This window comes from Nycticebus coucang, chromosome 22 (genome assembly GCF_027406575.1).
Source record: "Nycticebus coucang isolate mNycCou1 chromosome 22, mNycCou1.pri, whole genome shotgun sequence".
Classification (NCBI taxonomy): Eukaryota; Metazoa; Chordata; class Mammalia; order Primates; family Lorisidae; genus Nycticebus; species Nycticebus coucang.
In genome coordinates this window covers 25,689,131-25,942,891 of record NC_069801.1, presented here as the reverse complement: position 1 = coordinate 25,942,891, position 253,761 = coordinate 25,689,131, and the positions used below count along the sequence as shown (strand labels likewise).

At 48.3% G+C, this 253,761-nt stretch overlaps 11 protein-coding genes and 3 non-coding genes across 22 annotated transcripts; 3 read left to right on the top strand and 11 right to left on the bottom strand.

Annotated features, from left to right (window-relative positions):
• Positions 1-16,515: 16,515 nt before the first annotated feature.
• Positions 16,516-23,052, top strand: MARCKSL1 (MARCKS like 1). The gene is made up of 3 exons (XM_053577158.1): positions 16,516-20,429; positions 20,826-20,991; positions 21,775-23,052. Exons 2-3 carry the CDS (start codon positions 20,905-20,907, stop codon positions 22,288-22,290), a joined length of 603 nt encoding a protein of 200 aa, XP_053433133.1. The 5' UTR covers positions 16,516-20,429; positions 20,826-20,904; the 3' UTR covers positions 22,291-23,052.
• A 208-nt stretch (positions 23,053-23,260) lies between these two features.
• Positions 23,261-65,108, bottom strand: HDAC1 (histone deacetylase 1). Its single transcript, XM_053575582.1, has 14 exons — positions 64,973-65,108; positions 54,549-54,661; positions 38,261-38,378; positions 32,518-32,592; positions 30,264-30,402; positions 29,663-29,804; positions 27,987-28,079; positions 26,111-26,219; positions 25,889-26,029; positions 25,287-25,395; positions 25,068-25,198; positions 24,678-24,830; positions 24,153-24,201; positions 23,261-23,877 (listed from the first exon to the last, which is right to left on the bottom strand). Exons 1-14 carry the CDS (start codon positions 65,019-65,021, stop codon positions 23,850-23,852), a joined length of 1,449 nt encoding a protein of 482 aa, XP_053431557.1. The 5' UTR covers positions 65,022-65,108; the 3' UTR covers positions 23,261-23,849.
• A 10,066-nt stretch (positions 65,109-75,174) lies between these two features.
• Positions 75,175-105,606, bottom strand: LCK (LCK proto-oncogene, Src family tyrosine kinase). Of its 2 annotated transcripts, XM_053575570.1 has the most exons (13): positions 105,475-105,606; positions 88,248-88,357; positions 87,398-87,479; positions 87,139-87,229; positions 86,780-86,878; positions 86,518-86,621; positions 86,257-86,406; positions 85,851-86,003; positions 85,531-85,710; positions 81,750-81,826; positions 81,511-81,664; positions 81,296-81,427; positions 75,176-75,830 (listed from the first exon to the last, which is right to left on the bottom strand). In XM_053575570.1, the coding sequence occupies exons 2-13, from the start codon at positions 88,350-88,352 to the stop codon at positions 75,628-75,630; spliced, it is 1,530 nt and encodes a 509-aa protein (XP_053431545.1). In that variant the 5' UTR covers positions 88,353-88,357; positions 105,475-105,606; the 3' UTR covers positions 75,176-75,627. The 2 variants fall into 2 exon arrangements, with proteins under 2 accessions (XP_053431544.1, XP_053431545.1); XM_053575569.1 differs by lacking the exon at positions 105,475-105,606 and having other exon boundaries at positions 75,175-75,830; positions 88,248-88,375.
• On the top strand, positions 80,874-80,980 carry LOC128575771 (U6 spliceosomal RNA). The gene has a single exon (XR_008377163.1). It is a non-coding gene; the product is annotated as a U6 spliceosomal RNA (small nuclear RNA).
• Positions 105,607-107,575: 1,969 nt separating the features above from the next.
• On the bottom strand, positions 107,576-110,219 carry FAM167B (family with sequence similarity 167 member B). Its single transcript, XM_053575587.1, has 2 exons — positions 108,697-110,219; positions 107,576-108,059 (listed from the first exon to the last, which is right to left on the bottom strand). The coding sequence occupies exons 1-2, from the start codon at positions 108,946-108,948 to the stop codon at positions 107,829-107,831; spliced, it is 483 nt and encodes a 160-aa protein (XP_053431562.1). The 5' UTR covers positions 108,949-110,219; the 3' UTR covers positions 107,576-107,828.
• A 13,243-nt stretch (positions 110,220-123,462) lies between these two features.
• On the bottom strand, positions 123,463-132,609 carry EIF3I (eukaryotic translation initiation factor 3 subunit I). The gene is made up of 11 exons (XM_053575584.1): positions 132,534-132,609; positions 132,346-132,438; positions 130,997-131,084; positions 130,074-130,139; positions 128,671-128,820; positions 128,468-128,595; positions 126,142-126,252; positions 125,941-126,030; positions 125,563-125,636; positions 123,744-123,836; positions 123,463-123,642 (listed from the first exon to the last, which is right to left on the bottom strand). The coding sequence occupies exons 1-11, from the start codon at positions 132,534-132,536 to the stop codon at positions 123,561-123,563; spliced, it is 978 nt and encodes a 325-aa protein (XP_053431559.1). The 5' UTR covers positions 132,537-132,609; the 3' UTR covers positions 123,463-123,560.
• Positions 132,610-132,627: 18 nt separating this feature from the next.
• On the top strand, positions 132,628-141,943 carry TMEM234 (transmembrane protein 234). The gene is made up of 5 exons (XM_053575588.1): positions 132,628-132,668; positions 132,999-133,150; positions 136,424-136,490; positions 140,992-141,084; positions 141,379-141,943. Exons 1-5 carry the CDS (start codon positions 132,653-132,655, stop codon positions 141,480-141,482), a joined length of 432 nt encoding a protein of 143 aa, XP_053431563.1. The 5' UTR covers positions 132,628-132,652; the 3' UTR covers positions 141,483-141,943.
• A 54-nt stretch (positions 141,944-141,997) lies between these two features.
• On the bottom strand, positions 141,998-148,684 carry DCDC2B (doublecortin domain containing 2B). Its single transcript, XM_053575589.1, has 9 exons — positions 148,412-148,684; positions 147,006-147,057; positions 146,129-146,205; positions 145,467-145,598; positions 145,031-145,177; positions 144,883-144,922; positions 144,151-144,286; positions 143,620-143,723; positions 141,998-142,970 (listed from the first exon to the last, which is right to left on the bottom strand). Exons 1-9 carry the CDS (start codon positions 148,675-148,677, stop codon positions 142,875-142,877), a joined length of 1,050 nt encoding a protein of 349 aa, XP_053431564.1. The 5' UTR covers positions 148,678-148,684; the 3' UTR covers positions 141,998-142,874.
• A 533-nt stretch (positions 148,685-149,217) lies between these two features.
• LOC128575710 (U1 spliceosomal RNA) lies at positions 149,218-149,381 on the bottom strand. Its single transcript, XR_008377121.1, has one exon. It is a non-coding gene; the product is annotated as a U1 spliceosomal RNA (small nuclear RNA).
• A 1,131-nt stretch (positions 149,382-150,512) lies between these two features.
• IQCC (IQ motif containing C) lies at positions 150,513-152,814 on the bottom strand. The gene is made up of 5 exons (XM_053575583.1): positions 152,728-152,814; positions 152,222-152,365; positions 151,747-151,999; positions 151,417-151,532; positions 150,513-151,316 (listed from the first exon to the last, which is right to left on the bottom strand). Exons 1-5 carry the CDS (start codon positions 152,812-152,814, stop codon positions 150,585-150,587), a joined length of 1,332 nt encoding a protein of 443 aa, XP_053431558.1. The 3' UTR covers positions 150,513-150,584.
• Positions 152,815-153,095: 281 nt separating this feature from the next.
• Positions 153,096-159,373, bottom strand: CCDC28B (coiled-coil domain containing 28B). 3 transcript variants are annotated; one of them, XR_008376844.1, is made up of 6 exons: positions 159,242-159,372; positions 157,881-158,094; positions 155,566-155,732; positions 155,266-155,459; positions 154,967-155,069; positions 153,096-153,294 (listed from the first exon to the last, which is right to left on the bottom strand). XR_008376844.1 is itself a non-coding variant. In XM_053575586.1 (6 exons), exons 2-5 carry the CDS (start codon positions 158,042-158,044, stop codon positions 155,025-155,027), a joined length of 570 nt encoding a protein of 189 aa, XP_053431561.1. In that variant the 5' UTR covers positions 158,045-158,094; positions 159,242-159,373; the 3' UTR covers positions 153,096-154,145; positions 154,999-155,024. The 3 variants fall into 3 exon arrangements, 2 of the variants coding, with proteins under 2 accessions (XP_053431561.1, XP_053431560.1); XM_053575586.1 differs by having other exon boundaries at positions 153,096-154,145; positions 154,999-155,069; positions 159,242-159,373; XM_053575585.1 differs by having other exon boundaries at positions 155,047-155,069; positions 159,242-159,373.
• An 8,679-nt stretch (positions 159,374-168,052) lies between these two features.
• TXLNA (taxilin alpha) lies at positions 168,053-187,474 on the bottom strand. Of its 4 annotated transcripts, none has more exons than XM_053575573.1 (11): positions 187,348-187,474; positions 186,657-186,854; positions 185,620-185,958; positions 182,985-183,076; positions 181,599-181,769; positions 177,664-177,858; positions 175,672-175,791; positions 175,380-175,454; positions 172,820-172,912; positions 172,343-172,438; positions 168,053-171,380 (listed from the first exon to the last, which is right to left on the bottom strand). In XM_053575573.1, the coding sequence occupies exons 2-11, from the start codon at positions 186,820-186,822 to the stop codon at positions 171,087-171,089; spliced, it is 1,641 nt and encodes a 546-aa protein (XP_053431548.1). In that variant the 5' UTR covers positions 186,823-186,854; positions 187,348-187,474; the 3' UTR covers positions 168,053-171,086. The 4 variants fall into 4 exon arrangements, with proteins under 4 accessions (XP_053431548.1, XP_053431547.1, XP_053431546.1 ...); XM_053575572.1 differs by having other exon boundaries at positions 186,657-186,906; positions 187,348-187,459; XM_053575571.1 differs by having other exon boundaries at positions 187,396-187,453.
• On the bottom strand, positions 174,967-175,072 carry LOC128575664 (U6 spliceosomal RNA). The gene has a single exon (XR_008377085.1). It is a non-coding gene; the product is annotated as a U6 spliceosomal RNA (small nuclear RNA).
• Positions 187,475-192,947: 5,473 nt separating the features above from the next.
• KPNA6 (karyopherin subunit alpha 6) lies at positions 192,948-252,178 on the bottom strand. Of its 3 annotated transcripts, none has more exons than XM_053575567.1 (15): positions 252,076-252,153; positions 221,911-222,024; positions 217,110-217,243; positions 215,130-215,222; positions 214,402-214,501; positions 212,543-212,637; positions 209,294-209,425; positions 207,264-207,352; positions 205,681-205,780; positions 205,232-205,395; positions 204,974-205,052; positions 202,883-203,008; positions 202,306-202,433; positions 200,135-200,313; positions 192,948-198,119 (listed from the first exon to the last, which is right to left on the bottom strand). In XM_053575567.1, exons 1-15 carry the CDS (start codon positions 252,077-252,079, stop codon positions 197,932-197,934), a joined length of 1,725 nt encoding a protein of 574 aa, XP_053431542.1. In that variant the 5' UTR covers positions 252,080-252,153; the 3' UTR covers positions 192,948-197,931. The 3 variants fall into 3 exon arrangements, with proteins under 3 accessions (XP_053431542.1, XP_053431541.1, XP_053431543.1); XM_053575566.1 differs by lacking the exon at positions 252,076-252,153 and adding an exon at positions 222,552-222,614; XM_053575568.1 differs by lacking the exon at positions 221,911-222,024 and having other exon boundaries at positions 252,076-252,178.
• Between the last annotated feature and the right edge of the window lie 1,583 nt (positions 252,179-253,761).

The window sequence follows — 253,761 nt, the reverse complement described above, 5'->3', positions numbered from 1 at the left end:
CGCCACAACGCCCGGCTATTTTTTGGTTGCAGTTTGGCCGGGGCTGGGTTTGAACCCGTCACCCTCGGTATATGGGGCCGGCGCCTTACCGACTGAGCCACAGGCGCCGCCCTTGTCCTTCTTCCTTAACCCTCTCCTTGGTTCTCCCGAAAAATTCACATTACTGTGCTGGCCTTTGGCAACCCACAGGAGCGTGGACTGGAGGGAGAGAGAGACAGACAACATAGAATAAAACGAATGGCCACCCACACTAGGTCCATTTAATTCCCCAAAGTGGAAATTAGTTTCTGCCACCTGCCCAGGTGGCCCCGGGCACCTCTGGCCTTGTAGGAATTAGGAGCCACCCGGGCGATCTTGAGTCTTGGTTTGTCCTTAGGACTGATGGGACCACAAAAAGATAGGGGAAGAAATCACTTGAAAAACTTTGGTTTCTTAACTTCCTATTTTACAGGATGGGCCTAGACCCACCTCCCATCTCCCCAAGGATAGGCGATGCTAGCACACTCCTCTCATTCCATTTAATCAGTTTTCACCAACACTCACCCCAGCCATGCTATGTGTTGAGAATCCAAGCCTGATTCTGACACATCCCTTACCTTTGCTAAGCTAAGGTTGCAGGAGCTCTAGGGATGGGTTAGCAGAAGAGAAGCTGGATCAAAGAAACCTCCAAGCACCAGACTAAGGGGTAAACTGCTCTGTAGGCAACAGGGAATATGACAGGCCCTTACTCTGGTCACTTCCCTCTGCTATTTCTATTCCTTTCCATACAGTTCTTTGTTTCTTCTTCCTCTTTCTCCCAGGAAAAGCCACTAGCCTAAACTCTAGTCCTTAGTTTAAGTCCTGATTCTGCCATTCCCTAACTGCAATCTTGAGCTAGTTAGCATCTCTGAGAACCCAGATTCAAATCTGCAAAATGGTATTAAGGACACCTGCTTGAAGGTTCCAGTAAGAGCCTGTGCTTACTGGCTCAGTGCCTGTTGCACAGTGGTTACGGTGCCAACCACATACACCGAGGGGGGCAGGTTCAAACTTGGCCAGGGCCAGCTAAACAACTGCAACAAAAAAATAGCTGGGCGTTGTGGCCGGCGGTGTAGTCCCAGCTACTTGGGAGGCTGAGGCAAGAGAATCACTTAAGCCCAAGAGTTTGAGGCTACTGTGAGTTGTGATGCTACAGCACTCTACTGAGGGCAACATAGCAAGACTCTGTCTCAAAAAAAAAAAAAAAGCCTGCACTTACAGCATCAGGCTAAGCCAGCACTTGATAAACAAGAGAGGCTGCTACTGCTGCCACTCCTACCTTTGGCTTCAAGGGGCAGCAGAGAGCCAGAGAGGCAAATACTACTCCCCCCTCCCCCCAGGGACTGGGAGATGTCCAGCCTCAGAAGAGGCTAGGGAAAGTCTCTTGCCTCTCACTGCCAGCTTCATAGCAATTCTGCTCAGGAGCCTAAGAACTTGGCAGGGGAGGGCATTTCTAGGGGAATCCCTAGGTGGGAAAGGTCTTTAAAGACCTCATCCCAGAGGGCAAAGCTGTCCCCAGACCCCAGCACAGGTCCTAGCCTTATTCTCCGGGCCTGAGGAATGGGGAGGAGCAAGGCAAAGGGAGATGTTTGAATCATTGCCTTCTCTGACTTCTTTCTTAGACACCTTATTAGCCAATCCCTCCCTAAGGGACCCCCTTTTAGAAGGAGGGGGCGAAGTACAGATGGACCCCCCCAGGTTGCCATGGAGATGGCAGAGAAAGGGTTGCTGTATCGCCATGGTAATAATTGACGTCAGCACTACCCTTTCCCATTGCTTGATGTGAGGGGGGGACAGCCACCCCAACTGCAGATTCCCCACAAAGCCTCCTTCCCTTCCTGGGCCAATCAACCAGGGGGTCTCCAGGCTTAATATAGCACAGGAGTTAAAAGCACAGACTCTGATGTCAGTCAAACCTTGGTTCAAATCCTCACTCTGCTGCATCCTAGCTGTGTGAATTTGAGCAAGTGCCTTAACCCTTTGAAGTCTCATAGGTGCACTGAGGAGAAATAGTCTCTGTGCCTTATTACACGAGAATTACATGGGATCATACATGTTACAGGAACTGGGACCTGCTTCTGGGAAGCACACATCGATGTTAGGGACTGTCGAGTGTCCTGCTTAGCATCTTAAGACTTGTCAGGGGACTCTGGCCCTTCAGATATAGACTCACAGACCCTAAAGGGCCCCTGGGACTGTCAAGAACTGGGCTCCAGTGTGTGAGTATCTCAGGATTTGGGAGTCTCAGGGGTGGAGCCAGAGTCAGTGGAATTTCCAGGCTCTAAGGAAACTCCAATATCACTTTCCCTGAAACCTCATCATATCCGGACTCTGACCCAACTTCCTCTTTCTCCTCCCCTCTGGCTTGTCTTAGGCCTACTTAGTAGCCTTCTGCCTTTAGGGCCTTCATCTGCCCCCCTGAAAAAGAGGATGGATGAAGAACCATAGAAAGACACCCAACAACCTGACACCAGTAGAACAGGGGCTGGATGCTACAGGGTATGGGTGGCCCAGCCCCCACTACTCTCTCCCCACCCACCCTGAGAGGACCAGGGTGAATCTCGATCCCTCCCTCTTCCCAGGCAACCACAGTTCATCCTGCCTCGATTCCATTGTCACCACCCATCACTATTTATCTGGAAAATCCCAGTAGCCCCATTTGGGGTATCCATGCTTCCTTCCTCTCTTGATTCCCCCAATCCAGAATTATTTTTTTTTTTTTTGAGACAGAGCCTCAAGCTGTCACCCTGGGTAGAGTGCGGTGGCATCACAGCTCACAGCAACCTCCAACGCCCAGGCTCAAGTGATTCGCCTGCCTCCACCTCCCAAGTAGCTAGGACTACAGGCACCCGCCACAATGCCTGGCTATTTTTTGGTTGCAGCCGTCATTGTTGTTTGGCAGGCCCAGACTGGATTCAAACTCACCAGCTCTGGTGTATGTGGCTGGCGCTCCAGCCACTTGAGCCACAGGTGCCGAGCCCAGAATTATTTTATAAAGACCACAAACCCAGCTGTGCCACTTTCTCACTTAAATCTCAATGCCAGGTATAGTGGCTCACTCCTGTAATCAGCTCTTTGGGAGGCCACAGTGAGAGGATTACTTCAGGCCAGGAGTTTGAAGCTAGCCTGAGCAACAAGTGAGACTCCATCTGAAAAACAACAATAATAAGAAATAAATCTCGTCAATGGCTTCTTCACACCACTTATCCAGCCACATTGGACCTCTCTCAGCTCCTCACAAAGTATTCTTGGAAACCTGAAGCACAGTGTTCCTTCTGCCTGGAATATCTTCCCTCCTGAACCCAGTAGCCCCTCAGATCTCCACCCTGACCATCCCTCCATCCCCTCCCACAGCACCTGCTGGTACCACTGTGCTCCTTTCTGTGAATGTATCTGTTCCTTTATCTTTTTTTTTTTTTTTTTGCAGTTTTTGGCAGGGGCCGGTTTTGAACCTGCCACCTCAGGTATATGGGGGCAGCGCCCTACTCCTTGAGCCACAGGCACCGCCTGTTCCTTTATCCATATTTAATGCCTGACTTCTCCATTACACTTCAGATTAACTGGGGGCAGGGGATGGACTATGCTATCTTGACATCCCCAAGACCTAGAATAGGAGGAGGGTTCAGGAGTCCTCAGTTAGACTAGCTAGAGATGGCTGCTTGCTAAGTCCATAGAGGAGAGACCCTGGTGTCATGAGAAGGAATAGCAGAGCTACCTGCATGGTGGGGAGAGGTCAGGAATGGCTCCCATAGGAACTGATGCTTGAAGTAAAGGATGAGAAGCAATTACTCAGGCAAAGACATGATGTTGAAGAATGTCCCCAGCTCTGGGAGTGGTATATGTCATAAGTAAACACTGTGCTGAAACACTGTGCAGGGGAACTGCTCATGTTGTTTTTGTTTTTGTTTTGAGACAGGGTCTTACTCTGTTGCTTGGGCTGGAGTACAGTGGCATCATCATAGCTCACTGCAACCTCAAATTCCTGGGCTCAAGCGATCTTCCTGTCTCCGGCTCTTGAGTAGCTGGGACTACAGGTGTGTGCCACCACAAGGCTAATTTGTTTCTTTTTTTGTAGAGACAAGTTCTCACTATTTTGCTCAACACTAGTATTGAACTCCTGGCCTCAAGGAGGCTCCTGTCTCAGCCTCCCAAAGTGCTAGGATTACAGGTATGAGCCACCTTGCTGGGCTCAATGCTTATGTTTTGGAAAGATAACCCAAGCTGCCCTGTGGGAACAAATCACATAGGGGATTGAGAATGGCAACAGGGAGACAAGTCAGGAGGTAAAAGGTGATGGAGCCTCAGACCAGGTGGTGGTGGTGGAAATGAACAGAAGCAGTGGAATTTTAGGTATATCCTAGAGAGTACAGGTTGTCATAGCTATTTGAATATGAAAAAGGAGATTGAGGGGGGGAGTCTAGAACCAAACCCAGACTCTGAGTTCAGAAAACTGGGAAATGGCCAGGCTGGGGAACATGGGAAAGAGGGCAGGTGTGAGACATGTTTCCCATGGGGTGTGGCATCCAGCAGGAGGAGTGGGGGTGGGAAAGAGGCTTAGGTTCAAAAAGAGCAGCCTCTGATAAGCTGGACACTGAAGGGATGGGAACAATGAGACTCTCCTGGAATAGACCATAGAGGACCCAGGAACAACCATTATTAAGCAGTGAGCAAAGAATGAGAAATTTGCCAAGTAGCAGCAACCAAAAAAAGCAAGAAAATCAGGAGTCCACAGTGTCCAGAAAAACAAGGGCCCCAAAGTACCTTAAATAGGAGGGAGTATCTGTGTCAGCCACTGCCAAGGGGTCAAGTCAGATAAAGACTCAAAAGTATCCCTTGCATTTAGCAACAAGGAGGTCAGTAATGACCTTGGTGAGCTGTTCCTGTGGGATGGTGGGGGAGGAAGCCAGATTACAGGAGTTGAGTAAGGAAGTAGAAACAACAACAGTAGAATGTTGGCTGCGAAGAGAAGTTGAGGAAGGGCTTTCTTTTTTCAAAGATAGGAAAGACTAGAGGCTGTTTGTTTGCTGATGGGAAAGAGCCCTCATGGAGCCAGAGGTTAAAGATAGGAAAAACAGGAAAGGATGAGAGGAGGGAGATTCCCCAAGGAGGGGAAAAAAACTAGATCCCCAAATATGGCTGTATAATGGGGGGGAGGGGGCAAGTCAGGGCCTGTCTTGGGCTCTGGGGGCTCAGAACAGCTGCCCACTCTCCCCGGCAGCCAGTGTGAGTCACTGTGGGGGAAATAACCCAAACTGGCAGTGTGGGAAGGGGAGCTGGGCCAGCACGTTCCTCAGGATCCCCAGCGGGTCAGGGAGCAGGGCCTAGCCTGAACTCTTAAGCTTTGAAACCCATGCTCTGAGGACAAGGGCACAGAAGGGTTGTCTCAAGCTTTATAGGGACAGGCAGAGTTGTAGGAAGCCTGGGTTTTTCTTTTAGTTTTTCTCTGCCCCTCTCTGAACCTCAGTTTCCCCTTCTGCAAAGGGAGTGGCTTAGACCTGATCAAGGACTTTTAACTGTGGGGTGAGGGGAGTGTCAGAACTTTGCAGATAACAGCTGGTCCTGGAGCCAGCAGATCATCCATGGCCTCTGGATGAGAATACTTAAAACTAGAGTCAGCTGGGTGGCGCCTGTGGCTCAAGGAGTAGGGCGCCGGTCCCATATGCTGGAGGTGGTGGGTTCAAACCCAGCCCCAGCCAAAAACCACAAAAAAAAAAAAAAAAAAAAAACTAGAGTCAGCTGAAGAGCTGACATTTAAAAAGTGCACGAGGGGAGGTGCCTGTGGCTCAAAAGAGTAGGGCGCTGGCCCCATATGCCAGAGGTGGCGGGTTCAAACCCAGCCCAGGCCAAAAACTGCAAAAAATAAATAAATAAAAAGTGCATGAGATTAGGGTAGAAAGGGCACTTATAAGGGCCATGGGGAGTAGGTGAGGGAGTGCTCCTAAACCTGGGAGAAGAGAGGCCCTTTGAGGTGTGAGTTCTGCCTGAGCACCTTCAGGGTGTGTGAGCAGAGGCTGAAGGCCCGCGAGTGAGGTGGGAAGGGCTTCTCCAATGGGCAGCTGACCTTCCTGCCCATGGCCCCTCTTGCTGCCTCTGCCTGTCCTTGCTTTTCTGTCCTGTGGGTGTTGAGAGGAGTGTCTCTGAGGAACTTGGAGATCTGGTGACTAGCCTCCTCCCATTGATGCGGCTGGTGGGGACAGACCATGGACTAGACCTTGCCTGCCCCACCCCCCTCTGCCAGCTGACGCCTCCTTCTAGAAACAGGCAGCCCGAGGGGACGATAGGTTTTCAGCGCGCGCGCGCGCGCGCACACACACACACACGGCCAACCAGGTATATTAAAAGAGGCCAAAGCCAGGCCAGGCAGGCTGGACACCATGTTATTCACTGAGACTGCCCAATTCGTGGTGAATTTTCTCCTGTCTCGGTGAGGAGGCTCAAGGGAAGGGATAAAGGGCCCTGCTCAGACAGCAGGGGTAGGATTGGCCCAGGTCCTTGGGGAGGCTCCAGTGGGGGGGCCTCAATCAGCCTTCCCGTCACTCTATAATCGACCATGAGTGACTCTCCTCATCCGATCCGAGGTGGCCCCCTCGCTGAGCCTGTGGTGCCCTCCTGCGGGTGACCGCTGCCTATTTCCCTGCAGGCGGCCTCGGGCCACGCCCCCGCACCGCCTAGACCAGGAGTTGTGTTTCTGCGGCAGCTGGGGCCCAGCCTTGCCGGAGCCCGCCGCTCGCCGCAGCCTGGGTGACTACTGGCTGAGCCCGCAGCGCCGCCACCTGCCGGGCACGGCCTGGCGCTGGCCCGCGCGCAACCTGTTGCTGCTTCCGGGGGCCACTGGCCTGGCCAACAAGCCCTCCGCGCGCTGGCCCAGCTGCTACAGCGCGCGCCCGCGCCTCACGTGAGTCTGCGGGGAGGGGCGAGGCCTGCGGGAGGGGCAGATCCTCAGAGCAGAGGACCCGTGCCGGGGTGAGAGCGGAGCGGGCGGGACCTGGGCCGACCCACAGCCGGAGGACCGGGCCGGGCTAGGTGCAGTGGGTGCAGACCTGGAGGAAAGGGAACCCATGCCCTTACCCTGGCTGCCTAGTTTTCCCTCCTTCCAGATGGAAGCACCGGTGGCAGAATATTAACTATCAATTCCTGGGCAAAAGGAAGAGACGCCTGGTTTCCCTGCGCCCGTGAGAGAACCAGTGAAGGGCGGGGCCAGAAGGGGCGCGTCCCGTGGGCGGGGCCTACTGGGGGGAAGGGCGAGGCCTGAACGCACTGGCTCCGCGGTAGTAGCAGCCTTCGAGGCTCAAGAATCCGATGTGGTTGAGCCGCAGCCTGAGGGTTTTCGTCAGCCAGACGTGGGTCTCTGTAAGAATATTCTGGGCGGCGCCCGTGGCTCAGTCGGTAGGGCGCCGGCCCCATATACCGAGGGTGGCGGGTTCAAGCCCGGCCCCGGCCAAACTGCAACCAAAAAAATAGCCGGGCGTTGTGGTGGGCGCCTGTAGTCCCAAGTACTCGGGAGGCTGAGGCAGGAGAATTGCCTAAGCCCAGGAGTTGGAGGTTGCTGTGAGTTGTATGATGCCATTGCACTCTACCAAGGGCCATAAAGTGAGACTCTGTCTCTAAAAAAAAAAAAAAGAATATTCTTCCCTGCCCTTTTCATACTTTTCTTCTTTTTATAGAGACAGAGTGTCACTTATATTGCCCGTGGTACAGTGCCGTGGCGACACAGCTCACAGCAACCTCCAACTCCTGGGTTTAGGCGAGTCTCTTGCCTCAGCCTCCCTAGTAGCTGGGACTACAGGCGCCCACCACAACGCCCGGCTATTTTTTGGTTGCAGTTCAGCCGGGGCCGGGCTTGAACCCGCCACCCTCGGTATATGGGGCCGGCGCCTTACCGACTGAGCCACAGGCGCTTCTCATCCCGGCCCTTTTCAGACTACCACAAAGATTAACAGATTTTACTACACTGAAATCAATATTCATCAGAAGACACCAATAAAAAATAGACGAGTCCCAAACAGGGCTCCTCAAACAATGCCAACTGAATGCCCAGCGCTGGAGTGCAGGGACTAAGAAAGGTGGTGCCCTTGGGCACTAGCAGAGTCTGTTGGGGCTAAGGGTGACAACAGCCCAGGCCTAGAGGTCAAACTAAATGGCAGAAGGAAAGGGAGCGTAGGGCACTGTCAGCACCCATCCTGTGTGTGTCTGTGTTCACATTTCTGTCCATCTCTGAAAGTCTTTATCCACCTCTGAGCATAGCTCTGCTTCTCTTTGTGTCCTTCTATCTCTGATGTCTTTGTCCATTTATTTTAGTCTAGAAACATTTATCAAGGGTCAACTTTAGTGGTTTGTGCCAGGATTATGCATTGTTTGAATCACTGAGTTCATACTAATAATACAAACCATTGAGATCCCTGCTCATGGAGCTTACATTCTGGTGGAGAGATAAACAGCGTATGGTAACTACCTTAGGTGGGATGGGCAGGAACTTTGGATCTAGAGCAGGGCCTGACACATAGTTGAAGGGCAGTAGATGTTGAATGGATCCATAGATTGTCAGGAGGTCCCTCTGAGGAGGTTAAGTCCTAAACTAGGTTAGGAAAAATGGTCAGCCACTTCCAGACCCTGGGAAGTGTTCTGGGTGGAGGAACAGCGCTGGGCTGGCTAACAACTCCTTGCCTCTGGCTGGCTGTCTTGTGGAATCATGTTGTTGTGTTTCTGTTCTGTTTGTTGCCTATGTGATCTTAGGAACCCTGGGGAAAGTTTAAACAGGGCCCTTTCAGGGTCTCTAGAAGTGAGGTCACTGCGGAGCTGATTCAACCTGTTGGCCTGCTCTGGCGTAACCACCTGGGCCTGGCTGTTCCCCTAGAGGGAACCCCTCCCCCAGCAGCATCAGTCCCCTGACCTCTGGTTCCTTCCCAGAGCAGAATCCTACAGTCCGGAAGGAAGTCCTTCGTCCTGTCTAACCACAGGCCCTGCTGGGGCAACCCCAGCCCTTTCCTCTCATTCTGCCTTGTGGGCAGAGGGGAGGAGATGGGCTGTCCCTTCTACCTAGATGCAAAGCCCAGTAGAAGCCTGACAGAGGGTGGATGACAATACTCTGCAGCTCCAGAGAGGTGAATATCAAAGAGCAGAGATAATAACTCATCTCAGAAGTGTCCATGGCACCCCTTATCTCATTTAATCCTCCAGCACCTCATTTTATAGACAGAACCTCAGGTAGGCCCAGAGGGGAAAACAGCAGCAGAACTGGGGCCAGAACCTGGGTCTCTTGGTAAAATAGTAATAATAATGACTACTCTTTTTTTGTTTGTTTTGTTTTGGCCAGGGCTGGGTTTGAACCTGCCACCTCAGGCATATGGGGCCGGCACCCTACCCCTTTGAGCCACAGGCGCCGCCCCAATCACTACTCTTTATTACACATTTACTCACTGCCAGGTACTGTGCTAAAACTTTGTATGTGTTTTCTTCTTTAAGCCTCATCACAATCTTGTGAAGGGGGCACCATCATTATTCCCATTGTCCTCAGGTGAGGAAACTGAGGCTCAGGGCTGTTACATGACTTGTCCACAGACACCAGGCTAGTTCAGGGCAGAGCCATTAATCTGGCCTGCTTAGCTGCATTCCCTGTGTCCTGAGGACCCAGAGAAGTGTCACAAATGTGTTTTCCAGGGATTTGGGGAGACAGGCTTCAGCTCATCAAATAATGATCCTGAGGCCAACTTGTGCGCAGCTGAGGCTGAGCGGGAAGATAGTCTGGAGGCACACCACCACCCAGTGTCCCCTCTCCATGGATGAAGATTTTCCACCTTTCCCTGCCCTCCTGTGGTCTCTGTTTCTACTCTCCACACTCCAAATAAAATAGCTTTTCTGGCTCTCCCTGCTTTGGAGAGATGGTCTCAGTTCTCCCTGTCCACACACACAGTTGAATCTGCAGGGCTGGAAGGGCATCTGCTGTCACCATTCCTCACCCCTACCCCCAAACCCCCAGGGGCTGTGGAAGGCAGACTGGCTGAAACAGTACCACAGGAAGAGAAAGGCAGAGATACACACCATCTGAGTACAGTGTCAAAGGAGGATGACATGGTTTGGGGCACAATGGTGGGTCAGAAAGAAAGGTCCGGGGATGTACCACTGAGATGGTCCTCCTGCTGTGGGAACAGTAAGACTTGCAGCCAGGTGGGTTCCACCTAAAATGAGGCCAAGTGGGGCCAGAGCTTCAAAGACTCTGAAGGCCAAAACAAGCGTTTATGCAGGTGATGGTAGGGCACCTTGATAGGTTTACAGCAGGGGAGGGACATGGTCCAGTGAGTGGTCTCCAGCCTCAGCTGGGCCCAGGGCCTCACTGCACCTGTCGCTGAACTCTATCTCACATGCTTCCACGTCCTGTCTGGGGCTCAGTCTACGAGTGGTCCTATCCACACCTCCCTGAAGAGGCCTGGTGGAGGGTGCTGATGGCTAGAGGAAGGAGACCTTGGGGGGTTTTTGGTTGTTGTTTAGCAGGGCCAGGCTGGATTCGAATCCACCAGCCCCAGTGCACAGGGCTGGCACTCTAACCATTGAGCTACAGTGCCTAGCCAGGTAGGAGACTTTAGGCTGCTACCCTGACTCTGGTCCCCTCTGGACCCTTCTTGTCCATCCCCAATCTTTTTCAGGAGTCTCAGTCACCTAAACAGGTAACTACAGGGCAGCCCACAGCCAAATCTTGAAAATGTCAGACTCCCAGAACCATCACCCTCCTTCCTCCAAGGAAGGAGCCATCGCCCACCTCCTTCTATGTGGGACGCAGGCCCCATGTCTGGGCTCTCTCTTCCCAAATGTCGCTGGACTTCAGCCTCTCTTCGTTTGCCCTCTTCCCTTGGCTAGTTTAGGCCACGATTGCCTTTGTCTGGATCAGTCCCATAGACTCTTCCCTGGGTTTCTTGCCTCCAATTTTGTCCACCAGACCTGTTCTTCTGTGTCGTACAGGTCCTTATGGGATATCCAGGGTGATCTCCAAGGGCAGCTGGAATTCTGTACAAAATCTCAGCTGGAGATCAAGATTTCGGAGTAACATATAAATTATCTCATAGATACACACAGAGAAGGAGAGAAAAAGAGAGATCTCATTTTTTTTCTCTCTCCAAAACAGATTTCTCTTCAGATCCTAAGGACATCCCAAAGATGCCTCAATTCCAGTCTGGGCACAGTAGCTCAGATCTGTAATTCCAGCACTCTGGGAGGCAAAGACAGGAGGATTGCTTGAGCTCAGGAGTTTGAGACCAGCCTGAGTAAGACTGAGATCCCGTTTCTACTAAAAATAGAAAAATGAGTAGGGCATTGTGGCAGGTACCTGGGGACAGCTACTCTGGAGGCTCAGGCAGGAGCATCTCTTGAGCCCAGTAGTTTGAGGTTGCTGTGAGCTAAGCTGATGCCATGGCACTCTACCTTGGGCCGCAGAAACTGTCTCAAGGCAGAACAAAGATGCCTCATGTCCACCTACCTAAAGCTGACCTCTCTGTTTCTACACACACCCTGCTGCTCTTCCCTAGGCTCCCTGGGTGAGGCTTGACACAGCCAGACCCTTGGGCACCATCCTCACTCCTGACACGCTTAGTCCTTTCCTAACTCCTATCACTGCTGTGCCTGAACATCTCCCACGTTCCTCTACCTCTGTCTTCCTCCACTTCCATATCAGCAGCCTTTGCCACAGTGGATCACACATTCCTTCTGGAAACCACATCCTCCCTCAGCCCTGCTCCTGGGTCACTTCCTTCTCACTGGCCATCAGCTGACTATGCCTTCCAGAGTCTAAATGTCAGAGAGCTCTGGCACTTTCTTGAGCTACTTGTTCTCTTTAGTGGACGCCATGGAGTCTTGTGGCTTCAAATTTGGGATCACCTCCAAATTGTTCCCATGAGATGGGGCCTCTCCTCTGAAGTCCAGACTCATGTATCCATGAAATGACATTCTGTTGTCTCCACAGGGATTCTGATAAGCACCTCAAACTTCAATTCCTAGGGTACACACTTGAACCCCAGCCCTCAGAACAGTGTGAAAGCTGAGCTCGAGATGTTGGTGTTGACTGGCTCTCCTTTCCACCATGAGTTCAGGCCCCAGCATCTTTGGTGTGGATTAGCATAACAGTGGGGAAGACAGAAGGACAGTCAGGCAGAGGGGACTCCTGCTCAAAGGCAAGAAGGAGAGCAAGGTTTTGGCTTGGCTGAAAGCCCAGAGTGTATTGTGGGGATCAGATAGTAAAGACCTTCCATTTAAGGCACAGACTTTGTCCTGAGGGCAATAGGGAGCCACAGAAAGGTTTAAAGCTAAAGGGAGCACATTTGATTTTTCATGTCTTTCATGTCTTTCTTTCTCTCATTTGCTCCATCCATCCACAAGTATCTTTTTCCCCCTATTGGAAAGTGACCCTAAAATAGTAAAGAACAGCTGAAGGGAAGGGTTAGTTGGCAGAGAGACCAATGAGAAGCTGATGATGGAGTTAGCCCAGGAAAAGGAATGTCCTCCTTAGGGCAGTGGCCATGGAAGTGGAGATGAGGGCCCTGACAGCTGAGATGTGAGGTGTGATGGGTCAGTTAGTCCAGATAGAATGTGAGAAGTGCTGGGCAGGAGCCCTAAGCCCAGAAGTAGGGAGCCCACGATGGGAAGAACCATTCCTTCCTCCTGGGGGATCTAGAAAGTGCATCAGGAGTGGTTTGATCTGGGTTTTAAGAGAATAAAGGCTTGGCGCTTGTTGCACAGTGGTTACGGCACCAGCCACATACACTGAAGGTGGCGGGTTTGAACCTGGCCCAGGGCAGCTAAACAACTGCAACAAAAAAACATAGCCAGGCGTTGTGGTAGGCGCCTGTAGTCCTAGCTACTTGGGTGGCTGAGGCAAGAGAATCGCTTAAGCCCAGGAGTGTGAGGTTGCTGTGAGCTGTGACGCCAGGGCACTCTACCAAAGGCAACATAGTGAGACTTGTCTCAAAATAAATAAATAAAAAATAAGAGAATAGAAATTCAGCAAGCAGAGAGGCATTGTAGATAGAAGGGATGGTATGTTCAAAGGCCAGGAGGTAAGAAGAAGCTCAGTACCCTGGGGAACTGAAAAGTTAGTAGAGTTGAAGTTCAAGGGGCGAAGAGGGTGCTATGGTTTGAATACAGCCCCCTAAAGCATCTGTTGGGACTTAATCCCCAAGGCAACAGTGTTGGGACATTGGGGAAGGGTCAACGGGGATAAAATACCTCCTTGGGTAAGTGGGAGGAGAATTTAAGGAGGGGCTGGGAGGGGGCAGACCCATGAAGTTTGTGTTAGGATGGCTTTGGAGTATGCCTGTCTGGGAAAAGTCACTGAAAGATCCCAGAGGGATACTTCTGGGGTTCAAGGGGAGAGGGAGAGAATCTTCAGGGTTCTGGCAGGAGAGGCACTCCCTTACCATTTAAGGAATTGATTGAAGCCAAATAAATTCCCCTCAGAACAATTCAGCATCCCTAAAACCGCCCAGTCTACCACATGCCCCAGAAGAAAGGTGATAAGAGCCTCAGGCTTACTTCAGAGCAGTCCTGGCGTCCCACCTCCTCCCCCAGGGTGGTAAGAGAGAAAGAGGAAGGAAACAGGTTCACCATTGAGCATCAAGTTTGTGTCCGGCACCTGCCCCCCTACTTTTTTAGAACTCCTGCCCCAAAATTTTATTTATTTATTTATGTATTTATTTTTTGAGATAGTGTCTCACTATGTAGCCCTCAGTAGAGTGCCGTGGCATCACAACTCTCAGCAACTTCAAACTCTTGGGCTTAAGCAATTCTCTTGCCTCAGCCTCCCAAGTAGCTGGTACTACAGGTGCCCGCCACAACACCCAGCTATTTTTTGTTGCAATTGTCATTGTTGTTTAGCAGGCCTGGACCGGGTTCAAACCTGCCAGCCTCAGTGTATGTGGCTGGTGCTGTAACTCCTGTGCTCTGAGCAAGCTGTTTTTTTGTTGTTGTTGCAGTTGTCTTTATTGTTTAGCTGGCCCAGGCTGAGTTCTAACCTGCCAACCTCAGTGCATGTGGCTGTCACCATAACCACTGTGCTGCAGGCTCCAAGCCCCAAATTTTACATTACTAGCACCTAGGAACATTCTTGAATGCCTCCAGTGTGTGCTCTGCACCTTAGGCTGCTTGCATTTTTTTTTGAGACACAGTCTCACTATGTTGTCCTGGGTAGAGTGCTGTGGCGTCATAGCTCACAGCAACCTCAAACTCCTGGGCTCAAGTGATTCTCCTGCCTCTATCTCCCAAGTAGCTGGGACTACAGGCACTCAAGACAACATCTGGCTTTTTTTTTTTTTTTTTGAGATAGAGCCTCAAGCTGTTACCCTGGGTAGAGTGCCATGGCATCTTAGCTCACAGAAACCTCCAATTCCTGGGCTTAAGCGATTCTCTTGCCTCAGCCTCCCAAGTAGCTGGGACTACAGGCGCCTGCCACAACGCCTGGCTATTTTTTTTTGGTTACAGCCATCATCGTTGTTTGGCAGGCCCCGGGCTGGATTTGAACCCGCCAGCTCAGGTGTATGTGGCTGGCGCCTTAGCCACTTGAGCCACAGGTGCTGAGCCCCATTTTTCTTTTTTTAAGAGACAGAGTCTGGGTCTGATCTCCAGGCTGGAGTGCAGTGGTGCAGTCATAGCTCACTGCAGCCTTGACCTCCTGGAACTCCTTGAACATCCAAGCCTTCCTCCCACCTCAGTCTCCTGAAGTGCTGAGATTACAGGCATGAGCCACCGCCCAGTCCTTGGGTGCTTGGTTTTAAAGGCTTCCCTTGATGGTACTAACTGACATATTTTACAAAAACTACAAAATGGATACTGTATCATTCCCATTTTGTAGAGAAGAATGCTGAAGCTTAGAGAGGAGCTACAGCCATGCAGTTTCTTCACCACTACAACTGCCTCAACACATACCCCACTGAACCCTAACAACAACCCCAGTGGCTCCCAGCATCCTCATTTCACAGGCAGGCAGAGTGAGGCTAGCAAGGGGAAGGGACTTGTCTAGGGTCACAGAGCAGAATGTAGCAGTAGTGTGGTCCAATGTGGAACATGAGGCTGGATGAGGGCCGGGCTCGAGTGGTAATCCTAGCACTCTGGGAGGCCAAGGTGGGTGGATTGCTTGAGCTTACAGGTTCAAGACCAGCCTGAGCAAGTGGGAGACCCCGTCTCTAAAAATAGCCAGGCAGGGGGGCGCCTATAGTCCCAACCACTTGGGAAGCTGAGGCAAGAGAATTACTTGAGTCCAAGAGCTTGACGTTGCTGTGAGCTATGACGCCATGACCTTCTACCGAGGGTGACAAAGTGAGATTCTGTCTCAATCAATCAATCAATAAAAGAGGCTGGATGAGAGAGGTGGTGGGTGAGGCTGAAGCACTGTGGAATAGGATGGGATTGAGGACAAACCTAGGAGGGAGATTTGGTTTCTCTTTTGAAGAGATTTCCCCTGAGTGGGGGATTTTGGTTGGAAAGTTGTAAATAATCCACATTCCACTGGTGTGGCCACTCCTTCCCCCAAAGGCACCCAGGATCTAAACAGAAACTGAAAGTTAGGAAGAGGGGGAGGCGGAGGGGAGGTTCTGGGCAGATAAATTGGGTTGAATTTCTGGTGACTTCATCAGCTTGGGGGAGGTGAGCTGGAATTAAAGGCCTCCCGGCTTGGGGGAAAACTGAGCCCCAGAGAGACGGCTCTATCAGAGAGTAACCAGGCCCCATCGGTTTATGAAACCAGCTCACACACACAAACACGCAGGAAGGGAGAAACGAAAGTTCTGGGCACCCCAAAATTCTGAAAAGGAACTTTCAGAATCCCTGTCCTTGTGATTTGGTGACCGTTTGGATGGTGGGTCCCCCTGACGTAGCCCAGTATCTATTCTGGGGTTCAGGGACCCTAAGTGGCAGGGACTTGGGTCCTGCTGACAACCAAGCCATAACCCAGCAAGTGAGGCCCATAAGAAGAGGTGCTGGGTTCTGGGGAGTCCAGCCCCTGGGGGTCTGGGCACTGCTGTTACTGAACCAGTCCTTGCCAACACCCTGGACTGCTCTCAGGCCCTCTCAGATGCTTCCAGCTGAGCCTAGCACCACACACTCCTCAGAGCCACTGAGGACCACCTTCTGTTAGCCCTGAGCTCCTTTACTGTTGCTGGACTTCAGTCTCCTCTTCTGGGAATGGCAACAATGGCATTTCATCAGGTCACGGGGAATGTATGGAAAGCAGTTGGCACAGGGCTTGGCATACAGCAAGCACACAATGAGCCAATCAATGTTGGCAGCTATGATTATTCTTACTGTTCTCCCTTCCTGCCTTTTTAAAACTCTCCCCCACGGTCAGGGATCTTCAGGATTTTGTACTCCAGGGTTTTTCCTGCCCCAGTGTGCTGGCTCCTTCCTGGGCCCTTTCCTGCTGCCAGCCTCATCAATGCCCGGGCACTTCCTGAGTGTCCTCACGCCCTGCTTGGCTGCAGTTACCCTCTTACTGGCATCGACCAGGAGTCCAGATTTCTTGGGGTCAGTCCTTCTGTCTATTGTCCCTGTGCGGTAACTAGTCAAACTTTGGGCCCTGGACTTTGGAAATGTGATTGCAATCTGTGTGCTGAAGCATGTAGATTTCAGGTTACCCCCTAGAAGTCCCCCTGGATGCTCCCTGGGCACCTCAAAGTCAGCAAGGCTAGATTCAGCACCTGCCTCCCCCATTCTCTTTCCCTCTGCTGCCCTGTCTCACTCAATGGAGCCACTTCACTGGCAGCCACCCCAAACAGAAAAGTGGGCAGCAGCAGCAGCACTCCTCTGTCCTTGCCCCTAGCCAGTTACCACATCCCAGGTTCCATCTCTCAACTTTGCTCCTAATGAGGCCTCTTGCCCCATCCCTGCCCTTACAGAGACCATTCACAGTTCCCACTCACTGCTCTGAGCCCTTCCCCTCATGCCCCCTCCTCCGGGCAGTCCACAGGCCTCTCAGCTAACCCCGCTCTGGCTCTCTCTTCTCCACTTAAGGCAAGGCCTGTCTCTTCCCAGATGGGAAGCCCCAGAGGGCAGGACCCTGCATGACTCACCACTTACCCTGATCTAGTGTAAGCATGAGCAAAAAAAGGAACTCCAGTAAGTCTTTATGACTGTGAGTCATGGGTCCCAGTCGCTCACTATACAGATAAGCAAACTGAGGCCCAGGAGGAGAGAGGATGGCTCACAGTGACAGCGGGAGGAGGGAGACCTGGGGCTAGACTAAAGTCTCTGGGTCCAGCTGATGGTCTCCAGAAGGAGTGGGGACACTGCAGGCTGTGCCAAGTCCCCATTCCCTAGGGTCTCCCCATTCTCTGATGTCACTTCCTGCTTCAAAGCCTTTACATAAGCTGGTCCCTCCACTAAACACCCGTCCCTTCACCTGTGGCTAGATAATGCACCTGGCAGGGCCCCTGGGGCCACAGAAACCTCAAAGTGTTACCCCAAACTCCTTTATGGGGCATCGTTTTCTTCTGCCCTCCTCCCACCTTCAGCCCAGCCCTGTGTCTCTCCAGAGGCCCCAGATTTCCTGCCAGGGATGTTCATTCTGAGCCTTACTGGGGGCCAGCAGCATCTGAGGCCGGATCCAGGGTCTGAGCCTTTACCGGAAGAACTGGGACAGATTGGGGCATCTCTCCTCTCTGCAACCTTCCTTCCTCCACCCATCCTTCACATTCCTGCTTTTCCTATCGCTGCATCCTGGCAAAAACCCATACCTCTGACACTATACTCAGTGACTCATGAGGTACACACAGCCCCTCATAGGAGCACACACAAACACCAGGAGCCACTCTTCATCCACACACTCATAGATGTTTTCTCACACAGTCACACTCCCAGTTCATACCCAGTCACAGTCAGACACACTCACCAAAACAGTCTCAAGGATGGCTAGGAACATGACCCACCCAGAAAGTCTCAAGTCACCAGGAGTCACCAGAGCTCTCTCTCTCTCACCCTTGGACACATAAAGATGTGTCCAAGAGCCAAATAAAGATACAGATTCACAACAACAAATGTACATACCTGGTCACACAGTTTCAGAGTCTGATGCACAGACAGGCACAGAGTAGTACACAATCACACACAGAAAGAAACAGACACACACAGTTGCACACAGGCTCCTGGAGACGTAGAACAATGGGTGCATTGTCTGGATTGGCAGCAGCTGCAGAGGAAGGAGCCACAGTGTGGACAGAGGAGGCTAAGGGGGCTGCTGTCCCCTCCCACTCATACCCCAACATCTCAAGCCTCTTCCCTCTTCCAGAAGTTAGATTCTGCTGGGCCTGGATTTGCTGAGGGCTTGGGCTCCCAGGCACCCCTTCCCAGCCTCCTAGGGTGTCTGGTAGGGGTGCAAGGCCTCCCCTGTGAACCAGGCTCCCTCTGGAGCTCTAGAGACTTCAGGTCTTTTGGCCCAGAGGCTCCTCCCTCCTTCTGGGATCCTTGGGGAGATTTGCTTCTCACCCTACAAGGCTGCACCCCGGGGTCAGGAGACTTAAGGATCTGCCCTGTCCTCTAACCTCAACCCCTCTAGGACTCACACGCTCCATCTGAGCTCTGCCAGCTGGTGCAGGCAGCGCCTGGCAGCATTGTGGGTTCCCTATTGTGGTTGAGACAGAGGACAGGTCACGATGTCTGTCTCTTAGTGGTAAGGAAGGGAAGAGTCACTGCACTGTTTTGAGTTGCAGGGGGCATGGTGCCTCTCCCTGGGGCCCATGTTGCCCCCAGTGCAGGGACACAATGGGAACACCGTACCTCCCCATTCCAAAGCTTGCTCTCGCCTTCCACGCTGACCAAGGAACATCAGATCTCAATAGGAAATTCTTCCAGGAGGTTCCTTGCAGCCCTCAGCTCCCACCCCCCTTTTTTGAGACAGTCTCACTCTACTGCTCAGGTTGGAGTGCCACGGTGTCATCATAGTCACTGTAGCCTCTAACTCCTGAGCTCAAGCGATCCTCCTGCCTCATCCCCTGGAGTACACCACCACACATGGCTCATTAAAAAAATGTTTGTTTTCGAAGAGACCAGGGTCTCACTATGTTGCCCAGCTGGTCTCAAACTCCTGGGTTCAAGCAATCCTCCTGCTTTGACCTCCTTAAGTGCTGAGATTATAGGTGTGACCAACTAAGGCCAGCGGGCCCAGCCCAGCCAGCCCATTTTATCAAATTTCTCCAAATTCTCTCTTACCCTTAGCTGCTATGTGTCCTTGGGCATACCAGTTTCCTTTTCTGAACCTCAGTGTCCCAATCTATAAACTGGGGAGGGTGATGCTAATGAAGCTGAGAGTATTCAGTAGGCTCAGCATAGGCATAGAAGATACAGGAGTAAGTACAGAACACAGAAGCCACCTCAGCCCTCCTCAACCCCTCTGTGGTCAGATCTGTGGGAGTTCCTTGAGGTGTCTCCATACTTCACAGCCTCAGGCCTCCCTAGAGGCTGTACCCGTAGGAGGGAGAGTGGGAGGGAGGGACATGCTGAGCTGGACGGGGCACAGCCTTGCTTTTGCAATACTTTGCTTCTTCTAGCCCCCATCCCTTTTTTCCTGGGGGCTGAGGGCAGGCAATGGGACACACACATCTGGGGCAGTCAGGACTCTGGGTTCCCACCAGCCTATCCAGGTCAGCAAAAGTACCAGAGGACCAGATTCCAGAGAATCTTTGGCCACCCCCATCCTGCCTCTATGTTCTGGTGCTCTCAGGCAGGGTGGAGGCTGGGCTGAGACAGCCTAGGGAGCTGTCCTCAAGTGGCTGTCCCATCACTTCTCTGCAGAATCTGGAGTATTCTGAGGTTTGTTGAGTCCCTGGCTGAGGTTCCTGTTCTGGTATGGGGAGCCCTGATGTAGGGGAGCAGATCTGTGTGTGGGTAGGGGAAGCAGCAGACCAGAATCAATCAGGTCGTGTCAACCTCTCTTAGCCTCAGGGACCTCAGCGTTCAAACTGGGTTGGAGATGCCCTTCAATGTCATGGAAACTCTCAGGCGAGACTCTGTATTGTGTCTAGGCTGCGGGCAGGAGGGGCTGGAGGTGAATTTGTCTATTCAGGCTCAGAATGACTGGCCATCAAGGAACTGAGAGGAGGAATGAGGGACTGGCCTCACCAGTCGGACCAGAGTGGCCCCGAGGCGGGTCAGACCCCCAAAGGCCGGCCGTGGCAGGCCCGCAGATAGAGCCGTGGGTAGGGCCTCTGATGGATCTACAGTCCAGAGAAGGCGCCACGCTCAGCCAGGAGGGTGGCGGCGGACAGGGCTTGTAGCTTCTATGATGACATTTTCTGGAGCATAACTAAGGACCAGCCGTCTGACGAGTCCGGGCATGCGAGCCCTTCGAAGAGTTGAAGGGAGAGACTGACAGGGGCTACCGGTGCTGGACCAAGGCGATGTGGGCCACTGCATGGTGTGGGGGCGCGCACCCCTAAAGGTGGAAGGTGAGGGAGGGAACATTTGCTCTCTCCCCTTTCCTGTAGGCGTCCCTCCCCGCCCAGTGCGCGGGAGGCCCGGCCTCTCTCCTTCCCACACTCGACCCTCCCAGCCCCTGGTAGTCAAGTGGATGGGGAACCAGACCGCCAGCATCGCCCACTGCACCAGTGGAGCCTACGACCCGACCCCGCCTCCGCCCCTCGATTGGGCGCTTATTTAAATGTCCGGCCCCGCCCCGGCTCAGGGCGCATATATATAGGCGTCTCGGCGGGCGGCGGGCGGCATTCTGGCGCGGAGCGGAGCGGCGGCGGGCGTAGCTAGCGGGTCGGCCGCGAAGCGGGGGTGCAGCTCGGTTTCCCCCCGATACCCCTCCCCCTCACGCGCCAGCCCCACCCCTCCTCCAGCCAGGCCGACCCTGTCCAACTATCCCCTGCGGCACGAGCCCGGGGTGGCTCCGGGCGGCCCCCAACAGACCCCCCCATCATGGGCAGCCAGAGCTCCAAGGCTCCCCGGGGCGACGTGACCGCCGAAGAGGCAGCAGGCGCTTCCCCCGCGAAGGCCAATGGACAGGTGAGTACGCTCGGCACGGCCGGCACCGGCCACCTCCTCTAGCCCCTCTCCCCCTCTAGGGCCCTGGGCCGGGGCCGCGCGCTTTGTCCGGCCCGGGACACGCGGCGCCCCCTCCCCCGCCCGGTCCCTTTGTTCTCGGCGCCGCAGCCCCCGCGGGCGAAGCAAGGGGAGGGGCGGGGAGGGGGCGCCGGCCGGGCCCCGCTGCCTTCTTTGTTCACGGCCCCGGCCCCCGGCGCTGCCCCCAGGCCGCCCCGAGTGCTGCGCGGGGAACAAAGGCGCTGCTGGGCCACGCCAAGGGGGCGCCCTGGGGCCGCGAGCCCGTGCCCAGCAGGGAGGGCACTCCACCCGCAGATCTGACCTCGGAGGCCCAGGGTTTTTTTTTTTTTTTAAGAGGGAGCCGAGAAGGGGGGAGAGCCTGAGATGGGTGGGGGGCCGTTTGCACAAAGCCGGAGGCTCGGAAAATAGGCCGTCCAGGTGCAGAGAAACAGCGCCCCAGGGCGGCTTCCCGCCCAATATCTCCTAGCGCGACTCGTTCGCCTGCCCGGGATCCGCACAGCGGATCCAGAGCGGTTCTGCGCGGAATAGAGAGCGCGCCCCAGGGGAGTGGGGTGGGGGCCACACGACCCCAGCGCCTCCTGCCGGCCGCGGCCTCTGGGCTAAAGCCAGACTTCGGGGTTGCAGTAGAATCGAATCGGGGACCCCGCTGTCTGGAAGGGGTCAGAAGCTAGCTGGGGGAGGGGGAGATGAGCCCTGGCCCTCACTGCTGTCTCCTCTGCCCTGCAGGAGAATGGCCACGTGAAAAGCAATGGAGACTTATCCTCCAAGGGTGAAGGGGAATCGCCCCCCGTGAACGGAACAGATGAGGCAGCCGGGGCGACCGGCGATGCCATCGAGCCAGCACCCCCTAGCCAGGGAGCTGAGGCAAAGGGGGAGGCCCCCCCAAAGGAGACCCCCAAGAAGAAGAAGAAATTTTCTTTCAAGAAGCCTTTCAAATTAAGCGGTCTGTCCTTCAAGAGAAATCGGAAGGAGGGTGGGGGTGATTCTTCTGCCTCCTCACCCACAGAGGAAGAGCAGGAGCAGGGGGAGATTGGTGCCTGCAGCGACGAGGGCAGTGCCCAGGAAGGGAAGGCTGTTGCCACCCCCGAGAGCCAGGAGCCCCAGGCCAAGGGGGCAGAGGCTAGTGCTGCCTCCAAGGGAGGAGACACAGAAGAGGAGGCAGGGCCCCAGGCTGCAGAGCCGTCCACTCCCTCGGGGCTGGAGAGTGGCCCTACATCGGCCAGCGTTGAGCAGAATGAGTAGCTGGGTGGGGGCAGGTGGGTGGTCTCTAAGCTGCAAAAACTGTGCTGTCCTTGTGAGGTCACTGCCTGGACCTGGCGCCCTGGCTGCCTTCCTGTGCCCAGAAAGGGGCTGTTGCCCTCCTCCCAGCCACATTCCCTCTCCTCCTTTCCCTCCTGTGGATTCTCCCATCAACCATCTGGTCATCCTCTTAAGGCCAGTTGAAGATGGTCCCTTACAGCTTCCCAAGTTAGGTTAGTGATGTGAAATGCTCCTGTCCCTAGCCCTTCCCCCTCTCTCCCTGCCCTACCCCTGGAGAAGGCAATTGTTGGTTTTCTTCCCCAGTTCTTTTCCAAGTAGGTTTTGTTTACCCTGTTCCCCAAAACCCTGAGCCAGAAGTGGGGTGCTTACACTCCCAAACCTTGAGCGTCCAGCCTTTCCCCATTTTTAGTCTCTTGTGCTGTGCCTAGTGGCACCTGGGCTGGGGAGGACACTGCCCTGTCTAGGTTTTTATAAATGTCTTACTCAAGTTCAAACCTCCAGCTTGTGAATCAACTGTGTCTCTTTTTTGACTTGGTAAGCAAGTATTAATTAGGCTTTGGGGTGGGGGGGGAAGGTCTGTAATGTGAAACAACTTCTTGTTGTCTTTTTTCCTCCCATTGTTGTAAATAACTTTTAATGGCCAAAACCCCAGATTTGTACTTTTTTTTTCCTAACTGCTAAAACCATTCTCTTCCACCTGGTTTTACTGTAACATTTGCAAAAGGAATAAATGTTGTCCCTTTAGTGGTGTTTAATGAGTGGTCTTCTGGGGGTAGGGTGAGAAGATTGGTGCAAACTAGTTAACCTCAAACATCAAGGGAGGGGTTAAGACAGGTAAGTTGATGACTTTGTTGGTGTTTAGAGGGTTGCCCAGATACCCATGGACCCCAAAAGGTCAGGGAAGCAGCTGAAAGCAACCCAGGGACAGTTAGAAAACAGAAGCTCAGGAGGGTATAGAAATGTACCATTTTATTACAAAGTCTCACAAAAATGAAAATAGTATTTCAAAGGAAGCTAGACTACCAACCTCCACCTGCAAAACTGGGGGAAGACAGAGGGCAGGCAGTGTGAGTTTCTTGGCTCACTTGAGCCTAGTGGGAAGGTAGGAATAGAACCAAACTAAGAAATGGCTGATGTTGCCTTAGAGGCCTGAAAAGAACGGGGGTCCTTAAACACCCAGTCACCCCTTCTAAAATGCTCAATAAGGACACATTTCCAAAGCTACTATGCAAGCACTTGGTATTTCAGGATTTTGACTTATGGATACATAAAATTATCCTTTCTCCCAAGACGTAGTACTCTTCCTGGTTGGAAATTAACATTGGGAGGGATGGGTAGCAAAGCAACGCCTAGAAGAGTTCGCCCAGCTCAGCTGCCCTGGGCTCAGAGCCCTTGTTTCTTTGTTTCTGTCTAGCCTTGGGGATATTTATATTTAATAAGTTTTCATATAAATACAAAGAGAAATAGAAAATATAAAATCTGAGGGGGTATTGGAGAAAAGTGGGAGACTTGACAAGAAACCAAGAGCTGGAGAGGTCTGCTCAGGCCAACTTGACCTCTTCCTTGACCCTGTGGAGAGAGCAGAAACTGGCATGAGATAATCCACCCCAAATCCTTGAGGCAAAAGTGTGGATACAATGACTTCCATAGGACCCCAGCTGCCCAGGTAACTGCTGGGGGCCGGGACTTCCTAGCTCTGCCTAGAACTGCAGAGACAGACTGGTCCCTGAAAGAGGCCTTTGTAAGCTGGACCAGCTGTGCCTGTGCCTTGCCTCTGAGTGGTGGGACAAAAACACTGGTGCTCCAATGCCAGGGAGATGGCCAACAGACAGCTCCTTCCTTACCCTTTGGCTTCTGGCTTCTCCTCCTTGGTTTTCTCCTCTTCTGTAACTTCTAGAACATAAAGAGTACAGGGATGGCCAAGGGTAGCCTCTCTGGAAAGACCCATGAGGTCTCACCCTGAAACCCCTTCCCCAACACTACAGTTGACTGGACATAAAAAGAAAAGCCCAGCCCATCCCAGGTCCTCCCAATGAGCCTTGTAGAGAACAGGTTGGACCGGTTTCCCAGCCTGCTACAGCCTACCAGCCAGAACCCAGGTAGGCGGAGGCAGCCCCCTGGGAAATGGCTGAAGTTCTGGGAAAAGGGCTTGGGTGGTGAAAGCCACAGCTCAATCAGCCAGTAGAGATGAGTTTCATTGTTTTGTGGGACCTGCCACTTGTGGGTGCCACTGAAAGGCCCAAGGAACTAAGGCAGAGCCCCACAGGAGCAGATGGGAGGGCCTGAGTCAGCTCCCTCCCAGTGGCCTATATATAGAGTCATCTTCCTCCAGGGCACAAGACCTCAGCCCTGGCTCAACCCAAACCCACCTTTCTTCTCTTCTGGATCTTTCTCTTTTTCATCTTCTGTTTTGACTCTCTTGGCTTTCTTGAAGTTGGAAGAGTTCTTTCGGCCACCTTCTCCTTCCTCATCAGAATCAGAGAACTCTTCCTCACAGGCAATTCGTTTGTCAGAGGAACAGACTGGGAGGCAATGGAAAGGATGGGAGAGGCAAAGAGGCTGTTTAATCCGAAGATCTATGCCTAGTGCTTCCCTGTGAGTCCCCCAAGAAACACCAAGAAAAGGGATGGAGAGAGGGAGACAGCTAACGGGAAATTGAACTTAGGTTTCTCAACAGGCAAGCAGCACGGGGTGGGGTGGGGGGATGTGGAACAAGGAGTGGCAGAGCTGCCTGCTAAGGGGGAAGGTCTGGGTCTTACTGGAGATGCGTTTGTCAGGGTCTTCTTCATCCTCATCACCACTTTCCTCTGGGATGGCATCCTCAGGAATTGCCTGCATCTGAACCCCTGGCGCATGGGGCAGCATCCTCAGGTTCTCAAACAGTCGCTGTCTACAAAGGGAGAGGGGGTGGCTAGGCCTGGGTTAGGGACAAACCACAGCCCAGAATGTCCCCCAAGGGGCCACCAGAAGGTACTCACTTGATCTTCTCCAAATACTCATTAGTATTCTGGTTAGTCATATTCGAGGGGCTGATGTGAAGCTTGAAGTCTGGACCAAAGTATTCAAAGTAGTCATTGTATGGAAGCTCTGATTAGAGAAGAAGAGAAGAAAGTTAACCTTGAGAAAAGCATTTGCAGTTTATCTGGGCCTGTTTACCCATCAAGCAGAAGAATGCCTCTGAGATAGGGCAAGACTTGGGTGCCTATGGGATTTAACACCATTCTCCAGTGTCCACGCCAGCAAATGTATCACTAGGACATGACCTAGGCCCTGGATCAAGACACTCAGGCACTGCTCAATGTAAGTGCTCCCCTTCACTCTCTACGCGAGTTAACTCTGTAAGAGAGTAGATATTCCAAAGCTATAAACAATCATGCTAATTCTGTAAAAACCAGAAACAGGAGGGAGAGAGGACAGAGTCAAAAAGGACTTAGAAAAAAATGGTGGCTATGATCTGCCAATCACAGTGATACAGTGTCCCCATATATGATAAAACAGGGGAAGAGTTCTGGTCTAAAGGACACAAGCTCCAGCCCCAGCCCCTGCCCAGCCCAGTCCAACCTGGCTCTGGAGCTATTACCATTAGGGATCTCTGTGTCCAGGGCCACAGCTGTTTCATATGTCCAGCATCGGGCAACATTACGAATGGTGTAACCACCTCCTCCCAGCATCAACATAGGCAGGTTGAAGCTCTTGACAAATTCCACGCACTTGGCATGCCCTTTGGTAGAAGAAGGGGTGTTGGGTTACAGGACCACCCAGCAGAACCCAGCCCACCCATCCTTGTGCAACCTAATCTCACCTTTGATGGTCAGATTGAAGCAACCTAACCGATCCCCAGACAGGGAGTCTGAGCCACACTGTAAAACCACTGCACTGGGCTGGAACATCTCCATTACTTTGGACATTACCTAAAAGGACACATCCTGGTCACCAACCTCAAGAAAAGCTATACAAGGTTTGGGGTAGAGACGTTGAGTGCAGCACTCTCTATTCCTTATCACCCGCTCCTACCTTTCCACTTTCCCTCATGCTGTGTGACAGAAAAAAAAGAGTAGCAGGCTGGGGCTCCCAACTTTGGATTCAGTTTTCCAATTTGAAAGTATCTTTAAGATCCTTCTGTGGGTGGCACCTATGGCTTAGTGAGTAGGGCGCCGGCCCCATATATGAGGGTGGCGGGTTTGAACCCGGCCCTGGCCAAACTGCAACCAAAAAATAGCCAGGGGTTGTGGCGGGCGCCTGTAGTCCCAGCTACTCTGAAGGCTGAGGCGAGAATCGTCTAAGCCCAAGAGCTGGAGGTAGCTGTGAGCTGTGACACCACAGCACTCTACCGAGGGCAACAAAGTGAGACTGTCTCTAAAAAAAAGATCCTTCTGGCCCCAACAAGGCTAAACCTAGAATGGTCTCCCTACAAACTCCCAAATTTTCCCCTTCTTTCAGTGCCCACACACCAGTGCCACTTCTGAGCAGACTTCCTGATCCTTAGCTACATCCACTCTATTCATTCAGTCCTATGGACTTGGGGCCTTATATTCTGAGGAAGCTCTTTGTACATCTTATTCTCACAGGTAGATTCTAACATTACTGAGGACAGAGACCATAACTCACACTTTTGTTGTGCTCACTACTAGCCACATAGCAGGCCTGTATACTGGCCTATATGCCCCAACATACTAGCACTTCTGCACTTCTACTGGTCCTCTTCTTTCTGCTAAATACCCTATGGCTCCCACATCCTTCTTCACATGGGTACCTCCTCATTTTTCAAAGTCCAGCTCAAATGTCACCTCCTGTGAAATCATCCCTGACTACCCTCTCCCCAGCCCAGGTTGCAGTTCCTCTGTTCACCCCTTAAAAACACAGGCAGCAGGCCAGCCTGCCCAAACACACCAGACAGCCTTTCCAGAACCTGTGAATGGGCTGATTGGTAAAGGGCTTTCCCAGACAAAGCCAGTTTGCAAAAACTGAAGTAAATTCCTAGTTCTTTACATGTGCAGACGTCCACATAAGGCAATAAGAAAACAGGAAAAACCAAGGAGACAAAATGCCACCAAAAGAACACAATAGTCTCTCAGTAGCTAACCCCAAATGGAGATATAAGAACAGCACTGATGACATACTGTTGGGTTTGTGCCTGCCTTCCCTATCATAGACTGTGAGGGCAAAGATCGCGTCTTAGATATTCTCATATCCAGCAGAAGATTGGACCATAGAAGGCATCAACAAATGTTCAGATGACCTTTTTTTTATTTTTGAGACAGTCTCATTATGTTACCCTCAGTAGAGTGCTGTGACATCACAGCTCACAGCAATCTCAAACTCTTGGGCTTAAGTGATTCTCTTGCCTCAGCCTCCCAAGTAGCTGGGACTAGAGGCACCTGCCACAACACCCAGCTATTTTTTTTTGGTTGCAATTGTCATTGTTTTAGTTGGCCCAGGCTGGGTTCAAACCTGCCAGCTTCAGTGTATATAGCTGACGCCCTACCCACTGAGTTACAGGTGCCGCCTATTCAGATGATTTTTGTTCCTTAACTAACCATACAATAATCCAGGGTTGAAATACCTCTCATTTCTAACTTTGTGGGGGAGAAATGCTTATGGTATGATTGGAGTGTTATGTTCCTCCTCCCCATAGGTCAACCCAATTTGTAGCCCAAGGGGTAGATAAAGCCACTTACCGGCTTGAAAATGGCCTCATAGGACTCGTCATCAATCCCATCTCGGAGCGGGTAGTTAACAGCATAATACTTGCCTTTGCCAGCCCCAATATCCTAATTAAGAGGGACATTAAAGTACAACTGAAAGATGAAGCTAGGAGGAAGTTCAAAGATGGGGGCTGGAGGGTTAAGGAAAGAAGCAGTGTAGGTTCTAAGAGAAGCTGACCCCATCAGGTGGGCCAGGACAGGGATACCTTGTACTACCATTTCCCCACACTGGCAAATCTGACTCACATCTCTGGATATACCACTGAGCCTACACTCAGGCTGAGAGGTGTTTATGGAGTCAGAGATTGAATACACCAACCCATAGCACAATATTTCTACCCCTGGATTGGGTTAGAGCTGGCAAGCAGGTGGGTCACAGAAATAATACCCATGGCCGGGTGCAGTGGCTCATGCCTGTAATCCTAGCATTCAGGGAGGCTGAGGTGTGTGGATTACTTGACCTCAGAAGGTTGAGACCAGCCTGAGCAAAAGGGAGACCCCATCTCTACTAAAAATAGAAAAACTGAGGAAAGGGGATTTGCTTGAGCCCAAGTTAGAGGTTGCTGTGAGCTATGACGCCACAACACTCTACGCAGAGCAACAGCTTGAGACTGTGTCTCAAAAGAAAAAGAAATAACACGCATCTCCAATGACCCTTTAAGCCTCTCTAGGACAGCTTTACTCTCACTACTCTACCCCCATTCTGTCCTCTCTAGGGAGGTGTGAAGGGCAGCAGAGAGAAAAGCCAAGTTCTTCCAACTAACTTCAAAATAGTAAATTCTCAGTTATTTTAATACTTGCCTTAAGCAGACAACTGAATTGCCACTTTTCTCCCAAGGGCTACTAACATAGCTGATTTCATTATATTCATTTTAACAGAAGCAGATGGAACAGCTCAAGGAAGTAGCTTCCAAGGATTCTTATCTTGAGTTCATATATGAGCTTCAGTAAGGGGATGTATTAACTATCTTTTTTTTTTTTTTTTGTAGAGACAGAGTCTCACTTTATGGCCCTTGGTAGAGTGCCATGGCATCACACAGCTCACAGCAACCTCCAACTCTTGGGCTTAAGCGATTCTCTTGCCTCAGCCTCCCGAGTAGCTGGGACTACAGGCGTCCGCCACAACGCCCAGCTATTTTTTGGTTGCAGTTCAGCCGGGGCCGGGTTTGAACCCGCCACCCTCGGTATATGGGGCCGGCGCCTTACCGACTGAGCTACAGGCGCCGCCCCGTATTAACTATCCTACATCAGATGCAAAATTTCATGTACTTTTCTGAGGAGAGACTCCATAGCTTTCAGTCAGAAGACCAAAGGAGAAAATGACCTAAAAATGTCAAGAACTCCTGAGATGTTTCTTAAGAGTTCCAATTCCTAGTCCCAAGGAACATAAGAACAAAATAATGCAACCCAGCTATAGCCAAAAGGACAGTCCAATGAGTCAGAAGACCCCTGTCCTCCTCCAACTCTTAAAGTTCCATCATTCCCTTCCTTCATAATAGAAAAGGGAAGAGATCATGGCAGGTGCTCCAGACTGGGGTGTGGAGTTCTGAATGGCAGAAGAGGCAGGAAAGGGTTTTAGTGGCATGGGATAGGAGAATTAGAGCTGGCAGCTAAAGGTGAGCTGGTTGGCCCCTGAAGGGAGTTCTCACCCGTAGATCCCCAGTTCCTGGGAAGTACTCTCCATATTTATGAAAGGACACAGTCATGACCCGGTCTGTGGTATAGAAGGCCTCTTCCACGCCATCGCCATGGTGAATATCAATGTCAATATACAGCACTCTCTGGTGATACCTAGGATCAGAAAGGGGTCAGGGGTCTGGGGGCTCTTTGGGGATGGGATGCGCCAAGCGCGCCAGGTCCCAGCTTACCGGGCTGGCTGCCTCCCTCAGGTATCTCTAAGCACCAGAGACGTGGAAACTGGCTGAAGGAAGGTGGAAGAGCGGCCGGGTGTCTCCAGAGGCCTGACCAAGCCGACCAAGTCCGATCTTCCTACTCTACAGCCAGGGTCAACTCCAGCCACACAGGGACACTCTGGAGGCAGGATATGAGCAGCGCCTGCCCCTGATCTTGCCGTGGGCTCAGATCAAACCAAGACCCCGTCAAGGAGAAGATGGCCAGAGATACTCATCAAAAACATCCTAGCCAGCACAACGCTCAGAAAAGCAAACTAGGGAGGCAAGCCCAGAGGGAGAGGGAAGTGGGAACCTGGCCTAAGGTGCTCCTCCAAGAAACAAGGCCAAGCAGGCATACTTTAGCAGTTCCAGGATGGCCAAGACGATATCATTGACGTAACAGAAGCCAGATGCCTCGGACTTCTTTGCATGGTGCAGGCCCCCAGCCCAATTCACAGCGATGTCCGTCTGCTGCTTATTAAGTTTCACAGCACTTGCTGGGCATGGGAAAAAAAGAACATAAGCCTGTTACTCCTCTCTCCCCAAGAAGAAGCCCAGGAAACCCAGTGAGAGGCAGGATCTGCCTATTCAACAGCTGTATTATACAATTCACAGGATAGTCCACTTCCTCCCACATTCCAACAGGGAATAAACAAGATACTACCTACTCTAAGAAAACTATTTTCTAAATTGAGGATGGTAACCTACCTGTAGACTTTAAAATTGATTTAGTGGAATTCTACTTAAAAGAAATAAAGCTGAATATAAATATCGGAGTAAACTGTTCTTTTATAAACTTTGGTTTCAGACTGAGTAAATGAATGTGTGTATGCCTACACACATGTATATCTTGAATTGCATGTGTAAGTTTATTTATTTATTTTGAGACAGAGTCTCGCTCTGTTGCCTGGGATACAATTCAGTGGCATCACGGTAGCTGATTGAAACCTCAAACTCTTAGGCTCAAGTGATCTTCTGGCTCCCAAGTAGCTGGGATTCAGGCGCCCACTACAACGCCTGGATAATTTTTCTATTATTAGTAGATATGGGGTCTTGCTCTTGCTTAGGCTGTTCTTGAACTCAAGCAATCCTCCCACCTTGGCATGTTAAGATTATAGGTGTGAGCTGGCGGAGCCTGTGGCTCAGTTGGTAAGGTGCCAGCCCCATATACTGAGGGTGGCGGGTTCAAACCAGGCCCTGGCCAAACTGCAACCAAAAAAAAAAAAATAGCCGGGCGTTGTGGTGGGCGCCTGTAGTCCCAGCTACTCGGGAGGCTGAGGCAAGAGAATCACTTAAGCCCAGGAGTTGGAGGTTGCTGTGAGCTGTAACGCCACAGCACTCTACCTAGGGCGATGAAGTGAGACTATGTCTCTAAAAAATAAAAAAAATTGCCAGGCATTGTAGCAGGCACCTGAAGTCCCAGCTACTCAAGAGGCTGAGGCAAGAAGATCACTTGAGCCCCAGAGTTTGAGGTTGCTGTAAACTACGATGTCATCGCACTCTACGGAGGGCAACAAAGTGAGACTCTGTCTCAAAAAAAAAAAGGGAGAGAGAGGGCGGCGCTTGTGGCTCAGTCGGTAAGGCGCCAGCCCCATATACCGAGGGTGGTGGGTTCAAACCCGGCCCCGGCTGAACTGCAACCAAAAAATAGCTGGGCGTTGTGGCGGGCGCCTGTAGTCCCAGCTACTCGGGAGGCTGAGGCAAGAGAATCGCTTAAGCCCAGGAGTTGGAGGTTGCTGTGAGCTGTGTGATGCCACGGCACTCTACCGAGGGCCATAAAGTGAGACTCTGTCTCTACAAAAAAAAAAAAAGGGAGAGAGAAACATACACCCATGTGTGCATGTGCATTTGTGATGGTGTTAACTTTAGCCTGGAACAATCCAAATGATCCAATAGGAGAGGACAGATTATATCAATTGAAGTAGGTCTATAACATGTACTAATCATACAGTCACTAGAAATCACCCTATAGAATACTACAGAGGAATTCTTTTTCTTTTTTTTTGCAGAGAGTGATGAGTTTGAACCCGACCCTGGCCGAACTGCAACAAAAAATAGCCGAGCGTTATGGCGGACACCTGTAGTCCCAGATACTTGGGAGGCTGAGTTAAGAGAATTTCCTAAGCCCAGGAGCTGGAGGTTGCCATGATGCCACGGCACTCTACCATGGGCGACAAAGTGAGATTGTCTTTAAAAAAAAAAAAAAACTTGTTTAGAGGTAACCCAGAAGTTAAAAATGAAAGTAGGAGATATGTGGAGAGTATTTTTGACCTCTAAAGGTAATTACCATACTGTTTCATAAGACACAGGTGATGACACTTCCATTTGTACAGAACTTTGCAGTTCACAAATTGCTTTTACATACAGCATCTCAACAACCCCTTGAGGTCTGTAGGGAATTCCTTGGTAAGAGAGGACAGTCAAGGATACTTGTCAGTACCATGTCAGAGACTGAATTGGGTTGAGACTGAACCAGAATGACATTTTAGAGATCTAAAGTAAAAACCCATAGGACCTTTCTACATGGTTACAGATCAGCCTACTAAGCAGACTAAAAGGGAAACCTCAGTAGGACAGCCCACAGCCCTGGGAAGGGGATGTATATTCCTTACCCACAGAGCCACCAGTAGACAACTGACAGAACTCAAACAGGCCATCAAATACTGGGCAGTCCTCACCAACGTTGACTTGAAAGAAATAAGCAAAATGTTAGTTTCCACTATTTCCTTTAATTTAGATCTGTATGAGCTGATGGAAAAAACATAGAACTTAAATACAGAAGGCTCATGTTCTACTTCAGGTTCTAGTACTTACTGGCTGTGGGACTGTATCAAGTCAACCTGTTTGAACTTTAGCTCATTATCTATAACAAGCAATAATGATCTCTACCTCATCCATCCAGTGAGATAATTAACAGAAATCTAACATGGGAAAGCAGTTAGCAACCTGGAAAATGTAGGTTCATTCCTTAAGGAAAAAAAAATTATTCACTTCTTCCAGCCTGAGTTTGTCCCTGGACCTCACTCTAGGTGACTAACAAGGATGAAGAACGGAGACCTATATAACTATCCTTCTCTGAGCACTTGCAGTGTGTCAGAAACTGTGTTAAAAGCTTTAAATCCTAAGATAACAAATCCTCCCACAAACTCCTGAGGTAGTATTTGGTCCCTCAGGCACGGACAGGTGAAATGCAAGTAAATGTCAACAGTAATACACAAGCCTCAAGCTCTGGTCTTTCTGTCCTCAAACTCTGAAAATACACCCTTGCCTTTTCTCAAGTCCTTCTAAATTTACAACCTCATTTCATACTCACAACAACCCTATAAGCTGGACAAGACAGATATCAACACCATTGTTCAGAAGAACAGATACAGAGAAGTTAAGTGACTTGCCCAAGGTTATATAACCAGGCAGTGGCAGAACCAGAATCAGAGTCCAGGTGTCTCGACTCCCACAGTCCAGTGCTTTCTATTACACCCACAGCGACAACTGGAGTAAAGTTATTTCAGGCCTAAAGGGGTAAAAGTACAAACTAGTACATAATGTGGAAACACATGCAAACAATAATGCAAATGAAATGAACAACAGGAAGGAAAGCACACCTGGAGGTTGTAGACTCACAAAGCTAGAGGGGAAGGCTCTAAGTCTCCTCCAACAGACAAGGAAACTGCTGAGACACCAGTGATGTGCAGGAAGTTAGTGGTAGGATTGGGGCTAGATACTATTTCTCTCGCCTCAGCATTACCACTGCACCCACTGTTAACAGCAGGAATTCCCAAAGTAGAGCGAGGAGGAGGAGCCCTGGGATGAGACCAGTCGGAAAACCCAGGTTGGCTTGTGGCGGTAAGATCTCAAGACAGTGCTCAGCAAGGTGCAGTGGCTCCTGCCTGTAATTCTTGTGCTCTGGGAGGCAGAGGCAGGAGGATCACTTGAGTCTAGGAGTTTAAGACCAGCCTGGCCACCACAGCTATGAAAAGTTTAAAAAGTTAAGCATAATGGCACACGCCTGTACTTCCAGGTATTCAGGAGGCTGAAACGGGTATCGCTTGAGCCCACGAGTTTGAGGAGGCAGTGAGCTATGATTGCACCACTATACTCTAGCCTGGGTGTGAGACCCTGTCTCTAAAAAAAAAACAAAACAGGAAAAAGACACAGCTGAAGTTCAAGAGTTACCAATTCTGGGGTACTGTCCTACACTTAGAAGATGCCCAAGCTGTGGTGCTGCATAAAGGAGTGAATAATGGGTGGCTCTTCTCCTAACTTCCTGGGTAGATACTGGGAGGCTGTGTAAATAAGAACTTTGGTCCCTGGGCCAGGCTATTTAACCACTGGCAACTGATTGCCCCTCTGGTGCTTCCTTTTGCAATGGGTTTGGCCTGCTTGGGTTTCCAAAGCTTTGTTTATACTGCTTTGGGATGTGGAGCCCCATGAGAGGGAATGGGTGTTTTAGATATGAGAAAATATTTTCCTTCAGGCTGCAAACCAACAGGTGGCTAAAATGGCCAGCCCATTTATTCTCAGCTCAATGAGCTATGTGATTAGAGATGGAAAGGTGGGGAAAGGGAGAGCCCAACTCACTTGGGCTAATCTGTGAGGCTAGGAAAGACTTTTCTGTGGGTTTTCTCCCCTTCCAATTATAAATACTTTTCTTGGCTCGGCACCTGTGGCTCAAACAGCTAAGGCGCCAGCCATATACACCTGAGCTGGTAGGTTCGAATGCAGCCTGAGCCTGCCAAATTACAATGATGGCTGCAACCAAAAAATAGCCGGGCATTGTGGCGGGCGCCTATAGTCCCAGCTACTTGGGAGGCGGAGGCAAGAGAATTGCTTGAGCCTAGGAGTTGGAGGTTGCTGTGAGCTGTGATGTCACAGCACTCTATCCAGGGCAACAGCTTGAGGCTCTGTCTCAATAAATAATAATAATAATAAATACTTTTCTCATTCTTAGGCTGCCTTTAGACTAAAGGAGAGCAGTATTAGGTGACAAGTGGTAGAACAGACAGGCAGAAAAGACAGTAAAATGCCTATTAAAAAATGAGATGCATGGGATTATACAGCGATTTTAGGATAGTGCTCATACCTTAGTTGGGTGGTCATGGGGTGGGGGCTGGGCAACAATGGGAGAGAAAAGGTATGTGATCAAGGAGAGGTGCCCAGGGGAACTTCAACTGTGGTGATAATGTTTTCTTTTTTAGGCTGGGTAGTGGGCACATGAATGTCCATTATTTTTTTTAAAATATATTTTGTAATATTTTATATGCATCTTACTTTTAAAACTCCAGAATCAGAGGACTAGAGTTCCATTCTCCATTCTACCACCACTTTGCTGTGTGACTCTGGGAAAGTCATTTCATTTGTCTTGGTCTCAATATGTCCATAAAATGAATGAGAATGTATCTCAAAAATTTTATTTTCAGGGTGGTGCCTGTGGCTCAGTGAGTAGGGCGTCAGTCCCATATACCGAGGGTGGCGGGTTCAAACCCGGCCCGGCCAAACTGCAATAAAAAATAGCCGGGTGTTGTGGCGGGCGCCTGTAGTCCCAGCTACTTGGGAGGCTGAGGCAGAAGAATCGCCTGAGCCCAAGAGCTGGAGGTTGCTGTGAGCTGTGACGCCACATCACTCTACCGAGAGCGACAAAGTGAGACTCTGTCTCTAAAAACAAACAAACAAAAAAACAAATTATTTTCTTTTCCTTGTTTGTTTCATTTTTGTTTTGTTTTGTTTTAGAGTCTCACTATGTTGCACAGGCTGGCAATGAACTGAACTGGATGCAAGTAATACTCCTACTTCCCAAGAGCTGGGACTACAGACACCCAGACCTAATAGACCTAATTCATATTTTAGCATACAACTTTACAATGCTGGATTCAGAAAAACTGTGGTGCTAAAGCAGAACCTACATGCTTCTGAAGACCTGATATTTTATCTGCTTTGACAGAAATAATAAATCATAACAGTCAAAGCTACTAATCATTGAGAGTAGGTACTTTGAATATATATCTCACTTATCCCCCCATCTCAGACTATGATATCAGCACTATTGTCTTCCTCCTAAAGAGGGCACATAACACTCAGAGAGCTTGGAGACTTGCTCAAGAACACATAGCTAAGTGGCAGAGCTAAGACATAAGAGCTCATTTTCTTGGGCGGCGCCAGCCCCATATACTGAGGGTGGAGGGTTCGAACCTAGCCTTGGCCAAACTGCAGCAAAAGAATTGCCAGGTGGTGTGGCGGGTGCTTGTAGTTCCAGCTACTCGGGAGGCTGAGGCAAGAGAATCGCTTAAGCCCAGGAGTTGGAGATTGCTGTGAGCCGTGGCGTGCAGCACTTTCCTTCCAACCTGCTTCTCTAGTGAGAGCAGAGCCTATCCTTGGCCTAAATGGATTATGGAAAGCGCGGTTCTCAACCTGTGCAGAGCGACCCCTTTGTAACAATGAAAATACATCACACCATTAGGAACGTTGAGAACCACTGCGCTAAAGGAATGAATTTGCCTCACCTTGGAGGGAAATAAGACCCGGCCAATTCAGAAAGCAAACAACACACTCAAACTGGGCAGCAGCTCCTGGAGCTGTGGGTAGTAAAGAAGCTTCATGCTTCAGGGCGGCGCCTGTGGCTCAGTGAGTAGGGCGCCAGCCCCATATGCCGAGGGTGGCGGGTTCAGGCCCAGCCCCGGCCAAACTACAACAAAAAAATAGCCGGGCGTTGTGGCGGGCACCTGTAGTCCCAGCTGCTTGGGAGGCTGAGGCAAGAGAATCACGTAAGCCCAAGAGTTAAGAGGTTGCTGTGAGCCGTGTGACGCCACAGCACTCTACCCGAGGGCGGTACAGTGAGACTCTGTCTCTACAAAAAAAAAAAAAAAAAAAGAAGCTTCATGCTTCAAAGAAAGTCTCCACATTTCTGTTATCATTACCACTGTACAGGTACTGGCACTGATCCATGATTTTCTCCCTTGGGAATAAGACTGTCCTGTGGCCAGCAGTAATAAACAAGTATCACAGATTTCCTGATATTTCAATACAAACTGTCATAAGCTAATAAAAACTTTTTGGGGGCTCGGCACCTATAGCTCAGTGATTAGGGCGCTGGCCACATACACCAAGGTTGGTGGGTTTGAACCTGGCCCGGGCCTGCTAAACAATGACAACTATAGGGTGGTGCCTGTGGCTCAGTGAGTAGGGTGCCAGCCCCATATATGGAGAGTGGAGGGTTCAAACTCAGCCCCAGCCAAACTGCAACAAAAAAATAGCCGGGTGTTGTGGCGGGCGCCTGTAGTCCCAGCTTCTCGGGAGGCTGAGGCAAGAGAATCGCCTAAGCCCAGGAGTTGGAGGTTGCTGTGAGCTGTGTGGCACCATTGCACTCTACCAAGGGCGCTAAAGTAAAACTCCATCTCAAAAAAAAAAAAAACCAATGATAACAACAAAAAAATGGTCGGGTATTAAGGCGGTACCTGTACTTGGGAAGCTGAGGCAAGAGAATCGCTTAAGCCCAAGAGTTTGAGGTTGCTGTGATCTGTGATGCCACAGCACTCTGAGTGTGACATAGACTCTGTCTCAAAAAAACAAAAATAAAATCAACTTTTTTTGGACAATACTGTTCTATTGTATAAAGTGTTGGGTTTTGTCCTAAATTTGAACAAATGTTTTCCCACAGTGAAAATAATTCCCATGATTCCTTTTTTTTTCCTAGACTTTTTTTTTTTCTTTTTGCAGTTTTTGGCCAGGGCTGGGGTTGAACCCGCCACCTCCGGTATATGGGGCCAGCGCGGTACTCTTTGAGCCACAGGCCCCGCCTACTTCTCACGTTCCTGTAAACTGAGTGTGGCTTCTGAGAGGGTACTTGTTCTGGAGTTTAAGTTCCCAGAGGCAGAGGCAGAATCACCTCATCTCAAAGATTACATCATCTAGAATCTATCCTGAGTAGCTTCTAAATCCTCAATTAATACCCACAAAGTAAAAACAGTTATAGTTGGATGGAAATCAGAGTTCACACAGCCCAGCCCACTTTACAAAAGAAAAATGTGAGAAGTGACTTGCCCAGTGGGTTAAGAGTTAGAGCCGGGCCCTGTGTCTACTGTCTCCCACCCCCAGGTCAGTGTTTCATCCGTTACAATAATTACAGTACTCTTGGGACAGACAGTATTATGAACCTAACCGGAAAAGTCCAAGCTTCATAACTGACAGTCAGGAAAGAAGGAAAACCAGATTTGAGAAAAAGGAGCACTTTGGTACCTCTGAGAGATAGGAAATCAGGTGTGAGTTGAATGAGAGGTGCAAGGAAGGCAGAAGAGGCCTCTACAATGGAAAGGGAGAGAAAACTGGGGGCTTGAGAGTATGGAGCAAACAGAATAGGCTTACATCTCTGCATCTGCTTGCTGTATTCAGACATGTTATCTGGACGGATGGAGCGCAAGAATTTAATGTAGTCATCACTGTGGTACTTGGTCATTTCCTCAGCATTCGCTTTGTGAGGGCGCTAGAGGGCACATGGGAGAAAGAGCAAGTTATTCTGGATTACTGCCAGTCTTTACACATTTAGCATTTAGGACACATTTTCTACCTGACACTGAGCTTTGTGCTGTAAATTAGGTTTAAAAAAAAAAAAACTGATTAGATTTAGGGCAAGAAACTTACAGTCTAATTAGGAAAACAAGATTATCAAAGGAGACTAGATACCAGAACACCTAGATTGAATCTCTACTGCTTAGGCAAGTTATAATCTCTTGTTCTTCAATTTCCTCATTTACTAATTAGGGACATCTATCTCACACGGAAGTTGTGAGAATTGTATGAGATTAACTGCAAGACACTTTACAAATTATTATTTTCTATTATTAAATAATAACAACATATAATTATGGGCCAAATGGCTCCAAGAGTTCAAGAAAAAAAAAAAATTAGCTGGTGGGCGGCGCCTGTGGCTCAAAGGGGTAGGGCGCCGGCCCCATATGCCAGAGGTGGTAGGTTCAAACCCACCCCCAGCCAAAAACCGCAAACAAAAACATTAGCTGGGGGCGGCGCCTGTGGCTCAGTGAGTAGGACGCCGGCCCCATATGCCGAGGGTGGCGGGTTCAAACCCAGCCCCGGCCAAACTGCAACAAAAAAATAGCCGGGCGTTGTGGCGGGCGCCTGTGGTCCCAGCTGCCTGGGAGGCTGAGGCAGGAGAATCGCGTAAGCCCAAGAGTTAGAGGTTGCTGTGAGCCGTGTGACGCCACAGCACTCTACCCGAGGGCGGTACAGTGAGACTCTGTCTCTACAAAAAAAGAAAAATTAAAAAAAAAAAAAAAAAAAAAAACATTAGCTGGGTGTGGAGGTGCCTGTAGTCCTAGTTACTCAGAAGGATGAAGCAAGAGGATTGCTTGAGCCCAGGAATTTGAGGTTACAAATGAATTTGTATGATCATGCCCCTGAACTCCAGTCTGGCTAAACAAGCCAGACTGTATTAAAAAAAAAAAGATGCCAGGTGGCGCCTGTGGCTCAGTGGGCCAAACTGCAACAAAAAAATAGCAGCGTGTTGTGGCGGGTGCCTGTAGTCCCAGCTACTCAGGAGGCTGAGGCAACAGAATTGCCTAAGCCCAGGAGTTGGAGGTTGCTGTGAGCTGTGTGACGCCACGGCACTCTACCAAGGGTGATAAAGTGAGACTCTATCTCTAAAAAAATAAAAGAAAGATGCCAATGATTTCATAATAAATAATCTGCGTTGGTGAAAAAATAAACTACTAACAACTGAAATAAATGGGAAATCCTTATAAAGCATCATACCAACAATTCTGATCACATCCTCCCCACTGAAATTTCCTAGACATGATAATTTCTTGGTCATTCTAATTTTCTGATTTCTTCTTCCCTCTTTATAAAAATTCTTGGGTGGCGCCTGTGGCTCAGTGAGCAGGGCGCCGGCCCCATATACCGAGGGTGGCGGGTTCATACCCGGCCCCGGCCAAACTGCAACAACAAAATAGCCGGGCGTTGTGGCGGGCGCCTGTGGTCCCAGCTACTCGGGAGGCTGAGGCAGGAGAATTGCCTAAGCCCAGGAGTTGGAGGTTGCTGTGAGCTGTGTGACACCACGGCACTCTAACGAGGGCAATAAAGTGAAACTCTGTCTCTACAAAAAAATATATAAAAAAAAAAAATTCTCTTCTCCGGGCGGCGCCTGTGGCTCAAGGAGTAGGGTGCCGGTCCCATATGCCAGAGGTGGCGGGTTCAAACCCAGCCCCGGCCAAAAAAAAAAAAATTCTCTTCTCTGCATCCTAGCCCTTAAATTAATTCTTCAGAGATGATCCTCTTCCATCACTTGAGCCCAAGAGTTTGAGGTTACTGTAAGCCAGGGGTCCTCAAACTACGGCCCATGGGCCACATGAGGCGGTGTGATTGTATTTGTTCCAGGTTTGTTTACTTCAAAATAAGATATGTGCAGTGTGCACAGGAATTTGTTCATAGTTTTTTTTGTTGTTGTTTTTTTGTTGTTGTTTTTTTGTAGAGACAGAATTTCACTTTATTGCCCTCGGTAGAGTGCCGTGGTGTCACACAGCTCACAGCAACCTCCAACTCCTGGGCTTAGGCGATTCTCCTGCCTCAGCCTCCCGAGTAGCTGGGACTACAGGCGCCCGCCACAACGCCCAGCTATCTTTTTGTTGCAGTTTGGCCGGGGCCGGGTTTGAACCCGCCACCCTCAGCACATGGGGCCGCCGCCCTGCTCACAGAGCCACAGGTGCCGCCCCATAGTTGTTTTTTTTTGGTTCTTGGCCGGGGCTGGGTTTGAACCCACCATCTCTGGCATATGGGACCAGTGCCCTACTCCTTGAGCCACAAGCGCCGCCCAAGTTGGTTTTTTTTTTTAAACTATAGTCCGGCCCTCCAACGGTCTGAGGGACAGTGAACTGGCCCCCTGTTTAAAAAGTTTGAGGACCCCTGCTGTAAGCTATAACACCACAGAACTTTACCAAGGGTGACAAAGTGAGACTCTATCTTCAAAAAAAAAAAAAAAAAATTCTTGGCTGGACAAGGGTGGCTGTCGCCTTGCTAGTAATGCTGGCACTCTGGGATGCCGAGGCCGATGGATCTTCTGAGCTCAGGAGTTCAAGACCAGCCCAAGCAAGAGCCAGAAGACGTCTCTAAAAAAGAAAAAAAGGGGCGGCGCCTGTGACTCAAAGGAGTAGGGAGCCAGCCCCATATGCAGAAGGTGGCGGGTTCAAACCCAGCTCCGGCCAAAAACTGAAAAAAAAAACCACCAGCTGGACATTGTGGGCACCTGTAGTACCAGCTACACAAAGGCTGAGGCAAGAGGATTGGTTCAGCCCAAGAGTTTGAGGTTGCTAGGAGCTATGACACCACAGCTGTCTATCAAGGGTGATGAAGTAAGACTTGGTCTCAAACAAAAAAAAAAAAAAGAAACTTTGCAAAGTGAAAACGGCAAAAAGTACTTCCTACTACCACACAGTTCAAAACACAATAACATGTGGCAGACTCATTGAGGACTTTCACACATCTTTTACTGTGCATTTGTATGATTACTGTCTATGAATTTTTATTTGACAATAATTTGGATTCATTCATTTGTTTTCAAGGGTAGCCAGAGTCTGTCCAGCAAGGCACCAAGCAGGAACTAACCCTGGACAGAATGTCGTTCTATTGGGCAGTGCCTGTGGCTCAGCGGGTAGGGCGCCGGTCCCATATGCCGGAGGTGGCGGGTTCAAACCCAGCCCCGGCCAAATTTAAAAAAAAAAAAAAACAATATAAAGCATGGTTAAAAAAAAAAAAAGAATGTCGTTCTATTAGTAAGGCGCACTAATGTACACAACCCATACTCGGACTACAACAATTTAGACATACCAGTTTATCTAACATGCACATCTTTGGGATGTAAGAGAAAACTTAAGTACCTAAAGAAAATCCATACAGATATGGAGAGAATGTGCAAACACCACACAGACAATAGCTAGCTGGGAATTGATTTTTTTTTTCTCATCCTCCTTAAAACAAAATGACATTGAACAACATTGAACAAAGCAATGTTATTTGAAGATTTGCTTACTTTTATAGTTTATAAAGCATTTTCAATATACAGCTAACTTTTATTGTTTCTTCTGTGCCCATCACTGTTTCAGATACTCTAAATGCTATCTCACATAATCCTCACAACAACCTTTTAAAGAAACTACAAAGAGAGGTTAAGTAGCTTCCCCAGGGTTAAACAGCTGATAACCTGGAAAAGGAACCCAGAGGTCTGGTACTATGTGACAGACTGAAAGATAATTTTCTTTTTATTTTTGAGACAGTCTCATTCTGCCATCCTGAGTAGAGTGTCGTGGCATCATAGCTCACATCAACCTCAAGTTCTTGGGCTCAAGTGATCGTTTTGCCTCAGTTTTTCTTTCTTTCTTTTTTTTGAGATAAAGTCTTAAGCTGTAGTCCTCAGTAGAGTGCTGTGGCATCACAGCTCACAGCAACCTCAAACTCTTGGGCTTAAACGATTCTCTTGCTTCAGCCTCCCAAGTAGCTGTGACTACAGGCACCCACCACAACACCCAGCTGGTTTTTTTGTTGTAGTTGTTGTTGTTTGGCAGGCCTGGGCTGGGCTCAAACCTGCCAGCCTCGGTGTATATGGCCGGCGCCCAACCGCTAATATAAGGGCATCAAGCATTTCCTATTTTTTTTAGTGGAGATAGGATCTCGATCTTGCTTAGGCTGGTCTTGAACTCCTAAGCTCAAGCAATCCATCCACCCCAGTCTCTCAGAGTGCTAGTATTACAGGAGTGAGCCACCGCCCAGCAACGAAAGATGATATTTTTGTCAAAAACACACACAGTGGGGCCGGGTGGCTCATGCCTATAATCCTAGCACTCTGGTAGATGATCACCTGAGCTCAGGAGTTTGAGACTAGCCTAAGCAAAACGAGACCCCTTCTCTACTAAAAAAAATAGAAAAACTAGGCAGGCGTGGTGGCCAATGCCAATAGTCGCAGTTATTCAGGAGACTGAGACAAGAGGATCACTTGAGCCCCAAGAGTTGGAGGTGCTGTCAGCTATGACACCACAGCATTCTATCAAGGGCAACAGAGTGAGACTCTGTCTCCAAAAAAAAAAAAAAAAACCACACAATAGTGAAAAAACAAGGCTTGCATCCAAATACCAAGTTGTGTTTACTATACTAAGTCCTTTACCTCTACTTTCTCTGCAATCTCACCAAAGCACTCTGCTTTTGCTATTCCTTCTGGACAGATGACTGCCCAAACTTTATCTCTGTCTTTATCTTGATTCTGAGCTCTAGGATTATAATTTCATTAGCTACCCAGTCATTTCCACCCACAAATCTAATTATTTATTTATTTATTTTGAGACAGAGTTTCACTATGTCACCCTCAGTAGAGTGTTATAACATCACAGCTCACAGAAACCTCCAACTCTTGGGCTTAAGCGATTCTCTTGCCTCAGCCTCCCAAGTAGCCGGGACTACAGGCGCCTGCCACAATGCCCAGCTATTTTTTGTTGCAGATGTCATTGTTGTTTATCTGGCCCAGTCCGGCTTAGAACCCGCCACCCTTGGTGTATGTGGCTGGCGCTGTAACCACCACCCACAAATCTAGAGGCACTTCAAATTCGACTGGACACAAGCTGTTGTTGAGAGCCTGGAAGCATTCAAATTGAACTTCACTTCCAGAACTTCTCTTTTACTATTTCTGTTAATGACACCAACATCCACTCAAGCTGAAAACCTAAGTGTCATTTTTTTTTAAACATAATTCAGGGTAATAAATGCTATTTAAAACTCTGCCCTTAGGGGAGGCACCTGTGGCTCAGTGAGTAGGGCGCAGGCCCCATATACCAAGGGTGGTAGGTTTGAACCCGGCCCCAGCCAAACTGCAACAAAAAATAGCCAGACATTGTGGAGGGTGCCTATAATCCCAGCTACTCGGGGGGCTGAGACAAATGAATCGCCTAAGCCCAAGAGCTGTAGGTTGCTGTGAGCTGTGACATCACAGCACTCTACCGATGGGCGACAAAGTGAGATTCTGTCTCTAAAATAAAAATAATCACTGGGCAGTGCCTGTGGCTCAGTCGGTAAGGCGCCAGCCCCATATACTGAGGGTGGCGGGTTCAAACCCGGCCCCGGCTGAACTGCAACCAAAAAATAGCTGGGCGTTGTGACAGGCGCCTGTAGGCCCAGCTACTCGGGAGGCTGAGGCAAGAGAATCGCTTAAGCCCAGGAGTTGGAGGTTGCTGTGAGCTGTGTGATGCCATGGCACTCTACCGAGGGCCATAAAGTGAGACTCTGTCTCTACAAACAAAATAAATAAATAAATAAAAATAATCACTTGAGCCCAAGAGTTTGAGTTTGCTGTGAGCTGTGATGCCATAGCACTCTACCAGGGGCACCAAAGTGAGACTCTGTCTCAAAAAACAAAAAACAAAAAACTCTGTCCTTCAGTCTTGGTGCCTATAGCTCACTGAGTAGGATGCCAGCAACATACACCGAGGCTGGCAGGTTTGAGCCCAGCCCAGGCCTGCTAAACAACAATGACACTGCAACAAAAAAATAGCTGGGGCTCGGTGCCTGTGGCTCAAGTGGGTAAGGCACCAGCCACATACACCTGAGGTGGCGGGTTTGATTCCAGCCTGGGCCGGCCAAACAACAATGACAGCTGCAACCAAAAAAAAAAAATAGCCGGGCATTGTGATGGGCGCCTGTAGTCCCAGCTACTTGGGAGGCTGAGGCAAGAGAATTGCTTGAGCCCAGGAGTTGGAGATTGCTGTGAGCTGTAATGCCATGACACTCTACCCAGGGCGACAGCTTGAGGCTGTCTCCAAAAAAAAAAAAAAAAAAATAGCTGGGCATTATGGCAGGTGTCTGTAGTCCCAGCTATTGCTTAAGCCCAAGAGTTTGAGGTTGCCGTGAACTGTGACTTCACAGCACTCTGAAGGCAACATAGTGAGACTCTTACCTCAAAAAAAAAAAAAAAAAAACCTCTGTCCTTAGGCCGGGCGAGTCGGCTCACACCTATAATCCTAGTACTCTGGGAGGCCAAGGCAGGTAGATTGACTGAGCTCACCAGTTTGAAACCAGCCTGAGCCACAGTGAGACCCCGTCTCTAAAAACAGCTGGGTGTCCTGGGGGCACCTGTAATCTCAGCTACTTGGGAGGCCGAGGCAAGAAAATTGCTTAAGCCTAAGAGTTTGAGGTTGTTGTGACCTGTAAAGCCACAGCACTCTACCGAGGGTGACATAGTGAGACTCTGTCTCAAAAAACAAAAGTTTCAGAGATGGGGTGGCGCCTGTGGCTCAAGGAGTAGGGCGCCGGTCCCATATGCCGGAGGTGGCAGGTTCAAACCTAGCCCCGGCCAAAAAAAAAAAAAAAAAGTTTCAGAGATGGCAAGCTAGCCGGACAAAGTGGGTCTCACCTATAATCCTAGCACTTAGGAAGGACTGCTTGAAGCTGAAAGTTTAAAACCACCCTGACCAAGAACAAGACCCCACCCCTTTCAAAAGACAAAAATTAGCCAGGTATGCTGATATGCACCTGTAGTACCAGCTACTTGGGAGACAGACGGGAGAATCACTCAAGCCCGAAAGTTTAAGGTTAAAGTGAGCTATGGTGATGCTCCTTGACTCTAGTCCTAAAAGACAAAGCAAGACCCTGTTTCAAAAATAAAAACAAAGATCAAGCTGACCTGTCTCTTCCTGCTTGCAGTTAAGCCACAAAGGTTCCTCTGAGAAGGGTACCTTTGCCATAAAAGGGTGAGGAAACAGCCCTTATCACCAGAAACTTGGAATTGGAGGCAAGAAAGAACCTGAATAAACATACTTAAGTAAGTAACTCACCTTCTACCAATTTCACACCCCTCCCCCATCTCTTAGTGAGTCCTCCAGAAAATTTACTGTCCCTAGCCAGATATATTTTGTCCTGTAATTTCTTCTCAAATTTATCATTCTTGGGTGGTGCCTGTGGGTCAGTGGGTAGGGCGCTGGCCCCATATACCGAGGGTGGAAGGTTCAAACCCAGCCCCGGCTAAACTGCAGCAAATAAATAAAAAAATAAAAAATTTATCATTCTTGGTCTAAAACATATGAAACAATTTTGCTTTGGCCATTTCTCTAGACTTCACTCTCTTTTGCCCATGTGCATGTAAAACCAACAAAATTTCGGCTCGCCGCCTGTGGTTCAAGCAGCTAAGGCACCAGCCACATACACCTGAGCTGGCAGGTACGAATCCAGCCCAAGCCCACCAAACAACAATGACAGCTGCAACCAAAAAATAACCAGGCGTTGTGGCAGGCATCTGTAACCCCAGCTACTTGGGAGACAGAGGTAGGAGAATCACTTGAGCTCAGGAGTTGGAGGTTGTGGTGAGCTGTGATGCCACAGCACTCTACCCAGGGAGACAGCTTGAGGCTGTCTCAAAAAAAAAATTTGTATACTTTTCTCTCGTTAATCTGCCTGGCATCAATTTTGTTTCTAGAACCAGCTGACGAGCCCACTAAGAGCTAAAAGGGGAGAGGGAGGTATCTCTGGCTCCCCTACTTCCTTGTGTTCCTCATTCCCAAGTTTCCTGTTTTCACCACCATCCAGTTAGTTGTCCAAGACAGAAGCCAGAATTATCATCTTTGATTCCTCTCTCCTCATCTACTACATTCACCTTTCCTTTTTTTTTTTTTTTGCCACTTTTGGCCAGGGCTGGGTTTGAACCCACCACCTCGGGCATATGGGGCTGACGCCCTACTCCTTTGAGCCACAGGCACTGCCCAACATTCATCTTTTCTTGAAACTACCAACCAGGCATCTGTCAAATCTGTCCACTTCCATCGTCCCAATCCACCATCTTTTTTGGCTTGGATTGTGGCAACAATCTAACATAATCTAGCTGTGAATTGATGCTCAATTTTACATGCAGAGTTATCTGTCTTAAAATGTAAATTATATCATGTCATTCCTCTCTAAAAACACGTCAGAGGATACTTGACAGTATCAAGTTTAAAATCTTTTTTTTTGTTGTTGTTTGCAGTTTTTGGCCGGGGCTGGGCCTGAACCCACCACCTCCGGCATATGGGGTGGGTGCCCTACTCCTTTGAGCCACAGGCGCTGCCCCTCAAGTTTAAACTCTTTAACCTGGCTTAGAAGACCAGAATAATCTGATTCCTGCTTACCTCTCTAGCATCCCCTTAAACATTTTATGCTCTAACCCACAGAACACCAAATTCAAAGCACTTACAGGCTAGCACAGTAGTTCACACCTGTAATCCCAGCACTCTGGGAGGCTGAGGTGAGTGGATGGATTCCTGGAACTCAGGAGTTTGAGACCACCCTAAGCAAGGCAAGACTCTCATCTCTACTAAAAAAAAGAAAAACTAGTCAGAGGTCATGGCAGGCACCTGTAGTCCCAGCTACTTGGGAGGCTGAAGAAAGAAGATTGCTTGGCTCAGTGCCTGTGGCTCAAGTGGCTAAGGCGCCAGCCACATACACCTAAGCTGGCAGGTTCGAATCCAGCCCAGTCCCGCCAAACAACAATGACAGCTGCAACCAAGAAATAGCCAGGGGCGGTGCCTGTGGCTCAGTGGGTAAGGTGCTGGCCCCATATACCGAGGGTGGCGGGTTCAAACCCAGCCCCAGCCAAACTGCAACAAAAAAATAGCCAGGTGTTGTGGTGGGCGCCTGTAGCCCTAGCTAGTCGGGAGGTTGAGGCAAGAGAATTGCCTAAGCCCAAGGATTTGGAGGTTGCTGTGAGCTATGATGCTATAGCACTCTACCGAGGGTTAATAAGTGAGACTCTGTCTCAAAAAAAAGAAAAGAAAAACAGCCAGGTGTTGTGGTGGACAACTACAATCCCAGCTACTTGGGAGGCGGAGGCAGGAGAATCACTTGAGCCCAGGAGTTGGAGGTTGCTGTAAGCTGTGATGTCACAGCACTCTACCCAGGGCGACAGCTTGAGGCTCTGCCTCAAAAAAAAAAAAGGATTGTTTGAGCCCAAGAGTTTGAGGTTGCTATGAGCTTATGATGATGCCACAGCACTCTAGCCAGGGTGACAGAGTAAAACTCTGTCTCAAAAAACAAAACCATCTCACATCTTCTGGTAAAAAAAAAAAAAAAAACACCTATAAGGGCCAGGCAGTTTAGCTAACTTGGTGCTTAAAATAAACAAAATAGCAGTGCATGGGGCGGCATCTGTGATTCAAAGGAGTAGGGCGCTGGGCCCCATATGCCGGAGGTGGCAGGTTCATACCCAGCCCCGGCCAAAAACTGAAAAAAAAAAAAAAAAAAAAAAAAAAAGGCAGTGCAAAGGGACAGCCTTTATTTACATAGCTCTAGCTCATTACTGCCACGAGGGAATTTGGGCCCAATAGGCAGATCCTTGCCAGTCAAATTTCACTTTTTCAAAGGCTGGCCATTAACATAAAGTTCTTAAAATACTTTGTGGGTTAAACAAATCATGTTTGAAGGGCTGAATTTATTTCACCCACTGTACCAATCTGCCAAGCATTATTTTACTTGCAATTCCCTAAGGGCAATCTCTCTCACCTTTAGGCCTCTTGGCACATGCTCTGACCCAAACCCTCTGCTCAACCTTTAGGCTGCAACTGAAAAGTCAAGATGGGGGCCAGGCACAGTGGCTCATACCTGTAATCCTAGCACTCTGGGAGGTCGAGGCGGGTGGATTGCCTGAGCTCAGGAGTTTGAGACCAGCCTGAGCCAGGGAGAAACCCCCCCCCCATCTCTAAAAATAGCAAGGCGTTGTGGTGGGTGCCTATAGTCCCAGCTACTCGGGAAGCTCAGGAAAGAGAATCACTTGAGCCCAAGAGTTTGAGGTTGCTGGGTGGTGCCTGTGGCTCAGTGAGTAGGGCACCGGCCCCATATGCCTAGGGTGACGGGTTCAAACCCAGCCCCAGCCAAACTGCAACAAAAAAATAGCCAGGCGTTGTGGCGGGCGCCTGTAGTCCCAGCTACTCGGGAGGCTGAGACAAGAGAATCGCGTAAGCCCAAGAGTTAGAGGTTGCTGTGAGCCGTGTGACGGCACGGCACTCTACCCGAATGCGGTACAGTGAGACTCTGTCTCTACAAAAAAAAAAAAAATTAAAAAAAGAAAGTGGGAACAATGCAACCTAAAAATTTGTACCCTCATATTAATTTGAAGTTTAAAAACAATAAACTTAAAAAAAAAAAAAAAGTTTGAGGTTGCTGTGAGCTATAATGCCATGGCATTCCACCTAGGGCCACCAAGTGGGACTCTATCTCAAAAAAAAAAAAAAAAAAAAAAGATACAGTAGTCCTCTCTCTGTGCAATTTCCATTTCCACAGTTGCAATTACCCACAATTAACCACAGTCTGAAAATATTAAATGGAAAATTCTAGAAATAAACAATTTGTAAGTTTTAAGAGCTATTCTGAGTAGTATGATGAAATCTCGAGCCATCTAGCTCTGTCCTACTCGGAACATGAATCATCCCTTTGTTCAGAGTATCCATGCTATATACACTACCCACCTGTTCGCTTAGATCACCGGTCAAGGTACTGTACAGTTTTGAGTTCCAGGAACAATTATTTTATTATTATTTTTTTTTGCAGTTTTTGGCCGAGGCTGGGTTTGAACTCACCACCTCCAATATATGGGGCCAGTGCCCTACTCCTTTGAGCCACAGGAGCCACCAATTATTTTATTTAATAATGGCCCCAAAGCACAAGATTAGTGATGGGGCAATTTTGATATGCCAAAGAGAAGCTGTAAAGTACTTCATTTAATTGAAAAGAAAATTCTCACCTAAATAAGGAAAAGAAAAAAAATCATACACTAAAGCTGCTAAGATCTATGACATGAATAAATCTTCTAAATGTGAAAATGTAAACAACATTTTGTTGGCCAGGCACAGTGGCTCACGCTTGTAACCCTAACACTCTGGGAGGCCGAGGCAGGTGGATTGTCTGAGCTCAGGAGTTTGAGACCAACATGAGCCAGAACGAGACCCCCATCTCTAAAATTAGCTGGGTGTTGTGGCAGGTGCCTGTAGTACCAATTACTTGGGAGGCTGAAGTAAGAGAATCACTTAAGCTCAAGAGTTTGAGGTTGAGCGGCGCCTGTGGCTCAGTCGGTAGGGCGCCAGCCCCATATACTGAGGGTGACGGGTTCAAACCCGGCCCCGGCCAAAACTGCAACCAAAAAATAGCCGGGCGTTGTGGCAGGCGCCTGTAGTCCCAGCTACTCGGGAGGCTGAGGCAAGAGAATCGCTTAAGCCCAGGAGTTGGAGGTTGCTGTGAGCTGTGTGAGGCCACGGCACTCTACCAAGGGCCATAAAGTGAGACTCTGTCTCTACAAAAAAAAAAAAAAAGAGTTTGAGGTTGCTGTGAGCAGAGGGAGACAAAGTGAGACGCCGTATCAAAAAAAAAAAAAAAAATACAGGCTTGGAACCCCTAGTACAGTGGTTACAGCGCCAGCCACATACACCCAGGCGGGTGGGTTCAAACCCAGCTGGGCCAACTAAACAACAATGACAACTGCAACAACAACAACAAAATAGCCAAGCATTGTGGCAGGCCCTGTAGTCCCAGCTACTTGGGAGGCTAAAGCAAGAGCCCAAGGCTTAAGCTCAAGAGTTTGAGGTTGCTGTGAGCTGTGACGCCAAGGCACTCTACTCAGTGCGACATAGTTACTCTGTCTCAAAAAAACAAAAACAATATATTGTCACAATTTTTCCATTGTATTATTAACTATTGTTCTTAATCTCTTACTGTGCCGGATTTATAAATTAAACTTTATCAGATATAAGAAAAAACATAATACAGAGGGTGCCGAAAAATGTGTACACATTTTAAGAGACTGCGCATTAGTTTTCAAAGTTGAATTGAAGGTACTGTTACTAGTCAGGTGTACCTAGAATTACTGATATCACTTCCAACAAGAATTTTTTTTTTTTTTTGAGACAAAATCTTACTCTGTTATCCAGACTAGACTACCAGTGCATCAAATGAGCTCAAAGCAACCTCAAACGCTGAGGTTCAAGTGGTCCTCCTGCCTCAGCATCCTGAGCAGCTGGGACTACAGGAGCCTGCCACAATGTCTGGTTAATTTTTTCTACTGTTAGTAGAAAGAGTCTCTCTCTTGCTCAAGCTGGTCTCAAACTCCTGATCTCAAGCAATCCACCTGCCTTGGCCTCCCAGAGTGCTAAGATTATAGGCATGAGCCACTGCACCTGGCCCCCAAAAAGATCTCTTAAAATGTGTACACATATTTTTGGCACCCTCAGTATACTACATACATAGGGTACAGTACTAGCCCTGGTTTCGAGTATCCACCGGGGAGGCCTGAAACATATCCCCTTTGGATGAAGGAGACTACTGCATTGACCTCACAGTCAAAAATCAGAAACTACAGGAAACAAAGCATCAGGAGTGAGACCCCATAAAAACAACAAACAGCAGAATCAGATCCACAGAGACCTGGAATATATTTTAAATTAAAAAGAACTGCATTGGGGTGGTGCCTGTGGCTCAAGGAGTAGGGTGCCGGTCCCATATGCGAGAGGTGGTATGTTCAAACCCAGCCCTGGCCAATAAAAAAAAAAAAAAAAAGAACTGCATTGAATTTCTATATAACAATAAGAAACTGAGGGCAGTGCCTGTGGCTCAGTGAGTAGGGCACTGGCCCCATACAACGAGGGTGGTGGGTTCGAACCCGGCCCCGGCCAAACTGCAACAAAAAATAGCTGGGTGTTGTGGTGGGCGCCTATAGTCCCAGCTACTCAGGAGGCTGAGGCAAGAGAATAGCCTAAGCCCAAAAGCTGGAGGTTGCTGTGAGCTGTGACGCCACCGCACTCTACTGAGGGCAATGAAGTAACACTCTGTCTCAAGAAAAAAAAAAAAAGGGCGGCGCCTGTGGCTCAAGGAGTAGGGCGCCGGTCCCATATGCCGGAGGTGGCAGGTTCAAACCCAGCCCCGGCCAAAAACCACAAAAAAAAAAAAAAAAAAAAAAGAAATCAAAAACAAAAACTTAAAAACATAAAATTTACAATAGCATTAAAAAATGAATTACTTGGAATAATATCTTCTAAAAGATGTAAATTACCTTATGGAGAAAATAAAAACTTTATTGACAGCCAAATCTCAAATGCCCCATGAACAGCAGAATAGATAAATTATGGTACACAGTATTCCACGTACCAAAAAAATGTATATTGTATAATTCTATTCACATCAAATTTAGCAAAATTAAACTATCTTGTTTAGGGATGTATATTAGGTAGTTAAATTATGAGAAAAGCAATGAAAAAATTAACAGAAAGGTCAAGATTCTAGTTACTTCTGGGGGAGGGAGGAAACTAATCACAAAGGGAAATACATAGGTTTCTAAAGTACTGGCAATGTTTTATTTCTTGAACTAGTTGGTGTTTACTTTGTATCAAGTTGTTAAATTACATTTATTTTATGTAATTTTCTGTACATATATTATATTTCACAGCAAAGATGCTAAAGGAAACCTTTTTGTGAGATATTTAAAAGACCTAAATAAATGGAGATATATCATGTTTATGGATTTGAAGACTTACATTCTCAAGATATTAATTCTCCCTAAGATGATGTATAGATTCAGTGAAATTTCAACCAAAATCCCTGTAGATTTGTTTGTGAAATTAAATTGATTCTAAAATATACAAAAGAATAAGGGCAATATCAGGTACGGTGGCTCAGGCCTATAATCCCAGCACTGTGGGGGGCTGAGGAGGGAGAATTGCTTGAGCTCAGGAGTTCGAGACTTGCCTCAGCAAGAGACCCCGACACCTAAAAAAAAATGGAAAAACCCAGCTGGGCGCAGCGGCCAGCACCTATAATCCCAGCAGCTTCTGGAGACTGAGGCAGCAGGTGCCCACAGCCTGACTCTGAGGTTGCAGTGAATTATGACGCCATTACACTCTACTCAGAGCATAGGGTGGGACTCTGTCTCGACAAAAAAAATAAATAAATAAGGGCTTGGCACCTGTGGCTCAAGCGGCTAAGGTGCCAGCCACATACACCTGAGCTGGCGGGTTTGAATCCAGCCTGGGCCCGCCAAACAACAATGACAGCTGCAACCAAAAAATAGTCATGGGTTGTGGCGGGTGCCTGTAGTTCCAGCTACTTAGGAGGCGGAGGCAGGAGACTGGCTTGAGCCCAGGAGTTGGAGGTTGCTGTGAGCTGTGATGCTAAAGCACTCTACCTACGGTGATAGCTTGAGGCTCTGTCTCAAAAAAAAAAAAAAACAAATAAATAAAAATAAAAAATAAGCAAGGAATAGCCAGGCGTTGTGGCGGGTGCCTGTAGTCCCAGCTACTTGGGAGGCTGAGGCAAGAGAATCGCTTAAGCCCAGGAATTGGAGGTTGCTGTGAGCTGTGATGCCACAGCACTTTACTGAGGGCCATAAAGTGAGACTCTGTCTCTACAAGACGAAGATTTTTTTTTTTTTGCAGTTTTTGGCCAGGGCTGGGATTGAATCCACCACCTCCAGTATAAGGGGCCGGCTCCCTACTCCTTTGAGCCACAGGCGCCGCTCGACTCTGTCTCTACAAAAAAAAAATAAAATAAAATAAGCAAGGAAATAAAAAAAATTAAAAAATAAGCAGGGCAATTAAAAAAAAAGAACAAGGGCAGATATCCCAGACAATGCCACAGAGTCACAGCAACCTCAAACTCATGGGCTTAAGCAATTCTCTTCCCTCAGCCTCCCAAGTAGTTGGGACAACAGGCGCCCACCACAGTGCCTGCCTATTTTTTGTTGTTTTCATTATTATTTAGCAGGCCCAGGCCGGGTTCAAACCCACCACCCTAGGTGTATGTGGCTGCGCTGTAACCACTGTGCTACGGGCACCGAGCCAGATGCTGAAATCTTGTACATTTTTTGTTTGTTTGTTTTGAGACAGGGTCTCATTCTGTTGCTTGGGATAGAGTGCAGTGTTATCATAGCTCACCGCAACCTCAAACTCCTCAGCCTAATCGATCCTCCTGCTTTGGCCTCCTGAGTAGCTGGGACTATAGGCACAAACCACCACCCCCAACTAATTTTTTATTTTTAGCAAAGATGGTGTCACGCTTGCTCAGGTTGGTCTCAAACAATCTTCCAACCTCAACCATTCAAGGCCACTGTGCCTGGCCATATATATATATATATATAGATATAGATATAGATATATTTTTTTTTTTTTGTAGAGACAGAGTCTCACTTTATGGCCCTCGGTAGAGTGCCATGGCATCACAGAGCTCACAGCAACCTCCAACTCCTGGGCTTAAGCGATTCTCTTGCCTCAGCCTCCCAAGCAGCTGGGACTATAGGTGCCTGCCACAACGTCCAGCTATTTTTTGGTTGCAGTTCATCTGGGGCCGGGTTTGAACCTGCCACCCTCGGTATATGGGGCCGGCGCCTTACCAACTGAGCCACAGGCGCCGCCCTGGCCTTATATATTTTTAAATTGTTTAATGTATACAATATAATTTATTCATTTACATGTGGGTCTCCAGCACTGGAGTGAACACCTTAAAAACAGAATCTTTGTCATTTTCTGTGTCTACCACATAACAGCAACACAACAGGTTTGATGGATGAATGAATGAGTAGTTGAGAAAACGAGATAATGAGTGGCATTTGGGGAATCAGAACTGATGAGGTTAGGGAGCAGTAGCACTCCCAGTAACTCACATAGATTTCCATTTTTCTGTAGAGACCATAGTTAAGTAGCAAATTGTGAGTCATGCGGATTCGGTGAGGCTTCATTGGGTGGCCTTGTCCATAATAATAATTTCCAACATCCCCTGAAGAAGAAAGAGTGACAGTTTCAGCAACACAGTTAGACATATACTCCCAGGAGAACCCAGGAATTTTTATAACTACCAGCAAACTCTTTTTCTAGTAGTTTCTTTCCCTAGTTTTCAAGATTCTTTCCCACCTTAAAGAAGGGTAATTCCAAAAGAAAAAAAATCGAAAAACAGTGGACCCCACGAGGTCAGCATTTAAGTATCACAGTCTAGCTCATGTTCTTCTATTGGAACCCACAGGCACCAGACAGCATGAGGGTTCATTCTAAAGCTACTGAGAACAACAGCCAGGGAGATGATTCAACTCACTATACCTCCAAGGAATTCCCTCCTGCAACAGAAAAATTACCATCACTACTCAGAATTATTATAAGCTACAGTTCACTTCTTATATATTGTGACATTTATGGTGTCAAAGCACATTCACTTTATTTTCCTACTGGATCCTCATAATAACACAATAAAATGGCTAGAACAAGGAGTATTATTACTATTTTACAGATAGGAAAACTAATCTTGTATCATGGCTTGCTTCATCTATTGAAATAACCTTTTTTTCCTTTTTTTTTGGAGACAGTCTTACTATGTTGCCCTCGGTAGAGTGCTGTGACATCACAGCTCACAGCAACCTCCAACTCCTGGGCTCCGGAGATTCCCTTGTCTCAGCCTCCCAAATAGCTGGGACTACAGGCGCCCGCCACAAAGTCCGGCTATTTTTTTTTTTTTTTTTTGTAGAGACAGAGTCTCACTGTACCACCCTCTGGTAGAGTGCCATGACGTCACATGGCTCACAGCAACCTCTAACTCATGGGCTTAGGCGAACCTCTTGCCTCAGCCTCCCGAGCAGCTGGGACTACAGGTGCCCGCCACAACGCCCGGCTATTTTTTTGTTGCAGTTTGGCTGGGGCTGGGTTTGAACCCACCACCCTCGGTATACGGGGCTAGCGCCCTATTCACTGAGCCACAGGCGCCGCCCAAGTCCGGCTATTTTTTTGTTGCAATTAGGCTGGGGCCGGGTTTGAACCCACCACCCTTGGCATATGGGGCTGGCGCCCTGCCCACTGAGCCACAGGTGCCACCTTATTTTTTCTTTTTTTGGTTGTAGTTGTCATTGTTGTTTGGCAGGCCAGGCCTGGTTTCAAACCCACCAGCTCTGGTGTATATGTCTGGCGCCCTAAATGCTGAGCTATAGGCACCAAGCCTATCAAAATGACCTTCTAATGGGTCCCTCCACCTTCAGTTTAAACTACTTGCCACACTGTTGCCACGAGTTGTTTTCCTAATTTACAACTATGATAACATTATTCTTCTGCTCAAAAAATCCTTTATGGGCCAAGCGCATGGTTCAGGCCTGTAATCCTAGCACTCTGGGAGGCTGAGGCAGGTGCATTGCTTGAGCTCACCAATTGGAGACCAGCCTGAGCAAAAGTGAGACCCCAAACCTACCAGCCCCAGTGTATGTGGCTGGCACGCTAGCCACTGAGCTACAGGCACCGAGCCAGGGGGAGAACTTCCTGAGCCTAGGACAACATAGGGAGACCTCTCAAAAACTAATAACATGAGTAGACTGGGTTTTTTTATTTATTTATTGAGACAAAGTCTCACTTTGCTGGCCTCGGTAGAGTGCTGTGGCATCACTCTTTTCTCAAGTATTCATTTTCGCTACTAAAAAATAGAAAAACTGAAGCAAGAGGATCGCTTGCACCTGAGTTGGAGGTTGCTGTGAGCTACGATGCCATGGCATCCTCACCCTCAATCAATAGCTTGAGACTGTTGTCTCAAAAAAAAGAAAAAAAATCCTTTATGGTTCCCTATTCCCTAGGCATAACTACAAAAATAACTTCAGTACAGCCAGGTGCAGTGGCACGAGCCTGCGAGGGAGGCTGAGAGGGGAGAACTTTTTTCTTTTCTTTTTTGAGACAGAGTCTCACTATGTCGCTCTCAGTAGAATGCCGTGGCATCACAGCTCACAGCAACCTCCATTTCTCAGGCTTAAACATTTCTCTTGCTTCAGCCTCCCAAGTAGCTGGGACTACAGGCCCCTGCCACAATGCCCAGCTATTTTTTTTTTTTTATTCTAATTTTTTTTTTTATTTTTTTGCAGTTTTATTTATTTATTTTTTTGCAGTTTTTGGCCGGGGCTGGGTTTGAACCCACCACCTCCGGCATATGGGGCTGGCGCCCTACCCCTTTGAGCCATAGGTGCCACCCCCAGCTATTTTTTTTTTTTTTTTTTTATTGTAGTTGTCACTGTTGTTTAGCCAGCCCAGGCTGGGTTCGAACCTACCAGCCCCAGTATATGTGGCTGGTACCCTAGCCACTGAGCTCAGGGGCTAAGCCAGGGGGAGAACTTCTTGAGCCCAGCACAACATAGGGAGACCTTCTTGAAGGCTATGGTCCCTACCTGAGGGACATTCTGAGTTCCATTGCACCTAATCCTTAGAAACCTCTATCACGGGGCGGCGCCTGTGGCTCAGTCAGTAAGGCGCCGACCCCATATACCGAGGGTGGCGGGTTCAAACCCGGCCCCAGCCAAACTGCAACCAAAAAATAGCCGGGCGTTGTGGCGGGCGTCTGTAGTCCCAGCTGCTCGGGAGGCTGAGGCAAGAGAATCGCTTAAGCCCAGGAGTTGAGGTTGCTGTGAGCTGTGTGAGGCCACAGCACTCTACCCAGGGCCATAAAGTGAGACTCTGTCTCTACAAAAAAAAAAAAAAAGAAACCTCTATCACGGCCAGGCGTGGTGGGTCACACCTATAGTCCCAGCAACGTGGGAGGCTGAGGCAAGTGGATTGCCTGAGCTCGGAGGTTCGAAACCAGTATGAGCAAGAATGAGCCAGAGTGAAACTCCGTCTCTACTAACATCAGAAACCGTTGGACGTTGTAGCGGGCATCTGTAATCCCAGCTACGGGGGAGGCAAAGGGAAAAAGAATCGCCAAAGGAATAACATTTAAAAAAAAAAGAAAAGAGGGCGGCGCCTGTGGCTCAAGGAGTGGGGCGCCGGTCCCATGTGCCGGAGGTGGCGGGTTCAAGCCCAGCCCTGGCCAAGAACCACAAAAAAAAAAAAGAAAAGAAAAAAAGAAAAGAAACACACCAAAAAATCTTCAAAACGAAGAAGAATGGGGCAGCCACTGTGGCTCAGTGAGTAAGGCGCCGGCCCCATATGCCGAGGGTGGCGGGTTCAAACCCAGCCCCGGCCAAACTGCAACAAAAAAATAGCCGGGCGTTGTGGCGGGCGCCTGTAGTCCCAGCTGCTCTGGAGGCTGAGGCAAGAGAATCACGTAAGCCCAGGAGTTGGAGGTTGCTGTGAGCCGTGTGACGTCACGGCACTCTATGGAGGGCGGTACAGTGAGACTCTGTCTCTACAAAAAAAAAAAAAAAAAACGAAGAAGAATGAACAAGCAAGCTGAAATTAAAAAATAAAAATAAAAAGAAACCTCTATCACTCCTAGTCCCTTACTATATCTTCAGCCTCTCCCTCTCATCTAGCTGTTTTCCTTAAGAATTTGAATGTACTCAACTCTCAGCCACTACATCTCCCTTTTATTTTTTCTTTTAATTAATTATTTATTTATTTTTGAGACAGAGCCTCAAACTGTCACCCTGAGTAGAGTGCCGTGGCACTCTACCAAGGGCGATAAAGTAAGATTCTGTCTCTACAAAAAAAATAAAAAAAGAAAGAAAAGAAAAAATTAGGGCGGCACCTGTGGGTCAAAGGAGTAGGGCACTGGCCCCATATACCAGAGGTGGTGGGTTCAAACCCGGCCCTGACCAAAAACTGCAATAAATAAATAAATTAATTAAATTAAATTAAAATTAAAGAAAAGTTCAACCTGGCTCGGCGCCTGTAGCTCAGCGAGGGCACCAGCCACATACACGGGAGCTGGCGGGTTCAAACGAAGCTGGGGCCTGCCGAACAATGACCACTACAACCAATAAATAGCTGGACATTGTGGTGGGCACCTGTAGTCCCAGCTACTTGGGAGGCTGAGGCAAGAGAATCGCTCAAGCCCAAGAATTTGAGGTTGGTGTGAGTTGTGATGCCACAGCACTCTACCGAGGGTGACAAAGTGAGACTCTGTCTCAAAAAAAAAAAAAAGTTCAACCTGATGTCTCCTTTTCACCTATCTATTCATTCCTCAATCTAGTGCGATTTAAGTTCTGTCCCAATTGCTTCAAATACCTGCCCAAACTCTCCCTCCTTTGGCTTTTATAACCCAACAGTTTTTTGGTTCTTACCTCTCTGGGCCCACCCCTCTGTATCTTTATTCATTTAATCAACAAGTATTTATTGAGAGCCTACTATGAGTTAGGATTGCGGCTTTGGGATACAGAGGTAGACAAAGCACAGCCCCATTCCCTAAGAAGCTGACCTATCTGCAAGAAATATGACCAAGCAAATGAGCATTTCCAATATATAGTGACAGATGCTGTGACAGGGGAGTATAGGGAATGAGAGGCCCTAGACCAGTGGTTCTCAACCTTCCTAATGCCGTGACCCTTTCATACAGTTCCTCAAATTGTGGTGACCCTCAACCATAAAATTATTTTCGTTGCTACAGTTGGGGGTTACCACAACACGAGGAACTGTATTAAAGGGCTGCAACATTAGGAGGGTTGAGAACCACTGCCCTAGACTTTTTCTCATTCTACTTCCTTAGAATTCTACACTGGATCCACTTCACCTACAGGCAGTCCCTGAATTAGGAATATCAGACTTATGTACAACTTGTACTTACAAACAGGGGCTATTACAGGTAACAGGTAAATGTACCTATTCCAATTTACAGACAAATTCTTTTTTTTTTTAAAAAGCTCATTGTCTTTATTTATTTATTTATTTTGTGGTTTTTGGCCGGGGCTGGGTTTGAACCCTCTACCTCCGGCATATGGGACCGGTGCCCTACTCCTTGAGCCACAGGCGCCGCCCCAGACAAATTCTTTTTTATTAATTGAGAGAGAGTTTCAATTTGTCACCGTTGGTAGAGTACTGTGGGGTCACAGCTCACAGCAACCTCAAACTGTATGGTGCAAGCGATTCTCTTTCCTCATCCTCCCAAGTAGCTGGGACTACAGGTACCCAACACAACACCTGGCGATTTTTTTTTTGTGTGGTTTTTTTGGCAAGGGCTGGGTTTGAACCCACCACCTACGGCATATGGGACCAGCGCCCTACTCCTTGAGCCACAGGTGCCGCCCACGCCCGGCGATTTTAAGAGATGGAGGTCTGGCTCTTGCTCAGGCTGGTCTCGAACCCGTGAGCTCAGGGCAAGCCACCCACCTTGGCTTCCCAGAGTGCTAGGATTATGGAAGTGAGCCACCTTGCCCAGCCTTACATACAAATTCAACTTAAAAACAAACCTACAGAACCTATCTCATTGTTAACCTTGGGACTACCTGTATACAACATCTTGGGTAACTGAATGCTCTGTAAAATTTACTGTAACTAAAACTACTATCTGGACCAGGCATGGTTCATATCTGTAATGCCAGCACTTTGTGAGGGTAAGGCAGGAAGATCACATGAGGTCAGAAGTTTAAGACCAGCCTGGGCAACATAGTGAGACCTGCCGCTAAAACTACTATCTATATGGTGACTCTTAGTCTGAATGTGTCCACAAAAATTCATGTGTTGGAAACTTAATCTCTATTGCCAACAGTGTGGGGAGGTGAAAGGTTTTTGGGAGGTGTTTAGGTCATGAGGGCTCCACCCACATGAACAAGATTAACACCCTTATAAAAGGGGCTGACAGAGGAAGTTTATCTCCCTTTTTGCCCTTCTGCTTTCTGCCATGTGGGTATATAGGGTCTAAGGTATCATTATCCTTGGCCAGACCCCAAATACTGCTGCCTTGATCTTCCCAGGCTCCAGAACTGTGAAAAATACATTTCTGGTGGTGCCCATAGCTCAGTGGGAGTGCGCTGGCCACATACACCAAGGCTGGTGGGTTTGAACGTGGCACAGGCCAGCTAAAATAAACAATGACAACTGCAACAAAAAAAATAGACAGGCGTCATAGCGGGTGACTGTAGTCCCAGCTACTTGGGAGGCTGAGGCAAGAGAATGGCTTGAGCCCAAGAATTTGAGGTTGCTGTGATGCCATGGCTTGAGCCCGAGAGTTTGAGGTTGCTGTGACGCCATAGCACTCCACCCAGGATGACAGTTTGAGACTCTATCATAAAAAAAAAAAAAAGAGGGCGGCGCCTGTGGCTCAGTGAATAGGGCGCCGGCCCCATATACCGAGGGTGGCGGGTTCAAACCCAGCCCCGGACAAACTGCAACAAAAAAATAGCCGGGCGTTGTGGCAGGCGCCTGTAGTCCCAGCTACTTGGGAGGCTGAGGCAGGAGAATCGCTTAAGCCCAGGAGTTGGAGGTTGCTGTGAGCTGTGTGACGCCACGGCACTCTACCGAGGGCAATAAAGAGAAACTCTGTCTCTACAAAAAAAAAAAAGAAAAGAAAAATACATCTGGTTTGTTTTGTTTGTTTGTTTTCTTTTAGAGACAAAGTCTCACTCTGTCACCCGCAGTGGAGTGCTGTAGCATCATAGCTCACAGCAACCTCCAGCTCATGGTCTTAGGCGATTCTTTTCACCTCAGCCTCCTGAGTAGCTGGGACTACAGGCGCCATCACTACGCCCAGCTATTTTTTGTTGCAGTTTGGCCGGGGCTGGGCTTGAACCCGCCACCCTTGGTATATGAGGCCGGCACCCTACCCACTGAGCCCCAGGCACAGCCCGTTATTGTTGTTTTTTTTAAATAGAATCTCAAGGTGTCGGGGCGGCGCCTGTGGCTCAAAGTGGTAGGACGCCGGTCCCATATGCTGGAGGTGGCAGGTTCAAACCCAGCCCTGGCCAAAAAAAAACCCACAAAAAAAAAAAAAAAATCTCAAGGTGTCGCCCTGAATAGAATACCATTGCATCATCACAGCTGAAAGCAACCTCCAACTCTTGGGCTGAAGCGGTCCTCTTGCCTCAGTTTTTTCTATTTTTAGTAGAGACAGGGTCTCACTCTTGCTCAGGCTAGTTTCGAACCCATGAACCAAGCAAACCACTCACCTTGGCCTTCCACAGTGCTAGTATTACAGGTATGAGCCACTGTGCCCAGCCTTTTTTTTTTTTTTAAATAAAGACAGAGTCTCATTATGTTGCCCAGGGTGGAATACAGTGTCATGATTATAGCTCATTGCAACCTTAAACTCCTGGGCTCAAGCAATCCTCCTGCTTCAGCCTCCCAAGTTGCTAGATACAGGGACTCATCACCAAGCCCTGGTAATTTTTAAAATTTTTTGTAGAGGCTGGGTGCAGTGGTTTACACTTGTAATCCTAGCAATTTTGGAGCCTAAGGCAGGGTTGCTTGAGGTCAAGAGTTCCAGTCCAATTAAGCCAAGAGTAAGACCCTATCTATACCAAAAAAGACGGAAGGAAGGGAGGAAGGAAGGAAGGGAAGAAAAAAAGAAAGACAAGGGAAAAAAAATGAGCCAGGCATCATGGCATATGCCTTAGTCCCAGCTACTTGGGAGGCTGAGGCAGGAGGATGGCTTGAGCCCAGGAGTTTGAGGTTGCTGTGAGTTAGGCTGACACCATGGCACTCTAACCTGGGGCAACAGAGGGAGACTCTGTCTCAAAAAATAAATAAACAAAAATAAATAAAAATAAATTACCCAGTCTGTAGTGTTCTGTTCTCATAGCACAAAACGGACTAAGACACTGGTGATTACCAAAAATCTCTATTTCCTCACTTCTGTCTTCTAAATTGCCTACTGGATGCCTCTACTTGAATGTCCCCTAGACATCTCAATAGTTTTGGGGTTGTTTTGTTTTTTGAGACAGAGTCTTACTCTGTCGCCTTGGGTAGAATGCCATGGCTCATAGCAACCTCAAACTCTTGGGCTCAATGATCCTCCTGCCTCAGCCTCCCAAGTAGCTGGGACTATAGGCAGCTACCATAATGTCTGGCTAATTTTTTCTATTTTTTTTTTTAATGCCGTGGCTGGGTTTGAACCCACCACCTCCGGTATATGGGGCCGGCACCCTACTCCTTGAGCCATAGGTGCCACCCAATTTTTTCTATTTTTAGTAGAGACAGGGTCTGTCTCTTGCTTATTCTGGTCTTGAACTAAGCTCAAGCAATCCACCTGCCTCAGCCTCCCAGAGTGCTAAGATTACAAGCATGAGCCATCATGCCTGGCTCCTCAATAGTTATTAGGTGCCTGTGGCTTAAAGGGGTAGGACACTGGCCCCATATACGGGAGGTGGCAGGTTCAAACCCGACCCTGGCCAAAAACTGCAAAAATAAATAAATAAATAAAAATAAGTAAAACAGGATGGCACCTATGGCTCAAGGAGTAGGGCGCTGGCCCCTTATACCAGGGATTGTGGGTTCAAGCCTAGCCCTAGGCAAAGCTGCAAAAATATATATATATTATTATTTATAATAATAAATAAATAAAACAGGCTGAGCTGGATGGCTCACACCTGTAATCCCAGCATTTGGGAGGCCAAGGCAGGTGGATTGCCTGAGCTCACAGATTTGAGACCACCCTGAGCCAGAATGAGACCCCATCTCTAAAAAATTAGCCAGGCATTGTGGTGGGCACCTGTAGTCCCAGCTACTTGGGAGGCTGAGGCAAGAGGATCACTTGAACCCAAAAGTTGGAGGTTGCTGTGAGCTAAGATGCCATAGCACTCTACTAAGGTGACCAAATGAGGCTCTGTCTCAAAAAAAAGTTCGATGCCCATAGTTCAGTGTTTAGGGCACCGGCCACATACACTGGGGCTGGTGGGTTCGAACCCGTTCTGGGCCTGCTAAACAACAATAGCCAGGAGTTGTGGCAGGCACCTATAGACCCAACTACTTAGGAGGCTGAGGCAAGAGAATCACGTAAGCCCAAGAGTTTGAGGTTGCTGTGAGCTGTGACGATATGGTACTCTACCAACGGCGACAAAGTGACACTGTCTCAAAAAACAAAAACAAAAACCCCTAAAGTCATCAACCAACATGGTCTTCTCCAAATACCCACCATCAAATTGCCCACACCAGAAAGTTGGGATCCATGCTTTCTTGGCTACCCTACATTCATGAATTTCTTTCCCAGAGTGCTATTTCTTTTTTTTGTGTGTGTGGTTTTTGGCCGGGGCTAGGTTTGAACCTGCCACCTCCGGCATATGGGACCGGCGCCCTACTCCTTGAGCCACAGGCGCCGCCCAGAGTGCTATTTCTAAGATATAAACTTAATGATGTCACTAACCTGCATAAAACTTTAATGATTCACAAGTGCCCTCAGAATAAAGTCCAATTTCCTTGGGATGGTATGCCCGGCCCTCATGATCTGGTCCCTATTTACTTCTTCAGCCTCATCATTTGCAACCCTCCCCCTCACTCCTGCTCCCTGCCTTCTGCACTAGGCCCCCAAAATCTATCCCTCAGCCATACTGTACAAATGCCTGCTGATTTTTCAAGGTGCTATCCTCTCTCTTGCCTCTGAGTTTGCTGTTATCTCTACTTTCCTTGTGCCTGGCTAAGAACTTTAGATGGCTAAGTCCCTTTCTGTCCTGACGACTGAGGCTAGGTTGGAAATCTCTTCTCTATGCTCTCCTAGCACTCAGAGCTCGCCTCCACCCCAGCACTGACACTGGAGAGTACTTCTGTAGTCGTCTATCTTCTTCTCTAGACTGTGAGCTGAGGAAAAGAAAGGGGACTTGATTGTTCTCAACCGCATGGCCCCAGCACCTGAGCACTACTTAGAACAGAGTAAGGGGCTCCAGCGATTTTGTTAAATGAAAAGTCTGTTTTAGCAGGTTGCATCCTTCCCCTTCCAATCCCAGGCGCCCCATGTCGCAGCAGCAATTGCAGGCCCTGTTCAGAGACTGGGGGAGGGGAATCGGGTGACCAGTCTTGCAGGACTCTCACCAAAGATGAGGTAGGAGAAGGACAGTGAAAGTAGCTTTGTATTCTTAACAGGAATATACATCTTGCAACCGTCTGCATCAGATTCTGCCTCCCGCCGCAGACACAGCCTTCCTTCCAAGAGTCCCATGCAAACTCTCCCCATCAGACTTCGGAATCTCCCACTAAGGTTGCCTCAGGCTTCCCCCACACGACCCCCGCTCGGCCTCAGCCTCGACCTCCTTTTCCCTCAGCCTCCTCCTTCAGCCTCGACCTCCTCCCCTCAGCCTCCTCGCTCAGCCTCCCTCTCCCCGCGGCCTCAGCTTCCAACGCCTCAGCTCCCCGCAGCCTCTCTCCAAGTGCTCCAGCCTCAGCCGCCCTCTCCTCGGCCCCGCCCCGCCCCCGCCGCGAAGACAGTGCTCACCGTCGTAGTAGTAACAGACTTTCCTCCTGGTGCCCTGCGTCTGCGCCATCTTGCTCGCCTCCCGTCCCTCCCGTCAGTCGGTCCGTCAGCCCTCCCGCCCGCGGCTCCGCTCAGCGTCCGACCCAGGGGGAAGGGGGCGGGTCTCCAGCCCGCTCCGCCCGTCCCCTCCCGGGCTCACCTATAGCCGCGCAGCCCGGGCACCAATCCAGCCAATCAGCTTGCGCAGGGATGGGCCCGGAACTCGGCAGGGGGCAAGGGCAGCCCTGAGAGGCCGCGGAGGGCCCCCTGGGCCTGTACCAAGGTCCGCAACGGAGGGGTGGGGGAGCTGCCCGGGGACCGTACCATCAGTCCCGGGGGAGGAAAGCTGCTCCGTGAACTTCACAGTCCCGTTTCGTTCCTGGGACCGTGCTTGGAGGTCAGAGGCCAACTTTCTGATTTTACAGAAAAATAAACCGAGGCCTACAGGCGGAAAGTGACTTGCACAAGATCATTCAGTTAATAAAGGGGCTGAACCTGGGTTAGAATGCTGGTTCTGAGGTGGGGGAGAAACTGACAAGAAAGGGAAAGAAAACGAATGTTCCAATGTTCGTAGAGGGCCTGCTGTGGGCCAAGTGCTGTGCAAAAGTTTTACCAGTTATTCCTCGCAACAGCTCTGGTGGAGGGCTTTTTAATCCCATTTTACAAATAAGGATAAAGAAGTTAAGGCCTTTGTGAATTGTTTAGAGTTCAACAACCAGTAATTTTGAATGCTTGCTGTGCACCAGAGGCACTGTAACAAAGTGGCAAAACCTAACGTTCCCTGACTCCCAAAGCCTATCTATCTGACACATTCACCCAGGGTTACTGAGGAGTCTCTTTAAACAGGAGGAAATGGAATTATCCCACTATAAAAAGTCAGGATTTCTCAACCTGGAAGCTAATAATATATGGGGTAGGTCACATTTGTAGGGGGGCTGTCTTGTACATTGAAGGATGTTTAGCAGAATCCTTGGTCTCTACCCCTTAGATGCTAGTAGCACTCCCACCCCAGATGTTACAACCAAATTGTATTCAGACTTTGTCAAGTGGGGGTGAGGGGGCACGCCCTACTTCTCCTCTTGAGAACCACTGTGCTAGATCATCAACTGATTACTCCTGGAAGCTGAAAATGGGCATGGTGGCTCACATGTGTAATCCCAGAGTTGTGAGAAGGTGAGGCAGGAGGATCCCTTGGGGCCAAGAGTTCAAAAGCAGGCTGGGCAACATACCAAGACTCCCATCTCTCTCTCTCTCTCTTTTTTTTTTTTTTTTTTTTTTTTGAGACAGAGTCTCACTCTGTTGCTCTGTGCCATCATAACTCACAACCTCAAACTGTTGGGCTCAAGCAATCCTCTTGCCTCAGCCTCCTGAGTAGCTGGGACTACAGGTGCCTGCCACAAATACCTGGCTAGTTTTTCTATTTTTAGTAGACACAGGCTCTCACTGTTGCTCAGGCTGGTCTTGAACTCCTGAGCTCAAGCAATCCACACGCCTTGGCCTCCCAGAGAGCTAGGATTATAGGCGTGAGCCACCACACCCAAGACCCCATTTCTTAAAAAAAATTTTTTTTTCTTTTGAGACAGAGCCTCAAGCTGTCGCCCTGGGTAGAGTACTGTGGCATCACAGCTCACAGCAACCTCCAACTCCTGGGCTAAAGCGATTCTCTTGCCTCCACTTCCCAAGTAGCTGGTACTACAGGTACCCGCAACAGTGCCCAACTGTTTTTTGGTTGTAGCCGTCATTGTTTGGTGGGTCTGGACTGGATTCCAACCTGCCAGCTCAGGTGCATGTAGCTGCTTGAGCCACAGGCCCCGAGCCAAAAAAAAATTTTTTTTTAATGATCTGGGTGTAGAATATGTGCCTATAGTCCCAGCTACTGGTGAGACTGAGGTGGGAGAATCTCTTGAGCCCAGGAACTGGAGGTTACAATGAGCTACAATCGTGCCACTGTACTCCAGCCTGGACAGCAAAGGGAAACCCTGTTGCTACACAAAAGAAGAAAGAAAGTAAACTAAGGCCAGGCACAGAGGCTCACACCTGTAATCCTTGCACCCTGGGAAACAGAAGTGGGAGGATCCATTGTCATGCTTGTAGTCCCAACTACTTGGAAAGCTGAGGCAAGAGGCTCACTTGAACCCAGAAGTTGAAGGTTGCTGTGAAGTAGGCTGATGCCAAGACCCTCTAGCTCAGTGGTTCTTAACCTTCTTAATGCCGCAACTCTTTAATACAGTTCCTGTGGTTCACGACCCACAGATTGAGAACAGCTGCTCTAGCTCAATAACAGAGTGAGACTGTCTAAAAAAATGAAAAAAGAAAGCTAAAAGTTGGAAAAGCATAGTGCTAGACTATTAAAATGAGAACTACAACAATACTAATATTTAATGAGTATTTACTATGTGCCCAGCATTGTGCTAAATTATGTGTGGTCCTACACTCAATAAGATACATTTTTTTTCTTTCTTTTTTTTTGTAGAGACAAGAGTCTCACTTTATTGTCCTCAGTAGAGTGCCATGGCGTCACACTGCTCACAGCTTCCAACTCCTGGGCTGAGATAGGTGGAACTACAGGCACACCCGCCACAACGCCCGGGTATTTTTTTGTTGCATTTTGGCCAGGGCCAGGTTTGAACCCATCACCCTCGGTATATGGGCCCAGTCCCCTACCCACTGAGCCACGGGCGCCACCCATTAAGATACATTTTCTGCCTCTTTAAAGAGTACTTGGGGCTGACGCAGTGGCTCACACCTGTAATCCTAACACTCTGGGAGGCCAGTGTGGGTGGATTGCCTGAGCTCATGGGTTCGAAACCAGCCTGAGGAAGAGTGAGATCCCTCTACTAAAAATAGAAAAACCGAAGCAAGAGGCTCACTTGAGCCCAAGAATTTGAGGTTGCTGTGAGCTATGACACCATGGCACTCTACCCAGGGCGATAGCTTGAGACTCTGTCTCAAAAAAATAAATAAGTAAAATAAAGAGTACTTGGGGACTTGTGTTGCTCAGTTCGGAACTGCATTTGGACCATTAATTATAAGGTAGCAGAAGAACTAAGTAAGACTGAGTGGTTCCATTAAAGAAAGACCAAAGGGGCATGGAAGAAACCCAATTTCCGGGTAGCACCTGTGGCTCAGCGGGTAGGGTGCCGGCCCCATATGCCGAGGGTGGCAGGTTCAAACCCAGCCCCTGCCAAACTGCAACAAAAAAATAGCCGGGTGTTGTGGCGGGCGCCTGTAGTCCCAGCTACTTGAGAGGCTGAGTCAAGAGAATCGCCTAAGCCCAAGGATTTGGAGGTTGCTGTGAGCTGTGTGAGGCCATGGCACTCTACCGAGGGCAATAAGGTGAGACTCTGTCTCTACAAAAAAAAAAAAAAAGAAACCCAATTTCCTATTCCATATTGCTGCTTCTCAGCTTCTCTGGGGTGGCTTTGAACACTTAACCTTTTGAGGCCTCTGTTTCCCTCTTTGTGAAATGAGAAGAATGATAGAAAGCACACAGACTTGGGCTGCACACGGTGTCCACAAGTGGAGGAGGGTGGAGATCAGATGACATCATGGGTGTGGCAGCAGGTCAGGCAGGTGATGTAAATGAATGGATTTATGTTATGACTCAGTCATATTAGATTGCATATTTTTAAAATTAGATTATTTTTCACTTTCATACAGAAATATGATTTTCCCCCATTTTTCATCTAACTCACTGCCATCTTCAGGTATCTTTAATTCTCTTATTTATTTATTTATTTATTTATTTATTTATTTACAGTTTTTGGCCGAGGCTAGGTTTGAACCCACCACCTCCGGCATATGGGGCCGGCCCTCTCTCACTTTTTAAATGGAAATGTGGGTGCTGAAAAATCGTTTCCTCTTTTTTTTTTTGAGACAGAGTCTATGTTGCCATGGAGATAGAGTGCAATGGCATCATAGCTCACAGCAACCTCAAATTCCTAGGCTCAAGTGATTCTCTGGTCTCAGCCTCCCGAGTAGCTGGGACTATAGGCACCCGCCACAATGCCCGGCTATTTGTAGAAACAGGGTCTCACTCTTTCTCAGGCTTGCTCAGTCTCAAACTTCTGAGCTCAAGCAATCCACCCATCTCAGCCTCCCAAAGTGCTGGGATTACGGGCTGAGCCACTACGCCAGCTTGCCCAGATATTTTTAGAGGCAGGGTCTCGCTCTGGCTCAGGCTGGTCTCGAACTCGTTAGCTTAGGTGATCCACCTACCTTGGTCTTCCAGAGTGCTGGGATTACAGACCACCATGCCCAGCCCTATTTCCTCTTTATTATTGTAAGAACAGAAGAGCAAGCTTGATGAGCAATAGCTACTAATATACACTTTCTATGTCTATGAGCAATAGGGAATGGAGAGAATTATGACAAAGGGAGAATCCATGCCCCATCTCAAGCGGCTAACCCACTACTCAGCTTCTGGAGGACAGTTAAACCTAATGTGTCCAAATCTTCCTATTTTTCAAGAGAAAGCAAAAACTTGAGTTTTATGCAAAAATTTTCGTGCCCCAATTTTAGAAATTGGTTAACTCATTCTATTTTTAAGACAGCAACAGGAACCATCCTTTTAAAATCTAAGTCAAGGCTCAGCACCCAATGTATCTTATACCTATAATCCTAGTACTCTGGGGAACTGGGGCAGGTGGCTTGCCTGAGCACAGGAGTTTGAGACCACCTGTCTCTACTAAAAATAGAAAAACTGGGTGGTGCCTGTGGCTCAAGGAGTAGGGCGGTGGCCCCATGTACCAGGGGTGGCGGGTTCAAGCCTGGCCCCCAAAACTGCAAAAATAAATAAATAAAAATAAAAATACAAAAACTTAGCCAGGTGTTGTGACAGGCGCCTGTAGTCCTGGTTACTTGGGAGGCTGAGGCAAGAGGATGGCTGGAGCCTAGGAATTTGAGGTTGCCATGAACTAAGCTGATGCAACTGAGGGAAACTCTTTCTTTTTTTTTTTTGTAGAGACAGAGTCTCACTTTATGGCCCTCGGTAGAGTGCCGTGGCCTCACACAGCTCACAGCAACCTCCAACTCCTGGGCTCAAGCGATTCTCTTGCCTCAGCCTCCTGAGCAGCTGGGACCACAGGTGCCCGCCACAACGCCCAGCTATTTTTTTGGGTGCAGTTTGGCCGGGGCCGGGCTTGAACCCGCCACCCTCAGTATATGGGGCCGGTGCCCCACCGACTGAGCCACAGGCGCCGCCCAGGAAACTCTTTCTTAAAATAAATTGATTTTTTTTTTTTTAGAGATAGAGCCTCACTTTACCGCCTTCAGTAGAGTGCTGTATCATCACTGCTCACAGCAACCTCCCCAACTCCTTAGGCAATTCTCTTGCCTCAGCCTTCCCAGTAGCTGGGACTATGGGCGCCCGCCACAGCGCACAGCTATTTTTTTGTTGCAGTTTTGCCAGGGCCGAGTTTGAACCCACCACCCTCAGTATATGGGGCCAGCGCCCTACCCACTGCGCCACAGGCACCACCACCCCCACAAAACAAATTTAAATAAATAAATAAATAATAAAATCTAAGTCAGATCATGTACAGCTTTGCAGAAATCCCTGCAAACTCTCCTCAAAATGGCTTCTGCAAAGGCCACAAGGCCTCAGGCCCATAGATCTTTCCCCTTCTCAGAGCATGTCAGGTCAGTTCCAGACTCCAGCTAGTCCCTCTACCTGACTGCTCCTTCCCCCATACGAGGTGGTGGTCTCCCTCATTTTCAAATCTTTGCTCTAGCTGGGCGTTGTGGTGGGTGCCTGTAGCCCCAGCTGCTTGGGAGGCTGAGGTGAGACAATCGCCTAAGCCCAAGAGCTGGAGGTTGCTGTGAGCTGTGATGTCACAGCACTCTACCGAGGGCGATAAAGTGAGACTCTGTCTCAAAAAAACAAAATCTTTGCTCAAAACTCACCTTCTGTTTTTTTTTAAGACAGAGTCTCACTATGTTGCCTTGGCAGCAGAGTGCACTGGTGTCACACAGCTCACAGCAATCTCCAAATTCTGGGCTTAGGTGATTCTCTTGCCTCAGCCTCCTGAGTAGCTGGGACCACAGGTGCCCGAGACAACGCCTGGCTATTTTTTTGTTGCAGTTTGGCTGGGCCGGCCTTGAACTCACCACCCTTGGTATATGGGGCCGGTGGCCTACCTGCTGAGCCACAGGCACCACCTCAAAACTCACCCTCTCATTGAGGCTTCCCTGACCGCTTCCTATGAAATTGGAAACCTCTCCCGTAACTATGACATTCCTAACTCCACTTACCCTGCCTATTCACCCGCCTCAGCCTCCTGAGTGCTGGGATTACAGGCATTAGCCACCACACTGGCCTGTTTTTGTTTTTTCTATAGAGACAGGGTCTAGCTTGTGCTCAGGCTGGTATGGAATACCTGGCCGCAAGTGATCTTCCCACTTACACCTCCCAAAGTGCTAGGATTATAGTTGTGAGCCACGGACTTGGCTAATTCAATATTTTTATTTTATTTTATTTTATTTTAAGCTTGCTTGTTCATTCTTCGTTTGAAGTACTTTTTTTTTTTTTTTTTTTCCATTTTCTTTCTTCTTTTCTTTGAGATGTTCTTCCTCTGGCGATGCTCTGTCCCCTTGCCTTCCCAGTAGCTGGGATTACAGACGCCCACCACAACGTCTAGCTGTTTTTGATGTTAGTAGAGACGGGGTCTTACTCTGGCTCACTGCTGCTCATACTGGTCTCAAACCTCTGAGCTCAGACAATCCACCTGCCTCGGCCTCCCACAGCGCTGGGACTACAGGCATGAGCCACCATGCCCGGCCTAATTCAATATATATATATATATTTTTTTTTGTAGAGACAGAGTCTCACTTTATGGCCCTCGGTAGAGTGCCGTGGCCTCACACAGCTCACAGCAACCTCCAACTCCTGGGCTCAAGCGATTCTCTTGCCTCAGCCTCCAGAGCAGCTGGGACTACAGGTGCCCGCCACAACGCCCGGCTATTTTTCAGTTGCAGTTTGGCCGGGGCTGGGTTTGAACCCGCCACCCTCGGTATATGGGGTCGGCGCCTTACCGACTGAGCCACAGGCGCCGCCCTCAATATTTTTTTATAATGAACTTGATTGCATGCTAATTTTTTTGTTTGTTTGTTTTGTTTTGAGACAGAGTCTCATTATGTTGCCCTCGGTAAAGTGCCATTGTGTCACAGCTCACAGCAACGTCAAACTCTTGGGCTTAAGCAATTCTTTTGCCTCAGCCTCCCAAGTAGCTGGGACTACAGGGGCCTGCCACAATGCCCAGCTATTTTTTAGTTGTAGTTGTCATTGTTGTTTGGCAGGCCCGGTCTGGGTTTGAACCCACCAGCCCCCGTGTATGTGGCTAGCGCCCTAGACACTGAGCTACAGGCACAGAACCAACTAATTCAATTTTTTAAATTATCCTTAAGGTGAGGCTGGGTGCAGTGGCTCATGCCTGTAATCCTAGTACCTGGGAGGCTGAGGGGGAGGATCCTAGGGGAATCAATCAAAACAAACAAAACACCAATCTGAAGACAGTTATTGATTTCTTTGTTCTTCTACATTCCCACTGCTAGCTGGGCGTTGTGGGACTCCAGCTACTCGGGAGGCTGAGGCAAGAGAATCGCTTAAGCCCAGGAGTTGGAGGTTGCTGTGAGCTGTGTGAAGTTACGGCACTCTATTGAGGGCCATAAAGTGAGATTCTGTCTCTACAAAAAAAAAAAAAAAAGTGAGATTCTGTCTCTACACTCCCACTGCTTCACTTTACTAGCCTTAAAAAAAAATGTCAGGCATGATGGCTCACTCCTGTAATACTAGCACTCTGGGAGCCTGAGGCTGGCTGACCCCCACCTGAGTTCAAGACCACCCTGAGCTAGAGTGAGACCCCAGTCTCTAAAAATAGCCAGGCATTGCGGCGGGTCCCTGTAGTCTCAACTACTTGGGAGGCTGAGGCAAAGTGAATCCCTTGAGCCCAAGAGACTGAGTTTGCTGTGAGCCATGATGCCACGAACTCTAATGGGGGCCACAAAGTGAGATTGTGTCTCAAAAGAAAAAAGGAAGAAACTGAGATCACATATAGCCCTTGAGTCAATAAAAAATGCTATTGTTGGGCGGCGCCTGTGGCTCAGTGAGTGGGGCATCAGCCCCATATGCCGAGGGTGGTCGGTTCAAACCCAGCCCCGGCCAAATGACAACAAAAAAATAGCCGGATGTTGTGGCGGGCACCTGTAGCCCCAGCTGCTCGGGAGGCTGAGGCAGGAGAATCGCGTAAGCCCAAGAGTTGGAGGTTGCTGTGAGCCATGTGACGTCATGGCACTCTACCCCAGGGCAGTACAGTGAGGCTCTGTCTCTACACACACACACAAAAAAAATGCTATTGTTGGCTCTGCACCTGTAGTTCAAGCAGCTAAGGCGCCAGCCAGCCAGAGCTGGCGGGATAGAATCCAGCCTGGGCCTGCCAAACAACAATGACAACTACAACCAAAAAAAGAAAAAATAGAGTGGTGCCTGTGGCTCAGTGGGTAGGGTAGCATCCCCATATACCAAAGGTGATGGGTTCAAATCCGGTCCCAGCCAGCTAAAAAAGCAGTGGCAACTGCAACAGAAATAGCCAGGCGTGTGGCAGGTGCCTATAGTCCCAGCAACTCGGGAGCCTGAAGCAAGAGAATTGCCCTAGCCCAAGAGCTGGAGGTTGCTGTGAGCTGTGATGTTACAGTAGCACTCTACAGAAGATGACAAAGTGAGACTTTGGTTCAAGAAAAAAAAAAAAAAAGGCTTGGCACCTGTGGCTCAAGCGGCTAAGGCACCAGCCACATACACCTGAGCTGGTGGGTTCGAATACAGCCCAGGCCTGCCAAACAACAATGACGGCTGCAACCAAAAAATAGCCGGGCGTTGTGGTGGGCACCTGTAGTCCCAGCTACTTGAGAGGCTGAGGCAGGAAAATCACTTGACCCCAGGGTTGGAGGTTGCTGTAATGCCACCGCACTCTACCTAGGGCGACAGCTTGAGGCTGTCTCAAAAAAAAAAAAAAAAAAATAGGCAGCGCCTGTGGCTCAGTGGGTAGAGAGCTGACCCCATATACCGATGGTGGCAGGTTCAAATCCGGCCCTGGCCAAACTGCAACAAAAAATAGCCAGGCGGCTTGAGCATGCATTCCAAACTTTTAAAAGAAAAATAAGGCGGCACCTGTGGCTCAGTGAGTAGGGCGCCGGCCCCATATGCCGAGGGTGGTGGGTTCAAACCTGGCCCTGGCCAAACTGCAACAAAAAAATAGCCGGGCGTTGTGGCGGGCGCCTGTAGTCCCAGCTACTCGGGAGGCTGAGGCAAGAGAATCACGTAAGCCCAAGAGTTAGAGGTTGCTGTGAGCTGTGTGATGCCATGGCACTCTACCGAGGGCCATAAAGTGAGACTCTGTCTCTACAAAAAAAAAAAAAGAAAAGAAAAATAAAAAATAGCCGGATGTTGTGGCAGGTGCCTGTGGTCCCAGCTACTTAGGAGGCTGAGGCAAGAGAATCACTTAAGCCCAGGAGTCGGAGGTTGCTGTGAGCTGTGACGCCATAGCACTCTACCCAGGGCAACAAAGTGAGACTCTTGTCTGGAAAAAAAAAAAGCTATTGTCCTTATATAATGGAGAAGAAAGTCCTGTGACACACCATCTCCTAGGAGGTTCCAGGTGGGGGTGGCCCTGAATACTTTGGGGAGGAAGCCAGGAGCATGGTCCCATTTATAAGTTCACAGAGCCCATACACTTGAGTTGTACAGACCTCCTCTCCCCTCACCATCACCAGGACTAGAAAAAGTTCAGATATGCCCTTGTTTAGTTTAGTTTTGTTTTGTTTTTTTTTAGACAGAGTCTTACTTTCTCACCCTTGGTAGAGTGCCGTGGCGTCATAGCTCACAGCAACCTCAAACTCTTGAGCCTAAGTGATCCTCTTGTCTCAGCCTCCCAAGTAGCTGGGACTACAGGCGCCCGCCACAATGCCCAGCTATTTTTAGAGACAAGGTCTTGCTCTGGTTCCTACTGGTCACGAACCCGTGAGCTCAGGCAACCATCCACCTTAGCCTCCCGAGTGCTAGGATTACAGGCATGAACCATCACGCATGGCCCCAAATATGCACTTACTCCATCTTTCATTCCAACTCAGGGCAACTCTGCTTCCATCTTCTGGACCCAAACTACCCCCAACGAGGAAAAGGTGAGAGTATAAAGCAGAGAGGTGTACAGCCTTCATCAACAGATATTTATTGAACTCCTGATATGTGCACCAAGGAGGAGCACACAAGACGTATTAGACAGGGTCCCAGCCCTCCAGGAGCTTCTGGATGACCTAAGAAAGGAAAAGGGGGTGGGGGCAGAAGCTGGTATCAGTCACAGGCCTCTTTCCCCTCTCTGTGGTCTTGGGAAATAGGAGGGCCCAGGAAGGGACACCTTGGACAGTGTCCAAGACATACACATAAAGGCTACACTTGTACAAGACACATGTGCAGAGTCCACACAACTACAGGACACATATACAAGCCACAGATGTGTGTCTCACATAGGCGGGATTCATGTCAAGAGTCCGTATGTGCTTAGGCCAGGTGGGCATGGCACAAGAATTCCATCTCCCCAAGCCAGGTTGGCAAGCTGGGGGGGAGGACCCTGGGCCAGCTAGGCCTCTCAAGGCTGAGGCTGGTATTGGCCCTCTGTGGCCGTGAAGAAGTCCTCCAGTACACTGCGCAGGTAGTCAAAGGTGGGCCGGTCCTCTGGGTGCTCCTTCCAGCACAGCATCATGAGGTCATACAGTTCCTCTGGACAGTTATCAGGTCGTACCATACGGTAGCCTCGCTCCAGGTTCTGAATCACCTCAGGATTGGTCATCCCTGGAGGATGATGGGAGAAAGGACATCATGGCTCCAAGCATTGGAAGCCCACAGGCAGGGGTGATGCTCAGTACATTTCTTTTTTTTTTTTTGAGACAGAGTCTTACTTTCTCACCCTTGGTAGAGTGCCGTGGCGTCATAGCTCACAACAACCTCAAACTCTTGAGCCTAAGTGATCCTCTTGTCTCAGCCTCCCAAGTAGCTGGGACTACAGGGGCCCGCCACAATGCCTGGCTATTTTTTGTTGCAGTTGTCATTGTTGGTTAGCTGGCCCCGGCCGAGTTTGAACCGCCAACTTTGGTGTATGTGGCTGACACCATAACCACTGTGCTATGAGCTCTGAACCGATGCTCAGTACATTTAACTGGCATGATATAAGCACCAATCCAAAAGGATCTTGGACTTCATCAATGGTAAGGCCACATTAACAGCACCTGCTACATGTCAGTCCCACCACTCAGAGCACCTGGTCTAAAGTAACACTCAGTAACACACATGTTAGTTGTGGGACCTTGGATGAACCAACCTACCTCTTGAGCCTCAGCTTCCTCAACTGGAAAATAAATAGTTGTTGCTACCTCAGAGTTATAAGGATTGAATGAGGTAGTGCACATAAAGGCCTGGATCAGAGACCCTTCACAAAGGGTACCTGTGATGATGATGATTATTATTTTTTTTGTTGTTGTTTTTGTAGAGACAGAGTCTCACTTTATGGCCCTCGGTAGAGTGCCGTGGCCTCACACAGCTCACAGCAACCTCCAACTCCTGGGCTTAAGCTATTCTCTTGCCTCAGCCTCCCGAGTAGCTGGGACTACAGGCGCCCGCCACAATGCCCGGCTATTTATTTTTGGTTGCAGTTTGGCTGGGGCCGGGTTTGAACCCGCCACCCTCGGTATATGGGGCCGGCGCCTTACCGACTGAGCCACAGGCACCGCCCTGTGATGATGATTATTATCTGATGGGAACGATGGCATAGTCAGGGTCCAGGACAGGATGGGAGCCCACAACCAGGATAGCAGTAAGGTTTCTCCAGTTTTAAGACTAGGCACATGAGAATACTCAACAGGAAGCCAAATGGATCCCATTTCCCAGCAAAGCAGAATCTGCTTGGGGCTTAGGTTTGTGATTCAGATGGAATAGTCTTTGGGCTCATTCCCTCCCTTTATGCTAGTCCTGGCTTCCCTGGCAGCCTTCTGGCATGTAGACCCCCAAGAAGTGCTCGGGAGAACTGGACAGTCACACCAATGACATAGCTCCCTATTTTTTAATTTCCCACATAGCCTTTGGTTTCACCTTCGGTCTCCCAAGAGAGGATTGTGACATGCAGTCCCCAAAGACCAAATCCTTACAGGATCCTGCCAAAATAGAAATTTTGCTCCTGCAAAGCTTGTGGCTGGACCCTGGTTAACAGAGACCCTTCTTACCCAGGCCTTGCCCCTGGGAAGCCTCTACTTATTTATCCCTCACTTTTTCTTTTTCTTTTTTTTTTTCTAAGACAGAGTCTTTTTTTTTTTTTTTTTTAAAGACAGAGTCTCACTTTATGGCCTTCAGTAGAGGTGCCGTGGCCTCACACAACTCACAGCAACCTCCAACTCCTGGGCTTCAGTGATTCTCTTGCCTCAGCCTCCCAAGTAGCTGGGACTACAGGTGCCCGCCACAACGCCCGGCTATTTTCTGGTTGCAGTTTGGCCGGGGCCGGGTTTGAACCCGTCACCCTCGGTATATGGGGCCGGCGCCCTACGGACTGAGCCACAGGCGCCGCCCGTTTAAGACAGAGTCTTACTTTATTGCCCTCGGTAGAGTGCCATGATGTCACAGCTCACAGCAACCTCCTACTCTTAGGCTTAGGCGATTCTCTTGCCTCAGCCTCCTGAGTAGCTGGGACTATAGGCGCCCACCACAACATCTGGCTTTTTTTTTGTTGCAGTTTGGCCAGGGGTGGGTTCAAACCCGGTATATGGGGCCAGTGCCCTATCCACTGAGCCACCGACACCACCCTCCACATATTTTTTGGGGGGGAGACAGAGTCTCACTATATCACCCTCAGTAGAATGCTGTGACGTCACAGCTCACAGTAACCTCAAACTCTTGGGCTTAAGCCATTCTCTTGCCTCAGCCTTCCAAGTAGCTGGGACTACAGGCACCCGCCACAATGCCTGGCTATTTTTTTGTTGTAGTTGTCATTGTTGTTTAGCAGGCCCAGGCCAGGTTTGAACCTGCCAACCACTGTGTATGTGACCAGCGCCCTAACCACTGAACTACAGGCACTGAGCCTATCCCTCACATTTCAAAATCAAGATTACCTAGTACTCTGGGAGGCAGAAGCCAGAGGATCCCTTGAGCTCAGTAGTTTAAGACCAGCCTGAGCAAGAGTGAGAACCCATCTTTACTAAAAATAGAGAAAACTAGCTGGGTGTCGTGGTGGGTGCTTGTACTTCCAGCTACTCAGGAGGCTGAGGCAGAAGGATTACTTGAACCAAGGAGTTTGAGAATTTGAGGTTGGTGTGAGCTAGGCTGATGCCAGGGCAGTCTAGCCTGGACAACAGAGTGAGACTGTCTCCAAAATAAATAAATTAAACAAACACACACACACATATCCCACAGACCCACTTTGGTTTGGACCTACAGTGTTTTTAAACAATTTGAGTCAATCACTAATATTTGGAAACAAGCAAATATTCCTGAATCTCCAGGTCTGAGCTTCTCTTTAAAAACAAAACAAAGCAAAAAAAAAAAAAAGTTCTGGTTTTTGGACACCTGTGCCTTAATGGTAACCATCTGCTGCAGCAGCTGCGAGTTCACCAAGGTCCCCATTTCTCCCACTTCCTTCTTGACCCTGATGCCAGAAGTTAGTTGCCATTCACCATCATGCTTTCATTGTCTTTTTTCTTCTAATAGAGATATTCTGTATGGGTTCACTTCAGTGGGTACAGAGAAGCAGTGAGGACTCTTGGCAGGACAACTGGACCGTGTTTCTTTTTTTTCTTTTTTTTTGAGACAGTCTCAAGCTGTCACCCTGGATGGAGTCCCATGGCATCACAGCTCACAGCAACCTCCAACTCTTGGGCTTAAGCGATTCTCTTGCCTCAGCCTCCCAAGTAGCTAGGATTACAGGCACCTGCCACAATGCCCAGCTAGCTTTTTTTTTTTTTTTGGTAGAGATAGAGTCTCACTTTACGGCCCTCAGTAGAGTGCCGTGGCATCACACAGCTCACAGCAACCTCCAGCTCTTGGGCTCAAGCAATTCTCTTGCCTCAGCCTCCCGAGCAGCTGGGACTACAGGCGCCCGCCACAACGCTGGGCTATTTTTTTGTTGCAGTTTGGTCAGGCCGTTACTCTTGGTATATGGGGCCGGCGCCCTACCCACTGAGCCACAGGTGCCACCCTCTTTTTTCTTTTTTTTTTGGTTGTAGTTGTCATTGTTGTTTTTGACAGGCCTGGGCAGAATTCGAACCCGCCAGTCTCGGTATACTGGCTCCTTAGCTGCTTGAGCTACAAGCGCCAAACCTGGAGTGTGTTTGTAGCTCCCTCACTGTCCCTGGACTCTCTGAGGGGGCAAATCCAGGCCAGGGAAGTCCTTCAACCTCTCACTTGCTTCCAAGATGTCTTTACCTTGCTCTGGGGATGTGGAAATTTTCAAATCCAGCTACTGTGTGCTCCATGACCTCCATACTGCTCTTTGTGTTCTATTCCCTTTCCCCAGCGTTTCTCAGCAAGTTCCTTTAAAAAAATTCTATCCCTGGCTCAGCACCCTCAGCTCAGTAAATAGGGATGGGCCACATACACTGAGGCAGGAGGGTTCAAGCCCAGCCCGGGCCTGCTAAATAATGACAACTGTAACCAAAAATTAGCCGGATATTGTTGACGGGCACCTATAGTCCCAACTACTCAGGAGGCTGAAGCAAGAGAATCACTTGAGCCCAAGAGTTTGAGGTTGCTGTGAGCTAGGACATGACAGCACTCTACAGAGGGCAACAAAGTGAGACTCTGTCTCAATAAAATAAAATGTAAATAAATAAATAAATTTTCTATTCCTACCTTGGCTGAATTCAATGATAAAGGGCTTTGTCCAGGAGATAGGGTGTGTTTACTGAGTACCTACTATGCGTTACTCTTTCACAAACAATCTCTCATTTTTCATATCAGGGAGCTAGGGCTCAGAGAAGCGAAATGACTTGCCCAAAGTGTTAATAATAGCTTAGGCTAGCTCGGTGCCTATGGCTCAAGTGGCTAAGGTGCCAGCCACATAACACCTGAGCGGCAGGTTCGAATCCAGCCCAGGCCCACCAAACAACAATGACGGCTACAACCAAAAAAAAAAAAAATAGCCGTGTGTTGTGTCAGGCGCCTGTAGTCCCAGCTACTTGGGAGGTGGAGGCAGGAGAATCACTTGAGCCCAGGAGTTGGAGGTTACTGTGAACTGTGATGCCACAGCACTCTACCCAAGGCAACAGCTTGAGGCTCTGTCTCAAAAAAATAATAGTTTAAGCCTGGTCTGGTGGTAATGGGTTATCAGAACTTATTAACATTAGTGCCACTAGAGTTGGTATACAACCCCCAACTGGCTAAAAAAAAAAAAATAATAATAATAATGGTAAATAAAATAAGCATATAGTAGGCCAAGAACATATAACAGATGAGAAAAGAAGGAAAGATCAGATCAAAGCCAAACCGAACGTGAGCATCAGTGGCAGGTCTGACAATAAAAGGCAAGCCTCTTGCCTCCTAGGCCAGGTCTACTTCTACCATACCAGCCTGCCTGCGCCAGAACTAAAGACAAGAGCTGAAGACAGGGGTGGCGCTTATGGCTCAGTGAGTAGGGCGCTGGCCTCATATACCGAGAGTGGCGGGTTCAAACCTAGCCCCGGCTGAACTGCAACCAAACAAAAAAAAAATAGCCGGGCGTTGTGGCGGGCGCCTATAGTCCCAGCTGCTCGGGAGGCTGAGGCAAGAGAATCGATTGAGCCCAAGAGTTTGAGTTTGATGCCACAGCTCTCTACTGAGGGCAACACAGTGAGACTCTGTCTTAAAAAAAAAAAAGAGGTGCTCGCTTCGGCAGCACATATACTAAAATTGGAATGATACAGAGAAGATTAGCATGGCCCCTGCGCAAGGATGACACACAAATTCATGAAGTGTTCCATATTTAAAAAAAAAAAAAAAAAGAGGGCAGCGCCTGTGACTCAAAGGAGTAGGGCACCGGCCCTATATATCAGAGGTGGCGGTTTCAAACCCAGCCCCAGCCAAAAAATACTGCAAAAAAAAAAAAAAAGAGATAGAAAGAGAGACAGAAGCCCATCCCAGGAGATGTTGCATCTTCTTGAGGATCTAGAGTCAAACCCCCAAGACGATAGAGGAGATACAGCTAGAAAGATTCAGATTATGAGCGTGGGAGGAAGTGAATAGGAAGACATGGACTCGGTGCCCTTCCCATCACCCTTTCGATTCCTGCCCATGGTCCTGACCTGGGTAAGGGATGCGCCCATGAGTGACAATCTCCGTCAACAGAATCCCGAAAGACCACACATCCGACTTGATGGTGAATGTCCCATAGTTAATGGCTTCTGGTGCTGTCCACTTAATGGGAAACTTGGCTCCTGAAGGCAGGCAGAGTGAGGGCACATGGGTCTGCTTGACCAGACCCTGCAGCCCCCAGACCTCCTTCATTTCCCACACCTACCCTCCCTGGCTGTATATTCGTTGTCCTCAATGAGGCGTGCTAGGCCAAAGTCTGCAATCTTGCAGCTCAGGGTGTCAGACACCAGGATGTTGGCAGCCCGAAGGTCACGGTGGATATAATTCCGCTCTTCAATGAACGCCATGCCCTCTGCGATCTGCAGGCCAGACACAGGTCAATAGCCCTGAGCCCAGCATCCCACTAACCTGTACCCATGACCAGCCCCTCACCAGTCTCCTTACTTGGGCTGCCATGTCCAGAAGTTTACTGATGGTCAACTTGATGCCTGGTGGGGTCTTGAGAAAATCCACCAGACTCCCTGTGGGCAGAAACAAGAGTTGCTGACCCAGGCCAAGTGAGGTGGCTCACGCCTGTAATCCTAGCACTCTTGGGAAGCTGAGGCAGCATTCCTTGAGCTCAGGAGTTCAAAGCCAGCCTAAGCAAGAGCAAGACTCCCATCTCTACTAAAAATAGAAATAATTAACCAGGCATTGTGGTAAACACCTATAGTTCCAGCTACTAGGGAGGCTGAGCCTAGAGGATCACTTAAGCCTAGGAGTTCGAGGTTGCTGTGAGGTACGCTGATGCCATGGCACTCTAGCTTAGGCAACAAAGTGAGACTCTGTCTAAAAAAAAAAAGTATTCTTGACCCAAGTTGCCTCAGGGGGATGTCCTCAGACCCCTCTTCCCCAACAGGGGTTCTAGAAGCAGTGTCTGACACGTTGAAAGGAAGAGTAAGGACAATTCTGATATGAGGACAATTAAGGTCCCAGTCCATAGTGGAAGGGTGGGGTGGGGTGTATGGGATGGGGAGAGCTAAGAAAGGGAAGGAGGGAGGGGGTGGGGGGGTCAAGAGGTGTGGTACAGCTTTTGGAGGTGGGACATAAATAGAGAGGGTCCTGGGTAGTGCCTGTGGCTCAGTGAGTAGGGTGCTGGCCCCATATACTGAGGGTGGTGAGTTCAAACCCAACCCTGGCCAAACTGCAACAATAAAAAAAATTAAAAAAAAAAAAGAAGAGGGTCCTTAGCTAACAAAATCAATCAGTGTAACCTGGTTCTATGTACCCTCAATGAATCCACAACAATAAAATAAAAAAAAAAAGGAAGAGTAAGGAATAAGAATGGAGGTCATGTATTCACCAGGAGGATGCCCAGGATACATGAAGATCTTTTCTGGGGGGCCACGATGGGGCACAGTTGGAAAAGTTTGTAAGCTTTTTGTCACCAAATTTCTCACCTAGGTACCCTTTGTTCATCTCTTTATCTTTTCTCTCCCCCCATCCTGCCTCTTTCACTTCACACACCGAGACAATTTTGAGCCTTCTCTCAGCTCAAAGAGAGATCCCCACCTCAAAGCCTCTTATTTCATCTCTGCCTACTAAATAGTCTCTATTTCTTTCATAACCCAGCTAGACTACCCTCTAGGAAACCTCTCTAGATCCTACCAGGCATAATCAATCACATCATCATCTACACTCCACTGCATATGGGAACATTCCCAGAGCACAAACTCTAGTTTTCATGGTGCCCATAACTAAAATCTGGTTTCCCAGATGGCAGGAACCTCCTTTATCCACCCATGTTCGTAGGGCCCAACCCAGAGTAAGGAACAACAGTGTGCTGAATGTATTGAATGGAGAACATAAGGAGATGCCTGGGGGTGTGAGGAACCATCTCTTCAGTAGTGAAGGGCAGCTGGAAGAAGACTATGGATGGAAGTTGCAGGAATGGAGTGAGTGAACACTAGCCTTTCCCTAGAGACTAAAACCCTGTGTGAGCATGACAGCAAGCCCAGCAGCCCCAATACAAGTGCTGAGTAGTAACCAAAGATAAAGAGGTCTCACCAGACACAGCAAATATGTGGACACATACTGCCATTCCTCTGTTGTGTCCATGACAAACATTAGTAACCATTCCCAGCACTTACTTCCAATGAACCTCAGAATCTTCAATCCAGCACCCCAAACAAATACCGATCAAACTCGTATGCGATAAAACTTGTTTGTCATTTCTAGAACCAATTAGCCAATTAACCTCTTGTTTCCCTTTCTTTTATTTTTATTTTTATTTTATTTATTTATTTATTTTGTAGAGACAGAGTCTCACTTTATGGCCCTCGGTAGAGTGCTGTGGCGTCACACAGCTCACAGCAACCTCCAACTCCTGGGCTTAAGCGAGTCTCTTGCCTCAGCCTCCCGAGTAGCTGGGACTACAGGCGCCCGCCACAACGCCCAGCTATTTTTTGGTTGCAGTTTGGCTGGGGCTGGGTTTGAACCCGCCACCCTCGGTATATGGGGCCGGCGCCTTACCGACTGAGCCACAGACACCGCCCCTCTTGTTTCCCTTTCTAAAGGAAAGTCAGATCTTGTACTGACAAAGAATCAGAGTCAGATAACAGCTAACTTATGATTTTTTTTAATGCCAGCTGGAATTTTATTTATTTATTATTTTTTATTTATTTTTGTATTTTTTTCAGCACAGTTTCTTCTCCTCCCCCAAACTCAGATGCTGGAGATTATTATTATTATTATTATTTTGAGACAGTCTATGTTGCCCTCAGTAGAGTGCCAAGGCATCATAGCTCACAGCAATCTCAAACTCTTGGGCTTAAGTGATTCTCTTGCCTCAGCCTCCCAAGTAGCTGGGACTACAGGCACCCACCACAACGCCCAGTTGTTGTGGTTGTCCTTGTTGTTTAGCTGGCCGGGGCCAGGTTCAAACCCGCTAGCCTCAGTGTATGTGGCCAGCGCTGTAATCACTGTGCTACAGGCGCTGAGCCATATTTATTTATTTATTTTTGAGACAAGAGTCTCACTCTAGGGCGGCGCCTGTGGCTCAGTCGGTAGGGCGCCGGCCCCATATACCGAGGGTGGCGGGTTCAAACCCGGCCCCGGCCAAACTGCAACCAAAAAATAGCCGGGCGTTGTGGCGGGCGCCTGTAGTCCCAGCTGCTTGGGAGGCTGAGGCAAGAGAATCGCTTAAGCCCAGGAGTTGGAGGTTGCTGTGAGCTGTGTGAGGCCACGGCACTCTACCGAGGGCCATAAAGTGAGACTCTGTCTCTACAAAAAAAAAGAGTCTCACTCTATCGCCATAGGTAGAGTGTTGTGGCCTCCTCATAGCTCACAGCAACCTCAAAGTCTTGGGCTCTAGCAATTATCTTGTTTCAGCCTCCCAAATAGCTGGGACTACAGGCTCCCACAACAGTGCCAAAATTCCCAGCTAATAACAACTCACGTATTGATCAGTTAATGTAAGACAGGCACTGTTCTAACTGCTCTATGTGCATTAACTCTTTCACCCTCACAAGACCCTATGAGAAGTTACTAGCACGTTATTACCACCATCATACAGATGAAACCATGGCAGAGTGAAGTGATATGATTATCCCAAAGCCATATAATTGTGAAGCCAGAATTCTGACCCAGGCAGTCAGATTCCAGAGCCCTCCTTAATGAATATTCTGTATTATTCCTGGGCCAGTCCATTTAGATTTCTGCTGTTATCCTTGGGGAAACTGAATGCCAGAGACAGTGTAGGCACTTGGCCTATGACACACAGCAAATGGAGTGTGAGCAAAGCTAAGGCTAGGAACTCATATCCCTCCTCCTGGGCTCTCACTCTGTCCAACAGCAGACCAAGGGAGGTGGGAGACTCCTGGCTTTGGGAAGCAGATCTGCCCTCCCAAGTCCCAGGAGCAGAAGGGAAAGAAATGGGGCTAGGAACCACTTATTTTTTGAGATCAAGTTTCCTGAGATCAAAGTAAGGCTTTGAATAAGGCAAACAGGACTGCAGAGCAGGGAAGATTGAGGTGAATGCTCACCCAGAGACTGCCACCTTAGGCTGAGTCTCCAGACAGGCTCAGACAATACACTTTCTTTGCACCCCTGGAAGTGAGTCTTTAGGGGCCCAGGAAAGCAAAAGAAACCTTTAGTGTTGGAGCAAAGGAAAAGGTGTATTCCCACTCTTCCTCAGGGTCAGAAGGAACAGCAGTTTCCCCAGCAGTGGGTTCAGGGTGGCACGCACCATTCTCCATGTATTCAGTGATGATGTAGATGGGTTCCTGGGTGACCACTGCATAGAGCCGGACAAGCCGCTGGTGCTGCAGCTGCTTCATGAGGTTTGCCTCAGCCAGGAAGGCGTCAGGGGACATGCTGCCCTGCTTCAGGCTCTTCACTGCCACCTTTGTGTGCCCATTGTAGAACCCTGGGTGTGAGGAAGGAAGGATTCAGGCAGTTGCTGGTGCCCCATGTTCCTAGAGCCAGGCAGCTGTCCTGGGACTCTCACCACCTCAGTCTATGCCTCCCTTCTCCTCTTCCCCTGCACTCGTGGAGGTCCATACTCACCCATCCACACCTCCCCGAACTGGCCAGCCCCCAGCCGCTCCACCAGTTTCAGCGTCTCTCTGGGAACCTCCCACTCGTCCTCCCACCAAGGCTTCTGGGGCTTCTGGGTCTGGCAGGGGCGACTCAACCGTGTGCACAGCCCGTCTGAAGCATCTACCAGGACAAGGGAGAGGGGAGGGCTGTCAAAATGGCAGGCCTTGCGTGCCTCCAACAGCTCCCGCCTCTCCAAGTCTCCATCTAGGGAAAATGGACTAGCAGGGGAGGTGTGGGACTGTCACCCGACGTCAGGGGCTGTAGGTACCACACCTCACCCACTGCGGGGAATGAAGAAGTGCACTGAAAGATGGATGGAGGGTACCCCAGGAGGCTGACAGAGCGCGGGTGAGGGGGTTCTGCCCAGGCTCACTGGTGTAATGGCGGACCAGTTCATGCAGACCGGGAAAGGTGATGCGAGGGGAGATGTAGAAGCCGCCCTTGTCCAGGTTACGGATCTTGTAATGTTTTACCACCTCTCCCTGGTTCTGGTCGAAGTCCCGGACCGATAGTGAGAACGATCCTGAATGAATGGATGGATGAGCCAAGGGAAAAACGCAAAGGGGAAGGAACCCCGCCCGCCGCCACGTGGCTCCCCTTGGGCTCGGCCCGGCCCCTCTGCCCAGCGGCTCACCGGCGGTGCTCTCGCTCTCCCGGATCAGGAAAGAGCCGTGCGTGTTCCCAGGCGCTAGGAGCTGCCTCTCCGCATCCTTGCGGCTCAGGTTTTTGAAGAACCAGCTGCCCAGGCAGAAGCGAAGGCAGTTGGCTGTTCGTTCATTCCTCTTCTGTCACCCTCAAGCATTCACCACCACCCCCAGGACTACTCTCCTGCTCCTGGATCCCTCGATCTGCTCACACCACCCACCCTACCCCGCCCACGACCAGTCTTCGCTCACGGTTCAGGCTCCAGGCTGTTCGCTTTGGCCACAAAGTTGAAGGGGATGAAGCCTTCCAGGCCCGTGGTCAGGGACTGCGCCTTCCACCACTCGCCGCTCCTGCGCCACGGAGGCGGGTCAGTGTGGCCTGCTCAGTCACTGCTCAGCCACTGCTCAGGGACTCAGCTGGAAATCTTCCCTCAAAGACCCCAGTTCCGCCAGCTCCCTAACCCCCACCCTGCCCTGGCACAGCACTATGAAGTCTCCCATCTTGGCCCAGGGATGCCCACCCCCAGCCAGTCAGTAGCTGCAGGAGGGCTGGGATAGGGGGGTTCCTTGCTCCCTCCCAGACTCCTCCAGGGCGTGTGTGGGGGACTCACTGCTCCAGGATGCGGAGCTGTTCACCCTTTTGGAAGCCCAGGTCTCCATCATGAGAGGGCTCATAGTTGTGCAGAGCAATAACCAGGTTGTCTGTAAAGACAGTGGGTGTCAGAAAGCATGGAGGCCTGGAGTTTCCTGGTGGGGGACCAGACTAGGGGCAAGAGGGGAAAGACAGGGTATAGGGTGGGGTGAGGGGGAGGTGATGGTTAACCAAGAATCCACAGGCCTTATCTTTCAGGCCCTGTTGGCTGGGGTCACCTTGCAGTGGGGAGGCTGGTGGATTGGAGCCCTCATAGGTGACCAGTGGGTCCCGCACGTCAGAGCCATTTCGCATGGGCAGCTGTGGGGTGGGGGAAGAGGGTGGGGTCAGAGGACAGAAGACTGTCCCAGACCCTGGCTCCCCACACCCTTGCTTTCTACTGCTCCATCGTGGTGGGTTTTATCCGTCTGTTTACTAACTACTTGCTGTGTGACCTTAGGAGAGTCCGGTAGAGTGCCATGGCCTCACACAGCTCACAGCAACCTCCAACTCCTGGGCTTAAGCGATTCTCTTGCCTCAGCCTCCCGAGTAGCTGGGACTACAGGCGCCTGCCACAACGCCCGGCTATTTTGTTTTTGTTTTTGCAGTTCGGCCGGGCTGGGTTTGAACCCGCCACCCTCCGTATATGGGGCCAGCACCCTATCCACTGAGCCATAGTTGCCGCCCCTCTTTTCCTTTTTTTTTTTTTTTGAGACAGAGTCTCACTTATTAACCCTTGGTAGAGTGCTGTGGTGTCACAGCTCACAGCAACCTCCAAATCCTTGGGCTTAGGCGATTGTCTTGCCTCAGCCTCCCAAGTAGCTGGGACTACAGGCACCTGCCACAATGCCCGGCTATTTTTTTTTTTTGCAGTTTGGCCGGGGCTGGGTTTGAACCCACCACCCTGGGTATATAGGGCCAGCACCTTACCCACTGAGCCACAGGTGCTACCCTGGGCCTCTGTTCCTTTCTTACTCCAGGGGAGAGGGCCACTCTGTTATTTCAAGGGCCTATAGTGGTCCATTTCTTCCTCCTGGGTTGCATATTCCACCCGACTCCCTCACCAAGATCCCTTGTCTTGCCTCTTACCGTGGCCTTGCCATCCAGTGGGACTATGGGATAATGGCAGTTCTCACAAACGTCAATGCTTTCCATCCAGTCGTCTTCAGGGTTTGAGCTGCAGCCACAGCCCATGGTCCCTGAGAAAATGGAGAGTAGACTGAAGGGGCTCCCCCAAGATCTGCTCCCCCAACATCACCTATCCTGGGGCCTTGCCCTAGGAATTTCCAAAAGTACCTGAGACTGTCAGATCCCAGGGCCCCCATTCGCCAGCCACAGAAAAGCTGAAACGGGGACCCTGGCTCTTGACGGGTGTTTCCTCTGAGTCCTCAGGCTGCATGTATATTCACACCAGGCCCCAGGCCCAGATGAGCCCTAGGCTCCACCCTCCCACCTGGGATGGGCAAACCGCCACAGGCACCTTTGTCAGTCTAGTTACCCACTTCCTGCCTCTCCCTCCTCCCTCGCCCCCTGCCAGTGTCACATGTCGGGGGACTACCTCCTAGAGATCCCCCAGCACTGGAGGGAATATCCAACTTTTGATCAGATCCCTCCTACAAGAGAGGGGTGGATGCCCCACTTCCTAATTGCAATTCCTCTTTCCAACACAGTAGCTGAATAAAAGACTCCTCCTACCAAAGTCAGCCATCAGGCCTCTGCCCCCTCACCCCTCACACCCATGCAGTTTCTTTCAGGGATTCCTTCAAACAAGGTCTTGCTTCTCCCCAGCAGAAAATCCTTCAGTGGCCCTGTTGGCCATAACTTTTTTTACATGTTTACCTGTTTTAGCAGTGGAAATTTTTTGTCAGATAAAGTCAAGCAGAACCCCATAGAATAAGCAGGCAGAATTGGAGCTGTTCCGCTGAAGCAGAGAGGGCCCTCACTCTGAAGGCCCTGGCAATCCCTGAGACACCTCCTTACCTAGGGCTGCCCCTCAGATAAAGCACGAGTTCTCAGGGAAAGTTTATTTATCAGGGATTCAAGACCCTTTAATATCAAGTTCAAAACCATCTCTTCAGTCTGTTCTACTAAACACATCACACACACAGGCACCCACACACACTCACACAGCTTGTGTTCTGAGCTACTCTTTCTTTTCTTTTTTTTTTTTTTGCAGTTTTTGGTTGGGGCAGGGTATGAACCCGCCACCTCCAGTATATGGAGCCAGCGCCCTACTCACTGAGCCACAGGCACCGCCCCCCTGGCTAAATTTTAAATTCTAATTTTAGAAACAGGGTCTTGTTATGTTGCCCAGGTTGGTCTCAAACACTGGAGTTCAAGCAGTACTTCTGCCTTGGCCTCCCAAAGGGCTAGGATCTTAGGCATGAGGCATCATGCCCAGCCCTGAGCTACTTTTGCCTTTCCCAAACACCTCACACTATTTTCTTACTTCACACTTTTTTTTTTTTTTTTTTTTTGTAGAGACAGAGTCTCACTTCATCACCCTCGGTAGAGTGCCATGGCATCACACAGCTCACAGCAACCTCCAACTCCTGGGCTTAAGTGATTCTCTTGCCTCAGCCTCCCAAGTAGCTGGGACCACAGGCGCCCGCCACAACGCCCAGCTATTTTTTGGTTTGCAGTTCAGCCGGGGCCGGGTTTGAACCTGCCACCCTCGGTATATGGGGCCGGCACCCTACCGACTGAGCCACAGGTGCCGCCCTACTTCACACTTTTGAACTTGTGGTTCCCACTAGCCTTAGAATGCTCTGTTGTTGAACTCTAACTCAACCTTCAAGGCTCAGCTCAAATATCACTTGCTATTTTTTTTTAATTTGAGACAGAGTTTCACTCTGCTGCCCCAGGCTAGAGTGCTGTAGCCTTAGTCTAGCTCACAGCAACCTCAAATTCCTGGGTTCAAGTGATCCTCCTGCCTCAGCCTCCCAAGTAGCTGGGGCTACAGGTGCCCAGCCATGCCTGGCTAATTTTTTCTATTATTAATAGAGTCAGGGGACTTACTCTTGCTCAGGCTGGTCTTGGACTCCTGAGTTCAAGGGATCCTCCTGGCTCAGCCTCTCAAAGTGCTAGGATTACAGACGTGAGCCACTGTACCCAGCCAAATATCATTACTTTATGAAGTGTCCCCAATACTCTTTGCTTCTCTCTCACCCCAGTCTCCTATAATATTCTACACAGACCATCATCATCAACTTAGGGCTGAGTTCCATAATTACTAATTTATGTGTCAGTCCCACTGCCTCTTCCATCTTCTTGATGAGACTGGGGATTCATCAAGAGCAAAAGCTATAAGCCGGGCACGGTGGCTCACGCCTGCAATCCCAGCACTCTGGAAGACCAAGGCGGGTGGATTGCCTGAGCTCACAGATTCAAAACCAACCTGAGGAGACTGAGACCCTGTCTCTAAAAATAGCCGGGCATTGTGGCCATGCCTATTGTCCAAGCTACTCGGGAGGCTGAGGCAAGAAGTTCTCTTGCAAGAGCTCGAGGTTGCTGTGAGCTATGATGCCATAGCACTCTACGAAGGGTGACCAAGGGAAGCTCTGTCTCAAAAAAATAAAAATGAAAATAAATAAATAAAAATAGCTGGGCATTGTGGCAATGCCTTTAGTTCCAGCTAATGGGAAGCTGAGACAAGAGAATAGCTTGAGCCTAAGAGTTTGAAGTTGCTGTGAGCTACAATACCACAGCACTCTACCCAGGGCTGCAGAGTGAAACTCTGTCTCAGAAAAAAAAAGAGAGAGAGAGAAGGAGATGAGCTAGGGGGAGAGGCCAGTGGAAGGGGCAGAAGGAATCTAGGCTGGAGATCATAGGACTAGAGCTGGTACCTGATCCAGGCTGAAGCAGGTGGAGAAGGAAAAGGAGCCATGAGGCCTTGGGCTAGAATTTTTTTTTTTCTTTTTTTTGCAGTTTTTGGCCAGGACTGGGTTTGAACTCGCCACCTCTGGCATATAGGGCCGGCACCCTACCCCTTTGAGCTACAGGCACCACCAAAAGTTTGGAGGTTTTTTTGCAGTTTTTGGCCAGGGGAGTGTTTGAACCTGCCACCTCCGGTATATGGGACTGGTGCCCTACTCCTTTGAGCCACAGGGTCCACTCCCTTGGGCTAGAATCAAAGAGAGCATTCTGGCAGGACCTATATCCAGGACTGAATCTGGGCCCACCAGAAAGTACCTGACATCTTTTAAGACTGAGGCCAAAGGCTCGGCGCCTGTAGCTCAAAAGGCTAAGGTGCCGGGCGGCGCCTGTGGCTCAGTCGGTAAGGCGCCGGCCCCATATACCGAGGGTGGCGGGTTCAAACCTGGCTCCGGCCAAACTGCAAAACCAAAAAATAGCCGGGTGTTGTGGCGGGCGCCTGTAGTCCCAGCTACTCGGGAGGCTGAGGCAGGAGAATCGCTTAAGCCCAGGAGTTGGAGGTTGCTGTGAGCTGTGTGAGGCCACGGCACTCTACCAAGGGCCATAGAGTGAGACTCTGTCTCTACAAAAAAAAAAAAAAAAAAAGGCTAAGGTGCCAGCCAAATACACCAGAGCTGGTAGGTTCAAATCCAGCCCAGGCCTGCCAAACAACAATGATAACTACAAACAAAAAATAGCCAGGCATTGTGCTGGGCACCTGTAGTCCTAGCTACTTGGGAGGACAAGGCAAGAGAATTGCTTAAACCTAGGAGTTGGAGGTTACTGTGAGCTGTGATGCCAAAGCACTCTACCTAGGGTGACAGCTTGAGGCTCTGTCTCAAAAAAAAAAAGAAAAGACTGAGGCCAAAAACTAGAAAAAGTCAGGCTGTGTTAAGTTAAGCCTAGGGAAAGGCTGTGACTCTGGTGGGTATCTGGCCTCTACAATTTCCTTTATGGCCTCCCAGCTGAAGGTAGTAAATCTTGCCCTCCATAAGTCTGTGAGCGCTGGAATGTAGTGCCTGGCAACGATCTTAAGATCCCAGGATCTGGCAATACTAGAGATTGTTTTGTTTTGTTTTGTTTTTTAGAGACAGGGTCTCACTCTTGCTCAGGCTGTTCTTAAACTCCACTGAGCTCAGGCAATTCACCTGCTTCGGCTTCCCAGAGGGCTAGAGATTATTTCAATTAGTGGCACTCAGACTAGAGTTTACACCATCCCAGAAGACCTTGGAGGCCTTTACATTATTTCAGTATTTCAAAAATCTGAAAGGAGGGCAGTGCCCATAGCTCAGTGGGTAGGGCGCCGGCCACATACACCCAGGCTGACGGGTTCGAACCCAGGCTTGGGCCAGCTAGACAACAATGACAACTGCAACAGAACAATAGCCAGGCATTGTGGTGGGCACCTGTAGTCCCAGCTACTTGGGAGGCTAAGGCAAGAGAATCGCTTAAGCCCAAGAGTTGGAGGTTGCTGTGAGCTGTGACGCCATTGCACTCTACTGAGGGCGACATAGTGAGACTGTATCAAAAAAAAAAAAAGCTGAAAGGAAATTGTACTAGGATTTGGTTAGTTTGTCAAATTGTATTATTGTTTCTTCAATGCATATCTAGTTAAGTCTGATTAAAATTTGAATTAAAAAAATTAGCATCTAGGGTGGTGCCTGTGGCTCAGTGGACACCCACCCCATATATTGAGGATGGCGGGTTTGAACCCAACTCTGGACAAACTGCAACAAAAAATAGCTGGGCCTTGTGGCGGGCGCTCATAGTCCCAGTTACTTGGGAGGCTGAGGCAAGAGAATTGCTTTAAGCCCAAGAGCTGGAGGTTGCTGTGAGCTGTGATGTTATAGCACTCTACTGAGGGTGACAAAGTGAGACTCTGTCTCTAAAAAAAAAAAAAAGCATCTAAATGAAGGAATGTAGTAGGTAAAAACTTCAAAATCGTGAGATTCAAAGGGGACAAAGAGTGTAGGAGAGGAAATAGCAAGAATCCTTGACAGGGAAACGTTTAGGAAGCATTAATGTAATTTTTTACCAGCCTCATTTTATAGATGGAAAAACTGGGGTATCAGAGATGTTCAGTGATTTTCCCAAGAACACACTGAGGTTTCTTGCCAGAGGCAAAACTCAAATCGGAACTCTATGTCCTTTTTTTTTTTTTTTTAATTTTCCTTTTAATTTTTCTTTTGAACTCTATGTCCTTTATCAAGGTACTCTCCCCCACTCTCCAGTCCCTGGGAAGTCTAAAGGGGATGGGAGATGCAGGGGTGGATCCTGAGAGGTTAAGGAGAAGATGACCTGTAGGAGGTCTAACAGGGTGGGGTCTACTCCCCATCAAAAATGTGACCATCATGCTCTTAACAAAGGTTTTATCTTCCAAGACATTTCTCCCTTACCTGGAATGTATATTTCTTTCTTTCTGTTTTTTATTATTATTATTTTGTGTGTGTGTGTGTGTGTGTGTTTTTTTTGGCCGGGGCTGGGTTTGAACCCGCCACCTCCGGCATATGGGACTGGCGCCCTACTCCTTGAGCCACAGGTTTCTTTCTTTCTTTCTTTCTTTCTTTTCTTTTTTTGAGACAGAGACTCAAGCTGTTGTCCTGGGTAGAGTGCTGTGGCCACAGCTCACAGCAACCTTCAACTCCTAGGCTTAAGCGATTCTCTTGCCTCAGCCTCCCAAGTAGCTGGGACTACAGGCGCTTGCCTCAATACCTGGCTATTTTTTGGTTGTAGTTGGCATTGTTTGCAAGGCCCGGGCTGGATTTGAACCCGCCAGCTCTGGTGTATGTGGCTGGTGCCTTAGCCACTTGAGCTATGGGTGCTGAACCTGGAATGTATATTTCTGCCTGCATATTTACTTGACTGGTAAATGCAAGTCTGTGCATATGGAGGCATATTAGTGAGTACTGTTCTTATGTGTGCACATTTGTGGATTTGCAGAAGTCTGTGAGAACTGAGGGATGTATAACAGATTTGGGGTGTGTATATATAAGTGCCTGTCCCTATGTAATTGTGAGGTCATAAAAGCATACATCTGGGCTCAGCGTCTGTAGCTCAGTGGTTACGGCGCCAGCCACAAGCACTGTGGATTCGAACCCAGCCCCGGCCTACTAAACAACAATGACAACAATAAAAAAAGTAGCCTGGCGTTGTGGCAGGTGCCTGTAATCCCAACTACTTGGGAGGCTGAGGCAAGAGAATCACTTAAGCCCAAGAGTTTGAGGCTACTGTGAGCTGTGACACTACAGCACTCTGCTAAGAGCAACATAGTGAGACTCTGCCTAAAAAAAAGCATACATTTATACAAAATGTGGGTCTCAGGCCAGGCATGGTGGCTCACACCTGTAATCCTAGCACTCTGGGGGTCCAAGGCCAGTGGATTGCTTGAGCTCCAATTTGAGGTCAGTCTGAGCAAGAGCAAGACCCCATGTCTACTAAAAATAGAAAAACTAGTTGGGTGTCGTAGCAGGAGCTTATAGTCCCAGCTAGTCGGCAGGCTGAGGCAGGAGGATCCCTTGTGCCCAGGAGTCTAAGATTTCCGTGACTTGGGCTGATAGCACAGCACTCTAGCCTGGGGAACAGAATGAAACTCTGTCTCTGTCTCCAAAAACAACCCCCCCCAAAAAATGTGGTCTTAGTTTAATAAAGGTTTCTGGGCAGCCAAAATGGTCTAACCAGGTTACTAAATGAGGTCAGTAAAAAGAAAATAAAAATTAAAGCTTAATATAAATTTCTCATTGAAAGAAAGAAGAGGGGGGAAAAAAAGAAAGAAAGAAAAATAGATCCAAGTAATCCCCCGGGCTCCCAGAAGCAGCAACGAGGGCAGATTCTGGGGTGAATGAACAGGACGTTTTCTTCTCCCAACTCAGGAATCCAAGGTCAATAGCGAGAATTTTGTAGAGTTTAGGCTGCCTCTGACTAGGACCTGTAATGGTCAAACTCAAGGCTGCCCATGGTCCAAAGTACACTTTGTGCCAGTTATAAAAGGGCCACCCACCCCTCCATGGAGTTTCAAACCTAGAGAGGGGAGTGAGAGCTGGATTTAACCTTGACTCCTTGCTCCTCAACACAACGCCCAATTTGCCCAACACACAGTGCCTTGCTCCTTGTATATAATTGATACAAACTCCACGTGACATGAAGCTCCTGGACTACATTTTCTGATCCCATGGGTGTTTATGGATCATATCACAATGAGTTCTAATTCTTGCAAAATCATTCACTTTTTTTTCTTAGAGACAGGGTCTCACGATGTTCAGGCTGGAGGACAGTGGCTAGTCACAGATGAGATCATAGTACACTGTAGCCTCAAGCGATACTCCTGCATCAGCCAAGACTCCCTCACTATTTTTCCCCCCTGAGACAGGTTTGAGGGTCGGGCTCTTGTTCTGTCGCCGGAGCTGGAGTACAGTGATGTGATCATAGCTCACTGCATCCCCGAACTCCTTGGCTCAGGCAGTCCTCCTACCTCAGCCTACAAAGTACAAGTATCAAGGACTATAGGTGCATACCACCACACCTGACTAAGTTGTTTTTTTTTTTTTGAGAGAGAGTCTCACTTTGTCACCCTCAGTAGATTGCCCTGGCGTCATAGCTCATAGCAACCTCAAACTCTTGGGTTCAAGCAATTCTCATGCCTCAGCCTCCCAAATAGCTGAGATTCTAGGCGTCCACCACAACGCCCGGCTGTCTGGTTAAGTTTTAAAAATTTTGTGTGGAGAAGGGGGTCTCTGTATTTTGCCCAGACTGGTCTCAAATTCCAGGCCTCAAGTGATTCTCGCATCTTGGCCTCCCAAAGTGCTGGGATTACAGTCTACCATGCCTCAATGGACTCACTTTAATCACCTCCACAGATATTATCTCCCCTGGCCAGGACTAGAATGTGTTTTGTTCCCTTGCAAGTGTTTTGTCTCTTTCAACAATTTTTTTTTTTTTTTGTAGAGACAGAGTCTCACTGTACCGCCCTCGGGTAGAGTGCCATGACGTCACACGGCTCACAGCAACCTCTAACTCTTGGGCTTACGCGATTCTCTTGCCTCAGCCTCCCGAGCAGCTGGGACTACAGGCGCCCGCCACAACGCCCGGCTATTTTTTTTTGTTGTTGCAGTTAGGCCGGGGCTGGGTTTGAACCCGCCACCCTCGGCATATGGGGCCAGCGCCCTACTCACTGAGCCACAGGCGCCACCCTCAACAATTTTTTTAAAAAAGTAACATTGTTGGGGCGGCGCCTGTGGCTCAGTCGGTAGGGCGCCAGCCCCATATACCGAGGGTGGCAGGTTCAAACCCAGCCCCGGCCAAATTGCAACCAAAAAATAGCCGGGTATTGTGGCGGGTGCCTATAGTCCCAGCTACTCGGGAGGCTGAGGCAAGAGAATCGCTTAAGCCCAGGAGTTGGAGGTTGCTGTGAGCTGGGTGAGGCCACGGCACTCTACCGAGGGCCATAAAGTGAGACTCTGTCTCTACAAAAAAAAAACAAAAAGTAACATTTTTGGGTGGTGCCTGTGGCTCAGTGAGTAGGGCACCGGCCCTATATACCGAGGGTGACAGGTTCGAGCCTGGCCCCAGCCAAACTGCAACAAAGGGTGGCTGGGTGTTGTGGTGGGCACCTGTAGTCCCAGCTACTCGGGAGGCTGAGACAGGAGAATTGCCTGAGCCCAAGAGCTAGAGGTTGCTGTGATGCCACAGCACTCTGCCAAGGGCAACAAAGTGAGACTCTGTCTCTAAAAGAAAAAAAATAAGTAACACTTTCCCTCCTCCAACATTAGACCTGTTAACTTATTTTTTGTTTTATTTTTATTTTTATTTATTTATTTTTTGAGACAGAGCCTCAAGCTGTCTCCCTGGGTAGAGTGCCATAGCATCACAGCTCACAGCAACCTCCAGCTCCTGGGCTCAAGCGATTCTCCTGCGTCCATCTCCCAAGTAGCTGGGACTACAGGCGCCCACCACAACACCCGGCTATTGTTTGGTTGCAGCCGTCATTGTTGTTTGGCGGGCCTGGGCTGGATTTGAACCTGCCAGCTCAGGTATATGTGGCTGGTGCCTTAGCCACTTGAACCACAGGGTGCTGAGCCTTATTTTTATTTATTTTTTTGAGACAAAGTCTCACTTTGTCACCCCAGTAGAGTACTGTCACATCATCGCTCACAGCAATCTCAAACTATTGGGCTCAGGGGATCTTCTTGCCTCAGCCTCCTGGATCTTCTTGCCAAGCCTCTACTCAGGGCAACACTGTGAGACTCTGTCTCAAAAAAAAAGAAAAGAGGGCGGCGCCTGTGGCTCAGTCGGTAGGGCGCCGGCCCCATATACCAAGGGTGGCGGGTTCAAACCCGGCCCCGGCTGAACTGCAAAAACCAAAAAAAAAAAAAAAAAAAGCTGGGCGTTGTGGCGGGCGCCTGTAGTCCCAGCTACTCGGGAGGCTGAGGCAAGAGAATCGCTTAAGCCCAGGAGTTGGAGGTTGCTGTGAGCTGTGTGATGCCATGGCACTCTACCGAGGGTGATAAAGTGAGACTCTGTCTCTACAAAAAAAAAAAAAAAAGAAAAGAAAAGAAAAGGCAGACTATTCTACTGCATACCATTGTTGTGTTTTTGGCCACTTTGTGGCAAATTCTGGTCAAAATTCTTTAAAACATTTTCTTGACTTTTGCTTCTGGGCAAGATTTGGTTGTTTGGCAAAGCTGTCTATGTTCAATGAAGATGTGGACTTTAGCTATGTCCACACAGAACCCTCAGCATGATATTCAAGAATCAGAGCCAGGTGTGCTGGCTTTCACCTGTAATCCTAGCCCTGTGGGAGGCTGAGGCAGGAGGATTGCTTGAGACCAAAGATTTGAGGTTGTAGTGAGCTATGTTGACGACTTCACTCTAACTGGGGTGACAAAGTGAAACTCTGTTTCAAAAAAAAGAAAAAGAGGGCGGCGCCTGTGGCTCAGTGAGCAGGGCACCGGCCCCATATACCGAGGGTGGCGGGTTCAAACCCGGCCCCGGCCAAACTGCAACAAAAAAATAGCCAGGCGTTGCAGCGGGGGCCTGTAGTCCCAGCTACTCAGGAGGCTGAGGCAGGAGAATCTCCTAGGCCCAGGAGTTGGAGGTTGCTGTGAGCTGTGTGACACCACAGCACTCTATTGAGGGCGATAAAGTGAAACTCTGTCTCTACAAAAAAAAAAAAAGAAGAAGAAGAAAAAGAAGGAAAAGAAAAATGGAATCATAAGAATCAGGTTTGGCAGGTAGGCTAAATAATTTATAATGGGTAAATTAGGGATGCATCCCAGTGGGTCCTTTTTTTTTTGCAGTTTTTGGCCAGGGCTGGGTTTGAACCTGCCACCTCCGGCATATGGGGCCGGCTCCCTACTCCTTTGAACCACAGGTGCTGCCCTCTGGTGGGTCCTTTTTTATTTTTTATTTATTTTATTTATTTATTTATTTTTGGCTGGGGCTGGGTTTGAACCCGCCACCTCTGGCATATGGGACCGGCGCCCTACTCCTTGAGCCACAGGCACCGCCCTGGTGGGTCCTTTTTTAAGTGTTCCTTTTTGATATAATACCACGTTGGAATGAACTCTGTGGCCACTTGCCACAGGAACAAAAAGAAGCCTTCTTATATATGGAAACAAGACGGATTTCTTTTCTTTTTCTTTCTTTTTTTTTTTTGTAGAGACAGAGTCTCACTGTACCGCCCTCTGGTAGAGTGCCATGATGTCACACAGCTCACAGCAACCTCTAACTCTTGGGCTTACACGATTCTCTTGCCTCAGCCTCCCGAGCAACTGGGACTACAGGCGCCCGCCACAACGCCCGGCTATTTTTTTGTTGCAGTTTGGCCGGGACTGGGCTCGAACCTGCCACCCTTGGCATATGGGGCCTGCGCCCTACTCACTGAGCCACAGGCGCTGCCCAAGACGGATTTATTTTCACAAACTGGGAGTGGCTTGAACATAGAACTGATTCTGCTAATCATTTTTGTAAGTAAGAGCTATGAAGCAATTGTTCTTTTCTTTTCTTTCTTTCTTTTCTTTTTTTTTTTTTGAGATAGAGTCTCACTATGTCACCCTAGGTAGAGTGCCGTGGTGTCATAGCTCACAGCAACCTCAAACTCCTGGGCTTAAGTAATTCTCTTGCCTTAGCCTCCCAAGTAGTTGGGACTACAGGCGCCTGCCCCAACACCCAGCTATTTTTTTTGTTGCAGTTGTCATTGTTGTTTAGCTGGCCTGAGCCAGGTCCGAACCTGCCACCCTCAGTGCATGTGGCCAGTGCCATCACCGCTGTGCTACGAGTGCCAAAGTCTGTTCTTTTCTTTCTTTCTTTTTTTTTGCAGTTTTGACCAGGGCCGGGCCAGGCTTGAACCCGCCACCCCAGTATATGGGGCTGGGGCCCTATTCCTTGAGCCACAGGTGCTGCCCAAGCCTGTCTTTTCTTTTTGAGACAGAGTCTCACTCCATCCCCCTGGGTAGAATACCATGGCCTTATCCATATCTTGGGCTCAGGTGATCCTCTTGCCTCAGCCTCTCAAGTACCTGGGGCTACAGGCGCCCACCACAACATCTGGCTAGTTTTTCTATTTTTAGTAGAGATGGGGTCTCACTCTTGCTCAGGCTGGTCTTGAACTCCTGAGCTCAAGCAGTCCATTGGCCTCAGCCTCCCAGAGGGCTATGATTATAGAAGCAATAACGCCTTCCAAGAAGCAATTATTCTAATTGGTAGTTCAGTAGATGTCCCCTATCCAGTAATTTACATGTCTCTAATAATTCCTTTCACTGAGTCTCTCCCTTGGGTACCTCTGTGTGCACTTTGCATTATGGGAATTTTGTCAGAGTGGAGCCATACAACTTGGCAATCTACAGTGCTTTATGAAAGTTTTTGTATGTTTGTTTTGAAATGGAGTCTCACTTTGTTGCCCTGGGGTTGAATGCTGTGGTGTCATAATAGCCCACAGCCACCTCAAATTCTTGGGCTCAAGCAATCCTCCTGCCTCCCAAGTAGCTGGGACTACAGGCATCTGTCACAGTGCCCAGCTATTTTTTCTACTTTTTTTTAGTAGAGACAGGTTTTGCTCTTGCTTGGCCTAGTCTCAAATTCCTGAGTTCAAGCAATCCACTCACTCCGGCCTCCTAGAATGCTAGAATTATAGGCATGAGCCACCAGGCCCAGCCTGATTTATGAAAATTTCTAGAAGTCTACAGGTTATAGAGGCTCAGCTCACCATGTCCATGTCATAGTGACCCAAATTCAATGGCACAGTCTCCCAGTCACTCCCTGGCAGAGGGCTTTTGGGTAGGTTAAGAAACCTCTTTGAACTCCATCAGTCAATTCCTTCATCTATAAAATGAAAATGAAAATAGGACCTGCATCTTGAACTATTGTGAGCGTTATATGTGGTATATAAATGAGCCCATATAATAAAATACTTAACATGGTGGTTGGTGGATAGTAAGGACTAAATAAACAAGATAATTGTTACTTGAGGCCAGCATGGGCATTTCATCACACCAGCCATAAAACATCTTCTAGACTAAAATGATCTATCATTCTCATTTTCCTCAGTGATTAATTTTTTTTTTTTTTGAGACAGAGTCTCACTCTATTACTCTAGGCTAGAGTGCCATGGCCTCAGCATAGTCCCAGCAACCTCGAACTCCTGGGTTCAAGAGACCCTCTTGCCTCAGTCTCCCGACTAGCTGGGACTAAAGGTACCCATCACCACACCTGGCTACTCTTTCTATTTTTAGTAGAGATAGGGTCTCGCTTTGCTCAGTCTGGTTTCAAATTCCTCACCTCAAGGGATCCTCCTGCCTCAGCCTCCCAGAGCGGTCCTCTGTGATTTTTGGTACTTACACAGACAACTACATTTTCACTTTTGATAACATTTATCTAAAATGGAAACTTCATTACCATAAATGGAATATCAGTATCACCAGCCACATCTAGAAGTTACATACACATCAGCACACAGTATTATCATTATCATTATTATTATTATTATTATTTTTGAGGCAGAGTCTCACTATGTCACCCTCAGTAGAGTGCTGTGGCATCACAGCTCACAGCAACCTCAAACTCTTTTGGGCTTAAGCGATTCTCCTCCTCAGCCTCCCAAGTAGCTGGGACTACAGGTGCCCGCCACAACACCCAGCTATTTTTTGTCTGTAGTTGTCATTGCTATTTGGCAGGCCCGGGCTGGGCTCGAAGCCACCACCTCCAGTGTATGTGGCTGGCACCCTAGCAGCTTGAGCTACAGGTGCCGAGCCACATCAGCGCACATTAAAATAAACACATTAATTAACATTTGTGAATGTTCATCCAGTATCCCCTAAAATCACTCACACACATCAAAAGTATACAGGCCATATTTTGGGAAATGCTGTGCTGTAGGAGAAAACTTTGGGCTAAGCCCTCTATAGCTGGGTTAGAAGAGCCAGCCTATTTTTTTTTTTTTTGTAGAGACAGAGTCTCACTTTATGGCCCTCAGTAGAGTGCTGTGGTGTTACACAGCTCACAGCAACCTCCAACTGCTGGGCTTAAGCGATTCTCTTGCCTCAGCCTCCCGAGTAGCTGGGACTACAGGCGCCCGCCACAACACCCGGCTATTTTTTTTTCTTTCGGTTGCAGTTCAGCCGTGGCCAGGTTTGAACCCGCCACCCTTGGTATATGGGGCTGGCGCCTTACCGACTGAGCCACAGGCACCGCCCAGAGACAGCCTATTAACAAAAATATAATGGATACTTTCCACATGCCAGGGTCCGACCTAGTGCTGAGGACAGAAGTGAGCAAACAGAAAGAGTCCCATACACAAAGTCCTGCCCTCTGTGACAGAGGTGGGTCCCCCTCCGGTGGTCGCTTCATTTTACAGGAGGCTGTAAGGCCCGTTTCAGCTTGCGGATCAATTGTATCTGTGACTGCCAACAACATGGCAACACAAGATAGCAGTACTTGCCAGGAAGTAGCATTTCAAAAACACCACCACTACCCATTTACCAAGCTAATGTTTAGCTAAAACCATTAAAAGGATGAAGTAGAGCTCCATGCACTGACATGGAAAGACGTGCCTGTGCCTATTTGCATTTAAATATGTACATATAGGGTATTCTTTTAATCCAGTTTCTGTGCTAAGCCTTTATTGGCATTATTTCACATAATTCTCATAATAATCCTATGAAGTAAGTACTATTATTGTTCCCATTTTACAGATGCAAAAACTGATGCCCAACTGGGTAGAGTCATTTATCTGAGGGCCTCATAACAAGCAAATGAGCAGTGGAGTTGTGAATCGAACCCTGGTCTGCCTGCCTGCGGAGACTAGACTCTGAGCTGCCACGTTTTTCAGCAGCCATACGTAGGAAAATCTGGAAGGTTGCATGGCAAATTGTTCTCACAGAGCACATCCCAGAAGAGGGATTGGCTGCATTTCTTGTATTTCTCTATATATCTCTGTACTGTTTGAATTTTTAAAAACAGCCATGTGCTAATTTTGTAATTGGTAAACAAAAACAACAAAAGCCATTACCAAAATAACAACCCTGCCAAGAGACACAATCTTTTGAGGAGTAACAACAGCACAGCCCTCGCCAGGCACAGTGGCTCACGCCTGTAATCCTAGCACTCTGGGAGGCCGAGGTGGGAGGATTGCCTGAGCTCAGGAGTTCAAGACCAGCTTGAGCAAGAGGGAGACCCCATCTCTACTAAAAATAGAAAAACAAACCGGGTGTTGTGACGGGTACCTGTAGGCCCTGCTATTCAGGAGGCTGAGGCAAGAGTCTAAGGTTGCTGTGAGCTATGATGCCATAGCATTCTTCTAAAGTGGACCCAGTGGCTAAGCTCAGAAATCAGCCTGCTGGAGTTCTCACACCCACCATATACAGGAAGCAAACTCATTTGCAAAGCCACATTATAAGTGTAAGGGAATGGATGGTTCACCAGCCTGCTAAAATGCTGAGAGGGTGTAAATCTCAGTGTGGATGGACCTTCCTTTGGTATATGATTTGCAGAAGGGAGTACCTGACCTCCCTTAAGCACCTACTATGTATCGGGTGCTATCCAGGACACATCATTGTTATTATTTCCTCTTCGATTCCCCACAAGCATTGTGTAAGGGAGAGATTTATTATTGCCTCTTTATGGATAAGTAAACTAAAGTTCAGAGAGGTGAAGCCACTCGCTCAAGGAAATGGCAGAACCAGAACTGTACACAAGTCTGCCTGACTCAAACGCATCTTCTTTGCCCCACACGAAACCCATGGGCTCTCTTCTCTCTTGCCTTTGGTCTTGCTCTGAGGTCTCTGCCTTCATGGTACCCAAGGACAGAACCGAGGGATAATGACCTTGGCTTCATGTCCTAGGCACTCTCCAAAATGGGCATTTGTACCTTCTCAGAACTGCTTTTACTCTTCTGGAAAGCTTTCCAGAATCTCCTGTGGAACCTTCTCCTCTTCTCTGAACTTTCAGCCTGTTTTCTGACCCGTCTACTTGGCCCATTCTCCCTTTGAGAAGAGCCTCTGCTCCTGGGCCCCAAGGGTGAGGGACCATGTCCGATTCATCTATCAGTGTAGAGCTGGGTAGAAGGAGCAGCTCTGTCTATTCAGAGGTAGAGGAGTCCCCCTTAGAGCACAGGAGAGCCAATATGTTCCCAGCCCCTACAGAGGCCACAGGCCTTGGAGCTGGAGACAAGAGAAGGGCTGGGATACGCTGACTAGGCAGAAAATGTGTGTCACCAAAAACTCCAATGAAGCAGGGAGAAACGGGAAAGTCTGGCTGAGGTTGGGACTCCCCCCAAAACTAAAGGCTCAGAGATAAAAAAAAAAGCAAGGGAGTAAGCAGCTGACTATCCCTTCCTGGGCCTCCTCCCTAGGGTCTGGGGCAACAAGGCTGAAGCAGGAGGCCACAAGAGAAAAGGACAGGACATCCTGCTGTGATAGCTGGCAGGGGCAGCTTTCCAGATGGAAGTTCAACAGTTCCTTGTCCAGGGCCAACTGCACCGCTGTCTGGGATAAAAATAGCCCTTCCTGGGCGGTGCCTGTGGCTCAAAGGAGTAGGGCACTGGCCCCGAATACTGGAGGTGGCAGGTTCAAACCCAGCCCCGGCCAAAAACTGCCCCTTCCTCTTCCCTTCTCTCCTCATTTTCTTTCACCTCCAACTTCCCAGCATCAGATCAGATTATGTCTGTTCTCCCTGGAGACTCCATCCCAGATGATAAACACCCCCTCACATATCCCTGCAGTGCCATCGGGAGACTCCTCTCTCTCTCAGGGGTTGCTGGTCACTGAGGCTAAAATTCCTTCTCATGTGTCCATCTGAATGCTATAGGTGACTCCTCTCTTTCTCTCTCAGAAAATTCTTTGTTTTTTGAAACAGAGTCTCACTTTTTTACCCTCAGTAGAGTGCTGTGGTGTCATAGTTCACAGCAACCTCAAACTCTTGGCCTTAAGCAATTCTCTTGCCTCAGCCTCCCAAGTAGCTGGGACTACAGGCGCCTACCACAATGCCTGGCTATTTTTTTTAGAGACAGCGTCTCACTCTGGCTCAAGCTGTTCTCGAACTGTGAATTCGGGCACTTTGGCCTCCCAGAGTACTAGGATTACAGGTGTGAGCCACTGCTCCTGGCCTCTCAGGAAATTCTTGTTACTGGGGTCTGCCCCACAAACCAGAAGATTCCTGACTCAAGACTGTTCTTTATCCTTCTCAGTTGAGAGCCTGGGGGAATCACAGCCTGGACCATCTCTCTCTCCCAGGGCCCAGCTCTGTCACTTCCTTGCTGAGAGGCTGGACATCAAGTGCCTGGCCCTTTCTGGGCCTTATCCTCATGGAGCAAGGGATTGGCCTTGGTGATTTCTGAAGGCCTTTTTTGAGACACTCTGTCACCCTGGGTAGAGTGCCATGGCATCAGCATAGTTCACAGTAACCTCAAATGCTTGCCCTCAAGTGATCCTCTTGTCTTAGCCTCCCAAGTAACTGGGACTACAAGCGCCCACCATGACATCCGGCTAGTTTTTTCTATTTTTAGTAGAGATGGAATCTCACTCTTGCACAGGCTGGTCTTGAACTCCGGAGCTCAAGCAATCCACCTGCCTCAGCCTTGCAAGGTGTTTGGATTACGGGCATGAGCCATCGCGCCCAGCTCTAAAGGCATTTTTAATACTTTACAGCCCATGTGCCAGATCTCCAAGAAGCATTCCCCCAGTGAGGCTGGGGCCATTGGCAGACAATGTGGCAGAGGCAAGAACCACCACTTTGCAGGAAAGAGGTGACCCAGCTGCACTGCATTTCTCTCACCTGACCTCCAGCAAGGGAGGAGGTCCCAGCCTGAAGGGCTGCTGCTGCATCCCCAGGGAGCCTGGCCCCGTACACAGTCACAGCCCTCTGCTATCAGGCTTCCCACCACAGTCCCTAGACCCCTGCACCCAATACTCCTTACCTGCCCAGCCTGGGAGCCTCAGGCCTCATTCACATGGTCCTCCTGGCCTAGCCTGGCTGCCCTGACACTTTCAGCTCCCCTCACCGTCGTAGCCACCGCCTGTTTCCCCGCGCCCACGTCCCACCCTGACTTCCTGCCTCCTCCTGAGGGCTCTGCAGCCAACCGGGGCCCCAGCAGCCCAACCACAAGCCATTTAGCACCCTAAGCTTCCTGCCACTATAGCCCCCCACCCCTCAGCCTGAGGGTCCCCTACATCTCCAGACCAGACCTTACCCACCCTAAGGGTGACACTCAAAGGCTTAATATCAGGGGAGGATATTTGATGGATCCTCCCTTCTGCCCTTCAGGGTATATATACCTGGGCTAGGGGTTCAAGGGCAGCCTTTGACCCCAAGGAGGAGGGGGCACACTCTGCTTATAGTAAAAGGCAAGTTGCACCACTGTTACAGCCAGAGAACTGAGTGACCCTTTTGTTTTAGTCTGACAGCAAAGGTTGCATTGCTCACAGCAAGAGAACAGAACAATATTCCTGTTAAAATGTTGGGAGCAGACCACACATGTTACAGTGGGATGTCAGCCAACAGAACAATACCAATGTCATCTCAGGGCACAGGACAATAGCTTTATTATAGTCAAGGGCAGGCTGTGAGTTGGCTAACAGCCCTCTCACAGACAGAATGCTGGACACACTGTTTCAGGAGGCAGGCAGAACAGCCCCTGCTAGACACAGACCAAGACAATACCGACCAATCATGGTTGAAGAGTAGGGATGCTATTCTAATTTAGGTAGAGGCAAAGCCAGAGCCCCTGGTAGAGGAGGAGGACTTATTACCATCTCCTGCAACAGGAGGGAGGCAGAACAAACATGCCTGCCCAGACACCCAGGTGCAGCCAGCAGACTGTCAGAACTTTCTGTTATTGGCAGGAGGCAAAAAAACCATCACAAGCAGCAGACTGGCCAGGAATTTCCATTCACCTGGGGCCAGGCTGGGGTGGCACCCATTATAGGCTAAGGGCCAGGTCACTAGTGATGTGAGAAACTGCAGGTGGCCTATATTAGGCCCCCAAACTGGGCCCTGACCCTACTGGGAAGAAAGTGTAAAGGCCTGAGCCAGTGAGTGGGGGCAGGGGAGCCCACAGAGCATTGTTGGGGTTTGTGAGGTGGAAGCTGATGCTGTGTGTACTCAGCTGTGGGGGGGGGGGGGAGCAGGAAATGGGTGGGGGGAAGAGGAAGCCCAAGCCGGGTTGGAAAGTTAGACAAAGAGGGTAACACGGAAACAAAGGCTGAGAGAAACAAACTAAAAAACCTACAGAGTGACACAGAGCCCAGAGTTGTAAACCTAAACGCTTCACAGTCCATCTCCAGGTTCAGCACAAGAGGGTTAAGATTGCTGGTGACAATAATCACTCACATTTACTAAGTGCTTACTGTTCACTCTTTCCAGATACCCGTGGAGTTAGAATTAGCATCTCTATTGTAGAGGAGAGGAAACAGATTCAGGGGTAAAGGAACCTCCTGGAGCTCTCATAGAAATAAATAGGAGCTTTGAAATCAGGATTACCAGATTCTGTATTTTATAGCAGCCCAATTTACCTAAGTTACCTCCCAAGGAGATGATTAGGATAGGATTTTAAGTTTTTCCCACTTTTCTTTTGAGACATGGTCTTGCTCTGTTGCCCAGGCCTGAGTGCAGCCGCATCATCAATAGCTCAGCAGCCTCAAACCTCTGGGCTCAGACCATCTTCCTGCCTCAGGTTCCCCAGCAGCTGAGACTACATGTGTGCACCATCACCTCTGGCTTTTTTTTTTAGAGGTGGGATCCTGCCACATTGCCCAGGCTGGGCTCTAACTCCTGGCCTCAAGTGATACTTCCGCCTCACCTTCCTTCAGTGCTGGGATTACAGGCAGAAGCCGTTGCGCCTGACCCGACTCTGGTCTTGCTAAAACAGAGAGACAGGGCTGGAGCTGCGGAGAACGTGGGCAGACATCTGCCCATCTCCACCCCAACACGGGGCCCTCTCTCAAGGTGGTCCCAGCCACAGACAACAGACAATAGCCTTGGGCCTGAATAAACGACTGCAGAGACCTTCTTGAGAAGCAGAGAGGGCGTTTATTGAAGAACTTGGGCGTCTAAGCTTCTACCCTTCCCCCTCACCAGCTAGGGCAGTAGGGGCGACGGGATCGTGGGGCTTTGTGCTCTTGGGACTCAGTTCTCAGAGACCTGAGTGTTCCCCACTTCCCTGCCAGGCTCTGGAGCATGTGGGGCACCAACTCCTCCACGTACCCCTCCCTCCCCTATTCTCAGGCAGGCTGGGAAAGCGGTGGCTCTGGAGGGGAGCAGAGCAGGTGTCCCTTAGCAAAGGGTGAAGCGCCGGGCGCTGATGTTCATGCGCGTGAGGCCCAGGTGCCGCAGCGGCGGGGCCAGAGCCAGGCCGCCCCCAGGCTCCAACTCCAGCTCCAACTCGGCGTCATTCAGCAGCTCCTGGTGCAGGTGACAGACTTGGTCCACCTTCAGCCGATGCAGCTGGGCCCGCAGCCTCAGCAGCTGTCCTGCCAGCTGCCGGTCCTGTGCCTGCATTTCCCGCTGCGGCAGAGAGGGAGCGTGAGCCTAAGGGGCTAGTTTCCAGCCTTGCGCCCTTCCTCCCCTCAGGTTGACTAGGGCCTTTGCACTGGCTGTGCCCTCTCCAAGGCCCTGTCACCTGAGCTCAATGCCTCCCCATCTTTCAGATTTTGCTCTTCTGGTAGTTCTCAAACAGAGCTAAGGAGCCATTATTAAGCAAATACAGATCAATGAAAGCAGAATCTACAAGTTGGAGCCTGGCATCTTTATCTTTGCAGTATTGGGTTGACAACCACCTATTCAACCCTCACCTCTTCAGATTCTGCCTACAGTATGATCAGTGAACTGCTTTTGTACTTTACTGTATCTTTGGGGCATAGCAATTCCCAGAGTAGGGCAGGCCATGGGCATGGTGGCCGCCCCAAAGACAGAGCTGTTTCCCGAGCCATAGAAGCACTAGATCAGTAGATATGATGGTGTACTTCTTCAGCAAGACTCCCCGAATGAAACCCTGGACACGTCTACTCCTGGCTTCTCAGGCACAGGGCAGGGGAGTGGGCAGTTGCTGAGAGTGGAGTCCATTCTCATCCCCTCCCCACACCCATGATCTTGGGCCCTAAAGACCACTGGGACGAAGGCCTGCCCACCCCACCAGACTCACCAGCTCCTGTCGGAGCCACTGAAGAGCAGAATCCATTGAATCGAAGCCACAGATGGCTCCAGGTGCCCCTTGCCCAGGTTTGGCTTGGGCCCTGTGCCAGGCCTGGCTCTGGACCTGGGCTGTCCACTCCAGATATGATGGCCTTCGAGTCTGCAGCTGCAGTTTGGCTGTCAGTGCCTTCACAGAGTCCAGGCTCTCCTCCTCCTCTTCATCTTCTCCCAACGCCTGGAATTTCAGTGGCCCCAGGGACATGGTGGTTTTGAGGAGAGTGACAGAGGAAGGCTGCCACTTTGAGATTAGGGAAAGCCTGGCAATATTGCTCAAAGACAAGTAGCAGAAACTGGTCAGGCACAGTGGCTCACACCTGTAATCCTAGCACTCTGGGAGGCCAAGATGGAAGGATTCCTTGAAATCAGGAGTTCAAGAACAGCCTGAGCAAGAGACAGACTCTGTCTCTACAAAAATAGAAAAATTAGCTGGGCATAGTGGCAGGCACCTGCAGTCCCAGCTACTCAGGAGGCTGAAGTAGGAGGATCCCCTTGAACCCAGGAGTTTGAGGTTACAGTGAGCTATGATAAGGCCACTGCACTCTAGCCTGGATAACAGAGAGACTCTGTCTCAAAAAAAAAAAAAAAGGTGGCAGAAGCTGAGGGTGAAAAGAGTGTGCTAGGGTATATGCAATATTGAATGTTCAAGGTGAGTTAGAGAGGCTTAGTGTGTCAGAGTGAGTGAGCAGATGGCAGTGTGAGGCCAAGTGTGCAAGGGCTGGAATTTTCCTGGACTACTAACCCAGGAGCCACGTGATGCCCATCTGGGTGGGGGCAGGAGGAACCCTGCTCCTCTGGCCTCTTGGATGAATTTTATTGTCTTTGCCCAGAAGGAGACACCCAGTTCCCAGAAAGGAAGTTGCTCCAGGATGAGAAAAGCATCATTCACACCAGAGTCTTGGCCCTCTTCCCAAGTTTCAAGTTAAGAGAGTTGAAAGGTGGAAGGAGCCTGACTAGCTGCTCCCTGATCTTACTCAGGACACAGCCCTTTAGCAAAGGAATGGAGTCCAGAGCCCTGGCCTGGGAGTCAGGCTCTGTAGAACCTTGTGCAAGTCACTGACCTTCTCTGAAGTCTACTGGGACAGATTAAGGACTTCCGGGTATACTCAAAGGAAATCCCTCTAAGGGCTGCCTGCAGAGGAAGGCTGAGGTATGGATGGTTCCTATTCTTTCCGCTCTCCAGCCCTCCCTAGGCTTTAACTAGAGCAGTTCCCTATTATTTTTTTTTTTTTTTTTTGTAGAAACAGAGTCTCACTTTCAGCTCACAGCAACCTCCAGCTCCTGGGCTAGGGTGATTCTCTTGCCTCAGCCTCCGGAGTAGCTGGGACTACAGGCGCCCGCCACAACACCCAGCTACTTTTTTTTGTTGCAGTTTGGCTGGGATTGGGTTTGAACCTGCCACCCTCCGTATATGGGGCAGGCACCCTACCCACTGTGGAGCCACAGGCACCACCCGAGCAGTTGCCTTTTTTAAACTTTGTATTGAAATATAACACACACAGAAAAATCCACTTATCATAAATGTGCAGCTTGATGAATTCTCCTAAACCGAATACACCTATGTAACCAAAACCCAGATCAAGTCAGTTTTATCAGCTCTCAGGAAGCCTCTTGCTGTTCCTGGACTGTCACTACTTTCCTAAGGCCTGTTACTATTCCCTCATTCTATGGTAGCATAAATTACTTTTGCCTAATTGTATATTTTCCAGTGGTTCTCAAATTTTAGCATGGATCAGGATCACCTAGAAAGCTTGCTAAGATTGCTGGGCCCTGCCCCTAGAGTTCTGATTGGCTGTATAGGATAGGGCCTAATAATTTATTTTTCTACCAAATTCTCATCCTGGCTGCTGCTGCTGCTCTGGAATTTTACAAAAATTTGTATTCTTTCATGTCTGATTTCTTTCATAGAGCATTTCCAATTCTATGTTTATATTATGGGGGGCCCACACGTATGATTTTATTCTTTTTTTTTTTTTGGTAGAAACAGAGTTTCACTGTATCGCCCTCAGTAAAGGGCCATGGCATCACACAGCTCACAGCAACCTCCAATTCCTGGGCTTGGGCGATTCTCTTGCCTCAACCTCCAGAATAGCTGGGACTACAGGCGCCTGCTACGCCTGGCTATTTTTTTGTTTGCAGTTTGGCCAGGGCCGGGTTTGAACCCACCACCCTGGGTATATGGTGCCGGCGCCTACTCACTGAGCCACAGATGCCGCACCAGAAGGCCTTTTAAAGGAAAGAGTTGGTCTTATTCTTCTTAGTAATCAGCACCTAGCACAGTGTAGGCATCAGTGTTTAAGAAATGAGGCCAGGCACAGTGGCTCATACCTGTAATCCTAGCACTCTAGAAGGACAAGGTGGGTGGCATGAGTTGGAGACCAGCCTGAGGAAGACTGAGACCCCATCTCAAAAAATTAGCTGGGCATTACGCCTGGCACCTATAGTCCCAGCTACTAGGGAGGTTGAGCTATGATGCCACGGCACTCTACCAATGGGAACAAAATGAGACTCTGTCTCAAAAAAAAAAAATTAATAGAATGGATGGAGACCTCCAGTAAATTAGTTAAGCCTCCTACTGTAATTTTTTTCTTTTTTAGAGACAGAGTCTCACTTTGTTGCCCTCAGTAGAGTGCTGTGCTGTCACAGCTCACAGCAACCTCCAGCTCTTGGGCTTAGGCGATTCTCTTGCATCAGCCTCCCTAATAGCTGGAACTACAGGTGCCCGCCACAACGCCCGGCTATTTTGTTGTTGTTGTTGCAGTTTGGCCAGGGCCGGGTTTGAACCCGCCACCCTCGGTATATGGGCCAGTGCTCTACTCACTGAGTCACAGGCACTGACCGCTCCTCCTACTGTAATTTTACCAGCTTAAATGTATCTCTCCCCAGACTGAAAATCCTTTGCATAGAACTTCTTGGTTTTTTTTATTATTATTATTATTTTTATTTTTGAGACAGAGTCTCACTATGTCACCTTCGGTAGAATGCCATGGCGTCACAGCTCATAGCAACCTCAGACTCTTGGGTTCAAGCGATTCTCTTGCCTCAGCCTCCCAAGTGGCTGGGACTACAGGTGCCCTCCACAATGCCCAGCTATTTTTTTCTTTTTTTTTGTAGAGACAGAGTTTCACTTTATTGCCCTCGGTAGAGTGCCGTGGCGTCACAGAGCTCACAGCAACCTCCAACTCCTGGGCTTAGGCGATTCTCCTGCCTCAGCCTCCCGAGTAGCTGGGACTACAGGCGCCCACCATAACGCCCGGCTATTTTTTTGTTGCAGTTTGTCTGGGGCTGGGTTTGAACCTGCCACCCTCGGTATTTGGGGCCAGCGCCCTACTCACTGAGCCACAGGCGCCGCCTGCCCGGCTATTTTTTTGTTGCAGTTGTCATTGTTGGTTAGCTGGCTTGGGCCAGGTTCGAACCCGCTAACTTCAGTCTATATGGCTGGCCTCAAGCCAAGCCACATAGAACTTCTTCTTTTTCTTCTTTTCTTTTGAGGCAGAGTCTCACTTTGTTTCCCTGGGTAGAGTGCTGTGGGGTCAAAGCTTACAGGAACCTCAAACTCTCTTGAGGTAAAGCGATTCTCTTGCCTCAGCCTCACAAGTAGCTGGAACTACAGGTGCCTGCCACAACACCTAGCTATTTTTTTTTTTTTTTTTATAGAGACAGAGCCTGACTTTATGGCCCTCGGTAGAGTGCCATGGCCTCACACAGCTCACAGCAACCTCCAGCTCCTGGGCTTAAGTGATTCTCTTGCCTCAGCCTCCCAAGTAGCTGGGACTACAGGTGCCCGCCACAACGCCTGGCTATTTTTTGGTTGCAGTTTGGCCGGGGCCGGGTTTGAACCCGCCACCCTCAGTATATGGGGCTGGTGCCTTACCGACTGAGCCACAGGCGCCACCCACTATTTTTGTTGTTGTGTTGTTGCAGTTGTCTTTGTTATTTAGCAGGCCTGGACCTGGTTTCAGCCTCTGTATATGTGGCTGGCACCCTACACACTGAGCTACAGCCCTCCCCTCCTCCTCCATCCCACCTTCTTGTTACCCCTGAGTCCCAAGACCAAACACAGCTCAGAATATGGGCAATACGTACTTGGTCAAAGGATGGAGTGACAGAGGATGGGGTTCTTGGTGATAGGACTCAGAAATGGCCAGCAAAGAAAACGGAGAGCTGTGAAGGGGGAGGAGAGCCACCTAAACCTGCTGCTTGCATTTAAAGTGGACCAAGGGATTTCCCCCCCCTCAGGATCTTATGTGGGAGGAAGTAGGCAGTTCCCAGTTTCACACCCACACTTTCCAGTTCTTCCACACCAGGGTAAGAGATGGTAAGTTTTCTGTTTTTTTAGTCGGCGGTAGTGCTTGTGCTCAGGGCTTTAAAATATATATATATATACATACATACTGAGTGTCTCCTGCCACCCAGGTACAAAGTTAAGAGCTTTAGGCAAGATTAATCTCCCCATTTCACAGATGATGAAATTGAGGTTTCCTTATAATAGGGTCTGGCCAAGGACTTCGCTAAGAGATACTGGCATAATGAAGTGAGAATTCCGGTGAAACTCTGAGATCCTTTCCTCTGAGGGGCCTCCTTAACAGCTGTCCTGCCGGTGTCGCCAGCTGCCCAGCCAGTTCTTGTGTCCTTCGGAGCCCGCCGGCTCGGCCCCACGCTCCTGGAGTCCTCTGCTGTGCACCAAGACCCCTACTGGCAGGATGGAGTTCTCGGAGCTGATCCGTACTGGCCGAGCCCAGGCACAGCTCCTGCGAGGCCCGGAGGTAGCCCCGCTGCGCGGCACGCTATGCGTCGCCGGACACCACCTGTTGCTGTTTAGGGTCCCAGTCCACTCCAGACCTGTGGCTGCTGCTCTTGCGTAGTGTGGACTCTGTCGAGAAGCGGTTAGACCTGTCGGGGCCGTCCCCGGAGTAGGGAAGTGCGCCACTCGCTGGGGACGGGGGAAGGGCGAGCGCAGGAGCTAGCTCTCCTGCCTAGCTTCTGGTCCATGAAACTCATTTCTCTTCCCCCGATTAGCGGGGCGAGGGGGTACTGGGCCTGGGCCCGTCCATCCCTAGGGCTGCGAGTGACTCCGGCACCATCACGCTGCACTGTAAGGACCTGCGGATGTTGGAGCTGGAAATAAGAGGGCGTGGAAGCGACGCCGGATCGATTGCCGGATCCATCTAGGTATATGCTGAAGAGTGTACCGAACCCCTAAGTTATGCCTATCTCTTATGGAGGGTAGCGCTACTGTGAAAAGGAGCTCTGCATCCAGTATCCCAGGGCACGAAATGACAGGGGGTTGCAGGTGGTCTGGGGTATGCGGAGAGGCTGTGGAGCCGAGGGGCTGGAAAGGGCACGGGTGACTATTCTGACCTTCACTGGAACCCCTGGCTGCCTTCCCCAGGCGCTGTCCTCCCTGGAATCGGTCAAGTCCTTTCCGTTCTTCTACGGTCCCAGGGGCCTGAGATTAGGAGACGCCTGCCATTTCCTCCCTCCCGAACGCTGTTACAAGTGAGTAGCTCGTGAGGTGGGCGCGGTCATGCGGCCCGGGGATGTGCAAACGCAGGGCCAGTCGGAACAGGGCACTCACTGTGTACTCTAAACTTGGCCTCGCCCCTCCCGGCGCCTCAGACCGACGCAGCGGTCGTGGCGGCTGAGTCAGGTGAACGAGGTCTTCAGCTTGTTCCCCAGTTACCCTTGGGCATTGATCGTGCCTAGCGCGGTGGACCACGCGGCCCTGGCGCTGGGCGCCGGCTTCCGCAAGGGAGGCCGCTTCCCTGTGCTCAACTACCACCAGGCTCCCAGCTGAGCCGTGAGCCCCGCCCCTCCCAGACTCCTCCCGGACCCCTCCCCGGGGCCCCGCTGCGTCCTTCTAGGGCCTTTTCAGCCCTAGCTCCGCCAGTTGGCTGCCTGGTTGAGGCTTCAGTTCCTACCCTATCCGTGCCCTGCCCCCTCCCCTCAATCCAGCCTTCTCTCACCCGGGCCCCGCCCCTCCTGCATTTTGTGATCTCACCTTTCTCTGGCCCTGCGCTGGGGGCTCTGGGCCCCTTAAAGCTTAGTTCTTTTTTGTTAACCCAGGACCTATCCCCGGTCTATTCATAGGATCTCTCCCAACTCTGGCCACAGCACACGCTGACTGGCCCAAAGCCTGGAGAGTTCTACCCCTCTGGTCCTTGTGCTCCTGCTCGCCTCTGCCAGCTCTAGGCCGGCTCCTGTGTGTAGACCTGACCTATGGGCCTCCGAGGCTGGGTGGGCACACTTTTGGAGCTGAGTCCCTGTCCACAGGTTCTGTTACGCGCCAGCCAGCCTGCGACCGGTCCCCAAAAGCGGCAGTGTGCGGAAGATGAGGAGCTGCTGCGAGCTGTGCTGGCGGGGGCTTGCCCTGTAGCCTGGGGCTTCGTCCTGGACACTGCTCTGCCCAGGCTGCAAAACAGGCCAGCATGACAGGCCGCGGCACAGAGGCCAAGGTCGCTTACCCTGGCTGGAAACGGCTGCATTGGCCCTTGGAGAGGTAAGGGGCCTCTCACCCTCCCCCTAGACTGTCTCCTGCAAGATTCCATGAATGCGGGTGGGGAGGGGAGTGGTGCCTTCCAGGAGCCTTGAAGACTGCTAGGCCTTTCCTGTTGGCCATCCCTCCAGGTGGGCATCCCCACTTGCACATCTCCACTGAGAGCTCATTATTCTCTAGGCATCCCAGTTTTGCCCGGAAAGAAAGGTACCTCCTTACATTAAACTGAAATTTGCCTTCCTGAAACAACCTCCCTACACGCAGCCTCCCTGAGGGCTGTGCCTGCACAGATGTTATCTGTTCCCTGTCTTCAGATGAAGATAGTGGCTAGAGGAGGTCCTGAGGGAGATTTTGTGCTTTGAGAGAGTGAATTGCTTCTCTATCCAAAATACAAAACTCTAGTTTATTCATTTATTCACCCAGCATTGAGCACAGGAGCTGCCATGGTGACCAGCCAGACATGACAGAGATCAGCAGTGAATGGGCAATCAGAACCCATTGAGATAAGTGGCAGCTCAGAGGAGATGCCTCTCTCTTAGTAAGGTGACTTTAGGTAATCCAAATGTTCCTTGGAGAACAGGATGCTTTAGCTGAGACCTGAAAAAGGAGGGTGTGTTAACTAGGAGGAAGAAAGACAGTCCAGATGGAGAGACCTGCAGGTATATCGGTGCAGAGAACACCTGGTTATTTACCCTGTTTGGGGAACTGCAAGTTTAGTAGTCCCACCTTTATCCTCCAGGGATATGCTTTGAAACTCCTGTGTATGCCTGAAACATCAGCTAGTACCAAACTCTGTATATCCTATGTTTTTCCTACACATTCATACCTGTGGTAAAGTTTTTTTTTTTTTTTTTAGACAGTCTCACTATGTCGCCCTTGGTAGAGTGCTATGGCATCACAGCTCACAGTAACCTCAGACTCTTGAGCTTAAGCAATTCTCTTGGCTCAGCCTCTCAAGTAGCTAGGACTATAGGCGCCTGCCACAACACGTGACTATTTTTTTGTTGCAGGTGTTTAGCTGGCCTGGGCTGGTTTGAACCTGCCACCCTTAGTGTACGTGGCTGGTGCTCTAACCACTGTGCTCTGGTTGCCAAGCCTTTTTTTTTGTGAGAGTTTTTTTTTTTTTTTGTAGAGACAGAGTCTCGCTTTATGGCCCTCGGTAGAGTGCCGTGGCCTCACACAGCTCACAGCAACCTCCAACTCCTGGGCTTAAGCGATTCTCTTGGCTCAGCCTCCCGAGTAGCTGGGACTACAGGCGCCCGCCACAATTTTGTGAGAGTTTTACTTCGTTGCTCTCAGTTCGAGTGCCGTGGTGTCGTAGCTCACAGCAACCTCAAAACTCTCAAACTCTTGGGCTCAAGTGATCCTCTTGCCTGAGCCTCCTGAGTAGCTGGGACTATAGGCACCCACCACAACGCCTGGCTATTTTTTGGAGACAGGGTCTTGCTTTGCTCAGTCTGGTCTCAAACTCCTGAGCTCAAGCCATCCACCTGCCTCAGGCTCTCAGACTGCTAGGATTACAGGTGTGAGCCAGCGCACTTGGCCAGGTAAAGTTTGATTTATAAATTAGGCACAGTGGCTTGGTGCCTGTAGCTCAGCGCCTAGGGTATCAGCCACATAGAGTAGAGCTGGAGGGTTCGAATACAGCCCAGGCCTGCCAAACAACAACTACAGCCAAAAAAAAGCCAGGTGTTGTGGTGGGCACCTGTGGTCCCCGCTACTTGGGAGGCTGAGGCAAAAGAATTGCTCAAGCCAAAGAGTTTGAGGTTGCTATGAGCTGTGACGCCACAGTACTCTATCCAGGGCAACAGCTTGAGACTGTCTCAAAAAAGTCAGTACAGTAAAAGATTAACAATTGTTAATAAAATATAACAGTATACTGTAAGAAAAGTTGTGTGACTCTGGGCGGTGCCTGTGGTTCAGTGGGTAGGGCGCCGGCATCAGCCCCATATACTGAGGGTGGCGGGTTCAAACCCAGCCCCAGCCAAACTGCAACAAAAAAATAGCTGGGTGTTGTGGCGGGCGCCTCAGCTACTTGGGAGGCTGAGGCAAGAGAATCACCTAAGCCCAGGAGTTGGAGGTTGCTGAGCTGTGTGACGCCACGGCACTCTACCGTGGGCCATAAAGTGAGACTCTGTCTCTACAAAAAAAAAAAAAGTTGTGTGACTCTAGTCTCTCTCAAAGTATCATATTGTACTGTACTCACCCTTCTTGTGATGATGTAAGAAGACAAAATGCCTATGTAATTGATGAGTTAGGCTACTACTTACCTTGAATATAAGCATATGATAAGGCCAGTTGCTGTGACAACTGAGACAGCTACTAAGTGATTAACGGCAGGTAGCGTATACAGTGTAGGATATGCTGGACAAAGAGATGATGATTCACATCATGAAACGGATGGCTCAAGATTTTGTCATGCTACTTAGAACAGCACACAATTTAAAATTTATGAATTATTTATTTTGGGAATTTTTCATGTAACATTTTTGGACCATAGTTGACCATGAGTAATTGAAAAACCTCAGAAAGCAAAACCATGGATTGGAGAAGACTACTTTACTTCAGTACATATGATGGGAGTACAGAGTATGAAGTGAGAATAGAGATGAAGCTAGAAGGATGAGGAGCTCAGAGCAAAGGTCTTAATGCCCTGGCTATGAATATGAACTTAGACTTTATCCTAAAGGCAATGGGGAGCCACTGAAGACTTTTAAACAGTACTGAAAGTTTACATTAGATTTTCTTTTTTTTGTAGAGACAGAGTCTCACTGTACCACCCTCGGGTAGAGTGCCGTGGCGTCACACGGCTCACAGCAACCTCTAACTCTTGGGCTTATGCGATTCTCTTGCCTCAGCCTCCCAAGCAGCTGGGACTACAGGCGCCCGCCACAACGCCCGGCTATTTTTTGTTGCAGTTTGGCCAGGGCTGGGTTTGAACCCACCACCCTCGGTATATGGGGCTGGCGCCCTACTCACTGAGCCACAGGCGCCGCCCTACATTAGATTTTCTACAGGTCACAGGCGACCTTGAGCTGAGATTTTGAAGGTAGGAGCAGATGGTCAATTCCAAGAGAAGAGTATCATGTTTAAGGTGGGCACGGTGGCTTATGTCTATAATCCTAGCACTCTGGGAGGCCGAGGCAGGTGGATTGCCTGAGCTTAGGGGTTCGAGACCAGCCTTAGCCAGAGCCAGAGCCAGAGCCAGACCCCGCCTCTAAAAATAGCCGGGCGTTGTGGTGGGGCCTATAATCCAAGCTACTAGGGAGGCTGAGGCAAGAGAATCGCTTGAGCCCAAGAGTTTAAAGTTGCTGGCTCAGCGCCTGTAGCTCAAGCAGCTAAGGCACCAGCTACATACACCAGAGCTGGTGGGTTCGAATCCAGCCCGGGCCTGCCAAACGACGACAACCACAACCAAAAAAATAGCCAGGTGTTATGGCGGGTGCCTGTAGTCATAGCTACTTGGGAGGCTAAGGCAAGAGAATCACTTAAGCCCAAGAGTTTGAGGTTGCTGTGAGCTGCAACACCATATACTCTACCCAGGGCAACAGTTTGAGATTGTCTCAAAAAACAAACAAACAAAAAACTTTTGCTCTTGGTGTCCTTCCTTCCCCTTCCTCTAAATCTCATATTTCCTCCTAATTTCTGCAGACTCAGGAGTAGATGGGTCCAAGGACAATTCTTCAGGCCTCCTCACTCTGTCTATAGCCAAAAGAAAGCCTACCCCTGCCTTGAAAACAAGGACTGAAGGGGAAAGCTGCTAAAAGTGAATTATTTATACAACTTTCTACAACTTTGGTTGATTTTTTTTTTTTGGATATAGAATCTCAAGCTGTCACCCTGGGTAGAGTGCTGTGGTATCACAGCTCACAGCAACCTGAAACTATTGGGCTTAAGTGATTCTCTTGCCTCAGCCTCCCAAGTAGCTGGGACTGCAGGCACCAACCGCAATGACTGGCTATTTTTTGTTGTTATTATTGCAGTTGTCATTGTTGTTTTAGCTGGGACAGGCTGGGTTCAAACCGCCAGCCTCGGTGTAGTGGTTGGCACCCTACCCACTGAGCTACAGGTGCTGCCCAATTCTTTTTTTTGTTTGTTTTTTGGGACAGAGCCTCAAGCTATCACCCTGGTTAGAGTTCCAGGGCAGCACAGCTCACAGCAACCTCCAATTCATGGGCTTAAGCAATTCTCTTGCCTCAGCCTCCCCAGTAGCTGGGACTACAGGTGCCTGGCTATTTTTTGGTTGTACCCTGTTTTCCCGAAAATAAGATAGTGTCTTATTTTAAGGTGTGCTCCCAGAGATGCGCTAGGTCTTATTTTCAGGGGATGTCTTATATTTCCTGTAAGTAGGTCTTATTTTCGGAGGATGTCTTATTTTCGAGGAAAACAGGGTAGTTGTCATTGTTTTGCAGTCCTGGGTCAGATTCGAACCCACCAGCTATGATGTATGTGGCTGGTGCCCTAGCTGCTTGAACTACAGACGCCACCAATTTTTTTTTTTTTTTGAGACAAAGTCTCACTTGGTAACCTTTGGTAGAGTGCCATGGCTTCTTAGCTCACAGCAATCTCAAACTCTTGGGTTCAAGTGATTCCCTTGCCTCAGCTTCCTAAGTAGCTGGGACTACAGGTGCCCACCACAGCACCCAGCTGTCTCCCAGCTGTTTTTGGCCAGGGCTGGGTTTGAATCCGCCACCTCCGGCATATGGGGCCAGTGCCCTATTCCTTTGAGCCACAGGCACTGCCCTGGTTTTTTTTTTTTTTTTTTTGTAGAGACAGTCTCACTTTATCACCCTCAGTAGAGTGCTATGGCATCACACTGCTCACAGTAACCTCCAATTCCTGGGCTTAGCCTCTAATTCCTGGGCTTAGGCAATTCTCTTGCCTCAGCCTCCCAAGTAGCTGGGACCACAGGCGCCTGCCACAACCCCTGGCTATTTTTGTTGTTGTTGTTGCAGTTCGGCCGGGGCCGGGTTTGAACCCACCACCCTCAGTATATGGGGCTGGTGCCCTACCCACTAAGCCACAGGTCCTGCCCAGCACCCAGCTGTGTTTTAGAGACAGGGTCTGACTCTTGACTCAGGCTGATCTCCAACCCATCAGCTCAGGCAATCCACCCACCTTGGCCTCCCAAGTGCTGGGATTATAGGTTTGAGCCACAGTGCCTGACCCCACTTTGGCTGATTCAATAGAATTACAGCTGAAAGCAGAGTCAAATTATTTAGACTCAAATTCCGGCTCTACCACTCACCTCCTGGTTGAACATGGCAAACCTATCCAAGCCTCCTTCTCATCAGTAGCATGGAGGGGAGAATAGTCACCATAATCTGTAGGGAGGGTTGTGAGGATTAACTGGGGTAAAGCTTGGAAAGTGTTTAGCACTGTGCCTGACACCTAGTAAGTGAACAAGAAGTGGCAGTTGCTTTCATTATTTGGTTGGCTTGTTACATATGCTCCTAAGCAACCACATGATCCATCTTTGTCTCATCAAACTGAGATGGGAAGGGTTCCCTCTTTTCCACCAGCATTAAATCATCTTCTGTTACTCAGTCCTCCCTGACACCCCAGTGTTGTTCACTAACTCCACTTGTCCTGAGCCATCTAGGTTGGAAAACTGTCATCTATATTTACCTCCCTTTCCCCATCTTCATCTTTAGTTTGTTAAAAATGTCTGAGCTTGGTTCTCTCCTGCCAGAGGCCCCTCCTCCAGACTCTTGTTTCTTTCCATCTGGACCATTCGGCAGCCTTGCCCTCCACATCTTCACTTCCATCACTTTAAGAAAACTCATGGGGCCTACCAATATTCATATCAGGTCCTTTCCACTTTGCTTTTGCTCACGTAGTTGCCCCCACGTGTTGACATGTCTTTGTACACCCAGTGTACTAGGTCTACTAATAGACCCAACTCAAATATCACATTCCTAGTTAGCCTTCCCTGACACATATGCAAAGCTAAATTGGCTTCTTCCTCTAAATCAGTATCTTTCAACCTTTTTTATCTCATGGTACACTTGAATCTATAGTTAAACTTCTACAGCACTTAAATCATGTTGATTTAAAAAAAAAAGTTAAAAAAAGAATATACTGGCAAGATGCAGTAGCTCACGCCTATTATCCTAGCACTCTGGGAGGCTGTGGCAGGTGGATTGCTTGAGCTCAGGAGTTTGAGACCAGCCGGAGCAAGAGTGAGACCCCGTCTCTAAAATACTAGCCAGGCATTATGGCAGGTGCCTGTAGTACCAGTTACTAGGGAGGCCGAGGCAAGAAAATCACTTTGGGGTGGTGCCTGTGGCTCAGTGACTAGGGCCCCAGCCCCATATACCAAGGGTGGCGGGTTCGAACCTGGCCCCGGCCAAACTGCAACAAAAAAATAGCCAGGCATTGTGGCAGGTGTCTGTAGTCCCAGCTACTTGGGAGGCTGAGGCAAGAGAATTGCCTAAGCCCACGTGACCTGGAGGTTGCTGTGAGCTGTGACGCTACAGCACTCTTCCGAGGGCGACAAAGTAAGCCTCTGTCTCAAAAAAGAAAATCACTTAAAGCCCAAAAGTTGGAGGTTGCTGTGAGCTATGATGCTACAGCACTCTACAACAAAGTGGGATTCTGTCTCAGAAAAAAAAAATATATATATACATATATATAAATATATACTCACTGTGCTTTGAACGTCTTTCAAAAAATAAGTAATTGGGGCTCGGCGCCTATAGCTCAAGCAGCTAAGGTGTCAGCCACATACACATGAGCTGGTGGGTTCGAATCCAGCCCAGGCCTGCCAAACAACAACTACAACCAAAAATGGCTAGGCGTTGTGGCAGATGCCTGTAGTCCCAGCTACTTGGGAGGCCAAGGCAAGAGAATCGCTTAAGCCCAGGAGTTAGAGGTTGCTGTGAGCTGTGATGCCACAGCACTCTACCCAGGGCGACAGCTTGAGGCTCTGTCTCAAAAAAAAGGGCGGCGCCTGTGGCTCAGTGAGTAGGGCGCCAGCCCCATATACCGAGGGTGGTAGGTTCAAACCCAGCCCCGGCCGAACTGCAACTAAAAAATAGCTGGGTGTTGTGGTGGGCACCTGTAGTCCCAGCTGCTCGGAAGGCTAAGGCAAGAGAATCACATAAGCCCAAGAGCTGGAGGTTGCTGTGAGCCGTGTGATGCCATGGCACTCTACCGAGGGCAGTAAAGTAAGACTCTGTCTCTACAAAAAAAAAAAAAAAAAGTAATCAGCTTGACGCTTGTAGCTCAAGCAGATAAGGCACCAGCGACATACACCAGAGCTGGTGGGTTTGAATCCAGCCCGGGCCTGCCAAACAACAATGACAACTACAACCAAAAGATTTTTTCATCTGTGGGTCTGGGCTCAACCAAGTAAAGGAGCAATGGAAACTGTGGAACCCACTCTGCCCTCAATCCCTTTCTTGGCCATCTGTGGAGCCCCAGAGCCTACGGCTGTGGCAAGGTAAGCTCCCCCACCTTCTCCCCTCAGGAGATTCCCCTCTGCTCTTTTTTTTTTTGAAACAGTCTCACTATGTTGCCCTTAGTAGAATGCTGTGCTGTCATAGCTCACAGCAACCTCAAACTCTTGGGCTTAAGCAGTTCTCTTGCCTCAAACTCCCAAGTAGCTGGGACTACAGGTGCCCGCCAAACACCCGGCTATTTTCTGGTTCTAGTTGTCATTGTTGTTTGGCAAGCCTGAGCTATAGGCCCCGAGCCATCAGCTTTCTTACTTGTCTTCCTCCTCCTCAGGTCTGTCTCTTTGTTGGACCTACCCACCTCAGCCTGCAGAGGTAGCACGGAGAAGGTGTGGCAAATAGTAACAGAAAGGGAGGAGACAGAAGGCTCTCAGCCAATAGCTTCAGCCTGAGCCCTAACCCTAAGTGCTGGCTCCTTGGACAATGGATTGAGACATTACTGAAACCTCTCCCAGCCCCTTGGGACTTTTAAACCTTGGAGGAGGGTACCTGCAACCCAGGCTGACCCATAATACTCAAAGTATAGAGAGCTTTAAATAATAAAAGTATTAATTCGGGAGGCTGAGGCAAGAGAATGGCGTAAGCCCAAGAGCTAGAGGTTGCTGTGAGCCGTGTGACGCCACGGCACTCTACCCGAGGGCAGTACAGGGAGACTCTGTCTCTACAAAAAAACAAATAAATAAATAAAAATAAAAGTATTCATTATCAGCACCAACCTGCTGGAGTGTCAGTGAGAAGGGAAAATGATGGGACAGACCCCACAAAATATCTTACCAGAAACTATTTATTACCAAATTTATTTATATCTCAGAGTCCAAAACTTTCTGTGAGCAGCCACCCTGGCCTAGATGGAGATCCAGCTTCTTAAGCCTCAAACTCAAACTCGAAGTACTGTGAGTCAAAGTAGTGGATGCGGACATAACCATCTTCTCCACCGCTGCTGTAGCTGGAAACAGATAGCCAGGGACAAATCAGATGCTGCTCTGGGAAAGATGGGCCTGGGAGACCTGCCCAGAGTTAGCTTTGCTCACTTCACTGGGGCCTTACCTCTTGCCATCAGGATGGAAGGCAACACTGTTGATAGGTCCAAAGTGACCTTTGACTCTTCCAAATTCTTCTTCAAAGGCTAAATGGAAGAATCTAGAGGAAAGTGGATAGATAGCAGACACACAATTCATTCTGCACACCTTCCAAAATACCTTGGAGGTAGCACTCCCAAAGGCAAACTAAGTACCCAAAAATAAAGCAGTAAAATTATTGAGATAAGGTGATAATATGAACAAAGTAAGATGAAGTCAGGGGAAGACTCCATCCAAATGTCTGCCTGAAAGCATGGCTAACAATGAGCGCCTACTATATGCTGGGCAATGCTCTAAGATCTTAACAAATATTAACTCATTTATTTAACCTGCACAGTTTTATGAGGAAAGTATATTATCATTGTCCCGTTACACAGGAGAGAAAGCATGAAGACAGAGAAATATAATATGTGTAGGGCCTCAGAGTTCATGCCCTTAACTGCTCTATTATCTACTTGTCACAGGAGTGCAACAAATTTGGCTACACTTCCTAATAGCTAATGTGGTTGGTGTCCCTCATGAAAGACACACATGGGTCAGGCGTGGTGGCTCACACCTGTAATCCTAGCACTCTGGGAGGCTGAAGTGGGTGGATTGCTTGATCTCAGGATTTTGAGACCAGTCTGAGAAAGAATTAAGAGAAAGACCCCATATTTACTAAAGATAGAAAAACTAGCTAGGGACGGTGCCCATAGCTCAGTGAGTAGGGCGCTGGCCACACACAAAGCTGGTGGGTTTGAACTGGTCCAGGCCAGCTAAAACAACGACAACTGCAAAACAACAACAAAATAATAGCTGGGTGCGAGCTGTGATGCCACAGCACTGTACCCAGGGTGACAGTTTGGGACTCTGTCTCAAAAAAAAGAAAGAAAGAAAAGAAAAACTAGCCAGGTGTCATGGCAAGTGCCTGTAGTCCCTGCTACTGGGGAGGGTGAGACAAGAGGATCACCCAAGCCCAAGAGTCTGAGGTTGCTGTGAGCTATGATGATGCCACAGCACTTTACCCAGGGTGACACAGTGAGACTGTCAAAAAAAAAGAGAAAAGAAGAAAGGAAAAGAAAGAAGGAAGAAAGGAAAGAGAAAGGAAATAAAAAATGAAAGACACAGGCCAGGTACAGTGGCTCACACCTGTAATCCCAGCACTCTGGGAGGCCAAAGTGGGTAGACTGCCTGAGGTCATGACTTTGAGATCAGCCTGAACAGGAGGAAGATCCTGTTTCTAAAAATAGCCGGGCATTATGGCAGGTGCCTATAGTCCTAGCTACTCAGGTGGCTGAGGCAAGAGAATAGCTTGCTTCAGTAAGCTATTCTTTGAAAAAAAAAAAAAAAAAAAAAAAATCCAAAAAAACCACACACTATGAGGTTTTTTGTTTTTTTGAGACAGAGTCTCTCCATGATGCCCTTGGTAGAGTGCCGAGGCATTACAGCTCACACAGCAACCTCAAACTCTAGGGCTCAAGTGACTCTCCTGTCTCAGCCTCCCAAGTAACTGGACTATAGGCGCCTGCTACAATGGCTAACTATTTTTTTTTTTTTTTTTTGAAGTTTTTGGCCGGGGCTGGGTTTGAACCCGCCACCTCCGGCATATGGGGCTGGAGCCCTACTCCTCTGAGCCACAGGTGCCGCCCTGCCCAGCTAATTTTTTTCTGTTGCAGTTGTCATTGTTTATCAGGCCCAAGCCAGGTTCAAACCCACCAGCCTTGGTGTATGTGGCCAGCGTCCACTGAGCTATGGGCACTTGCCCATACCATGAGGTTGCTATTTGGAAGCACGCTCTCCCCTTTTACCTGGCCTCAAACTTGCCAATCCTAGTGGAGGTTGTGGTTACATCCATGGCTTCCTGACCACCACCCAGCACCACCTGAAGGAAAAAAGAAACTATAAATGGACCTATCGGATAGCCAAATTTATTTTCTGTTGTTTTTCCTCCACTCTATACATTTTTACTATCTCCCACATAACAATGGGAGGACACCAAAGGCAAGGGGTGAACAGACACCCCAGCCACCTGCTGCCCAGTGCTGTGGGCCTACCCAATCACTCAATCTTGTCACTACTCTGGGAGGCTCCTCTATGCCTGACCCCATTTCCCCACAACATTCGTAGTATAACCACCAGACAAGTGTTTAGATCTGGGAAGCTTTTCCTGGGTGGGGTTCCCTTACATGGTCATAGTTGGGGGAGAGGGCAGCAGAGTTGACAGGACGTTCTGTCCGGAAAGTCTTCTGATGTTCGAGGGTCGTTGAGTCAAATAGCTAGAGAGAGAAGGCAGGGGAGAAATCTGCAAACAGAGCCTTCTTGCAGAGTTAGGTTGGATGTGTGCAGGAGGGTGGGATCAGCCCCACAAGACCGTTGTCCAGGCTCACCTTGGCTGTGTTGTCCTTAGATGCGGTGACAAACATGGTCATGTCCCTGGATAACTGGATGTCATTGATCTGCCGGGAGTGCTCCTTAACATTCACCAATACCTCTCCAGACTAGGGAAGGAGGAAGAGTGAGACTTTGGCCAGCTCTACCCCCACTAGCCCCACAGCTACCCAGAAATCCAGGTACCCAAATCAGAAATCTGAGACAACCTGGATATTATCCTCCCCTTGCCCTAATTAATCAGCACCCCTAAATATCTCTTCTCTTCATCTAGAAGTCCATAACCCATGCCTATTGGCTGCTTCAGCTCCCTTTTCCAGCCCCTAGCCTGCAAAAGCCTTCTCAAGAGGAAATCTGGTCATCAGTTACCCTTTAAAGACTCTCTCCTGCCTAAAGAAAAATCAAAACTCCTTACCTCCTTTGACACTTAAGGACCTTTGGAATCTAGTTCCTGTCCACCTTTCCCAAGCCCACATTGCAATGGTACCTTAAGAATTCACGTACTTCCTTAACTCTGTGCCTTTGCTTTTGTGGCTCCCTTTACATGTGGAATGCCTTTCCATCCTGCTTGAAGCTCCATTAGTTTTTCATGGCTTAATGTATATGTTAACTCACCAGTCAGAGAGTGCACCCTCTACATTTGGTTGAGGCCTCCATGCACAATTCTAGCACAATTCACCATCTGGCTCATGAGCTAGATGTCTGCAAGTCTGTCTCCAACTGGGGCAGGGACCACGTCTGATTATTATTTTTTGACAGAGTCTCAAGCTGTCGCCCTGGATAGAGTGCTGTGGCATCACAGCTCACAGCAACCTCCAACTCTTGGGCTCAAGTGATTCCTCTGCCTCCGCCTCCCAAGTAGCTGGGATTACAGGCGCCCACCACAATGCCTATTTTCTTTTGGTTGCAGCCATCATTGTTGTTTGGTGGGCCCGGGCTGGATTCAAACCCGCCAGCTCAGGTGTATGTGGCTGGTGCTTTAGCCGCTTGAGCGCCTTTTTTTTTTTTTTTTTGAGTCTCATTTTCTTGCCCTTAGTAGAGGGCTATGGTGTCACAGCTCACAGCAACCTCCAACTCCTGGGCTTAAGTGATTCTCTTGCCTCAGCCTCCCGAGTAGCTGGGACTACAGGAGCCCACCACAGTACCCAGCTATTTTTTTGTGTTGCAGTTTAGCTAGGGCTGGGTTTGAACCCGCCACCCTCAGTATATGGGAGCGACGCCCTACCCACTGCGTCACAGGCACCACCCTACTTTATTTTTTTGAGACCGTCTCAACCTGTTGCCCTGGGTAGAGTACCATGGCATTATAGCTGACAGCAACCACTAACTCTTAGGCTCCAGTGATTCTCTTGCCTCAGTTTTTCTATTTTTAGCAGAGACAGGGGTCTCACTTTTGCTCAGGCTGGTTTCGAACTCATGAGCTCAAGCAATCCACCTGCCTCAGCCTCCCAGAATGCTAGGATTACAGGTGTGAGCCACTGCACCACCAGCCTCTGATTTACTTTTTTGTCCTAGGAACCTAACACAGGACCTGGCACTCAGTGGTAATCCTTATTAACATCCATGAATACTTTGTGACAAATTTCTAAACACTTGATGTCATTTGATTCTTGCAACAATGTATAGGCCAGGCATGGTGGCCAAAGCAGGAGGATCGCTTGAGCTCAGGAGCTTGAGACCAGCCTGAGCATCAGGGAGACCCCGTCTCTACTAAAAACAGAAAAACTAGCCAGGTGTGGTAATGCATGCCTATAGTCCCAGCTATTCAGGAGACTGAGGCAAGGGGATCGCTTAAACCCAGAAGTTTGAGGCTGATGTGAGCTATGACATCAAAGCACTCTACCCAGAGTGATAGAGTGAGACTCTGTCTTGAAAACAAAATTGTGTATATAAACAGGTGTCAGGAGGTTAATTTTCTCAAGACCACATGCCCCCCCACCCCGCCCTTTTTCTGAGATTTTCACTTTGTCATCCTCAGTAGAGTGCTATACCATCACAGCTCACAGCAACCTCAAACTTTTGGGCTCAAGATATGCTTTTACCTCAGCCTCCCAAGTAGATGGGACTACAGGCACCAGACACAATGTCCAGCTTTTTTTTTTTTTTTTTTTTGCAGTCTTTGGCCAGGACCAGGTTTGAACTCACCACCTCTGGTATAAGGGGCCGGCGCCCTACTCCTTGAGTCACAGGTGCCGCCCTGCTCAGACTGGTCTTAAACTCCCCTAGAGTACTAGAATTATAGGCGTGAGCCACTACACCCGGCCCAGACCTTGTTTTTGACCACTGTACTCTTCAGCCTCTTGTACGGAATACCTGGCCCCTTACCTTGGCACTATACTGGTTGAGCTCTCCACTCTCATGGCCGGCAATGATGCATTCCCCTAGGGGTCCCCAAACAGCACTGGTGATTTTGGAGTCATTGCAAGGGATCTTCATGTAGGGCTCGTTGTTGTCTGTGTGGGGCAGCAAATGTCAGGCCTTGGGCTCTAGAGCTGTACTCTTTACCCCAAACCTGGCCCAGCCCTTACCAATCTGGCTTGGATCCCGCAGGTCAAAGAAGCTCACAAAGCACTGGTAGCCCATCTGCTTGTCCGTGGAGAACATGATGATGTTGCCCCCAAAGTCAAAACCACAGGTCCGGACAGCTGAATTGGTCTTGAGTAGGGCCAGTTGCTTCCCTGGGTATAGGCAGAGTCTGGGCCCATTGCTATCATGGACGACACTCTCCACACCCATCTAACATCATGTCTCACTGTTTCTCCTGCTCCAGCAACTCCAATCCACCACTCTGCTCTTTCTCACTGCTATGGCTTGGGCTCAAGTCTTTTAACTTCTTCCCCATAGTCCTTTCTCAGACAACCTGCTAATATGGCATTGCTCATTAGCAGGACTGCAATATACACTTTTGCCTAAACAGCAAGGACCTGGCTGATTTCTCTGCATGTCCCAAGTGCCCTACACAGATCCAGCACAGAACTGGATGCTTGGTAAATACTTACTAAATGGAGCAGCTTAACAGACTACCCTGTCTTAGCTCTTCTTATGCTTCCCACTGCTACCTGACCTTACTAAACTAAACAGACTACCACTCTTCCCTGCTCAGGGACCTCCGCAGCATGCCAAGTCCTACAGAACAAAGCTAAGCTCTTGAGTTTGGCATTTAAGGCCTGCTCTGGCCCTACCCTCTTGCCCCAGCCTCATCTTCCTTTGACCATTTACTTTATTTATTTATTTATTTTTTATTTTTTTGAGACAGAGCCTCAAGCTGTCGCCTTGGGTAGAGTGCTGTGGCATCATAACTCACAGCAACCTCCAACTCCTGAGCTCAAACGATTCTCTTGCCTCCACTTCCCAAGTAGCTGGGACTACAGGCGCCCACTACAATGCCCCACTATTTGTTGGTTGTAGTCGTCATTGTTGTTTAGCAGGCCCAGGCTGGACTCTAACCTGCCAACTCACATATATGTGGTTGGTGCCTTAGCTGCTTAAGCCACAGGCGCCGAGCCTGACCATCTATTTCATTCCCCACCCAAGAAACAAGAATTCCAGCCAGATCAGATGACTTGGACATGATACTCTCCATGCTTCATTTCCGCATGTGTCAAAGTGACAGCATCATTCTCATCCTTCAGGCCTCATCTCCTATGACATTCACCTTGGGAAACCTTTCTAGGCTATTCCCATCCCCACTCTAGGCAGTCAGCTGCACCCCTCAGGCCTCCCACAGTACTCCATGCTTCCTTTAACATGGATGGCTAATATCTTACTATAATGCTTCTTTTCTCATTTGTTTTTCTTCCTGTCTAGTCTCTTATTTCCTAGACTTGGAACCACTCTCTGGATTTATCTCTACCTCCCCTAAACCTGTGGCTCAAATAGGTATACTGTATTTCCTCAGTATTTGCTGCAAAAGTGAATGACCCAGGCTTACCTGTTTCACAGTCCCAGAGACGACAGCTGTTGTCAGCTGAGCCAGTGAGGACATGCTTGGTATCCCCTGAAGAAATTGTTAAGAAATGTTAACAGTTCACTCGAGCCCTTCTCCTTTAGGGAAGCCAACTCAACCATCTCCTTGTTCAGCCCCAAAGAGCCTTTCTTTTTTTTTTTTTTTTTTTGTAGAGACAGAGTTTCACTTTATTGCCCTCGGTAGAGTGCCGTGGCCTCAGACAGCTCACAGCAACCTCCAACTCCTGGGCTTAAGCGATTCTCTTGCCTCAGCCTCCCAAGTAGCTGGGACCACAGGCGCCCGCCACAACGCCCAGCTATTTTTTGATTGCAGTTTAGCCGGGGCCGGGTTTGAACCCGCCACCCTCGGTACATGGGGCCGGCGCCCTACTCACTGAGCCACAGGCGCCGCCCCACCCCAAAGAGCCTTTCTTCCTCTCAGCATTCTAACCTTGCTATCCAGAACTAGAACGTGTCTTTTTTTTTTCCTTTGAGACAGAGCCTCAAGCTGTCACTCTGGGTAGAGTGCCATGATATCACAGCTCATAGCAACTTCCAACTCCTGGGCTCAAGCGATTCTCTTGCCTCTGACTCCCAAGTAGCTGGGACTACAGGCACCTGCCACAATGCCCAGCTATTTTTGGTTGCAGCCGTCATTGTTGTTTGGCGGGCCCAGGCTGGATTCCAACCCGCTAGCTCAGGTGTATGTGGCTGGTGCCTTAGCCACTTGAGCCACAGGTGCCGAGCCTAGAACTTGTTTCGAATCATTTCCCCAACCAGTGAAGAAACTAGGGAATATGAGATATTGTTCTCTAGGCCCACAACAGTATCCGAACTCCCAACTTCCAACTTAGCCTTCCCCTTGCTGGCAGGCCCTAAAGCTTAGACTCAGATAAAAAACAAGGATACAGTCAGCATCCACACACCACACGGCTCCAGTATGGCCCATGTAGGTTCCCAGCCTCTCACCATTCACAGAGTACCATACATTGACGATCTGTAGGAAACAAATGACATGATGATATACATTCTGGTAAGAGCATGGCCTCCCATTTTGCCCCAGGAACCCTCAGCAACCTCTAGTCAGGCCAATTCTGTCCTCTCTTGTTCATCTCTTGGGAAATGTTAGCGAATTGGTAAAAAAGACCAACTCCTGGGTTCTCCTCCCTTCTTGAAAGTAAACAGCAGGGGAGTCATGAGACTTGCAAAAGCACCCTCATTTGCCACTCCCAGCCCTGCTCTGGATTTCTAATCTCTTAAATTAAAAAGTTAAATTGAGCTCCAGTCCAGAAAAACAATAGCTTTGATGTCCTGTCCAAGTAGGGACAGTTTAGGGTAGGGAAGTCTGGTTTCTGGTGCCTGCTCTGCCTCTACCTTATTGTATGATCTCACATATGGTGCCTCTTCCCTCTGAACTTCAGTTTTCCCATCTTGAAAGTAGCTGGGACAATAATGCATTCTTCAAAGTGTAGTTGTAAAGCCCCAATAAAATAATGTCTAAAGAATTTAAAATACATAGTATAAGCGACTAACATTAATTAGGCACTCACCTACACCAGACAATGTGCTAAGCTCCTTACGTGAATAATCTCATTTAATACTAAAAAGAACCTCAAAAGGAAGGTACTATAAGTACATTTTATAAAAAGAGAAACAAAGTTCACAACGGTTAAATAACTAACTCAAAATCACAGTGCTAATAAGGTGCAGGAGTGAGGATTCAAATCAGGTGTGTTTGACTTCAGAGCCCCCCACTTTTAACCACTAGTTAACTTTCCCCGTGTGGAGATGCCTAAAAAGGCAGTATTGTGAGGGACTGTTTGCCTGACTGCCTGAAATGAGACTAAGGACACAGGCGCTGCCCCAGTCCTCCGTGTCTTAATGACACAGCCTGCCAGATCAGCTTTCCCCTACTAGAGGTAGTCGTTTTTCCCACCCTAGCAGAATGATTTAGTTCCTGCCCTGAATAGTCTTGTCCTGAGCAAGCTGACCCTCGTCGCAATCCCCTTTCCACAGTGGTCTCTTGCTTTTCTTCTCCCCGGCTACTTTCTTCTACCAACAATAAAGTTCTTTCTCACCTTTCCCGATAGAATACTCTCACCGACCTACTCCTGGCAGGACTCTTCCTTACTTCTCAAAAAGGGGCGTTTGTTAGTGCCCTTCTGACGGCAAAACTGGCCTGTGCACCCTACGTCGTGACAGAATGAACTCCCGGCTCCCCTCCACATGATGCAGCCCGCCCTCCAGTCGACACTCACAGGGTCTTTGGCCACGGTGAAGAGGAGGTCTCCCTCGCGGTTATACTTAATCTGCGTAATGGACCGCTCATGGCCCTGAAGCAGGATCGGCTTCTGTAGGGACAGGACAGGAGAGTCAGTGTCCGGAATCGGGCCCCTGCCCCAGTCCAGAACCCCCGCCGCTAAACCCCCAACTCCATAGAACTCACCATCTTGGCAGTGAGGCTGAGAGCTGCAGAGTGAGTAGGACCGGAAGAGGTTATGCGCCACTTCCGAGTGATGATGTCCCGCCCCCTTGTTCCCGGAAGTAGAAGGAAGAGGCGTTGCCATGGCGGCGTCTCTAGGTGGGTATCCTGTCCCGCCCCTCCATGGATTTTGCGACCCTGGCTGGGAAATCATTTCTTACTCCGCCTCCACCTGCCACCCCGGACCCCACTTCCTACCCCAGAACCCAGACTCCGGGATTCATATCCCCGGCCTCCCGGGCATGTCCTATCGGCTAATCTCAGCTGGGACGCCGGAAAGCGAAGGAGAGAGCCGAGGGCGGCTAGCGGGGACTAGGAGGCCAGGGGAGGACCAAGTGGGACCTGCGGGGACAGAGAAGGGCTGGGCCGGGCGGGCGGCCGTTTGGGGTTGGAGGTCAGGATAACCTGGAATCATCCATCTGCATTCAGGGCAGGTGCTAGCTCTCGTACTGGTGGCTGCTCTGTGGGGCGGCACTCAGCCATTGCTGAAGCGGGCCTCTGCAGGCCTGCAGCAGGTTCGTGAGCCAACCTGGGCCTGGCAGTTGCTGCAGGAGATGAAGACTCTCTTCTTGAATATTGAGGTGCGTTTGTGAAAGGCCTCTTTCTTTGGGGAGTAGCCGCTAAAAATTTGGTATCTAGAGTCAAAAGTCTGGATCAGAATCTGGATCCCACTACTTCCTCAACAGAAACTTTTGTCCTCCTTTAGCCTCAGTTTCATCATGTGTAACATGGAAATTATAACGATAACCATCTTATAGGGCGATGGTGAGAATTAAGTGAGGAGAGGCACATAAAACTCTCAACATTGGGCCCGGTGAGACGGCTCAGGCATGTAGTCCCAGCTACTTGGGAGACTGAGGAAGGAGGATCATGTGAGCCCAGGAGTTGCAGTCTTCAGTGACATGTGATCACACCACTGCACTCTTTTTTTTTTTTTTTTTTTTGTAGAGACAGTCTCACTTTATTGCCCTCGGCAGAGTGCCGTGGCATTACACAGCTCACAGCAACCTCCAACTCCTGGGCTTAGGCGATTCTCCTGCCTCAGCCTCCCGAGTAGCTGGGACAGGCGCCCTCCACAACACCCGGCTATTTTTTTTTTTTTTTTTTGTAGAGACAGAGTCTGACTTTATGGCCCTGGGTAGAGTGCTGTGGCCTCACACAGCTCACAGCAACCTCCAACTCCTGGGCTTAAGCGATTCTCTTGCCTCAGCCTCCCGAGAAGCTGGGACTACAGGTGCCCGCCAGAACGCCCGGCTATTTTTTGGTTGCATTTTGGCCGGGGCTGGGTTTGAACCCACCACCCTCGGTATAGGGGCCGGCGCCTTACCCACTGAGCCACAGGCACTGCCCCACCGGGCTATTTTTTTGTTGCAGTTTGTGCACTGAGCCACAGGCACCGCCCACACTACTGCACTCTTGACTGGGCAACATAACAAGCAAGACCTTGTCTCTAAAAAAGAAAAAAAGGGCAGCACCCGTACCTCAGTGGTTATGGTGCCAGCCACATACACCTAAGCTGGCAGGTTCGAACCTGGCCCGGACCTGCTAAAACAAGGACAAAAACAACAAAAAAATTAGCCAGGTGTTGTGGCAGGCACCTTTAGTCCCAGCTACATGGGAGACTGAGGCAAGAGAATCTCTTAAGCCCAAGAGTTTGAGGTTGCCATGAGCTGTGATGCCATGGCACTCTACTCAGGGCCACAGCTTGAGACTCTGTCTCAAAAAAAAAAAAAGAAGAAGAAGAAGGGTGGCACCTGTGGCTCAGTGAGTAGGGCGCCAGCCCCATATACCAAGGGTGCCGGGTTCAAACCCGGCCAAACTGCAACAAAAAATAGCCAGGCATTGTGGTGGGCGCCTGTAGTCCCAGCTAATAGGGAGGCTGAGGCAAAAGAATCACCTAAGCCCAAGAGCTGGAGGTTGCTGTGAGCTGTGACGTCATGGTACTCTACCAAGGGCGACAAAGTGAGACTCTGTCTCTTAAAAACAAAACAAAACAAAACAAAACACTTAGCATTGGGTCTAGACATAAGTGCTCAACCTATAGCTGCTATTATTGTGATTCCCTTCAATTATATATAGCAACTGTTTTTTTTTTTTTTTTTTTGTAGAGACAAAGTCTCACTGTACCGCCCTCCAGTAGAGTGCAATGACGTCACATGGCTCACAGCAACCTCTAACTCTTGGACTTAATGCGATTCTCTTGCCTCAGCCTCCCGAGCAGCTGGGACTACAGGCGCCCGCCACAACACCCAGCTATTTTTTTGTTGCAGTTTGGCAGGGGCTGAGTTTGAACCCGCCACCCTCAGCATATGGGGCCGGCACCCTACTCACTGAGCTACAGGCGCCGCCCAGAAACTGGTTTTTTATATTGTTTTTAAGAGGCAGGGTCTTGTTCAGTTTCCGTGGCTGGAGTGCTGTGGTAGGTAGCATCATAGTTCATTATAGCCTCAAACTCCTGGACTTGTTGAGCATGGTGGCTCATGCCTGGTAATCCTAGAACTCTGGGAGGCCAGGGTGGGTGGATTGCCTGTACTCAGGAATTTGAGACCAGCCTGAGCAAGAGTGAGATCCCTATCTAAAAATAGCTGGGTAGGGTCAGCCTTAGTAGCTTAGTGGGTAGGGAGTCAGCCACATACACGGAGGCTGGTGGGTTTGAGCCCAGCTGGGGCCTGCTAAAACAACAATGACAACTGCAATCAAAAAATAGCCAGGTGTTGTGGCGGGTGCCTATAGTCCCGGCTACTTGAGAGGCTGAGGCAAGAGAATCACCTAAGCACAGGAGCTGGAGGTTGCTGTGAGCTATGACACCACAGCACTCTACTGAGGGCGATAAAATAAAAGTCTGTCTCAAGAAACAAACAAACAGGGCGGCGCCTGTGGCTTAGTCGGTAAGGCACCGGCCCCCTATACGGAGGGTGGCGGGTTCAAACCCGGCCCCGGCTGAACTGCAACCAAAAAATAGCCAGGCGTTGTGGCAGGCGCCTGTAGTCCCAGCTACTTGGGAGGCTGAGGCAAGAGAATCGCTTAAGCGCAGGAGTTGGAGGTTGCTGTGAGCTGTATGATGCCATGGCACTCTACTAAGGGCCATAAAGTGAAACTCTGTCTCTACAAAAAAAAAAAAAAAAAAACCAAGAAACAAACAAACAAAAAAAAAACCCCTCCTGGACTCAAATGATCCTCCTTCCTCAGCCTCCCAAGTAGCTGACACTATAGGCATGTGCTACCATGCCCACTAATTTTCCTTGATTTAGTAAAGATGAGGCCTCACTATATTGCCCAGGCTGGTTTGAACTGGTGGCCTCAAGAATCCTCCCACTTCAGCCTCCTAAAGTTCTGGGATTATAAGTGTGGGCCACCACACCTGGCCAAGGCAGCTATTTTGGCCCTTTTCAGAAGGAGGGTTTGAGGCTTAAATTGGCCTTGGGTACGGGGAGGATAAAAAAGGATATGGAAAACTGCTGCCAATCTAGGGTAGTGGGAAAGACAAGACATAGACACAGCTACTTCTCAGGGCTAAGGGCTGTAAGAGAGGTTCAGATAAAGTGCTGTGCTAGTTCACAGAAGGGAGACTAGAACTGGGGGATTTCCAGAAGTCTTGGAAGAGGTGACATTGTCTTTCTCAAAGGTCTTACAGGATGGGAACTGGGAGACTGAGGAGGGGATGTTAGGGCAAAAGCATGGAGCTCAGTCTGTTTCTGTCTTTGCCCTGAAAGGGTTCTTGTCAGAGGGCTTAATGTTCCGTGAGTCTTTATAACCATCCCTCCCTGCAAGGAAAGGTATATGCTAGAAGTTCAAGGAAGACAGTGCTGCTCAGTTAAGGAATCACACTGACTGAAGTTTTCTCCTGTTTCTAGTACCTGATGCCCTTTGTCCTCAACCAGTGTGGCTCCCTTCTCTACTACCTCACCTTGGCATCAACAGGTGGGTCTCTGGCTTGGAACTTCTCTGCCTAGTGGTGGAGGCTACCTGAAAGAGTCATTGTGGGAGGGAATCTGAAACACCTTGTTCCCATCAGTGAGAGAGAGCTGCCTCTGCTTCCTTCTGGCTCCTTGGTCTCTTTTCTGAGCAGTAGGGACACAGTGGGCTGGTATATTGCCAGGCATTGGGGTTGGTTTAAACCTGACAGTCTTGGGCAGCAGAAGAAGATGGAAGGTCCATTTTGCTGCACCAAGTGCTGGCTTTGGCATTCTTGCTTCCACTCTGTGCTGCCTGCCTAACCTTGAGCAAGACTCATTCCAGTCTTGGTTTTACATTATACAGTTGGTTTCATAGAATTGTGAGGATTAAATTCAAACTATGAGAAGCATCCAGAGGGTTTCCCCCCAAAATTTTACAAAATATTTATAAATGTAGGCTGGGAGCGGTGGCTCACACCTGTAATCCCAGCACTCTGGGAGGTGGAGCTGGTCAGATCACTTGAGCTCACAGGTTTGAGATCAGCCTGAGCTAGAGCAAGACCCCATCTCTAAAAATAGCCGAGCATAGTGGTAGGCTCCTGTAGTCTCAGCTACTCAGGAGGCTGAGGCAAGAGAATTGCTTGAGCCCAGAGTTTGAGGTTGCTGTGAGCTACGATGCCACAGGACTCTACCCAGGGTGACAAAATAAAGGAATGAAATGAAATAGAAAATAAGTAGAAAAATTAGCCGGCTGTAGTGGGGAGTGCCTGTATTCCCAGCTACTCAAGAGACTGAGGCAAGAATATCACTTGAAACCAAGTCTTTAAGATTACTGTGAGTTAGGCTGAGACCATGGCACTCTAACCCAGCCAAGACTCCGTCTCTTAATTAAAAAAAACAAACAAATAAAAAAACTCTGGGGCGGCGCCTGTGGCACAGTGGGTAGGGCACCGGCCCCATATACCAAGGGTGGCGGATTCAAACCCTGCCCCAGCCAAACCGCAACAAAAAAATAGCCAGGTATTGTGGTGGGCACCTGTAGTCCCAGCTACTCAGGAGGCTGAGGCAGGAGAATCACCTAAGCTCAAGAGTTGGAGGTTGCTGTAAGCTGTGAGGCCACAGCACTCTACTGAGGGCAAAAAAGTGAGACTCTGTCTCTAAAAAAAAAAAAAAGCAGCAGCAGCTCTGTGTAGGTAGGAGTATTGTGTCCATTTCTTGGATTGGTAATGGCAGCCATGCTGAGACCTCAGGAGCAGGAAAGGACGGAACTGTTTTCTCCTTTTCTGCCAGAAGCAGATGAGGCCAGAGAGTGCTGGGAAAGAATGTGCCAAGAAGCCAACATGAGCATCCTGCTCTGCCTGGTAGTTAAAAGTCTCAGCTATTAAGAAAAAAAAAAAAAAAAAAAAAGACGGTGCCTGTGGCTCAAGGAGTAGGGCACCGGTCCCATATGCCAGAGGTGGCGGGTTCAAACCTAGCCCCGGCCAAAAAAAAAAAAAAAAAAAGTCTCAGCTATTCAGAGACTGAGGCAGAATTTTTTTTTTTTTTTTATAAACTAGTAACTCAGCCTCTGATTTATCCATTAGTCTCTTTTTGTATGTGTGACCCTTTTTTATTATTTATTTATTTATGTGTGTGTGTATATATATATTTATTTTTATTATTATTTATTTTGTGTGTGTGTGTGTGGTTTTTTTGGCTGGGGCTGGGTTTGAACCTGCCACCTCCGGCATATGGGACCGGCGCCCTACTCCTTGAGCCACAGGCGCTGCCCTATTATTTTTTTTTTGAGACAGAGCTCAAGCTTTTGCCCTGGGTAGAGTATTGTGGCATCACCGCTCACAGCAACCTCCAACTCCTGGGCTCAAGCGATTCTCCTGCCTCCGCCTCCCAAGTAGTTGGGACTACAGGCGCCCACCACAGCACCTGGCTACTTTTTGGTTGCAGCCGTCATTGTTGTGTGGCGGGCGCAGGCTGGATTCAAACCCGCCAGCTCAGGTGTATGTGGCTGGCACCTTAGCTGCTTGAGCCACAAGCGCCGAGCCATTTATTTTTATTTTTATTTTTTTTTTGCAGTTTTTGGCCGGGGCTGGGTTTGAACCCACCACCTGTGGTATATGGGGCTGGCGCCCTACTCCTTTGAGCCACAGGTGCCGCCCTAATTTTTTTTTTTTCACCTTTTATTTATTTTTGTTGTTATTGTTGCAGTTTTTGGCTGGGGCCGGGTTTGAACCTGCTACCTCTAGTATATGGGGCTGGCGCCCTACTCCTTGAGCCATAGGCGCAACCTTTATTTTATTTTATTTTTTTTAAATTTATTTATTTATTGATTTATTTTTGTGGTTCTTGGTCAGGGCTGGGTTTGAACCTGCCACCTCTGGCATATGAGACCAGCGCCCTACCCCTTTGAACCACAGGCACCGCCCCACCTTTATTTTTTTTTAATGTAGTCTCACTCTGTTGTCCAGGCTAAAGTACCATGGTGTCATAGCTCACAGCAATTTCAGACTTTTGGGTTCAGGTGATTCTCCTGCCTCAGCCTCCCAAGTAGCTGGGACTGCAGGCAGCTACACAATGCCCAGCTAATTTTTCTATTTTTAGTTTTAATTTTTTTTCTTTCTTTCTTTTTTTTTTTTTTTAGAGACAGAGTCTCACTTTGTTACCCTCGGTAGAGTGCTGTGGCGTCCCAGCTCACAGCAACCTCCAGCTCTTGGGTGATTCTCTTGCCTCAGCCTCCCGAGTAGCTGAGACTACAGGCACTTGCCATAATGCTCAGCTATTTTCTTGTTGCAGTTTGGCCGGGGTCAGGTTTGAACCCACCACCCTCAGTATGTGGGGCTGGTGCCCTACTCACTGAGCCACAGTCGCCGCCCTATCTTTTTTTTTTTGAGACAGAGCCTCAAGCTGTCGCCCTGGGTAAAGTGCAGTGGTATCACAGCTCACAGCAACCTCCAACTTCTGGGCTCAAGCAAGTCTCCTGCCTCTGCCTCCCAAGTAGCTGGGACTACAGGCACCTGCCACAACGCCCGGCTATTTTTTGGTTGCAGCCATCATTGTTGTTTGGCAGGCCTGGGCTGGATCAGAACCCGCCAGCTCAGGCACAGGCGCCAAGCCTTTTATTTATTTATTTTTTTTGAGATAGAGTCTTACTATGTTGCCTTCATTAGAGTGCATGGCATCATACCTCACAGCAACCTCCAACTCTTGGGCTCAAGTGATCCTCTTGGCTCAGTCTCCCAAGTAGCTGGGACTACAGGCGCCAGTCACAATGCCTGGCTGCTTTTAAAGACAGGATCTTGCTCTTGCTCAGGGTGGTTTCAAACTCCTGACCTCCAGCAATCCACCCATCTCGGCCTTCCAGAGTGCTAGGATTACAGGTGTGAGCTACCTTGTCTGGCCTTTTTTTTTTTTTTTTTTTTGAGACAGAGCCTCAAGCTGTCACCCTGGGTAGAGTACTGTGGCATCACAGCTCACAGCAACCTCCAACTCCTGAGCTCAAGCGATTCTCCTGCCTCTGCCTCCCAAGTAGCTGGGATTACAGGCATCCAACCACAACGCCCTGCTATTTTTTTTTTTTTTTTGGTTGCAGCCATCGTTGTTTGGTGGGCCCGGGCTAGATTAGAACCTGCTAGTTCAGGTGTATGTGGCTGGCGCCTTAGCCGCTTGAGCCACCAGCGCCAAGCAAGTTTGCTTATTGAAGTCAGTTCCTTGGAGCTTCACAACTAAGGAAAGGAACAAATCCTGAACTATGGTGACCTCTACCAGAGGCCCAGCCCAGTGTCCTGAACAGGTGTCCATCCTACTTCTGGCATTTTTTTGCACCCTTTTCTTTAATTTTGTGAGGTCTGAGCATGAGCTAACACTAAAAGTGCTTTAACTGATGTTTCTCCACATCTATTTAGTTCAATAAGGGCTCAGGCTTTGGCGTCAGTAGACCTTGGGGGTTTTTTTTTGAGGCAGAGTCTCACTATGACACCTTCCCTAGAATGCCATGGCGTCATAGCTCACAGCAACCTCCAACTCTTGGACTGAAGTCATTCTCTTGCCTCAGTCTCCCAAGTAGCTGGGACTACAGGTGTCCCCCCAATGCCCGGCTATTTTTTTGTTGTTGCAGTGTTTAGCTGGCCCGGGCTGGGTTTGAACCCGACACCCTTGGTGTATGTGGCTGTCACCCTGCCGACTGAGTTATGGGTGCTGCCCTTTTTTTCAGACAGTGTCTCATTATGTCACCCTAGGTAGAGTGCGATGGCATCACAGTTCACAGCAACCTCAAACTCTTGGGCTTAAGGGATTCTCTTGCCTCCGCCTCCCAAGTAGCTGGGACTACAGGCACCCACCACAACGCCCGGCTATTTTTTTGTTGTAGTTGTCATTGTTGTTTAGCAGGCCTGGGCCTGTTCGAACCCACCAGCCCTGGTGTATGTGGCCAGCACCCTAAACACTGAGCTACGGGCATCAAGCCCCTAGAAAGGCTTTTTATCTCAAGGATAAAAAGTATCTCAGGGATTCTTCTCATTCTGACCACCCAGATCTGACCTTAGCTGTGCCTATCTGTAACTCTCTGGCCATTGTCTTCACACTGATTGTTGGCAAGGTCCTTGGAGAAGATGTTGGTGGAAAAGGTAAGTCAGGCTACTGCCAGTACGGGCCACAGCTATTTGGACTTTGACATCGCATGGTTAGTTCTTTCCTAGAGCCTATTTCCCAGGGACAGGTGAGAAGATGGCCTTTTCCCATCTGCCTCCCTCTTTCCTACTTCTTTGTGACTATTAGGGTTTCCTTCCCCTGGGCTATCTGGGGAGGCAGAGATTGAGGAGGAATCGGGACCAGACTCCATTTGAGCCCTTCCCCCAGCCCTGTACCAGCTGAATGGCATGGCTGGGGTCAGGGTCCCTTGATCTCTGCCCATTATCCAGGAGCAGTTGCTGGCATGGTGCTCACTGTGACAGGAATTACACTTTGCATCACAAGCTCAGTGAGCAAGACCCAGGGGAAACTGTCTACCCTTCAACTAGATTGACTCCTACCTCCAGCTCTGCTATCTTCAGGAACCCCCTCGCCTGTGAGGTGCCTACAGCAAATACATGGACCTAGCACTTCCCTCTTTGAAGGGACAATAGCTACCTCGTGGATCACAAGAAGAGAACAAGAATGAAAGGTTTTTATAACCTTCAAATGGTGTTCTGCTGCTGGGATTTGCACAGGAGACTTTATGCTCACTCTCAGCAACCTTCACACTCAGCAGCTTTCTTCTGTTGTCATCTCAGGCACCCAGCCCAGCCATCGTGACCATGGCCTGATCTGGACTATCAGGGCAGCAGGTCCAATAGACTGTAGAACCTCAGCTGCCTAGAAAGGGCCAGCGGCAGTCTTTGAACCAGAAATGCAAACTGGAGGCCTCTAGGGCAGGTGTCCTCAAACTGTGGCCCACGGGCCACATGAAGCAGTGTGAACTGTATTTGTTCCCATTTTGTTTTTTACTTCAAAATAAGATACATGCAGTATGCATAGGAATTTGTTCATAGTTTTGTTTTGTTTTTTTTTAACTATAGTTCGGCCCTCTAACTATAGAGGGACAGTGAATTGGCCCCCTGTTGAAAAAGTTTGAGGACGCCTGCTCTAGGGCTTAATCACTGATATAGCTGGCTGAGGGGAGGGACTAGGGGAAGAATTGCATCAGAGTGGCAAAGGTAAGAGAGGAGGTTTCCATCAGCCTGACCTATCCCCCCGTGAGGTGGGCAGAAATCCTGGCTGCCACAGCTCAGCGCCCATAGCTCAGTAGTTAAAGTGCCAGCCACATACACTGGGGCTGGCAGGTTTGAACCCGGCCTGGACCTGCTAAACAAAATGACAACTATAACAAAAAAATAGCTGGGCGTTGAGGCGGGCGCCTGTAGTCCCAGCTACTTGGGAGGCTGAGGCAAAAGAATTGCTTAAGCCTAAGAGTTTGAGGTTGCTGTGAGCTATGACACCACCATGGCACTCTACCGAGGGTGACATAGTGAGACTCTATCTCAAAAAAAAAAAAAAAAAAAGAAAGAAATCCTCGCTTCCAGTCCCTTTTAAACAAGTAGACAACTCTGAGCCCCAGCACTGCCTAATTGTGGCACCCAGCACAACACTGGCAAGTGGCAGCCTTCAATAAAACTAGTAAACACACAGGTTAGTAAGTATTCATTTATTGTGTCAAACCTGCTCCCATGCCCCATAAGGAAGTAGCCTCCCCAGTTAGGGCTGTTCTTCTCAGGAAAAAAAGACAGGGCCATGGGTTTAAGAGCAAATAAAAATTGGGAGAGGCTGAGGAGGCTACAGTGTACCCTGTGAGCCCCAGAAGGCGCTGCCTCCTCAGGGACAGGCTTCTGGAAGCTGAGGACAAAAGGTGGCTGCAGTTCCAGTCTGGAGCTGCTGGCTCTCAAGATGACAGAGCAGGGACTGAGGCTGAGGTTGCAGCCCCTGCCCCAGGCTGGTTTTCCAGGGCCAAGGCCTCTTCCTCTACCTCTGCTGCCCTCTGGAGGAGATGGGAAGCCATACAGAATGGAACCATGAGTATGTCCAGCCTTCAGCCTCAGTCAGGTCTCTGACCCCAGGAAAGGGAGAGACTTGAGAAATTAGGAACTGCTTCCTTGGGCGGCGCCTGTGGCTCAACGGGTAGGGCGCCGGTCCCATATGCCGGAGGTGGCGGGTTCAAGCCCAGCCCCGGCCAAAAAAAAAAAAAAGGAACTGCTTCCTTGTTTACCAAAGTAGGAAGTTGGGCTCTGAGGAGAGCTGGGTACAGTCAGTCACAAGTGGGGGAGAACCATTCTGGGGGGCCCAGGGCTGCCAGTTTCTTGCTGGGAATTCCTCCCATCCCAAAATGCTGCTTCCCAGCTCAGCGCCCATAGTTTAGTGAGTAGGGTGCCAGCCACATACACTGAGGCTAGCCAGTTTGAGCCCGGCCCAGGCCTGCTAAACAACAATGACAAGTGCAACCAAAAAATAGCTGGCCATTGTGGCAGGCGCCTTAGTCCCAGCTACTCAGGAGGCTGAGGCAAGAAAATCACTTAAACCCAAGAGTTTGAGATTGCTGTGAGCTGTGACGCCATGGTACTCTACCGAGGGCAACATAGTGAGACTGTCTCAAAAAAAAAGAAAAACTACTTCCTGACCCAATGGCTCACCTGATCCAATGGCTCTTCTGTCTGGGTGTCTTCATCATCTGCTACTTCCTGGGCCCCTGCTATCTCATGCCTTGGGTGGGAAGCCCCATACATTCCTTTAACTCCTAATGAAGGAGGCAACATTGGCTGATGCCCAGCCTGAGGAGCCCTCAGCCTTCTTTGCCTTGACCTCTATCAGTCCTTTCCCTTCCCCCAGCCTTGTTTCAAATTCCCCACTACCTTCAAGGATAGAAGGAAGCTGAAAGGCTGCCTTTGGCCCCAGGTCCAACCCTTCTAAGTCCTACCCCTGAAGTCCCACCACTTTGAGTTAAGCACTACCCTTTTCACGTGTTTCTTTTCATATGACAGTCTCCATGAAGCAGCAAGAGACTGGATATGCAGATGGGGGAGTAGGAGACAGTTGTGCTGAAGTCATGGCCAGCTCTTTGCTTAGGCATTCTGCCCTCACAGACATCCTCAGCAACAGCAGGGACCATCCCATATCACTGTCAAAGGGTGGCTAAGAAGGGCTGGGCCCCAGGGGCCCCTCACCTGATGGGAATAAGAGAGTGGGGAGCATGTGTCTTGGCTGAAAGTCCTGCTGGGGTCTAGCATAGAAAGCAGACGGCTCAGTTGGGCTTGGTTTCTTTGGAGAGGGCTGGGTTGCCTGGACCCTGTGACCACGGGTCTATAGAAGAGACACTGGGATTGAATACCAGTTGCTGGCTGTTCTTAGCTTCCCTACTCCCCAGTTCAGGCTTCAGAGTGCCCCAATGCCTGTGAGAGCTTGAAAAAGGAAATGGCATACATCCTCTCAGCCTGCCTCCTACCTCCCTGCTTCTTCCCACCAGGCTGCCTCATCCAGGACAGAGCAGCTGGAACCTGCCGTCATAGATGCCAAATGAAACCAGACTGTGTGCCCCTGCCCCCACCCTCATGCACACTGGCTCATCACTTGGAAGGGCTTAGGCCTAGAACAAATTCGCCTGGCCCTGCTATGCCACATGTGCCAGTTCTCTCCCCCAGCAGTCAACCTAGCAAGACAGCATTATGCCCTACAGATCAGATCAGCATTCTGGCCTGGTCCCTGCCACTTAATAACTGTGTCACCCTGAACATATCACGTCACTCCTTTGAGCTTCAGTTTCTACCTCTGCAAAATGGAGATATCTTTCACAAGATTATTAAGGGAATGCAGTGAAATAAGGTCAGAACCTGAGCTGGAAGCATCGTCATCCAGTCACTCCCCTTCCTTTCACCCCAATAATCCCCTGTATCACCTACCCCCTGCCCGTGGGGCCTGGACTTTGGGCCTGGAGGGTGCCTACAATGACAGGAGAAGAGGCTTGCAGGGGGCACAGAGTCAAAGCACACAGCCCCAGAGCATGGCTTCTCTGCTTTCACCTGTCACCCCCACCTCCTATGTACATACCAGCAGCCCCTGGGTAGGGAGGGGCTGGGTACCAGCAGCTCCAGATAGGGCAAGGCCTTGAAGTCTTCCTCTCCAACCGCTACATAGTAATGGCCACTCACCAGAGTTTCCCCTGCTGACACTGTGAGCCCCTCCAGAGTGCAGAGTCTGGGAGAGAAGTGGGCAGGCAAAAGCCTATGGACAAGATGCCTCTTTATGTTCAGCAGAGTTTGAGGGGATGGGTGTAGCTATTGCAAGTACCCTCTGGCCTCTGGCCCTCCAGGCTCCAGTCGCCTAGGCTCTACCCTGCCTCCGAGAGCTGGGCTGGAGGGGCCTCTCCTTGTGGTATAGGAGGAGCATGTATGGGAGGATGCTTTCCTTTTGCCTTCTCATCCTCAGAAATAGCTAAAACCAATCACTCTTTGGGGACTTTTGGACCTCCCCAGGTCATACTCACTTGCACACAGGCCCACTTGGCAACTGGGCCTTCTCAGTCAGGAGCTTCAACATGGTGTCCCAGTCCTGGCTGGCAGCCCGGGACAGCTTCAGACTAAATGGGGGACTTATCAGGTCCCCATTCCTGAACACACTGAGACAAGAGGGCAGCCTGGTAAGTGGGAGGGTCCAAGGACTTCCTAAATGTGGGAGAAGGATGGCACAGGGGCCAGCAGATGGTCCAGGAAATATTTCACCTATCAAGCATGTTGGACTTTTTTGTTGTTGTTGTTGAGACAGGGTCCCACCCTATGCCCCTGAGCAGAGTGCAGTGGGCGTGGTAGCTCACCACAACCTCAGACTCGGGCTGCGGGCACCCCGCTGCCTCAGCCTCCGGAAGCTGCTGGGATTACAGGCGCTCACCGCAGCGCCCGGCTGGGTTTTTCCATTTTTTTCACGAGTCGGGGTCTCACTGTCGCTCAGGCGAGTCAGAACTCCTGAGCTCAAGCGATTTTCCCTCCTCAGCCTCCCACAGTGCTGGGATTACAGGCGTGAGCCACCGCGCCCGGCAAGCATGTTGGACTTTTAATACTCAACCAGGGGCTCCTGGAACAAACCCACTGCCATTTTCTTGGTGTCAATGAAACAAAAATTTATATCCTTGCTCCCGATATTGCCACTCACTGGATACAGCAGGGGACACCTGTAGGCAGCCACTGTTCAACGGCCCCATCACGCAGGCGGCAAGTCATGGGAAGACCCTGAAATCCAAATCAGGAGAGAGTTGAGGCCTTTGGTTAAGGGTGGGTCAATCCAAAGTATGTGGGGCAGGAGAGGGGGAAGGAAGAATGAGACATTTCACCAAAGGGTTCTTTTACATTCCCTGAGTCATATCCCCTGCCCCTGCCTGTGTTTCACAACTTCATCTTTTCCTTCGGGACCACAGTCTGGAGATTAAAGTGAAAGACTAGCTCGGTGCCTGTAGTTCAAGCAGCTAAGGTGCCAGCCACATACAGTAGAGCTGGCGGGTTTGAATCTAGGGCCTGCCAAACAATGACAACTAGAACCAAAAACTAGCTGGGCATTGTGGCGGGCGCCTGTGGTCCCAGCTTCTTGGGAGGGTGAGGCAAGAGAATCGCTTAAGCCCAGGAGTTGGAGGTTGCTGTGAGCTGTGACACCATGGCACTCTACCCAGGGCGACAGCTTGATGCTCTGTCTCCAAATAAATAAGTAGTGAAAGACTGGAACAGAAGCAAGGGAGTGTCTTAAAATCCCGTACCCCCCTGGTGGCGCCTGTGGCTCAAGGAGTAGGGCGCTGGTCCCATATGCTGGAGGTGGTGGGTTCAAACCTAGCCCTGGCCAAAAACCACAAAAAAAAAAAAAAAAAATCCTGCACCCCAGGAAAAATAGGGGCTGGTTCCAAAGGGGGTATGAGGAATGCCCCCTACAGAACTGATGGGTCCTGCTGCTTCCAGGGCCTTTCCCTTCCCAGACCAAACTGGGGGTAATCCCAGGAGAGGTGGGAAGGCAGAGGGGCTGGGGACATCCTCCCTGGACTCACTTGCAGTCTGCTGCTCTTCCCCTGTGAATTCGTCTCTCCAGGGGTCAAATAGCTGTAATGACAGATAGGTCACAGGTCATCTTGGGGGAGCCTGAGGCCTCAGCAGTCTGGTAGCTTGACTGTGTATGGGGCGGGGGTGCAGTTCGTCAGGTATCCCTCCCCATTGAAATAGTCTGTTGTCTCAGAAACAGATACTGGCGCTTTTTTTTTTTAGATAGTGTCTCATTGTGTCACCCTCAGTAGAGTACAGTAGTGTCATAGCTCACAGCAACCTCAAACTGTTGGGTTCAAGCAATCTTCTTACCTCAGCCTCCCAAGTAACTGGGCTATGGGTGCCCACCACAATGTCTGACTAATATTTTTATTTTTTAGTAAAGATGGGGGTCTCACTCTTGCTCTGTCTGGTTTTGAATTCCTGACCTTAAAGGATCTGCTGGCCTCAGCCCCTCTGAGTACTAGGATTATAGGTATGAAGCACCACGCCCAGTCTGGATTCTGGCACTTGAACCTGCATTAGGATCCCTCAGGTGCTAATCAGTCTGGAAATCCAGACTGGGGTCTTTAATGTTGTTTTTTTTTTTTATTAATTTTTTTTTTTTTTGTGGGTTTTGGCCAGGGCTGGGTATGAACCTGCCACCTCCGGCATATGGGACCGGCGCCCTACCACTTTGAGCCACAGGCGCCGCCCAGACTGGGGTCTTAATATAAACTATAAGATTAAAAGTCAAGAGAAACCAGTGCATTACGCATCCTATTGTTTTTTTTTTTTTTTTTTTTTGTAGAAACAGAGTCTCACTTTATGGCCCTCGGTAGAGTGCCATGGCCTCACACAGCTCACAGCAACCTCCAACTCCTGGGCTTAGGCGATTCTCTTGCCTCAGCCTCCCGAGTAGCTGGGACTACAGGCGCCTGCCACAACACCCGGCTATTTTTTGGTTGCAGTTCAGCCGGGGCTGGGTTTGAACCCACCACCCTCGGTATATGGGGCCGGCGCCCTACTGACTGAGCCACAGGCACCACCCTGAAAAGATCTTTTAGAACACTGGTTCTCAACCTTCCTAATGCCACCGCCCTTTAATACAGTTCCTGTAGGTTGCAACCCACAGGTAAGAACCGCTGTTTTAGAAGGGGCTCAATCTGGAGGGAGACAAGCTGGTACTGGCTGTCCTGGATATAAGCGTTAATACCAGAGAGAATTTGATTTGAATTGCAGCTCAACTATTTATTGTGTAATGTTAGGCAGGTTTTCGGTCTGTTTGCCCCTGTAACTAAAACCACCCCATTCTTAGGGTTAAGCGAGAAAATGTACGAAATCCCTGGTGCCTACACAGTAAGCACTGAATGCCACCGTTGTTGTTGCAGTTACTGCCCTCCCCAGGTCTTTGGCCAAGTCCCAGTCCACTCACTGCAGCTTGTGGAATCGTTCAAAACCAGCAGCCACATACTGCCCTCCATTCTGCAAGTCTGCCAGGTCGGTAACAGGGTGGCCGTGACAAGGTGTGTAGAGAGCACGCACAGCCAGTGGGGCCTGCACAGCTGATGTCACCTCACAGAGGAAGGCTTCCATGGTGGGGAAGCGGCGCCGAGTCACCACCAGCCGAGAGCCTGGGAAGAAGGGGTCCCCGTTCCGGTACACTACTATCTTCTTGGCCGTTGGATTACTACCTGCCATGGTGTATCCTCAAGTCAGAGACGCAAAGCTATTGCCAGGCAACCAAGGCAGGGCTGGGAGTGGTGCCAATCACAAGTGGAGTCCTGCCCTCTCTCCCAGGAAGGCAAAGGGACTTTCTGGCAAGAGAATTTATATTCAAGGTCCATCGAATCTGTCCTGGATGGAGCTTCTCTATAGGCCAGGTATGATGATTACATGAAAAAGACCAGGTGGGCACAGTGGCTCACACCTGTAATCCTAGCATTCTGGGAGACTGAGGCAGGAGGATCACTTGAGGACAGGCAGGAGTTTGAGACCAGCCTGAGCCAAGAGCAAGACCCCATCTCTACTAAAAAAAATAAATAACTGGGTGTGGTAATGTGCATCTGTAGTCCCAGCTACTCAGGAGGCTGAGGTAGGAGGATCACTTTAACCTAAGAATTTCAGGTTGCTGTGAGCTATGATGAAGCCAATGCACTCCAGCTGGGTTGACAGAGTGAGACTCTGTCTCAAGAAAAAAAAAAAAAAAGACCCTAAAAGATCTTTTTTTTTTTTTTCCCTTAGGGGAAAGCGCGAACGCAGTCCCCCACTACCACAAATTATGCAGTCGAGTTTCCCACATTTGGGGAAATCGCAGGGGTCAGCACATCCGGAGTGCAATGGATAAGCCTCGCCCTGGGAAAACCACCTTCGTAATCATGGTATCTCCCCTGCCAGGTAAATATACCCTAAAAGATCTTTGGGCTTGGGCGGCACCTGTGGCTCAGTCGGTAAGGCGCCGGCCCCATATACCGAGGGTGGCGGGTTCAAACCCGGCCCCGGCCGAACTGCAACAAAAAAAAAAAATAGCTGGGAATTGTGGCTGGCGCCTGTAATCCCAGCTGCTTGGGAGGCTGAGGCAAGAGAATTGCTTAAGCCCAGGAGTTGGAGGTTGCTGTGAGCTGTGTGATGCCACGGCACTCTACCCAGGGCCATAAAGTGAAACTCTGTCTCTACAAAAAAAAAAAAAAAATCTTTGGGCTCAGTGAGAAAAGGACTGGCAGAGAACATCCTTAAACCCAGATGTTCCAATACTCTCCAGAGCCTCCTTGCTACACTAAAGCCCAAGGGCTGAGCTCAAAGAGAGTCAGCTGTGGGGGCTGTTACCCAAGGAGGATGGCTAGATCTAGATCAGCCCCTGGGCCATGGCTTCCAGTTGGCTCTGGGTCAAGGAAGTGAACAGGAAGGCAAGAGTCTGTCCTAACCAAAGGCAACAGAAGTAAACAGCCAAATTTAGAATCCAGGAAAAAAAATCTTTATTCTCCATCAAGCCTCCCACTCCACTTCCCCCAGGTGACTCTTTTGTTTTCCTCCAGCAAATGTTGTGTGATAAGCCCCAGATAACTCCTTATCCAGAAATTTGGATTGAGCCATAGGCAGAAGATGAAAGGATGAAAGACTATTCTTCGTCTTTCTCCCTGTACTTATGCCAACTCTCTGCTCCAGTTTCTCTTGGCTAACCACTAACCACTGATCGCCAGGGCAGTAGCAGGAGGTAGAGCTGGTACCAGGGTGATAGGATGAGATCCCATCTTCATGGTCCTTTCTTTTTTTTTTTTTTTTTGTAGAGACAGAGTCTCACTTTATGGCCCTTGGTAGAGTGCCGTGGCCTCACACGGCTCACAGCAACCTCCAACTCCTGGGCTTAAGCGATTCTCCTGCCTCAGCCTCCCGAGCAGCTGGGACTACAGGCACTCGCCACAATGCCCGGCTATTTTTTTTTTTGGTTGCAGTTTGGCCGGGGCCGGGTTTGAACCCGCCACCCTCGGTATATGGGGCCGGCGCCTTACCGACTGAGCCACAGGCGCCTCCTTCATGGTCCTTTCACAGCACACCCCTTTGGAACCTGGTCCTCTCCTATATGGTCTGACTCTGTGGAAAAAGGGTTCTCAGGAGGCCTTGATCTCCATGGTAGTCCTTTGGTTTTTACATCCTTCATGACTAGGCTCATCAGAGGTTCCATTACTGGAGTGTCTATCATGGGGGTTTTGGCCTTTGGGTGGTTTAGTCCTCCAAAGATGCAAGCTACTATGCTCTGGCTCTGCCAAGGTCCCCTCCAAACTTATATGGTCTTCTGAGAGGCCCAACTCTTGTGGCCTGGCTGTTTGGTATTCAGGCTCTTTGTAATCTAGCCCTCTAGGAAACTTCTCAATATCTGGGTCCTCACAGAGTATATGAAGTTGTGTCCTGGCCTTCCTGGAACAGTGGTCCCTAGGTTTGAGGCATCCAGGGGTCTGGTCCTCCAGGAGTTTCCTCTGTAGCTGTACTCCATTGTCTGGCTCTTTGGCGAACCTGTCCTCCACAGCCTGGCTGTCTGATGGCATAGAAAACTGTGGTCTAGCCCTCCTATAGCATGTTTCCCTACACTTAGCTCTAGCTAGTTTTTGTGTAGGGGACAGACTTTCTGAAGATTTGTGGGGTGATTTGACCCTCTGGCAGGAGTCATCCGCATGGTCTAGCTCTCCAGTGGTCTTGTCTCTGTAGAACTGGTCCTTTAGTGATGGGTTTGCTTGTGACTGATCACTGTCACAGACCTGTCCTCCATGGTCTGGGTGCAGGCAGGGCTTGTCTCTGGTCTGACCTGTTTCTGGGGATCTCAGTGTTTGCTTGAGCATCAGGTACTGTTGAGGGGAGAGAAAAGACAGGTGTACCAGGCAGGCCTGTGTATAGACCCCCACTGTTAGTCCTAATGTTCAGAAAGAGCTCCAAGTTAGTGCCTACCTCCTTACGGCTATTGATGGCCTGTTGCAGCCATAGCAGTTCCATGGCCAAGTGGCTGCGGTGGTATTGGAGCTCCTGAAGCTGAGGCTGGCTGTGAAGCAGTCCTGGACCTGTGGCTGTGAAGGAGGGAAGAAAGGAGGGAGAAAGCCTTAAGGGCTAGACCCCAGCAAACCCCCCCCCCCCACTGCCCAACCATGTAGTGCTCCCAACCAGGCAGAGGGAAAATGGAGAGGGAAGAAGCTTATATAGTGCAAACTTTTCACTTTTCAGATGGGGAGATTGAGGGCAAGAGAAGGTCAAGGGCTTGCCCTGATCTTGGCAAAGAGATACCTGGGTTCTTCATCCTTATCATGTCTCCAATTTCTTCCTGGCTGGTTTTCCTGCTCCAGTCAGTCTGAAGCCAGGGGCCATCACCTCGGCAGAGATTTCCTGGGTTTGCTGAGCTCTCTCCTGACTTCTTGAACACCATCTCCTCCCAGATGGCCTCTCTCTCAGCCTCTTTACATGAGAAGCGGCTCCTCAGTTCTTGCTGTAGATTTGATACCCTCTTTTCTACTTTCCAAGTCCCATAGGATTTTGCCTTCTGAGAAATTAGAGGTGTGAGAGCACCTCACGGTTAAACCCTTCCAAGTATCTGAGCACCATAATCTAGCAGGCAGGATTGTGAGGATTAAGGATTAGGGTGTGAGGTGGTGAGTCTGCTGCTTCTTCCAAGGAAAAAATCCTGTCAGCAAGACTGGTGGGTCCTACCCTGCCCAAGTCCCTCCTTCCCTTCCCTTCCCTTCCCTCTCTGGGCCTGTACTACCTCTGGGAGAAATTGGGGCCTGGGAATCCATCCCTTGGTCCACTGAATCCTAACAGGGTCGCCTTCAATCTCTCGTACAATCGCCTCATATTCAGCTCGCAGGCTCTGGAACTGGCGTCGGACCAAAAAGCCCCGGACACAGGCCTGGTGTGGAGAACGCGGGGAAAACAGTTCTTTATCGCTGTAAGGGAGGGGGATTCTCCTCGGGAGGTCATCCCCATGACTGCAAGAGGGGACACAGCCACAGGAAAAAGACAAGGGACGTGGGGGTTCAACGGAGGATGCTGGTCTGGATTCCCCTCCTGATTTTAAGACCCTTCCAGCTATTTCCCTGATGCCGTGTGAGCGTGTGGTGGGAGTACGGGACAGCTTTCTGCAACGCGGCGAGGGAGGATCGGTATCTCCCGAGGCTGGTAAGCGTAAGGGACTGAACGTGATAGCTTCATCTTGCTGCAGGTCCCACTACCAGACCCCATGAATCCTGAGCTCTTTTCTCCCGCCCCCACCTGCAGGGCCGACACCTTCCGAATCAACAACTCGCGATCCATCTTGGTCCTTAACGGCCTCCGCCGCGCGCCTGCGCAGTGCGTCATTAGTCGGCGCCGCTCCCGAGCATGCGCAGGTGCAGGGCCGCGTCCCACTGTACCCACCGCAACCTCGCTCTAGCTGAGGTTATCAGCGTCCCGACGACCGCCGCACTCTTAACGGCACCAGCCCCAACTCCCACTCTCGGAGCCGCAAGGGACCGCCTAGTCTCACCTGAGCAGCACCTCCCCAACCAAAAGCGCGTTGCGCAGGGCGGTTACCGCAGCAGCCCGGGGCCGTGGGCGCCCCCGTCAAGGAAAAGCGCAAGGAGGGAGAAAGGACACAGAGCCGCTTTCTTGCTTTCTGGTTTAATTCCATACAGTGCCCCCCCAACCCCATAGCACCTGGGGGGCCGCGGAATACCCTCTCAAGTCCATAAAAAGTCACAGTTTGAAAGGAATGAGAGGGGCAGCTTGGGCCTGCGTCCCAGCACCTAAGCTGCCGACTGATCCTCCGGCTCGGCGTTCTCGGCCAGGTGCAGCTTCTGTCTGTGCCAGTCAAGGGTCGTGACGCTTTAGACCCAGCCCTAACTCTCACCCCTGTCCTGTTCCCATCCTGCACAGGCTTAATTTCCCCAGCTGTGCACAGGCGCGGGGACGAAGGTCTCCGCGGCCCTCCATGGTCTGAGGTTCCCACCTGCCCTCCTTGCTGGGGTCACTCGCCCTCTCTCTCTTCATCAGCTCGTGCAGGTCAAAGGAGCTGGGGGGCCCTGAGCCAGACTCTGTGTGTGTTTGGGGAGGGAGGCGGCCACCTGTGCTTGTTTCTGGCTGGATGGAAACAGATGGGATGGTAGTCTAAATGAGTAAAAATAGGCTTGGCGCAGTGGCTTACGTGTGTAATCTTAGTACTCTGAGAGGCCGATGTGGGTGAACTGCTTGAGCTCTGGAGTTCAATACCAGCCTGAGCAAGAGTGATACCCTGTCTGTACTAAAAACAGAGAAACTAGCTGGGTTTCAGCGCCTGTGGCTCCAGCCACATACCCCTGAGCTGGCAGGTTCCAATCCAGGCCGGACAACAATGACGGCTGCAACGAAAAAATAGCTAGGTGTTGTGGCGGGCGCATGTAGTCCCACCTACATGGGAGGTGGAGGTAGGAGAATCGCTTGAGCCCAGGAGTTGGAGGTTGCTGTGAGCTGTGATGCCACAGCACTCTACCCAGGGTGATAGCTTGAGGCTCTGTCTCAAAAAGAAAAAAAAACGTAGCTGGCCATGGTGGCAGACGCCTGTAGTCCCAACTACTAGGGAGGCTGAGGCAAGAGGATCTCTTGAGCCCAAGAGTTGGAGGTTGCTGTGAGCTATGATGTTGCCAGGGCACTCTACCCAGGGTGGCAGAGTGAGACTGTTTCAAACAAACAAATAAATATTAGCCTCAAGCTAATATAAATTAGTAAAAATAATTGTTTAGTGCTGAAAGGGTTGGAGGACAAGCTTTGTCATGGATTGGTGTTAGTTAAAGTACTTGCAAAGGCTCACGCCCATAAACTTAACTCTCCAGAAAGCTAAAGCAGGATGATCTATTGAGGTCAGGAGTTTGAGACCAGCCTGAGCAAAGCCGGACCTGTCTCTACTAAAAATAGAAAAATTAGCCAGATGTGGCCTGCGCCTTTAGTCCCAGCTACTGAGCAAACTAAGGAGAATCACTTGAGCTTTGGAGTTGGGAGGTTGGTGTGAGTTAGGCTGAAGCCATGACACTAACCCATGTGACAAAGCAAGACTCTGAAAAACAAAAACAGACTTGCAAAGATGATGATTAGTAGGTAAAACACATTCTCTGCAACCGCTTATCTCCTAATAGTTGAGAAATTTTTTTTTTTTGTAGAGACAGAGTCTCACTTTATGGCCCTTGGTAGAGTGTCGTGGCCTCACACAGCTCACAGCAACCTCCAACTCCTGGGCTCAAGCGATTCTCCTGCCTCAGCCTCCCGAGTAGCTGGGACTACAGGTGCCTGCCACAACGCCTGGCTATTTTTTGGTTGCAGTTTGGCCGGGGCCGGGTTTGAACCCGCCACCCTTGGTATATGGGGCCCGCGCCCTACCGACTGAGCCACAGGCGCCGCCTAGTTGGGAAATTCTATTCCTCTCCCTGGGTGGGGGCAGTTTGTGGCTAATTCCCTGTCAGTAGGACTGCAAGACTTAGGAATGTTAGTAATGTGTGGATACTCTGGAAGGGTAGTGAGAAGGAGGAAACTGACCTCATCTCTGGGCCACACACACACTGTCAGGTCCCTTGGAAAGGATACATAGAATTACTAAGATCTTCCAGCTGTCAACAAAGAGAGAAAGGAAGGTTTCTGTCAAGATGACCACCAGACCAAACCCCTGATGCTCTGGGGCCATCTTCTAGGGGAAATAGAACTCTTGGATCCATGCACCCCCAGCTTTTCACAAGGAATGGCTTTGGGAATAGGTGCCTCCCCAACCCTGGTCCCTAGGAACCAAAGCACCCAGCCAAGACCCACATTGCTAAGCAGCTGGTCCAGGTTTCGGTCAGCCATTGTCTTCTTCTGCTCCTCAGGCAGCCTCTCGGTGACCCCGTCCTCTTCCTCTTCATCATCCTCTTCTTCCCCACACACGTCCAGGCTAAAGTGGAGCCGGGCCAGCTTCTCCTGCATCTCGCGCACGTGCTCCAACTGCTCGAAGGAACATTCCTTCCCTGGACAGCCACGGTCTGAATCCTGGGATGGAGCCTGGGACCCTGGCCCCAGCCCTGCTCCAGAGACCCGGCCCTCCAACCCCACCCACAGACCCCCAGGACTCACCAAAGGCCTGAAGCCGGCCTGAGTGAAAATCATTGAGCAGGTTCAGTAGTCCCCCCTCCATCTCATAGACATCGGTCACCTCGGTCAGGAAGGAGTGCTGCAGGGGCGTGCCTGCAGAGCCACCTGCACCTCCAGCCAGCACTGGACGGCATTTCTCTTTGCCTACTCTGAGTGAGAGGGACATGACCCTGGTCACAGGGTGTGGGGGTGGGGGGGCAGCCAAGCACCACCCAGATCTGCATTAATTCATCAGCCCACTAATATAAATGGATGTTTGTACTTCTAGCCCTATCCTGGGCATCAGGATTGGTAAAGAGAAGGGAAGGATAGAGGAAGGATGAAGGCGAGTGGTCAATAAGAAGTCTTTTTCCACTTATAACACAACCAGAACCACACCGAGAAGGGGACTACTGGGTTCTGGTCTGAGTGCCTCAGTCCTTCCCTCCCATGACCCTGAGCGAGTTATATGTCCTCTCTGGTATTCAGTAAATTCAGGGACAGTTACTCCTTTATTGCTACCAGAGCTATTTTATCTCCCTAAAACATATCTTTCTGCCCCCCCCTTCCTCCTCTTTTCTTTCTTTCAGATAAGAGTCACACTCTGTCACCTGGGCTAGAATGCTGTGGCTCACAGCAGGGTGAGGTGTCTCATGCCTGTAATCCTAGCACTCTGGGAGGCCCAGGCAGGTGGATTGCTTAAGCTCATGAGTTCAAGACCAGCCTGAGCAAAAGTGAGACCTTGTCTCTACTAAAAATAGAAAAACTGAAACTAGAGGATGGCTTGAACCTGAGTTGTTGGAGGTTGCTGTGAGCTATGAAGTCACAGCATTCTAGGCAAAAGTTTGACTGTCTAAATAAAAAACAACAACAAAAAAAGCTCTTGGGCTCAAGTGATCCTCCTGCCTCAGTCTCCCAAGTAGTTGGGATTACAGCCACCCACCTAGCCTCAGAACAGCTTTTTTTTTTGTAGAGACAGAGTCTCACTGTACCGCCCTCGGTAGAGTCCCGTGGCGTCACACGGCTCACAGCAACCTCCAACTCCTGGGCTTAAGCGATTCTCTTGCCTCAGCCTCCCGAGTAGCTGGGACTACAGGCGCCCGCCACAACGCCCGGCTATTTTTTGGTTGCAGTATTGGCCGGGGCTGAGGTTTGAACCTGCCACCCTCGGCATATGGGGCCGGCGCCCTACTCACTGAGCCACAGGCACCGCCCAGAACAGCTTTTAAATAGAAGTGGGGTAGAGGCCAGATGGGTGTGGTGGCTCATGTCTATAATTCTAGCTCTCTCAGAGGTTAAAATAGGAGAATCCCTTGAGCTCAAGAGTTTGAGACCAACCTCAGCAAGAGTTAGAACCCATCTCCACTAAAAGTAGATAAAATTAGTCTAGTATTGTGGCAGGTGCTTGTAGTCCCAGCTACTCAGGAGGCTGAGACAAGAGGATCGTTTGACCCCAAGAGTTTTGAGGTTGCTGTGAGCTATGATGAAGACACCATGGCCCTCTACTCAGGGTGACAGAGTGAGACTCTGTCTCAAAAATAAATAAATAAATAAATACTGTTTTGAGTGTTCCATTGCCTGCAGGATAACACTGAAAACCCTTGCCAGCCTGGCCCTCCTGCCTCTCCAGTTGCGCTCCCTACTGCTCTCACTGGAGCCATGGGCTTCAGTCACACCCCACCATGGCCTTCCCCAAACATGCCTCTCAGGCAGGTGGTGAGCGAAGCCACAGGGAAACAGAGTGGTTTTATTCGAAGAATTGGAGAAAGAACACATTGTATTTAGTAGGAACAAACAGGAACATGTTACAGAGTAGAATACAAATTTACAAATTCCCAATTATTAAAACAAATACAACAGAGAATTTACACCCAGGTATTCTCTCACCGTTTCCTGTCCCCTGGTACTCCAGGGCCCAAAAGCACCTGTAGTTGCCAAAACATTTCAGGTAATATCCTTCTTCCATATTTATGCCAGGCAAGCCTTTCAGCCTAGAACAGTTTCTCTCCAGTGTGTCTAATTGTCTTCTCTGACCCTCACTTTCTGGCAGGGTTGCTCTTTTCCTCCTGTGAGGTGCAGTCTCACACCATGTGATCCCAGCGACCCACTCTTACTTTTTTGCCCCACATTTGATGGTAGGGCTGGGTGTGAGCATCTCTGGGCTCTCAGGACCCCTGAGACAGCTGGGGCCAGCCCCAAGGAAGGCATCTATTGTAGCTAGTAACTAAAGGCCAAAGGCACCCTTGCCTCCCTCCCCACGGGGCTCAGCTCAGAGTTGAGATCCCTCCCTCCTTGCCCTGCTTTCCTTCTGTACCCACCTCTTGAACTTAGCCCGCTGCTTGGGGGATGGCAGATGAGGGAGTCCAAGGGCCAAGGAGCCGCTGTGGCTGGTGGGCACAGGGACCCTGCGTAGTGTGCCTGGGGCCTGGCCTGACTGGGTCAGACAGGGTTTGGGACTCCGTTTCTTCTTCTTATCATCCATTGGGTGCTGGCTGGACCTCAGGCTTGGGAGGGAAGTAACCTACGGAGATCCTAAGAGGCAGAGTTATCCCTTTACCCAGCAGCCCCCGAGAGCTTTGAAGGAAGGCCCTGGGACCTTCTAACTTCTTTTCTCACACTGTCAGGGCCTCTGTCTCCTTATCTATACAGGAGGGGCAGGGCCAGATGCCAGTGCCTGCTGCTGGGATCATGGATGTACCTTCCAAGGTCCACCCTAAGTCCCCATCTGCCTGAAACTTAGGCCCTGCCTAAAAGGGTTGGACAGATTCCATCATCCTGGTGCTGCCGGGGCTTCTGGTCCCTATGGCTAGGAGGCGGGGCTGGCAGAGGAAACTGGAAGAGACAGGGTGGATGTGAGCTGGCAGGAGCCCAGCAGAGGATTAGAGGTGTCTGTGCTGACAAATAGTGTCAGCATGGAAGGTGACCCAGGTGCAGATGGGAACACCCAGGGAGGCCCCAGTGTTAAGCCGCGGCCACCAGGGTAATTGCAGAAGCCCTGGCATATGGGGCAGTTCATTGTGGCCTCCGCTACTTAAGACACTAGTATCCCTCCTCCTCCACCCACCTTCACCACCAGGGCAAACACCAGGGATTCCCAGAAAATCCCCAGGGCTGCTTCCAGCTGCTTCACTTTTCCCAGGAAGAGAGTCCTATTGGGCTTCACCAGCAGCTAGCGGGGTGGGTGGTCAGAAAGCTGGCTGCCAGGGCCTACAACAATGGCTCCGCCTGTAGCTGGCTCTGCTCAGCAGCCTCAGGTCCAGCCCTACCCTCTACTGCCAACCCTCAGGTCTGCTGGGTCCTCCCTTCTGGGGACTCTCACTCCCAGCTCCCACCACCAATCCTAATCACGCATTCTGGTTTGGTGGGGGGGGGGGGGGCGGAGACCTTACACTGGCTGGACTGAATAGGTCTAGGGGGTATGTGGAGGGAGCAAGGAGGCTTCCTCGGCCTGTCCCTGCAGCAGCTTGACCCAATTAAGAGACCTGCTAAAAGAACTGGGGCAGGAGCCCCTGCTCTCCCCCAACCCTGCAGGAGCCGCAGGGGAGCCCGGCTGGATATCCTACGCTTAGTCTCCAAACCACGAACCAAAAGGATCACCCAGCTCAGAAGTCAGCTCAGACCTGTAGTGTCAGACCCATGTCACTCTGTCCCCGCCCTCACGCCTTCAGGGGCCACTGACCTGAAGCTTAGGGGTCTCAAGTGATGCTTCCTTTGGTGCGAGGCCCTCCGCCCTCTCCTGGAACTCGATGGGGCAGAAGCAGAGCTGGCGGGAGGTAATTTGCATTTAAAGAGAAAGTGATCTTCGATGGTGCTGGGGATGGAGTTACCAAGCTGTTCTCTCCCTCCCTTCGCCTCCCTGCCTGTTGGTTGTGTGATGTCCATTTAAAAAAGATTTTTCCTTTCCTGTCAGTTTTATAAGCTAAAGTCCCTTACAAAATGGATGTGGCTTTGTTAGAAGGACGGGGTAGTGAGGAGGGAGAGAGAGAAAATATGAATGTAAATATATAAAAAGCACCAGCAGCAGGAAGAAACCGCAAGCAAAAGCAATCATCTACTCTGAGTGAGGTCCCTTATTAAGCACTTTATGTACATTTAAGCCTCACAACCCTGAAGGTATCATCATTGTCATAGTCCTTGTTTTACTGAATGACAGTAAGCAATAGCTTTTGAGGCCACTTTTTCTTTTTTTTTTTTTTTTTGTAGAGACAGAGTCTCACTTTATGGCCCTCAGTAGAGTGCCCTGGCCTCACACAGCTCACAGAGGCCACTTTTTCTTTTCTTTTCTTGTCTTTTCTTTTTTTTTTTTCAGACAGAGCCTCAAGCTGTCGCCCTGGGTAGAGTGCTGGAACATCACAGATCACAGCAATCTCCAACTCCTGGGCTCAAGCGATTCTCCTGCCTCCGCCTCCCAAGTAGCTGGGACTATAGGTGCCCACCACAATGCCCAGCTATTTTTTGGTTGCAGCCGTCATTGTTGTTTGGTGGGCCTGCGCTGGATTTGAACCCACCAGAGCTCAGGTGTATGTGGCTGGCACCTTAGCTGCTTGCAAGTGGTGGGGGCTGTATTCTATTATGAAGTGACAGTAGCCCTGGCCACACCCCAGGCTTAGGAGACAGGTGTAGAGAGCACCACACGTGCCAGACCCAAGGGAGACCATACGATTCCCTGGCATGTGATTCCAGGTCTCAAGAGGGAAACCTGAGTGTCTGAAGGAGGCTGCCTCAGCGCTGCTGATGCAGCCAACAGCCAGATCAATGGGACAGCTCTTTAAAGACTTGGCAGAGGCTCCTGGCTCAAGTCCTCAGAGCAGCATCTGATGCAACAGAAGAGAGGTTCCTTCTTGGCCAGGCTGTCCGCAGGCTCAATTTAGCTAGCTCTGAGCAGTGCACACAGCCACCGCACAAGGGGCAGGAGCTGGGCCTTTGGCTGGTTTGGAGAAAGGCACTACTTCTGTGGGTACCTACACAGGGCTTTCTTTCCCTGGTGCTTCCAACACCCAGACCGGTCCAGAAGGGGAGGTATCAATTCAGGACTTTTCCTTTTTCTTTTTTTTTTTTGAGACAGAGTGTCACTATGTCACTGTCGGTAGAGTGCTGTAGTGTCACAGCTCACAGCAACCTCAAACTCTTGGGCTTAAGCGATTGTCTTGCCTCAACCTCCCAGGTAGCTGGGACTACAGGTGCCTGCCACAATGCCCAGATATTTTTTGTTGTAATTGTCATTGTTGTTTGGCAGACCTGGGCTGGTTTCAAACCCGAAAGCTTCGGTGTATGTGGCCAGCACCCTAGCCACTGAGCTACAGGTGCCCTAGCCAATTCAGGACTTTTTCTTTTTCTTTTTCTTTTTTTTTTTTTGCAGTTTATGGCCGGGGATGGGTTTGAACCCGCCACTTGGGCATATAGGGCTGGCGCTCTACTCCTTTGAGCCATAGGCGTCACCCATTCAGGACTTTTTCTTTTTTTTTATTTTTAATTTCAGTTGGCTGTTCATTCTTCTTTGTTTGAAGTACTCCTTTTTGTTGATTTTCTTCTTCCTCTGGTGGTGCTGGCTGTTTTTGATGTTGTTAGTAGAGACAGGGTCTTACTCTGGCTCACTGCTGCTCATACTGGTCTTGAACCTCTGAGCTCAGACAATCCACCTGCCTCGGCCTCCCACAGTGCTGGGACTACAGGCGTGAGCCACCACACCCGGCCAATTTAGGACTTTTTCAAGAATCAGAAGGTCAGAGGGAGGAAGGGCACAGGAAAATCCTTCTACTTCACCACCAGGAAAGTGGGAGCATCATTGTGCTTCCCACCCTCAGCTGCTTCACTGGGGAGAGGGAAAGCTGGAGTCATTTTCAAAGTTTCTTTGGAAGTTCCAAGAGGAGTGACATCCCGTTAAATCCTCTGGAGGATCTTTGACTGGAAACAATGTGGCCAACAGCTCAGCTGGGACAGTCATGGCCAGTGTGTGAGAACATATACCCGTAGAGGCCTGGAGGGAAGGGCACTTGGGTTGTCTCTGTGATTTGTTTGGCACTCACCACATTCCATCCTTTGTGCCAAACCAAATCAGGCCCTAGAGAAAATAGGTTTTGGGTGAGGCCACCAGTAGGATGTCTCCCATAAAGGTGCATCAATTTTTTTTTTTGTGATTTTTTTGGCTGGGGCTGGGTTTGAACCCGCCACCTCTGGCATATGGGACCGGCGCCCTACTCCTTGAGCCACAGGCACCGCCAAGGTGCATCAATTTTAGGGGCGGCGCCTGTGGCTCAGTGAGTAGGGCGCTGGTCTCATATACCGAGGGTGGTGAGTTGGAACCTGACCCCGGCCAACCTGCCAACCTGCAACAAAAAAATAGCCGGGTGTTGTGGTGGGTGCCTGTAGTCCCAGCTACTCTGGAGGCTGAGGCAAGAGAATCGCCTAACCAGGGGTCCTCAAACTTTTTAAACAGGGGGCCAGTTCACTGTACCTCAGACTGCTGGAGGGCCGGACTATAATTTAAAAAAAAATCTATGAACAAATTCCTATGCATACTGCACATATCTTATTTTGAAGTAAAAAACCAAAACGGGAACAAATACAATCACACCGCCTCATATAGCCCACGGGCTGCAGTTTGAGGACCCCTGGCAAGAGCTGGAGGTTGCTATGAGCTGTGATGCCACAGAACTCTACCGATGGTAACAAAATGAGACTCTGTCTCTAAAACAAAAGGAGGCTCAATTTTAATGCCCTCATGCAGAGTAAACAAGGGTTAAGAAACCAGTCTGTTGGGCAGCGCCTGTGGCTCAGTGAATAAGGCGCCAGCCCCATGTACCGAAGGTGGTGGGTTCAAACCCAGCCCTGGCCAAACTGCAACAAAAATAGCTGGGGATTGTGGTGGGCGCCTGTAGTCCCAGCTACTCGGGAGGCTGAGGAAAGAGAATCGCCTAAGTCCAAGAGCTGGAGGTTGCTGTGAGCTGTGACGCCACAGCACCCTGCCGGGGGTGACAAAAAAAAAAAAGAAACCAGCCTGTTTTGAAGAACTAAATGGAGAAAGTCTTATCAAGAAATGCATAAAGTGGGGCGGCGCCTGTGGCTCAGTGAGTAGGGCGCCGGCCCCATATGCCGCGGGTGGCGGGTTCAAACCCAGCCCCGGCCAAATTGCAACAAAAAAATAGCCGGGCGTTGTGGCGGGCGCCGGTAGTCCCAGCTGCTCGGGAGGCTGAGGCAAGAGAATCGCGTAAGCCCAAGAGTTAGAGGTTGCTGTGAGCTGTGTGACGCCACGGCACTCTACCTGAGGGCAGTATGTGAGACTCTGTCTCTACAAAAAAAAAAAAAAAGAAATGCATAAAGTAAAAGGCAAGAGGACATTCCCTCATATGGGCCAGCACTACAGGATACAGCATGTGGCACAGACCCTAACAGTAGTATCCAGCCATCTTAATGTGGGCCTCAGTTGGCCTATGGTTACCTCTCAAGTCTCCCTGCCTTTGCCTTACTCATAGACCCTACAAATTTCCTGTTCTTTTTTTTTTTTTTTTTTGTAGAGACAGAGTCTCACTGTACTGCCCTCGGGTAGAGAGCCGTGGCGTCACACGGCTCACAGCAACCTCTAACTCTTGGGCTTACGCGATTCTCTTGCCTCAGCCTCCCGAGCAGCTGGGACTACAAGCGCCCGCCACAACGCCCGGCTATTTTTTTTTTTTTGTTGCAGTTTGGCCGGGGCTGGGTTTGTTTGTTTTTTTTTGCAGTTTTTTGGCCACGGCTGGGTATGAACCTGCCACCTCTGGCATATGGGACCAGCGCCCTACCCCTTTGAGCCATAGGGGCTGCCCCTGGGGCTGGGTTTGAACCCGCCACCCTCGGCATATGGGGCTGGCGCCCTACTCACTGAGCCACAGGCGCCGCCCAAATTTCCTGTTCTTTCATTTTATTTATTTATTGTTTTAGAGACAGAGTCTCACTGCCCTTGGTAGAGTGCCATGGCATTACAGATCACAGCAACCTCCAGCTCTTGGTGATTCTCCTGCCTCAGCCTCCCGAGTAGCTGGAACTATAGGCGCCCGCCACAACATCTGGCCATTTCTTTGTTGCAGTTTGGCCAAGGCAGGTTCAAACCTGCCACCCTCGGTGTATGGGGCTGGTGCCCCACTCACTAAGCCATAGGCACCACCCTATTTATTTATTTATTTATTTATTTATTTTGAGGCAGTCTTTTTTTTTTTTTTTTTTTTTTTTTTTTGTGGTTTTTGGCTGGGGCTGGGTTTGAACCCACCACCTCCGGCGTATGGGACTGGCGCCCTACTCCTTGAGCCACAGGCGCCACCCTATTTTGAGGCAGTCTTAAGCTGTCGCCCTAGGTAGAGTGCCATAGTGTCACAGCTCACAGCAAACTCCAATTCTTTTTTTTTTTTTGTAGAGACAGAGTCTCACTTTATGGCCCTCGGTAGAGTGCCGTGGCATCACACAGCTCACAGCAACCTCCAACTCCTGGGCTTAAGCTATTCTCTTGCCTCAGCCTCCCAAGTAGCTGGGACTACAAGGGCCCGCCACAACGCCCAGCTATTTTTTTGTTGCAGTTCGGCTGGGCCAGGGTTTGAACCCGCCACCCTTGGTATATGGTGCCGGCCCCACTGACTGAGCCACAGGCACCCCCCAGCAAACTCCAATTCTTTGTCTTAAGCGATTCTCTTGCCTTACCCTCCTAGGCCACAAGGCCTGGCTATTTTTTGGTTGCAGTTATCATTGTTGTTTAGCAACCCCAGGCTGGGTTCCAACATACACTCTTGGTGTATGTGGCTGGTGCCATGACGACTGAACTAAAGAGTTGCCCTGTACTTTTATTTATTTTTTTGGTTGCAATTTTTGGCCAGCGTTGGGCTCGAACCCGCCACCCTCGGCATATGGGGCCAGCGCCCTACTCCTTGAGCCACAGGTGCCGCCCCTGTTCTTTTATTTTTTTCGAGAGACAAAGTCTTAGAGTGCTGTGGTATTACAGCTCACAGCAACCTCCAACTCCTGGGCGTAGGCGATTTTCTTGCCTCAGCCTCCCGAGTAGCTGGGATTACAGGCGCCCACCACGATCTTTTATTTTTTTGAGACTGAGTTTCGCTTTGTAGCCCTCAGTAGAATGCCTTGGCATCATAGCTCACAGTAATCTCAAACTCTTGGGCTCAAGCGATTCTCTTGACTCAGCCTCCCCAAGTAGCTGGGAATACAGGCACCTGCCACAACGCCTGGCTGTTTTTGTTGCGGTTGTCATTGCTGATTTTAGCTGACCCAGGCCAGATTCAAACCTGCCAGCCTTGGTGTATGTGGCCAGCGCTCTAACCACTGAGCTATAGGCACCACCACCTCTCTGCCTTTTGGATCTAACCCAGATTCTTTTCTTTTTTTTTTGAGACAGAGTTTCACTAAGTCGCCCTCATTAGAGTACTGTGGCATCACAGCTCACAGCAACCTCAAACTCTTGGGCTTAAGTGATTCTCTTGCATCAGCCTCCCAAGTAGCTGGGATTACAGGCACTCCCACAACAGCCGCCTATTTTGTTGTTGTTGCAGTTGTCATTGTTGTTCAGTTGCCCTCGTCTGGGTTCCAACCCACCAGCCTGGGTGTATTTGGCCAGCGCCCTACCCACTGAGCTACAGGTGCCACCCAGATTCCTTTTTTTTGAGACAGAGTCTCACTCTGTTGCCCAAACTAAAATGCTGTGCCATCAACCTAGCTTACAAGCAACCTAAAACTCCTGAGTTCAAGCAATCCTCCTGCTTTAGCTTCCTGAGTAGGGGACTACAGACATCCACTGCAATGCCTGATTTTTCTATTTTTGGTAGAGATGAGGTCTCACTCTTGCTCAGGCTGGTTTTGGAATTCCTGAGCTCAAGGGATTGTTCCATCTTGGCCTCCCAGAGGGCTAGGATTATAGGGGTGAGCCACTGTATACCAGGCCAACAAGTTTTTTGTTTTCTTTTTTTTTTTTGTGGTTTTTGGCCGGGGCTGGGTTCGAACCCGCCACCTCTGGCATATGGGACCGGCGCCCTATTCCTTGAGCCACAGGCGCCACCAAGTTTTTTGTTTTCTTGAAAAACATTATCTCAGGCAAACCATTCAGGACCCATTCATCCTGTTGGAAGCTTTCTTTCCTTTTTTTTGGCTAGGGCTGGGCTTGAACCCGCCACCCTCCGTATATGGGGCCGGCACCCTACTCCTTGAGCCACAGGTGCTGCCCAGGAAGCTTTCTTTTTTCTTTTTTTTTTTGAGACAATCTTACCATGTCACCCTCAGTAGAGTACCATGGCGTCACAGCTCACAGCAACCTCTAACTCTTGGGCTTAAGGGAGTCTCTTGCCTCATCCTCCCAAGAAGCTGAGACTACAAGAGCTGGCCACTGTTGGAAACTTTCCATTTCTTTTTTTTGAGACAAAGAGCTGTTGTCCTGGGTAGAGTGCTGTGCTGTCATAGCTCACAGCAACCTCCAACTCTTGGGCTCAAATGATCCTTTTGCCTGTTTTTCTATTTTTAGTAGAGACGGGGTCTCACTCTTGCTCAGGCTGGTCTCAAACTTGTGAGCTCAAGCAATCCACCTGCCTTGGCCTCCCAAAGTGCTAGGATTACAGGTGTGAGCCACCACCCGGCCTAGCTTTCCTATCTTCTAATAAACCATCACGCTATCACTTCTGCTTGCCTGTGGTCTATGAATTCATTCTTTGATTCCTGAGACCAAGAATCTGACCAGGAGGAGAAAAATCCCTTATCAGTTGGATGGAGCAAACTATGAGACAAAAACCTAGACAGGCAATTTGGAAATACTAAATATCTTCACTCACTAAAATACGCTATAGAGTTGTCTTTTTTTTTTTATTTTATTTTTTTTGTGGTTTTTGGCCGGGGCTAGGTTTGAACCCGCCACCTCCGGCATATGGGACCAGCGCCCTACTCCTTGAGCCACAGGCGTGGCCCTATTTTTTTTTTTTTTATTGTTAAATCATAGCTGTGTACATTACTGCAATCGCCTGTACCCATTCTAAGATGCGCCATAGATGTGGCCCCACCCATTACCCTCCCTCCACCAAAACCTCCCCCTTCCCTTCCCCTTCCTTGGCCCTTTCCCCATAGTCTTGTGCTATAGTTGGGTTACAGTCTTCATGTGAAAGCTATAATTTAGCTTCATTGTAGGGTTGAGTACATTGGATACTTTTTAGAGTTGTCTTTTAAAAGAAAACACACTGGGCAGTGCTTGTGGCTCAGTGAGTAGGGCGTCGGCCCCATATACGGAGGGTGGAGGGTTCAAACCTGGCCTCTGCCAAAATGCAACCAAAAAATAGCTGGGTGTTGTGGCGGGCGCCTGTAGCCCCAACTACTTGGGAAGCTGAGGCAAGAGAATCGCCTGAGCCCAAGAACTGGAGGTTGCTGTGAGCTGTAATCCCACAGACTTTACTGAGGGCAACAAAGTGAGACTGTCTCTAAAAAAAAAAAAACAAACAAACACACTGAAGTGTAAACAACATGTATACACTGTATGCACATGTACATACTTGAGACCATCTTCCAGCATCAAGAATGTTTTCTTTCTCTTTCCTTACCTTGATACTTCAGGGGTAGAAATCTTTTTATTTATTTTTTATTTTTTTAGAGATAAATCTCACCTTGTCACCCTCGGTAGAGTGCCGTGGTGTTACAGCTCACAACAACCTCCAGCTCTTGGGCTTAGACAATTCTCTTGCCTCAGCCTCCCAAGTAGCTGGGACTACAGGCACCCGCCTATTTTTCTGTTGTAATTTGGCCAGGGCCAGGTTTGAACCCGCCAACCTCAGTATATGGGCCGGCGCCCTACTCACTGAGCCATAGGAGCCACCCACAGGGGTAGAATTCAAACCCTGATAAAAACACAACTGCTAAAGAATGCTGGACACATAATGGCTCCATGAAAAAAACAACAAAAACATTCTCTCTGGATGGGCATGGTAGCTCATAATCCTAGCACTCTGGGAGGCTGAGGTGGGTGGATCACCTGAGCTCATGAGTTTTCTTTTTTTTTTTTGGCCGGGGCTAGGTTTGAACCCGCCATCTCCGGCATATGGGACCAGCGCCCTACTCCTTAAGCCACAGGCACCGCCTACTGAGCTCATGAGTTTTAAGACCAGCCTGAAACATAGCAAGACTTCATCTCTAAAATAGCTGGGCACCTATAGCCCCAACTACTTGGGAGGCTGAGGCAAGAGAATCGCTTGAGCCCAATAGTTTGAGGTTGCTGTAACGCCACAGCACTCTTCTGAGGGTGACAAAGTGACTCTATTTCAAAAAACAAACATCCCCACCTCCCCTCCAACATTATTTCTGATAGTCTTATGTACTTAAGTGGCTTCCAACTCTGCCAAGGGATCTATCTGCTCAGCTAGCTCAAGTGAGAATGTGTTGTGTCCTGAGGTTGTGGTGACTGCTGGAGGGCAGGCTGGCTCAGTGACAGTGGGAGGAGCTGGATGGATCCAGAAGTGTCAAATGACCACACATATTAGGGGGGAAGTAAGGCAACAGACTCTTTATTTAATGTGGTTTAAAATACATCAAAATCAAGTCTCTGGCTGTTGTGAATACCAAAAAGAGACAAAAATGCTGTTATCACAGCTTCAAACAAGTCTGAGCGGCCAGGTTGGGCCATAAGGAAAGCAGTTACAGAGACAAAAGGCAGCTCCCTCCCCCAGGAAGGGCAAGAGGAGCAGGCAGGTACTTGCTGTCCCTGGGGTGGCCATCTTCACTGTGCTGTGCAAGGTGGGAGGGCTGGGCAGCAGCTGCAGAATCAGCTCTGCAGGCCTTGGCCCTCCCCCATGGACACCAAGCACCTCCCCCAGCCTCTGGGTCAGCCCTCAGCAGGGCTGCTATGATGGAGTGGAAGGTTAAATAACCATCTTTACAGAAATAACATTCTCCTACAGAAAGTGCCTGAGCTCAGCCCATGGTCCAAAAACCTCACGGAAAACAAACAACAAATTAAAAAAAAAAAAAAAAAGTGCTGCGGACACCTTTCAGAATCTGGTGTACATGAAAGCTCTCAGCTGGACAAGGTCTGAAACACAAGTTACTCTTCACAAAGCCATGGGCTCTGAGCCTCACGCACCTGCTGTGGTCCCCCAAGGAAAAGCTAGCAATTGGAGAAACCAACACAGCTCTTGGTCCTAAAACTGAGGTCACGTATATGGGACCCATCTGGGTGAGAAAGGCACTGGCCTTTACTCATGGATAGGCCGCCTCCCTGCATCTGGCCCAGGACTTGGGCTAACTTTGGAAAGCAGAACAAGCAGAGCAGCTGTAGCAATTGGTTAAGATTTGGTCAGTGGAGAGGAGGAGAAAGAAAGGGCTCCCCTTCTATAGACTTGCCTGAATGCCAGGAAATAGATGGAGCCGAGAAGAAAGCCTTTACCCTGCCTTGGGCCCACCTGTCCCCCGTCCCACCACACTGGATTCCGATAGCCCCAAGCCTTCAAGGCTGTTGAGAGGTAGCCGAAGTGAGGGAGGCAGTTAGCGGGCCATTCACTGTGTGCCTCCCTACTCTGCCTCTGCCTCCTTCCTGCACCTCCCTCAACCTAGCAAACACCCTGCAGGGTTGGCAGCTTTTACACCTCACCTGGCACAGGGGCTGGGGGAGGGAGAAGGCCTCAGAGGAGCAGGAAAAGGCAAAGACCGTTCCAAACACATGGATTCAAAGGAGAGTAAAAGGTCTCGGAAAACATTTCTCCACAGGACAGTAGCATCTCAGCCAGTGATGGCAAACAGGTCTCCACACTCACACCACTGCATGAGGGCACCTTGATGTGAAGTGAGGCTATACCATAGAGTCGCAAGAACACTGAAGCAGATTAGTGGTACCTGCCATGGGGCAGGGGGAGAAATGGTGTGCCATTTATTTGCCATCTCTAGTCTAAGTCATAACATGATTCGGGAGTATTTAACATTCTTCACGAACCTATTTATCTGAGGGATTTAAGCTACGGGCTCATCCAGCGAGTGAAGAGTGGAAGTTGAAGGGACCTGCAGAACACCTAGCTTCAAAGAAACACAGCAAAAAGCCGGACCCTAACCAGCTTACCATCTTGGCCTGTGGCTGCCTCAGCTGCACTGGTGCTGCAGCTTAGCTGGAGATGGGGTATTGTACTGCTAGACCGTCAGAGCTCTGCCTCCCGATCCAAGACTCATTCTGCTGTTCCAGAAAACTGTTCTGTACAAAGACTGGCTGATACCCCAGCAAGTCTGCAACCAGTAGGACTTTCAGCACACAGAGCAGCTACAGTGTAACAGTATGCAGTGGTGGAGGGGGCAGCTGTCTACAGTCACTTTATGGATTTCTGGGGCCCACATCAATTGTTCAGTTTCATTCCTTACTAGTCATATAATACCTGGGGCTCCAACACAGGAAAAAACGGAATCCCAAGGGCTCCCATTCCTTGGGCAAGAAGGTTCCAGGAAACAGAATCAGGCCAAACCGTGAGGAACACACATTTGAGGGGAGAGGGAACAGGGAGCAGAAACCAACCATGAAGCCGAAGGGCAGATGGACCTCCCCAGGAATGAAACCCACAGGCATGGTTATGGCAGAGCTACCAGAAACCCTTCCCTTTCTCTTACTACAAACAACCTGATCTCACCAAACAGGAAAGCTCAGCACTAACATGGCAAAGGAGCGAAGTGGGGTGGTGAGATGGGTGGGACACTGGAGGCCAGGCTCCCAGGCACCAGTGCTACAGCACCCCTCTTCTCTTTCTTCCTCAGAAAATCCTCAATGCAACACTGTCATGTGCAAAAATCAACAACAACAACAACAACAAAAAAAACCTTCAGAAAGAATCCTTTGGGTGATCTCTTGTCAATCATTTGTGCAGCTAGAGAGGCACCTGTGAATGATAAGGCTACTGAGAAGCATCATGGCCTGGTCCTGGCACTACCAGAGGGTGGGGAAGCGGTGCCCAAGGGGCTCCCGGCCAGCAGATCATCCCACATAGAAACATTCTCCAGGTCCTTTGTCCAAGGCAGGAAAAGCATTTGGGCCACCAGCTATGAGTACCCTGCCAAGGTTCCACCTGGGGACATTTCTTCCAGGTCAAGAGAAGCAAAGGAGTGTCCAAGCTGCCCAAGCCCTGCTCACAAGAGAAATGTAGTCAAGACTTGGGTGTATCACTTATCATGAGCTCTTAAGGGCTGGGAGGGGTCTAAGCCTCAAATCAGGCAGAGAAATGCTCAAGTCCAGTCAAATCACTGTGATGGCAGCTACAGACAACTCCTCTTAAAACTCTTCAGCTCACAGAGGAGCCACTGACTTCATCTGTACATACCCTCACCCCCGGTGCAAGCCCAATGTACACTTATAGGTATAAATGTATGAGGTCTTGCACAATGCCGTATGTACGTAAAACTGACCTATAAAATCCAAAATTGCCAGTGTCAGCTGCCAGCCAGGTCAGAACACTCTGGCCTCAGCACTGGACTGCTCAGCAAGGGAGCTTTGATTGGGCCAGGCCTGGCTGGGCTGCCTACTCCCTTCACAGCATGCCCCAGCACCAGGCTCCCTAGGCCGTGGCAGAGGTGGGCTCCTGAAGCCCTGTCTGGCCTGATGCTTCTGTGGTTGGTGCTCCTGGGCAGCAAGGTGCTTCTGTGACTCTGGGGGAGCTGGGTGCCTGAGCTGCAGGTCCCTCTGGCCTCCGCTCAGAGCCACTGTCAGTGAGGATGCCCTGGCCGCCAGCACTTAGGTCCTGTACCCTCTTGTTCAGGTCGTTCCGCTCTGTCTGTAGCGCCCGGCATAACTTCTCCAGCCGCTGGATTTTCACTTGCAGGCCCTCTAGCTCTTTGTCTCGGAGTGTCTTCTAGGGAGAGAAATGGGGCATTCAGTGCCATGCCACCACTTGGTGGGACTTGGTCACTTTTAACAAGGCTGGGAGCATACCAGGGCCCCAAACCGGCCCCTTCAAGGAAACAGCTGTGGCTGAAGCCATAACTGGAGTATGAGTTAGGGCAGTGTGGTACAGAGACTCTACATGGCTTGAAGGTTGGACAATGTAATCCTCCATTTATCTACCAGATAATCTTGGGAAAGGGTTGTACTTTTCAGCTAATTTCATCTGTAAACAGGACTGCTAATATCAAGTTCAGATCTCAAGAAAAGGTTCAGGGCAGTGCCTGTGGCTCAGTCGGTAAGGCGCCGGCCCCATATACTGAGGGTGGCAGGTTCAAACCCGGCCCCGGCTGAACTGCAACCAAAAAATAGCTGGACGTTGTGGTGGGCGCCTGTAGTCCCAGCTACTCGGGAGGCTGAGGCAAGAGAATCGCTTAAGCCCAGGAGTTGGAGGTTGCTGTGAGCTGTGTGAGGCCACGGCACTCTACCAAGGGCCATAAAGTGAGACTCTGTCTCTACAAAAAAAAAAAAAAAAAAAAAAGGTTCAACGAACTGGTATATCTAAAACATTTAGCAAGGTCCGACTGGCAGTTGCTATTCCATCAGCATTAGTTCTTTTCTTCTACATTGTAAGCCACAAAATCATCAATCTGGGCTGCTTTCCTCACAAACTATGCACATTGATGACACCATTGTTTTTTTCTATCCTTTTATTTCTCTCTTCCATTTGCTCCCTTTATTTCCACCCCAGACCTACCACTGGGCTCCCATGGGCAAATAGCTGGCATTGCCTTTGAACTTAGATAGATGTGTGCGCAAACTCTAGCTCCACCTCATACTAGCTGTGTCAACAACTGGTACATGTACAGAAAAGAGCCTGACACACAGTGACTGCACACCCCTAACCCCAGCTGTAGGTCACATTCAACTCACCTCCTCTGCCATCTCAAGCAGGGCCTTGTTGCTGCTCTCCCACCGGGACCGGTACATGGTGGTTTCTTTCTCCAGCTTCTTGATCTTCTTAGTCATCTGGGTTATTCGACAGAAGGAAATGGTTAGAGCTGGGATTTCTGTGCACCTGTGTCTTCAAAGTGGGGAATGATCCCAAGGGGCAAGACATTATGGGATGCAGTCAATGCCTTCTGTGCTACCTTACACCAGGGAAATCTCAAGTTAAATGCCCAATACCAATAATAAGAAGTGATTAAGACTGCCCCTTCTTTAGGACAACCTCAAGGGTGTACAGACCACTGAGACTTCTTGACTGGGGGAAAACCTGCAATTCCTCCTTCTACCCCACCCTTAGTATCAGGGCTTAGATCAGGGCCTTCTAGAAGGCAGGTCTAATGTTCAATTCTGAGTAAAGCAGTTTGTGCCCTAGCAGCCACACCCAGCCTGGACCATTGTTACCTTTTCCATCTCCTGCTTGAATGTGGTGAATACCTCGCTGCTTTTGGAAAGTGTGTTCTGGAACTCCTCAAACTTCTCTGTGTATAGGGCAAGCTGGGTAAGAAAGTAGCCCACAGGTTAAGAGTGGGCTTCTCTGGAAAGGCATCTCTGGTCAACACCCTCAGACCCCTCCTTGATCATTTCATCAAACAATTCTATTGAGATACTGTTTTTCCTCAAAAGAAAACAAAAGCTATACATTGGGAAAGATATAATCCAATGAGAAGATCTAGGGTGACCTTTTCTTAGGACACTTAAAATTTGCTTTAGTATTTATTTGGGCAAGGGGACACCATACTTCTATTCAACAAAGAAAAACATTTTTACAGTAGCCTTTTATTTATTTATTTTTTTTTTATTTTTGGCCGGGGCTGGGCTTGAACCCGCCACCTCCGGCATATGGGACCGGCGCCCTACCCGTTGAGCCACAGGCACCGCCCAGCCTTTTATTTTTTATACCTATTATGCCATGCATTTTTAGGGAATGTGAGCACCTTATACTCCTTTGCACTGGTTTTCACAGTGTGTGCCTCTCTGGAGGTAGCAGGCTGCAACTCTAGCTGAACCCAGGTGCCTTTCTCTTTGGCTTCCTTTTTTTTTTTTGGTTTTTGGCCGGGGCTAGGTTTGAACCCGCCACCTCCGGCATATGGGACCCACGCCCTACTCCTTGAGCCACAGGCACTGCCCGGCTTCCTTCTTTTTTTTTTTTTTTTTGTAGAGACAGAGTCTCACTTTATGGCCCTCGGTAGAGTGCCGTGGCCTCACACAGCTCACAGCAACCTCCAACTCCTGGACTTAAGCGATTCTCTTGCCTCAGCCTCCCGAGCAGCTGGGACTACAGGCGCGCGCCACAATGCCCGGCTATTTTTCTGTTGCAGTTTGGCCGGGGCTGGGTCCGAACCTGCCACCCTCTGCGTATGGGGCCGGCACCCTACTCACTGAGCCACAGGCTCCACCCCACTATTTAGGCTCTTAAGAGTGCTTAATATGCTCACCAAAAACATTAATCCTTTTGGCAAGTATCTTGCCCTAAAGTTGTTTGCTATAATGCCAGGAGCATAAAGGATAGACTCTTCCAGTTTTGCCATGATAACATATGTGGGACATACCTTTTTTTTTTTGAGACAGACCCTTGAGCTGTCGCCCTGGGTAGAGTACTGTGGCATCACAGCTCACGGCAACCTCCAACTCCTGGGCTCAAGCAATTCTCCTGCCTCCAGTTCCCAAGTAGCTGGGACCACAGGCGCCCGCCACAACGCCCGGCTATTTTTTTGCAGCTGTCATTGTTTGGTGGCCTGGGATGGATTTGAATCCGCCAGATCAGGTGTATGTGGCTGGCACCTCAGCCACTTGAGCCACAGACGCCAAGCCACTATCACCTTTCTTATAGATGTACATGTATGTGGACAAAGGAACAATTAATTCCACGATTTATTTAAAACAAACAAACAATAAAAAAACTTTTTAGGGTGGTGCCTGTGGCTCGGTGAGTAGGGTGCTGGCCCCATATACTGAGGGTGGTGAGTTCGAACCCAACCCTGGTCAAACTGCAACAATAAAAAAAAAAAAAAAAATTAATTAAAAAAACTTTTTAAAACCCCATGGTTTCTAAGATGCCTAGAGAACACGTATTCAGTGACATTCCTTTCTTCTTTTTCTTCTTCTTATTTTTATTTTGCAGTTTTTGGCCAGGGCTGGGTTTGAACCCACCACCTCTGGCATATGGGGCCAGTGCCCTACTCTTTTGAGTAGGAGTTTTTTTTTTTTTTTTTTTTTGAGACAGAGTCTCAAGCTTTTGCCCTGGGTAGAGTGCTGGGGCATCATAGCTCACAACAATCTCCAACTTGGGTTCAAGTGATCCTCTTGCCTCAGTTTTTCTACTTTTAGTAGAGACGGGGGTGGGGTGGTGGTGGTGGTGTCGCTTTTGCTCAGGCTGGTCTCGAACTTGTGAGCTTAGGCAATCCACCCGCCTCAGCCTCCCAGAGTGTTAGGATTATAAGCAGGAGCCAGCGCGCCTGGCCTTTCCTCTTTCTCTTTATACAAGATGTTGTCTCTGGCTAAAAGGGTTGGGTGATCTATACTTCGACTTTTTTTTTTTTGACAAATTATCTTTTATGAAACACTTCACCGATTTGCATGTCATCCCTGTACAGGGGCCATACTAATCTTCTGTTATCATTCCAATTTTAGTATATGTGCTATTGAAGCAAGCACTATACTTGCCTTTATGTTTATTTTCAAATTTTCCTTTCAAAAGTAGGTGTAATTTACGTAACTAAAAACAACTTCTGTCCCCATCTCCTCACAAGCAACACAACACCTCCAAGCTAAGAGCTCACCTAGCTACCTGGTTACCACCACACAGGTGATGGGCAGGCAGGTCCAGAGAGAACAAAGGTTCAGCCAAGGTCACACAGCAGCCAGGCAGAGCCAGTCCTAGAATGAGGGTTCCATTCCACTTCCCCCAGGATGGGGCCCAATAAAGGGACCTTGAAGGCACAGGGTCAGGTTACAGTCTCACCTGCTGCTTCAGGTGGGTTTCTTGCTGCTTCATCAGCTCACACATCCTCTGGGACTCCACTGCCTCTTTCAGGAGCTATTTCCAAGACAAGAACCCCCAGATCCTGTCAGAAGCCCCAGGGGCTACATTTGGTCTTTTTAGCCATAAGCACCAGACCCACTGAGGCTTTCCACTCTCAGGCTGGTACTTGAGTAATCAGTGCCTTGTCTGGCCAGGCAGGAACCTCTTACACAATCCTGAGCCAGAACCCAACCCACCTCCTCCCACCCCAACCCTGGGGCCCGAGTCTCACAAAATCCTTCTCCCTTTGGTGCCGCTCCTCTGCTTCCTTCAGCATTTCCTGAGCCTGCTGGAGCTTGGCGTCCACCAGTTGTTGCTGCAGGTCCTTGTGTTTGAAGACTTTGTCGATATGCTGTAGTAAAGATGATGGTGGAGTGGTGTATTTGTCAGGAGCTCCCTTTTTTAGAGAGGCCCAGGGCTGTAGTGAGCTCCCATGTGCACAGACCAGGGCACCCGCACAGTCTCTTATCTCAATCTGACATGCTGAACTTCCATGTGTACCACAGGATGTGGGCCTGAGTCTCTGGAAGACCAACTTCCCAATCTCACTTTGTTTCTCCACCAGTGAGTCAGACCTGCATTATGCACAGGGGTTTATGAATGGAATCAGCTCCCAAGAAGCCAAGTAATAAATACACTCATACTTCTAGCCCAGGATGGCAGCCTTACTTTTGTAGCCCCCAACTGCCTTGTAAATGGGAAGAACAGGCAAAAATGATGCCTCCACAAACGTAAGGGCCTAGCTCAGTTGGCAGAGATTTGTCGTATGTATAGGCAAACTAGACACGTGCATCCCAAGCTGTCCTGCCTGGAGGAGTCCCAGGAACCTGGGGCAGGGGAGACTGCCAAGACGGAGAGAAAGGTGATGGACTCAAGTGCTTCTTCAGAGGTAAAGTCAACTGGAGTCACTGAAATAAAGGATGTGGGGAACTCAAGCCGAACCTAATGAGAGGCCAGAATTTGTTGGGGAGGGTTGTAAATAAGGAGGAGCAGGGCCTGCTAGTCTCACACCTCCTTCTCCACAGGCAGTACTCAGTCTTTTCTTGCCTTGAGAGGAAGACGTGGGGACGGAATGTAGGTCCACACATTCTTGAAGCCAGTGCTTTCAATATGGTGGCCTGGGGACTCTCTCTGTCTTTAAGTGCCGAGAGACAAGAATCAAACCAACCCCCCTCAAACCACAAGTATCACAAACAGCTTTGCTCCTGAGAATGAAGTACAGGGGGTGGGGCAAAAGAGCCCCCCCCTCTAGGTTCTGTACATATGGTCATCACACAGCCCTATGGGCCCAAAAGAGTACCCACTGCTACATACCCAGGACCCAAGAAAAGGCCTGGTGCAGAGCAGGTCCCTTGTCAGCCCCATAAGGTATCTGCAAGTCTTTTTTTTTTTTCTGAGATAGTCTCACTTTGTTCCCCTCAGTACAGTGCCGTGGCATCACAGCTCATAGCAACCTCAAACTCTTGGGCTTAAGTGATTCTTTTGCCTCAGCCTCCCAAGTAGCTGGGCCTACAGGTGCCTGCCACAACATCCAGCTATTTTTTAAGATAGAGTCTCACTCTGGCTCAGGCTGCTCTCAAACTCAATTAACTGCTGAGCTCAAGCAATCCACCTGCCTCAGCCTCCCAGGATGCTAGGATTACAAATGTGAGCCACTACACTGGCCTTTTTTTTTTTTCTTTTGTGAGACAGAGTCTCAATTGTCTCAGGATAGAGTGCCATGGCCTCAGGCTAGCTCACCATAAGGTATAGCCCCTTCCCTGCAATTCCAAACTCTACAAAGCTCTGAAAACTGAAACTGTCATAAGCTGGCAGACAAACTTGATCTGCAGCACGGTAAGGCTATAATCTAAGTGCGTACTTGGATGTTCCACTGCATAAACATTAAAATGTCTGATTTGGAGGTGCTGCCTCCAGGCCCTACTGGGCGTGCTATATAACACACAGCATATGCATGTACTTCCATTCTAAAATACAGATGGCTCTAATTCCAAACCACACCCAGCCTCATCCTTTGGGACAAGGCACTGTACACCTGGGGCTACGTAGTTCTGGGTGAGTCATTTCTCCATATCCCTCATCTAGGAGGAATGGCAAAATTATTTTTCTCTTAAGGAAGGAGGAAGAAGATGGGATGAAGGCTGAAAAGTGCTGTCCCAGTGCCTGGCACACACCTGAAACCACATGGTCTCCTAGCCATGATCTTTGTCTGTGATCAGCCTACCTCCTCTCGTAGCTCATACTGCTCAATCAGCTTCTTCAGCCTCTCAGCTAGCTCCATATTCTCTTGGCGCAGCTTGGAGTTGCGTTCATTGTGCTGTTCCATCTGCAGCTGAATGTCATTCAGGGTCACCTGGAAGTGCGAGGTCACCTCCTTGCGCTTCTCTTCCTCCTCTCGGGCCCGCTGCACTCCTTCTTCCTGGGCAGATAAGTCAGCCCTAGCTCCATTATCCATTGCTCCCCACCCAGCCAAATGTGGCCCTGCCTAACCAGTCCACTGGTGGACTCTGCCAATAGCTCTCTCTGCTCCTAAAGTGAGGAACAGACAGGTTTCAAGACGTCATGCAACTGGGGATCCTAATGCATCCCTCTGCATATTAGGTGATAGCGAGTAAGATCTCTCCCTGGAAAAATGCAGGCACACACGTAAGTGCCATTCTGATGCACTTTCTGAGGCCTATTCTTCTATGCTTCAGATATGTACTCTTGTTTTAGTGTACTTTAGCTCCCCCATTCCCTCAGAAACCAAGCTGCTAAAATACTCAGGGTTGGCAAACTTATGCAGAATTAGGTACCTGTGTCGCTGCTGGACACAGTTGATGAGTTTGTATGTGACAGCACAGTGTTCCTAGTTGTAAGGCAATCTGGCAAAATCTATAAAAAATTAAAATCTGCATACTCTTTGACCCAGCTATTTCACTTCTGAGATTTATAAATTCTATATAACTGGCCAAGGATACATGTAAGAACTTTTACTCCAGGCCTTGAGCGGTGGCTCACGTCTGTAATCCCAGAGCATGGGAGGCCGAGGCGGGTGGACTGCCTGAGCTCACAGATTTTAGACCAGCCTGAGCCAGAGCGAGACCCTGTCTATAAAAAATAGCCAGGTGTTGGGAGGCGCCTGTGGTTCAGTGAGTAGGGCGCCGGCCCCATATGCCAAGGGTGGCGGGTTCAAACCCAGCCCCAGCCAAACTGCAACAAAAAAATAGCCGGGCGTTGTGGCGGGTGCCTGTAGTCCCAGCTGCTCGGGAGGCTGAGGCAAGAGAATCGCTTCAGCCCAAGACTTAGAGGTTGCTGTGAGCCGTGTGATGCCATGGCACTCTACCAGAGGGCGGTACAGTGAGACTCTGTCTCTACAAAAAAAAAAAAAAAAAAATAGCCAGGTGTTGTGGCGGGTGCCTGCAGTCCCAACTACTTAGGAGTCTGGAGCAAGAGGATCACTTGAGCCCAAGAGTTCGAGGTTGCTGCAAGCTAAGATGCCATGGCACTCTACCAAGTGTGATCAAAAAAAAATTTTCACACTGTATCTAAATGGAATAGTGAAAAATTGGAAATAACCCAAACATACCTTAACTAGGGTACTGACAAATACAGTATATCCATATGTCAATGGATATATCCTACATTAACCAGAGTCCTACATAAAAGGATATAAAAAGATAGGCATTGTGTAAAATAAGAAAAAGGAATAGGATATGATGGGTGGTGCCTGTGGCTCAAAGGAGTAGGGCACTGGCCCCATATGCCAGAGGTGGTGGGTTCAAATCCAGTCCCGGCCAAAAATTGCAAAAAAAAAAAAAAAAAGGAATAGGATATGAAACAATACATGTATAATAATTTTGTTTACAAAGTGGTATGTAAGATTTTGTATATAAAAAGGAAAGTCAGAAGGCTATGTACTTAAATTTGCTTTAACCACAGGCTGAGCCAACCATAGGAGAAGCCAAACACAGCAAGAACCCATGATTCTGACTAATCAACCTCTGGGACAAAAGCTGTTTGTCAAAACTGGACCTCCATCAACCAGGGGACTGTTATTTCCCCGTAAAATACTGAGGCCAGCCACGGCATTTTGGGTTCTCTTAGCCTTTGCCTCATCTAATACAAGTATATGTCAAATGGTTACAAGTAGTTGTCTTTAAGGTAGGTTATAAATGGGGAAATGTATTTCTTTACTACCCTTTTTTTATTTTTATTTTTTGAGACAGAGCCTCAAGTTATTGCCCTAGGTAGAGTGTCTGGCATCACAGCCCACAGCAACCTCTAGCTCCTGGGCTCAAGCAATTCTCATGCCTCCACCTCCCAAGTAGCTGGGACTATAGGCGCCCACCACAACGCCCGGCTATTTTTGGTTGCAGCCATCATTGTTGTTTGGCGGGTCTGCGCTGGATTCGAACCTGCCAGCTCAGAAGTATGTAGCTGGCGCCTTAGCTGCTTAATCCAAGATACCGAGCCAAGCCTATACTACTTTTTATCCTCCAGAGATAAGAGTCTTGCTCTGTCAACTGGGCTGGAAAGCAGTGTCCCAGTTATATATGGTCCACTGAAACCTGGAACTCCTGACTTCACATGATCCTCCCACCTCTCCCTCCCTAGTAGCTAGGACTGCAGGCCCTGCCACCAAGCCTATCTCATTAAAAAAAAATTTTTTTTTCCGAGACAAGAGTCTTACTCTGTCACCTTGGGTAGAGTGTTGTGCCCTCCTAGCTCATAGTAACCTCAACTCCTGGGCTCAAGCAATCTTCCTGCCTCAGCCTCCCAAATAACACCCACCATCAGGTCTGGCAAAATTTTCTTTTTCTTTTTTTTGAGTTCGAGTTTTATTTTGTTGCCCTCAGTAGAATGCCATGAAGTCACAGCTCACAGCAAGCTCCAACCTCTGGGCTTAGGCAATTCTCTTGCCTTAGCCTCCCAAGTAGCTGGGACTACAGGTGCCTGCCACAACACCTGGCTATATTTTGTTGTAGTTTGGCTGGGGCTAGGTTCCAATCCGCCACGCGTGGTATATGTGGCCGGCACCCTACCCACTGAGCCACAGGTGCCACCCATAAATTTTTCTATTTTTAGTAGAGATGGGGGTCTTGCTTTTGCTCAGGCTGGTCTTTTTTTTTTTTTGAGACAGAGCCTCAAGCTGTCACCCTGGGTAGAGTGCTGTGGCATCACAGCTCATAGCAACCTCCAACTCCTGGGCTCAAGCAATTCTCCTGCCTCTACCTCCCAAGTAGCTGGGATCACAGGCACCTGCCACAACGCCCAGCTATTTTTTTTTTTTTTTTGGGGGTGGGGGGGTGTTGCAGCCATCATTGTTGTTTGGCAGGCCCGGGCTGGATTCAAACCCGCCAGCTCGGGGTGGCGCCTGTGGCTCAAGGAGTAGGGTGCCGGTCCCATATGCCGGAGGTGGTGGGTTCAAACACAGCCTTGGCCAAAAACCACAAAAAAAACAAACAAACAAAAAAAAAACAAACCCACCAGCTCAGGTGTATGTGGCTGGTGCTTTAGCTGCTTGAGCCACAGGTGCCGAGCCAACTCAGGCTGGTCTTGAACTCCTATGTCTTATTGTTCTTCTCACTGCAACCTCAAACTCCTAAACTTAAAACAACCCCCCTGCCTCAGTCTTCAAAGTAGCTGGGACTACAGGCACACACCTCTATGCCTGGCTGGCTAATTTTTCTAGTTTTTATAGAGACAGGGTCTTGCCCCTGGCTCAGTCTGGTCTCACACTCCTGAGCTCAGGCAATTCTCCTGCCCAAAGTGTTAGGATTACAGGCGTAAGCCGTTATTGCATTACTTTTTTTTTTTTTTTTCTGTAGAGACAGAGTTTCACTTTATGGCCCTCGGTAGAGTGCCATGGCATCACACAGCTCACAGCAACCTCCAACTCCTGGGCTTAAGCGATTCTCTTGCCTCATCCTCCCGAGTAGCTGGGACTACAGGCGCCCGCCACAACGCCCAGCTATTTTTTGATTGCAGTTCAGCCGGGGCCAGGTTTGAACCCGCCACCCTCAATCGGTATATGGGGCCGGCGCCTTACCAACTGAGCCACAGGCGCCGCCCTATTGCATTACTTTTTAAGAGGAAGACCCAGCAATGAAGAAGTGGAAGTCAAGGAACCAGAGTGGCCTCTTCTGGGGGTGGCAGGGGCAGGGTCCCAGGGCCTACCTTGAGGGAGCGGTTGTGCCGCTGCAGCTCGCGACACAGACTCTCAAGCTTGCTACGGGCCAGGACGGCCTTGCTGTGCTCACCACGGAGGTGGTCCTTCTCCTGTACCAGCTGGCTCTGCTTTTTCTGCAGGAGCTTCATTTGCTTCTGTGAGTTTCGATGCTCCTCCAGCTAGGGATGGGGATTAGGATGGGAACGGCATGTGAAATTTTTTTTAGAGATAGAGTTTCACTTTATTGCCCTCGGCAGAGTGCCATGGCGTCATAGTTCATGGCAAACTCTAAATCCTGGGCTTAGGAGATTCTCTTGCCTCAGCCTCCCAAGTAGCTGGGACTACAGGCACCCACCACAATACGCAGCTATTTTTTTTGTTGCAGTTTGGCCGGGGCCGGGTTTGAACCCACCACCCTTGGTATATGGGGCCGGCACCCTACCCAATGAGCCACAGGCACCGCCTGGCATGTGAATGTCTTGTGGGTCTTCCTCATGGCAATCGCTATGTGGCTCCAGGGTCTCCTGAGCTGTCCTACCATGCACCCTTGAGGGTGCCACTGCACTGGTGCTTTACCTACTCTTTCCCAAAACACAAAGGTTCCATCACAGGGATACAGAAATGGACACTGACTAAGACAAGCAGGGGCCACATTGCAAGCAAGGGCCACACAGCCAGGAGACACCAGTTTATATCCTACACTCAACTCCAGAGACGAAGCTCTCAAGACACTTCAGATCACTGCACTGCCCCAACTCACTGACTTATGCCTGATGATGAGACCACTTACTACCCCACCCTGTGCCTACTAACCCATCACTCTCTTTTCTTCCTTCAAAACTTTAGCACTAGGCATAGTAGTGCTCTGTCCAACACAATTGCTAGTCCTTACTTTGCCCCAGCATTGGAGCAACCTTGCTTGAAGAGTCTCACTTATAAGCTCACGCTTCCCACCACTTTGGGAGGCTGAAGCAAGGAAGCTTGCTTGAGACCAGGAGTTTGACACCAGCCTGGGCAACTCTGCAAGCCCTGCAAAAACCAAAACAGAATCAAAAGGTCCAAAAACCAAACAACCGCCCCCAACCAGAACAACTAGCCAGGTGTAATGGGGGGTGCCTTAGTTTCAGCTACTCAAGTTTCCAGGACTAAGGCCAGGAGCTAGGGCTCTACCACCTTAGAATCATTCTTTGAAAAATTTCTTCCAAGGAACGTGCAGTTTCTCCTCTTACTGTCAGCCCCCAAAGGGCTACATGGGAAGTGATTCATTTAACAGATGTGGAAAAAGTTGAACAAGAATTAAGCCTCTGCCCTGCCCCTGCACCCTGAACCCCATGCTAGCTGGTCTGTTGATTTTCCAAAGGCAGGAAGGGTGGCAGTAGGAGGGGGAAACTGACCAGTTCAGCATATTTCTTGCACAGAGCGGCCAGCTTCTCCTCTGGGGTACTCAGTGTGTTCAATGTCTGCATCAGCAACGTGATTTCCTTCCCTGCAAAGCACAGGGAGCAAAGGCATACACCCTTTTCTCTGGGGGTCTCAGGCCCATGAGCCCTCCCTCTTTGTCCACAGAGCCATCATAGAGCACATGCTCATTATTTTTTTCTTTTTTGTAAGAGACACAGAGTCTCACTTTGTTGCCCTGGGTAGAGTGCCATGATGTCACAGCTCACAGCAACCTCCAGCTCTTGGGCTTAGGCGATTCTCTTGCCTCAGCCTCCTGAGTATCTGGGACTACAGGCGCCAGTCACAATGCCTGGCTATTTCTTTGTTGCAGTTTGGCCGGGGCTGGGTTTGAACCCACCACCCTCAGTATATGGGGCCGGCGCCCTACTCACTGAGCCACAGGCGCCACCCAAGCACATGCTCATTAAATGAATAACTGAATTTTTTTTTTTGAGATAGAGTTTTGCTTTGTCACCCTCGGTAGAGTGCCGCCCTTGGCAGAGTTCTATTGCATCACAGCTCACAGCAATCTCAAACTCTTGGGCTTAAGTGATTCTCCTGCCTCAGCCTCCCAAGTAACTGGGATCACAGGTGCCCACCACAACACCTGGCCATTTTTTGTTGTAGTTGTCATTGCTGCCCAGCTGGCCCTGGCTGGGTTTGAACTCGTCAGCCTGGGTGTATGTGGCCGGCACCCTACCCACTGAGCCACAGGCGCTGCCCGCCTCGGGCTCCTTAAGTGCTAGGATTATAGGCATGAACCAGCATGCCCAGCCTCAGAGTTTCTGTTTCAATGCAAGAAGGATATTCCAATAGAGGTAGAACCCAAAACGAAATAGGTCTCTTGGCCTCTTTGAGAAGTATCAAACTCATTTAACAGTAAACTTTAAAATGAAGATGCCTTCTATATACATTGTCTAAGACTATAAGGAGCAGGGAAATAAGGAGGCAGACATGGGTATAGTGTCATCTAGCCAAACTTTTTTTTTTTTTTTTGTAGAGACAGAGTCTCACTTTATGGCCCTCGGTAGAGTGCCGTGGCCTCACACAGCTCACAGTAACCTCCAACTCATGGGCTTAAGCGATTCTCTTGCCTCAGCCTCCCAAGTAGCTGGGACTACAGGCGCCCGCCACAACGCCCGGCTATTTTCTGGTTTTTTTTTTGCATTTTGGCCGGGGCCGGGTTTGAACCCGCTACCCTCGGTATATGGGGCCGGCGCCTTACTGACTGAGCCACAGGCGCCGCCCTAGCCAAACTTTTTTTTTTTTTTTTTTGAGACAGAGTCTCCCTTTGTTGCTTGTGGTAGAGTGCAGTGGCGTCATGGCTCACAGCAACCTCTAACTCTTGGGCTAAAGCTATTCTCTTGCCTCAGCCTCCTGAGTAGCTGGGACTACAGGCATCCACCACAATGCCTGGCTATTTTTTTAGAGGTGAAGTCTCGCTCTGGCTCAGCTGGTCTCCAACCTGTGAGTTAAGGCAATCCACCCACTTTGGCCTCACAGAGTGCTAGGATTACAGACATAAGCCACCACGCCTGGCCCTCTAGCCAAGATTCTTGAACACAAACATATATACATACTGTTGTTAAACGACTGTCACTGCCTTTTCTCCAGTCTATACCTGAGTTAAGGAGCAGTCTCTCTAAGGCTCTCTGAGCCTTAAAGAATTACACACAAACAAGCTAGCCAGTCCAAGAGAGGGCCTACTTCCCCCAAAGGCTTGCCTGCCACCTGGTTAGTTGAGAGGAAAACTATAGGCTGGGTGTAGCCAGACATTTTTGTTTTTTAATAAAAAGGCAGAAATATGGGCAGTTCCTATGGCCCCATATGCTGGAGGTGGCGGGTTGAAACCCAGCCCTGGCCAGAAAAAAACTGCAAAAAAAAAAAAAAAAAAGGCAGAAATACATAGTTATGTGAAAACTCCTGTCTGTCTAAAGCTCCTAGAGATCTGCGAAGAGACTGCAAATTACTGGCATGTAGGGCAGACCCAACCTATAGATCGGTTCTATGTGGCTCTTACCGCTTTAGCTGCCAACTGTTAAAAATCTAGACTTTTCACATAACTCTATGTATTTCTGCTTTTTATTAGAAAAACAAAAATGTCTGGCTGCACCCAGCCTATAGTTTTCCTCTCAATTAACCAGGTGACAGGAAAGCCTTTGGGTGAAGGAGGCCCTCTCTTGGACTGGCTAGCCTGTTTGTGTGTAGATATTTGTATTTCAGCCGTGGCCTACTCCAATTCTTACCATGGAGAAGTGGAAACTAAGACCTAGAGAGAAGGGACATGTCCAAGGTCACACAGCAGACAGAAGTGGTATGGGCTGGCACAGGAGCATACTAAACCTCCTGCTCTCCATTTTCTCAGAGAAAGCAGGTTGGATTCCTGTCCAGACTGCCATGAGGCCTCATATAGTGAACATCTGCACACCTCTCTGCTGTGGCCCCATATCCCAGGTTTGATTAGACTGGGGTGAATTGCTGCTCTGAGTATAATTTCCTCTGAAATCTGGCAGAGAATGGTATCCAAAGAAATAACAGGTCCAGTGTCCCTCCCCTCAACAGCCTCACCAATAGCTGCCTTCTGCTCACCTAGACCCTTGGCTTTCTTCTTCTCCTGTGGCCTTCGGTGGTCTCGGTCTCCGACCTCGTCACTTGCCCGGATCTCTTCTGTGCCTAGCTCCCCCTTGGAGGTCTCTTTCTCTCCATTTACTACTGGAGTCCCTGGCTCAGGCTCTCCATTCCTTGCCACATAGGTCCGGGTCTTCTCTGAATCTTCAGGTTCAGTGGACTCACCTTGTGCCCCATCCTCACCTGGGCCCCCCTGACTGTTGTCTACACAGTATGTACTCAGTATGTCTTCCAACTGGCGGCTCAGCTCCTCAGAGACATCACTAAAGGCTCCAGACTGAGCAGTTTTGGCTTGAACACCTATAGCAGGATGAGGGGGTAGAGCAAGAAATAAGATTGTTATACCACTGGCTGGGATTTTTCAGCCCAGCCAAACTTACCAATTTGGGTTAAATGTTGCCTAGCTTTTTTCTTTTTCTTATGAAAAATAAAGAAAAATAAGAGTGGAGTATAATTCAGCTAATTTAGTTCATGTCAGAATTTAGATACAAATCCAGAAGTGGAAAGTATTTGAGTAAAAAAAAAAAAAAAAATTTAGATTTAAAATTTTTTTTAAAATTCAGAAACCATAGCTTTAGTTGCTTAACTTCTCTAAGTCTCAGTTTATTTACTTAAGCTGACCCAGCACATAGGGCTGGCATGTAGCATCTTCTATCTCCTTCTACCCAAAGGCCAATTCTTGCTATTCAAATAGTTCCAGAAATGTAAGTATGAAAGGCAGCTAACCACTGGCGACTAACGGAATCTGGACTTGCTAATTGGGTGTCTCATTTCACTGCCACCTGATTTAATCATGTCAGAACCTTCTCTCAAGAATTCTGATCCTGTGTATTGAATGGGAGGCTCTACCAAATCCCCCAGAAACGGTGAGGATCAGGGCCTCAGCAGTGTCCTCTCCTCCATTTCCTCCTTCTTGGGTAAACAGTGGCCTCAGCCTCTAACTCCCAAAGCTAGGCCGGTACCACAACTCCTCCCCCTGCCCGCTGGCCGGCACACACCCTCGGTCTTCCCTGGAGTCTGGCTGCTGGAACCTTCAGCTTCTGTCGCAGGAGTCGGCTGGCTCTGCCGCCCCGGTCCTCCCTCAGCTCCTGCTTCCGGTTGTCCCGGGTTGCTTTTCGGGTTGGATTGTTTGGCAGCCCCATTCTTTTTGTCTTGGTTCTTCATTGTGATTTGCAATGGTGGATTAGGAGCAAATCCTTTAGAAACAAACACTGCTGCTATTTTCCAGACTTCGAAATTCTTCACAACCTAGATCAGAATTTCAACACTGTGTGCACAAAGCTTCTTTAAATACATAAAGCGGCCGGCCTTCGCTGGAGGGAACCAACGGTTCTGTCTGGGCCGCCCAGGGGAGCCTGGCGTGCCCGGACAGGGTTTCCGGGCGCTGCTCCCAGAGCTGGAGAGGTAAGAGGCTTCTTTTCCCCCAAGCCACTTCCCGGCACAACATGGCCCTCTCACAGCGGGCAGAGCGCGGGATTGGTTTAGGGCCGCAGACTGACGTGGCGGGACGCTCAATTCCCGTTCCCCCCCCCGCCCCACGTGGGACCCCAGCGCGCGCGCGCACAAACACCCACGCCCCGCTCGCTCTCCCACCGCGAGGCACGCCCGGACATGCGCACAGGCATCCCCCAGCCAGCAGCCCACGCGCAGAGTTGCAATGATTCCTCCCTGGGCCGAATGGGTCCATACCTACAGACCCTCCGATTGTCTTGTCCCGCCGGCTGCCACCGTGCGTACCTCACCGCCGACGTCCGACGGCTTCCCCGCTCCGGCCCCACACCGGAAACCCTGGGTAACCGCCTCCGGGAGAACCGCCTGCTCCCGTAGCAGCCAATCAATAGCTGGCGTGGGCGCGGAGCTTGCTGGGAAAGAGGGAGCGAAGGCTGCTTTTGAGGCGGGCTAGTTCGGGAGGCGCGCGGACGGTGCGGACTACAAGTCCCTGCGTGCATCGGGGCGGCGGCAACTCCCAAGATGCAGCAGAAAAGGCTTTAGTTCTGGGTGTCGGAGAAGAGTCGGTCATTCTGCGCGGCAACCTGCCTTTCTTCATCGAGAAGTTATGACTCAGCCCTCAAAGCCTTGCTCCTGGCTATTGTTTCCTGGAGGTCGTCTTTGCTATGAATATCCATGATTCTAACAAGGAACTCTTCAGACTCAGGAAGAGGGATAGAGTCCTGGCCTGGGACCCAGGAGATCTTTATTCTGGTCCTAACTTGATTTATTTGCTGTGTGACTGGGCATTCTTTTCTCCCTGGGCCTCAAATTCTTAACTCAAAAGGAGTCTTTTAATAACGTTTTGTTGTTATTAAAAACGTTCAAAGTAAACTTTGAACGTTTACTATGCTTTCCCAGTTAATGCCTATTTTACAGAAGACAGTAAAGCAGAGGTTAAATAACTTGTTCAAGGTCACATGGATATTGAGTGGTTAAAGCAGGGTTTCATAAACAGGAATTCTGACACCATCACTCCTGTAACTTAGGCTATGCTGCCTTTTACCCAGGAGCAATCACCAGGGCATGTTTCCCTGAGGCAGAGTCAGGGTAACTTGGGAAAGTAGGTTACTTTCCCCCCCATTCATCATCTAGTTGGCAGTCAGTTTCTCAGGGGCTGAGGCGTCCCTGCAGAGGGATGTTGGCCTCAGGCAGATTCCTGAGTTCCTTCTCCAACCAGCCTACTTCCTATAAAGGCTTAGTTGCATTGGCGATAAAGCTGGGGGGGAAAATCAAAATTTCTTTCCAAATGTGAGATTCCCCCCCCTTTTTTTAAAGAGACTGTCATTTTATCGCCCTCGATAGAGTGCCTTCGCATCACACAGCTCACTGCAACCTCCAGTTCCTGGGCTTAGGCGATTCTCTTGCCACAGCCTCCGAAGTAGCTGGAACTACAGGCGCCCGCCACAACGCCCGGCTGTTTTTTTGTTGCAGTTCGCCGGGGCTGGGTTTGAACCTGCTACCCTTGGTATATGGGGCCAGGGCCCCACTCACCGAGCCACAGGTTTTTTTTTTGTTTGTTTGTTTGTTTTTGAGACAGATTCTTGCTTTAGAGACCAAGTACAGTGCAGTGGTGTCATCACAGGTAACTGAAACTTCAAACTCCTGAGTTCAAGCTATTCTCCTGCCTCAGCCTCTGGAGTAGATGTAACTACAGGAGCCAGCCACCACTGCAGGCTAATTTTTCTATTTTTAGTAGAGATGGGGGTCTGTCTCTTTTTTTTGGTGGGTTTTGGCCGGGGCTGGGTTTGAACCTGCCACCTTCGGCATATGGGACCGGCGCCCTAGCACTTTGAGCCACAGGCGCCGCCCAAGGGAGTCTGTCTCTTGCTCAGGCTGGTGTCCACCTCCTGAGCTTAAGCAATACACCCACCTCAGACTCCCAGAGTTTGAAGCTTAGAGGCGTGAGCCACTTCCCCCATTCTTTATTCCCGTTGCCTATAGATAATAAAGTAAAACCCAGCAATCCTTGCTCCTGGATTTGAAGCCTAAGAGGTTTGGCTTCTGCCTATTTCCAGATAATCTTCTCCATCCCTTCTGCCTTTTTGCTCCAGGTGTACTTTCACTGTTTCTAGGATTTTTCAGGGTTTTGCTGATATTCTTTTGCCTTCCAAAATGCCCATGTGGCAAAAACAAACTTATCTTTTGAGGTCCAACTCAAAGGTAACTTCAGAGACTTCCCAAAGTGTTCTGCAATCTGTGCTTGCTTCCTAGGTCTGGAGAGAGTTGTTACAGCATTAGGTAGTGAAGTGTTGAAATTACTATTTGTGGGCAGTGCCTGTGGCTCAGAGGAGTACGGCACTGGCCCCATATGCTGGAGGTGGCAGGTTCAAACCCAGCCCTGGCCAAAAACCACAAAAGAAAAAAAAAAAATTACTATTTGCTTAGTCTGAATTTTGGAAGAGCTGCTGGCTAAATGGTGTAGTGCATAGTCTAGCATCAAGTTATGTATGGGTAGAGATTGTTGTAAATTGCTGTGCTAATTGGGCATTGCTAATCTTAGGGCTCTTTGCTGATGAATCTCTATAGGAAGAGGGTGTTGTAGCCAAAGATAATAAATAAGAAAAAGGTATGTATGGGGTGAGAAGTGGAGGGTGGAGCAGAAAGGTCAATAGTGGTCTCCAAGGGCTAGGAGGGGTATTATGAGTAAAACAGGCAAGAATACTTTTTTTTTGAGACAGAGCCTCACTATGTCACCCTTGGCTAAATGCCATGGCATCACATCTCGCAGCAACCTCAAACTCTTGGGCTTAAGCAATTCTCTTGCCTCAGCCTCCCAAGTAGCTGGGACTACAGACACCCACCACAACGCCTGGCTATTTTTTGTTGCAGTTGTCAATGTTTTAGCTGGCCCAGGCTAGATTCAAACCTGCCAACTTCAGTGTATGTGGCTGGAGCTGTAAGTACTGTGCAATGGCCTCTGAGCCAGGCAAGAATAATTTTGACAAACTGTTAAAGAAGTTACTTTTTACATAATTAACACATGTATATGTAAAAATAAAAATTTAAATTTAAAAAAAGTTACTTTTTTGGGGGTGGCTCATGCCTGTAATCCTAGCACTCTGGGACGCCAAGGTGGGTAGATGCTTGAGCTCAGATGTATTCTAGACTAGCCTGAGCAAAAATAGCTGGGCGTTGGTGGCGGGCGCCTGTAGTTCCAGCTACTCAGGAGGCTGAGGCAAGATAATCACTTGAGCCCAAGAGTTTGAGGTTGCTGTGAGCTATGATGCCATAGCACTCTACTGAGGGCTATAAAGAGAGATTGTCCCCCCCCCAAAAAAGGTGGCACAGTGGCTCACGCCTGTAATCCCAGCACTCTGGGAGGCTGAGGTGGGTGGATTACCTGAGCTCATGGGTTTGAGGCCAGCCTGAGCAAAAGAATTGAGACCCTGTCTCTACTAAAAATAGAAAAACAGGCCAGAGGATTGCTTGAGCCCAAGATTTTGAGGTTGCTGTGAGCTATGATGCCACAGCATTCTAGCCAGGGTGACAGCTTGAGACTCTGTCTCAAAAAAATAAATAAATAAATACAAAGTTGGCTTGGTGCCTGTAGCTTAAGTGGCTAAAGCGCCAGCCCGTACACCTGAGCTGCCAGGTTAGAATCCAGCCCGGGCCTGCCAAACAACGATGACAACTACAACTAAAAAATAGCCGGGCGTTGTGGCGGGTGCCTGTAGTCTCAGCTACTTGGGAGGCTGAGGCAAGAGAATCGTGTAAGCCCAGGAGTTGGAGGTTGCTGTGAGCTGTTATGCCACAGCACTGTACCCAGGGCAAAGGCTTGAGGCTCTTTCTCAAAAAAAAAAGTAACTTTTTCCTTTGCTATAAAATAGCATATAGTAACACTATTAAAATTGTCAAACTCAGGCAGACAACTGCAATGGTATTGATTATCATAAAATAGAGCAGCTCTTGCAAATTACTTCCAAACAGAAACCCAGGCCCAATAGTGCCAGATAGTATTTTTTTTTTTTTTTTGAGACAGTCTCAAGTTGTCACCCCGGTGGAGTGTTGTAGCGTTACAGCTTACAGCAACCTTAAACTCTTGGGCTTAACTGATCCTCTTGCCTCAGCCTCCCAAGTAGCTAGGACTACAGGTGCCTGCCACAATGCCTGGCTATTTTTTGGTTATACTTGTCATTGTTGTTTGGCAGGCCGGGGCTGGATTTGAACCTGCCAGCTCCCGTGTATGTGGCTGGTACCCTAGCTACTTGAGCTATAGGTGCCGAGCCCAGATAGTACTTTTCAAGATAGCTATTCCTTGATTTTTTTTTTTTTTTGAGACAAGAGTTTTACTATGTCATCCCTCAGTAGAGTGCTGTGGCTGCACAGCTCACAGCAACCTCAAACTCTTGGGCTTAAGCGATTCTCTGTGCCTCAGCCTCCCAAGTATCTGGGGCTACAGGCACCCACCACAACGCCTGCCTGTTTTGTTTTTTTTTTGGTAGTTGTTATTGTTTAGCAGGCCAGGGGTGGGTTTGAACCTGCCAGCCCCGGTCTATGTGGCCAGCACCCTAACCACTGAGCTACGGGCACTGAACCTATTCCTTGATTTTTTAAAAAGTTGGCAACTAGTTAAAATTTAAAGACACACTGCCAACCAGAAACTTCCTTTTGGGTTCAGTCAACTTTTTTTTTTTTGGCCAGGGCTGGGTTTGAACCCACCACCTCTGGCATGTGGGGCTGGCACCCTACTCCTTTGAGCCACAGGCACCACCAAAGGGTTCAGTCAACTTTTTTGACTACTTGTCTGTTATCTCTGCTTTAGAAATTGATCAGAATTGAAGGGAGGAGTTTGTGAACTATTTAACATCAGCAGGCTCAAAGGGTTCTGGAGTGGTGCTGATGAAACTAAATAAAAATCATTTGGAGAAACTCCAGAAAATGCAAACTATAGTGACAGACACAGATCAGTAGTAGCTGGGGGCGGGGTGGGGCAAGAAACAGGGATTCCCAAGTGGGAAACTTATGACTTAGGACCTCCTAAGTCATAGGAGGATATGGTAATGATCTTAATTGTGGTGACTTTATGAGTGGATACATCTCAATTTATCAAATTGTACAATTTATTGTATGTCAACTGTATTTCAATAAAGCTGATTTTTTTCTTGAGACAGTTTCATTGTGTCACCCTCGGTAGAGTGCTGTGGCATCACAGCTCACAGTCACCTCAAACTCTCGGCCTTAAGTGATTCTCTTGCCTCAGTCTCCCAAGTAGCTAAGGCTACAGGCGCCCACAACGCCCGGCTATTTTGTTGTTGCAGTTGTCATCGTTTAGCTGGCCTTGGCCAGGCTCAAACCCACCAGCCTCGTATGTGGCTGACACCATAACCACTGTGCTACGGGCACTGGGCCAATAAAGCTAATTTTTTAAAACCTTTATAGCTGGGCAGGTTGCTATCTTGTTTTGTTTTTTTTTTTCTTCTGTTTGAGACAACAGTTTCACTCTGTTGCCCTGGGTAGAGTACAGTCACTGCGACCTTAAACTCCTGGGGTCAAGGGATCTTCCTGCCTTAGTCTCCCCAGTGGCTGGGACTAAAAATGCCTGCCACAATACCCAGCTAATTTTTCTATTTTTAGTAGAGATGGAGTCTTACACTTGCTTAGGAAGATTTTGAATTCCTGAGCTCAAGCAATCCACCACCTTGGTCCCCAGAGTGCTAGGATTGTAGGTGTGAGCCACTGTACCAGGCCAGGTTGGTTTAATTCTTATTTCCACAGTTGAGCTACAAGTTTAGACATCTTCTCATTCACTTCCTAAAAATCCAGTCTAGGGTCACTCCAAGCCAAAGAGGACAATTTAGAACTTTGCAACATGTTTTTATTTTTGCTTTATATCTATTACAGTGTTTCAAACCTAAAGAAATACATTTTCTCTTCAAATTTGGATGTGTATATAAATATCATTTGTCTGGACTCAGCACACTCAATGTCACGGTTTCTTGGCCTATGTCTGCTCTGAAATCATCAAACTTTGTCTGTCTACCCAGGGGCCCTGAGAACATGGAAAATAGCCAGAGTTTATAGTTGTTAGAAAAATAAAATCAAATTAATTTGGAAAGAAAAACCAGGGAGGAGGATTTAGTTCACCTTCCTAAGGTCCAGAACTGGAAACCCAAGCTGTTCTTAGAGGACATTTTGTCTGTGGTGTGGCTAGCACCCTATACCCTTTCCTTGTTGAATAGGTCAATCAAAGGCAGCTCCCACAAAAGCTGGCTGAAAAAGCCATTACCCAACTCCAGAGTATGAAGGTTCATGTAGATGTAAACTCTTTAAGGACATCCTCTGTCAGAGGTTCCTAGCCAGTCTTGGGATCTCTGCGCTTACTTCCTTCATTGCTTATGGCATGGCATATTGTTACAGGAACGCAGTCCTCTTCTGGCTGGTCCAGAAGAAGATAGATAGGTCCAAGCCCACTGAAATACACCACACAAACCTTTCTCCCATGGTGTTCTGGGCCCAAAATTTAATGCTGCCTCTTCTAACTCCCATAGCCAGCTTTATGTCTGCAACAAAATGCCCTCTCAGAGGAAAAATAACAGCTTTAATTAATTAAGAGATTTGGTTGCTCTTAATCTCAAATTCTTCCCTTGCCATGGTCTTAATCTGGGGTTCGGGATAGGAGATAGACAATGGGATGACTGAAACATTTCTGAAGGCCTTGGCCAAAGGGCAGCTAGTGCCCACCTAATGGTTATCAGTAGGGGCAAATTCTCAGCTTGTTGGCGTAACAAAAGAATGCAAAAGCTACAACAGAAAAAATACTGGACAAAGGCTGGTTTAGTCTAGAATGTGCAGTACTAAATGGCTGTGGAAGAAATTTATTTGGAGCAATCTCTCAGTCTCACACTGACTAACTTCCAGGATAGCACTATCTGGAAGATGTTTCCCATGGCTTGGTGCACTATGTGCTGCACCCTTCCCCAGGCTGCCATGGAGGCAGGCAGGTACAAATATTCCTGAGACCCCCAGCCAACCTGTTCTTCCTTCTGGTTCCCTGGACTATGTGCTGGGACCTGGAAAAACTGGCCTCCTATCTTCAACTTAGAATCTAAGCCATAAGATGAATCTATTGAAGAATACCCAATAGATTCTGGATGGGTATCAGAATGGATACCAAACTAAGTGAGTCTAGGAGAGAAGTGGCAGGAGAGAAGGCCTGAACAAAAAAGCTGGGGCCTTCAGAAGAGGGGAATGTGAGGTGAGGTTAGTATTGCTAGGTTTCCTTCTTTCCTTTTAGTTTGGTAAAAACAGGTACAACTCTAAGGTGGGGAGCAAAGGCAGGTAGACATGAGAAAATGGAAGTACAGTTCATTCTGATAGACAGTTTTCTTTTTAAACTGGTTTGGCTTGAGAGAAATAGAAAGTCTGTGTTGAGTCTTCTATTCCTCTTCCTTAACTAAATATCATAGCAGCTATAATCAGTGCAGTTCAGCTCAAAAAAAAGAAAAAGAAAAGAAAAAATAAAGCTCCTAAAAGATGGTTTCCAGGGCAGAGAGTTGAAAAAGTAGATCTAGGGGTGGTGCCTGCGGCTCAAAGGAATAGGGCGCCAGCCCCATATACCGGAGGTGGTGGGTTCAAACCCGTCCCCAGCCAAAAAAAAAAAAGAAAAAGTAGATCTAGAGGTTCTATATAAGGAACAAACCCCAGGGTCCTCCCGCCCCAACTGAAGTCATCAACCACCTATTCCTTGGAGGTGTCATTTGTGTCCACTGACCCAAGTAACCAGACTGGCCAGTTGAGGGTGGGACCCATGTGGTTCTGTCAGAGGGTTGCAGCAGCCAACATCAAGGCCAGGCAGCCACTGGGAGGCTGGGAATTGAAGGGAGACTTCTAAGAACAGTGAACCTGTTAGTATTAGAGAAGACTGGGGGTAAAATGCCTAGAGCGGTTGGCTATAAAAAATAGCTGGCACTGCTTAAAACGATATTTGAATACATCAACTAAGAAAAAGACTCCTTGTTTCTCTTAATCTATATCTAGATACCTCCACCTGCATCAGAGATCTTAGCCTTTGACCTCACATCGGCCAGGGTGTGGGGTCCAGATGGGGGCTGCCCATGAAGAGTGGCTCAGAAGCTTGGCCTAAATAAATATTTGCTTCAAAAGATGACCAACGAAGAGAAGAAGTATAAAAAATGATAGTACTGCCTCTGTCAGTTGGAAGAACTTCACTTGTTGGTTGAAAGGGATTAGAGGAAGTTAATGGGAAAACATGGTCTGGGGAAGACATAAATGAAAGCTCCTAGAGGCAACTTTTCTCTGAGAAATCTGTTTTCACATTGTGCCCCCAATAGAATTTAACCTTTGAAGTCCTTAGAGAAAAATGGCTTTAAACAGCAGCCAGATGACAAAAAAACAACAAACAAACAAAAACTTTCATCTGGTACAAGACCTAGAGCTGAACCCAAAGTAGATTTTGGAGAAATAGTTGGGAAAGTAGGATTTGTATGTCTCACACTGGGAATTTGGCCCCAATGTCAGGGATTTAACTATTGCCTGAAATGTACAAAGTAGATCCTAGTAAATTGCACTACCCTTTGGATAAGAATGATGGGGAGACGGTGGATAAGAGCTTTTCTTTCAACTATAAAGAGAATAGTTTTGTAATGGAGGTAGAAGGTCAAGTGAAAAAAAGGTCCTGCTCCCTGACTCCCTGGGAGATTGGGGGTTGGTAGCCATCATTCCCAAGCTTTGAGGAGCATCTGACTAACCAAAGCAGTCCAACATTGGTGTGATTTTTCAGTGATAGCTGCCAGCTCTAAACCAACTTCCTCAGAAAATGGCTTTGGAGTTCAACTTCAACACCAGGGGAGAGTAAATTCAAGACCAATGGCCAAAATAAGCACTGAAGTTTAGATCTATAAGAGGGGCATGGATTTCACCTGAGCCAGAAGGGAATGTGTAGGAATGGGAGCCAGAATGGCATTGTTTCTAGGGGAGGAAAAGTTCAGGTTGGAGCAGGACACCACAGAGGGGAGGCAGGAGCGGGATTGTGCCTTCAGCTCCACAGTTGGTCTACACTTATCTGACACTTCCTCCTCTCCCATGTCTAACAACGGGGCTTTATCAGAACATGTAATCCATCCAGAGGCATAGGCACTGCACTAGCTTTACTCAAAGAGAAGGAAAAGACATCTGGATTATAACTGTCACCAAGAAGAGAAAACTGAAACCAGGTACAAGGATCCCTAACAGGGAGGGTATCAATAGCTCTCACAAAGGTATTCAGGCTGCTAAATTTCTGGGATAATAGGAAACACCACCATGTGTGATAACTTATATGTATTGAGACTGAATTTGAGAAGACAAACTACTTTCTGGGTTTCCTGCAGCAGTTAACGACTAGAGTGGTCAACGTGGATAGGCCCTGAGGCCATTGTTGCTCCTTTCAGGTGCTAGGGCAATCTGACCATGCTGACCTGCTTTATAAAGGCTCCAGAACTGAGAGTTGGCCCCAGGTGGTAGTCCAGAATCCAAGCAGAAAAGAAATGGACCACACTCAGGCCTCCTGAGCAAGGGAGCTTCCACATTTGTTTTTGCTCTTCCACACAGTATCCTACTTACAGATAGTTCTTCCTCTTGAGACCAATTAAGATTGACCTACCTAATATATATAGAATATAAAAAATACAGAACTTTTGACATTCTCTCCTTTGGAAGTAAAATATACATGATCCAACTATGGAAGAGGAAGAAGAAGAAAGGCCAAAGGCAAGGATCCCTGACTATCCCAATACATTGACACTCTCACTCCAGCCTCCTCTGCAATTTATAGGTCACCAGAACAAGGACTTTCTCCTCAGGAGAAAGGAAGGACCACAGCCCCTGTCTTGAGCTTAGGAGAATACAGCCACCTCAGAGGTTCATTCAACCCTGAGGGGAATTTTCAAGTAAACAAATGAAGTTGGGTCGCACCATTTGGAAGGTGGGTAGGAAACAGGGGATCAGTAGCTACATGTGGGAAGCCCTGTCTGAAGGCCTATACTCCTCCCTCCCCTCCACTCCCACTGGTATACTTGCCCTAGTAAAGTTAGGGGGATCTCCCAAACTAAAGAGATCTGGGCAAGGGGTTAGAGGGAGAGAGGGGCCTATTTCATGGCAGCCTCCCCATCTGCCCCTAGTCTCAGGCAATGCTGGCAGCTGGGATTCCTAAACCATGAACTCATGGCTCTTGAGAAGAGCAATCTTAATACAAGAAAAATGTGCAAAAAAAAAAAAAAAAAAAAAATTAAATAACTCAATCCAAGCATACAAGATTAATATTCTGTCAGAGCAAGAATACTTTGTTTTGGATTTCTTCCTTCCCCTCCCACCTCCCACCTCTGGAATATTCCATCTGCTCAAGTACCCGAGATAAGAGTTATACAGATCAGGGCAGACGACTGGGAAGGATGAAAAAGATAAAAGGGAAGTAAGTCACCACTAAAGAAAAAAAGAAAAAATAAAAATAAAAAAAGGTGCAAATTGATTACCTTAGTCCTCCTTCGTCTACCCCTGGGCTCCTGGGTTAAAGACATGTGTGCAGCCAAAATAAAGTGTAAGGAAGAAAAACCCAACACGTCCCCTTCTTGTCACAAAACCCAAATGTGAGCCTCAGATGGTTCTGTCTGTCCAGAGGGTATGCCCTCCAGGGAAGGGGGCGGAGCAGGTCAAGAGCACAGTCTCCAGGGCAGCAGAGGTGTGTGGTGGCTGATGGTGGGGCAGCTGGTTTTCCGCCCACCAGAGGGGCTGCTCTTCTGCTGGTTGGTGGTGCTTCCCATCCCCTCCCCTCCCCGGAGGCAGATATTATAGCTGGAAACCCTCCATGGGGGCCTCAGGCTGTTGGAAGATGAACTGTTGTTGTGTTTCATCCACTTGGGGAGCCAGGCTGCTATCATCGTCTTCTACACCAAAGTAGTGCTCGATGAGGTCAAAGGCCTTCTGGTATATCTCCTGGTTCTCGTGGCTCTGGAGAAATTCAATTTTATCCAAGCCTACGGGAGCAAGAAGGAAGCAGAGAGTGAAGTGTGGGTACTTTTCTATCAGATGAAACATTTATCTATTTTTCCTTCTCTGTCAGTGCTTAAAAAACAAGTAATACAATCAGATCATTCTTGGACCCAAAAGAGTCAATATCTTTTCCCTAGGCTCGGTGCCAGTAGCAGTGGTTACGGTGCCAGCCACATACACCGAGGGTGGCGGGTTTGAATCTACCCTGGGCCAGCTAAACAATAATGACAATTGCAACAAAAAAATAGCCAGGCATTGTACTGTCACCTATAGACCCAGCTACTTGGGAGACTGAGGCAAGAGAATCGCTTAAGCCCAAGATTTGAGGTTACTGTGAGCTGTGATGCCACAGCACTCTACCGAGGGCCACATGCTGAGACTCTGTCTCAAAAAAAAAAAAAAAAAAAAATCTCTGGTGGTGCCCATAGCACAGTGGTTAAGGCGCTGACCATATGCACTGAGGGTGGTATATTCAAACCTGGCCCAGGCCAGCTAAACATCAATGACAACTGCAACAAAAAAATAGCTGGGTGTTGTGGCAGGAGCTCGTAGTCCCAGCTACTTGGGCGGCTGAGGCAAAAGAATTGCTTAAGCCTAGGAGTTTGAGGCTGCTGTGAGTTGTAATGCCATGGCACTCTACCCAGGGTGACAGAATGAGACTCTGTCTCTCCCCACCCCCCCAAAAAAAGATCTCTTCCCTAAACTACAGAATTCCAAAGGAAACAGACCAAAATGTGAATTAAAGAGGTTCTTTTTTTTCTTTTTGAGACAGAGTCTCACTATGTCACCCTCGGTAGAGTGCCATGGTATCACAGCTCACAGCAACCTCAAGCACTTGGCTTAAGCGATTCTCTTGCCTCAGCCTCCCAAGTAGCTGGGACTACAGGAGCCTGCCACAACACTCAACTATTTTTTTGTTTATAGCTGTCGTCGTTTGGCAGACATGAGCCAGATTTGAACCTGCCAGCTCCAGTGTATGTGGCTGTCACCCTAGCCACTGAGCTATAGTTGCTGAGCCTTTTTTTTTTTTTTTTTTTGAGATAGAGTCTCACTATGTCACCCTCGGTAGCATGCTGTGGCATCACAACTCACAGCAACCTCAAATTCTTGGGTTTAATTAAGCGATTCTCTTGCCTTAGCCTCCCAAGTAGCTGGGACTATAGGCACCTGCCATAATGCCCAGCTATTTTTTGTTGTTGTTGTTGCAGTTGTCATTGTTGTTTTAGCAGGTCTGGGTCGGGTTTGAACCCACCCGCCTCAGTATATGTGGCTGGTGCCCTAACCACTGAGCAACAGGTGCTGAGCCAGTTAAAGAGGTTCTATTCCTGATTCTGCTTTAAACTAGCTGCATGGTTTAAGCAAATCACCAGCCTTTCTTCTCACAGATGGGTGATGAGTCAATCTAGTACTTTTCTCCCTTCTTTCTTTTGAATTGGGCAGCAATTAGAACTGAAAATGGTTCAGAATGCTCCCTAGCACTCTTACTGGAACTTGCTAGAAACTCTGGTGGAAAACACATGCCTTATAAGCTCCTTATTCTATTACCAGTTTTGGATCTTTATCTTTGCATCTGTACCATAACTACTTATTAGCCTATCAGAAAGAGAACTGATATACTGTGCCTCAGGAGAAAAACTGGTGGTATAAAACTAGATTTAACTTAGTACATGCCCATTACACCTATGGTATCATCTGAAACTCTGTGGATGAGGTAAGTTGGTGAGAGCAGGAGTTCTTTTTTTTTTTGGCCAGGGCTGGGTTTGAACCCGCCACCTCCGGCATATGGAACCAGCGCCCTACTCCTTGAGCCACAGGCGCCACCCAGAGCAGGAGTTCTTAACTGTGTTTAGAGATACAGATGCAAGTCTCACAGAAGCTACGGATGCTCGCCATGTATTCCCTCACACATGTATACCACGCTGGAGGCCTCGAGTCCTCAGGTTCTGGCCTAGAATCTCTCTATGTGATGGAGAGGTGAAGCTGGGGAGAGGGCACCTACCATAGGCTTCCTCGATGAGGCCACAATAGGGATTAACCCCTGAGCCACTGCGCTTGCCTTCTTGCTCTCCAAGCCGCAGGATGTTCTCCAGTCCATTGAGGGCCACTTGCACAATCTTTGAATCCATGACAGTCAGCAAATCACACAGGGGTTTGATGCAGCCCAGTGAGACCAGGTACCTGAGGGCCAGAAACCAAGCAAGTTCTAAACTAATGCAGGGGAAGTGAAGTGCTGGGCAGGTGCGTTGGCCAGTGTCTCCCTCATACGTGTCAGTATTTCAGCAATTCACTGTACCTCATCTTTTCTTTTTTTTGAGACAGAGCCTCAAGCTGTCATCCTGGGTAGAGTGCCATGGCATCACAGCTCACAGCAACCTCCAATTCCTGGGCTCAAGCGATTCTCCTGCCTCCACCTCCCAAGTACCTAGAACTACAGGCGCTTGCCACAACACCTGGCTATTTTTTGGTTGCAGCTGTCATTGTTGTTCGGCGATCCCGGGTTGGATTCGAACCCGCCATCTCAGGTGTATGTGGCTGGTGCCTTAGCCGCTTGAGCCACAGGCGCCTAGCCTCTTCTTTTTATGCGACAGAATCTCACTGTCACCCTGGTTAGAGTGTCATGGCATCATGATAGCTCACAGAAACCTCAAATTCTTGGGCTCAAGCAATCCTCTTGCCCTAGCCTCCCAAGTAGCTGGGACAGGTGTGGGCCCCTAATGCCCAGCTAATTTTTCTAGTTTCAGTAGAGACGGGGTCTTGTTCTTGCTCAGGCTGGTATTGAACTCCTGAGCTCAAGCAATCCATCTGCCTTGGCCTCCCAGACGTAAGCCACTGTGCCTGGCCTGCTCTACTGAGTCTTGATGACTGCTTTTCTCTGTCTCTATCTCGCCACCTTCCCATTACTATGGTCTAGTTCATTTTACATGTGGATACAACCATACACTCCTCCTCCTCACCTCCAGTGTCTCCTTGGTGGTAAGATTACCACTTTGAACACATCATTTCCCTACTTAAAGTTTTTCAGAGGCCAGGTACGACGGCACACACCTGTACTAACACTTTGGGAGTACTGCATGAGACCAGCCTGAGTAAAAGCAAGACCCTGTCCCTACTAAAAATAGAAAAATTAGCCAGGTGTGGTGGCATGCACCTGTAGTCCCAGCTACTCAGAGAGCTGAGGCAGAACTGTTGAACTCAGGTTCCAGTGACCTATGATGACACCACTGCACTTTAGTCCAGGTGACAGAGTAGACACTGTCTTAAAAAAAAAAAAAAAAATTCATAGGGTCCCTATTTCCCCAGAGTTCAAGTTCTATGGCATTACAATAGAATCTATAATCTGGCTCCAAACTGTTTTTTATCTTTTTTTTTTTTAAAGGCAGAGTCTTACTCTTGTCACCCTGAGCTAGAGTACAGTGGTGTCATAATAGTTCACAGCAACCTCAAACTCCTGTGCTCATGTGATCCTCCTGCCTCACCTTACTAAGTAGCATGCATCATCAGTTCTGCTACTTTTAGAAGAAACACCGCCTCGCTCTTGCTCAGGCTGGTCTTGAACTCTTGACTTCAAGTGATCCCCACCTCACTGCTGCCTGGGCCTTTCAACAGTGCTTGGATTATAGGAATAAGCCACGATGCCAGGTCTCCTAAGGCTTTATATATACTGACTATACATACTTCCCCTAAGTAGGCAAGTGAAGAGTAATACACTTTTTCTAATTCCTAACACTCCTACTCATGGTCAGATAGTGGGAACTAAAATAAGAGTACACACACAAAATAGCTTCTTATTTGCTTTTCTCAATTCTCATCCCTAAAATGATTTCCCAAGTTACTTTGATTGAGCCACAGCAAGTTTTGCCCTTCATTTGTATGAATAATTATAATTGCATAGATTTCTGTCTTTTGGAGGGTAGAAAGAGATAGAGGAAGGACCCATGTCATAGGTTTCTCTTCTCCAGGAGGGAAAATAGATAACACATATCATAATCTACAAGAATCAATTCCAGATTCCAATGTACTATAGCAGCTCACCAGTTCAACCCTATTGTAGCTGGACTAGGTAGGGGGCATATCTATCCAAGCAAAAGCAGTTTAGAAGTCATCTGTAAACTATTAGCAAACAGGGAGAGCACACATACCATTCAAGGCCATGGGAAAGGAATAGGATACCTGATCTGCTCAGGAGTTCCTCCTGATGTGGCATTCGTGATGGCCCAGGCTGCCTCTTTCCTTGTACGGAACTCTGCTTTCTGAAGGATTTCGATCAACACAGGGAAGATATTTGCATCTATAACAGCCTGAGACAGGAATGAGAGAAGGGGGATGGAGGGAAAAAGTCACTTCAAGAGGAAAAAGAAAATCCAGCCCCCAAATCAGCTAAGACTTAGTTAAGACATTATCCCCCTCATGGTTGTTCTCTTTTGCTCTTCCCATATATGTGATAGGCTACAGATGAACCAACTTCATCTACACAGATTCGACCAACAACACATGCTGACTCAAATTTCTAAAGGGAAACAAATTCTTTTTTTCTGGGGTGGAGCCTGTGGCTCAAGGAGTAGGGCACCAGCCCCATATACCAGAGGTGGCAGGTTCAAACCTGGCCCCAGCCAAAAACTGCAAAAAATAAAAAAATAATGAAATAAAACTTAAAAAAAAAAAAAATATTCTCTTTTTCTGGAAACAAACATCTCATCATCCTCATGTTACTGTGTCTCTCTACCCCTCCACTTCCTTCTTGTTATACCTGTATTTGAGCCCTGTTGCCAGCTGTGATATTTGAAATGGTCCAGCAAGCTTCCTTCCGGATTGACTCCTTGGGGCTGCTCAACAAGTGAAGAAGGCAAGGGAGGGCTGAACAGTTTAGAATTACCTAGAACACAAAAAGCACAGGAAAAGGAAAAAAAATTAGATAAGGGCTGGGTGCAGTGGCTCATGCCTGAATTCTTCTCAAGTGGGAAGACTACTTGAGCTCAGGAGTTCAAGACCAGCCTGAGCAAAAGTGACCATCTCTACTAAAAATAGAAAAAAAATTAGCTGGGCATTGTGGCAGGCACCTGTAGTCCTAGAGACTCGGGAGGCTAAGGCAGGAGGATTGCTTAAACCTAGGAATTTGAGGTTTCCGTGAGCTAGACTGACGCCAAGGCATTCTAGCCTGGGCAACAGAGTTAAGACTCTGTCTTTAAAAAAAGAAAAAAAAAAATTAAATAATCTGAACTTAACCAAAATTTAAAACTTTTGTACATCAAGATATCAGAATAAGCTGGGTGTGGTAGTGCTTACAACTACTTGGAATGCTGAGGCAGGAGGATCACTTAAGCCCAGGAGTTCAAGGCAAGCCTGGACAAAATAGCAGGACCCCATTTCTAAAAATTAAAATAAAAGATGTAAAAAAGAAAAAAGATGTTAAAAAAAGGAGATACCATCTCAAAAAAAAAAAAAAAAAAAACACAAAAACTAGAAAACAGCAAGTGTTAGAAGGCTGTGGGGAAACTAGAAGATAGTACATTGCTAGTGGGAATATAAAATGGTATAGTAGTTCCACAAAAAAGTATGGTGACTTCTCCAAAAATTTAGAATGATCACAAATTCAGTAATTCCACTTCTGGGTATACATCCAAAAGGACTGAAAATAGGGACTCCAACAAATACCCATGCACCAAAGTTCATAGCAGCATTATTCACAATAGCTAAAAGGAGGAAACAACCCAAACGTCCATCAGTGGACACATGGTACAACATGGATGAATCTAAGTTAAATGAAATAAACCAGATGAAAAAGGACAAGTACTATATGTTTCTACTTTTTTTTTTTAACAGAGTCTCATTATGTCGCCCTCGATAGAGTGCTGTGCCATCACAGCTCATAGCAACCTCAAACTCTTGAGCTTAAGTGATTCTCTGGCCTCAGCCTTCCAAGTAGCTGGGACTACAGATGCCCTCCACAATGCCCAGCTAAGTTGTTGTTGTTGCTGCAGTTGTTTAGCTGGCCCAGGCCGGGTTTGAACCCACCACCCTCGGTGTATGTGGTTGGCGCCGTAACTACTATGGCAACAGGCGCAGAGCCTGTATGTTTCCACTTATATGAGGTACCTGGAGTGGTTAAGCTCAGGACAAGTTGGATGGTGGTTACTTGGTGGTGTGGGGGAGGGAAGAATGGGAAGTTCCTGTTTAATGGATACAGAGTTTGTTTGAGATGATGAAAAAGTTCTATAGATGGACAGTGGTGATAATGGAATGAAAATGTGAATGTACAAATTCCACTTAAATGATTAAAATGATAATATTTATATTTTGATGTGTTTGTGTGTACACATACAAATGACCTAGACAATGAGTGTATGGATTCAAGAGAGACCGCTCACCTGTAAGGAACTGGTCAAGAATCCCACAGAATTATGGCCAATTATTCAAGATCCTAAGAATACCCAGATCTCCACCCTTTGAGTAGGGGAACCTTATTCACTGCGTCCTTACTGGAGGGGTTATTTACACAAGATTAATACAAGATAGTGGCCAAGTGGCCCTAAAGAAAGTAGGGCCGGGGTTCCATAGCTTTCAATATATCAAAGGGACCAAGACTTAAACTTTACTACTTTACAATATTCCAGGCAGTAAGTCTAGTTATTGCATTTAGTTTTCCTTCTCGAGCACCCACTGGATGATGTTTTGTTTCCAATTTATAGAAAAGGAAGTAAGTTTCCCATGATCACATAGAGTGACAGAGCTAGAACTTTTCATTCCCTGCCTATCAATACTACAGCCCTTGGCAGGGTGGCTTTTGTCCACAGTGCACTCCCATAGTTGGTCTAAGATCCTGCACCCTGCTCCTCCTTACCTGGGTCTGGATGTCATCCCCAGTGACGATATTACCCACGGCTCTCAGGGCAGGGGAAGCCACTTTATAATCATTGTGCCTACAAAGGAGGGAGATGTGATCAGCATAGAGCCAACACACCATTTTCAGCCCTGCTGACCACCAATGTTGGCAGCATCCTCAGGGCTCTAGACCTCTGAGTAGGGCAGCAAATTGCTAACTGCACATCTTTAGTCTGCACTTGGAGCAGCTTGGGGAACCTTTTCTGAGACCACTTACATTAGCAGCTCTACCAATCTCCGGCAGACTCCAGAGTCTATGACCGCCTGGATCTTCTCATTTGGGCCATCAGACAGATAAGAGAGGGCCCAGCAAGCATCTGCCAGCAAGTCTGAATCACTGCTGAAGAGTAGGCGAGATAGTACTGGCAAACAAGGAGAGACCTGTTGGAAGCAGAGTGAGAAGATTCACACGGAACAGGGCTACATCAGCTCCATCATCAACACTAACATTGCAACCCTCTCTTCCCCACATAATTCTTGACTCCAAGCATCTGCCCTACATAGAACCTTTAGGCTTACCCTTTTACTTTACTGTCTTGGACAGATTCCCTAATTCACTGACAAGTGCCTCTTTCAGCTTCCCATGATTTGAGGGTACCCCTAAGACTTTGAAAACTCCATATGAAGGAACCTCATAACTTGGGGACTGGTAAGTAACTCTCTCACCTTTGCAAACTCTGGGGGTGGGTTCTTCCCTCGGCAGAGGTTTGACAGGGCCCAGACTGCATTCCGTGTCATTGTCAGTCGTGTGGACTTGGTAAGGAGTCTGAAGGAAACAGCAAAGAGAGATTCTGAGCATTGATTAGTGCCTTGGCATAAGGCTATTGCAAATAAATCCTGGGGCCAAATCTAATTCAATCCCCAGACTCTAGTAGCCTGTTTCCTCTTACCTATAGGCTTATGTTAACAGAGCAGCTATAGTCTGGAAGGTCAACCTCTGCACAGAATAGTTTTGTGCAGGACCAGCTGTTGTTAGTTAATACCATAGATAACAGGGACAAAACAGAGGCTAGATCTTGTAAGCCTGTAAAGCTTTTAAGGTAGAACGTACTGTGCTCCTAACCCTGGCCACAAGCCCAGGACAAGGAGTAGTGTTCTCTTTGGAAATAAAAAAAGTAAAAGACTACTATTGTGAGAGATTTAACCTTGCAATATGGAATGATTTTTCTGTGAAGGGTTCAAGAAAGCCATAGTGGTAGCCTATGAGACTGTGATCTCTGCAGAACAGTTCATTCATCTTTTTTGGTTTATTTATTTATTTTTTTGAGACAGTTTCAAGCTGTTGCCCTGAGTGGAGTGCCGTAGCATCACAGCTCACAGCAACCTCAAACTCTTGGGCTTAAGCGATACTCTTGCCTCAGCCTCCCAAGTAGCTGGCATCAGCCACAACGCCCAGCTATTGTTTGCTTGTAGCTGTCATTGTTGTTTGGCAGGCCCTGGCTGGATTTGAACCTGCCAGCTTCAGCATATGTGGCTGGCACCCTAGCCACTGAGTTACAGGCGCCGAGCCTGTGTTTTGGTTTAGATGTAGCTTACTCTAAGGGTGTTTGGGGGAGGGATTAGAGAGGGATTCTGATGACCCTTCATGGGGTCTTGGGATCTATGATTTACAGCAGAACTGTCCAATGTACCTATGTATAACCCTTTAGCAAATGAATGCCTTCTGTAGAAGTTTGGATTTTTCCAGATAGGCTAGTTTTGCCTGACTCCTGGCTCAACAATGAGGGAGCTATGACCAAAACCAAGATCTACAGTGCTATGAAGTGAAGAATAACATCCGCCTTGGCATAGATAGTGGCACAATGTTCTTAATCTCAAAAGATACCTATCTTTTACTAGGGCAATCAGAATACATTTTTTTTTTTTGAGACAGAGCCTCAAGCTTTTACCCTGGGTAGAGTGCCGTTGCATCACAGCTCACAGCAACCTCCCACTCCTGGGCTCAAGCGATTCTCCTGCCTCTGCCTCCCAAGCAGCTGCGATTACAGGCACCCGCCACAATGCCCAGCTATTTTTTGGTTGCAGCCATCATTGTTGTTTGGCGGGCCCTGGCTGGATTTGAACCTGCCAGCTCAGATGTATGTGGCTGGTGCCTTAGCCACTTGAGCCACAGGCTCCAAGCCCAGAATACATTTTCAGAGTTTTTGTATTTACCTATTATATTAAGGGATCAAGTAAACTGCTCATAAATGACCTGTCACATGGTTACGCTATAGATATCCCAGATGCAGATGATTATAATTACTCACGTTAACAAAGGATTAAGGATGGAACAGTTCAAGACATAATCTCGGCAAGCGGAGCTGTCTCCAGCTATGTTTCCCAGTGCCCAGACTGCCTGAAAAGGGGATGATGGAATTGTCACACACAGGGCCTGGTAGCTTCTATGAGTGCTTTATATCCATGACTAAGCAATGAGTACCCACCAGGCTAAGAACCATGTCAAGGCCTGACACGTACTAAACAAGCTCAGAAGACCTCCCTGTTTACTTTTTTTTTTTTGGAGACAATGGTCTCATGTTGCCCTCGGTAGAGTGCCATGGCATCACAGCTCACAGCAACCTCAAACTTGCCTCAACCTTCCAAGTAGCTGGGACAACAGGCACCTGCCACAACACTCAGCTATTTTTTCTGAAGCAGTTGTCGTTGTTTAGCAGGCCGGAGCCGGGTTCAAACCTGCCAGCCGCAGTGCATGTGGCTGGCGCCATAACCGCTATGCTACGGGTGCCAAGCCCCTCCTCCCTTTTTTTAAAAGACAGTCTTTTTTTTTTTTTTTCTTTTTTTGTAGAGACAGAGTGTCACTTTATGGCTCTGGGTAGAGTGTCATGGCCTCACACAGCTCACAGCAACCTCCAACTCCTGGGCTTACACGGTTCTCTTGCCTCAGCCTCCCAAGTAGCTGGGACTACAGGCGCCCGCTACAATGCCCGGCTATTTTTTGGTTGCAGTTTGGCCGGGGCCGGGTTTGAACCCGCCACCCTCAGTATATGGGGCTGGCGCCTCACTGACTGAGCCACAGGCGCTGCCCAAAAGACAGAGTCTTTTAAAAGTCTGTTGCCCTGGGGTAGAATATTGTGGTGTCACAGCTCACAGCAACCCCCAAGTCTTGGGCTCAAGCGATCCTCTTGCCTCAGTTTGTCTATTTTTAGTAGAGATGGGGTCTTGCTTTTGCTCAAACTCGTAAGCTCAAGCAATCCACCCAACTTGGCTTCCCAAAGTGCTAGAATTACAGACATCATGCCTGGCCAGAAACTTGCATTCTTACAGATGCTTTGGACGAATCCTACATGTGGCAACGATGAAGAGATCTTACTACTACTCCCTACTTCTGTCCAATAGTAATAATTCAGTGGGAGAAATGGAAGTTGTGTCTTTATTGCCATGATTTGTGTCTTTGATTCTAATACTTCTCTGACACAAATGTATGGAGTTTTCCCCATCTCAATAACCAATTCTTTTTTTTTTTTGGCCGGGGCTGGGTTTGAACCCGCCACCTCCGGCATATGGGACCGGCGCCCTACTCCTTGAGCCACAGGCGCCACCCATAACCAATTCTTTAAGGTTGTTGTGTGTGCAACAATTTAATTCAATTCTGACACTAACTCCTGGAGTTAGCAAAAACCCCACAGGTTAAGTCCCCACAAGACTACTCCCACTTCAGACACAAGTTTCAAGTCCTGGACGTCACCTGTGCTTCTAATAAAACAGCTATAAATTTGGTGATCCCTTCATCCCCATCCTCAGTTTGATAATTTGCTAGAGATGAACTAAAAAAATCACTTTACTTACACTTACCAGTTTATTAAAAAGGTACAACTCAAGAATAGCCAAATGGAAAAGATGCAGAGGGCAAGTAGGACAAGGTATGCAGGGAGTAGTGGATGGGGGTACAGAGCTTCCATGCCCTTTGGTACCTTCCCAATACGTTGTGTTCACAACCTGGAAACTCTCCCAATCTTCTTGTTCAAGAATTTTTATTACCCGCCCCCCCCGCCCCCCAGCCCCGAAGAAAGATAGATAGAGCTAATATTTCCTACCTTTAAATCCTATGTTTGGTCTTTCTAGTGTGCAGTTCCATTCTAAAGCTACCAAGAATGAGTTACCTCATTAGCATAGACTAAGGTGTGTTCCAGAGGGGCTCAATAAATAAGATACTCCTATCACTGAGAAAATTTCAAGGGTTTTAATAGCACTATACCAAGAATAAGGAAAAAGGCGAAATATATATTCTTATTATACTGTAAGTACCATTAAGAATTAAGACAAATCTATGTATTACCTGTTCCTGTACATCCTCAAAGTCTGAGTTAAGCAGCTCTATAAAGATGGGGACGGCGCCTGCATCAATGACAATTTTGGTCTGCTGAGAGGTTCCAGAGGCAATGTTTGTTAGAGCCCAGGCAGCTTCAAACTGAAAGTGAAATTAAGCCATGATTGAAAGGTCATTCCAAACTGAGTAGTCATGCCCATCAGCTGGCTCAGAAGAGTAAGCCTCTTACCCATGCCCTTAAAAAACACACACAAAATATAAACCTTTCCACTCCTCGCTTTGTTTGTTTATGTAATTAATTAATTTTTTTTTGAGACAGAGTCTCTCTAAGTCACCCTTGGTAGAATGCTATGAAGTCACAGCTCACAGCAACCTCAAACTCTTGGGCTTAAGTGGTTCTCTTGCCTCAGCCTCCCGAGTAGCTGGGACTACAGGCACCCGCCACAACGCCTGGCTATTTTTTGTTGCAGTTGTCATTGTTGTTTAGCTGGCCTAGGCTGGGTTCGAACCTGTCACCCTTGGTGTATGTGGCTGGCACCATAACCACTATGCTACGGGTGCCAAACCCCTCAGTTTATTTATTTATTATTATTTTTTTTAGAGACAGAGTCTCACTCTATTGTCCTTGGTAGAGTGCCATGGCATCACACAGTTCACAGCAACCTCCAACTCCTGGACTTAGGTGATTCCCTTGCCTCAGCCTCCTGAGTAGCTGGGACCACAGGTACCCGCCACGATGCCTGGATATTTTTTTGTTGCAGTTTGGCCGGGGCCAGGTTTGAACCCGTCACCCTCAGAATATGGGGTCAGTGCCCTACCCACTGAGCCACAGGCGCCCGGCTATTTTTAGGTTGTAGTTGTTGTTGTTTGGCAGGCCGGGGCTGGATTGGAACCCTCCAGCTCAGGTGTATGTGGCTGGCACCTCAGCTGCTTGAGCTACAGGTGCTCAGCCCTTCCCTTAGTTTAAATGGTGGGAAGAGGCAGTGATGTTGATGTATAGGAGAAGAAACTGGGTTTCAATGGTTTAGCTCTGCATGGGTCGCTGGGGAAATCACTTTTTTATTTCCTAAGCTTCATTTTCTTCACTTCTGAAATGAGAATTAGAGCAAGATGTGTCTCTCAAAGTCCGTTCAATTGAGTTTCTAGCAAATTTTGATGAATTGACCCATGACTCATCTCTGAGAAGAGAGACTCAGAGAGGCTAAATAATCTGCCTCAGGACACACAGGTTGTTTTGTTTGTATTGCCTTTATTTGTTTGGTGTTTTAGGATAGTGTCTCATTTTGTTGTCCTGTGGTAGTGTACCTTGGTATCAAAGCTCACAGCAACTTCAAACTCTTGGGTTCAAACAATTCTCCTGCCTTAGCTGGGACTACAGGTGGCTGCCACAACACCCAGCTAGTTTTTCCTATTTTCCGTAGAGACAGGGTCTTGGTTTTGCTCAGGCTGGTCTTGAACTCAAGCTCAACCAATCCTCCCACCCCAACCTCCCAGAGTACCAGGATCATAGGCATGAGCTGCCACATCCAACCCACACTCTGTGATAGAAAACTGAATGATCCGGCGGCGCCTATGGCTCAGTGAGTAGGGCGCCGGCCCCATATGCCGAGGGTGGAGGGTGCAAACCCAGCCCCGGCCAAACTGCAACAAAAAAATAGCTGGGCGTTGTGGTGGGCGCCTGTAGTCCCAGCTGCTCGGGAGGCTGAGGCAGGAGAATCGCGTAAGCCCAAGAGTTAGAGGTTGCTGTGAGCCGTGTGATGCCACGGCACTCAACCAAGGGCCATAAAGTGAGACTCTGTCTCTACAAAAAAAAAAAAAGAAAGAAAGAAAAGAAAACTGAATGATCAGTCTGACATATTCTAGCACCTTTCTTTCTTTTGAGATAGTTTTTTTTTTTTTTTTTTGTAGAGACAAGAGTCTCACTGTACCGCCCTCGGGTAGAGTGCCGTGGCGTCACACGGCTCACAGCAACCTCTAACTCTTGGGCTTACGCGATTCTCTTGCCTCAGCCTCCCAGGCAGCTGGGACTACAGGCGCCCGCCACAACGCCCGGCTATTTTTTTGTTAGTTTGGCCGGGGCTGGGTTTGCACCCGCCACCCTCAGCATATGGGGCCGGCGCCCTACTCACTGAGCCACAGGCGCCGCCCTCTTGAGATAGTTTTAAGAAAGAGATTTTGATTCTCTTTATTTATTATTTGGTTGCAGTTGTCATTGTTGTTTTATCAAGCCCGGGCTGGGTTCCAACCTGCCAGCCTTGGTGTATGTGGCCGGCGCCCTACCCACTGAGCTACAGGCACCCCCCTGATGGTTTCTTTTAAAAGGTACCTCACATTACTTGCATTTTTCCTGAGAGAACTGTCGATAGAAATATCCCAGTGCAAAAACATTTTTTTTTTTATTGTTGAGGATTCATTGAGGGTACAAGAAACTAGGTTGTGCTGATTGCATTAAGAGGTGAAGTTCCGCCTGTGGCTCAGTGAGCAGGGCGCCGGCCCCATATACCCAGGGTGGCGGGTTCAAACCCAGCCCCAGCCAAACTGCAACAAAAGAAATAGCCGGGCGTTGTGGCGGGCGCCTGTAGTCCCAGCTACTCGGGAGGCTGAGGCAGGAGAATTGCGTAAGCCCAGGAGTTGGAGGTTGCTGTGAGCTGTGTGACACCATGGCACTCTACCGAGGGCAATAAAGTGAAACTCTGTCTCTACAAAAAAAAAAAAAAAAAAAAGAGGTAAAGTTCCTCTTACAAAAAAAAATTCTTTTTAAGACAGAGTCTCACTGTGTCACCTCCGGTAGCGTGCCATGGTGTCACAGCTCACAGCAACCTCAAACTCCTGGGCTTAAGTGATTCTCCTGCCTCAGCCTCCCAAGTGGCTGGGACCACAGGGGCCCGCCACAACGCCTGGCTAAATTTGTTTTTTTTTTTTTTTTTGAGACAGAGTCTCACTCTGTCACTCTGGGTAGAGTGCCCTGACATCACAGCTCATAGCTCAAACTCCTGGGCTCAGGGGATCCTCTTTCCTCAGCCTCCTGAGTAGTTGGGGACTACAGGTACCTACCACAATGCCCCACTAGTTTTTCTATTTTTAGTAGAAATAGGGTCTCACTCTTGCTCAGGCTGGTCTCAAACTCCTGAGCTCAGGCAACCTACCCACCTCAGCCTCCCAGAGTGCTAGAATTATAGGCATGAGCCATCATGCCCAGCAAACACCACGATTTCTTGGAAGGACTTTCATCTAATATTCCCTCCTCCCAAGACTTACCTGTAAAGTACAATTCTCATTTCTCTTCAAAAACTCCACAAACCGATCTACCACTCCTGGAGTATTGATAACTTCATCTATTGGAGGACTAGGCTCTGGAGGAGGAAGAAGGGGAAATAAAAGTCAAAAGAAGCTTTGGCTGATCACCATTCACAGGGATCAACTCACAACCTTTCCTGGGTACTTTTTTTCTTCTTTTTTTTGAGACATAGTCTCATTTGTGACTCTGGGTAGAATGCGATGGCATTATAGCTCACAGCAACCTCAGAATCTTAGGCTTGAGCAATCCTCTTGCCTTAGCCTCCTGAGTAGCTGGAACTACGCCCCTGCCACAACACCCAGCTATTTTTTCTATTTTAATAGACTGGGTATCACTCTTGCTCGGGCTAGTATTTAACTCCTGAGGTCAGGCAATCCATGTGCCATGGCTTCCCATAGTGCCAGCCTTACATGCTTGAGCCACTGTGCTCAGCCTAGATACTTTTTTCTTTTGTTCCAGAACAGTCATCTTGGAATAGATACTTCTGAGTACTGTTATGAACGTTCTCAACCTCCCTCTTATAAGGTGGTTTTAATAATACCTGCTCATCATTGAATAGTTGGAATGCTAAAGAGTAAAGCCAATCTTTTTTTTTTTTTTTTTGAGACAGAGTCTCATTTTGTTGCCCTCAGTAGAGTGCTGTAGTGTCATCACTCACAGCAACCTCCAACTCCTGGGCTTAAGTGATTCTCTTGCCTCAGTCTCCCAAAGTAGCTGGGACTATAGGCACCTGCCACAATGCCCGGTTATTTTTAGAGATGGGGTCTTGTTCTGGCTCAGGCCGGTCTCAAACCTGTGAGCTCAGGCAATCCAACTAACCTCGGCCTCCCAAGTGCTGGGATTATAGGCATGAGCCACCACATTTAGCCAGTAAACCTAATCTTAATTTAGGTACACTCACCTTTGGCTTACTGAACATAAGCAAAGTATGGTTAAGGGAGAAAGGAAAAGGGAGAAAGGATAAACAAACCTAGTCTACATGTTTCCCTTCTAAGAAAATACAGCAGTCTCTTCATGGGAGGACTGCTTATTTTATTTTTTTTTGTAGAGACAGAGTCTCATTTTATCACCCTCGGTAGAGTGCCGTGGCGTCACACAGCTCACAGCAACCTCCAAATCCTTGGGCTTAGGCGATTCTCTTGACTCAGCCTCCTAAGTAGCTGGGACTACAGGCGCCCGCCACAACGCCCGACTATTTTTTTTTTTGTTATTGCAGTTTGGCTGGGGCTGGGTTTGAACCCGCCACCCTCGGCATATGGGGCCCGTGCCCTACCCGCTGAGCCACAGGCGCCGCCCAGGACTGCTTAATATATTAAAGCAAGAGGTATTTTCCTATCATAAATCAAAATTTTATTGAGCACCTATTATGTAACCACAGTTCTAGGTATTGAAGATATAGGAGTTAAAAAACCCAAAGTCCCTGCCCACATAAACCTTACATCCTAATGGGAAGAGATATTTTAGTATGTTAGATGATAATAAATATAATGGGGGTGGGGGAGAATATGTAGGGCAAGGTAAAGAGATAAAAAATACTGTGGCAGACAGCTTGCAATTTTAGGAGTCAGGGCATGCTTCACTAAGATAGGATCTGATCATATAAGTGAGGGAGTTACTACATAGATATTTGGTAGTAGAGGATATCAGGCAGAAGGAATATTTAGTGCCAAGTGGGAATGTGCCAGCCTTGTATAAGGAACACCAAGATAGTTGGGTTAGAGCAGAAATGAGCAAGAGTGAGAGCTGTTAATGACACTGGTAAAAGAAAACAAGAGATTAAATCATATAGGGCCCCTCTGAAAAGGACCAGGCTTTATACCTTTAGAGAGCAGTTTCCGAAATTTCTGTGTGGTTGCTAACTGCAGGTCAGAATCATCAGAAAAGAGCATCTCCACCATCTCTCTTGTGATCACACTCTCCTAAAACATGAAACAAGTTTAGGACTTTGTAAACCAACACTAGAGCCAGATGAGAGTGTATAATCCTCCTTGGCATCCTGTTTTCTAAGGCTTGAGGGCAAGAGGATAGCATAATAGGCTCAGCAAAAGGGGTTTTTTTAATCCATGGCTCCTTCAAGTTAGGACATTTGAAAGTGATTCCTAATTTCTGAGGCAACTGATGGCTTCCCTTAAATGTGTGGGTTTTTTGTTTTGTTTTGTTTTTTGAGATAGAGTCTCACTTTGTCACATGTGGTGTTATAGCTCACAGTAACCTCAAACTCTTTGGTTCAAATGATTCTCTTGCCTCAGCCTCCCAAGCAGCTGGGACTACTGATGCCCACCACAAACCCGGCTATTTTTAGAGATGAGGTCTTGCTCTGGCTCAGAATGGTCTTAAACCTGTACGCTCAGGCAATTCACCTGCCTTGGCCTCCCTGAGTGCTAGCCTTTAAATGTTTCCTCAGATATTTCCAGAGATGAATCCTTATTAACTCTTTAAACTGACCAATTACAAAAGGGCCCATGGATAAAAAAGCATAGCCTAGCTATGGCATGAACTGCCCAACTTCTATTCTTAGAAGCAAGTACTTCCCAGGCACTGTCTTACCCCAGTGGTGGAGCTCACATAGGAGTCCATGAGGATACTATCAAACATGGCAGCCTCTTCATTAATCAGCTCCACATTTCTCCGTTTAAAAAGCTGAAAGTAAAAAGACAATACTACGATTATTCACTGACCAAAGAAAACAAAGAACAATCCAATGTTAAATTATGGCATAAATGGCAAGGAAATACTAGAGAAGTTGAGAAAATGAGGTCAACCTTTATACAGTAGTTCTCCCTTATCCACAGTTTTGCTTACCATACTCTCAGTTACCCATGGTCAACTGTAATCCAAAAATATTAAATGGAGTATTCTAGGGCGGCACCTGTGGCTCAGTTAGTAAGGCGCCGGCCCCATATACCGAGGGTGGTGGGTTCAAACCCGGCCCCGGCCGAACTGCAAACAAAAAATAGCCGGGTGTTGTGGCGGGCGCCTGTAGTCCCAGCTATTCGGGAGGCTGAGGCAAGAGAATTGCTTAAGCCCAGGAGTTGGAGGTTGCTGTGAGCTGTGTGATGCCACGGCACTCTACCGAGGGCCATAAAGTGAGACTCTGTCTCTACAAAAAAAAAAAAATGGAGTATTCTAGAAAAAAACAATTCCTTATGTTTTAAATTGCCATTCTGAACAGTGTGGTGAAATCTCACACTATTCTACTCTGTCCTTCCTGGGATATGAATCACTCCTTTGTCCAGTGTATCCATGCTATATGTGCTACTGCCTGTTAGTCACTTAGCAGCTGACTCAGTTGTCAAACTGTAGTGCTTGTGTTTAATTAACCCTTATTTTATTTAAAACTGGCCCCAAAGTACAAAAGTAGTGATGCCAACAATTGAGATATGCCACAGAGAAGCTGTAAAGTGCTTCTTTTAAGTGAAAACACGAAAGTATAGGAAAAAACACAGTATATGTAAGGTTCAGTACTATCCATTTTAAGGCATCCATGGGGAGGTGGGGGGGGTTAGAACATATCCCATGCAGGTAGGAGGGGACTACTGAATACTCACAGAGAAAAATATTTAGGGGCTTTACCTTTCGTGTTACATCAGAATTGTTTGCATTTTATAAGAGATCATTTTTATAAGTAAAAAAATATTTAAAGATTTCTATGCCCTTTGTAAAAAAGATGATATATATAAAAGGCCTTGAAAGAGAGGAATGATGGTATAGCAAGCCAGTGAGAAAAAAATAGGTTAGGTGACCGAATATGTAGACCTGATCAAGGCACCAATTTGGTGGTGGTGTGGGATAGGAGTGCATATGGTGAGATACTAACATAGCTTCAGTCCTAGGGATGCTTACAAAGAACAAACTCAAGAAAATATAAAGAAGTAGGGCAGCCCAGAATGGCTGCTGAGCCTCTTAAAGGGGCCTGGCTTGGAGCTGGGTATTGAAGGCCAGGCCTAATACTGACTGCAGCATGAAGAAGAGAAAAAGCACACATAAATAATGTCTAAGTTGGTCTAACTTGTGGAAAGGAGATTCTTTTAAAGCTCCCAACATTTTGTTATAACGATGGAAATTTGGGTGGCGCCTGTGGCTCAGTGGGTAGAGCACTGACCCCATATATCAGGGTGGCGGGTTCAAACCTGGCCCTGGCCAAACTGTACCAAAAAAAAAAAAAAAAAAAAAACAGCTGGGCGTTGTGGTGGGTGCCTGTAGTCCCAGCTACTCAGGAGGCTGAAGCAAGAGAATCGCCTAAGCCTAGGAGTTGGGGGTTGCTGTGAGCTGTGTGACGCCATGGCACTCTACTATGGCACTCTACCGAGGTCAATAAAGTGAGACTCTGTCTCTACAAAACAAACAAACAAACAGTAACAAATGCCACTTAGCATAACAATGGAAATTTGATGACTGGCCTACTAAGTAAGCTACTTTGCTAAGTGTGCAAGGGGAAGGCCAACCATAGGGGCTGGATCACTTTCCTGAACAATTATGCTCTGGAAATTCTTGTTAACCAGAACAAGAATACTCTGGTTAACCCACTTGTTGCTCACGCTTCTGCTTCCGGAGCTGAATGCCCTCTTCCTCTCTTCTTCGCCTCATCTCCTCAGGGTTTAGGGCATTGTTCTTATAGCTCTTCATTCGATAATTGTCTTTCCCTGGGCTCGCCATGGTCTCTAGAAGAAAGGAAAATACAAACACATTGCTAACAATCCTTAAGAGCACAGCATTTCCTTTTCAGCAGGCTTCTGCCTCTACCCACCCTGCACCTTCCCCTATTCCATAGAGACCACAGCCGTCAAAGAGGCCTACTAATCTCAGTACACACCTGAGATGTCTAACACCACCCCTACCAACACACACGTACCTAGAGTCTCCTTTAATCATAAATAAGCTCCTTAAATAGGTGTTATTATAGGAACTGGTATAAGCATAGTAGTTAAAGGTGTGGGGCCCGGAGCTAGATTATCTGGGTTCAAATCCTGGCTCTACCATATATTAGCTGTGCAACCTTGAACAAGTGCTTTAACCTCTGCTTCAGAATTTCATCTTTAATGAAAGATGAAAAACAGGGACATAACTGGGTGTCGCCTGTGGCTCAGTGAGTAGGGCACCGGCCCCATATACCAAAGGTGGCAGGTTCAAACCCAACCCTGGCCAAACAACAACAACAAAAATAGCCAGGCATTGTGGCAGGCGCCTGTAGTCCCATCTACTTGGGCGGCTGAGGCAAGAGAATCGCCTAAACCCAAGAGCTGGAGGTTGCTGTGAGCTGTGATGCCACAGCACTTTACTGAGGGCGGCAAAATAAGACTGTCTTTATAAAAAAAAAAAAAAAGAACAGGGACATAACAATTCCTATTTCACAGAGTTGTTATAAGGCTTACATAGGTTAATATGTGAAGTACTTCTTAGAACAATGCTTAGAACGAGTAAATGCTCACAAGTTTTGATCATCTCCATTTCACCACAGAATACTTACATGGCTTATCCAATAAACTCAGATATATTTAACCCAGTCAGGTTAAATATTATGTAGTAAACTCAATTGTGTGGAATGTTGTATCTTTTTTTTTTTTTTCTTCAAGTGATCCTCCTGGCTTAGCCTTTCCAGTAGCTAGGACTATAGATGCACATTCCTGTGCCCTAATTTTTCAATTTTTCGTAGAGACATGGATTCACTCTTATTCGGGATGGTCTTGAACTCCTGAACTCAAGGGATCCTCCCTCCTCAGGCTTCCAGAGTTCTAACATAGGCATGAGTAAGCCCCTATGCCTGGCCTACCAGTTATCTTTCTTTAGTGACCTATATACCCACCATTTTTTAAAATTTTTAAAAATTTAAAATTTATTGGGTGGCGCCTGTGGCTCAGTGAGTAGGGTGCCGGCCCCATATACTGAGGGTAGTGGGTTCAAACCCGGCCTCGGCCAAAACTGCAACCCAAAAATAGCCGGGCATTGTGGCGGGTGCCTGTAGTCCCAGCTCTTTGGGAGGCTGAGGCAAGAGAATCGCGTAAGCCCAAAAGCTTGGAGGTTGCTGTGAGCCGTGTGACATCATGGCACTCTACCGAGGGCGGTAAAGTGAGACTGTCTCTACAAAAAAAAAAAAAAAAATTTATCATGGGTCACACACAGTGGCTCATGCCTGTAATCCTAGTACTCTGGGAGGCCAACACAGGTAGATTGCTTGATCTCGCGAGTTCGAGACCAGCCTGAGCAAAAGCAAGATCCCATTTCTACTAAAAATAGAAAAAATGAGGCAAGAGGATAGCTTGAGCCTAAATTGGAGGATGCTGTGAGCTTTGACACCACGACACTCTACCCAGGGTGATAGCTTGAGACTGTCTAAAAAAAGAAATAAAATAAAATTTATTATGTAATGTAATAAAACAAAACCAAGAAATATACACAAATTGTAAGGAAAAAATATAATCCATCTAAGCACTAAAACATTTTCTTTTTTTCTTTCCTTTTTTTCTGAGACAGAGCCTCAAGCTGTTGCCCTGGGTAGAGTGCCGTGGCTTCACAGCTCACAGCAACCTCCAACTCCTGAGCTTAAGTGATTCTCTTGCCTCAGCCTCCCAAGTAGCTGGGACTACAGGCGCCCGCCACAACACCCAGCTATTTTTTGGTTGTGGTTGTCATTGTTGTTTGGCAGGCCTGGGCGATTCTCTTACCTCAGCCTCCTGAGTAACTGGGACTACAGGCGTCCGCCACAATGCCCAGCTATTTTTTTTGTTGTTGCAATTTGGCCAGGTCTGAGTTTGAACCTGCCACCCTCAGTATATGGGGCCAGCGCCCTACCCACTGAGCCACAGTAGCCACCCCAAACATTTTCTTTCTTTTTTTTTTTTTTTAGACAGTCTCACTTTGTCACCCTCAGTAGAGCACTATGGCATCACAGCTCACAGTAACCTCAAACTCTTGGGCCAACCAATTCACTTGCCTCCGCCTCCCAAGTAGCTAAGGACTACAGGCACCCCACAGCACCTGGGTATTTTTTCTTTTCTTAGAGACAAGAGTCTTACTGTATCGCCCTTGGTAGAGTGCCGTGAGAGCACAGCTCACAGCAACCTCCAGCTCTTGGGCTTAGGCGATTGATTCTCTTGCCGCAGCCTCCTGAGTAGCTGGGACTACAGGTGCTCACCATAACGCCCAGCTAGTTTTTTTTTGTTGTTGTTGTTGCAGTTTTGCCGGGGCCGGGTTCAAAGCCACTACCCTCATTGTATGGGGATGGCATTCTACTCGCTGAGCCAAAGGCGCCACCCAGCACCCAGGTATTTTTAGAGACAAGGTCTTATTCTGGCTCAGGATGGTCAGAACTTGGGAGCTCAGGCAATTCACCCACCTTGGCTTCCCCAAGTGCTAGGATTATAGACGTGAGCCAGGCCCACTAGAACATTTTCAATATGCCTGAATTATGGGCTCTCTCTTCCCTATGCCAGGCTCCCTCATCCTCAACCCTCTCCACCTCCCCAAAAAAACCCCTGCTATCATGACCTGTTATAATGTTTTTTTTTTTTTTTTTTTTTTTTTTTTTTTTTGTAGAGACAGAGTCTCACTTTATGGCCCTCGGTAGAGTGCCATGGCCTCACACAGCTCACAGCAACCTCCAACTCCTGGGCTTAAGCGATTCTCTTGCCTCAGCCTCCCAAGTAGCTGGGACTACAGGCGCCCGCCACAACGCCCGGCTATTTTTTGGTTGCAGTTTGGCCGGGGCCGGGTTTGAACCCGCCACCCTCGGTATATGGGGCCGGCGCCTTACCGACTGAGCCACAGGCGCCGCCCTATAATGTTTTTTTTTTTAGAGACAGTCTCAGTTTGTCCCCCTCAGTAGAGTATGGTGGAGTCACAGCTCACAGTAACCTCCATCTCTTGGACTTAGGCGATTCTCTTGCCTCAGCCTCCCGAGTAGCTGGGACTGTAGGTGCCCTCCACAACGCCCAGCTATTTTTTTTGTTGCTGTAGTTTGGCCACGGTCGGGTTCGAACCCACCATCCTCAGTATATGGGGCCAACGCCCTATGCACTGAGCCACAGATGCTGCCCTTAATTTTTTTTTTTTTTGTGGAGACAGAGTCTCACTTTATCACCCTCGGTAGAGTGCTGTAGTGTCATATAGCTCACAGTAACCTCCAACTCCTGGGCTTAGGCAATTCTCTTGCCTCAGCCTCCCAGTAGCTGGGACTATAGGTGCCCACCACAACACCTAACTATTTTTTTGTTGCAGTTTGGCCGGGCCAGGTTTGAACCCGCCACTCTTGGAACATGGGGCCGGTGCCCTACCCATTGTGCTACAGGCACTGCCCAATTGTTGTTTTTTTTTTTTTTGAGACAGAGTTTCATTCTGGTGCACTGGATAAAGTGCCATGGCATCATAGCTCACAGCAACCTCAAACTCTTGGGTTCAAATGATCCTCTTGCTTCAGCCTCCTGAGTAGCTAGGACCACAAGCATATGCTACCATGCCTGGCTACTTTTTCTATTTTTGTGTAGACCTGGTCCCACTCGTTCTCAGGCTGGTCTCGAACTCCTGAATTTAAACAATCCACCCATCTCATGTTCCCAGAGTGCTAGGATTATAGACGTGAGCTACTGCACCAGGCCTAGAATTTCCACTTTTGACAACCTACTGGATATAATAAGGTATTTTACTAAGATACTGATTTGCAAATCCCAGATTACCAATGAGGTTAGATTTCTTTTTTTTTTTTTTTTTTTGTGGTTTTTGGCCAGGGCTGGGTTTGAACCCACCACCTCCGGCATATGGGACTGGCGCCCTACTCCTTGAGCCACAGGTGCCACCTAAGGTTAGATTTCTTAAGTGTATAATCAACTGTCCAGGCACTGAACAGCCTTTCCTTTTCCACTATGCCACTCCTGCAATCAAGCAACTCTCCCAAATATGCCCAAATCTAGTTTTAGGCTCCCTCCCGTTGGTCAGTTTCTTTCTTGCTCCTGTATCATATTACCTTGATTAATAATTTTTAACAAATTTCTTATCTGGTAGTATAGGTCCTTCCACCTTAATCTTCGGGAGTGTGTTGGCTCTTTTGGAGCCTTAGAAAACCTTACTATCAGGCAGGCCAGGCACATTGGGTCGCACTTTGGGAGGTCAAGGTGGAGCATTGCTTGAGGGCAGAAGAAGTTGAAGACCAGCCTGGGCAACGCAGCAAGCCATTATCTCTACCAGAAAAATGTTCAAAAAATTCGCCGGGGCCAGGGCAGTTACCCATATCTGTAATCCAACCATGCTGGGAAGATGAGGCAAGACCAGCCTGAGCAAGAGCAAGACCCATATCTACTAAAAATAGAAAAAATTAGCTTGGCATGGTGGTACACACCTGTAGTCCCAGCTACACAGGAGGAGGCAGGAGGATCTCTGAGCCCAGGAGTCTGAGGTTGCAGTGAGATGTGATGATGCCACTGTATTCTATGTGCCCCGATGGAGTGAGACTCTGTCTCAAAAAAGAAAAGGAAGAAAAGAAAAGGAACAAAGGGGAAAAAAATTAGCTAGTGTGGTGGTGTGAATAGCCTGAAGTCTCAGCTATTCAGAAGGCTAAAGTGAAGAGGATCCTTTAAGCTATGATCCTGTCACTGCACTCTAGCATGGGTGACAGAGTGAGACCCTGCCTCTAATAAGTTTTTAAAAAGTAGTTGATAGGGGAATCTGATTGAAAGGGAAGTGAAATTGGAGGTTGAGGAGAGCTAAAGTTTGGTGGGGTGTCGAAGCAATCCAACCTTAGAGAAGGAAAATAGTTTGGGGAAGCAATAGAAGTGAGAAGAGTCTTACAATGTACAAGTCTTCACATCTACTTGGCAAAGGTCAAATGGACTTATTGTAAAAAAGTTCTAGGGGGACAAAAAAAAAAAGTTCTAGGGGACAGCAGTGGCCTCCCTTTGGGGTCCCTGGTTACCCTATGCCTGGAGACTAACAGAGGACAGGTTCCTGAAGGCAGCACTGTGGACTACTGTCTCCTATTACCTGACATATGTTTTTTCATGACTCTGAGTCTGGGCTCTCCTGGAGGCTATCCTGTCCTTTAAGCAGAGCTGATAGTGAAGCTGGAAGAGAGAACCAGGTTGTGTTCCTTTAGTCACCATGGTGACAAGAAACTATCACAAATATTTGCTTATGACTTCACTGGAGAAGTAGGCAAGGGAGGTTAGAGAGAAAGGAGGAATATCAGCACAAACACATCTGGAATCAGCAACCAAAGAAAGAGCGGACTCCCTCTTAGCAATCCAGTAAGCCAGCTTTTTCCATCATGCACCTCCTTACTTGCTGAGGCTAGGTAAAAAAAAATCTGCAATACAAATAAACCTTTTCTAGATTCTGATGTTTTACACTGTCTTTGAGTTCTCTTAGTCAAGGAACTCTCTCAAAGTAAATAGGTCTCTGAAATTATACTTCCCATTTCCAGGGAATAAATGTCTAATGTTGCCATGTATTTTCTAAGCCTTTCTACAGGCAAGAACCTGTGGCCTTAATGAACTGGCTACAATAATACTAAATAGACATGGGTGAAGTATGTCCTCCACAAATTCATAAAGTTCTAACCCCCAGTAACTCACAATGTGACTATATTTGGAGACAGAGTTCTGAAAGAGGTAATTAAGGCAAGTAAGGTTATTGAGCGAGGCCCTAATCCAGTAACTGGCATCCTCACGAGAGGGAAAAACACATTTCATGAAGACAGCTATCTAAGGCTGGGAGTGGTGGCTCATGCCTGTAATCCTAACACTGTGGGAGGCCAAGGCAGAGCTCAGTTCAAGACCAGCCTGAGCCAGAGCGAGACCTCCTCTAAAAATAGCTGGGCGTTGTGGCAGGTGCCTGTAGTCCCAGCTACTTGGGAGGCTGAGGCAAAAGGACACTTGAGACCAAGAGTTTGAGGTTGCTGTGAGCTATAATGCTATGGTACTCTATTGAGGGTGAAAAAGTGAGACTCTTTCAAAAAAAAAAAAAAAAAAGATAGTGATCCTAACAGTTTGGTACTGGCACAAAATTAGAGAGGTAGATTTATGGAGCAGAATAGAGAACCAAGGCATGAACCCAGGCTCTTACTGTCATTTGATCCTTTTTTTTTTTTTTGAAGACAGAATCTCAATATGTCGCCATCGGTAGAGTATAGTGGTAGTGGTGTCAGCTCATAGCAACCTCAAACTTTTGGGCTTAAGTGATTCTCTTGCCTCAGCCTCCCAAATAGCTGGGACTACAGGTGCCTGCCACAACGCCCAACTATTTTTCTGCTGCAGTTGTCATTGTTGCTTAGCTGGCCTGGGCTGGGTTCGTAGCCACTAGCCTCGGTGTATGTGGCTGGCGCCATAACCACTGTACTATGGGTGCCGAGCCTAGTCATTTGATCTTTGATAAGTCTATCAAAAACATTCATTGCGGCTCCGCACCTGTGGCACAGTGGTTACGGCACCAGCCACATACACCAAAGTTGGTGTGTTCAAACCTGGCCAGGGCCAGCTAACCAGCAATGACCACTGCAACAAAAAATAGCCGGGTGTTGTGGCAGGCGCCTGTAGTCCCAGCTACTTGGGAGGCTGAGGCAAGAGAATTGCTTAAGCCCAAGAGTTTGAGATTGCTGTGAGCTATGACTCCATGGTACTCTACTGAAGGTGACATAATGAGACTCTGTCTCAAGAAAACAAAAACAAAAACAAAAACATTCATTGGGGGAAAGAGTCCCTATTTAACAAATGGTGCTGGAAGAACTAGCTAGCAACCTGTAAAAGACTGAAACTGGACCCTCACCTTTCACCATTAACGAAAATTGATTCTCACTGGATAAAAGATTTAAACTTAAGACATGAAACTATAAAAATACTAGAAGAGATTGCAGGGAAAACGCCTGAAGAAATCGGCCTGGGAGAATATTTTATGAGGAGGACACCTCTGGCTATTGAAGGAATACCAAAAATATATTACTGGGATCTGAGCAAACTAAAAAGCTTTTGTACAGCCGAGTACACAACCTTCATAATGGGAGATTTCTGCAAGTTATGCTTCAGACAAAGGTCTGATAACTAGAAACCACAGAGAAAAACTTATTATCAATAAGAAAAGAACAAATAACCCCATTTTTTGTGGGCAAGAGACTTGAACAGAAGCTCCTATGAAGAAGACAGGTGCATAGCCAACAAACAAACGAAAAAATGCTCATCATCTTTAATCATCAGAGAAATACAAATCAAAACCACTATGAGATATCATCTAACTACAGTAAGTTTAGCCCACATCACAAATCCCAAAACTACAGATGTTGGCATGGATACGGAGAGAAGGGAACACTTCTCTCTACACTGCTGGTGGGAATGCAAGCTAATACGGACTTTTTTGAAAGAAAATTGGAGAATCTTCAAGGAACTAAAAGTAGACTACTGCTTGATCCTGCAATTCCTCTATTAGGTATATACCCAAGTGATCACAAATCATTTTACAACAAAGACGTTTGCACCAGAATGTTTACTGCAGCCCAAGTCATAATTGCCAAGTCATGGAAGCAGCCCAAGTGCCCATCAACTCATGAATGGATTAACAAATTGTGGTAAATGTATACCATAGAATGCTATGCAGCCATAAAAAGATGGAGACTTTACATTTTTTATGTTTATGTGGATGGAGCTAGAACATATGTCTTAGTAAAGTATCTCAAAAATGGGAAAAAAGGGGGCGGCGCCTGTGGCTCAGTCGGTAAGGCGCCGGCCCCATATACCGAGGGTGGCGGGTTCAAACCCGGCCCTGGCCAAACTGCAACCAAAAAATAGCTGGGCGTTGTGGCGGGCGCCTGTAGTCCCAGCTACTCGGGAGGCTGAGGCAAGAGAATCGCTTAAGCCCAGGAGTTGGAGGTTGCTGTAAGCTGTGTGAGGCCACGGCATTCTACCGAGGGCCATAAAGTGAGACTCTGTCTCTACATAAAAAAAAAAAAAAAAAGGGAAAAAAGTATCCAATGTACTCAATACTACTATGAAATCAATACATATGAATGGTAAAACATAACTATAGTCCAGAAAGAAGGAGGGAGGAGGAGTGGGAGGGGGTTGAGTCTGGGAGAGGGGAGGGCAGAAGGGAGGGTATTCAGTTGGACCTCACCTAATGCTCATAATACAAATGTCTTACCACAACAAATAAGTGGCGTGATGGTATGTTAATTAGTTCGATGTAAGCATTCCACATGGTATATCTAATCAGTACATTGTATCCCATAAGTGCATTAATTTACACAGTTATGATTTAATAAAGAAAAACCAACCAAACAAAACCCCCCAGCTATCTAGAAGCCAAAGAAAGGTCTCAGAAGAAATCAACCCTGCCAGCAATCCTCCAGAATTGCAAGAAAATATATTTCTGTTGTTTAAGTCACCCAGTCTGTGGTACTTTGATATGAAAGCTACAGAGAACTAATATAGGCCTTCACTGATAGATGAAAAAATTGAGGCTTAGCAAACACAATAGTCAAAGGACAAAAAAAACTGAGGCTCAGGTCACCCATTAGTGAGTAGGTAGATAGCTATAGTCCTACATTTAATCACTGGTGTTTAAAAGTTTGAGAAACACAAATTTTTAAAATTATATACTGTGGCTCAAGCAGCTAAGGTGCCAGTCATATAACCTGAGCTGGCGGGTTTGAACCCAGCCCAGGCCGGCTAAACAATAATGATGGCTACCACGAAAAAAAAAGCCGGGCGTTGTGGCAGGCGCCTGTAGTCCCAGCTACTTGGGAGGCAGAGGCAGGAGAAATCGCTTGAGCCCAGGAGTTGGAGGTTGCTGTGAGCTGTGATGCCACCGCACTCTACCCAGGGTGACAGCTTGAGGCTCTGTCTCAAAAGAAAAATAAATAAATAAATAAAAAATAAATTAAATTATATACATTTAATCAGAAAAACCCAAACTAGACCCGGCACCTGTAGCTCAGCAGTTAGGGCGCCAGCCACATACACCAAGGCTGGTGGGTTTGAACCTGGCTTCGGCCTGCCAAACAACAACAACTAAACAACAGGCATAGGTAAGACAACTACAAAATAATAGCCAGGCGTTGTAAGAGGTGCCTGTAGTCTAAGCTACTTGGTTGGCTAAGGCAAGAGAATCGCTTAAGCCCAAGATTTTGAGGTTGCCGTGAGCTGTGACGCAACATAGACTGTCTCAAAACAAACAAAAAAACCCCCAAATTATGGCTGGGCATGGTGGCTCATGCCTGTAATCCTAGCACTCTAGGAGGCCAAGGCAGATGGACTGCCTGAGCTCAAGTTTGAGGCCACCCAGAGCAAGAGTGAGATCCTACCTCTAACTAAAAATAGGAAAAGTAAGGCTTGGTTCCTGTGGCTCAAGAGGCTAAGGCACCAGCCACATACACCTGAACTGGCGGGTTCAAATCCAGCCCAGGCCCACCAAACAACAATGCCACAGTACTCTACCCAGAGCGACAGCTTGAGGCTCTGTCTCAAAAAAAAATTATAATAAAATTAAAAAAAAAAAACATTCAAAAAAATATATAGGAAAAATAGCCAGGCATTATGGAGGGGGCTTGTAATCCCAGCTACTTGGGAGGCTGAGGTAAGAGGATCAATTGAACCCACGAGTTTGAGTTATGACACCACAGCACTCAGGGTGACAGAGTCCATACTACGTATAGCAAGCTGTCCTGTGTATGGGATAACAATACGATTACATGTTCAAGGTCACAAATATGTGCTTAAAGCACCCTGGATAGCTGCTGGCTCTGGGACTTTCCAAGGCAAGTTCTTTTTTTTTTTTTTTCTTTTTTTTCTAGAGACAGAGTCTCACTTTACTGCCCTCGGTAGAGTGCCGTGGCGTCACACGGCTCACAGCAACCTCCAGCTCTTGGGCTTATGTGATTCTCTTGCCTCAGCCTCCAGAGCAGCTGGGACTGCAGGCGCCTGCCACAACGCCTGGCTATTTTTTTGTTGTTGCAGTTTGGCCGGGGCTGGGTTTGAACCCACCACCCTTGGCATATGGGGCCGGCGCCCTACTCACTGAGCCACAGGTGCCGCCCACCAAGGCAAGGTCTTATAGTTCATGGTTTATACTTCAAAAAGTGAACCAAGCAAATTACCAAGTAACCAGCTGAAGGCATTTGCCTAGAAGAGTCCAAAAGACCTGTATGTGAAAGATTAGGAAACCAGTGTTTTCCTCCCAGGTAATGAAGTGACAATATGCAAAGGAGCTGGGCCTTGGAACATCATTAAGCAGTCAATCTTTTCAAATTATGATCCTTGCCCTGGTGCTAAGCTGAGTGGGCTCTCTTCTTTGCAGAAGGAGCCTTTCTAATGAAATGTTATCATAGCTGCCCTGGCATTGAGAGTGAGCCAAGGCTTTAAAACAGGCAGAATGACTCTTGAGCATATAAGCTTTACAACTCATCATGATGTATGTATTAAAGGTTCCTTACAGGCATGGGGGAAAAAGATAAGATAAAAATAAACTGTTATCTTCCAACATGTGGCCTCTTCCTTCAGGAATATTAAAAACCTGCCTTCTCCCATGCTGAAATGACTTTTAAACAGAGTCACTATTGCCTGGGCTACAGTGCATTGGCGTCATCATAGCTAACTGTACCTCAATCTCCTGGGTTCAAGTGATTCTTCTGCCTCAGCCTCCTGAGTAGCTGGGCCTACAGGCACACACCACCAAGCCCTGGTAATTTTTCTATTAATATTTTTAGTAGAGATTGGGTCTCCCTCTTGCTCAGGCTGGTCTCCAACTCCTGGCCTCTAGTGATTCTCATGCTTTGGCTTGTCAAACTGCTAGGAGTACAGATGTAAGCCACCATATTCCTCCTGAAATAATTTTTTTTTCTTGGGCGGCGCCTGTGGCTCAACGGGTAGGGCGCCGGCCCCACATGCCGAGGGTGGTGGGTTCAAACCCGGCCCCGGCCAAACTGCAACAAAAAAATAGCCGGGCGTTGTGGCGGGCGCCTGTAATCCCAGCTACTTGGGAGGCTGAGGCAAGAGAATCACCTAAGCCTAGGAGTTGGAGGTTGCTGTGAGCTGTGTGATGCCACGGCACTCTACCAAGGGTGATAAAGTGAGACTCTGTCTCTACCAAAAAAAATAATAATAATTTTTTTTCTTTATTTTTTGGAGACAAAGTCTCACTTTGTCACCCTCAGTAGAGTGCTGTGGTGTCACAGCTCATGGCAACCTCAAACTCTTGGGTTCAAGCGATTCTCTTGCCTCAGCCTCCCAAGTAGCTGGGACTACAGGCACCCACCACAATACCTGGCTATTTTTATTTTATTATTCTATTTTATTTTATTTTTTTGAGACAGAGTCTCAAGCTGTCACCCTGGATAGAGCGCTGTGGTGTCAAAGTTCACAGAAACCTCCAACTCAGGCTCAAGTGATCCTCTTGCCTCAGTTTTTCTATTTTTAGTAGAGACAGGGTCTTGCTTTTTGCTGACACTGGTCTCAAACTTGTGAGCTCAAGCAATCCATCTGCCTTGGCCTCCCAGAGTGCTAGGATTACAGGTGTGAGCCACCACACCTGCCCCTGAACTGACTTTTTTCAGCTGGCCCTTCCTTAGACTCTTCACTAGGAATTCTCAAACAAATAAACATTAACAGAAGATTCTTGGGTTAAAACACAATAGCCACATATGAGTTAATTAAAAAGGAAATGGTGCACTGGGGTATAGAGCCCACACTGTTAGCAAGTTAGTAAGGTTTGATAATTATGCCAAGCTCTTTGTAGATATAATCTCTAATCTTCAATCCTGAGAAGTGGGCATTAATCCCCACTTTACTGATGAGAGAAATGAGAATCAATGACAAGCCAGGAGGTCAATTAATTCAACCCTGATGCTGAGTGCGGTGGCTTACACCTACCATCCTAGCATTCTGGGAGGCTGAGGCAGGTGGACTGCTTGAGCTCAGGAGTTTGAGTGCAGACTGAGCAAGGGCGAGAACTCATCCCTAAAAAAAATAGCTGGATGTTGTGGCAGGTGCCTGTAGTCCCAGCTACCGAGGAGGCTAAAGAGGATCACTTGAACCCAAGAGTTTGAGGTTGCTGTGAGCTATAACACCGTGACACTATACCCAGGATGACAAATGAGACTGTCTCAAAAAAAAAGAAAAGAAAAAAAAAATTTTTGACCCTGATTTGTTTGGTTCCAAATTCCAGTTCTGTTTATTTTGTAGAAAGGAAAGCTAATAGCTATTGGAAAAAGTAAATCCATCATAATTTGCAGTGGCCTACACCTATAATCCTAGCACTGTGGGAGGCCGAGGTAGAGGACCCCTTGGGCTCAGGAGTTCAAGATCAGCCTCAGCAAATGTGAGACCCTTCTCTACTAAAAACAGAAAAATTAGCTGGGTGTCATGGCAGTTGTTTACAGTCTCAGCTATTCAGGAAGCTGCAGTAGGAGAATAGCTTTGAACCCACAAGTTTCAGGTTGCTTTGAGCTACACTGTCATCACAGCACTCTAGCCTGGGCAACGGAGTGAAACTATCTCCATAAAAGAGAAAAAAAATTTTTTTTTCTTTTTTGGGCAGTCTCACTTTGTTGCCCGCTGTGCATCATAGATCACTGATACCTCAAACTCTTGGGCTCAAGTGATCCTTTTGCCTCCGCCTCCCAAGTAGCTGGGACTACAGGTGCCTGCCACAATACCTGGCTATTTTTTGGTTGCAGCCGTCATTGTTGTTTGGCGGGCCCAGGCTGGATTCGAACCAGCCAGCTCAGGTATATGTGGCTGGTGCCTTAGCTGCTTGAGCCACAGGCACCGAGCCTTTTCTTTTTTTTTTTAAATGGGATTTTTTTTTTTTTTTTGAGACAGTCTCACTATGTTACCCTAAATGGGACTTTTTTAAAATTAGAAACAATTTTTAAATGTTGAGAAGTAATTTATTTGTTTGTGTATTTATTTACTTTGAGACAGTCTCTTTGTCCCCCTTGGGAGAGTACCGTGGCATCATAGCTCATAGCAACCTCTAACTCTTGGGCTCAAGTGATTCTCTTGCTTCAGCCTCCCGAGTAGCTGGGACTACAGGGGCCAGCTAAAAACAATGACGGCTGCAACCAAAAAATAGCCAGGTGTTGTGGCGAGAGCCTGTAGTCCCAGCTACTTGGGAGGCGGAGGCAGGAAAATCACTTAGCCCAGGGCGACAGCTTGAGGCTCTGTCTCAAAAAAAAAAAAGAAAAGTAGACATTATCTGTGTTGTTCAATCTGTAGGCTCTGTTCCTTCTTCTAACCAAATCTGACTGATAAAACTCCTTTTATCAAGGTACCAATAATGTCCATATAGCCAAATGTAATGGAAAGAAATTTCTGTCCTTAGCAGTTACTAATCACTTCTCAGCTTTCCTGGCACCATTCCCTACCTCACCCATACTTTCCAGTCTTTCTTTTTTTTTTTTTGCAGTTTTTTTTTTTTTTTTTTTTTTGGCCAGGGCTGGGTTTGAACCTGCCACCTCCGGCATATGGGGCTGGCGCTCTACTCCTTTGAGCCACAGGCGCCACCCTCCAGTCTTTCTTTTTTTTTTATTAAATCATAACTGTATACATTGATATGATCATGGGGCATCATACACTCGCTTCATAGACCATTTGACACATTTTTATCACAATGGTTAACATAGCCTTTCCGGCGTTATCTCAGTTACTGTGCCAAAACATTTACATTCTACATTTACCAAGTTTCGCAAATACCCCTGTAAGATGCACCACCTCCAGTCTTTCTTGATGACTCCTCCTCCCCACATCTAAACACTGGTTTCTTTTTCTTTCTTTTTTTTTTTGCAGTTTTGGCCAGGGCGGGCCTTGAACCCACCATCCCCAGTATAGGGGGCTGGTGCCCTATTCCTTGAGCCACAGGTACCACCCTCTTTTTTTTTTTTTGAGACAGAGTCTCTCTATGTCCCCCTTGGTAGAGTGCCGTAACATCACAGCTCACAGCAATGTCAAACTCTTGGGTTGAAGCGATTCTCTCACCTCAGCCTCCCAAGTACCTGAATACAAGCGCCCGCCATAACACCCAGATATTTTTTGGTTGTAGTTGTCATTGTTGTTTAGCAGGCCCAGGCCAGGTTCAAAAGGGCCAGCTGGCACACTAACTGCTGAGGTATGGACACCAAGCCGCCTTTATTTATTTATTTATTTATTTATTTTTGAGATAAGAGTCTATGTTGCCCTCGGTAGAGTGCCGTAGCATCACAGCTGACAGCAACCTCTAACTCCTGGGCTTAAGCGATTCTCTTGCCTCAGCCTCCCAAGTATCTGGGACTACAGGCGCCCGCCACAATGCCCGGCTATTTTTTGGTAGTTGGTATTGTTATTTCGCAGATCCAGGCTGGGTTCAAACACTCCAGCTCTGGTGTATGTGGGTGGTGCCCTAGCTTCTGAGCTACAGGCACTGAGCCCTCTTTACTTTTCTTTTTCTTTTTTTTTTTTTTTGCACTTCTTGGCCGGGGCTGAGTTTGAACTCGCCACCTCCAGCATATTGGGCCGGTGCCCTACCCGTTGAACCACAGGCACCGCCCCCTCTTTTTTTTTTTGTAGAGACAGAGTTTTACTTTATTGCCCTTGGTAGAGTGCCGTGGTGTCACACAGCTCACAGCAACCTCCAACTCCTGGGCTTACGCGATTCTCCTGCCTCAGCCTCCCGAGTAGCTGGGACTACAGGCGCCCGCCACAACGCCCAGCTATTTTTTTGTTGCAGTTTGGCCGGGGCTGGGTTTGAGCCCGCCACCCTTGGTATATGGGGCCGGCGCCCTGCTCACTGAGCCACAGGCGCCGCCCTTTTTTTTTTTTAAGACAAAGTCTCCCTCTATTGCCCAGGCTAGGCACTTTTCACCATCCTTTTTCTATTTTTAGTAGAGACCAGACTTGTTTTGCTCAGGCTGGTCTTGAACTCCAGGGCTCAAGCAGTCCTCCCACCTTGGCCCCCCAGAGTACTAAGATAACAGGCATGAGCCACCATGCCATGGGCCAAAATACTATTTCCTATCTTCATTCTCTCCCTAGGTGATCTCATGCATTGATAACTCCCAAAATTTATGTCCCCAGCCCAGCCCTATCCTTTGAGCTCCAAAATCATATCCAACTACCTACTTGATGTCTCCACTAGGATATAAAAATCTAACTTAATTTCTACCTTCCTCTGCCTACCCTCAGCAACCACAATGCCATTTACCAGTTACTCAATCCAAAACTTAGGTAAAAGCCATTCCTGATTTCTTCCTTGCTCCTCTTTCATCTAATCTATTGCTAAATCCTGTCATAGTTTTATTTCCAAAATGTATCTCGTTTTTTTTGTTTGTTTGTTTAGAGACAGAGTCTCACTTTATCACCCTCTGTAGAGTGCCATGGCGTCCCAGCTCATAGCAACCTCTAACTCCTGGGCTTAGGCGATTCTCTTGCCTCAGCCTCCTGAGTAGCTGGGACTACAGGTGCCCAACAGAAAGCCCAGCTATTTTTTTGCTGCAGTTTGGCCAGGGCTGTGTTGTAACCCTCCACCCTGGGTACATGGGGCTGGCGCCCTACCCACTGAGCCATAGGTACCGCCCCATATCTTTTTATTTTTGAGACAGAATCTCACTCTGTTGCCCCAGGCTTAGAGTGTGATGGCAAGAATGTAGCTCATAGCAACCACAAGTAATCCTCCTGTCTCAGCCTCCCACCGGATGCCCAGCTAATTTTTCTTTCCTTTTTTTTTTTGAGACAGAGTCTCAAGCCGTCACCCTGGGTAGAGTGCTGTGGTATCACAACTCACAGCGACCTCCAACTCTTAGGCTTAAGCGATTTTGTTGCCTCAGCCTCCCAAGTAGCTGGAACTACAGGCAGCAGCCACAACACCTGGCTATTTTTTTGTTGCAGTTGTCATTGTTTTTAGCTGGCCCGGGGCCGGTTGGAACCTGCCGGTCGGAACCTGCCGGTCTCGGTGTATATGGCTGGCACCCTACAAGCATCGCCCTCTATTTTTTTTTCAAGTAGAAATGGAGTCTCACTCTTGTTTAGGCTCAAGTGATCCTCCTACCTTGGGCTCCCTGAGTCCTAGTATTATAAGTGTGAGCCACATGCCTGGCCCCCAAATATATTTTGAGTATATTTACATCTCTCTCAATTCCTGACACCTACCTTGTCAAGTCACCAACTCTTTACCTGGCTCCTAAAACAATCTCCCTCTCCCCTGCCTCTCCTCTAAATCCATCACCACACAATAAAACTGGTGTACAGGGACTCTTCCCATTTAGAACAAAATCCTCTCCACAGTTGAAGGCCCTGCCTACACCTCCAGCTCATCTTGTCTCAAGCAATTCTTAAGCCTCATTCATCACATGTTCATGTCGCAATGTTCCTCTCAGCATCTGGAAGCCATCAAGCTGTTTCCTGCTGCAGTCTTTGCACTTCCTGTTCTCTTTCTACCTACAATGCTCTTTGCCAGCTCTTCCAGTTCCTGGGTCCTTCCCCTTTTACCCTCACCTAAAGTAAGCTACCCTGTTTTTTCAAAATATTTGTTTTATTTTCTCCATTGTACTAATTACAATCTGTGTCAGTTCTCCAAAGAATGTTAAGTTCTCCAAAGGCAGCAACCTGTGTTATATCCTAACAAATACATAAATATTTGTTGATTGAATCACTACTCAAATATTAATTATTATGTACTTATCAAGAACTTCTACTATCCAAACAAAAAAGCCTAGCTAAAATAGTTGGTTAATAAATGTTTGCAAGATAGGTAAGTGAAGATGTGTATAGCCAAGAAACTTTCTTGGTGACTAGAGCAGAGCAGACCTAATATACAGACTTCCTATTAGAAACCCAGAAACTGGCTCAGCACCCATAGCACAGTGGTTATGGTGCCAGCCACATACACCAAGGGTGGCGGTTTCGAAGCCAGCCAAGGCCAGCTAAACAACTGTAACCAAAAAACAGCAAGGCACTGTGACAAGAGCCTGTAGTCCCAGCTACCTGGGAGGCTGAGGCAAGAGAATCACTTAAGCCCAAGAGTTGGAGGTCGCTGAGATACCACTCTACCCAGGGCAACAGCTTGAGACTCTGTAAAAACAAACAAACAGGGTGGCGCCTGTGGCTCAGTGAGTACGGCGCCAGCCCCATATACTGAGGGTGGCGGGTTCAAACCCAACCCTGGCCGAACTGCAACCAAAAAATAGCCGGGCGTTGTGGCGGGTGCCTGTAGTCCTAGCTGCTCTGGAGGCTGAGGCAGGAGAATCACAGAAGCCCAAGAGCTGGAGGTTGCTGTGAGTCCTGTGACATCATGGCACTCTACCAAAGGCGGTAAAGTGAGACTCTGTCTCTACAAAAAAATAAAAAATTAAAAAAAAAAAACAACAACAAATAGAAACAGTAATATGGACTAGGAATATACAAATTTACATAAGAAATGGGAAGAAAAATGCCATAAGCAGATCTAGAGAATCACTGATTATTTTTTATTTTTATTTTTTTGTGGAGACAGAGTCTCACTTTAAGGCCCTCGGTAGAGGGCCGTGGCCTCACACAGCTCACAGCAACCTCCAACTCCTGGGCCCAAGCGATTCTCTTGCCTCAGCCTCCCAAGTAGCTGGGACTACAGGCGCCCGCCACAACGCCCAGCTATTTTTTGGTTTTGCAGTTTGGCCGGGGCCAGGTTTGAACCCGCCACCCTCGGTATATGGGGCTGGCGCCTTACTGACTGAGCCACAGGCGCTGCCCGAGAATCACTGATTATTAAAACTAAGCGGCATTTTAAAAAAATTTCAGATTAGGGCAGTGCCTATAACTGCAACGAACACATAGCCAGGTGCTGTGGCGGGCACCTTGTAGTCCCAGCTACTTGGGAGGCTAAGGCAAGAGAATTGCCTAAGCCCAAGAGCTGGAGGTTGCTGTGAGCTGTGACAATACAGCATTCTACCGAGGGCCACTAAAAGATACCAAGGGTGGCGGGTTCAAACCCGGCCCCGGCTGAACTGCAATCAAAAAATAGCAGGGCGTTGTGGCAGGCGCCTATAGTCCCAGCTACTCGGGAGGCTGAGGCAAGAGAATCGCTGAAGCCCAGGAGTTGGAGGTTGCTGTGAGCTGTGTGATGCCACCAGCACTCTACCACCGAGGGCTATAAAGTGAAATTCCGTCTCTACAAAAAAAAAAAGAGACTCTGTCTCTAAAAGAAAAAAATTTTTTTCAAATTAATATAAGGGTATATACAATGAGGTTACATTGTTTGTACCTTATTTATTTGTTTTTTGAGACAGAGTCTCACTCTGTTGCCCTGGCCTCATAACTCATAGCAACCTCAAACTCTTGGGCTTGAGCAATCCTCTTGCCTCAGCCTCCTGAGTAGCTGGGACTACAGGCATGTGCCACCATGCGCAGCTAGTTTTTCTATTTTCAGTAGAGACAGGGTCTTACTCTTATTCAGGTTGGTCTCCCTTTTGCTCAGGCTGGTCTTGAACTCCTGAGTTCAATCAATCCCCCTGCTTTGGCCTCCCAGAGTGCTAGGATTACATCTGTGAGCTACCTGGGCCCAGCCTTGTTTGCATCTTTTAAGTCCAAGGAAGTAGAGCCCTTCGCCCAGGAAGTGTTGAGCGGCATTTTGGCACGTCAAGAGAATCGCCTAAGCCCAGGAGTTGGAGGTTGCTACGAGCTGTAACGCCACGGCACTCTACCGAGGGCAATAGAGTGAGACTCTTGTCTCTAAAAAAAAAAGAAAGAAAGAAAGAAAGAAAAAAAACTAGTTGAGCATTGTGGCAGGAGCCTATGGTCCCAGTTATTAAGGCAGCTGAGGCTAGAGGATCTCGAGTCCAAGAGTTTGAGGTTGCTGTGAGCTATGACGCCATGGCACACTACTGAGGGTGACAAAATGAGCCTCTGTCTCAAAACAAAAAACAGAAAAAAAACAAATGCTACTATGCACCAAAGAAGTAGAAAATTGTAGGTACTGGTAGGTTTTCACTTCAAAGGAAAAATACAACCATTTGAATTTAGTTCTTGTTTTTGAAGCTGTGTGTGCGTTATGTGTGTGTATGGAGAGATGGTGGTAGTGACAGTAGCATTAATGGTACAAAGTTCTTTGAAATAGGATGAGCCATAGGATTTGAAAATCTAAAAGTTCTGGATTCTCGCTTGTAGCTTGGAGGTTGCTCAGTGGCTAGGGCGTCAGCCACATACACTAGGGCTGGCTGGTTCGAACCTGGCCCAAGCCTGCTGAACAACAATGACAACTATAACGAATAAATAGCTGGGCATGTAGCGGGTGTCTGTAGTCACAGCTACTTGGGAGGCTGAGGCAAAAGAATCGCTTAAGCCCAAGAGTTGGAGGTTGCTGTGAGCTGTGATGCCATAGCACTCTGCCAAGGGCGACAAAGTGAGACTCTGTCTCAAAAAAAAAAAAAAAAAAAAAAGAGGGCAGCGCCTGTGGCTCAAAGGAGTAGGGCGCTGGCTCCATATGGTGGAGGTGGCAGGTTCAAACCCAGCCCTGGCCAGAAAAAAAAAAACCTACCAAAAACAAAAAAAAAAAAAAAAGAAGAGGGCAGTGCCTGTGGTTCAGTCAGTAGGGCGCTGTCCCCATATAATGCAAGTGATGGGTTCAAACCCAGCCCCGGTCAAACTGCAACAAAAAAAAAGCTGGGCATTGTGGCGGGCGCCTATAGTCCCAGCTACTAGGAAGGCTGAAGCAAGAGAATCGCCTAAACCGAGGAGTTGGAGGTTGCTGTGAGCTGTGACACTACAGCACTCTACCGAGGGTGATAAAGTGAGACTCTGTCTCTGAAAAAAAAGAAAAGAAAATCTAAAAGTTGAACATTGTATGAATAGACAGAATACAGGGCGGCACCTGTGGCTCAAAGGAGTAGAGCGCTGGCCCCATATGTTGGAGGTAGCGGGTTCAAACCTGGCCCCAGCCAAAAACTGGGAAAAAAAAAAAGAATAGACAGAATACCTTCAAGGGTTTGTATTACAAAGAAATATCTAAACCAGGTACAGTGGCTCAACCTATCTATAATCAATCCCAGAGCTTTGGGAGACCAAGGTGGGCTTGAGGCCAGGAGTTTAGGTTATGGTAAGCGATCATGCCACTGCACTCCAGCCTGGGTGACAGATTGAAACCCTGTCTAAAACACAAAAACAAAAATAACCCAAGAAAATAAAAGAGATATCTAGCATTGAGAGAGAAGATAATGTGCTGGACGGACCACCAACCGGCATACTGAAAACAGTGTGGTTATCAGTGAAATGAGCCATAAAGACAGAGTCTTTGTCTTGCTACTTAATATACTTAGTAATTGTACAACTTGGGTGCCATTTATCTGTATCTTAGTTTTCACACCTTTACCAGTCTACCTCAGAGTCACAGTGAAGATCAAATCAGAGTACTTTGAACAGTAAAATGCTATGTTTTTTTTTTTTTTTTTTTGTAGAGACAGAGTCTCACTGTACCGCCCTCGGGTAGAGTGCCGTGGCGTCACACGGCTCACAGCAACCTCTAACTCTTGGGCTTACGCAATTCTCTTGCCTCAGCCTCCCGAGCAGCTGGGACTACAGGCGCCCGCCACAACGCCCGGCTATTTTTTTGTTGCAGTTTGGCCGGGGCTGGGCTTGAACCCGCCACCCTCGGCATATGGGGCCGGCGCCCTACTCACTGAGCCACAGGCGCCGCCCAGTAAAATGCTATGTTAAAAAAAAAAAAAAGTAAAATGCATGTTGATAAGGCACAATTAGGTTTGGAAATGGCTTTTCAAACTTTCTGAATTTCTCTCAGAGCTTCACAACCAGAAGATGTTGTAAACAAGAAAACAGTATGAAATGGGTCTGACAGCATGAGGCTCTCCGGGTGTTATTTGCAAGCGTGTCAGAACTGCCAGTCACTAAGACAATGGGAGATGCTCCTCTTCTACTGGGCAATTGGGTCAGTACACAATGAGACCATAATAAGGCCGCTCATATTCTGGCAGTATCCTCACAGGACCAGGCTGAACAGCAATCACTCTGGGAAACAAAGTTGAATTTATGAACTAGGTGGTTTAGCTAAAGGCCACCTGAGGAAAACTATATTCTGCATACACAACTATATACACAACTATATATTCAAAGCTCAGGGTCTAAGTGAAGTATGGCACACTGAGGCAATGAATTAACTAGACAGTTGACAGTCCTAGTTCTCTGGTTCTTCAATCCTAATTTTGTCCTAGGATTTACTAGTCCTTCGGCCCTTCCGTATGTATGTAAATATAATGCTCAGACTTATGGAAGAAGGATAAAAGGTACAGGGAATAGCAGAGGACTGGGATAAGCCATAATCTAAACAATTTCTCCAAAAGAAATTTTCTTTTTTTTTTTTTTTTTTGTAGAGACAGAGTCTCACTTTATGGCCCTCGGTAGAGTGCCGTGGCCTCACACAGCTCACAGCAACCTCCAACTCCTGGGCTTAAGCGATTCTCTTGCCTCAGCCTCCCGAGTAGCTGGGACTACAGGCGCCCGCCACAACGCCCGGCTATTTTTTTTTTGGTTGCAGTTTGGCCGGGGCCAGGTTTGAACCTGCCACCCTCGGTATATGGGGCTGGCGCCCTATGGACTGAGCCACAGGCGCCGCCCCAAAAGAAATTTTCTAACTATCTCTTGCGAAGTGTGCAGAATCTGTTGGCTATTATCTTCCTAGGGACATCTCATTAACACCATCAGTAGGTGCTGCGGGGCCTATAATTAAAGTGGAGACACCTAAAGAGCTCAACTTCCATTTAAGCCAAGCTAGAAATATTCACTGTCTCCTAAGCTCTTGCAAACATGCATGTATATTCATATATTAAAATTGTAAAACTTAATATATACCAAAAACAGGCCGGGCGAAGTGGCTCACACATGTAATCCTGGCACTCTGAGGAGGCTGAGGGTGGGTGGATTGCTTGAACTCAAGAGTTCCAGACCAGAACAAGAGCAGGACCCCATCTCCACTAAAAATAGAAAATACTAGCCTGGCATGGTGGCACACTCCTATAGTTCCAGCTATAGGGGAGGTTGAGGCAAAAGGATCACTTAAGCCCAAGAGTTTGAGGTTGCTGTGAGCTCTGTCGCCACAGCATTCTAACATGATGACAAAGTGAGACTCTGTCTCAAAAAAAAAAAAAAAAAGAAATCTAACAGCCCCTAGTTGTCTAGTGGTCAGGATTAAAAAAAGAAAAAAGAAAGAGAAACCTAACAAAAAGATAATGCTAATAATGCAAGCACAAGAATCAAGAGGAAGGGAGGAGGATGGGTGGAGGGAGGACAGTTGGTGGGACCACACCTACCGTGCATCTTACAAGGGTACATGTGAAACTTACTAAATGTAGAATATAAATGTCTTAACACAATAACTATGAAAATGCCAGGAAGGCTATGTTAACCAGTTTGATGAAAATATTTCAAATTATATATAAAACCAGTGCATGATGCCCCATGATTGCATTAATGTACACAGCTAAGATTTAATTAAAAAAAAAAACAAAAAAAAAACTGAGGTTTATCAGCTTTTAAAGAAGAAAAAAAAAAGTAAAAGAATCAAGAGGAAGAAGAAAATGAGAGCTGATGCTTCTGGAAGTATTAGCTCTTAAATATCAGAATTTCACGTGCCACATTATAATAAAGCAAAACAAAGTAATATATAATGACCAGCTAACCAGAACTCATACAGCCAAAAATTTAAATTATCTAAATATAAGGCCAGGTGTGGTGGCTCATGGGAGGCCAAGGGAGGATCACTTGAGGCCACGTGTTGAAAATCAACATGGGCAACATAGGGAGACCCTCCTCTTGACAAAAGAAATTAGTTATAGATTTCTTTGTTCCTTCTCTACGCCCACTGCTTCACTTGACCAGTCTTGAGAAAAAAAAAACAAAACAGACCAGCAACATAGCAAATCCCTCACTTCTACAAAAAAATAGGAAAATTAGTCAGGTGTAGTGGTGCATGCCCGCAGTCCCAGCTACTCAGGAGGCTGAAGCAGGAGGATCACTTGAGCCCAGGAGTTTGAGGTTGCTGTGCACTATGACAGCCATAGAACTCTATGGAGAGGGACAAAGTGAGACTGTCTCAAAAAAAAAAAAAAAAAAAAAAAAAAGGAGGGGGGCGGCGCCTGTGGCTCAGTGGGTAATGCGCCAGCCCCATAACCAAGGGTGGCGGATTTGAACCTGGCCCCGGCCAAACTGCAACAAAAAATTGCTGGGTATTGCAGCAGGTGTCTGTAGTCCCAGCTACTCAGGAGGCTGAGGCATGAGAATCACCTAAGCCCAGGAGTTGGAGGCTGCTGTGAGCTGTGATGCATGGCACTCTACCAAGGGTGATAAAGTGAGACTCTGTCTCAAAAAAAAAAAAGTTATCAGTAAGACTTTTTATTTTTTTTATTTTCTTTATTTTTAATTTCAGCTTCCTTGTTCATTCTTCTTCGTTTGAAGTAGTTCATTTTCTTCTTCCTCTGGCGATGTTTTTGATGTTAGTAGAGACAGGGTCTTACTCTGGCTCACTGCTGTTCATACTGGTCTTGAACCTCTGAGCTCAGGCAATCCACTTGCCTCAGCCTCCCACAGCACTGGGACTACAGGCGTAAGCCACCACGCCTGGCCTATTGGTAAGACATCTAAAAATATTTATCTTCATCTCCTTAAAATGTTTTTTAAATACACAGAACTTTGTAAAATATATATCCTAAGAAATATCTTATAAACTACACAGAATATTGAGGCAAAATTTACAAATAAAACGGATAGCCAGAGCAAGACCCCATCTTGAAAAATAGCTGGGCGTTGTGGTGGGCATCTGTAGTTCCAGCTACTTGGGAGGCTGCTGCAGGACAATCACTTGAGCCCAAGAGTTTGAGGGTGCTGTGAGCTATGATGCCATCCAAAGCATCACCCAGGGCGACTGAGTGTCTCAAAATAAATAAATAAATAAATAAATAAATAAAACAGACAATTTGGGGACTATATTTGCCCTCAAATATCCTATCTTAAATTAGCTTAATATCTTTAATTTTAAGAGTTAACTTGTAACGTTTACTAAGCAGTTACTATCATATGAAAATCCAGATTTGCAGCTTCAAAAAGGAGAACTGATTCTGAAGAAGTATGGAAAATCACTGAAGGCAACAATAAAGCTGCATACCCCCGTGGCAACAAATGGCTATAGCTCAGTGACCTGGGAATGGGGCTCTCCAGTTCCTCTGTCAGTCTCCATTTCGTTTATCTGAACTACTAACTAGAATGTTAACTCTAGGATTTCACCAAAAAGATAGAATTTTGTCTCTTTTACTTACCTCTGTATTTCTAGGGCCCAGAAGAATCCCTGACATACAGGGTACTCTATAAACATTTGCTGAAAATTATTAATGTAGTAACTGTTGCCTGCCTGGTCCCTAAAAGTATGAGTTTCTGATAAGTATTCCTAATATGTTTGTCTTCCCCTACCTATTATTCCTATTTTAAAGATAGGAAACAAGGCTCTGTAGATTAAGTAAATGCTCAAAAAACTAATTATACAGAATTAAATATTGAAGCAAAATTTACAAATAAACAGAGTATAACTATAATACAAGAAAGGCTATGAAAAGGGCCACAAGAAAGGTAAGAACAGACTGTTCCTTATTGGAGCTGTATGCTTTCTACCATCTTTGAGAGTGTAATAAAAAATAAAACAGGGCGGCACCTGTGGCTCAATGGAGTAGGTCGCCGGCCCCATATGCCGGAGGTGGTTGGTTCAAACCTAGCCCCGGCCAAAAACTGCAAATAAATAAATAAATACCTTGTACCCCCACTTTAAAGGGGTCAAGAGAAAAAATAAATAAATAAAAGAAAGTTAAGAACATTGCCGGGCGCCGTGACTCACGCCTGTAATCCTAGCACTGTGGGAGGCTGAGATGGGAGGATTGCTTGAGCTCAGGAGCTCAAGGCTTGTCTGGGTGTGAGACCCTGACTCATGAAAAAAATGGAAAAACCCAACCGGGTGCTGTGGTAAATGCCTATAATCCTAGCGGCTTCGGCAGCAGGATGCCCACAGCCTGAGTCTGAGGTTGCAGTGAACTATGATGCCACTGCACTCTGCTCAGGGCATAGTCTCACTTTATCGCCCTTGGTAGAGTGCTGTGGCATCACAGCTCACAGCAACCTCCAACTCCTGGACTTAGGCGATTCTCTTGTCTCAGCCTCCAGAATAGCTGGGACTACAGGTGCTCACCACAATGCCTGGCTATTTTTTGTTTGCAGTTTGGCCGGGCTGGGTTTGAACCCACCACTCTCAGTATATGGAGCTGATGCCCCGCCCACTGAGCCACAGGCGCTGCCCAATATTTTTTTTTATTTTTTTAAGACAGAGTCTCAAGCTGTTCCCCTGGGTGGAGTACCATGGTGACATCATAGCTCACAGCGACCTCCAACTCTTGGGCTCAAGCAGTCCTCTTGCCTCAGTTTTTTGTATTTATAGTAGAGATGGGGTCTCACTCTGGCTCAGGTTGGTTTTGAATCCATGAGCTCAAGCAATCCACCCTCCTCAGTCTCCGAGAGTGCTAGGATTACAGGCGTGAGCCACTGCACCCAGCCAAAAGATTTTGTTACTTGCAATCAAAAATAAACTAAAAGTGGCCTTTATTGTCCTAATTAAGTCCAGAAATAAGAAGTTCTGAAGCAGCTCAAAAACATCATAAAAAGATCTCTACCCTCATTCTTAGTTTCTTTTTTTTTTTTTTTTACAGTTTTTGGCCGGGGCTGGATTTGAACCCACCACCTCTGGCATATGGGGCCAGCGCGCCACAGGCACCGCCCCATTCTTAGTATTTCACTACCCTAACTCTCAAAACTGTCTGCTATTGTTTATAAATTCTTTTTTTTTTTTTAGATTTTTACTCCATTGCCCAGGCTAGCTGGGACGATAAGCACCAGCCACAACTGGCTAATTTTTCCATTTTTAGTAGAGATGGGATCTTGATCTTGCTATTCCCGAACTCCTGAGCTCAAGGAATCCTCCCGTCTCAGCTTCCCAGAGTGCCAGGCATATTATCTGTAAATTCTGCTTCATGATCCTACATTGCTAATGGCAATTTCAGACTCAGAAAAGGGTTCTTTCCTTGGCAGAACATAGCCCTTAATAGCATATTTCAGTTAGAACCATACTTAGTAAGTTGATCCTCCATTTATTGCCTGTGACCTTGACCAAATTACTGAAATCTCTTGTGCTTCAGTTGCCTCAATTAAAACATGAGAAACTCAGAATTGAATGAGTTAATATATAAAAGTACAGGCATACCTTGTTTTACTGTACTATACAGATACGTTTATTTTTTTTTTACAAATTGAAGGTTTGTGGTAACCCTGTTTCCGAGCAAGTCTACTAGTGCCATTTTTCCAACTGCACATGTTGACTGTGTATCTCTGCATCATATTTTCGAAATTCTTATAATACTTCAGATTTTTTATTATTATTATATCTGTTATCGTGATCTATGACCACTCGTCTTTGATGTTACTATTGTAATTGTTTTGGTGCACCACAAACCATGCCCACATAGGATGACAAACTTAATGAGTGTGTTTGGGCCGGGTGTGGTGGCTCACACCTGTAATCCTAGCACTCTGAGAGGCCAAGGTGGGTGGACTGCCCTGAGCTCAGAGGTTTGAGACTAGCCTGAGCCAGAGTGAGACCCCTGTCTCTACCAAAAAAAAAAAAAAGCAGCCAGACGTTGTGGTGGGTGCCTATAGCTACTTGGGAAATAGAGGTAAGAGAATCTAAGTGAAGAATTGGAGGTTGCTGTGAGCTATGATGCCATAGCGCTCTACCAAGGGCAACAAAGTGATACTCTGTCTCAATAAAAAAATAAATAAATAGGGCGGCGCCTGTGGCTCAGTGAGTAGGGTGCCAGCCCCATATGCCGAGGGTGGCGGGTTCAAACCCAGCCCCGGCCAAACTGCAACAAAAAAATAGCCGGGTGCTGTGGTGGGCACCTGTAGTCCCAGCTACTCGGGAGGCTGAGGCAAGAGAATCGCTTAAGCCCAGGAGCTGGAGGTTGCTGAGAGCTGTGTGAGGTCATGGCACTCTACCAAGGGCCATAAAGTGAGACTCTGTCTCCACAAAAAAAAATAATAATAATAAATAAATAAATAAATAAAAAGAAAATTAAAATGAGTGCATTTGACTGCTCCATTGACTGGTCATTCCCCTCTCTACTCCCTAAGCCAGGACAATGTTGAAATTACGCCATTACAGTGGCTTCTACTTGTTCAAGTGAAATGAACAGTTAAGGCTGGGCATGGTGGTGGCTCATGCCTGTAATACTAGCACTCTGGAAGACCAATGCAGGTGAACTGCCTGAGCTCAGGAGTTTGAGACCAGCCTGAACTAGAGGAGATCTCACCTCTAAAATAGCTGGGCATTGTGGTGGATGCCTACAGTCCTAGCTACTTGAGAGGCTGATGCAAGAGAATCATTTAAGTCTAAGAGTTTGAGGTTTCTGCGAGCTATGACGCCACGGCACTTGACTCAGGGTGACAAAGTGAGACTCTGCATCAAAAAGAAAAAAAAGAAAGAAGAAAGAAAGGAACAGTTGTATGTCTCTCACTTTAAATCAAAAGCTAAAAATGATTAAGGCTTAGTGAAGAAGGCATGTTGAAAGCCAAGACAGGGGCACACCTGTGGCTCAATGAGTAGGGCACTGGCCCCATATACCGAGGGTGGTGGATTTGAACCTGGCCCCAGCCAAATTGCAACAAAAAAATAGCTGGGTGTTGTGGCAGGTGCCTGTAGTCCCAGCTACTTGGGAGGCTGAGGCAAGAGAATCATAGAAGCCCAAGAGCTGGAGTTGGCTAGGAGCTGTGATGCCATAGCACCCTACTGAGGGTGACAAAGTGAGACTCTGTGTCTAATTAAAACAACAAAAAAAAGAGCCAACATAGGCGGAAATCTAGGCCTCTTGCACCAGTTAAGACAAGCTGTAGGGCGGCGCCTGTGGCTCAGTGAGCAGGGCGCCGGCCCCATATACCGAGGGTGGCGGGTTCAAACCCAGCCCCAGCCAAACTGCAACAAAAAAATAGCCGGGCGTTGTGGCGGGCGCCTGTAGTCCCAGCTACTTAGGAGGCTGAGGCAGGAGAATCGCCTAAGCCCAGGAGTTGGAGGTTGTTGTGAGCTTTGTGACGCCACGGCACTCTACGGAGGGCAATAAAGTGAAACTCTGTCTCTACAAAAAAAAAAAAAAAAAAGACAAGCTGTAAATGCAAAGAAAAAGAAAAAGTTCTTAAAGGAAATTAAAAGTGTTACTCCAGAGAATACGCAAACAGTAAGAAAGCAAAACAGCCTTATTATTGATGTGGAGAAAGATTTAGTGGTCTGAATAGAAGACCAAACCAACCATGAAACTCCCTTAAACCAAAGCCTAATCCATAACCAGGTTCTTAACTCTCTTTAAGTCTTTTTTTTTTTTTTTTCTGGTAGAGACTGAGTCTTATTTTGTCACCCTTGGCAGAGTGCTGTGGCGTCTTGGCTCACTGCTACCTCAAACTCTTGGGCTCAAGTGATCCTCTTGCCTCAGCTTCCTCAGGAGCTCGGACTACAGGCACTTTCTGTAACACCTGGCTATTTTTATTTTATTTATTTATTTAATTTATTATTACTTTCTTTTTTTTTTTTTTTTTTTTTGCAGTTTTTGGCCGGGGCTAGGTTTGAACCCGCCATCTCCGGCATATGGGGCCAGCACCTTACTCCTTTGAGCCACAGGTGCCGCCCTATATTATTTTTCTTTTTGAGATAGAGCTCAAGCTGTCACCCTAGGTAGAGTGCCGTGACATCACAGCTCACAGCAACAACCAACTCCTGGGCTCAACCGAGTCTCCTGCCTCCTCCTCCCAAGTAGCTGGGACTACAGGCGCCTGCCACAATGCCCGGCTATTTTTTGGTTGCAGCCATTAATTGTTGTTTGGCGGGCCTGGGCTGGATTTGAACCCACCAGCTCAGGTGTATGTGTCTGGTGCCTTAGCCATTTGAGCCGCAGGTGCCAAGCCACGCCTGGCTATTTTTAGAGAGGGAGTCTCACTCTTGCTCAGGCTGGTCTCAAACTAAGGTCAGGCAGTCCGCCCACCTAGGCCTCCCAGAGTGCTAGGATTATAGGCATGACCCACCTCGCCTGGCCTTCTTTAATTCTTTGAAAGCTGAGAGAAGTGAGAAGTTGCAGAAGAAAAATGTGAAGCTAGTAGTAGCTTGTTCATAAAATTTAGGAAAGGAAGCAATCTCTATAACATGAAAGTGCAAAGGTGAACCAGCAAGTGCTGAGGCAGAAGCTGCAGCATCTAGCTAAGATAACTGATGAAAGTGGCTATATTGGCCCCATGCAGTGGCTCATCCACTCCTGTAATCCTAGCAGTCTGGGAGGCCAAGGTGGGTGGATTGCCTGAACCCAGGAGTTTGAGACCAGCCTGAGGAAGAGTAAGACCTTGTCTCAAAAAACAAAACAAAACAGGCAGCGCCTGTGGCTCAGTGAGTAGGGCGCCGGCCCCATATGCCGAGGGTGGCAGGTTCAAACCCAGCCCCGGCCAAACCGCAACAAAAAAATAGCTGGGCGTTGTGGTGGGCGCCTGTAGTCCCAGCTGCTCGGGAGGCTGAGGCAAGAGAATCGCGTAGGCCCAAGAGTTGGAGGTTGCTGTGAGCCGTGTGACGCCACGGCACTCTACCCCAGGGCGGTACAGTGAGACTCTGTCTCTACAAAAAACAAAACAAAACGCTGGGCATTGTAGTGGGCAACTATAGTCCCATCTGCTTGGAAGGCCGAGGCAGGAGGATCACTTGAGCCCAAGAGTTTGAAGAGTTTGAGGTTGCTGTGAGCTGTAACACCAGGGTAGTCCACCAACGGAAAAAAAGTGGCTACACTAACAAATTTTCAAGTTGATAAAATAGCCATCCACTGGAAGATGCCACCGAGGACTATCATAGCTAAAAAGAAGTCAATGTCTGGCTTCAAAGGACAGTTCTAATGTAGCTGCTGACTTTAAACTGAAGTGCCCACATACCATTCTGAAAATCCTACAGCCATTAAGAATTATGCTAAATCTCTGTGCTCTATAAATGGAACAGAGTCTGGATGACAGACAGCAAATCTGCTTTTAGAATAGCTTTACTGAATATTTTAGACCCATTTTTGAGATCTACTACTCAGGAAAAAAGATTCTTTTCAAAATAATACTGCTCATTAACAATGTACCTGGTCATCTAAGAGCTCTGATGGAGATGAACAATGAGATTAATGTTGTTCTCAAACTTGCTAACACAACATCTATTCTGCAGCCCATGGATCAAGGAGGATTTCAACTTCCAAGCCTTATTATTTGACAAATGCATTCCATAAGGCTATAGATGCTCTTAGGCAGTGATTCCTCAAATAGATCTGGGCAAAGTAAATTGCAAACCTTATGGAAAAGATTCAACTTTCTTTTCTTTTTTTTTGTAGAGACAGAGTCTCACTTTATGGCCCTCGGTAGAGTGCCGTGGCCTCACACAGCTCACAGCAACCTCCAACTCCTGGGCTTAAGCGATTCTCTTGCCTCAGCCTTCCGAGTAGCTGGGACTACAGGCGCCCGCCACAACGCCCAGCTATTTTTTGGTTGCAGTTTGGCCGGGGCCGGGTTTGAACCCACCACCCTCGGTATATAGGGCCGGCGCCTTACCGACTGAGCCACAGGTGCCGCCCAAGATTCAACTTTCTAGGCTCGGCACCTGTGGCTCAAGCGGCTAAGGCGCCAGCCACATACACCTGAGCTGGTAGGTTCGAATCCAGCCCAGGCCACCAAACAACAATGACGGCTGCAATGAAAAAACAGCTGGGTGTTGTGGCGGTCGCCTGTAGTGCCAGCTACTTGGGAAGTTGAGGCAAGAGTTGGAGGTTGCTGTAAGCTATGATGCCACGGCACTCTACCCAGGGCGACAGCTTGAGGCTCTGTCTCAAAAAAAAAAAAAAAAAAAGAACTTTCTTAAAATATCAACATGAACAGGAGTTTGGAAGTTGATCCCAACCTTCATGGATGACTTTGAGGGGTTTAAGACTTAGGTAGAGGAAGAAACAGCAAGAGAATTAGAATTAAAAGTAGAACCTGGGCGGTGCCTGTGGCTCAGTGAGTAGGGCCCTGGCTCTATATGCTGAGGGTGGCGGGTTCAAACCCAGCCCCGGCCAAACTGCAACAAAAAAATAGCCGGGTGTTGTGGCGGGCACCTGTAGCCCCAGCTGCTCAGGAGGCTGAGGCAAGAGAATCACGTAAGCCCAAGAGGTTAGAGGTTGCTGTGAGCCGTGTGACGCCACGGCACTCTATCCGAGGGTGGTACAGTGAGACTCTGTCTCTACAAAAAAAAAAGTAGACCCTGAGGATATGATCATGACCAAACTTGCATAGTGTGCAACAGAGAAATCTGTCATGAAAGAATTGATGAGGCAAATCTCATTGTTATCTCATTTTATGAAAATGCCACACAGCCCCCCAACCTCGAGCAACCACCACCCAGTCAATAGCCATCAACACCAAGGCAAGACCCTTTATGAGCAAAAAGATTATAACTTGCTAAACTGCCTATTTTTAGCAATCAAGTATTTTAAATTAAACTATACACATTCTTTTTAGACATAATGCTATTTACTGCATACTTAATAGACTACAGTGTAGTATAACCACAACTTTTATATGCACTGGAAAACTAACAAATTCATGTGACTCACTTTATTATGATATTCACTTTATTGCAATGGTCTAGAACCAAGCCTGCACTATCTCTGAGGTATGCCTGTACTTAGAAAACTACTTAGTACACAGCAAGTTCTATATAAGTGCTGGCTAGTATTATTTCTCTCTCTCTCTCTCTCTTTTTTTTTGAAGCTCACATGCTTTGGTAAAACCTGGGTTAAAATACCAACTGGCAGTGGCTCAGCGCCCGTAGCTCAGCGGTTATGGTGCTGGCCACATATGCCAGGGCTGGTGGGTTCAAACTGGGTCCTGGCCTGCTAACCAACAATGACAACTACAACAAAAAATAGCCAGGCGTTGTGGTGGGCACGTGTTAGTCTCAGCTACTTGGGAGGCTGAGGCAAGAGAATCGCTTAAGCCCAAGAGTTAGAGGTTGCTGTGAGCTGTGATGCCATAGCACTCTACCTTGGGCAATATAGTGAGACTCTGTCTCAAAAAGAAAAAATACCTACTGGCAGAAAATAAGAATAAAAGCTGGCAAATCTCTTTCAAATACACAAGACCTCCAGAAATCCCCCAGGCTTCTTTGCACATCAGTTAGCCAGAACTGCATCATATGCCCTTCCCTAACTGTCTACTAGGATGACAGAATTACAAGGATTGGTTTAAGAGTTTACATTAAGACCTATACCTTGGGGCCAGGGAGGGGTGGCCAGATTTGCAGTAAATCAGTAGGAGTGGTGATAAGACAACTAGTGTCAGGGGCGGCGCCTGTGGCTCAAGGAGTAGGGCGCCGGACCCATATGCCAGAGGTGGCGGGTTCAAACCCAGCCCCGGCCAAAAAAAAAAAAAAAAAAAAAAAGACAACTAGTGTCAGCCAAGACTTGTGAGTTTGTAGTCTCTGTTAGGGAGCGTCAGAATAAAGCAAACTTCAGGATGGGCAAGGCGGTTTACGCCTGTAATCCTAGCACTCTGGGAGGCTGAGGCAAGAGGATTGCCCTGAGCTCAGAGGTTTGAGGCCAGCCTGAGCAAGAGCGAGATCCTGGGCATTATGGTGGGAGCCTGTAGTCCCGGCTACTCAGGTGGCTGAGGCAAGAGGATTGCTTAAGCTCAGGAGCTTGAGGTTGCTGTGAGCTATGACACCATAGCACTCTACTGAGAGTGACAAAGTGAGACTCTGTTTCCAAAAAAATAAAATAAAATAAAGGAATAAAGCAACCTCCAGAGCTGCAAGCATCATCCCTACAGTGCTCCAGATACAGAAAACTTCAGCTACCAAGAAAGGCCTGTAAGTCTTATCACTCAACAGAGGATTCTGGAAACCAGAGACCTAAGGGAAATAAACTAACATTATTGAAAGTGGAAAAGAATCTGTTCCGATAATTACAGGGCCCTTACTTGTTCCCATATACTTTGATAATATTGCCCCTCCTCTCCCTCCTAGAGATGAGAAAAGACAGGCTCAGAAAGGAAGAAAAACATTTATTACGGACTGTGCCAGAGGTTATTCACATGTATTGTTGCATTTGACATTTAAGTGACTTCTCTGAGTGAGAGCTAGAAGGTGGCAGGCCTGATTACAATACCAAATTTGGTCCTGAAGTCATTGCCTTGCAGCTCAAGTATTAATTTGTTTCCTCAGGATCAGAGATCTTCCAAAATTCAATTCCAGAATCTCATTTAGCTTTCTCAAACACAACAGTTGAGGTTAGCAATTTACTCCAGATTTTTTCAGTTTCATACAGACTGAAGATTTCAAAATGGGCCTATGCACCAAAAACACCTTTATGTGGATTAAAGGCTTCCTTTCCCTTTCTTCCAGCCGAACCACTAGAGGGCCGAGTCATTAAAAAACAGCAGTTACAAACTAGGGCTCTAAAGAGGCCACTGTGTGACCTTGGGTAAGTTATTTTACTTCGCTAAGCCTCAGTTTCCTCATCTATAAAACAGAATGGTAGTATCTACCTTTTTAGGCTATACAAATTAAGTAAAACAAGCCATGCAAAACAATCCAAACAATGTCTGCACATAGAAAGAGCTTAGCAAACTGAACAGTTTTTATTACTGAAAAGGAATTACCACTGCTGGTTCTGTCTCTAAGTTCAGAAACTTCGCCATTGTATTCTCTTGGTATAGGCCATGACAAACGAGTGCCCTCAGAAAGATCAACAGGTCGCTCCTTTTCTCTTAGCCAAGGCCAGACCAGAAACCTGAAGTCCCTAACCTATATATGGCCTAAAAGGCTTGGTCTTTGGTTATTAACCACTACGAAAATTGTCACTCTAATACCAACGTAAACACACTATTTTTGTTTGTTTGTTGTTCTCCCAGCCTTCGGTGGCCCCGGCTGTTCTCGGCCTGGCTGTCCCTGGTTACCAGCCTGAAGGTGGTTCGCCTAGCGTCCCCTCAACCGAGGACTCTACCTTGAAACATATGTTGGACTTCCCCGAGTTCGCAGAAGCCACTGAATCTAGTCAACACGCGCGTCGGCCAAACACAAGCCAGGAGGCTACCTTAGCGTCGCCCAGGCCTGCCGCCGGGAGCCCGTTCCCCAGCCCAGTCTGGGAGCAGGGCAGAGTAGGCCCCTTTCTAACCTCCGGGAACATGTGGGCTCCTGTCTGAAGCCATCACGTGTGGGGACTTCAGGCGTGCCAAGCTGTCCCCCGAACCAGCCCCTAAGGACTGCTCCACGCGCGGGCCCTAGCCCGGCCCCAAACTGGCCTGAGGGGTACTCCCGGCCTGGCTTCTCATCTCAGATCCAATCTACAGGGGATTCAAACATCTTCCGCAGACCAGGGACAGGCTCTCACCCAAGCACTAAGCTCCGAGACTGCCTGAGCCCCAGTACTCAATTGCCTGGTTTCCTTACTTACCCATCGCGGCTCCGCTCGCTCAGACTTGGCGGCGGCAGCGGCAGCAGCTCCAGCGACAGCTTCAGCAGACAATATGGCGGACCTACAGGACGGCAGCCCGAAAGGGACAAACCACTTAACGCTCAACCCCGGGACGAAACGCGTTCCTTGCCACACCACCTACGTTACACCGGAGGCGGGCACTTAAAGAGACCGCAGCCACTAACGGTGGGGAAGTAAAATACGAAAGGAGGGGCTGCAGAGAGACTGGGAGGGTTACGTACGAAAGGAAATTAAGCGTTCTCAGCTGTTTCTGCTACTATTTCTTCTTCTCTTTTTTTCTTTTTCGCTGGCAAGTTGGCAGAGCAGTATTTCTTCTTTATAGTGAAGTCTCCTTCCCCAAAAATGTATCCCTTCTTTCATAGTTAAAACTATGATAGACTATGATAGATCTAAAACTGTGGTAGGTAAAACAATTACAGACCCTGAGCTGAATATGAATAAGGAATCATCTGGGGAGTGAAAGTGACTTGCTCAAAGATGTAGAGAAAAGTAAAAGAAGTTAAAACCCAGGTTTTCTAACTGGGTCGACCACAGATACCTCTCGTTAAGACAGCAATCTTATTGGAAGATAAGAAAGAGAAAAATAATGAATATTCTTGACGGCGATTTATCAGACATTATTTCATTTATCCTCACAGCAAGCTGAGGGCAGAGGTTGGTTCCGTATTGTTCACTGGTCTATCTCCAGCACCTAGCACGATATCTGGCGCGTTATGTGTTTCCTAAATAATTGTTGAATAGAAAAAGGAATGAACATGACAATGAATCACACAGAGCAAGGAATTGATCTCCCTTTTTATTTTATTATTTATCTTTTTTGAGACAGAGTCTTGCTCTGTCACCCAGGCTAGAGTGTCATGGTGTCCGCTAGTGCACAGCAACCTTAAATTCCTGGCTCAAGCCATCCTCCTGCCTCAGCCTTCCAACTAGCTAGGACTAAAGGCACCAGCCACCACACCCAACTCAATTTTTTCTATTATTAGTAAAGACTTGCTCAGGCTCCTGGCCATTTTTGTGTGTGTGTGTTGTTTTTTTTTTTGACACAGATTCTCATTGTGTTGCCCTGGGTAGAGTGCTGTGGCATCATCGTAGCTCACAGCAACCTCAAACTCTTGGATTCAAGCAATTCTCTTGCCTCAGCCTCCCGAATAGCTGGGACAACAGGCATGTGCCACTACGTCCATCTAATTTTTCTGTTTTTAGTAGAAACGGGGTCTGGCTCTTGCTCAGGCTGATTTTGAACTACTGAGCTCAAGCAATCCTTGCAGAGTGCTAGTGATCTTTTTTAGACATGAGGAAATTAAGGCTCTTTTGTTCGTGTGCCTTTTTTTTTTTTTGTAGAGACAGAGTCTCACTTTACTGCCCTCGGTAGGGTGCCATGGCGTCACACGGCTCACAGCAACCTCCAGCTCTTGGGCTTATGTGATTCTCTTGCATCAGCCTCCCAAGCAGCTGGGACTATAGGCGCCCGCCACAACGCCCGGCTATTTTTTTGTTGCAGTTCGGCCGGGGCTGAACCCACCACCCTCGGTATATGGGGCTGGCGCCCTACTCACTGAGCCACAGGTGCAGGCCCCTTTTTTGTTTTGTTTGAAACAGGTTCTCTTACCTAGGCTGGTGTGCAGTGGCCTGATCATACGGTGG

Excerpts from the sequence above, each read along its gene's own strand:
- MARCKSL1 (XM_053577158.1), top strand. The coding sequence starts at position 20,905 with ATGGGCAGCCAGAGCTCCAAGGCTCCCCGGGGCGACGTGACCGCCGAA. Across the intron at positions 20,992-21,774 it reads CCGCGAAGGCCAATGGACAG|GAGAATGGCCACGTGAAAAG; the intron begins GTGAGTACGCTC and ends TCTGCCCTGCAG.
- HDAC1 (XM_053575582.1), bottom strand. The coding sequence starts at position 65,021 with ATGGCGCAGACGCAGGGCACCAGGAGGAAAGTCTGTTACTACTACGAC. Across the intron at positions 26,030-26,110 it reads CTTCAATCTGACCATCAAAG|GGCATGCCAAGTGCGTGGAA; the intron begins GTGAGATTAGGT and ends CTTCTACCAAAG. Across the intron at positions 25,396-25,888 it reads GGACACAGAGATCCCTAATG|AGCTTCCATACAATGACTAC; the intron begins GTAATAGCTCCA and ends TTCTCTAATCAG.
- LCK (XM_053575570.1), bottom strand. The coding sequence starts at position 88,352 with ATGGGCTGTGGCTGCAGCTCAAACCCTGAAGACGACTGGATGGAAAGC. Across the intron at positions 87,480-88,247 it reads CACTGGATGGCAAGGCCACG|CTGCCCATGCGAAATGGCTC; the intron begins GTAAGAGGCAAG and ends CCCACCCCACAG. Across the intron at positions 86,004-86,256 it reads ACTGGTCCGCCATTACACCA|ATGCTTCAGACGGGCTGTGC; the intron begins GTGAGCCTGGGC and ends TTGTCCTGGTAG.
- FAM167B (XM_053575587.1), bottom strand. The coding sequence starts at position 108,948 with ATGTCCCTGGGGCCACTGAAATTCCAGGCGTTGGGAGAAGATGAAGAG. Across the intron at positions 108,060-108,696 it reads AGTGGCTCCGACAGGAGCTG|CGGGAAATGCAGGCACAGGA; the intron begins GTGAGTCTGGTG and ends TCTCTGCCGCAG.
- EIF3I (XM_053575584.1), bottom strand. Across the intron at positions 128,596-128,670 it reads GCGGGATCCAAGCCAGATTG|ACAACAACGAGCCCTACATG; the intron begins GTAAGGGCTGGG and ends TGCCCCACACAG. Across the intron at positions 126,253-128,467 it reads TCAACCAGTATAGTGCCAAG|TCTGGAGAGGTATTGGTGAA; the intron begins GTAAGGGGCCAG and ends CTCCTTCCCTAG.
- TMEM234 (XM_053575588.1), top strand. Across the intron at positions 136,491-140,991 it reads CCTCACCTTGGCATCAACAG|ATCTGACCTTAGCTGTGCCT; the intron begins GTGGGTCTCTGG and ends CTGACCACCCAG. Across the intron at positions 141,085-141,378 it reads AGAAGATGTTGGTGGAAAAG|GAGCAGTTGCTGGCATGGTG; the intron begins GTAAGTCAGGCT and ends CCCATTATCCAG.
- DCDC2B (XM_053575589.1), bottom strand. The coding sequence starts at position 148,677 with ATGGCAGGTAGTAATCCAACGGCCAAGAAGATAGTAGTGTACCGGAAC. Across the intron at positions 145,599-146,128 it reads GGTGTCCCCTGCTGTATCCA|TGTGTTCAGGAATGGGGACC; the intron begins GTGAGTGGCAAT and ends CTCTTGTCTCAG. Across the intron at positions 144,287-144,882 it reads CCAGGCCCCACGGGCAGGGG|ACCCGTGGTCACAGGGTCCA; the intron begins GTAGGTGATACA and ends TCTCTTCTATAG.
- IQCC (XM_053575583.1), bottom strand. The coding sequence starts at position 152,814 with ATGACGCACTGCGCAGGCGCGCGGCGGAGGCCGTTAAGGACCAAGATG. Across the intron at positions 152,366-152,727 it reads GGAAGGTGTCGGCCCTGCAG|GCCTGTGTCCGGGGCTTTTT; the intron begins GTGGGGGCGGGA and ends TCTCCACACCAG. Across the intron at positions 151,317-151,416 it reads CCATCAATAGCCGTAAGGAG|TACCTGATGCTCAAGCAAAC; the intron begins GTAGGCACTAAC and ends TCCCCTCAACAG.
- CCDC28B (XM_053575585.1), bottom strand. The coding sequence starts at position 158,044 with ATGGATGATAAGAAGAAGAAACGGAGTCCCAAACCCTGTCTGACCCAG. Across the intron at positions 155,733-157,880 it reads CAGCGGGCTAAGTTCAAGAG|AGTAGGCAAAGAGAAATGCC; the intron begins GTGGGTACAGAA and ends CCTCTCACTCAG. Across the intron at positions 155,460-155,565 it reads AGGCCGGCTTCAGGCCTTTG|GGAAGGAATGTTCCTTCGAG; the intron begins GTGAGTCCTGGG and ends GTGGCTGTCCAG.
- TXLNA (XM_053575573.1), bottom strand. The coding sequence starts at position 186,822 with ATGAAGAACCAAGACAAAAAGAATGGGGCTGCCAAACAATCCAACCCG. Across the intron at positions 185,959-186,656 it reads GACTCCAGGGAAGACCGAGG|GTGTTCAAGCCAAAACTGCT; the intron begins GTGTGTGCCGGC and ends ATCCTGCTATAG. Across the intron at positions 172,913-175,379 it reads AAACCCACCTGAAGCAGCAG|CTTGCCCTATACACAGAGAA; the intron begins GTGAGACTGTAA and ends TTTCTTACCCAG.
- KPNA6 (XM_053575566.1), bottom strand. Across the intron at positions 217,244-221,910 it reads CTGTGTAGCTGGGACTACAG|AGACCATGGCGAGCCCAGGG; the intron begins GTGTGTACCACC and ends CCTTTCTTCTAG. Across the intron at positions 202,434-202,882 it reads GCAACAGGGCTCAAATACAG|GCTGTTATAGATGCAAATAT; the intron begins GTATAACAAGAA and ends TTCCTGTCTCAG.